Raw genomic sequence first — 288,358 nt, 5'->3', positions numbered from 1 at the left:
CGGGTATACTTACTAGTGAAAAAAAAAAAAAATAAAACAGCTTGGGGGGAAAGGATCAGTTTTAAACCCAAGGCAACTAACTGCCATTAGAAAACTGAACGTACAGCCCCTCAACATGTTTCGAGCCTGCAGTTGCAAACAAGCTAGCTCTCCAAGAATGAATGGCTGCTGTATGAAGATATAGCTTTCCGAAAACGCTGAATAAATTACTGCCGAAAAAAAGATCACATGCAGGTGCAGAAAAAAAAAAAAAAAAAAAGCTGCCGAAGAACTCGTACGCCTTAAACACATGTAAAAGGGCCCGTTGTCAGGAAAACATCCCTGGTTGTAGTGTGAGAGATAACATTGCTATGACTAGAGTGCCAAAAACACTAAATGTACAAACACGAAGAGCAAGAATCATGGTTGTCACGTAGGCTTCAGCCGCGAAGCCGGAAACAAAGCTTGTATTACCAGTTTTGTTTCTGTATTGCTTCGAAAACCGTTGTCCCTGTTTCACTTCTAATAACCTGCGATAATTTGTTTAGCAGACAGGTAACAGTAGGTTGTTGCCAAATATCTGGTCAGTTCATCGAAAACGCTGAATATTTTCTTTCCGAATAGTTAGCGTCTGTTATGCCATTCATATTCTAAACTTCAAATAATCGCCCACCTCTAATAAAAATTATGGGGAAAAAATACAAAAACTTATCCGTCGAGCCGGATTCGAACCAGCGACCTATGGATTACCGCACTTTACACCTACAGTCCACCGCTCTACCAACTGAGCTATCGACGGAACAAATTCACCAATTTTAAAGCTGCTACATAAAATATATTACAGCTGCCATACTTTAGCTTAATATTTATTTTAATTCTTTGGCATTTGCTTTTCAGATCAAAAGGTTAGCACATTAGGCAGCGCAGTCATACACTTGCATTTGCAGAACTCTGCTTATAGCGAAGAAAGCTCGCTATGACCATATACTGCTGCAGAGTGCCCTAAATATGAAGTCTCCTCCATCCAGGAGCCGCATTCCAGATCGATCACTTGCAATAATCTCAGTTTCAGTGTATGTTGATTTACCGGGCCAGTACCCGATGCCCGTCGCCCCTGTGGGTATTGGGGTGTGAGCACGTCACGCAAAAGTGAAACTATACCCGAAAGTGATCAATCTAGAATCAATGTTGTGCCGTAAAGAAAGACACGATTGACACGAGTTGAGACCACCGTCATGAGGTCGACGCGTGCAATCACGAAGGAAACTGTCGTCTAATGCAAACCACATCACGTGAGGCACTAACAAACTAATCGCTGCTGCATGATTGCACCTCACGATTCCTCACCTGTCCTTACCTCGTCACAAGCCGTTTGGGTTGGGCTTCATTTGTGCCTGACCGAATACTAAAGCTGAGCGTGCACGCACACAATACTGGTAGCACCTGCCGGTATTAACGTTGTCTCTCTATATTTGTTTATCGGTAGGTAACAGTAACAGATAAAGCCATACAAAGTTACAACGCAATGTAACGTAACAAAGATGTAATCCCGCCTGGGCCTCCGTCCTGGGATTCTCTTGTCCTGTTTTGGCCGCTCTCGCCTTTCGGCTTTCCCTACGCCTGGCGCCATCTTACGGCCGCGATTGCAGCGAAGGCACAAAGTGCTCGCTTTGCTGTCGCTCCACGGCGCTACGTATCCACGATTGGCGCGAGTTTTTGTTTGCTCACTTGGCCGCAACGCGCGTTTTCTTCTCTCTGTGGCGCAACTCCGGAACTTTCGTCAATCAGCGTACGAAAGCACGTGCGCCCGCTGCGACGAGCGCACACTTGATGACGGCAGCGTAGGCACGTAGGTGCGTTGTTGCGCTGACGACTTCGCAGCACGCGTGCTTGTTCGCCAAAGAGAGAAGTTGCTCCGTGGCGTTGGCGCTCGCGTACCCGCATGAGTGTGTGTGAGCGCTCTTCTGGTGCATTGCTCTTTTCCATGCGGATTACGTGAACCTGAAATTTTCCAAACGCCGGAGAAGCCACATCATGGGAAATAAACACGCCGGATGCCTCCGTTCTCCAGACATACGTAAGTTGCTCTTGATCATTCTGTCACGCGCTTCGACACGCATGAGGAGCATGCTTCCTAAACCTCACTGTATTCGGAAGCATGCTCTTTGGAAATCGGGTCGCGTTTAAGAACGCAGTAGCAACATACGCTTACATCTCAATGCTGGCTGACTACGCGGCATGTCGCACCGTTGATTCGGAATTCCTGCGGTTAAATTATAATTCAGGACCTCAAATGCGGGAAGCTAATTCGAAGGTAAGAAAGAGCGCGAGCTTTATTTTCGAACGGAAGAAGCTAAGGGGATTAACGCTCTGGCAACATGTTCGCTTTGAACGCGTGTAGTCACTTCACTGGTGCATTGGTTTTCACAGTAGCCGGCGCAACTTGAAACTCTTAATAGTTGAGTTTATTGTGAATGTGATGTAATTTTATTTCTCCTTTTTTATCTCTTCTTCTTTTATAGCATTAGAACTGTGCACAGTCTGTCTTAAAGCGTCTTAACAGGAGGCTTGTGGTTCGGTTTGTGTATATGTTGTTATTATTCTGCCTTCTTTGGCGTTGGGCCTTCAGCGCCACCGATCGATATATCAAGCTCGCGTTCGCACGGATGCACGCTATTGGGGCACGCTCAGAGCACCTCAGCAATCTCGTGCACAACTTGGACGATTTGCTGACACCCCAATGCAAACATTTAGACTTGTTTCTTTCCTAAGGACTTGAATGATTCAAGATCTTTGCCACTGAATCTACTCCAGTTTACGCTGATAGGAAAAAGACTGCTAAGCATACCGAGTGGCCCACGTAACTAGAGCCGAACTTTGAAAATAGGCAAATGCCACGCAGCTAGACAGAATCAAGATAATGTTGTGCACCATTGCTTGGAGATACTCAGTTTATGTTTTGCATTCCGCCTAATGACATAATTAGTCTCAATTAATGAACTTCTCAAATGAGAAGTGTCAATGAGAAAATTGTAGAGCAACATGAAAAACTCACAATACAGCTTTCTGTTTGCTCAACACGTGCTACATAAATGTTTTTCCAAGCATGAGAGAAGCCCGCGAATACACGAAAATTGCCGCGCGACTGGCCGCTCGAGGCACTTAGCGTGGATTCGTGGGCTTCTTTCATGCTTGGAAAAACGCTTTTATGTAGCACGTATTGAGCAACAGAAAGCTGTACCTGGAGTTTTCCATGTCGCTCTACAATTTTCTCATTGAGACTCCTAATCTAACTATACTATTTCAGAAGTTGATTAATTAAGACTAATTATGCAATTATGCGGTATTAATTAGGTAGTATGCATAAAAGAATCTGAGTATCTCCAAGCGACGGCAAACAACATTACCTTGGTTCTGCCCAGCTACAGGGCATTTGCATATTTTAAAGTGTGGCTCAAGTGAACGCGGGACACCGTATATATTAAAAATGTCTATCCTTTATAAGATATATATATATATATATATATATATATATATATATATATATATATAATGTAAATTGGACAAAACTAGAAACTGAGCTGATTATATTTAATCATTTCACGCATATAGATTCGGCGTTATGCCAATATTTTCTTGTAATTACCGTTATATACGTCAACCTCCTCATAGCTAAATTTGACGCATTTGTGAAAAAAACGGGGGAAAAAACGGTAATTCTGAAATTTCAGAATTAGTTTTTCAGAATTTTCGCTCTTAAATGAACATCGCCAGCTTCCTTCGGCTTACACGTTCCAAGTTAAAGCTCAAGACGCTCATTTTTCATTTGTCAATTAGCGAAATAGAGCGTACAGCTGACCCAAATTTAGTACGCTTGTTTCCTTTTACTCGCCCTGAGTAAATGCGGCTGTAGATTTTACATACCTATAGGCGTTGCACGAAGTACCGTGTGTAAACGAAAGAGCGCATTTGAGCGTGTCAAGAATTTCGAGATGTGTACATTTGCTGTTTTGAATCGAAACACTGTTAACACGTTGGACAGTGGTAGTAAGTTTTCATTTCGAGAGAAACCATCGCTGAAGTGGATCGTTCATCTTCATAAGCGTTGGAGTTGAGCAACTGAAGGATTTACTAATGCACGCGTCTAAGCTCATGCCTGACCACAACTCGATCACTGCCGTGTAACTGCTTAATATATGCCGATGCTATTAGCACCGTGCACTATAAACTTTCTGCATTACTTTTTTCTCCATCTCTTTTGTTTCTCTTCTGCTTTTCTTTTTGGAATTTGTATTCTTGTATTTCGCACACTTGTATTTTAAATCGCTGCCGGCGCCCTTGAGGCCATTTTTCTTCTACGCAGTACGTGACTCCTGTATACGCGTGATTCTCGCTGAGATTGTGAACCTGTTGTGTCAGTGATGTCTGCTCTTTCTTATTGCGCAATGTTTCTCATTGTTCTTATCATTTCGTTCTTATCGCTCCACGTGGAGTTTATATTATCGCCTGCGTGGGTAGCCAACAAACGCCTCTTGTTCTTATGTCCTTCGGTACGAAAAAGCAAAGGATAATGACCTGTATACCTATATAGAACGCTGATCATACAACTCGCGGTCTTTTTATTTTATTTTATTTATTATTATTATTATTATTATTATTATTATTATTATTATTATTATTATTATTATTATTATTATTATTATTATTATTATTATTATTATTGCTCGTAAAACGCTTAATTTTAGGAAGTGGTACAGAGCACTACGCGATATGAAGTGTTGCCAGTTTGGCTACCTTTTGTCAGATCTGGTCGCTTTTGGGCTGATACAGCTACGAAAAGTTCGATTTGCTTACGGGCAGCGAAATGAGCTCCCCTTTCAAATTCGAATTACGAATTTAGCCACAGTCCGTGTTGTGGGGCTTTTCTGACTCCTCGGCGGGAAGCTCTGTAACGTGTTGCGGAGTGAGTGTCGCGTTCGACCCCGATAGCAGCAGTAAGGGGCACGCCCTGATTATGACGAGATTTGGTAATTGGAAACGAACGTTAACGAAATGTGAAAGCGAATCCACCGGACTTTTCAGTCGGAAGGCTTCGATTCATCCTTTATTTTGCCGGCTAATGAATGAAAACGTTAATGAATGTTTGATTATCTGGCGCCCTGCTTGAAGGTTTAGCAATTTGTGCGCGCTTCTGGTCTTAAAATAGATCGTCACTGTCGTTCTTTTGCGTGATGGAGTATAAGATGTGATTAATTGTCGTGCGCTATTTATAGCTGCCGAACTCACACCTATTTGTTGATGCTTTCCCGCGTTCCTTAAATTCATCGGTTTATTTATTTATTTATTTATTTATTTATTTATTTATTTATTTATTTATTTATTTATTTATTTATTTATTTATTTATTTATTTATTTATTTATTTATTTATTTATTTCGCTGTGTTGTGATCTCACCACGTTACTGCTCAAATTTCTCCCGACATGCTCACCAATTTTGGTGTCACAACTGGTCTCAGTGCAGTCACACATTAACACATTCACACGTCTATTACAGCGGGGAAAATATTGTACACGCAGCACTCCGTACTTATTTTTTTGTTCTCAATAAAATTTCAGATTTCAGTATAGGGCACGATCCAGTGCCTTACCCATACTTGTGCTTACGTTCTCCTATTTTTCATTTCTTTGCTCTTTAATCAACATAAACCTTACCCAACTCGACCTGCTGTACACCCGGCTGCAGTGCAGGGAAAGCCTGTGTTCAGGCTCACGTAGCTGTCCGTGCGCTAGAATTGTTCGTAAGATTGGGGTCAGCCAATCGTGGTAGCGGCGAACAAGAAGGCTTCGACATACGGCAATTCTTACTACCAAGAAACATCGGATTGCATGTCTCCGACTGGAGATTCCAAAGGGCGCAGTGTCACCTTATAAAACGCTGCAGGGGTGGCGCCCCTCGTGAAGCTATAGGCTCCTCCTGTGCACGCCCTCGCCTCAGGGACTCGATGATATCATTTCTCTGTCGTGAGGGGCAGTTTTGTTCTTCGGCCGTGTATATCTCTTTACGCAAATGGACACTAAACAGGATAGGCTTGGGCCTAATTCGCAAAGATTATCGCTCGTGAGTGCTCTTTGCCACTGGTCGGTCGCTTTCGCTAATAATACGTGTACAGCGTCAGGATTGGCTGGCATTTACTCTTAGAAACTTGCAGTGTAAGAACTCTTTTTTGTAAATACTGGCCCAGGTCTGATAAATTACGAGCCCGCTTAACAAAGAAGCATCAGTTTTACTGTGAGTGGATGCTTGGTAAGCTAAAAAAAAAAAAAAAAAAAAAAAAAAAAAAAAAAAAAACGCGAAAAATTGGAAAGGTGGATGGCGACACCGTCTGCCTTGAAGTTTCTGGGCTAAACACTCTGTGACGTGATGAATATTGCAGTGTACGTGCTGGCTTGTAGTTAAATGTGTGTCTATGACAAAGGTATGCACTGCATTCCGAAGGAACGAAAGACAACCTAGCAGCCTTCGCAAACATTTCCTGCGTAAAAACGGCCTCAATACGCGAGAAACAATTTCAAAATCCGTCACGTCACACTTACGAATCGACTTTGCGTATTAGAGAGCATTCCTGTCCCGTTTCTCACTCTCACGAACATGCTTTGCTAAAGAATCCACCATTGCGTTCTCGTCGGTAACACGGGCGACGGGCGGGAATCAGTTCACGTGGCAGTATATCTGGCTTCAGCATGCCGCAGCGATTCGATAGCCGCGTTGCTGACGCCTTCTTCGATAAGTCATCTCTGATAAGAACGCCCACTTCCGGCGTGCCAAGTGTGCGTGCTAAGTGCCGAGGTGTTTTTGCCATTGATCCCGGAATTCCTATACCTCTGGACCACTGAGCCTTGTCAGTCGCAAACATGCATCAATGTGCGTTTCGAACAGGAGTTAATAAGGAGGGATACAGACGACATCATATTTGATGGTCAATGCACTGCGATTCCATACTTTCGTTCAGTTTCATAGTTTTCGGACCTTCGAATTCATACATTTAAATTAAATTCTGGCGTCTTATATGTGGGGGAAAACCACGATATGATTGAGGCAGGCCGTTTTGGGAGACTCCGGATTAATTTTGACCACCTGGGATTATTGAACACGCACCCAATGCACGGTACACGAGCGTTTTTGCATTTCGGCCCCGTCGAAGCGCAGCTGCCGTGACCCGGATTTGATTGCGCGCCCGTGGGCTTAGCAGCTTAACACCAAAGCCATTACGCCACCACGGCGGGTCAATTCATACATGAAGGGCAGCAGAGACATATCGTGTGAAAAAAAAGAAAGAAAAAAAAAAAACGACTGTTTTGTTTGGCAGGCTTTTGTCGTGGGGAGCTGTTAGTTTTTTTATCACTGGTAAGCAGAACTTGTTGGCATTTTTGTGTGCGGTTTACCGCAATGAGCCTATTTTTGAAAGAACAATGATCACCGAAAGCACCCGTTATTTTTTTTTTTTAATTCCTGAAAAACAAACACCGGAAAGATCACGAATATCGGCAGCGGTTGACACTTCCGCTGCCGCTTGCCCCCCCCCCCCCCCCCCCCCCCCCCTTTTTGTTTTCTGCCTGTCGCTTTTAGAGAGGTAGAGTGTATACGCTTCAGGAGCCTGGGAACCGACACTTCTCGTTCCTCGACATATTTCCGGACGTCGAAAACCGTTGCGAATGTGAACGAGCATTTCCTCCTCTCCTGATGCTCCTTCTTCCTCTCTATCTCTTTTCCTGCAGGTTTATCTACAAGCATCACACCCTCACACCTTCTTTCTCCTTGTTCCCACGTGTGGCTCGACGTCCGGTCACGTCGTTGTCCCTTCCCATTTTGGCAAGCAAGCTTAACTGGCACGCTGGCCAACTTTTCCGCCTTTCGATATCGTTAGCGAATAATGGGCATGTCGTGCAATGATCTTAAGAACAAATGTTTATTTATTACTTACCATATTTCCAGACTGATTACCTGGTAGTATCGGTACCGATTGGCGCGCCAGCAAACAAGGCCCTGAATAGTGGAGGCTGCGGGCGTGCTTAATTATTGAACTTCGAACTTGTGAACTTCGGCAATCTGACTTCGGTGCTCACACGAAAAAATAGAAAGAGAGATTAAGAGGAAGCTTGAACTCGGACCCAACTCCGATGTCGCCTGTTCAAATACATGTAAAACGAATAAATGCTTTTTACAGATAACCCCTGAGCCGTTTTTTTTTTTTTTTTTTTATGGCCTGAATTTTTTTACAAGAATTGGCGAAAATCGGTAAGGTTGAAAAAAAAGAAAGAAGCACGAAGTTTACAAATGAGTAACTCTGCACCAAGAATAGATATCGTAGTTATGTAAACTACATCCGTTAGAACATCCAAAACGGACAAATTTGATGTATTCATTTATATCCTACGTGAATTTGTGACAATGTCTACAAGGGTTTCGCAAAAGTCCTCCTCACATATTAGTGGTGTAGTTAAGAGGTATGTATAATAGGGGGGGGGGGGGGGGGGGGGATGAATTTTGTGCGCTTTGGCTGTGGTGTTGGGCTGCTAAGCATGAGGTCGCGGGATCAAATCCCGGCCACTGCGGCCGCATTTCGATGGGGGCGAAATGCGGAACCACCCGTGTACTTGGATTTAGGTGCACGTTAAAGAACACCAGGTGGTCCAAATTATGCCGGAGTCCCCCACTGCGGCGTGTCTCATGATCAGATCGTAATTTTGGCACGGAAAACTCCATAATTTCTTTTTATTTTGTGCGCTTTAGATGTACTATTAGATGCAATTGACAGAATCGTGATATTCGTTGCTTATATGATAGTTGGCTGTGGTGTTGGGCTGCTAAGCATGAGGTCGCGGGATCAAATCCCGGCCACTGCGGCCGCATTTCGATGGGGGCGAAATGCGGAACCACCCGTGTACTTGGATTTAGGTGCACGTTAAAGAACACCAGGTGGTCCAAATTATGCCGGAGTCCCCCACTGCGGCGTGTCTCATGATCAGATCGTAATTTTGGCACGGAAAACTCCATAATTTCTTTTTATTTTGTGCGCTTTAGATGTACTATTAGATGCAATTGACAGAATCGTGATATTCGTTGCTTATATGATAGTTTCTGTTTGTTTAATTTGCGATTTTCAACAATATTTATAAAGAAATCAGCGGTTTTAATAAAAAAAATCCGCTACCGACAGTCACTACATTTTAGCTTTTTTTCTTTTAAATGCAACAGACCTCATCAAATTTGAGGCAGTGGTTGCCGAGAAAAAGGATTTCTCCTTTCCTATGTATTGAGGTATAGGAGCACCGAGCTAAAGCTTCCTCTTAAGAAGAAGAAAGAAATGCTTTTGGCATTTTTGCTGCAATTGGAGCGCTCTCAGGTCGGTGGAAGTTACCTTCGGTCGTAAATAGTTGCTGAGGAGATTCGTTTCTGGAAGAAACAGCTGACTTTTCCTGCTTACTTTGGTAACTGCAAGATTGACAAATTGCTTTAAAACATGTATTATAGAACAGCCGATGTGGAAATGCCGCAGGGGGCGCTAAGCGGCTGGCACCTGACACACATGAACCTACACGGTGCGCTGAGCCTGAGAGGTGTATACTATATAGCGCCGATCCTTTTTTTTTTTTTTTTCACTTTGTCTTATTAGATATCTCTTATTTTTATCTGCTAGAAAACTAAGCAAAAACTGTGCACACTTTAGCGATTCATGCAGCTCTGAATTCGTTTAAAGCGACAGCACCAGCACTCCATCGACTTTCCTCAACGCCCCAAACATTGTGTAAAACTTCTGGGGCTGAATTCGCAAAGCTTTTCGTTTGCGAGTGCTCTCTGTCATTTTTGCGGGCACCTTCCATAATAATATGTACAACATCATGACTAACTGGCAGCTCCTCTCACGAACAGTTATAGCGTAAGGACGCTTCTCGTGATACGCACCACGGAGTCCTTTTTTTACTCCTCCAACTATGCAGTGACGTTAATAGGATGGCGAAGACGACGACACGATGTAAATGACACTATGACGACGACGGCACGACGACGCATACCGCGGCGTAACCGCACGGAGACTGGCGGACGGGACGGAGCTGTTCCGAGCTCTATATAGCTTCTGTCACGCCGCCGTAATAATGTTGCATATGGTAACCGTGTCCTATATTAATTAGTTAAACGACTAATGTATCATGGCACGACGACGTACGCAGCAGCCTAACAGATGGACAAACGGAGAGCGCAATCCCCGCGTTTAGTTTATATATGCGAATGTTCAGCGTGGCGCTCGTGACAGACGCTCGTAAGGATTCAGACGAGTTTAACTTTCCGTCAATAGTACCTAATTTTCAATAATGAGCCTCTTAATTTTTTAATTTATTTACGACGCTGGTCCAAAATGAACGGACAGCTGTACTTGAGAAACGCAGCTCCTGCTATTTGTGTTCGAGAGCAAAGCCGCTAGGAGAGCCCTATATAGCAACGTGTTGACTAAGCGTGACGGGGCGCGCACCTCCTGCCTTGTCTCTGAAGGGCGCTGTCGCCTTTCCTGTGGCAGTGCGTGCTGTCGCACCCATCGCGCTCACTCGCGTGTGGCCCAGTGGCTGATTAATGAGCTAGCTGGTCGACCCGTTCGCCCAGTGTGGCCCCACTCGTGCACTAACGGGCTGACAACAACGCCGGTTGAATGTTACAAGTGCAACTATACCTATTTACGGTTCTCTTTTGTGGGTTGAGCACCGCCCGTGAATCAGTATCTCTATAGAGGAATCGCCCTAACACTCTTGCTGACACAATCTTTTTTTCTTGTTTGTTGATTGCGGCAGCGAGCCGCCGCCATGGGCACTGTTTTCGATAACACCTTGGAGCTTAGGAGAGTCCTGTTAGAAGCATGGCAGGCAAGTGACTCGTACGTTCTCGGAAACGTAGAGTTGTTGCTCATTGGCTATAACGTACTCTCACTGGGGATCTCATTGGGCGATTTTGGATTTAATTATAAGTAGAAGAAAGCAACACTGAAAAATGCTAAGAAAAAAAGAAGACATGAAATACTTTTTTTTTTTTTTCGCGAACATCATTTTTAGAAAGATACTGACTCTTCGGGGTCTCTATACGGTATGACACGTGCACGTTCAGTTTAATTTATTTTATTTTTCCAAAACAATTTAGAATGGTTTACAGTGCTAAAAACTGCGGGATGCAGCTTGGCAGAGGCCCAGAAAAGACAAAAAAAGACAAAAAATGGGCTTCAGATCGGGGCACACATGGTCGATATACAAGCTAAACCTGAACAGAAACATAGCATTAGATGACATAGCAATAGATAATAGAGAATTGGATAACATATCTTCAAATAACCTGAACATAATGTGCCGTAAAAAACATGTAAATAAAAATATATTTAACTGAATTTATTTATTTATTTATTTATTATTTATTTATTTATTTATTTATTTATTTATTTATTTAATTTATTTATACTGCAATCTCCTTTCTGGGGATTTTAGCCGAGTGATTTACAAGATGCAATAGTAAAAGAAAATTTTCACAAAGAGTCAAACAATAAGAGTTTCACGTAAACCTGATAACGCTACAAAAGTATACAATGCAGTGACTCTGAACTAAATACAAATGATGTTAGCGTTGGCGACAGCACAGAATCATTAGTTAAGTCATTCCACTCGGTAACAGTTCTCGTAAAAATGAATATGTAAAACAATTACATCTAGTATCGAATGGTGTTATTGATAGGTCATGTCGTTGTCATTGTGTCAGAAACAAAACAATAAGTTGAAAATTGTGTAAAAAAAAGTATGTAACAATAATACAGATGCCGCTTAAAAGAAAGAAGAAAAAACATATATAGTCAGCAATTAAGAAACTGCACTCTCTAAAACAAAGCAACGTGAAGCAGAAATACACACTTAGATGATGAGCCTTAGTACGTGTAACAAAACAATTAAGTACTCATATTTATGATTTTAGGAAGAGCTGACGCATTGATGTCAACTGTGCTTCGATGTGTCTTTGTAGCTGACGTACCTCAACATTGTGCTGCAAAGAATGTAATTTATAGAAAGTACGAAAGCATGGCATGAGCCACAAGTCAATGCAACGCGTGCGAACATTACTATTCTGTTGAAGTAGTGCAATCGTGGTCATAAAATGTCTGAGGATGGGAGAAGTTACATAAAATGAACCCAACAAACCAAATTCATGCATACACTGTATATTCAAAATGTTATTTATAAGACAGAAAGAAATGATCTGTTGAAGATGAATATTCTATATTTGCGATGTTTCGAAGAGTCTTCTTTTGCAGTAAGTGAATCCGCGTAATGTTTATTTTTGTTGTTGTTAATGTTGTTGTTGTTGTTGCGGTAAACCCAAGGAAACTGCAATAATTTATATGTGAAGTAAATCGTTCATAATACAGTTGTAGATTTGCCTGCACTGGCGGAATTGCTTGACAATGCGACAGTGCCGCTGTGCTCACGGAAATGGTTTTTTTTATTTATTTTTTTTTACACAGAGTGTCAATGTAGGAATCCTATGTAAGATTCGTGCTAAATGTGCATGACGCCAGGAATTTTATGTTCGCTGACTATTTCTATCCTCTGACCGTCACCATATATATCCTGTTTTAAACTGTTTACTCTTTTTGAACGTAAACAAAAATTGCCTTTGTTTTAGTAAATATTAAGTAAATATATAGGAGCGCAAACTGTAACACATACAAAGAAAGAGGACGGGACGAGCGTTGTTTTAGTTGGGTTAATCTTAAGACAATTGGAATGCGACCGAAAAACCAGGGCCCGAATTCACAATGCTTCTTGTTCATAAGTGTTCTTTGCCTTTGGCCGGACGTCTTCGTTAGTAATATGTCTGACATCAAGATTCGCTCGAATTTGCTTTTACGAGCAGTTCTACCGTAAGAACGTGTTTGTTAATACAGGCCCAGGTTCTCAAGAACATGATTTCATCTTGGCACAAGGTCGTTTTCATCAGATCCGTAGAGTAGGATAGGGCTGTCATGTGTGTATATGATGAATTTTTCGCTTGGGTCTCCGCCGGCTAGTCCCTCAGGACCTCAATAAAAGTTCATTGTCTATCTGTCTGTCTGTCTGTATCAAGAGTTACACTATCGTTAATGTACACATTAAGCATAAGATAACTTAAAATGATGCCTTGGAGCACACCACATTTCATAAGAAGGCGGGAGGGGGGAGGGGGGGGGTGAATCATGGTCGTCCATACGCGCACACTAACTCCTATTAAATGTGAACGAAATAATTCCAGCCGTTTACCGCGAACTCCGTTATCTGAGAGTTTTAGTGTAAGAATGTTATGGATAAGTAAATCGAAAGCCTTACTAAAATCAATGAAAAGACCAAAAATTATATATTTATTTTCAGAGTTATGTTAAACACTATATTTCAGTTAATAAAGCTCTTTCAGTTGAACGTCCTTTCCTGAAACCAAACTGTGCCCTAGGAAATAGATACATTTCGTCAAAGAAGTTAGTTAATCGAGAAAAGAATATTTTTTCTAAGATTTTCGAAATAATAGGCACAGCCGATATTGGTGTCCAATTGTTTGCCTCATTATTATTACCACCTTTATAACTGCCGGATACCCTGTTTTTTTTTTTCTTTTTTTTTTTTTACTTGCATCAGGAAATTGACCAAATTGGGTAGCAAGTTAAACATATATATTCAAGTACAGGGGCTTTATGTCTAAGTTACCTATTGTAAAGTTTAAACTTGCTGTTGTTCAGACATATGAATGTGCTATAAATTTCAGCTTCACTTATATCATGGAGAGCAAAGCCATTAGCAGATCAATTGATTGACGGTCTGATGACCAGTAGGTTGCTACCTGGCAGAGCGTACACTTGGTTAAGATAATCAGCGAGCCTGACCGACAATTTCGGGGTTATTATATATTAGCTTTTTGGGTTTTTGAGGTTTGCTTTCGTGAACTAGAACCCTATTTAACATTTTCGACGTGACATCACGTTGTTGTGTACTGATAGCAGAAAACAGTCGTCGAGAATAGATAATGCACTCTTTGCTCACCTTATCTCCGCATTCAGTTCGTTCCTGAAAGATTTAATTTCTTCTAAATCTTACGATGTTCTTGTACGCAAAAAGTTGTTAAATGATTTTTCTTATTATCCTTGATTCCCGCGTCAGGTGATTCCCGCATCAGAGACGCCGGTTTCGCTGTTAATAATAAAAATCAAGCGTCGATGAAGTCGATACATGGGATGCGTGTCGGCGTAGGGATTATGTTCATAAATCCTGTTAAACAAATAGTGCTGTTCAAGTCGTGGACGCAATTATTATATTTATGTCTGATTATATTGAGATCTACACCGCAGACTAGTTTAAAGTAAGTAGTTAAAACAAAAAAGTAGAACCTTTTCAAAAAGTTCATAAACTGTCCATCATTCTCACTTGGAGGACGTTAAACCACAGTGATGACATCAAGGTTGCATTTTACTGCTAGGACTTCGTAATCGTTAGTAATACAAGAATATCATGAGATTAACTCATATTCCCCACAGGCTTCAACATATATAGCGCCTCCACCTCCCCGTCGGTGACTGCGATTGATGAATAAGTTCCTGTATCCATTAAGATGAAGCGTGTCACGCCCGTCGTAATACGAATTCTCAGTAATCATTACAATATACTGAACAGAAAATATGTTTAGAAGATTAACGACGTGGTAATGCTTCGAAAGAGCGGAGCGTGTGTTAATATGCAGAACCGAACTGGTGGGAATGTGACCAAGGAAAAATTACGGGAGGTAGCGTAAAGTCGTGATAATGCATTGTCAAGCTTAAATTTTACGCAACCAAGGCCGGATTACACCGATGTTATCTTATCGAGGTCGTCCTCACAAGTGATGGGTACGACGTCAGAAGTGTCTGACCGTTTTGCGAAATTTTTTCCACTCTGGGGACTCCAGACGGATTTCGATTGGCAGTATTTCTTGCTCCAGATAGCCATGGTGAGAAGCATTTTTAGTGTAGAGAAAGATGTTAATTTATATAGATCGCACTTGAGTTGTTAAGTCCTACTTTGTTGTTAGTAAGTCGCGCTGAGTCAGAGACTGCACTATAATGTTAGTTTTATCCTGATTACGCATGGGCACGTGATGACAAGTCTCGATGTCGCACACTCGCTGATAGGTTCTCTAATAACATTTCCAATCATGGACAAGACGGCGATAGTGTTTTCATTTTCTGTCTTAGCCACTCCCTGGATTTCAAGCTTAGCGTTCCTAGAATACTGTTCAAGGTGAACAATCTGCTTCTCAAGTTCTACATTCTTCTTTTCAAGGGACACGTAGTTTGCATTGATTGCCTGATTGTCTTTTGAGAATTTATTATTCCTTGCTATTTCTTTTTCAGTTCTCTTTTTCCAATCGTCTATTTCCCCAGTTCGCAAAGTTGATGCTTTGTGTCATGTTTCGCTGCCCATTCTTCAATTCATGGAGTTTATTGCGCAGGTCACTTTCGTATGCTTCGCGTGACGATTTCAATTCTACCTTGAGAGTCATCTTTCAGTTTCATAAGGATTACCTTTTTTTATTAAATGCATTTAAGGAGAGGTTAGTGCCTATATGTGGCGCCGGCTACTCCTCTTATCTTACATGATAGTTGTCGTCGGAAAGTGGTCAACAATCACAAAACTGGACTAGTAAACACATGGACGAACGTTCACGTACTAAGTCTTAACTGCAATATAAATAAATGTTCGCGCAACAGAAGAGTTCACATAGCATAAATACTCCCAAAACCGAAGTGTTCACACGCAACACATTAGTTCACATGTTCGCAAAACCAAGATGTTCACACAGAAGATGTTGGGCACTTGCGAATTAGGTCCCTCTTGAATGCCGCGCTCTAAATACCAGTCTTGTTCGTAGACACAAATGCTACATGAACACGAAGACACAATAAACATAATAACGTTACGGGAAGGAAGAAGCGTACTGGTTTTACAGATGGGTTTTAATGGCTGCGCAGAGAAGCGAAAACCCAGAATCTTCTTTGTCGTCTCCCAGGGCACCAACCATGTCCTCTTCTTTCCACCTTACGCACTGTGACATTACCCCCGTCAGAAGAAGCACCTTACTGGTGCGACTCATTGGTTCCAGAAAGGAACGGTTTGAGGCGGCTGACGTGCACGTGGACGACGTCAGATAGAGATGAAGGCACGGTAGCATCCAGTGGAGACACTTCATATGTGACAGGCGTCACCTGGCGGAGGATGCGATAAGGGCCGTAGTATCGCGAAAGGAGTTTCTCCGAAAGACCGACACGTCGAGATGGAGACCAAACTAGCACAAGATCACCTGGTTCGTATTCGACATCGCGGTGGCGCTGATCGTAACGGCACTTCTGACGTGTCTGTGATGCAGAGAGACGAAGACGGGCAATCTGGCGTGCCTGGGTCGCTGTGGTTATGACATCACGAGCGTACTCCGTCGGCGAGTCGAGTGTGGTCGAAAGAAGAGTCTCGAAAGGCAAGGTCGGTTCACGGACATATAGAAGGTAGAAGGGCGAATAACCAGCTGTGTCGTGGCGCGAGGAATTGTACGCAAACGTGACAATATCATCAAGAGTGCCTGTTAATAATAACAATGCCAGCAATAACTTATCTGACTTAGTATTTTTGTCATATTTTTGATTCCTCCAAAAATTGTGCTAAGGCGCGCGCAGCGATGTTTTGAAGTTTTTCTGTCGGCCATGGACCCAAAATTTTTCCTAAGAATAGTGGCCGTCTATCCAAGTCATGTAGTTATTCCGAAAGCTTCTCACGGGGAGCATCATGTTTTTTACAGTGTAAAAGAAGGTGTTCTTCAGCCTCTTCACATGAGCATGTAGCACTGTTAGTTTTTCTTATCCTATACAGGAAGCTTCTAGCCGAAGCCCATGAACTGTTGTTTTAACAGATCGGCTAATTTTAAACGGAATATTGAACTCTATTCCAGGGTCAATATTATAGAATTGAGAGTTCTGCGCATCATTTATGAACCAAGTGTCTTTGGACAATCTACCGCATAGTTTGTTCAATAAGCATCGCGCATCACTCGTTGCTAGAGGAACTATAGCGATAATTCATTCTCTTGATGCGCTGCGCGTGCCATGTGATCAGCTGTTACATTTCCTATGATTTCACAGTGACTTGGAATCCACTAGAAAGTTATGTCGTGTTGTAGATCTTTCGCTATGGCGTATATATTCTGTATTTCGTATGTCATTGTGCTCTTTGTTTTTCTTAAGCTGATTTCATTTAAGCTCAGCAATGAGGCTTGCGAGTCACTCAGAACTACCCAGCGAAGAGGTCCTCACTGCTACACCCAACAACACCCACCGCACTAACACTACACGCATCATAACTACGGCCGAGCAGTGGGAGACTTTGCTGCTCAGCTTGGACCCAGAAGAGCAGCTCTGGGCCGTCCGGATGGCCGAAGACGCCGCCAGAAAGCAAGGGCTGGCCGCCGTCTGAGGAAGGGGAGGCCTGGGGGTTAGTCTCCCAACCCCCGCCGCCCCCAGACCCCATCATGGACACAATAAAGTTTTATCTCTCTCTCTCTCTCACTGCTGACATATGTAACGTAAAGCAGAAAGTATTGCTTAAAGTTCTGCCGCTGTGGACGTTGTAAATTGGCAAAGCTTATAAGCTCTTTTCTATTGGTGTTACCTTTTTTTTTCAATTTGGGAAGATCCTTTTACACGATACACAGCTATTCTAGCGTAAACTTTGTTTCTGCGTGCTATCTATATGAAAGAAAAATGAAAACGATCTAAAATTCCTTGCACTCCGTGCGCGACGCGGAAGGCTGCTGTTATAGCAGTGTCGTCCTTTCGGCGCACTGTTATTCGCGCGCACAAAACTCGAACGGTCCAACGAGGTTCTTTCTCTTGGCGAGGTGAGGCAACTGTCGGGATCCTTCCTCCGGCGGTCGAAATCGGGAGCAAGGGGGCATCCGGCAGTGCAACGACCACGAGTGGTGCCATTGTGGCCCACTTGAACCTCGTTGGGGCCACGCTCGTCCTCCCGCGCAGTGCCCGACGGCTTGCGCTCAGATGCCTGCTGCATGGGCGGAACGACGAGGAAGCTGCAGACGGGCGGAGCGGTGTCCCCCGGCCGCCGACAATTGACGAGCGGGCCCCCCGTGGCGATATGGCATTCGGCGCGCGACACATATATCGCCGCCGCTTCGGCCCGTCTCGAACCAGGAAGTTGACGTTCATTCCAGTTAATTTACAGCGCTGCATCGGGAAAAGGCTGTGGGCGCGCTGGGAGGTCCTTTCAGCTGATACCCAGTGAAGCATTTCACATATCACTCTAAGAGAGAAGAAGTTATAAACAGCGCTGTTTCAGGGAATGGTGCCTCCGTGAAATTGACAGCATTGCTTCCCGCTTACGATTGTGGATGATTGAGCAACACCCCTTCATTATGTTTCCAAAATAAGTATACGTCCTTTTGTTTAAATCAGAACGTGCCGAAGGCAGAGAGTAGTAAGCGCTTAGTTTGCGAAATAGATTATTTAAATATTTCCTGTCGATATTATAGTTACCGTTGCGTTGAACTTTTTGGTTGAATACTTTGCTTTGTTGAACGCGGTTGAATACGTTGCTGGCGTCTTGCTGATTAGTACACATTAATAATTTTAAAGGGGTTGAGACACCAAATTTGGAGGCTATAAAAAGCCTGCTGTAGGCTTCCTCTGTATGCAAGGATACTCAACATGAAGTGTTGGACACATCAAACGTTTAAAATATATTTTAATTCGCTTCCAAAGAGTGTCTAAATGCCCATCGATAGCGCGATTGACAACAACGTCACTGTGTTGGTAGGATAACGAAAGTTTTAGTTACGTCATACCACATTAGTGTGACATACAATGAGCGGTGACCCACCGTACCGGGTAAGCCTAGAAGAGCCTCGAGTCTAGAGTGCAGTGAGCCGCATCGGACGCAGAGGTAGAGTCGGAATCGGACCTGTCGCAGATAGCTATGACAACTGTCGGCGTGGTTTTGTTTGCCTGCGCTGGTACAGAACGTGTGCCCGAGAGCAGACGATGCAGCAGTGCGTGCGTCACAGCTTTGTGGGCCCACATGACCAAGCTTCCTAGACAGTGACGTCACTGTCCAACTCGGCACCCAGAAACCGAAACTGAAAATCGTTCACATAAATAATGCGATATTAAATGATTTACCGAGAATATAGGAATCTTCGAGCGTGTATCATGCTTTCTGGAGCAATAAGAAAAGTTTGAAACAAAGAACGTGCAAGCCACAAATTTGATGTCTCAACCCCTTTAAGTATACGAACAACACTCGTCATTATGTGAAAATAAGGTGGTGTTATGAAAATGAACAGACTGTCAGTGCATTGTTAATCTTGTAATTCTACAGTGCGGTGCACACTGTTTGGTGCACATTGCACAGTAGCCTACACGCATTTCTTGTCAGCTGTAGTGCACTGCTCACATGATTGCTTTGATCGCAGATTGGAAAGATAATAGGCGGCGCTAGACGTTTAACTGTTGTCGCCCATATGTAAGGAGCTGAAGTCTCACTCTGGGTGCGCGTTTTGTTTACGTGAGTAAACACATCAGTGGTGCTGGTAAAGTTTCAGCCCCATGCTTTGTCATAATTACAAACTTTTACTTCCAGCTCATCAACTTGAACAAGTGTCGGCAATCTCGCTAGCTATTAGCAGTTAATGTATGAAAATATTGCAAGGGCTTCATTACCGCATCCTCCCTCCCTCCTTTCGTCCTGACACTTGTGCGCATTAGACCCTTAATAACTGCATTGGAAGGAACAGAATCAGTGGACAGTAATCCTATTTCACTAGACGAGTCAATCTGATGCTGCCGTACGTATACGTCAGCCACCATATTTATTACTTTTATTATTCAAGGTTTTATTGAATATACAGCATATGCCCGAATCGAAATTAGACATACCTGATGTGCGTATCTCGGACTTCTTGATTTTTACACATAAAAGGGTCTGTATTTAACGTAGTAGATCGTATGCTAGAGCGTTTTATAAGAATTAGCGTTGGCCAGCCGTGATAGCGAACGGTCAGTGGTAAACAGTTCTTACGAATTCTATCGCTATCCTGCAGGCGGACGTGTAAGCGCGGTCGTATACTGAGCAGTCTCAAGCAGCCTTTCAACATGACCGCAGTCAGCGGTCGTTTGAAGCGCTGTGGAAGCTGCAGGACTCCTTAGCCAATAGGAAGGCCGAATGCCTCTCGAAGTACTCGTATCTATGTTCATCCGAGACGTGTCGTCTACTCAGCGGGTCCTGAATTCGCGGTATATGACGTGCATGCGCACAGGTCCTAACATGTCACGTATCGCTGTAACCTATCGTGTGCCAAGCAGACCCAAAACTCTCTAATCTTGTCATTAATCAGACAGCTACGCCCAAAACTGTATTCCGCTGCACAAGGATGTTTCCTGTGTACGCCTCGTACCTTCGGCAGTGCTGCAAACGACTTGTAAGATGGAGTATTGATGTAGCGATCGGCAGCGAAGGCAAGAGGGCGAGTTCGAGGCCGATGGGGAACTCGGCAACGGCCTGAGCGGATGCTTGAGCACGGGCTTTTGAGCGAACGTGGTACTGGAAGGACGCTATTTAGCCGAAGGAACTTTTTTTTAATCAACATCGTTGGTGCACAAATCATGGAGAAGTGCCGTATTATCCGAAGCAGTTATAGAAAGGGCTTGTAAAGCTACTGAAGACATGAGGAAAGGGAGACGATGACACACGGCCTTGTTTACCGCCTTGCTTTTACGCGCCTCTTGTAGAATGAGTGACAGTAACGCGTGCAACAATTGGCGGTTGCTACGGAAAAAAAAAAATTAAGAGCTCGTTATGCACGAGCGCTGTTTCTTCGATGCCAAAAAAATCCGTCTTTCTGTGCTAGCGTAAGCCGATTAGACAACTGACTGTTCATAGAGAGAAACGTATTGGCCTTACCTTGGCCTTAGACGTCATCTTTGTACAAAGCTATAGATGAGTAGCACTACAATTCCAAAAAAAAAAAAAAAAAAAAACGCCTAGGCTGCGAATGCTTAGTGAACACTGACGTGTACGTGCGCGCGTTCGTATACTCTGTCCGATCTCCTTTAATTAATGCTCCTCATCATCTTTATGTGCCATCTTTCTTTTTCACCACTGTAGGGTAACAAACCGGATGCAATCCTTGTTTGCTACTGATACCCTACAACTCGCCCATTTTACCACTTTTAACGTTAGCAAGACCCATTGATACATTGCCGCCGTTATTAGTAAACGGTCATGAGGGAAGTGAGTTGAGTGCTTGTCCGGAACTTTGCTGTGTAAAGCGCATCCGGTATGACATGAAGTCGTACACGCGTTTTTTAGGATTGACGTCACGCGGGAAGGCCGAGAACCCACTGACAACCATGTTTTGCAGAAATTCTGACCGAACGAAGCATCGCCAGCTTCACCACTTGAAATATCTCGCTGCGTCATATGGGAATGGCCGAGAGCCCGATGTGCGACTTCTGTATGTGCGAGGAAACCATCGTGCACCTATTGTGTACCTGTCCTCGCTACGACGTACAACGCCTCTCTCTCAGGACAACTTTAAACCTGCTGGACTCGAGACCGTTCTCTGAGTCAAAGATACTCGGATCGTGGCTACACCCGTCACTGGCACAAAAAGCGTTGCGCGCATTAGTACTGTATTTAAAGTGCACCGGTTTAAGAGACCGCATATATAGTGTCCCTGTACATCGTCCCACGTGTACTCAGTGCTCATTCTCTCCCTATTTTTCTCTTTCTATCTCCCCTTTTCCTTACCCCTAGTGCAGGGTAGCAAACCGGATGCTCTTCTGGTTGACTTCCCTGCCTTTCCTCTCCTTGCTCTCTCTCTCTCTCGCTGCGTCATGTCGCCTGCATACTGGAAAAGTAAACAGCTCCGTTGTTGTCGGCCTAAAATTTAGATCTGTCTACTTCGCTGGGTCAATAGATCCGTGCATATATTCACGTGCTGCTATATAACGATATTCAGTATTCTAAAGAGGACGATGTATCGGTTTGAGCCTGCTATTGCCGGCGTAACCAGTCATCGACTAGTTATCATTCGCCGAATACTTCGGAGAGAAAATTCCGGGGTGGTTGGCAGACGCTTCCGAAGGCGCGGCTTGCAGAGTAACGGTATGACTGGTTAGCAAACATTTTCCTTGTAAGGAGTGAAGGCTGTTCTTGCTATAGTGTATAGTACACATGACAACTCTGCCGCGAGTGGCATCGTTTGCGCTTTTTGCGACGTAACAGCGTCGCCGTAGCGTCCGTTAGCTCACACGAGTCGGAAAGCGGAAGTGAACGGGTGCGCTGGCTTCTGGTTGATTCTTGCAGTTGATCCTCGTTGGTCGACTATCAGCGCCAGCCTCTTCAGCGGCCTGAGGCGAGTGCCTGATAGCGAAACACAGGTTGAGCGTATAGGCGTCACTAAGATACGGCACGGCCACTGCCGCCGGGAGTACTCACCGGGGTTTCTGTTCCCCGTATGCCGAATCCCATGTTGCGAGGTTGTGTTTTTCTAACCGCGGGGACTACGTGCGCTCGCCTGCTCGTAAATGTGCCGCGGCGGTCCGTACTTGAGCCTGCGGCATCGTTGACGCTATAGACGGCGCCAGTTTCGCAGAAACGCAGACATCTTATTTGCTTTGCAGAAGAGTAAGTCACAATGGTACGCAAAGCGAGTGGTTATGGTGACTGTGACAAGAACTTTAATGGTCCTGAGAAACTGTGGCCAGGGGGAGCTGAAGGCTCCCTCAGGTCAAGTCGGTGGCTCCGCCCACGATGGGGCCCATATTTTCTTATTTTGTTCAATGGCAGTTGGGAATGGAGGGTGTTTGCTGACGCGGTTTATACAAAGGGCGATCCGAATGACATGGTTTTGGAGCTCCACGAAGCACCAAAGCGCTCACGGACTGGAGAAGAAACTAAAGAATATCAGAACAGTACGAACGCTTGTTGCATATTTGTTGTCCCATTCTATTTTTTTTTTTTTGGCTCCCTATATCCGATTTTGTTATCTACAATGCTACAACATCCCAAATCAACTTTGCCAACTCGCACAGACGAAAGCATTATTTAAAACTTTACCACACAACGTTCTTGAATGTGACTCCACGTTTGCCAGAAAATTAATTTATGTCAAATTGCCTATACATTTCAGTGACAAACTCGGGCGGGCTTCTGTGGAACTTTCGTTGATTCATAGGTGTTTGAACGGTGAATGTTCTGCTTTCTCGAGTATAGTTGCGAGTTCCTGATGGATTCGTGATTGTCGGGCTTTGTTGCAGAATAGATTTCAGAGTGCAGCACCCGGGCAGCGCGAGGAGCAAAGATCACGACGCTGGCAGGTAATGGGTAACGCAGGCACGAAAACGCTGTGCTCAACCGAAATATACTGTACGGAGCAAACACCGGCCGGTTTATCACCCGCTGAGTCCGGACTGCAAGATTGCGGTTGCTGTCCCGATTGAGTCGGAAAAACAAAGCCGGAGTGCGAGGGAAATCTGAATGCACCTTACTCCTTCCACGTATGCAATGGCGGACAATTCGGAAAGCAGGCAAATATATGCGGATTTCTTGTTTCTCTGTTCCTGTTCGCAAACAGTTACGGCGACCTTTCAGTAAATCCAATATTTTCGCCGGTCTCGTCTTTCGGTATCTCCGGAGCAAGGTATCTGACTTCGGAGAAATTCTACTCGTATTACGTGCGGGGGCATCGCGCGGGAATCGGCCGCCATTAGCTGATTCACTTATGGTCGTGTGGACGCCAAGTGGGAGAAGGAGTAGGGGGGTTGCTGGACTGCACATAGAAACGAAGAATAGTCTACGAAGTGGGCTTCTTGTCGCCGGGAAGGCAACACGGGGACGTGCGCTGAAGTGGAGCGACGAGGCCACGATGCCGCGCACGGCTATATCTGCGCTTGCCGAATCCATCGTTACGCCTTGCAGTATACTAGGGCCGTATTCTGAAACGTTCGCCTAGGCGAAATTTCTTTTTTCGCTTTCAGGCGTGCGCCGATTGGCTGTTTTAGCAAAATTGGATGAGCTGATTGGGTGGTTAAGCCCGAGGTCATTCAATTTTGCTCAACCAGCCAATCAGTGCGCACGCTGATTTCGCCTAGGCGAACGTTTCAGAATAGGGCCCCTAGTTCTCGTTTGCGCCCTCTTATTTTTGGCCGAAGCAATGGTAAGAAAAATAGCGCTATCATTCATTTGATGCAGAAGCTTCAAGTTCTACGGCTCTGTGAGAAGTCAAAGAAACAACGAAGAAATACCACGAATTCGTTTCGCTCGTACGTCCGATACTTCAAGTTCGTTATTGCCAACAGGTTCTTCAACTGAAGCCTGTGAGCGAGTACGATTGAAAACTCCGCGAGCCGTTGCTTGCGTTCTTACGCGTGTCCATCCTCCTTGGGTATTGCAACGTAGCTCATGTCGAGGAGGCGACGATTTGTTTCGTTTGCGACGAAAATCAAGTTCGTTTTGGCAGTGAAAGAGTGCGTACCAAATGCGTACTAATCGCAATGTTACTGTCGTGTTTTTTCAGTCCATCGAACGAGTGCGTAGGGCACCTCGTGTCTTTGTGCCTCTCAATGGTTGCGACTTACCTCGTTGCCAACGCGAAGGCGAAAGTAACACATCACCCTCCCTTCATCCCCGTATGTGGTTTGAATGTAAGCAGAGAACACACCATGCATAATGGAGCACGCTGCTTTCATCGTGTGAAACAGCCGGGCTGTCCCACATACGGACGGGTATAGCATGTGCGGCCACGGCCTTCAAACGCGGTCGTGCGGTCGTCCGAGGAGCCGACGCTGATGGGACTCGCCTGGAATCAGACACCGCGCGAGATAGGATGCCGCCGTGACCGCGGCGCATCTGTTGGTCCCCCTCTTCGCGAGCTGCGCTGCGCGATTGTCGCTGCCCTTTTGTTGTCTCTGCTGGCATGCCGTGTGTCGTCTGCTGTCGCGCTGCGCCGACGAGTTTGCGGCGGCGATGGCGTCGCTCAGAACCTCTCGATGAGAGCAGGACAGCGGCGCTCCCATCTCGCATCCTTGACCGGTGCAGCGGTTAGAGAGAACGCCAGGGTCTCGAAGGACCGTTTACGCAAGAGACAGCAAAGCAACAGAACAAAAAAAAAAAAAAAAAAAAAAAAAAAAAAAAAGCTTGATGAAGCGCTCAGAAATGCTCTCTTTAATGGCTATATGTTCCGTCGAAAATCGTCATAAGGTATACGTTCGGCAAGCGCTATACATAGGGTTACGTGTTATTCAGTAAAAGTGATCATTTTTTTTTTTTTTTGCCGCTGTAATTCCTATAGAAATATGATGGGGCAGCGAGATGGGGAGGGAGCCACGCCTGCTTCTGAGCAGTGCAAATTACGTCTTTTTTTTTAACTTTGGAGTATGATTTTGGTCTGCCAGCGGAACGCTTTTCTTACTTCATATAAACAGGTCTTACGAACGAAAGGATTAGCAAATTTTGACTATTCCCAAAGCAGTTAATGCGCTAGAGCGGTTCGTGAAAATAGCCGATCGCCAATCGGGATCGCGAACATATTGGTAGAGAGGGTGGCCGGCCAATGACAAGCAATTTTTGCGGAAGGAAAGCGTCGTGGATTTTGCCTCCGTTCCAACGGCATTTCTACTTTTGTTGCCGCAGCACGAAATGTGTGGTCACCTGTTAGGCGGGCTGTAACAACTGGATTAAGAGATACAGGTTTTCTTTCGATAAAGCCATCGAGGAAGGAAAAAGATTAAAACGAGAGCGTCATGTGACAATTCTGAAGCCAAGTCATTATAAATAAATACAATGAAGAGGGTCATGGGAAATAGGCCTTCACCAAGTGATAGGCAAGCGGCAATTTCTAGACTCCAAGCGCGCCGAGAGTGGCATGATGTCATGCTCCCTCTTATTATATTTCCTTCTTCCATAACAAAGCATTTTCGTTGTTTCTCTTCTGTATCTATGTGCGTGCGTGCGCGCAGGTGTTTTTTTTTTTTTTTTTTATTCCCGTGCAAGTTACTTTATTCTGACATCAATGCCGCACATCAAGAAACTGGCGGAGGAATTTAGCTGAAATTGATGAACTTGAATGGCATCGACTAAAAGTATAGCGAGAGTCAGCTAGCCCTGCCTTTAGGGCATCGTAATAACTGCGCCGATTAAAGGCGATTAATTACAAACGAACACGAGTGCAGAGTAAATCTTTATTTGGGCAAGGGCCAATGAAAGATAGAGAGGGGATACAAGTAAGGTCTCAAAAACACTGAATATATGCGAAAGAGGAGAGCGGATTTGCAGATTTTGTGGGGGGATTTCTTTTGCTACAGTGGCATACGCTTTGAAATTACTCGAGGTAGTAATGTAACACGTAATTCAGTAAGCAAATTTCTGCCTTACTGTTTCAGTTTCAGTTTATTATTCTTTAAAGAAAGTGAGTGGGTTAGAGATAATATACAGACGAGGTTCCCAAAGTCAAAGACTGCAACGGGACGCTCGTTAATAATAATCTTGTAGAGACGTATGAAAGACGAGCAAGCTAGGTAAAACAAACACAATGGCATAAAATACAACTAAGAAAAATTGAACAAATGAAACAGAAATGTCAGTATACAATCCTATAGTACATAAAGATGCTGTCAATAAATACAAATGGCAAAGGTAGTATATTGAGCGATGTAAACTTAGTTATACATCAAAAGAAGATGAATATTTAATGATGCTGGGTAAACCATTCATTGGTTTAATAGCCGTGAATGATGATGCAATTTTTTCATAGTTAGAATGAACGATATGCAGTAGAAAATTGTAGTTACGTGCAAACCTGGTATCATTCTTATTAATGAGATACCTAGTAATCAATGAATTCGTGTGGAAGCTGTTTAGTAGGTGCTTTATAAAACAGAATTGTGAGATAATAGCTGAACGAGCTCGTCGCAAGAAGGATGTTGTTTTGACGAAGTAACAGAGTAGCATTCGCGAAATAACCACTTTTAGTTATAATACGTATTGCTTAATTGGTTTTGTAAGTGCTGAATAGACGAGATATGACATTTGTATGTATTTCCTCCAGGAAACAATGCCCTAATTAATGTGGCTGTGAATGAAAGCAATGTATAATGCCAATAACGCGTCTTTGGAAAACTATGCTCGTGATTTGATTAATGCTCTAATACCGAAGGTACACCTTTGTTTAATGAAGGCATTGTGTTGAGAAAACTTCAGGGTTAGAATCTAATTTGATGCCCAAAAAATGATAAAAAGTCAGAGAGAGGAATGTGATGACCATTTAGAGTTATCTCAGGCATGCCAGGTAGTATTCCTTGGCTTCGGAAAATCATGAATTTAGTTTTGGTAGGGTTGATAATTAAATGACTGGAAAAACACAATGCAACAGTCTGTTCAAGCACATTATTCAGTTTAAATATTATGATTGTTAAAGATTTGTCACATAAGGAGATGGTGTTATCGTCTGCGTATAGTACGCAATGTGCAGATTTCAGACGCGTGGGTAAATCATTAATATAAATGAAGAATAGTGAGGGACCTAGCATGGAGCCTTGTGGAGTATCACAGTAAGCACCTCCTGAAAAAAACTGTTCTCTATCATATAGGAAGGGGGGGGGGGGGGGGCAACTTTTTACGAGTTTTAGTACTGAACCGGTAATTCCCAGGGCTTCTAGCTTAGTAAAAATTATGTTATGATTAATCGTATCAAAAGCTTTAGTGAAGTCCAAAAATACCGAACCAACCAAGTTACCGATATCAATCGAGTGACGAATGGGATATTCGTCATGGAATGGAACTGGATCGGTTAGGGATATTAAAGCTATTAGTCCAACTGACAGCGCGAAAACCAAGTTCACGAGATTTCAACAAAGTAAATTCTTTTTTAAAATGAATATTTTGGCGCTCACAAAATAACTTCTAAACAACTTTAGTAATCGACGAGAGAATAGAAATAGGACGATAGTTAAACACCTCCCTTTTATCACCTTCCTTACATACCGAAACAATCTTAGCCCTTCTAAGCGAAATTGGAAAAATACCGCATTTCAAAACATGATTAGTTATATTATAAAGCGTTTCAGAAATGAGTGGTGCAGTAAGTTTTAGATGAAATACCGAAATGTTATCTAAGTCAGCGCTAGTATTCTTCAGAACTAATACCACGGAGCATACCTCACCTGCAGCTATGGGAAAGAGAAAAAAAGATTGATTGCAGCAAGCAATGGGATGAGTGGAGGTCATCGGACGACTGCTGTGTATGTTATAGAAGTAGTCATTGAAAGAATTTGCTATGCCAGAAGAATCAGTGAGAGCTTTATTGCTGTAATTAATTTTATCAGAAGTATTACCGGACTTGGGTAAATTCACGAACGCATGAAGAAGTTGCCATTGTTTTTTGGGGATTGTTCTTGCGTTTTACAAATTCATTTTCGTAATACTGTCGTTTAGACTGCTTTATCGGGTTATTAAGAATGTTAAAATAATTTTTATAACGTGCTGCTAAGCGTACCTGTAAACCTGTTGAGCGATCTTGAAGCGAGGGCGACAGCTCTTTGATAAAGAGGCTCGCTCATGCTCGCGCCACGGTGAGGCCAGAGCACTTTATCATAGGCGTCTTCTAGGAGGGTGGCAGTTACGCTCTTCGGCATCTCAGTATAAAATTTTCTGAGTGAAATTAGCGGGAATTCATGACTTCGCAGAAATTAGCAGCGTCAACTTTTTTTCACGTCTTGAAGCAGTTATGAATTCTTCGGACGACGAGCTTGAAGTCTCGCGTTGGGATTGATCGTCTGACTCTCTCAGTTAAAAGGTTATAATTAGGCTCTTTTTTATGACTGCTAGTGTAATCACTATTTCGAGTCATGTTAAAATGAATGCGCCGTGGTAAAATCAATCCCGAAAAACTGTCTGGTATTGCCCACTCTTCTCTGTATATTGAAGGAATTTCTGCAGCATTATCAGAGACACCTGGTATAGTTAGCACATGTAGGAGGTTTCATCTGGGTCCTTTCACTCACATATAATATGCAAAAGTAGGAGGGAATGAGAAAGAGAAAAAAAATACATGTTTTCGTCCGTGACTGACAGCAACTAATTAAAAACAGACGTGTTTTTTTTTAATTCATTCATTTTTTTTTCTTTTTTTCTCTGATCCTCCCGAAGTCGCTCGGTTAATTTGCAACTAAATTTCTTCTACTTTGTGTCTTTCTTTTTTTTATGTTGGCAGCAAAGCTTTATGTTGGCAGCAAAGCGTTCGCTTTTCCTCGGAGACATTTTTGCATGCATCATAGGACAACGAATCGTCGGACGTGACGACGAGGCACGCAGGAGAACTGGACTAACGCCAACACACTGGGATGCGCCAATCCCTCTATACGATTATTATCTTTCTTCTACGCTGAAGAAGAGCTCGCGGCCGCGTACGGATGTGGTGCATGATAATTCCGCAGCAGCTGGTGAAAGAAATATGACGAGTTATATTGTATTCAAATATAACATCACTAACGGCGACTGCAAGTCGTTCAGGTACGATTTACAGCGCAAGATACAGCGTAGAAAACTTGATTCGACAAACATCTCACAACCAAGGCGCTATGTGGCGAGCCTGTGCGGCCATTTCGTGCAGCAGTCCTCGCAGTGTTCTCGCTGGTATCTCTCAGCACTCGAGGATCGTAGAATGGACGCAATAAATGCTACAAAGAGAGAGAGAGAAGAAACAGCTGCGTTTCTTTCAAATAATGCTTGGCGAAAGCACACAAGCAACTGAGAAACGATTACCGTCATTCCTCTCTGTCTTCATAATAGCAGACGAAGAAGGTATCCAGCTGAGCGATTCCATCTCCCAACGAAACACCATTCGGTCTACAGACCGTTACTGCCTTCTGATCGCTCCTTCCGCCCTGCGCAATGGCTCGCATTGTTCGCTAATGTCCCGAAGTCTCTCTTGCACCCCCCGCTTCCCGCACAACTCCTTGTAGTACATATATATATATAGTGACTACGCATTTGCCTCCCCATATGTATTCGCCACGTCAGTACGCACTTCGGTGTTCTGCCTTAGCGCTCGTAATGCGCCGTCGATCGTACGGCCGTGCCGCAGGAGGAAGGCTCTTCGCAAGCTACGTGTCTCCGTCGGCACACCTTGCGCCTCTTACGTTTGCGGCATGCTGACGCGCATTGCGTCTGCGCGCGGCGTTCATGGAACGCTAGTACGACGCGGCAGCCACGCTGAGCCCCGCGTGTGTGGCGCAGTGCCAGGAAAAGGCGCGCGGGCGCGAGCGCCTTTTTGCGAAATCGAGAATGTACGGGTGCGCGCGTCCCTGACTTGTATGTTCGCTGCGCGACAGCGGCGCGCGATGTTTTTGTCCCCTTGCTCTGGGTGTGCATGCAGGTGTACGCGCATGCCTTGTGGTGCAGCAGCGCCCCCCTCCCTCCCCACCCCTAGGCGCCATTTTTCCTCGTTCTGCATCCTCCCCCTCTTTCGTATTCGCGCGATGAAGTCGATGGAAACGCAGCGTCGCGCATTTTTTATCATTAATCTTTGTTTATTTCTTGGAACTCATCGTCCGCGGAATGCCGCACGCCCAGCTGTACGCCCTGCCTTATGCATACCTTTGCGCACTGGGGCGGAACGATACACTGTACGCTGACAATTTCGCGGTGCTAAGCGCTTCCAGCTCGCCGTGGCGACTCGCCGCGCAGCGAAGTATTCCTTGGTCATCGTTGCCATATGGCGGAGGACGGAGTGTTTGCTCTTTTGCCGCAGTTATCTCTCGGAAAATTAAGGTCACACAATGGACGCTTTTAACTCAGTGAATAGGTTTTCATAACTTCATTTTTTCGTTATTCGTATTTTTTTTTCTTTGAATTCATCTTACAATCCTTCGTGTTTCCTTCTAGTTAGAGTAAAACGCCAAAATATATGTTTTAATATATTTTCTAACGCATTGCATTTTTCTGTCGAGTGTTTTGAGCGAGAAGAATGAGAGAAATCAAGGGGCTCAATTGCTAGTATACAACCATATGGAGCCAATATACAAAAAAGTCAAGTTTCTGTAAGTCTATATTTATACTATAACACGTGTGTGTGTGTGTGTGTGTGTGTGTGTGTGTGTGTGTGTGTGTGTGTGTGTGTGTGTGTGTGTGTGTGTGTGTGTGTGTGTGTGTGTGTGTGTGTGTGTGTGTGTGTGTGTGTGTGTGTGTGTTAGACTGCACAGAATTTTTAGATATCGCCTGTCGCAGATAGCGCAATTCTAGTCCTCGAGCCGGATTAATCGAACAGGCGGACCGAACTTTCACGAGCATTTTAAATCCGTAATCGATTAATTAAAAAAAATTCACTGCGTCTTTAACTAATTACTTTACGACGCATATTGCGATTTACGAAGTGTAGCCGCTGTGTTCGCAAGGCGTATTCACTCGGAACGAATTCTCAGAAAGGCACTAGTTTCGAGATGTCAGTTCTCGAAGTTTGCGACGAAATACATTGGTGATCCAGTTGCATTTGTGCTTCAATGCATAAAACAGTGTTTTATTTGAAAAGTAAGTGCAACAACGTGCATGTTTCCGCAAGTTTGACGGCGCATATATGTCGAAACCTGTGCCATTTTAGAATATTTTTCACCTGGGTATGCCTTGCCGACTCACCGGCTATAATTTGTAAATTGCATTATATGCTGTAAAGCAATTAGTTAAAACTTAATTAGTGATTTTTCACGTCAATTAATTATTCATTTCAATTTGTGTACAAGTATGTCCTCATTTTCGAGCAATCCAGTTGAAGAACTACAATTTTGCTACCTGCCACTGACAACGTTGAATAAAGAATCCTGTATAGTCAAAAAACACTCCTGAAATATACCGTCAGCCCCCCCCCCCCCCCCCCCCACGCTTCTTATTGTGTATCCTGATGGTATTAGGAAGAAATAAATACATAAATAAAAGGATGTATGTGTGCATATTTGTTTGTGAAACAGTATATTGGACACGTCTGCGTATCGTTCCTGTTCATTCGTGTGTTACGTCATCACTCCCCTGTTTCTCATTTTGTGCGGGCCACGTGTGTGTATTTTCCCCCCCTTTTTCCCGACAGATCGCCGTAGCAGCCGCAATATGTCGCAAAAAAAAAAAAAAAAAAACAGTTGCCGGGCGAGAAATACGGTGCCTATCGGATCCTGCCAGCAAGTGATTCCGACCTCGCGCAGTCGTTTGTGGGACCGAGGAAGCGGCAGACACCAACATATTATTTATTCTGATGCCGTGCCAGAGTAGGAGAAGGCTCCTCCGCCAGGTTTTCTTCCGATGCCCCAAGTTGGGCAGTTCGCGGCACAGCTCGCGTCGTCGAGCATCGTTTCCGCCGTTGTTCTCGTACACCGTTCCAGGGTCCCGGGCTCTAAGGGTCCCCTCACTGTAGCGACCTCACGCGGCGGCCAAGGGCAGCGGTATGCGTGCTCAGCTCGTTGTACGTTCAAGCGTGGCTGGATAGCTAACTGCTGGGAGGCAGCCGTGGCGACTCAAGAGGAAACGGGATTAGCGTTTAGACCTTCGCCGAAGGAATGCCCCCTCCGGTGTGAGGGCACGTCGGCCTGCACCCCTGGCATTCGCATCTGTGCCAGTCCCTCTCTGTCTCTGGCGCTCACAGTGCAGCCTCAATGTTTCGAATGTTTGCCAGCTCTTGTGAGCACTTTCCGCTTCGTGTTTGTGCCGTTGCCCGGCCGACGGGAGGCCGCAGTCGCTTTTGTTTCCTCGCGGCCGGCTGAGCGGCGGCTCGCTTTGTTCACTCGCGGACACGGTCTTCAGGTCGGTCCCAGCCTCCCCACGTCGAATCTTGCGACCTTCGCTGCTGCTGGCCAACCTAAAGAACCGTTCTCCGTGTCGACGACTGTGCATCAGTGCGCTCCTATATCGGCGTAGTCGACGGCTCATCTTTTTCCCCAGTAAAAAGAAAGAAATTCTTGTCCTCACTTTCCTCCTTGATGCCCATGAACCTGTCTGCAATTATAAAAATAACTGTTTGTCATCTTTCGTCCATTTTTTTTTTCTTTCCACGTGCCATGCTCCCCGAGTGCCCTGTGTCGGCAACGCTTTGATTTCGGTTTCTGGAAGCAACGTGTTGATCCGAATCGAAATATATGCGCGGTGGTGGAACACTAATTCGCAGACAGAGGTACGCGGGATTAGCATGAATTCAAAAAGTGGGAAAAGGAGCTTGTTTATACATTTCGCCAAAAGAGAAAAAAATTGCGAGGATGAGCGTGTGAATGCCCAGGCAACTTCTGGAAATAAGTGCTGCCCTTGAAAACAGCGATGACGCCTATAGATTATATCAGGTACGCTTCCGGCATTGAGTCCCCCCTCCTACCTCTCTCCCCTTCGACGATCGAACCAGTTCTCTTACCTTTGGTGATTCTCTTTTCAACAGGGTTGCATTTTCTTATGAGCGCAATTTGAAAAAAGAGCGGTAAGAGAGTAATGGAGGGGGGGGGGGGGGGGCGCATGCAACCACCGGTCCTTTCTTCTTTTCCTTTTCTTTCTCTCCTTTCTTGTTTCTTTGTTTGTTTGTTTGTTTGTTGAGGAAGGAATTAGCATATGCACATTCATCTACCCCTTCTCCGCTGCTCCATGCGCTGTACCTTGCCGTTCGCATGAATTCGCTAACGGCGGCTTCTGCCTTTTGCTCTGCCTGCGCCTGGCGCATTTAGGAAATTCACTTTATGGATCCGAATCTACAGCTCCGTTTTCCGTCAGGAATAGCTAGAGCTGAGGAGACACTTCTGTGCCGCTTGTGGCTTGGCGTGGCCTTCACAAATGCCTTCTCATTTCGGATCGGAATGGCCAACAGCCCTACAACTGCAGCTGCGAGGAAACAATCGCCCGCCTTCTCTGAGAGTGTCCTCGCTTCAGTACGCCCAGGAAATAACTTTCAAGAGTGTTAGACGGACTTGATGAACGCCCTTTGTTAGAGGAAAGGGTCCTGGCACACTGGCCGAGACTGTCCTCAGTACAGAAGGTTTTGAAAGCGTTGTTGCGCTTCTTGCAGAGAACTGGTCTCGGAGATAGACTGTAAGCAGTGCCGTATTCTTTTTTTCTGTGCTTTTCTACCCCCCCCCCTTTTTTTTTGTAACATCTCTTTTTTATTATCTTTTATTCCCCTTTCCCCAGCACAGGGTAGCCAGCCGGTCTGAGAACTGGCTAACCTCCCTGTCTTTCCGTCTATTCCTCCTTCCTTCCTTCACTTTATTATCACCGTGCACATGAATTTGCTGCATTAAAAGGTTACAGGATACGCAAATGTAGCTTTAATGTAAAAAACACGGCTATATTGGGAGGTGCCTTAAATTACGTACGAAAAAAATGCGCAGTATACCTGACGGTGTGAATTGGAGCAACTTAACTGATGTGACGTACTTTTTTCCTGGTCCAAAAGCGAAACGAAACGTACGATTATTCAGATTTCCGTCTGGAAAGCGGATTTTCGATCCTGCGAAAGTCATCGCAATTTTTCTGAACATCTTAGGAGTGAATTTTCCGCGCGCTTCACATTATACCGTGAAATCAACTGCGTTGGAGAAAGTCTCGTATCCCACTATACGCTGCCTTACGTGTACTCAGTATACGTATGAGCCATCCAGACACGGTGTCTACATATGAGGACACACATGGCTTTTGTTGTTTTGGGCACCGGCGGGCCTTTGATAACGGCCCTTTGTTAACGAAAGATAGTGCAATATTTCGCACAACGCTGTTTCCCATTGGCCGGCCGCATTCGCTAACAATATGTCCAACAGCATGATCGGCTGGCATCTGCTATTGATAACAGTTCTAGCGCACAAACTTTTTAGTGAATACGGGCCCTGGCGTCCTTGAAACGTCCACAGTTCCGTGCTCGTTTTCCACTTTTCTTGTTGCATTTGTTTCTTTCTATTCGCTATCGATTTGAATGACCTCGCCACTTACAACTTATGACTTTATGAGAATGCAGGCGATATTTTTTTTCGTCAGAAGATTCTTGATTGCAATGAGAGAGAGAGAAGAGAAAAAGCAAAGACAGGGAGGTCAACCAAACGCGCGTCCGGTTTGGTATCCGACGCTATATAGGGGAAGGTGGTTAAGGTATTAAAGAGAGGGAAATGAAGGAGGGCGAACATAGTTATATTATTCATGAGGCGGTGCCACTAGTTTGCGTTATACAACGTAGGATCGAAGGCCTGCTATTTACAGCCGAGTTCTCTCTGACGGCGCGTGCATGCAGATTGGTCAGGATAGTGGCTTCCGACCGGCTGCCACAGCGGGCGTCAGTTTGGATTCTGCAGACACTAGTAAATTTGCGTGCAATTCCAGATTTCCTCGTCCCTCTTCCTCGGTTAATGCTGAAGCTATAAGCCTTTATTCTGTAAAAAAGCAATTTGTCGTAGACATTATTCTTAAACTAAATGTGTGCTGCTTAAGGCGTGCGGGCATCTTCGTCGATGTCTGCTAACCGTTTTCTCCTATAATATTATGTGCACGCAGCAACGATAACAAAATGAAACTGATTGTGATTGCCAGGAAGTTCATCCCTGTCCCCAAATAACGCAGCGAACTAGCAAAACGCCAAGAAATTTATTTTTCGCATCTGTTGCATTAGTTGCGGACCACATGTGACGGGAACGGACGTCTGCCTCGTTTCATTGTTATAGGCGGGGAATGCATATCTCAATATCAAGAAATGCTGCGCTGCGAGGGTTGTTTACATTGTTTACACGTCTGCCACTTTCTGGGAACTTGCGCGGTCGAGTGTGCATGTCGCAAACTGGAGCTTGACTGGCGCTGCCACTAAGATGGGCTTCTCTCTCTCTCTTCTTTTTTTTAGTGCGCAGGATGCGTTCGATTTAAAAATAAAAAAGAAGAAAAAAAAACGTGTATATATTGAATTTATAGTAAATCCCGCCTACTTTAACAGGTTGTCATTGACTGTGTTGTTCAGGACACTAGTTAATGTCGCGTCGTTTCTGATAGGATAGGTCCACGCGTATGTATAACCGCACTCCAGTCCAAATATGCCCGATGTATAAGCAACTCTTGTTTATACTCGGCTCACTTCACGGCGGTTATCACGCCCTCTTCGTCTCCCGGGCCGCTCCGTGCAGGTATACGAGCTTTTCGCGTCTTCACGTACACTGAGGTATGTGACCAGCACAACCAAGAAAGACCTGCAGTGCAACGTTTAGCAGAGGGAACCGCTCTAGACTCTCGAGCGGGCGAGGACTGAACGCGGCCGGCGTCGAGCGGACGAAACGCTCGCTGAGGAGAAGCGCTTTCGGAGCGTGCCTGCGTGGTGGTGAATACGAATCGTCCTTTTTTGTGATTTCGTCTCTATTTAGCTGTCTGTGCGGCGCTCTCCCGTAGTGATGTCGACAGCGGCGTGTAGAAAGCTGCGGTGGCCGCTAAAGTAACCGTGCGTCAGTATTCGTGCCGCGTTGTGTCTCCCGCCGTAGATGTTAAAAGCTCCAAGACTTATAAGAGCGCTTAAGCCGTCGTTTTTCTCTTGACGGTTTTATAACACGTGTCTGGCTTTTCTTTCTTTCCCGTTCGGAGCAGCCCTCGCTTTTCAGTGCCTGTAGCTGGTACACTTGACAGCGCTCGTTTTGAAGTCTCCGCTCTTCATTCTACAAGTACACAACACGTGGTGTTTTGGTTTTGCGTATTTGCTGCATGACAAATCATCTATTTTGTGCAAAGCACGCTACGACCTTGTATACCAGCAAAGTTTACGACTGAATGATATCTACTATGGATCTCTCCCGAATAAACTAGTAGAGTAACTGCACGAAGTACCTCGGCATGGGTGCCCTCTATAAAGCGGCGTCATCGACTGCTTCCTCATCTATTATAAGCACCGAGACAACAGGCTTAGCACTGTCGTTATACTATCAGCCCTGACGATAGCGTAAGTGCTCATGCAAAGAGAAGACAAAAACAAAAATTAACCGGGTGTGTTCGAGCGCACGTGTACGTTTCCGTGCTATGTGATGTCGGTCCCCTTTTTCTTCTGGTATCGTTGTCATAAACTATGGCATTCAGCTTGTCCGGCCTGTTAAGTAGTAAAGATGTGCTTCATACTACACTGAAATGTTCGTTGGAGGCGTTGGACGATCAAGGGCGCGCAGAAGGACTTAGCGTTCCAGGTGCAACAACTTGAGCGAGTGCGTTGCTTGTATTAATTGCGAAGGTTGGATCGCAAAAAGAAGTTTCTCGGTGATATACTTGCGAGTGCCTCGCTGCAAGAGCTTGTGAAACGTTAGTGGTACCTTAATTGCTACGTATAATTAATTAAATAATAAAAATCAATATTTAACTTCTTCCCGATGAACTCTACGGCATATGTATGTGGGCATTACAAAGTAGAAGGGTGTATTTGTACGCGGCTGGTCCGTCACATGTAGAGAGAGAACGCTCTAGAAAGGCGAAATAAAAGAGAAAGGCAGAGCTCGAGGTTAACCAGAAAAGAAAATCCTTTTTGCTACCATACACTGCGGAACGGAAGACGGGGAGCCAGAAAGATGAGAAGGAAATACAGAAGGTACACAGAGCACATGGCACACGATGACAACACAAGTTCGCCATTCCCACCAATTGATGCTAAGGCCATTTGTGCAGGTTTGGTGTCTTCAAGTTTTGTAACAATGCCTTCATCTTCATCTGCGGCGATAGCCTATGAAATAGGCATTTCAAGATGGTTTTTTATGACAATGGTATGTAATCGACGCTAGCTAGCGCTGTCGCGAGCGATCGTCGCTGTACACTGTATCGAGGACTGTCACACAGGATGGGCTCAGGGGTATCCTCGCGATCACAATCACCACGCGCAGCATTGTCTGACACCTGAATTCGAATGGCAAAAACTTCGTAAAAACCTCCCAGCCCTAGCCTACAAAGCAGGGTAGCCTCCCGTCTGCAGAGTCAAGGTGGGATGCGAAGGCTGAGCGAAGAGTCCAGGTGGTGCAGTCGGTTGTTTTGAAAACTTCGCGTGTTCCACACAAAGAACGTGATGTCTCGTGCAAGCACTCGAACCTTTCCAGCGGTATCGGACCTTGACAAAGAGTTGTATTCTATTCTGCTGTCTTCAAGAGCTGACCGAGCAGCGTCATCGGCGTGCTGGTTACCTATGACGCCGCAGTGACTCGAAAGCCACTGGTATGTAACGTGGTGCCCCTACTGGGCCAAGGCATAAATGAGCTCTCTACTCTCGGACGCCATGTTTTTCGTGTGGTCGGCGTCGCAGGGCTGATAGTAATGACCGCCGCCTATGCTCTGAATTAGAGGAAGCACTTGAGTGTACAATCCGAGAAGCCACGGGCACGCTTACGTGTTCTTCTTGGTTCTAGTATTTGGAAACCGAGCTGGGGAGCGACATGAATGCTTCACCACCGTGCAAAACAAAGATACCGGCATACAAACTCAGTCCATGACATCAGAACAGCCAGGCGAATGCAAAAGAAGATCCAGCTTTGTATCGATAGATTGGTGTCTCAACGCTGGCACCGTTTTGCCAATAACTAGATCCCTGGAAGCCAGTTTCTCACATCTGGAGAGCCGTATACATGGTCTGCGTTCACTTCCTGGACAACACTCCCTTTCAAAGCCCCGACACTCTTTCAAAGACGACGAGATATTGATGCTGCAGAATACTTTTCTGCAAGGATCGATCGTAGGCCAAGGAAACCTCTGAATACTCTCCACCTCTAGTGGCATCCCCGTCCCACGCCACTACCGCATGAGTCTTCCTTTTACTATGGAGGATTTTGAGGTGGCTGTCGCTTTTTGCGAGCGTTTGCAGTGGCGTAACTGGGGGGAAAGGAGGTGGGGCACACCGGACACGTGCCTCCCCCCCCCCCTCCCCAATATGTCTGTTTTCCAGAAGGCTGCCTGCCCAGCTCACTCCCTTTTTTCACCACTCACTATCTCAACTAAAGTAGCGTGCCAAGCTTGTCGCTATGCTACGCTCTCCAGATCCCATTAACTATATATATATATATATATATATATATATATATTCTAAAGGCGTTTATTCGGCAGAGCTTGGAGCAGCGCAGCGTCAACGGTCAGCGCACTAACAGCTTCCAAGCGCGAGAGCCGTTGCTGAGCGAGAGCGCTCAACCCACTAGCGTTTAGAGCCAGTAGCGCTGTATCCACTAGCGTGTCTCTCTTCTTCACTACAATATATATATATATATATATATATATATATATATATATATATATATATACGTCAATGTTTGCGTTTGGCATACATTCGCAAAAAGGCATGTTCACGTTCCGGTGGAGGCATGATTCTCGGCGATCGCAACAGCTCCAAGCTTTCACAGTTGTTGCGTAACAGCACCCTCGCCGACCTGGGTCTGAAGAATTATTGGAATGTTAGCGTCCAGCGCCTCTCTGCCTGGTTCCCACACTGTGCGCCGTTGTTCTCGTCTGGAGGAGACGATGTTTGTGGGCCGTGAGAGGCACCACTGTTGTCATCGCGCCTGTCGCGTTCGAACTTCCCGTCGCCGGGCTTCGTCCCCCACCGCAACTTGCTTCTGGGAAGCCGTGGTTTGGTCACGTGATTGCCGAGACAGCAGCAGCAAGACGACGGAAGGAGAGTCTACCTGTGGTACTCGACGAAACGAACTGCCAGGGTGAAATCGTCTACATCTTCAAAGGGACTAGGGACCTCGTTGTTGGATCGTGCAGTAAAATGAAGACCCATTTATAACTTTCACAGAGTTCACAGCCCCTATCTTCGCAACATTGTGCGACGGGCCTCACTGAAACTACCATTCTGTCCATGGCTTAGTCAATCAACGCACGCTGAAAATGATATGGCCAAATTGGTCCATTAAGAATACAATAGGGTTAACGACGGTTTATCAATACACTTCCCGGCCGGCCTGTCGTGGGGGCCTGTCATCCAGGAGGCGCACCATGTTTCTGCACGCAACTGAGCGGAGCTAAGGCCGATAAAGGAGATCCATTCATAATGCCCCATTAACTCTGCTCAAAGTTATCTGACGTCATAAGCTTAGGTTTGTTTATACAGAAACGCCAGAATGAGCGAGACGAGTCGCCAAGGAAAGCCAGCAGTGTACGAACATGGTTATAGACTCGTCGTTTACAACGAAGCTGTTTATGGCTAGGGATCAGTGGATTTTTCGTGTGCGTAAGCAAAACCTCAGGTCCCGCGCGAACGCGCTCGTGCCACTGCTCGCGCGTTCATCGCCATCTTCCACAGCTGGCTCGTCGACGTGAACGCGCTCTTGCCACTGCTCGCGCGTTCGTCGTCTTCTTTCACGGCTGGCTCGTCGGCGTCCCTCGGATATGCATTTTGAGTAGATTACTTATCAATAGGCATCATTTTCAGGATCAGTAGACTCCCAGGTAGATAATAAAGGTTTCTCAAAAATTTGCCGCTGTGCGACCCGCGTCGGCCATGTCTACGTTCGCACCGCCCTCTCTTTGTCGACCTTCCAAGCGCTTGCGTATCTAGTTTCCTTTTCTTCCGCTCTCCCGTCGTGGCGGTATATAAAGAAACCAGAAAGACAAGTTGCCGTTCTCCATTTTGAATTTTACTTGTCTTCTGTCGTCGTAAGGGGGAGGCCGCGTATAGTCTGGACTAAAGCCCGACCCTCATAGAACGAATTTCCGGCGTCCAAGCGGCGAACTTCGTCCGACGGCGGCCGCTCTCCGGTCGGCGTCAAAAATCGCGACGCGCGCCACCGATTTGGAGGGGATAGATATTTTCGCCCGCCGCCGGAAGCGTCCAGCGCGCGGCGCAAGCCCGATCCAATCAGGAGGTAGCACTTCCGGCCGTTGCATCATGGGATTGAGCTTAATGTAAAACATGGCGGCGGTCCCGGTCGCCCGCTTCGAACTGAATTTGGCGCTGTTTTTGTAGAATTCACTTCGTTCGTAGCAACTGACTGCGCAAACGGCTTTTGCTTAGTCTCATGCCGCTTCGACGAGAGAGTGTTATGGGTAATCTTGAGGAATTTTCGAGATCGCTTCTCGTTTCGAACGCGCCTAAGCCTAACGAGAGAAATTTTCATTGAGATGCGAGCGCCACCTGTCGGTAAAGTTGGGAGATAGGCGCGACGACGGCATATGGCCTCTGAGATGGGAAGCTTTCGGGGGCTATGGTAGATAGCTTGTACTGCTTGTCTGTTTCGCTGCAGATCGGCGGACATGGGAAGTAAAAATACAACGCGCTCCTGGCTTCCATTGCGCTGCCTCTGGCACTTTCCTGAAGCACACACACATAGAATTACTTGGTTGCCCTATGTATGCGAAATTCAAAGCGTAATGGAACCGCGTATGTTGTAGAAGAAACAACTCAAGAAAAATGATAAAACACTAAGTTATGACATTATTAAGTGTCGCAACATGCTAAATCTTACTGTGGGTTACATTTAAAAAACAGTAATATCCTGCTTCACGGCTGGCCACATTGATAGCGGCTCGGCGGCGTTCGCCGCTGGATCGTCGCATGAGGGGCGGTGAGGCGAAAACACGGCGGCGCGTCTCGCTACACTTTTTGACGCGCGAGCATCGTCGGGGAAGTTCGCTCCATCAGGGTCGGGCTTAACGAGGAGCAACGCGCCTATGGAGAGCGACGGCGAGAACAGATGCGATAGTGCAATCGGCGGCCGCGGGATGCAAATTGTCCACCGATCAAGACAATAAATGTGTTCGTACCTTTGTTCAAAATTCTATGCCATATCTGTGTCGTGTGCTAAACAGCTTCGCTGGTCATCCACCTTCACAGAGTGGAATGGCTCCTGATTTTTTACAACAGCTCTGTTTACGCATATCGGAAGACCACGCCTTTCCTTCATGTGAGAAACAAGCGTCGTCATGTATTCGCGTTGCCATTCTATTAAAGCGACGCAAGTTTTTCCTTTGTTGGCTTAAGAAAAAACTCTCCCTTTGAAAGAAAGGTATATCCATTACGGGTCGACGGTGGCACATGCTTTCCAGTTGGGTTGATGGATCGACTGTTTCGTTTTGCTCGCCGGAACGAGCTTGCGGCAATGTATGAGGGACCAGGTGCTCGGTGGACTCTAGTGAGATGCTGCTATTTTGAGGGATGAGTGGGCCGAGTGTTTGGATGCTATTGATGTAAGAGGACCACCATCATCCCGGATGACGCAAGTGCCATCGGGAGCTGACTCAAGCGCTGAGAGCTGCCAGAGGACTTCGTTGCGCCGTGTCTGAGGACGTTATTCTTTTGCGCGGCTTCTCTTGTTTCCCTATTGTTCTTCGTAAGTATTCATTGTAGTCCCGGTTTAGTTCTAGAGGCTGTTTTCGATGGGCAACGCGATACTCGCATCTTTGCCCGAGAGGACGCTCCATTCCGCGTCCTGTCTGCTCGTCGACTGAGTCTCGGGTTTGATCCATTGTCATGTGCGTGCCGCGGTGGCCTCCGGTTTCTTTCCGTCGAGGAATGCGAGCTCCGTGTGACACCCGCAATGCGCGATTCTCATACTACTATGGCGCAGGACTTCCTGCCATCATACAGATAGTGTTCTTCGGAATCTCGCTCTATGACGATCACTTAGAGTAATGGTGCGCGGTGGAAAAAAAGGAAAATAGAAACGGTGGTTTTCGAGAACTGCTTTTCGGATTTCCGCTTTGTCGACTTGTCTTCCTGTTTTTTTTTTTTTTTGTTTTTTTTTTCAGCTCTCTCTCTTCTTTTTCTTTGTTTTGCCTGTTTTTGTCTGGTCACAGGCTACTTCTACATTACTGCATTGATCGCGCTTCAATCGCTTGTTTACGGTGTGTGTTGTGCCTCTTTTGTCTCCGATACCTTTCACAATGTCTTAGAGCCAGCCGAAGTTCAATGCTGGCACTGACGCAAGACTAGTGGCGTCAGACCGAGAGACAAAAATGGAGGGACTCAGTCCACGGCCCCTACAAGGGTGCTTTATTGTGAGAGTACCAAGCGGACGTGTCTGTACGTTTGATGGATGCGCCACTGTTCTTTGTCCTTCTGCGTGATCTCAGTTCTTTCTTCGGCCCTGTGGTATAAACATTCCAAGAACAACGACAACAAAGAAAAGCTCGAAAAGCTCGTATTTGCATAAAAAAAGCAAGAATAAGGAATGAAAATGTGGATGGGAGAGCCTTTCTGGTATTAGTGTTGTGCTGGTAAACTAAGCCAAACTGAAAAAAAAAAAAGAAGAAAAAGCGACTTTCGCACAAGTGTAGTGTAATATCACTATGTAGCTCTTTGCCCAGCATGCTTTAGCCCCGAAGCTCGGCGTCCGAGACTGGATCGCGGCTGTATCACACTTGGCGATACATAGTGAGCGAGCATTCGAGCGTAAATACGCGTCATACTTCGTTATTTTTTTTTCTTCTTGCATGCAATATGTGTGTTATGCTGAACTGATGATTCTGTATAGCACAAAATTCAACAATTGATGCAGCATTATCAATGAAAAACGAAAACAAAAGAAGGCGTGGCATGCTTCTCTGCGCTATATATGCACATACACGATCGATTCTCTGCTTATATATAGGCGAGTTTACTGATGTATGGAGTGCTTGGCCAGGAGGGAGTTATGCGGTAGTCGAGCCCTGTTCATTTTGCTGGCTTCTGACGACTTTGTCCAACTGTATACCACCCGCCGCGGTGGTTCAGTCAGCTAAGGCGTTGCTCTGCTGAGCAAGAGATCGCGGGATCGAATCCCGGCCGCGGCGGCCGCATTTCGATGGAGGCGAAATGCAAAAACGCCCGTGTCCTTGCGTTGTGGTGCACGTTAAAGAACCCCAGGTGGTCAGAATTAATCCGGAGCCCTCCACTACGGCGTGCCTCATATTCAGAGCTGGTTTTGGCACGTAAAACCTCAGAAAGAACAACAACAGCATGCCTTGCCAACTGGCTCTATATACACTATCTATAACTAATTTGTTTAGTTTTACTGCATGGGGGCCCTTTTATTAACGTTATTCTTGTAAGAAGATTTCTAATTTTCTCACTTCCATATTGTAGTGCCATTTTGTCCGCATCTTGTTTTGTGTGTGATTTTCATATAGTCACGACTGGAATGAAATCCGCCCTTCTTACAGCCCACTTCTGTCCCCAGCGCACTCCCACGCCAGTAAGGCCGTCAATGTAGCAGAGGCTAACACTTAAATAGCTCTTTATATATTACGCTTGGTGAACTTCCTCTGTTCATCGTGTCTGGACTGTTTGAAGCTATACCGGGTGTTTCTGCGATCGAAGACATTGACCAATTTTTAAAAATTCACCTGCGGCCAGACAGCGCTACTTTAATCCTTGAACAGGATTTCTCGAACTGGCGGACACCATTTGCACGAAAAATCGAAGTGCATAATTGACCAATTAACAAAACTTAACTAATACAGTATTTAATTAATTACCTTATGGCACATGTTGCAATTAACGAATTGTAGCCAGGAAGTTCGTTAGGCGGATACACGTGGAACAAATTCTCAGGATGACACCAGTTTCAAGATATTAATTCCCAACTTTGCGAAAAAAATACATTGGCGGTTCATTAAATTTTCGGCGTCAATGCATCAAATGGCGATTTGTTGGAAAAGTTCGTGGAACGACAGTGCGTTTTTACCGAAAGTTTGGTGGCGCACATCTCGAGAATAGTATCATCTAGATGGTTCTCTTAAAATGGATATGTCTTGCAGTCTGACCGGCTACAGTTTGTAAATTACAATGTGTGCCGTAAGGTAATTAGTTACAAACTTCATTAGTCAATTTTGTTAATTAGTCGATCACGCATTTCGATTTACCGTGCAAGTAATGTCCGCCTCTCCGAGTGCTCGTGGACTAGAATTGTGCTTTCCGCCACAGGTGATTTTTAAAGATTGCTTAAGGTAGCAGTAGAAACACCTGGTATACGTTTTGACTCTCAGACGTAATTGGATGCGAAAAGATCTGGTGTGAACGATTGCCTTGATGAGCCTTAGTGCCCTCCCCCCCCCCCCTCTCCTATTTTCTTTTACCTCAACTTCTTTTGCACCTGTAAAGCCCTCGTTGATGAAGCCATCGATATCAGATCGTGTGAAACGAGCCGAATAATATAAACGGGCTGTTGCACTTATTTCGCTTCACCAGCTTCGCAAGCCTGTCATCCGTAAGCCCGTGCGCACACCGTTGTAACCCTTCGGTATGCATTATAAAACGATTCTTTATTTAGCAAGGGTGTCGTCCGAGTCGTCCGAGGCGTCCGAGCTGAATGCAACTCCACAATCCGTGTCTGAACGCAAACAGCTGGACTTATATAGGCCGCTGCTGAAAGCGGAAATTCCTGTCTGCGTAGAACACGGAATCATTCCCCCTACAGCTGGCGCAGGACATTTCGCGTCGCATATGCCTTCGGGGGCAAAAGGACGAAGCTCGGGGAAGATTAACAAGAAACGTTCTCGGCTGATCGAATAAGCGTCGCGATCGGTGGCGCGGCCCGACGGCCGCGTGCATAGCAGCAGCAGCCGGCTCGGAGGCGGTGAGCAAGGCCTTGGATCGACTTTTCCTCAGCCCGGCCAAGGCCCCGCGTGCTCGGCTACCTATCAAGCGTGCTTACTGGGCGCGTAGGAGCGCCGGGCGTGCGTTACGGCAACGCGCGTTCCGATGGAAGCGTTTCTTCACGGCTGCAAGCGCTGGCCACGCGGGGCTTCCGTTGCCGAAGAGCGCCCGCGATGGACGCAAGGGCGCTACTCTTCCTCGCGTTGCATGCACCGCCTGCTCGTGACTTGCGAATTCCCCTCTGTTCGCCTTACTTATGTCTGCGTTTTGCTTTTTATTGCGATAGCAATTATATGGACACTTCAAGCGGATTTCTGCCGTCGGCGTCGCCGTCGCCGTCGCCGTCGCCGTCGTCGTCGCCGTCGCCGTCGCCGTGAGGTTCCGTATAGATAAAATCTTCGCCGCGCGCCGTATGCCCCAGCGGAAGCGTGCGGGGACGCGCGCTGTCACGGGAGAGCGAACGCACTCAATCTCCCACTCAATCTCCCACGCGCAAGCAAGGAAGCGGAAAGCCAGCGCCGGAGAGAGCAGGGGGGGGGGGGGGGGGCACTTCTCTGCCAACAACCGCGCTCGTCGCTCGTCCGCACAGTCTCTTATCTCTCCCACGCGCAAGCAAGGAAGCGGGAAGCCAGCGCCGGAGGGAGCGGGGGGGGGGGGGGGGCGCACTCCTACGCTGCCAACAACCGCGCTCGTCGTTCGACCGCACCGTCTCTTATCTCCACACGGCTCTGACCTTTATGCACTTTCTGTTGAAGCGATAGACCGCACGTACCTTCGCCGCCGCGGCGTATGCGCTTGCTGCCGGAGTTTTGACAGTCGTCTGCAGTCATTCAGTGTGATCTATTCATGTTTGTTTGTGCGCGCTCACACCACGCTTGTTCATTCAGTTAGTAATGGTCGGGCAACATTTTCCAACGCACGCTACACATGTAATGCTGCCCGGATCGGCAGTGCAGCGCTACAGGTGTGTCCCTTCGCACGCGCTGCCCACGGGAAGCGCTTCTCATCAACACCACCGTTTCACACGCGCCTTCTCGTGGTCGTCGAGTCTCTCTACATGTCGGTCTACTTACGCCGCAGCACACCTGCTCACTTAATCAGCTCATGTTTACTACAATTTATATTGCTACCAAAGCCGCTCACCTTACATCGTATGACATTGCTGTGTTGCTATCGCATTCATTGCTTCGCCCTTAGGGCGAAACTGTGACATTTTTTTCAGTGCAGTCTACCTTTGGCGTCGAACGTGCATACATAAACACAAACTTTGTGCGCAAGAGCCAGAGAGAAAGAAGACAGGTGAAATGTAGAGAGGTTAACCAGGTTAATTGTCCAGTTGGCTACTCTGTACAGGGGGATGGGTAAGGGCAGGAGAAATGAGGAGAAAAGAAGATAAAATAATAACGAAAATAATAAGAAGAACTCACCTGTTCGCACACTGTAGTTTTACAATCAGTGCCGTTGCTTTTAAAAAGCACACTAGCGCTTTTAAAGCAGTGTGGACCGATGTCGGCTGAGACCAGGGTACACGAATTCTGGCTTCTGTAAGGGGACAGTTGTCATTCTTTTCCAGCGTGGTGCTGAATACTTTTCTTTGTGCATTGAAATTAGATGCAAACCATAACGATACATTGTAACTATCCACAGCAACTGTGTTTTCAAAGCGTACGGGAAGAGTACATCTGGCTTCTGGGCAAGTCAAGAGAGAGAAAAAAGGTAAAGGAAAGACAAGGAGGTTAACCAGAAATTATCTCCGGTTGGCTACCCTGTACCGGGGGAGGGGTAAAGGGATGCGACAGGAGAGAGAAAGAAAAAAGTAAAAAAAAGAAAGAAAAGAAAATCACACACACACACAAAACAGAACTGTTTCTGTGGGCACTGTCACGCAGTCTGCGAAGGCGTTCTCGTGTTGCATAGTGTCAACGTTCCATCCTACGTCACACAGTGTAGAGTCACAATTTGTCACTGAGTACGGTGTCTTTTAAGCAACGCAGCAGTGCCTTCAGGGCGGCTCGCGCCGTTGTTTGTGTAGGCCAGTTTCCAAGGATGTTGTTTTCTGTTATTGGTCGTTTGTCCAGTTGATCTATCGTGGCTAAGAGAGTTGCTCTCTGCGGGTTGAAACGAGGGCACTCACAAAGAAGGTGTGCGATTGTGTCATTGCACCCGCAGGATTCACAAAGTGGGCTATTGGCCATTCCGATAAGAAAGGAGTACGCATTTGAAAATGCTACTCCAAGCCATAGACGGACTAGAAGTGTGCAGTCCCGTCGTGGAAGGTCGAACGGAATACGGAGCTGTAAATTTACGTCCAGGACATGAAGGCGTGCACTTGGGAAATCAGATGAATTCCATTGAATTAATGTTAGCTCACGCGCAAGCGCGAAAAGTTTTTTCGCTGCGTCGGCTCTGGAAAGAGAAATGGCAACGCAGTTGACACCGTCATGGGCAGATCGAGCCGCTGCGTCCGCTGGATCATTGCCATGTATGCCAGAGTGACTAGGCAACCACTGATATACAGGGTGTTTCAGCGAACACTTTCAAAATTTATTTAAGGTTGCCTGTGCTAGACAGCCCAATTCTAGTTAATGAGCTGGTCTACTCGATGAGGCGGACATTACTTGCACAAAAAATTGCAATGCATAATCGCATAATTAACAAAATTTCACTAATTAAGTTTTCAACTAATTACCTGATGGCCCATATTGCAATTTACAAAGTGTAGCCGTGGAGTTGGCAAGGCGGATTCACTTGGAAATAATTCTCAGAATGACACCAGTTTCGAGGTATTAATTCCCGAACTTTCCGGAGAAATGCATTGGCGTTCCAGTATAGTTTCTTAACAAAACGTCGCTTTATGCATTGAAGCACAAAATTAACTGGAACGCCAATGCATTTCTCCGCAAAGTTCGGGAATTAATATCTCGAAACTGGTGTCATCCTGATAATTATTTCCAAGTGGATCCGCCTTGCGAACTCTACGGCTACAATTTGTAAATTGCAATATGGGCCATCGGGTAATTAGTTAAAAACTTAATTTGTGCATTTTTGTTAATTATTCGATTATGCATTGCAATTTCTTGTGCAAGTAATGTCCGCCTCTTCGAGTAGACCAGCTCATGAACTAGAATTGGGCTATCTAGCACAGGTAACCTTTAAGAATTTTTGAAAGTGTTCGCTGAAACACGCTGTATTATATCGTGCCCTTCATCAACTATGCGATTGTGTACTTGTCTGATCTTTGCGACGAGCTGCTCATGTGATCCATGGCGCAGTACTGAGAGTAAACTGGGCAAGTCAAGGGCAGTGGTATACGTATAGGCGTCGAGGCCACCAGCGCGTCAACTGAGCAATTATAGTGAAACATTACGGACTCCTCAGCTTTGCGTGGGTGCAACAACCGCGAAGCTAAGCTCACCCGTGCATCATTTGATCGCGCCTGTGCGTTCTCATTTGCTTGGCTATACCTCCCGACCTCCCACTTGTGATATCGGGTGCTGCTCGTCTTTCCTCCTTTCGTGCCGAGAAAATGTAGTCTGTCGTTTCTGCACGCCGGCGCGCTTTTGATGTGAGAAGAACCACCTGCCAGCGCGAGCAAACATCGGAGGTCATGAATTTTGGAGACGCGTTGAAGCGAGAGGCAGCAGAAGCGTTCGCTCCCCTGAATGTGCGCTCTTCTCACGCCAGCGTTCGACAGCGAGTGTTTGCGGTCATCGAGGGAGATTTGTTCATGTTTGCCTGTGCTAGTGTGACACCATGTTTTTAATATATTAGTAAGCGAATGTTTACTGCTATATGTGCGGCCGATAAAACTACGAACCTCACTTCGTGTAGTTGTCTAATGCTTTGCCATCGCAATGAACACTTCGCCTGCGCAACTGTGACATTTAGAGCGCAGCCCGTTCTTGCGTTCAGCGTCAGCCTCGGCCTCGGCGTAACCGGTAGAATGAACGAGCGGAGCGCAACGGAGGATGAAAGACGGCGATAGCCAAGAGAGCGCGAGGAAATCGGAAGAGGAGGGTACAGCGGAAGTGGGAGGAAAGCGGCGGAGGAGAGCATGGCGAAAGGGTGAGGAGGAAAGCGAAGTGCCGTACGAGACGTGCTCCGCGGCGGCGACGCGCTACGAGATGGCGCCATAGTAGCGTGCGCTGCTATAGAATGGAAAGCATGTATAGCCTACCTGAGTAACTCAAGCAGGCTAGGTGACTCTTTGTCACCGCCCCGTTTCAGAGGGGACGCTAATAAATCATCATAATCATCACCGTCACACGGTCGCCGATGACGTCATTACTAAGGCATGCTGCGAGTGCTTCCACCGATACCATATATGGAAACAAAGCGCTGGCGTGGGCTTCGGATCCACTGAGAATGCGCTATTTCGCCTGCGCCGCCGCCGCTAGAGAATGCGCGCCGCGCGAGCCACCCGTTCCCGTGTTCACGCTTTCTTTCTGAACAATCAGCGACGCAACCAGTGGAATTCTGAACACCTAAAGAGCTGCGCTCAAATTTCGCGTTAGGGAGTATGGTAATCGTCGGGGCATTTTGTTCTTCTTTATTTAAGGTCGAACGAGCAGTGACCGCTGACAGGTGTGGACTGATCACACTGACGATGTTGATATTTTTTTCTTGCGCACTTGTGTAAGGTGGCGCAGGCGCATTTTAAAGTATACAGCTTTCTTTGCCTTTCCCCTGAGTTTGGCGTGGCTGACTGTGTTTCTCGCCGTATAGGCTCAACGGCCAGTTTAAAACAAGCTGTCGCTAAATAAAAGAAAGAAGTTACATGTCCGATGGTGGGAGATGACCCAGGGCACCTCAGCAGCCCGAGTCTTTATAGGCCTACTTGACCACAGCCGCATGCATGGCACGAGAGAGTAACCTTATACCACTCCTTCCCTCGTGCAAGATAGCGCTTTAAAACGCTTGTTGCGTGCGTCGCATCGCATAGCAACAATTTACTTATAAAAGTGAGAGCGCTGCCAGTTTTCTCCATCCTTCCGACGGCAGCTAGCGCTTTGAGACAAAATGTTACATTGCAAAGCCTTTGGGAACAAACCAGGTCGGCGGCAGAAAGGGCGCGCCTGGCCATTTCGTGTTGTAGCACCACTAATATGACAAAAGCGAGACACATTTGCAACGAAGTTCACGCACAGCCGCGCATCTCGATGTCATATATGCGCTAGACTGCACGGTGCAGCCGTGCAGCAGCTGTGCAAAACGTCGACGCTTCAACTAGGCAAGAAAACGCACAATAAAGGGACCAGCACCCGCCGTGGTGGCGGCCTTATACCGTTTCGCTGCGAAGCCCGAAGTGGCCGGATCAAATCCCGGCCGCGGCGGCCGCATTTCGATGGGGGTGAAGGGCAAAAACACCCATCCGTGCATTGGGTGCACGTTAAACAACTCCAGGTGGCCAAAGTTAATCCGGAGCCCCCCACTACAGCGTGCCTCATGAGTCATAATCATATCGTGATTTTGGCACGTTAAACCCCAGATTTTTTTTTTTTTTTGAATAAGACAAGCTCAGTATGGTACATATTAAGTGATACAATTCGCTTATACTCTGACAATCATGTTTAATAGCGTTTGCTAATTCTTTTTTTTTTCTTTTTTGAGCCACATGTCGAAGTACCCAATGAGCGATGGGTGTCTGTGCAAGCATACGTGACTTAGTACACCTGTTACCTTAATTCAAGCGCAACTCGGCATTTCGGAAATTAAATTCAACATTCACAAAATCATTACCGTGACGGGCGGGGCTAGACAACGTGACATTGTGTGTTGTGTCGTAGGCAGAGCGGCTCGATAGTTCCAGCGCAACTGGCGGCACGCGTGCATGTGTGGACAACAAGAGCGGCAGGAGATGTGGGTCCTGCAGTGCAGTGTGCACACGCAGCCGTTGGTTCCCCGCCGTGATCGCATGTGCCTGTCACCGTAGCATAATATGCGGAGACCTTCGCGGATATGCGACGCTGCTAGCGCTCGGTCGCGCAGCGAGCCCAAGGAAGCGCGCGTGCGCGGCGTGCTCTTGTTCCTCTCTACTCGGTCTTCGGTGTTTGCTCGAGCGGGTCGCGACCCCGTATATCGGAGAGCGGTGGCGTACCGGGGTTTCCGCGATAGTTCCTTCGAGTGTCATGGCCGACATCCCCCCCCCCCCCCCCCCCCCCCCGTGGGCGTGCTAGCGCGCGGGCGCTCGTGTGTGTGTTTAATTGCTCTTATAACTTGAAGAATCCAGATATCCTTCTGACAACTCAGAGTGCGTGGTTTATCTCTGTCCAATTGCATCTTAAGTATCTTAAATCTTGGTCGTGATCGGCCCCCATCTTCGGTACATACTCGTGGAGGAAAACGTGCGTCGCAAATGCGCGTTGTGTGTGCCACGCATTTGTCGTCTGACGAAAGCTGGACGGCTTACAGCGTGCACGAAGAAACTGTCTGTGCTTTATCGCCTTTCTTATCCAATACTTTGCTGTCGTTATCTCCGCGCTCCTTCCTGCGCGGAGGGCGGGGACCGTTGTGTGTGGTCTTCTAGTGGGCCATCGAAGTCTTTTCGTTTTTGACGCTTTTTCCTCGTGTGTATCTATTGCAAGCAAGAGCTGCCAGCGAGTTGGGCTGCTAGCAGGATAAGGGAGATGATGCAGTGATGGTAAAGGGGCAGCAGCCGTGGTGAATTACGGCATTATCTAGACTTAAGCTCGTCCGCAATCAAGCTTTACACACCGCTTGATTTATCCTTGCTTACGCAAACCTCGCGAGCCTAGCGGCAACCACGGCTTCTCCCTACGTTGGATTTTCGTGTTTGCAATAATTTTCTCAAGATATGTTTGCCCATTTCTGTTTTTGTCGAACTGCCATTCTTTCCGTATAGTATCTTGCACATGCTCCTCCTGGACGTCCAGTCTTGTTTTTTGTTCCTACGTCGGCAGCTCCCGGGCGACGCTTTTTCTCGTGAAGCCATATCCGGACCTTGCCTCATGAGCGTAGGTGGTGTTGCCGAAGCGCAAGGAAACGTCTCTCGAGTAGCATGGCGTGACATCACCGCAAAATCGAGCATGTGATTGGTGAAATATGCGCGCCGGCCGCTTCGCCTGTGCCTGCGCTACCTAGGCCGCGATTTTGTAGCGAGGCATTATGACTTATTCTACTCTCGTCTTATCATCCACCGCTCACGGCCGGCTGATCCCGTTGATAACGCGAGCGGACCGTCGCTCCGACCACTAACAAAGCACGGTAAGCGCGAAAAGGCATTATTACCGGAAAGGCATCGCTACAAAATACCTGCCCTAGTTGCCCAGGGCCGGTATTTTGTAGCGATGCCTTTCCGATGCTAATGCCTTTTCGTGCTTTTCGCGCTCGGTCAGTGGTCAGAGCGACGGCTCGCTCACGTTATCAACGGGATCAGCCGGCCGTGAGCGGTGGATGATAAGACTAGAGTAGAATAAAGCATAACGCATCGCTACAACATACCGGCCCAGATGCGGAGCTCGAGCGGACGGAATGAGCAATATACCTGATATTATCGCGTCGTTTCCAGGAAACGCGTCTCACTTGGTAATGAAAATAGTTTTGTCACAGCCCAGATAACGCAACGCTTGGCTATGGTTGATTCTCACTCGAAGGAACGCAGTTAGTGCGCCATCACATGAAAGCAGCCAAGCGTCAGACGTTATATCTGGGCCGTGACAATGCCATGTTTCCTCACCGTGCGCGGCGCATTTGCTGGAAAGGACGCGAAATCAGGTATATATTGCTCATCTGCAGCGTGTAACTTTTTGCTGACCTGGTAGCTTTGGACTTAAGTGTATGTACATACATCACAAACACGCGTGCGACGCAACACAACTCCGATCTTTTGATTAAAGGGGTTGCTTAGACTCTCAGAAAAGAAAAAGGCAAACAAAGCTACCCGTAACTAGAACAAATAGCAGATAAGTTATGCAACTTCACTGTCGCGTAAAGTAGCGTTAGTTACATGGCGACATATAACTGAGCGTTCATACATTTTTAAGGTCAGTATTTTATTATAGAGCTGCTCCAAATACTTGCACCTTGAATTAGAGCTTTATTCGAGCCTTGAGCTTCCGCTACAAAATTCGGTGATGTGAGTGTGTCAAGTAACAGCCAGGCGCGAGGGAAGAGGTTCTTACAACCAAATGAAGGTGAGACGAATAGTTCAAGCATATCATTAAACATATTGTTAAATTAATTCCGGGGTTTAACGTGCCGAAACTGCACAGTGGGCGGGACGCCGTAGTGGAGGCCTCCTGATTAGGCTTGTGGGGTCTCAAACGTGCTCTTGGGACAAAGAAAGGACAACACAGTAGTGCAGACAATCACAAGGGCATTTATTGTGCCTTTTATGCACCAATCTAGCCAGCCGAACTATTACCAGTAGAACATGCCAATCGACACGCGACAAATCGAGGAAGTCCGACTCACCACGACCGGATAGCGAACGAATATGTTCGCCCCCATGCTGGACACCAACACCTAATCGTTCGCATGTACGGTCACGCGAGCGGTGGAGCGTTCAAACGATCGTGTTCGTTATTCCGGTGTCCTGCTCCTAAGCCTTTCGTAGAACGGTCCCGCGGACGGCCGGCGAGCGCGCGAAACGTCCACGTAGCTAGCCGACCCCAAGCCAAATATGAACAGGCTACTACTCCCTGTGGCGCCCGAGTAACCCCGCCGTTTGGTGGCGTTAGCAGCGCAACACTGGCGGCATCTTTCGTACTGCTCTGAAACCACACCGACCGCCGCTGACGCAAAGCGACGCGGCGAAGCCGGATTACAGGAGACGCGAGCCATGCGAGGAAAACAATATCAGGGGACGAGTGAAAGTCGAGCGTCCCCACAAAGTTGACCACCTGGGTTTCTTTAATGTGCACATAAATCTAAAATCCAAGTACACGAGCATTTTTGTTTTTTTTTTGCATTTCGCGCTTATCAAAATACAGCCGGAACGGCCGGGAGTCGAACCCTCGTCCTGCTCAGCAGCACAATACCATAGCCACTGAGCGGGCCACCGTGGCGGCTTTGGCAAGCTATTAGTTGCAATTATGATCAGGGCAGCTAGGTTTCCAGAAACGGATCGAGCTTTCTATAAGCGCATGTGACGTTCCCGACGTAGTGCTTGCTCCCACAACGCTGTCCTCGTTGCACCGATACTATGCGGTTTCTCACGCATGGACCTGAGCTCTTCTTGCGCCCGTTTTCTGTCTTCCGATGCGAACGCCCTATCAACGCACATCTCTTCTGCATAGCAAGAGGGGGGAAATGCAGAATTTCGCCTCAGTACTCGCAAAAGCGCCAGAACGATAATTTGTAGGGCACTTTCGAATCAAATTGATATTTGTGTTTCTTTCCTAAAGGTTAAAAAGGTTTTGACATTTTAACATCTATAGTAGCATTTGAGCGGGAAAACACGGTGTGTTTCTATAGTCTATGGTAATAATAGCTCACACTTGATGTCTCCATGACGCGAGAGCAAATAGCATCTGCCAATCGGCACAAATCATCCGTCTTACGCGCCGCCGGCGCCGCGTGTGTTTTCTTTTATTATTTTTTTTTCTTTACTGAGCGCCAGTCACTTCAGGATACTGAATATTTATTTTAAAGTGATAGCTTTACTACTCCAGGTACAAATCCAGAAAACGCCTGGTTCCGCAAATCTGACTTTCAAGATCAGCCAAGGTTAAACTGGGACTTAGCCTGCCACTACCGGCGGCTGCTGAGTGAGCCGCGTGGGCGCCCATATCTTGAAAGTGATCTGCGATGTGGACAAAGTGCGCCGAGTACTGGTAGCTTCGTATGCGCTGGGCTTTCTCGACACTTAGTTCGCGTTGAAGCGAGATGCAGCATGAAGGTCAATTCGCTCGCTGCTGCTACCGCGCCGAGCAGCGTCTATGTGTTGTCTTGTGGTGCAATTGTAGATGCGGTACAGCTGCTGACGGCGCCGAGCAGCGTCTGTGTCCTTTCTCAAAGCAAGTGAAACCGTGCTATCGCTCGACAAACTTGGTTTAACCGCGTTCAACCACGGCAAACCTTTTTCCCCTATGTTCGCGCCGGAAACCGTGATGCCTGCACATTATTTCACACTTCACCACCGTCATTTCTTTCCGCATGTACGCTTGTGCTGCCTAAAGCCCCTCCATCCACGCCCCAATATGTATGGAGGGGCTTTAATGCTGCCCGTCCTCGAGGCCTCGACCGTGGAGCACCAGCAACCGGACACTGGTAATCCGAATAGACCTCTGGCTAGCTGAGACCCGATGCAGGTGCTCTGCTTATATATCCTCCTGAGACCCCTTGTACAATACATTGCACATTGCCTTCCACTTTTTTTTTTTTTTCGAAATTCACTCAGAAGTGATTACGCAAAATATTCACTCTGGGTGTGAAGTACGGTGCATCTGTAACTACTGTAAAGAAGTGGTTTACTCATATTCTTGTCATCCGCTTTCGAGAAATTTGACAATAAAATGGTGTAGACCTCTGTGTCGTCCCACACGGCCGAAAGACTTCGAGGCGTATGTCGAAGTCACCGAGATTTCGTGAAAATACCGGACGCGCCAGCAATATGGCAATGTACTACACGTAGTTCCATCTTCATCTCAGCGTTTAAACAATGAAATGCAGTTTTTACCGCAGCTAACATGAGGAGATGATGGAGATAGTCATTTTTTCACGTACACGGAGGCGGAGCTTTTGGCATCTTTCCGTGGTATTATAGCGCCCACCGACGCCGCAACGCGGGGCCCTTTGGTCGGCGCTCTCAGCCGGTGCCTTAGCGCCGGCTGTCATAGAAGTGAAAAAATTAAGAAGCACAGCGCGTGCTCGAGGCGCAAGCTCGGCACGCCCAGTGTCGTTCTAGAAGCTAGCCACGCTGGTCGTCGCAGCCGCCGCTCGGCTCACCACCTTCGCCATTTTGAGTAGGGACGACGGCACGGCTCGTACGGCCGCTGTCACGTCATCCTACAGTGGTGCTACACTATTGAAATTTTAAAAATGGTTTTTCAAGTTTATGACATAACAGTAGGCAATGAAAACTACCGTGAAGAGCGATTATGTCCCGTTGTTGTGTCCGGGTCTCAGGAGGATATATGCTTGCGCTGCGGACGGCCTCGGGCGGCGTGCTATCCCCGTCTCCAATTAAACGCCGCGGATTGCGGGATAAGCGTGTCCCGACAGCGCATTTATCTCAGCCGTTCTATAAATTCTTTCGGTAGATAAAAGATCGCGTACGTTACAAGTGCCCAGGGACGTAGACCAAGAAGTACCGCGTCCCTTTGCCCACGTGCGTGTACGTTTCTCGTAAGGCATTAAAACACGTACGCTATCTCCGATTTCTTTTTTCTTCTTTTTTAGCAGTGGAGCTGTTTAAGCCGACCGTTATTCCGTTAATCGTCCGACCCTGGCGGTAGTGCAGAAAGGGTCCAAGCGCAATGGCACGTACCCCTGTGAACTAGCAAAGCTGAGCCTGGGTAAGTCTAGATAAGCATGGTTGGGAATACTTAAGCCTAGTCAGTCAGCGATAGCCAATCGATAGCTAATCGATAATCGATCAATAATCAATAAATTTCGGAAAATGCTGTGGATGACTTGGTAGTGCTTAGCCTAGCCCAAATACGTGGCCAATACCTTGCGATAGCCAATCAATAGCTAATCGATAATCGATCAATAATAAATAAATTCGGGTAAAATGCTGGGGATGACTTGGTAGTGCTTAGCCTAGCCCAAAAGCCAGGACTAGCTAGGTGCCCATCAGCTCCGCTGTTTCTTTAGCATTGCGCCTCCAGTGCAAGCTACGCTATTTTTTTTTTTATGTGTAGGAAATTAAATGAGAGGTTGGCGCCCTTATTGGAGCCGGCTACTCCTATTCGCAGGGCGAGAAAGACTAAAAGTGCAAAAAGACTGAAAACCATCACTGGATCTAGTCAGTCAAATATCACGAACATTTGCGAAGTTCCCCGATCGAATAAAGGAAGACACAGCAGAGAGAATGAACGGAGGACACTCAGAGAGACACACCCGCAGTTCCGCAAGCAAGTGAAAGTGCACAAAGGTGTCTGAAAACGCGCACATAAGTTGAGAGTTTCGCAGACGCGACGGCTTACGTATCTACACATATCTACATAACAGATCCCTTAACAACATATATAGCAAAACCAGACGTGAGCTACACATATACGACTCTCTAGAACAACGAGTGCTTATCTCTGAGTGCAGAAAAACAAAGAAAAGGTTGCACCAAGAAAATGGGGAAGCGCCAATAAGGGCAAGCCATTCTGTGCTCCATGGGTGCTATACATATGTGTGTTTGTTGCTGTCTGGCGCTTCCGCGAAGTCGCGGAATTTCAGTTCATCCATTATTCCTCATAACTGCTGTTCGCAGTAATTGAGTTAAGGGAATCCGACGTTACTAAAATTATTTTTTTCTTTATTATTATTATTATTATTATTCCACGGCCAGGTGTGAGGACGCTACGCTCAATCACGACTGGCAGAAGTCACCGCTTGGCTCACTTCGCTGTTGTGCGCCATAGTTTTCGCGAGCTCCGGATGTCATGCACGCCACTATATATAGTATTACCTTGTGTGAAAGACTGCGATGTGACCAAGCAAACCTTGTCACGCCCGGTGACCTTGCGCGCACACGAGGTGGCTTCTCTTTATTGGTGGTTGTTTGTTCCTCGCGCCGCTGTCAAAGCTGTTTCAATCGACAGATCTGCGCTGCTTGCCAAGCATAATAGAAAAGAGCAAAGAAGCGCAATATTTTGGGGCGGAGTTATTTTTCCGCCGACGAGAGCGCCCGCTTCCTCATATAGCGGGCGTTGTCGGTGGTTCCAGGTTCTAGGTCCCGAAGTGGGCGAGGGCATGCATCGGTTCGGCGCCGTTCGGCGGGAGTTGTTTGCTTACACAGCTCGGACGCGATCGAGAGCTTCCCGAGTGGCACGCAGAGCTTGGACGCGGGCCTGGATTGGAGCCTCTACTTAATTGAACACAGCGATCTCATCTGGGCTGTTCGCGTGGCCCTAAAATATCCTAACCGACGAGGTCTCGGCGGCACATCTGAGCGGTGTTACAGGCCTCGCTTTATCCCGACTTGTTAAAGTGCTTTGTAGTCTCGCAGTGTGCGCTTTGCAGGACCGGTGCGCAGGAGGTTACTGTGGGTATTGTTTTGTCGTTCATCCACCGGCTGAGGAGATGCGTATGCGAACGGACGAGTCTGCAAACGTAAGCCACTGTGGTACCATCTGGACAGAGCAGTTAAGCCGTGTTCACGTTCTAGCAGGGAGAACATCAGTTACGACTAGAACTGGACATTGATTGAGATTTTTTAACCCGATTAATGGAAACAATTTAATCGATTCATTAATCGATTATTCGGATTTGTGGATTTACGAGGGAGACCCAAAGTAACGATAATTGTTTTCCCCCTTCTAATTCGTGTATTTTATCGAACACTCCCAAACGTTAAACACCTTCAGAGTACTCTCGCTGAGACGCAATGGACCTGCTCCACAGCTTTGATTCATTGTTGGAAACTTTTAAGAAACTCTTGCCCCCAAACGGATCGCCCGTCTACATAACTTCCGTCGTTTTTGTCTTTGCCTCCTCCACATCTTGAAAATGCTTTTCTTTAAGGTCCCGTTTCATTTTCTGAAAATCAAGTCGTATAAGGGGCAGGACACGAGGAGTAGGAAGTGTGGCGTAGCGGCGTCATCTCATTTTTTTTTTTTTTTTTTTTGGTCAGGAAGGGCAGCACGCTCAGTGCCGTGTGGGCGGGAGCGTTATTAATTGTGTTGCAAAAGCTACTCGCCTGAGCGCCACATGATCGGGGCGATTTGTTTAAACTGCGCCATGCAACCGCTCGATCACTTCGACGTAAACATTATGGTTGACTGTATGATCTTGCGATATAAATGTAAAAATAAACAAGCTCTTCGATATATATGCATTAATTCCCAGCAGAAAGCATATGCACACACGTTATTCTTTGACGCCCGCCATTGCAAAACAGATGAAGACGGCGACAGGGGCTCAGAAGAAATCAGTCCAGTGAGCAGGCGAGACTTTACGCAAGGACGCTGATGGAGACGCATTGCCAACTGATGGAGTCGATAATTTAGTACGCATGCCTAGGGGCCGGCACGCGCCAATTTTAACTACCCTTCCGCCTCAGTAAAAAAAAAAAAAAATCTTTATTTTTGGATCCACCCTCGTACGTACGTACGTATATGCGCGTGCTTGAGCATAATAATTCTAGAGTGATGATTTTTATGGATAAACTTCGAATAACAAACAAACCGTGCAATTTGAATCGGCATTTGTCTTTAATAGCCTGTCAGCGACATTTTGCTTGAATGGGCATATTATTATTATTTGGTTTGAAAACTTATACACATACAATGGGCAGCATATTAAGCACAATCATGTGTCCAGCAGAGCAGTGAGGATGTTTACTTGCCCACTTGTGTACCGCTGGCTTGAGGTACCGCGCTCATGGGTGGCTTCTGTCATCAAATACATGCATGCGGTGTCTTTATAGCCGGAACATAGCGCAATATGTACTTCCCAGAAGGCGACGAAGGCGCTGCTGAAGTTCCTCCGGTCAAGCGACCTGTTTGAACGACTGTGACACTGCTGAGTTCCCTTGTTGGCCCAGTGTGTGTGTGTGTGTGTGTGTGTGTGTGTGTGTGTGTGTGTGTGTGTGTGTGTGTGTGTGTGTGTGGGTGTGTGTGTGTGTGTGTGTGTGTGTGTGTGTGTGTGTGTGTGTGTGTGTGTGTGTGTGTGTGTGTGTGTGTGTGTGTGTGTGTGTGTGTGTGTGTGTGTGTGTGTGTGTGTGTGTGTGTGTGTGTGTGTGTGTGTGTGTGTGTGTGTGTGTGTGTGTGTGTGTGTGTGTGTGTGTGTGTGTGTGTGTGTGTGTGTGTGTGTGTGTGTGTGTGTGTGTGTGTGTGTGTGTGTGTGTGTGTGTGTGTGTGTGTGTGTGTGTGTGTGGGTGTGTGTGTGTGTGTGTGTGTGTGTGTGTGTGTGTGTGTGTGTGTGTGTGTGTGTGTGTGTGTGTGTGTGTGTGTGTGTGTGTGTGTGTGTGTGTGTGTGTGTGTGTGTGTGTGTGTGTGTGTGTGTGTGTGTGTGTGTGTGTGTGTGTGTGTGTGTGTGTGTGTGTGTGTGTGTGTGTGTGTGTGTGTGTGTGTGTGCTCTTTTTTAACCTCCCTCTCTTTCTATGTGTGCGCACTTTCTTTATCTTTCTGTCTCCCCCTTACCCCTTCCGATGTGCAGGTAGCAAACTGGATATCTATTCCGGTTAACCTCCCTGCCTTTCGCATCTCATTTATATTACTCTGGTGAGCAAGCGAAGCGGCTATGTCGCTGCCGACGCTTGTCTGATTTTGTTCATGTGACCTCGAACGATTCATTGCAATTGAAGCAATAATTGATTAATCAGAAGGTTAATTGATCAATTATACACCCATATTTACTGTGGCGCTATTTGGCCATCCCTGGCCTTTGCGCTTAAAACAAACAAACAAGCAAACATACAAGTGTAATCATCATCATACGCCAACAAAATACGCCACTGCTCTCCAACTTTGAATCGCCAATAATGTTCTTGCTGCAGTGATAAAAACTAACTTCTCCTTGTACCTCTGGCACATCATGGGCGCGTCTTCCGTTTACGAATAAGGAGCAGGTTTGCGTCATACCCGGCAGTGCATTCTTCCACATTCTCTAACTGTCCAAACTGCGTGAGGTGCATGCTCAAACCATCTTCCTTCGATAAACGCCAAAAAATCGAGGCAAAATGGGACGAATATGACTCGCCTCTCTCTGCCCACCGATGTCTCGAGAAAAGAGCATAGAGCTAGATGGTTTCGCATGTTCTTATAGCGAAGATGGCTTAAAAGGTCGAATTAAGACAAGCCTGGCAAAGCAAGTAAAGAAGGACAAAAGACCTGCCTTTCTTTCCCTCCAGCTTTTGCGCCGTAATCCTTAAATTTTGTAATCTGTAATAATAGTAATAAATAAATGCACACATGGTCTCGAGAGCCGTCTCCAATGTTCCGAGACTATAGGGTCGAGAAGGCGCCGCCTGCAGAAGAGGAGGAAGTTCTGAGGCATGCTCCTCCGACGTGCTCCCTAAAAGGCTACAAACAGTAGCGCCTCTTCGTATCCACAATCCCTCTATCTCTCTCTCCTGTTTCTCGGCCGTTCTATAGGCGTATGCAACAATGTGTAGGTATTACGTGAAGCGAATGCTGTCGCTATCACCGTGGCGAATGTGCAAATACGACTGTCGGTGTTCACGTTTCCTTTGAATTTGCGAGACGTCTGTCGCGTGAGTATCCAAGGCTGGGGTCAACCGCCCCTAGGAACTTTGCCCAATGGTTTGAAACATCGCAGCTACTCTCGATAATATTACGACAAGATGCAGCGCTCTTTCGGGACTATCGGGCTCTTGACCTCGACATGCACTGCTTTAGACAGTACTATACGCGACACCTTTGGTGGATAAAGTAGGCCAATGCAAATAAACTGAGGGTAACAAAAGAAGGCAGCGCTTCAAACATTGACGAAGAGAAGGATTAGTGGTGCGGTGGACTGGCCGCCTAGGATTTCTAATTAACTGGGTGAAGAAACGTTACCACCGTGGTGTCACCTCTGTGGCTAATCTCTCTCCCGGTATATTGTGCTGGCGAGAATTTTTCTTTCTTGTTTTTTTTTTTCTTTTGTATCTCGCTACACAAATCTTTCGCCTAAAACTGAAAGCTCCAGTGTTAAAAAGCCGGCAGAATCGATGTTGTGCGAAGCAGTGTGTGGGGAGCCTACCAAGTTAACGAAACGACCATGAGAGCTCCAAGACGTTGGCGGCTCTTTCATGACCTACATGACACGCATGTCATGAGCCCTCAGGAGTCCCTTTAGCTACACCTAAGAGACCTTAAGGCGAAAGCCTTAGTCGTGATCATGACTATGACTTCTACCACAATCCTTTAGTGTTTCCTTCACTTGGTGCCCACGTCAGAACCCGTTTCAGTGACTTTTGAGTGTTAATCTTTTTTCGCTGAGTCATTGACGTTTTTGCTGAGTCATGCTCATGACGAGTCATGCTCATGACGAGTCATGCTCATGACTATGACTTCTACCACAATCCTTTAGTGTTTCCTTCACTTATTGAAGGAAACACTAAACCCATCCGAACCCATTCCATTGGTTTTTGAGTGTTAATCTTTTTTCGCTGAGTCATGATAGGTCATGACATCATTTATGTCATGGCAATGGCCCAGCGAAAAAGGTGAACACTCAAATACCACTGAAATGGGTTCGGACGATGGTACTAAGTGAAGGAAGCACTAAAGGATGCTGGTGAAGGCTCCCCACACACTGCTTCGCACAACATCGATTCCCACAGGGCGTGGGATCCATTAGTGTTTCCCTTACTTAGTACCCACGTCCGAACCCATTCCAGTGGTTTTTGAGTGTTAATCTTTTTTCGCGGAGCCGTCATTTTTGCTGAGTCATGTTCATCACTATGACTTCTACCAGCATCCTTTAGTGCTTCCTTCACTTAGTACCATCGTCCGAACCCATTTCAGTGGTTTTTGAGTGTTCATCTTCTTTCGCGGAGTCGTCATTTTTGCTGAGTCATGCTCATCACTATGACTTCTACCAGCATCCTTTAGTGCTTCCTTCACTTAGTACCATCGTCCGAACCAATTTCAGTGGTTTTTGAGTGTTCATCTTTTTTCGCGGAGTCGTCATTTTTGCTGAGTCATGCTCATCACTATGACTTCTACCAGCATCCTTTAGTGCTTCCTTCACTTAGTACCATCGTCCGAACCCATTTCAGTGGTTTTTGAGTGTTCATCTTTTTTCGCGGAGTCGTCATTTTTGCTGAGTCATGCTCATCACTATGACTTCTACCAGCATCCTTTAGTGCTTCCTTCACTTAGTACCATCGTCCGAACCCATTTCAGTGGTTTTTGAGTGGTCATCTTTTTTCGCGGAGTCGTCATTTTCGCTGAGTCATGCTCATCACTATGACTTCTACCAGCATCCTTTAGTGCTTCCTTCACTTAGTACCATCGTCCGAACCCATTTCAGTGGTTTTTGAGTGTTCATCTTTTTTCGCGGAGTCGTCATTTTTGCTGAGTCATGCTCATCACTATGACTTCTACCAGCATCCTTTAGTGCTTCCTTCACTTAGTACCATCGTCCGAACCCATTTCAGTGGTTTTTGAGTGTTCATCTTTTTTCGCGGAGTCGTCATTTTTGCTGAGTCATGCTCATCACTATGACTTCTACCAGCATCCTTTAGTGCTTCCTTCACTTAGTACCATCGTCCGAACCCATTTCAGTGGTTTTTGAGTGTTCATCTTTTTTCGCGGAGTCGTCATTTTTGCTGAGTCATGCTCATCACTATGACTTCTACCAGCATCCTTTAGTGCTTCCTTCACTTAGTACCATCGTCCGAACCCATTTCAGTGGTTTTTGAGTGGTCATCTTTTTTCGCGGAGTCGTCATTTTTGCTAAGTCATGCTCATCACTATGACTTCTACCAGCATCCTTTAGTGCTTCCTTCACTTAGTACCATCGTCCGAACCCATTTCAGTGGTTTTTGAGTGTTCATCTTTTTTCGCGGAGTCGTCATTTTTGCTGAGTCATGCTCATCACTATGACTTCTACCAGCATCCTTTAGTGCTTCCTTCACTTAGTACCATCGTCCGAACCCATTTCAGTGGTTTTTGAGTGTTCATCTTTTTCGCTGGGCCATTGTCATGACATAAATGATGTCATGACCTATCACTGATGTTCGTCATACACTCCTGTCATACTATGCTAATTTTGGTACCTACCAAGTTAACGAAATGACCATGTAACACTAAGACTTAGGCGGCTGTTTGATGACCTAGATGACACGCATATCATGACATTACATGAAAGCACAAAGACCTAGTCGGCTAGATAGATAGATAGATAGATAGATAGATAGATAGATAGATAGATAGATAGATAGATAGATAGATGCTGTCAAAGTAGCAAATGTTCGCCAAGAAATGCTTCGCATTTAATAAACGTTCCTTGCCATGGCCTTCGGTAGCTGGTATTCACGTAATAAAAACGAGCGTGACCACACCAATTACCTAGTTTCGCTCGTCCTTTACTGAGATAAAGGACAAGCGAGGCTAATTGGGCATGGTTACAGATGTAATCACATGTCGCTGCTTGACGCAAGCCGCCTCTAGGTCTGAAGGACGTGCATAAGCGGCAAGACAGAAAGCGCGAAAATAAACGGCAACGCCGGTAACAACTTGGTTGCCTTGGCCGCGCCGGACGTTACGAAAGCGAAACCAACAGCGCGGAGTAGTTCTTCAGAGTGTCGTTAGGCGCGCCCGTGTGCTGCTTTCGCCGGTTGTTTGCTTTGACGTTCAACAGGTGGCGTGAGCAGCGCGCGAAGGCAGAGCGGGCCGCTTGAACAGCTTGAACGTCTGCGCTTTGGCGGCTTCGGCGAAGTCGCGCCGCCGCGCGCTCTGTACAACATTCGAGCAGCGGGCTCGTCGCGGGCAGTCGTGTCGGCGTCTTTGGTCGCGGCGGCACAGCGTTCGATCAGCTGGCCCGTCTGCGTACCGTGCCCGCCGTTTGTTTTGGTCGTGCGTTTACTTTTTTGCGCGAGACCACGTTAAAAACAAACCCCACGGCTGCGCCGGTTTCTGCGTCATCGCCTCACCGAAATTGTGGGAGTCATCGTGGTTGTTGCCGTGTCGACGCGCACTCTCGCGCGACCACCGTGAGCAACAGCTGTCTCTCACGTGCGGACTGGATTGTTGTCCGCTGCTTTCGAGCAGCGACTGCAAGGAGCAGCTGCCGCCGTCGTCTCAGCCTGCCTTGTGTGAGTACACGCTTCAAGGGGAGAGTGTCGAAGATCAACCTGTCGACGGAATTGGGGAACAATAGAACTGGTATATAACCGGTGTTATCTATTGACAGCGCTTATAAGAATATTATCGCTGTCTTTCACTTGGCGGCTGCAGGAGTCAATGTTTCTCAGTTGGCGTGTCTTATCAGCAGTGCACGTTTCAACGGAGCCTTTGCTACAATGCATTGAAGCAGATTTGCGCAACTGAGCATCCAAGGTTTTATTAAGTTAATGATTATCACGGCGAACGTTTATCATTAATCGACAGACTGCAAGGTCGAGCGTGTATCTAGTTATGACTTGCAACAATTGAAATCTTTGCTTCTCCGTGAACTGAGTACTTACTTAAAGGGTGATTGAAGCCATTAATGCAAGAGGTAACTTGCACAAGGAAGCTGTTGTTTTAAATGTGTATGGCTGGTATTTTCGATAAATTCCAAATTTCGCGTACTTAGAAGGTGCAACTGAAAGCGTACGTTTTGCGTATTCGTGCTCGCGCATATTCTTTCTCAGAAATTGTTCGTGTGTGCTGTTGCATTATTGACGTGCATTAGCGTAATATTCTTTTTTATTATTTGTTGTCGCTTAAAGTAATAGAGCTATATCCTATTTTGTCAGGTTTAGTATGGTCGGTGCATCTTCTGTATTTTTTCACCGTCACATAGACATGTATTCATCTTCTTGGTTCCCAGAAATGAGTACCACTTATCACGCTTGTAGTGCTCGCAGCGGTGTTGATTTTTCGAAGTTTACCTGAAGACGGATTGCTGGCCTCAAGTCTCTTCAGGTGACAAGAAACACCGCTGTGAGCAGAAAACCATTCAACACGAGAACGCCGAACGGTTCTTCCATTGGTTATATGTGCTGCCCATTAATAACATAGCTCGAAATGAACACTGCCTATTGGAGATTGATTGTTGTCTGAGTGCTCTCTGCGGCAATGAGTATTCATTCTGGGAATTACTGAAACTGCATTAGTCAACGAAGAAACCGAGTGCAAGAAATAGACGAAGAGAAAACAGAAAAGGGACAGTACTGCAGGCATTCACTACAACTGGTTTATTGGAAGGACGCATAACATGAACATATACGCGCCTGAAGATATATGGACATGCTCATAAGACGCCGCATTAAAAAAATAACTAAATAAAAAAAAAAAAAACACCGCACGTGGCTTATAAAGTCTGGCCATCAGTAACCAGTTAGTAGTGAGTGCCCGTACTGTCCCTTCTCTGCTTTGTCTGCGTGTATTTTGCGCTTGGTTTACTTATTTCAATTATGTAACAGCTTTCTCAAGAATGGACGCTGCTAAAAATTGTATCAGTTTTTTTTTTTTTTCCCTCTATTAGATCAACAACAGAAAAAGGCTATGAAATGCGCGGCAGCATGTGGCTTCGCATATTAAGGCCACCTGAGAAGTTCATCATACAGTGGTTTAGTCGGGAGCGTGTGGAATGGGTTTGCAGAGAAAGTCTGCACTATAAGTCACATCGGATGCTCCGCAATTAGCAGTTAAAGAAAGTTAACCCAGTTAGCAGAGTCGCCGTTGAAAAAGAAACAGCGTTGCACATGTGAGGTATATATATATATATATATATATATATATATATATATATATATGTGTGTGTGTGTGTGTGTGTGTGTGTGTGTGTGTGTGTGTGTGTGTGTGTGTGTGTGTGTGTGTGTGTGTGTGTGTGTGTGTGTGTGTGTGTGTGTAATGATGACAGGTTGTATGCTGCATTTGTATTGCTTGTTCCTCTGAGCAGCAACCTCGACATGCATCAGTTATCGTAGGACATAGGATGCGACCTATTGCGGATCAAAACGACTGGGTATAATACAATTTCACTGAGAATCAGCAAGAAGCTGGCTTTGAAAACCGAATTAGACGCCTTGTCTAGTCTCTCTATGAACGTTTGAGCTGACACGCAGAACATAATTCGCCCGTGTCTTAAGCAGGGGCATACGTGCACATGAGCTGAAAGATCGGATGATTTGTGCAATATTCTTCAATAGAGCTTTGGTGTACTTGCGCCAGGCGTCAAAGCAAGCGCACTATTCTAATCTTGGTTCTCACTGTGGTGGCACCAAAGCGTGCCATAGCCCCCCCCCCCCCCCCCCCACACACACACACACACACCCACCCACCCCCTCAAAAAAATGAAAGAAAGAAAAAACTTTGTTCCAATAGCTGTTTACTTCGAAATGAACAGCTTGGGTTGGCTTTTGGTCCCATTCGATCAAGGAAGGCTCGACAGATCCTTGACTTTCGATTTCTGTGCAAACGTTTATGGTGCAGTTTTCCACTGACAGGCTCTTTCGCTGCACAACTCGAATTGACCTTTTTCGCGGAGCAGTTTGTTTTAGAGAAACGAGATGGCGCTCACGGCGGCGCGCCATATGTCTCCTCAGCGACCGCGCACGAATACGAAACCATTACCGCTTCTACCTTGCTTCTGTGCGATCAGCTGTCGGAAATGCATCTGAGTTTTCGCTAACAAACTGTGCTCCAATCATGCTAGATTGAATCAAGTGGATTGAAGACGTGTGCATTAGTTGGCTGCAAAAATAGTGACTGGCATGTTAAGGAATGGAATGAATCTTTATGGCCAAGTTCGCGGACCGCTGCTGCAACTGTCAGAACGTGTTACTGGCACTTTGACGTGCACGGCTTTCCTCGAGGATACAGAAATTTGCTCATCCGCCAACCTTGTATCGCTAACCTTCAAAGAAAGGGCTTCATCCCCAGAACGTCGACAAGAGTACCACTCGTTAAACAATGACTAAGGGAGTAGCGCCGCTTCCTGTCACAGTAAGTTTCGCGCACGTTATCTATACACATCTGTCCCAAATGGCAGGAAAACTTACGCCCGCTCTATCGCCGACGTATCAAGAATAAGTTAGCGGGCGCACACTTTAATATATGCGCACTGTATACGCACAATAAATGACGGACTAGGGCGATGGCGCACGAATGGTCGAAGCTGAATGTTTCGTGTCGGTCCAGAAGAGTAAGCGAGTTACTAGTTATAAATATATATTTGCTACAAGGTATTACAATGTACAAAACAGCTACGTTTCAAGCTTTGTGCGCAGCAAGAACAAATCTATCGGAACTGAGCACACCCGCGAGCGATTGGGCAGAAAATAATCAGATAGTGTCCGCACCGAGGAACTTCACAGAGTCAGAAACTGACAAGCCACTGCTTCGAAATATTTGCCAAAGAAAGAACAAAGAGCAAAACACGTACTACTCCTGATTGAACTCATGAGCGGAATGTTTGGATATAGCTTGGGATACACATATAGACCCGCTTTTAAAACAAGCACCATATACGCTGCTTGCGCCGTTTGGGCACAGCTTAATCAGCTCTGAAATCGCTTTTGCATGTTCTCTGAAGCTGTGATCAAAGCTTCGTGTCGTCCACCTAGTCACCGTCTACGATATCTCCGAAAACAGAGGTTTTCTAAGCCGCGCCGGCGTCATACACTTCCATTGTAAACAAGGAGGCAGTTGAGGCAAGCAATGGACGCGTCACCATGTGATCAAACATGGCAGCGCCCACGGCTGCGCCGCGAAAAGGGTCAATTGACGAGCTCCTAGATCGAGATTTTGAATATTAGGCTTTAGACAAGTTCATTATAGTTCACTATTAGGCGGATAACCTAGACATCTTAAATTGTGCAACCGAAAGTGGATGGCAGGGCGGCATCCACTTAGTGCTGGTCCTTTGCCACCATTTAGTAAGTGTAAAGCCGGCCAGACGTTTGGACCTCACTTTCATCATGGCTAACCCGCAGCGTAGCAAACACACTGCATCCACAAAAACTGTTCCTAAAAACTAAACTGCCGCAAGGGCCGCGCAAGCTGTGTAACCGCCTCTCCTCCCCAAAAGAGCCAATGGACAGCTGAATCATGGTCGATAGACGAGAATTTCAAAAGCCACCCAAGAATTTCAAAGCGGATTAAAAACTGGGTAATTGCGCCACCGTTCCATCCTGAGTCAGAGGCCAGTATAGCCACGGGGAGTGTTTCAGTATCTGAAAACCCTCCGAAATTTTATAATCCCTGCTTAAACACCCTCCTAATAAAGAGAAACCGGTTACGGGAAGACTGAAAGCGTGCGCCGAGATTTAGTCCGAGCTGCGGCACTTCATGCGCTCTGACTGTTTATAAAAGCTAACATTGAACCTGTACTATCTCCACTAGCGAAATTGCTGTGTAGAATACAGTCAGCCTACAATTAGCCTTTGTGCAACGGTTATTGTACGGGGACTTTATTATTATTGTTTTTAATTTTACCTTCTTAATATTACGTGGCTGTCACGTTAAAAAAAAAATGTGATTTAAAGCTCACGAGGAGTATTCAGCTGAGCACACTCGGAAAAGATATTGGATCGGCCATCGAGAAAGCAAAATCAAGCGGGAACGAGTTATCGTATGACAAATTGGCAATACTATGGATGAGTTTTGTTATTTATGAAAGAATGACTCCGAAGATTATGTGCAGAAACTGCGGTCGACGGTTAAATAGTGCCTTGGACATTGGATGGCTTTGGATGGCTTTCAGCGGACAACGAGTTCGTGGCTTGTCCTTGAGTATAAGATTCGTCGCTCGTGACCAGGCTGTGTACTTCAAATGCCGTTGCACCTGCGCGAAAATAACGAAGGTACACTGTTCGCGAGTACTGGTTTCGCGAGGCTGCGTGACTCCGCGAAGTTTACTTTGTTGAACAGTTGTGAGTTCGTTCTACTTTTCGTCCACACTTGTGCTATACTGACATTTTCGTCTCTCCGCCTGCACGCATTCGGCTGGCCCAAGGGCGAAGACGAAAGAGCTTTGATTATATATCCAGCGCTCACGGCCAGCGAAGTGGGGCGATATGAACGCGTCGTCGACACGTCAGTGCATGGCGGGGTCCCGCCAACAAAGACGGGTTCTGTTCTCCCAGACAGCGCCTGAGGCTTTCTTCCTGTGTGGTTTAGTTCGAGTGGTGCGTGACATCAGCCAATGGCGCCAGAAATGTTTCCTTATCCTTCTGACATGCCTTATGCGTTAGTCACGACACACGGTATGCGCGCTTGTGCTCTTTAATGTCGCTGTTTTCGCAACGCCTCATTCATAAGGCTGCCGATGAGCAGCGTGTGACCGGAAACGGCATCCACGGTGACTTGCTGTCCACGTATATTAAGATCGTTCAGTTCTCCAACTGTTTGAATCAGTTTGTATTTCATTACGCCCACAACCAAATTTCTTCTGTGTATCTGGTCATGTTCACTTATTCTGAGACATGTCGAGGGCGGTAACATAGACGGCGGTTATATAGTCCACTACTGGCCGCCACGTGTAAAACCGACCTGTCTATATCAGGTCGTTTGCATAGACCCTTGCAGAAGGCGGGTAAATATATATTGTCAGCTTGTCAGGCAGAACTTTGCCAGCCAGGCTCACGACAGAGCCAGCGGCTCGGGCTGAGCGGGCGTCCCTTTGGGCTGAATCAACTCACCTGTATACGTCGACGCAGCTCGACCAGCGTGCAAGGTGAACTTCAACGCGGTCGCGTTAGGTCGCCGGTGCACTGGAACGGCGGGAGCTCACGCTCTCACACGCTCCGTTGTCTTACCTCGACGCAGGGTGCCGATGCGATCTCGGCCCGCCCAAAACGATTCCGTGCAAATGCGGTCACACCGGGTTCTGTCAACCTGGTTTCCGATTCGACCTGCTCGCCGTTCATGTAAACGAGTCTTTTGAAACGGCGCTCGGTGCCACCTGTGCACGCTATACGACAGTTGGCCTGTTCCACTGAGCAAATGGCAAGAAGTCATTCCTAATCTATGTCATTGCCGCAACCAGCGCGTGTCGAACACGACTTCCCAGAAAGTGTGAACCTTCGATCCGTGGCGATCGACGATGGTTCGCGCGTATGATCCGAATCCCACGAAAAATATGCCGCTTATAGGCGGAGTATAAATCGCCTCGGCTTCGCAGGCGTCAGTCAAGGCGTCAGTCAAGTGGCATTCTGCGTGAGGGCCCACGGCAACCGTATACTTGACGCGCCGGCTCCATTCAGGCGTCTGATGAGGCGGTTTATTCCTGGCGTCCGGCCATATGGCCATTGAGCATCCCGCGCTTTCGCTGCGCTCTGCTCGTGCAGCCGTGCGCGCGTGTCGGACGAAGCGCTTCCGGCTCGCGCGCGGAGCGCGTAAACTGGCGCCGCTATTTTCTCCCCCGGTAAACGGACACGGCCCGGGTGCGCGACTGTGCGAGTAATTGATTCCTCGCGGAAACGAACTAGCCCCCGCTGGTCAGTCATCGCAGCCGCCGCCGCCGTGGTTCCTTGAGGAAAACCGAGGCGACCGCTTCCGCTTGCGTAAGCATGGCGCGTATAGGGCGACGTATTTGGGTCGCACTTTTTTAGTTATTGCCTCCCTTTCTCTCTTTGAAATCGCTTTCATATACGGATGTCTTAAACGCCTCAAGCTTCCTTGGCTCCCGCTCTTGCTGCTTTGTCGAGGCATTTCTTTACCTTGTTCGCATACAGGCGAATGGCTTCCAAGCGGCCAAGGGTTAACGAGTGCTGCATAGACTTGTGGACAGTGATGAAATGGTGAATATTCTCATCTGGGAAGGTGTTGTGCAAGTACGTGAAGCGAACTTAACGTATCAACAGAACACGAGCAAGGGAATATAGTAACAAATTCGAGACGGCGTATATATAGACGGATGGTGCATGGCTTTCACTGACGTCGAAGTGGTCATTCTTAGATCACCACTCTCGTACTATAGCACTCAAGCGGTAGAAATGGATGGCTACTCTTCGATAGGCTGAAATTGTCGCTCGGTATAGGCGCTCAGCGTTTAATCGGAAAGTGCAGCATGCACGGAAAACAAGTTGAAATAGCCGTGTTTGGTGCAATTGGATAAAATTCTGGACGAGGTATACATTTGATGAATTCGCCACAGGGCTAACCAGGGGGCTTTTTATGCTTTTAACGCTGATTATTTCAATTGTTTCTTCCTCAAAATTATCTTGTAAGTGCCGTGTAGACGGTGTAACTTTTAGTAGAAATGTACAGCTGAATCTTCGACGCTTTGTAGACCGACTTGACTGCGCCGACTGCGATGAGGTGTCCACACCCAGCCTGAGTTTTTGTAGATCGGCTTCGGGCATTTTGGTATGACCGAGGCTGGGTCTGTTCCCGACTTAGGCATTAGTGCAAACGTGCTGGGGGACTAAGTCCGCGAGTATCGGTGTAATTGAGTGGTCTTAGTGGGTTGTCGACGCACTTCAAAGAAGCTCCACCGATCTTATAGTGAAACGGGCATTAATTCTATACATCCTGTGACCTCTGTAGCTGCACGTCTTAAACGTAGTGTTGGCACTATAGTCGTAAACCTTTCCGTATTATTGTTTATCCCTTTCACCGTTCCGGCTCGTCGGGTGAATGCCGAGAGCCATGCCGCCCGCGCAACTTCGTGGCGTGCGGAGCGAGTCACGTATTGCGCCACGAACGAAGGCAATTGTGAGGTCCATGTGGGTTGCCTGGGGGCCCGATGCGAAAAGCTATCAACGAGCTCGAGTGTGTTTACATAACGACCTGGGCTGCGTGAAGTGGTGAAAAGAGCGCGCCCCTCCTTCGCTGACCCTGGCATCGGCTGCGATACGCTCCTAATTACTCGGGCACGAGTGCTCGCGAGCCAGCTTGCACCGAGTCGGTACAATTCAGCGTGGCGAGGTCGTCTTGTCGAACGCCTCGTTTCCTTGCTGCATGGCCGGTCTGCGACTGTAGTTTCATTTTTCTTGCTGGGCGAGCGTCCTGTAAGCGGAACAATGAACATGCACGTGCGCTGAGGGAACTGGTTGCTGCATCCTACAACGGAGTGGATTCGAAGATTCAAAATGTTGTCTAAGTGACACGCCACAAAGGCTATGACTAAGAGTATGACAAAGAGTGTAGCATGGCAGTGGGAACCTAAAAAAAAATAAAAAGAAAGAAAAGAAAGAAAGTCGTTGTGGGGCACTAAATCAAAAATGAAATATCATAATAATAAGAAGAAACACTAAACAAAATGGCTGCTCCTTGGACGACAGGGCGCTCAGAGAAGAGAAGATATTAGCATCCTGGACGTCGGGACTCTGGACGCAACCGTCATCCCCACACACAAAAAAAGTCGCTAGAGCCCTGCTAGGCTCTGCAACCGCCTTTGAATGCACTGTGAACGCTTAGTGAGTAGGTGCGTATCACTTCTTGTCCCTTTCTTTTTCCCTTTCTTCTACCTTCTCCAGTGTAGAGTAACGAACCATGTGCAAACTGGCTAACGCGATGCCTATTTCTCCCCTATCTCTTATTTTCTTTGTCTTCAGTAATAATAATAATAATAATAATAATAATAATAATAATAATAATAATAATAATAATAATAATAATAATAATAATAATTCTATGCTTTAGCCTTTGTGGCGTGCCTGCAGCTTATCCTTTGTTGTTGTTGTTTCCTTTATCGGACATTCGATACCTCCTATGTGAAAAACAGTGAGGAATTATGCGCCTTCCGGTGGCGCTGTTGCTAGGAACCACAGCCATCGACGCCTTTTCGACCTTTTACGTGGATATGATCATTGCCTGAGATGCGTACTACACTACACGAATTTCAAGAGAGGTTTCCATCATTCAAAGAGAAAGTGATGTATTTAGGTGTTCGACAAGAGCAGTACTAAGTGGTATACTATACGTGTCTACGTGAATTTGTCGACGCTTCAGTAAGGGAAAATAGGGATCTTTTCTCCTCTGCATCGTCCCTTTTTCACTTCATTTGTGAATGATTGTAGTAGTACCATTATTTCTCGCCCCTTTATTATTATTATTTAGCGTGTGTGTGTGTGTGTGTGTGTGTGTGTGTGTGTGTGTGTGTGTGTGTGTGTGTGTGTGTGTGTGTGTGTGTGTGTGTGTGTGTGTGTGTGTGTGTGTGTGTGTGTGTGTGTGTGTGTGAGTGAGGCGCACGATGTCGCTGCTTACGAAGCCGTCATCAGAAAAATATTGCCGCCACGGCGCGGCCTCGTTGTTTTGTGAAGAAATAGCCGCGGAGTCCAACTGGAAACAATGACTTTGTCCTTGCGCACTTGACGGACGACAGACTAGGTTGAGAAAGGCGCTACGGTGTGTGCATGCTCCACGAAAGATAAAGCGGAGGAAAACGCCCCAGCGGAGAGAAATTAAAGAAAAAAAAAGGGGGGGGGTTGAGGGGGGAGGGGGGGGGGGGGGCTTGAAGAACACTACCTGAACAATTTAAAATAACAGTAGTCACCCAGCGCCGACAAACGAGCTGCGAATGGATTAATTCGCCACTCTCGAAGCTCTGGCTTCGTCCGGCGGTGTCTATAGCTGACCGTGCGACGCCGTCAATTAGAAGAGTGCTAAGTAGACATACGAAGGCGTAATGGCTATTGCTGTGGCAGTGTGGCCCCGCCAAAAAATGCCGCTTCTAACTTAAGCCACAGGCCAGCACTCTCTGATAATAAATACTTATTCAGTCATTCATTTATTTCAAGCTAGTGTCAATTTACTGCACGCTATTAACAAAACAAAACAAAAGAAGAAAACAGTGGGGCATGGTTACCGCTAAATTCGAACGCTTTCCGTAACCACGGCACTCCTACAGTACCGCGTTTACTCCACGTGTCACTCAGAGTTCTAAAGTTGCATACGTTTGCTCGTGCAAGAAATGCGGAGGGTGGAAGTGAGATATGTGTATAGACGATGAGTGATGACGGCACGCTTTCTGCGCGAGCGCGCGGGCCGTCCGCAAGAGATTCCGTCCGCGTCGTAAGCAAGCTGCCCGTGGCCGTGGCCTCGCGCCGCGTCTCGTCACGGCTGCGCGCGCTAAAGCGCACGCCGTGCGGGGGGGAAGCTGTGGCTGAGGCAGCGGTGGGCCTCGCGTCGCTTCCACGGCCGCCGCTGTATCGCGCTTGCGCATTCTGCGCAGACCTCGGAGGCTGTCAGATCTGCGGGCAATACATTACGCGGCGTGGCCTGACGTGGTACGCTCCAAGGCCAGCCTAGTAGCGCGGCTGCCGCATCCCCACGTCTGCGGCGATATAACCTTTTGTCATATACAGACATGGAGTGTGCGCTCCCGCGGCGTATACGCCTATAGCTGTGAAAACGGAGCGGATCGTTTCACTTGCGTGTTTGTTTCCCTTGTTCGTTGTTCTCTTACGCTTCAATATTCTCCGCTGTCGCGTCGTCGACGAATGAATTAAGGTTAATTGCGGAACGTTGTAACGGCCGGAGAGAAAGTTCAAGTTTTCAGCTTGTAAACAATGTGAGGTTGAAACGATGAATGCCCATTCGGGAAAATACATATAGAAATATTAAGTTCGTTAACATAAAATGTTAAGGACCTAACTGCCTACGCAAACTTCGGACGGGGCGGAACAAGAAATCGAGGGGACAATATAGAGACAACTCGTGGACCCGGGTCAAAACTTCAGTGCATCTACAAGTGGCATTTCGAGTACATGAATAATCAAGTTTTCGAAGAGCCTCTGCAGCGACAGTGCTTAATTTACTGCGCGGTTCAAAAGGAGATTCCAAAACATCTGAGAGGCCGAGAAAAACGTTCGCTTCGACTGCAAGCACTCGCGCACTTTGCTCAAAGGGCACGTCAGTCTGGATTAATTCAGTGTGATGAATCACTTTGCACCGCAGTAAAGCAGCGACGGAAGAAAAATGTTAAGAACTGTAAGCGTCGTTGGCGTCATTATGTTGCACGTTTCAGTTCTTCACACCACGGCCGGTCTGGGGGAGCGCGAACGCGCGCATCCATACCGTCCTGTGGTCACGTTTTACTATTTGAGTCGCAGCTTCATGTGTCACAGCGAGACAAGTTAGTACCTTGTAATCGTGCCAATAGTTTTACAAGTATATCATTCGGCGTTGACTCATCGTTTTCTTAATTCGCACGCATGCTTACACGCCGCGATGGCTGAGTCGCTGTATTGACCCCTTTCCCGGCGCTGCCGTGGGTGCTGCCATGTTTGATCACGTGGTGACGTGTCCATTGCTTGCCTCAGCTGCCTCCGTTGCCTCCGTGGTTACAATGCAAGCGCGTGACCCCGGTGCGGCGCAGCAAACCTCGTTTCGACGCATATTGTAGACGGTGACTGTGTGGACGACACGAAGCTTTGGCCACAGCTTTAGAGGACGTTTAAGTACTTTCAGAGTTCATCACGCCTTGTCCAAACGGCGCGAGCAGCGTATACGGTGCTTGTACTAAAAGCGGGGCTAGAAATGTATTCCAAGCTGTCCGAACTTTCCGCTTATGAATTACATCAGGATCAATGTGCTCTTCCTTATCTTTATTTGGCAAACATTTTGAACCAGCGGCTTGTCGTGTTTCTGACTCAGTAAAGTTCCTCGGTTCCTAGGTGCGCCCACTATCTGGTCATTTTCAGCCTAATCGCTCGCGGATGTGCTCTGCTGCGATAGACTTGTTCTTGATGCGCACAAAGCTTGGAATGGAAATTTATTTATTTATTTATTTATTTATTTATTTATTTATTTATTTATTTATTTATTTATTTATTTATCCACGTTGCCTCACAGGCTCCAGCATCGGAGCATTGTGTGAGGGTGGGGGGGGGGGGGTTGCATAGATAGGGGTAATGTCAGGAGCATTAGTAACATGAATATGCAAAACAATGCTTATTGACTGTCAGTACCAATCACTGAAAAGTAAAAATATTATACAATAGTTAATGACGCATTAGTAATTAGATAAAATGGCCGTTACTTCGGCCCTAAAACTAGCTGGATCACGGATCTTCACGATGTGCTCAGGAAGACTATTCCAGTGAATGATAACCTGCGGCAAAGCCGATGAATTAAATGCAACGGTTCTACCAGCTAGAAATGCGTTGGAAACTTAGAGGGTTGCTTAAACGACGTGAGGTGCGGTAAGGTTGTACAAGAGGCAGCGTTGAATGATTGACGCTATAGACTATCTTGTTTGTACTTAATGTTCTGTACTTTGTGGTATATAGCTTGTAACAAAGACGTATTATCGCTAGTTCCTCGTTTACTCTGTGGACCTTCACGAAATGTTCAGCTTCCAACATTCGTGTCTTGTCGGTGTAGTCGCGCTGTCACTCATACTTCGGCACGCTGATTCAAGTGAACGCCCATGCACTTATTATTGATACGTTGGCGATAGGGTGGGCGTAAGTTTGCGTGCGAGTAGGGGTGGATGTGTGCAGATAACGTGCGACAAACTTACTATGCGAGTAAGTGGCGCTACTTCCTTTTGTAACGAGCGGTACTCACTCTTAAGTGCCGACGTTCCGGAGTTGAAGTCCTTTCTTAGCTATACAGCGCTGGCGGATGAATTATCTTTTTTTATCCTCGAGGAAAACCGTGCATCGCGAAGGGCTGGCAACACAGACAGTCCTTATGTAGCAGCGGCGACTCAGGTTGATTCCGTTCTTTATATATTCCTTATTTTCAGCATTCTTTACATGCTAATCACTATTATTGCAGCTAACTACCGCACATGTCTTCCCTTTATTGTTACACATTTTGCAGCATGAATTGGGCACAGTGCATAAGCGAACACCCAGCTGCATTTCCGACAGCTTATCGCACAGTAGCCGGGCAGAAGCAGTAATGGTTTCTTATTCATGCGCACTCGCTGAGGCAACGTATGGCGCGCCGCCGGAAGCGCCATCTCGTTCCTATAGAGCAAATTGCTCCGCGAAAAGGGTTAATAAGCTCCGTTGCAGAACATATGGTCGCGGATTTCATTCCCGGTCATGCCGCGCCAGGTTCCGATAGAAGCGGAATGCAAAGACACCCATGCGCTGTGATTTCGGTGCACGTTAAAGAACCACAATTGGTCAAAATTAATCCTGGACAACTATAATGTAACGATTCCTTTCGTCTGGCTATATTCATTTCTTATCATCCAGCGCTCAAAACTGGCGCCTATCTTGGGCAGAGCGCCGCTTGGACTACTGAGTAACCACTGTGTCCTTGTCTATCTAGCGCTGTTATTTTCCTAAGCATGAATTCCCACCAACACGCCCAAGTTTCTCTTCTAGTACACTGAGGAACGGCGAAAAAAATTCTAAGAATTGTAAAAGAACCGGCCCTGGATCCTCGACAATGACCCCTCATAGCTTATGAGCGTAGCTTCGGGACCTAAAATGCTCTCACCTACTACTACTACTATTGTTGTTGTTGTTGTTGTTGTTGTTGTTGTTGTTGTTGTTGTTGTTGTAGTACGGTGGGCGCTTCCATTTCGTTCGCATCCAGAATTGGCTGGAGCTTCTTTTTCTTACTCCTGAGCTGCGACCTGCTCAGTGAATACTGTAGCCTCGACCTTAATTTGCACCATCGCGCGTGTAAAGGTTGAGTGCCTAATTGCGTGCGCGAAAGAAAACACACAAAGCGTGCTAATTCTTGTTCGGCGGGTATTTTGAACGCTTATTCAGTATCCGAAACTTGTGGCGGCCCACCCAAGTTTCACTTTGGCTTACTTTATAGGTTTCCGTGCTTGTTTAACGTTCCCCTGCACCATTAAGATGTCGCAGAAGCAGGCGCACGGCAAACGCTGGAGCCAAAAAGCGCCGTGTGGGATTGGAAACGGCCGTGACGTGTTTTTGTAAGAGCAATGTGCAATTGATCAGACGAGCTGTATTCCCTCTCCTCGCCAAACCAGCCCGCTTCATTACGCTTGTGCCTGCAACCTTCGGGTGCCATCCATCAGGCCAGAGCTATGTCGTTCGGCCTTCCCATTCTAGCCTTTCTCTATAAAACGCTTGCTGTTTCGCTGCCGGTCCGTTGCGATTAATGCAACGGTGTCCACGCACCCTCTGTAAGTATTGGCGCGGTGTTTTTTTTTTTTTTCGTTTTTTTTCTCTCTTTTATTTCATTCTTTATTGGGGGCCAAAGAATGACAGTATAGTTTTAATGCGCATTCTAGGCAACTTATGCTGTGTTTCAAATAAGAACAGAAGAACCTACAGCGCTTGAGAGGAAATTAATGCAGTTGTGGTGTAGACGTTAAGGGAAGTCGTCCTATTAAAACAGCATCGGTGCGATGTTGTTTTCTATATAAATTCGCCGTGTGCTTTTTGCACGTGCTGTTTGTTATGACATCGTGAAGAAGTACGTGCGCTCGAAATTGTGCAGTAGAAATTTGTTTATTATTAAATTTCACTTGATTATTAATCGGGACTTTTCTGTTTGCGCAGCCTCACTAAAGCCGCGCAGCGTTGTAGAAGCAAGAGCTGCGGGCTCCCTTTCCAGAGATTTCTCATACGTAACTGCTGTCTGAGATTGGTCATCGCCGCGGCGACCGTCTCGTTGTCACGCCGGTCGCTATTGTCACGCCGACCGCCCCGAGTGCTACCCAAACTTGAAATGGTTTTATAAAAAAAGTACCCGCATAAAAAAAAAAAGAAAAAGAAAGAAAAGCTCTTGCACTATAATGAACAATTCTAGCGTAAGAGTATTTTTTTTCTTTATGTGAAAGCCGACATGGAAGCTTTATATATATATATATATATATATATATATATATATATATATATACATATATATTTGAACCCGGAAGTTAAAGGCGCAGAAACCGAATTTATGCAGCTTTTCACGCGTGAGAATGGTCCGCGATTTGCCCCATGCTGTAGTGTCATGAGCTGTCTCGATTGGTCTGGCATACAGACGGCGGCCAATGGCGAAGCGTTCTTACCTGCGACCGATTTTGCGAAAGAATTCCCCCTGGTTATCTGACCTCAGTTCTACATGCATAGCCTGCGCCGCGCCACGCGTTTTTAGTGAGAAGTAAGAATTCGCCCTATATAGTGTGATTCGGCTGTGGATGCGGCTTTAAACAATGCCCTGAGCGTGTAGCGATGCACATGCGTTATTGCACGCAGCCGGAGTGCATTGGCTACACACCGTGACAATATATATAGCTTGTATGTATATGTGTGCGGCGTGTCGGGGCCTGCCTTTTCAGCTGCGACTACCATGTGGCACGGCCGGGAGATCAAAACGCACAGTGCGTTTTCACCGAGCGGCCATGCATATACTAGTAACTTTAGCTGAACACGTCGGTGTAGCTTTCTCTCAGCGACCTTTTATCTGACTCCACACATACCGGTAGCGTTGGCGGTCATTGTCATTGACAAAGGACGGTTGTCGCTGGCTTGCGGGGTTGCTGCCGACCGTTATGCTGTGGTATATACGGCTGGTCTTTTTGTACTTAAATTAGCCCTATGATTGGCTTGCGAGAGCTCTGGCTTTCCACAACGTATAGTTTTTAGTGAGACACGCAGTTAGCATAGGCTATGTCTCGCGCCATTTGATTCGTATGTGCTGATCGCGAAAGCTCCGCTGATTTTCTGGCCTATCTCATTTACGACAAAGCTATAACATAACGCAGTTTATTTTCGTTGGCCGCTTCTTCTGTGTGGCCTCGTGCATCTATCGCCACAGGGTAACGGTGGGCACATCATTGCTTGGCATACCTTAGCTGGTCTGAGCTCGTTTCGTTAAACCAACCGATTCGGAGACTACGCTCATTCCCGTGTTTCCTGTTCGTTGACCTTGCGGTCTTTACGAGCGTTTGAATATAAAGGGCCGCTCCTCCTCAATGACGCAGACAGCGCGCAGTGCTTTACTGCGTGGAGCCGCTCTTGCGTGCAGAGCTGGGTGGCTGCAGTCGTGTTGCCTTGCGGTCGCATCACGCGGGCATTGCCTCTCAGGCAGCGACGCGCTTGGACGGTGAACGTTATACGACTTAAAAAAAAAAAAAAAAGATTTGTCCGTGCGAATCGCGTCTATAACAGGCTAAGCGTGCTGCATCACCATTTGTACTAAGCTTATAGTGAATGATGCAGGAGACGATACCCTGCCCTGTACCCTGAGTGTATAGGTAGAGTCTTAAAAGGCCTTACCTCGGCATACTTTCTGCGTGCCTATACGCTTCTTCTTTACTGAATGTAAAGTATCGAAACTTTGGCCACAGAGAGGGTCATATATCTAAAATTCATATGTAGGAAATAAAAAAAGAAGACAATGAAGATACAAAACACTGTCAAATGTCTATAAAAATAGCAGAACACTAACAAAGTCTGGATCAGTGAAAAAAAATAAAAAGGTAGAAAATGGTTATTAGGCTACAAGAACAACACAAGCATCGACAGGTCATGGGCACCATATAGTAAAATAAAAATGCACATTAACTGCTGTTCACAAGGAATTTATCAATCCACTGTTAAGCAGAAAAACTCATAGAGCCTTGAGAGCCTAAGTCTGTTTGGGCCCGACCAGGATCCAAGCACTTTTTGTACAGAGAAATGACGCCTATCTAAAGTGTTCAGACGACTGTGAGACATCTCTCGCTACTGGTCATATTGTGGACACTCAGTGAGACAGTGCTGAACTGTATCCAGTGTAGGCGGTCGAGTAGAGAAGTGAAGAGATGTCGCTTCTTCTCTCTCTCTCTCTCTCTCTCTCTCTCTTCCTTTTTTAAGCACTGTAAAAATATTTATAGGAAATGGCTTGAAATGTTCTTGAATGACTCACGGCCGTTTTTTTTTTTCCTTTCTTCTTCTTTCTTTTATTTTTTTTCTGGTAACTGCGTGCATCGATTAGGCTATGTGGGAATAGATCTATCGTCCGAGAAGCTGAGTGAATATTCAAATGACGTAACTTAGTTTTGTACAATATGATGGGCACTTTGTCGGCTTTTACTTGTAGACTTTGTAAAAATAAGAAAATATTTGGTTTAATTATGTGTTTTTGATGTTTTGTCTGCGGCTATAGCTCATGTTTCGGTTTTGAAAGATAACTTGAAAATTCGCGCACATATTTTCTAGAAAATAACGGCGTTTCAACTTCCACATTTTTCCATATTCACGAAGCATCTCTTACGTAAGGGCTATCTGTAGTCAACCATCGCCGGTCGTCTGGCTCAGACTGGCTGTCAGGCCGATCGCTATCACGGGTAGCGAGCGCCCGAACGCTGGCCAATGAGGAGACGCTTAACGCAGGCGAAGGTTCCTGCATGAATACGGGTCCTGGGGGCGGAATTCACAAACCTCTTGTTCGTATAAGCGCTGTGTTTTTTTTTTCTCCACTCTCTCCTCCACACTCCCTCTCTTCTACCTACGCACTATCTCTCCCTCAACCCCTCCCCGTACAGCGCTGTCGAGGTGCCCTCTCGCGAGAAGCAGTTACGGCGCTGTACTTTTCTCTTCCTTTCAAAAATCACTCGCACAGGCTGGTGAGTCGTCATATTGTGTTGGCTGCTATATTTTTCTGTCTTTGCTTTTGTGTGTTTGTACGTGTTTGATTCTGTATATAACATTACTTGCAATGTTTCGTTTGGTTTCTCCCTGCTTCGGCAAATTCTTGTTAGGAAGCAATTCCGCCTCAAGTTCTCCGTATATAATGCAGCCGTATTCACGAAGCATTTCTATCGTAAGGGCTTCTTGCAAATGGCCGGCCGCCTTCGGTAATAATATGTCCAGCATCAGGATTGGCTGGAATTTGTTCTTACGAGCAATTCTAGCGTAAGAGCTTTTTCGCGAATACGGTTCCAGTTTATTGAAATACACTCAAACTTGGCTACCTCACCATGACCGCATTCGCTTAGTTTCTCACGACGCTCTGCAGCATGCAGACTCCTCTGCTTCTTCGTTTCTTCATATACTATATTTCGCAATCGCCTGTCTCAGACAAACGTCGAACGAGATGTGGAGGAACACTGTACAGTTAGCACCGCTTATCTGCCGCACTCGCTTGTGCGCTGATTGATTGTTCCTGGCATGTATGGCGTCTCCGTGTACTGCATTATAAAACTTCCCACTTTTCTGAGTTTTTTTTTTCCTCGGTCGCCGTGACACGAGCGGACAGAGACAAAAGCTGCGTATACAGCGCTCCGCTTCATGCATCCGCCGTTGGAGGCGCTTTTTTTTCCTTTCCCCTGCCTCCGGCGCGTCTTCCTCGAAATTGGCGCTCGGCAAGCCTCTGATTGATGTGATTCCGGCGGGGCCGAGCGTTCCTCTAATGCGCCGCCGCGTCGCTTGCCGCCAAGCGCTCGCCGGCTGCCCTTTTTAAAGAAGAGGGGAAGGGTCTGTAGTGGGGGGTGCGAAGCCGCCTCCCGCTGCCTCCGTGGATGGGTTCATTAGCGATGAGCCACCAGCGCAGTTCCTGCCCCGCGGCGGGAATTTGGGTCGCACGTCTTGGCTGTGTGGCTGCACATTGTTCTCAATTGACTTCGCCGCTGAGTAGTGTGGGAAAGGGGCAGGGCGGGCGAGACTGGAGGCGAGAATAATGATCGCTTTTGTTGTGCAAAAGTTTTTATTGACGATATTTTATTTGGCAGAGAGCTAAGTGTGTATATCAAGGCTGAAACATCCTTATTTCGTTTTCTCCCCAGCTCATTCGGCGCCAGTTTCAGTTTTGCGCGAATTCGGCTGCTGCATCGACTGTAGTATATGTAATAATGATAATAATTCTGTTGAGCTCAGGAGAAGAAGAGTGTGACAAAATTACGAGCTGTCAAAACATGCTGAGAAAGCATCTGCAGCTTCAGCGACGCAGTTTCAGGCTTCAGTGACGGCCGTTTGATATCGCACGAAGGTCGACGAAGAATGATGACTGAGAGTTAGCGCTTGATAGGGACGCGACGACAGCTTGACTGCTACATTATATGTAACAGCAACTACAGGACTGCAACTACTCGAAAGCGGCCTCCCAGCTCACATTTATACATAATTGAAATTCGGTTGCTTCTGCTTTAGCCTGCTGCATATATAGCGCCGCCTTGTTCCATGCCAAACGCTTCTTTATGAGGCTCCTGCGTTGCCCAGGGGGCGCTGCAAAAATGGTGCTAAAAAGCGCCCTCAATCCGAAACTGGGTAGTACCAAGCTCGGTCGTCTGCTTCGGGAAGCACGTTTACAATATGGAACCGCCACATTCGGTTGTGTTGTACCACGGCTTGCAGCGAATATCGGGCGCCGAAGATTTTTCCATGGGTGGCATGCTGCGTAAAGGCAAGAAATTATGCAACGCCGAATACGTGTACGCCGTTCAAGAAATAAGCGGTGAAGTTTTCGCGCGGTGTCAATCGCAAGTGAAGCGAGTCACGAACGTGCGAAGTTGAACTTCAGGTAAGGTTTGCACGCTGCTAGATTCAGGCATACAAACACGAGGAAATGCTTTCTATAAATGAATTCACAGCAGCGATAAGCAGACATGTGTACGGAACTGCTCCAGCGCTCGACGGTACGCGCCGCGACAGCAGCGGTCTTTCAGCATGCCGCGGTGTACGAACTGCTCGAGCACACGATCCTACGCACCGCGACGGCAGCGGTCTTTCGACATGCCGGGAAACGGCGGGTCCTCCTGCAATCTTTGTTGACTGCATGCCGCTAGACAAGTAGTTATGCCTGCGCTGTAGTACCGGCCATCTGTCTAGCAATTGATAAATAAACTCGCAGTAACGTACGTACGTGCCAATCGCGCTGCAGCGCGCGCTCGTGCACTGTTCGCTTGATGTAGCTTTTAATGACAGCGCTCGAACATCGATGTGCTGTAATCAATACTACCTTGCTGTGCTGCCTCAACGTGCTGGCTTGAGGTCAAGGATGAGCACATTCAACTCTCTAATCTGTGCTGCTCGTAGTGGGGTAGTGAATTGTCACCGAATGAGCCCGACCATTTGTGGTCATTTGCACACACCTGGTCACTTCACCACTTCGCACCGGTCGAATTGTTAATTGTCGCTGTGGCCGGGTCTCGAATCGTGAATCACCAGCCATGCCTGCTGCTATGTCGGTCTTCCATTTCGCTTACCCAGCGCGACAAACTGCAGTTATCCAGCGTGCTCGACGCTCCGCAGCGTGAGGCCTTGAAGGAAAACGGTAGAATCAGATGTTGGGATTCAGGCCTTCTTGTTCATGGCAGCCCACGATCGATGCAGCAGTAACGACGGAGACGCTTTTTCGAGGCTGAGCTAGGTCTCCGGATCGGCGTCGCCGATGTCTTCTAGCATTACATCCCACGGCACACGGAGAGTCCGTTTTCGTAAAACTACAGGCTGCGGCCAACTCGCAGCCTGGTCGCCATGGTCTGTGAGAAGTGACGAGCCTTTTCGCACTCAAAACAGGGCAGAAACAAGTGCGAAGCGACGCAAAACGCGGTATAGAAACGTGCTTCGCCACAGCCAGGGCTCAATACTATCCAAGCTGGTACTACCCAGATGACGTTTTTCGCCGCCACCAGGCGCCGCTACTGTACCTCAAACTCCAGCGCAAGATGCCCATAGTGCTTTGTAGGCGGGTAAACGTACAACTCACAATCGGCGCTCTCTGTCGACAACTGCTAGGAGAATCGCGCGCTTCTTTATTTTATTTTTATTTTTTTTCGTCCAAAGACAGCGGTTCACGTCAGGCGCGAGCGCCGTTCTTGCAGTTCGTGTCGTTGCAGTTAACGCCGGCTGCAAAGTCGACAACCTCGGCTGCACGACAGGCAGGCAAGTAAACGCGACGTCTCTCTGACCCAGTTACGGAGATCCATCAGAGAAAGGCGCACGTGAGCGACTATTTCTCGTTGCTTGGCTGACGTTGCCGTACAGCATGCAGCTCGCTCGCTACACCGTGCATGCGGCGGAAGGACGTTGTGCACTCTGGAAGTGTGTATGCGAAGAGTGGGCGCGCCTGCCGCTTTCTTCTCTGCAGGCCCGTGCGTGAAATGTGGCGGTGAGTGTTCGTGGGACTGCAATCACGCAGTGCCCTGCGGGCTGATGCTGCCGGGACGCGTCGCGCTTGGAGGTCGAAATGTAATCGACTTACCGCAATTTACTGCCGCGGTGCCTTAATTATGCGTCCCATCTAACGAGCGGTGCGACATGTAAACGCGTCCCAATTTTTTCCGACTCCGTGTTTCTTCTCAACGACGTTTCTCCACTTAAGTATTTGAGTTATTAAGAGTCAGAGCAAAGACAGGGGGAAGAGGAATATGCGGGAAGATTTGCTCTGTCACGCTGCGCTAATTATTATGCAGGAAGTGCGGGTTCGCTCTCTTGCTCCCTCGAGCCATCGCGCTCGTGGAGTGATTCCCGGAAGGGCAATTTGATTTAATGTTTCAGATTACTGCGTTAAGTGGCATGTACCTCTTAACAAATAAATTTTGGCTGCAGCGAACTTGCTGTCGCCAGAGCACGCTGCTACATCTTCAGAGATATTAAGCAGCTGTATGCAAGCCATGGGTGGAAACGATTGAAGCCATTTCAATGAAGTGTAATTTCCTTCAGTCTCAAATTTACGAGGCAGACACAGAAGACTTAAGAAGCATTAGAATTTAAAAGCAATTACGAAGAGATTATAATATATGAAACGCAGAGAAATGTATAAGAACAGGCTGGGATGATTAGGGGAGAAGGGGATAGCGTAGATTTTTCAAGTCATGAAGGAAGTTTATGCCACATAAAATTTTCTTTATGGAAAGGTGACACCCAGATAAAAACGGGGAACCTCTAAATATATGCGCTACAAAGATATGTCGAACAAGTTCTCAGGAACAAGTCGACATTCTACATGACAGCGATGGCAGGCTTCATCGCGAAACCTCAGAATGCACAAAACTCATTTTGCCGTTCGTAAACTGTGTTATGCATAACACTGCTTACTTCCTCAGTGTATGGGAGGTAAACGACGACCATCTTCACCGATAACGATTTATACGGCTGCAATTGCCACTGGCCCCCTGCCGCTATGCATACGATGCAGCATAGCGGTGTCCCGTATGTCTCTCTGGGTAGCCCATACAGAAATCATAGTCCTTTCTCGTTAAAGGTGGAATGAATGGCTCCCACATGCGCGACCATTACATATACGTATACCTGCTCTGGCGCTGCCCCCGCTTCCCCGTGCAACCTGAGTCATTCGGAGCGCGTTAAACCGACCTGATGCCGGACCTTGTAGGGGAGCGAAAATCCTGGGAGCATGGCCTCACCCATCGTCATCCCAGAAAGATGGGCGCGAATCACTCACGGGTATCTAAATTCGACGGATTTTACTGGCCGCTCCTCTGGCCATTTTTGTACTCGTGAAGTATCTGCTCTCCTACTCCTTCTCCCTATGTCTCGTCTCCACTATGCAACCTCGATCCCTCTGCCCATGCATATAAGGTATACACAGCAAGACGTTTGCCTGGCTAACCTCCCTGCCATTCCCTGTCCTCTCCTTCGATTTAAGAATTTATTCTCTGTAGAATTATTCGCTAAGTTCCAACTCTCTCACACACCGCCCACTCATCGGTCGTAGACTCAACGCGAGCCACTCCATGAGCCGCCGCCGGGATAGCCCGTCTCTTTCCCTCGAACGTACGACCGCTTCTTCCGGTATGAACCAGCCTCCCTCGCTTCCGGCGGTGGGGGGAATGCGCGATGACAGAGAGAGAGAGAGAGAGAGAGAGAGAGAGCGAGAACTTTATTGTTGAGACGAAAGAGCCTAACTTCGCGCAGGCGTGGTCATAGAGGAGCAGCGAAGAGGGATAAGGGCCAAGAGGGAGACGACCGCAAAGCTGCGCGGTGTTTGTGAACCATGCATGCATACGCGACCACGAGCGCTCGTTTGCGCTTTCGATGGGCCGGTGCGTTTGAAGAAGGAAGCTCCCAAGTGGTGCTCGTTGTGTCCGTCCTTGTCTTCCGCTATTTCTCCTGCTCGCTCATTGAGTGACCCCGTAGCCGTCGTCCTGCAGCAGTTTCTCTGGTGATAATTTGCCACTCATCTTTCTTCGGTTTCCATGCACGACTCAGTGCCAACCATGACGTTGCGTGCTAATCATAGCTGTTTCTGTAAGTTCACATCACGAAGGCTTTTGACGCTATTCTTCGATAAAATGAAAGCTTGTGGTATTATTGTGCCAGCCCTGTATCTAGAAAAAATCTGTCTACCCGAATGCAGTCTGCACTGAAAGTTCATTTTTGCCGGCTAGAAAAACAAAAAAGGAGAATATTGAGAAATACCTGCGCGTCGTACTAAGTGTTACTGTGAGCCGTCTACAAGATTTTTGTTTTTATCCTGGCTTCAATGACCTCCTCCTGTGTTGAGGCCCTTGTGATTGTATGTGCACAGACATCACAACAGCCTTTGCGTAAACCTAGATTACTTGATTAATAAACTTGATGAAATGAAGAGTTTGACGGAAACCCGTCTGGTCGGGAGGAGACATTGTAAGTAAGATTGTAAACAAGATACTTTGTAAGATTGTGAACAAGGCTCCCGTGCGGGAGCCGACACGTCTTCTTATTTCTAATGTTGTGGTCGGCGTCCAACTTTCGATTACATTAAAGTTGAATTTGGGCTTCATTGCTCCGAAGCCTGGATGATACGTTAGCTACATTTTAATTAATTATTCTCAAAATTCAATTAGCTGAGAATTATTTATTGAGTGGCACTGCACTTTAAACAGCACTCAAGTAGCGCGCTGTATTCGTAGCCGTCGCCTGACGTCCCTCTTGATCTGCACCTAAGTTCATTACGTTTTATCAAAAGTGAAAAGCCTCCACTTCGTATTAACCCTTTGCTTAGAGCAGATCGAACCACTTTTGGCATCTCTACTCGTCTGTCACATTATTATTCATTTAACATGGTCGTCTCAAGCAACTGCATTTCTTCTTGTGGGTGTTCATGTGCTTGTCGTCTTTTGTTTTTGGTTACTCTGTAGAGACAAACAACAGTCAAGCAAGCTTTCGGGCTCAATATTAATCTTACCTACCTGCTCCTCCCAACTATCATACCTATTGCTCAGGTCTCTCCTCTGCACCCGACTATCAAACCTGCTGCAGTCATGCTGTATTTTTTCGTAGATATTTGTTTTCTTAATATGCAGGATTTCGGAATGAAAGCTATACAATCATTAGGCAGTTTTCGCGCATGTATCTACGGTGTATATCTCATTTGTATAAAGAGATCTATATAGTGGCAAAAAAAGAAAAGAAAAAGGCAAAAAAATTACACCATCTTCCCGTAGGGGAACCCTGAGTAGTATGCGAAGCAGCCATGGGGTCGACTCAATGTAGCTTTATCAGCTGTATAAACTTGGACATGCAGCAGCACCAGCAACGCGCAGAACTGTTGTCGACGCCGTCGGCGTTTTGCCCGCGTTCGCACCGAACGCGCGCGGCGTTCGTGACTGTTGGCGGTGCCTCTGGGGCGCCTACCGTCGCGCCTCTAACCTAAGCTGCTTCGCATTATCGCGCGCAGAGCCGCAGGTGTTGCCATTCGTTGCGCAATCCGGAGAGGAGAGGAGCGTCGGAGAGGAGAGGAGGGGGAGGAGGGAGGAGAGGATATGAGACAAGGAGAGGAGAGGAAGGAGAGGAGGATGTGCATGCGCAGTAGGGGGTGTGGACGCCGCACGGCGGAGGGAGGGAGGGAGGGAGTGACATAGCCCCGACCATAAGCTGCTTCGCATCTAAAAGAACGAAATTCAGTATATCCACACTTTCTTCAAGTGAATGCGGCCACGTCACCCGCATGCATGTTTTTAGACGCTCCGTGCATGCCTTTGGCGCCTTTGTGGTGCTCAGAGGCCGTCTGTCAGCGAAGCCAACCGGTGATATCCGTGTGGTTCAGGTAGTGGAAGGGCGGCAGTGGCAAAGTGCTGTGATGAAAGAGTGAATAGAACGATGCGCTTTTAAGTGGACCGGTGTGAAGCCTTCCTTCATATACGCAAAAGGAGACATTAAAGGTTTAATTACACGCACATTCAACGACATCCCTTACCGTCTTTTTTTTTTTTTTCTGCGAAAACGAGAGTAATGGTCCAAGGCAATTGCAAGAAATATATTTTTCTGTAGCTTCTTGATGCTATCAGGGGGATGACAGTTTTTACATTTCCTGAATCGTCCTCCACCTTTATGATTTCCGCAGACCTGATTTGCCATAAGTAAATAAACAAGCGTACATACGAGGCGTACGTTTGGTTTATCTATAACTTTTCGCATCGAAAGGTACCTCGCGCCGAAGGAAACGGGCCAGGCGAGTCGTTCTTGCTGTATCTCTCCTCGTCCCCGTGTTCAGGGCGACACGGGGACGGGCCCCCTGCAAACCACGGCCACGTCTGCCTCGCCTCTCATACGTCTACTATACTCGGTTGCGTGCCGCCGCTGCGCGTCGACAGAGCAGAGACCGGACCGGTGTTTCTAATCCCACCCCTCTCTCTTGATGCCGATCCACTTGTTGGCTGAAAGGTCGCGTTATCAGTTCGCGGAAGCAGAACCGACATCGCTCGAGACGAAGACGTGGCGTCGCCATTAAATGCTCCCCATTAGTAAGAGGCACCCATCATTCTTTCGGCCCCCTCCCCCATTCCTATCCCTCATAGGCTCGGCGTCCTCTCCCCGCCGTTCCTTCGTTCTTTCTGCAAACACCCGTTCCTATCGAGCAGCGAACTGTCTCTATAGCGCGCATACGTGGCAGGAATACATCTGCGCACAGTAGGCCCAATGTGCACAGTGCGCAGTAGGCCTACAGCGGTTAACCGCGTTTAGCCGAAGACGTATGTATTCATGCTTTTCGCGCTCGTTCGCTTGCGTGCGTATTTATGCGTTATTTCTTGTTTCCCTCTCACCTGTTCTTTCGGTGTCTCTATCTCCTTCCCCGAGCGCCAGCGTATACGCGGAACCTGCTTTGCTTAACCTCCGGCTTTGGTTCTTTTCTATGTCGTGCCAGCGGGTTTGATTTGCAACGCGGCCGCGGTTTTTATGCAACAGGGTCTTGCAGTAACGAGACGCACCACGGTTTCGCATAGGTGAGAGACAGCTTGCGCTTACGTGCGACTCGCATGCTTGCGTCATTGCGAGCATGAGCATCGATGTTTCTAGCCAGCATCTCATTCCGCGCATGTATACCTGCGACGGCGGCATATACTTGTACTCTCTTATCACGGTGCCATTTCACAGGAATGTGAAAAACTGCACCCTATCGGGTGCAATTTTTCACATTCTTGTGTGGTAACCTCTAAGTAGAAGTTAGGGACTGGTCAGATGTTGAGGCCGCGGGCAGCTCAGCTTCGGAATTCAAGAAGGTGGACCGATGTGACCATGTCTCACGTTGAGAAAGGACGACCTGTACGTATAATTGCACCCTCTAAAAAACAAGTATATATAGAAGTCGATAGGGGTGGGGGGGAGGGGACTGTAATAGAATCAACTCATCGAAACAGTGACCACATGTATACAGTGGCTCGCACAGGTAATAATAATAAAAAAAAAGATGCGAACAAATTCGTTTGCCAATAAACATAAAAACGTTGGGTGGCTTCTGCCGCGTCTCGCCACTAGGCCTACGTTGCTGTTGTGACACGACGTCGCGGCGGCCGTATTTCGACGGAATCACAGTACTTTAGTTTCTGCAGCGTTTTCAACCGCACAGATTTAACACCTAAACAGATTTAACACCTATTTAGGCGCTTGGCGCCTAAATAACGCGACCATGAAGCTTCCCAATTTTGCTGAGATTTTTCGCTGAACTGCTCGAGCGGCCCGCCAAGTATACCCCATATATTTTTCTCTTGGTCTTTTGTCTCGACGTCAGAAACCAGTTCGAGCCGTGGAGTGTGTGTGTGTGTGTGTGTGCACATGTTCGTGCACGCCCGCAAGCCAGCTCACTTAATCAGGTATTATTGCATATCGCGAGCGCAAATTACGCGAGGACCCGCTCTACGCGGTCGCCTTTGCACCTTCAGTTAGCGTTATCGACGGAAAGGGTTACGCTTTCTCCTTTCTTGCACTTCTCGGGTCCGGAACAGCGCCACGCTCCGGCGCGCAACAACGCGACGCGGCTATTAGGCACGCCATTAGCGAGCACGACTGTTCTGTATGCCGCGTCCGGCTACTCGAGCGTCGCTTCAGACACGGTGGTGCTTGCTTTTCGCGCTCCAAGTGCTCGGCTGCGGCTGCGCGAGGAATATCACGATGCGCAATCGTACGCACGCCCACCTCTAAAGTGCTGTCCCAGCTCGGGAACAGATTGTCGCTAGGCGCCTGCTCTGCACTCGGCGGCCTACGTGGCGGACATGGCTCGTCTATGTGTGTTACTTCTATCAATATAACCTTTATTCTCGGTATACTGGAGGAGCCCGATCCGCGTACAGACACAGATAGGGCGTGCTTCAGTGGAGCTGCGTCGCCTTGTTGTGTATAGGGAGAGCTCTTGTCTAATCTGGCGTTGTGCCGGGCGACAGAAAAGAAGGAAATGGTACTCAGGTGTCCCCGTTCCCCGTCTTGTATAGGTAATAATCTGCATGCGCTGATGTGGACGTGCCAGTTTTGCGACCAGCGCATCAAGTCGCAATAGAACCTGTTGCTACGCGGAGGCGTCGGACAGCACCGTGACTGTTCCATCCCCACTCCTCCCGTGGTTTAACAATAAAACAATAAATAAATAAATAAATAAATAAATAAATAAATAAATAAATAAATAAATAAATAAATAAATAAATAATAAATAATGCTACTACTACTAATAATAATAATAGTTGCTGCTGCTCGTAATGATGATGGTGGTGGGGATTGTGATGATGATGAAGGGATTGCACACATACAAAACGTCGAAAAAAAATATATTCCATGCTGGATCCTCAGTATATGTTTCCACAGTCTTTGGATGCTTGGCTGTCTTCATAATAGTTATGTGTGTGCCTGGCGAATCAGACATGTATGGGAAGCAGTCGACTTTCCACCTCGCACCGACGGGATTCGGAGAACGCCATCATTTCCTCTCGGAAAGCCTCTCCAATAACTCCTGCTCGTCCTAGCGCTGTCAGTTCAAGGAAAGTTGACGCTCTCTATTATTGTCACGCTTCGGAAAAAAGAAAAAAAAATATATTATCGTGGAGAGCGTCGTCCCCGGCCCCCAATATCTGTAGGGCTCTCGATCTTCCCTCGTGACGTCATGGCTCCAAAAATGCGCGGGCTTTCTGTTATCTAGGATATGTTCGGTTCAACGATGCGTGCACGTGTTGTGTAGAAACCAAGCATGACAAGTTCACTGAGAAAGAGAGGAAAAGCAAAAGGAGGGGAAAAAATTATAAAAAAGAACGAGATAGTGAAAAACTCGCACGCTGCAGACGCAGGAGAGCGGTGTGTTCAGCACTGCTTTACTTAGGGCCCATTCACACTTGCGACTAGGCGAGGTCGTGCGACCGATTGCGACTGGCGACCAAAAAGCTACTCAAGACGAACGATGTTCACACTGACAAATGCGACCGACGAGTCGCTAAACCGAGATGTCTCACGATATGCCGTTCACGTCTGCTTGAAATGTCATCGCCGCGTAAAATAAGCGTCAGCGTATACGGGCGTCCTGTTCCTTCGCATCTGATTGGTTCAGCTGTTCTGCGACTGCAGTCGCGCGACTGAAAAATCTAGCAGTGAGCGACTGGCCCGAAACAGTCGCATTTCGAGAAAAGCGACCATTTGCGACTACTTGCGACTGGTCGCTTTGCGACTAAAACTTGGTCGCGCGACCTCGCCTAGTCGCAAGTGTGAATGGGCCCTTAGTCCGGTTGACTCCAGCGATCTCCAAGCGACAAGCTCCTCTTGCTTTTTGCTGCTGCGACGTGCGAGGTCCGTGTTTCCAGGGTCGTACTCTCACTCAGTCGTCTTTCATTTAGCTGGCTAAGGTTGGTGCGGAGGGGACGTTGTTGTCTTCAAAGGAACGAACTCACACAAATCACCACATTGTTCAAAGGAAAAGCAGTCACATAATAGGTGTTCTACTGTTCCCTCGCGACGTGCGCCGGCTGTTAACCTCCCTACCTTTTCTTTCTCTCCCTCTCGCCTTCGTTCTCTTAGCGACCTCAAGCGTTGCAGTCAGAGCTGTCGGCCATTTCAATCAGGGATGAATAAACGTTCGTGAACGCAACGCGCAATTAAGCAAAAGCATAAGGTTTCTTCACATCGGGGAATGCCAGGTAACAGGTGCATCGAAGGGTCAAGTGAGTACGCATATTGGTGGTGGTGGCTGAAATCAGAGGAACGCCATTGGCAGAACCTGATATTACGGGGCACGCTTGCGAAGCTGCCATGCTGCGTATGTTCGCAACATGACGCTGTCACCTTTTTCGATCGCTTGGTGGCATGTTTCGCGTATCTCTGATACATGGTGGTTTTTTATTTCGTTTTTTTTTTTCGACGAACCCGCAACGAAATGTAGTCGATGTAGCCCCGCGATTAGCCGGCTTCTAACTTAACCAACGGGCAACACGAATACCAACGAGCCTCCGAAACCGTTGACGTCGTCACGTGAGCAATGTTAAGCTTATTGCCAATTTATCTTCGTGGGATAATCACTGCACCAGTGGAGTTGACCTGACTGGAAGGGACTTCAGTGTATATGTGAATACAGTCAAAGAGCAGGAAGCATGCAAGAGGTTCAAAGCTGTTTGCTTCTGGACGAATATGAGCAGGCCAGCCTTCTTTCCCACTCTTGGAACGGAGAGGTGCGCCGAGAGAGTGTACTGCGCTCATGTGGCTGTACAAATAAGAGCCGCGCTCTTTATATATATGTATATATATTTTTTTTTTTCTACTCCATGCTTGTATACAAGACGGAAGCGGCACGAGGGCTGCTTACTGCGCCTTTCTCGCCTTCGGCTTCAGTCAGTGCGGGCAAACTTAAGGAAATCAATTACACCGCATGCAGGCATTTCGCTGCAGGGGTTACCATATCGGGCTGGGCGTCTCAGCAGGCATGCCATGTGCGCAGAGAAGGTGGTGCGCTTCGACTTCGTCGCTGGTTGAATGAAAAACACCGCGCACGTCTCGGGTTCATCTGTATTCGACGGCGTACGCAGCCGGACGTCGCGGGAATCCTCGTGCATGCGTGCCGTGCTCGGGCAACACGCTGAGGTGCATATGCGGTGGCTCCGAAGGATGAATATACTATCGCTGCTTCTTCTCGGACGCGCCGCGCTAGCGTCCATGTCAAGTTTCTGCTTTTTAACTTCCCCCATTTCTCTTCTCTCCTTCGCCGGCGGGGCGCGCGGTTCCGTTTTTTACGACGAGGTCTTGAAAGGGGAGATGCGATGCGTAGATGCACTGGCTCTGAGAGCTCGGTGCGCGCAGTAAAGTCCGTGCGCTTGCCGCATCTCTGCCAACAGCTGCAGAACCTGCTCGTTCTTGCTGTTAGCTGAGAGAAACTGGGCAGAAAAGAGAGCGAGAAAGAGAGAAAGCGCTTCGTGTTCCTTTGTACTTAAGCTGGCCTTGCTCCAGACGTTGCTCATTAAGTTGCGGTTCAAAAGAAACAAAGCGCCGAGTTCTGCATTATGCAGGTGGCATCGTGGGCTGAACCTCCGGTGTGCATAGTTGTCCTCGCGTTGTTATCGCAAGTATTGTCTAATAAATGTGGCGTTTAATTTGATATTATTCGATTTATCATTCTATATATCTATAGACAGCGAGTTTTGTGCGACAATGCGTCGAATTTTCGTGATTACGTCTGAAGTTATTGGTGTACATTGCTTCAGACAAATGTGGGCGTGGTTCCAGGCTGCTAAACAAAAGCTTTGATAAAAATGTGGAAAAAAAATAAAGTGAAGCGTAACAGTGTAGTGTCTTGTTACTGGATATTGTGTATAGTCCTACCAGGGGGCCCTCTTGTTGCTCGCGTTGACGTCAGCACTAGGTTCTTGAACGAGCCAGCGTACGTCAACAGTGCCACCAACCATAAGTGTCTTCTTACGGGAGGAATCACACCCCAAAATCAAATGATGTTTTAAACATATGTTCTAAAAGCCCGCAAAGAGACATTGCTGTGTGCAAAATAAGCAAGGCAAAAAGAGAATTATATAAAGAAGACTAGAGGGGATGCGGTTTTAGCAAGTACAAGTGGAAACTCCGGATCCAATGTACCCAGCCTATAGCCGCGCCGCTGCTAGCAGTCCCGAGCACCTATGTTTGGGCTCATTGGAATTCCGCGAAGGAACGAGAGGCGCGCATTCTGTCCTTCGTTCCACGATCGCCATGCATTGCCTTCTATGTTTTTGCCGTGGCAGAAGCGAAAAGAAGTCGTCCGCGAATTTTAAAACCCAAGACAACGCGTCAAGCCTCCTTTATACGCTTTCCGGCGGTATCCTTTGTTCGTGTTCGCCGAGGCCCGGAAAAGAGGCCGACCACACGCAAGCAAAGTTTGCGGTTAGCGCGTAGCTTAGCTCCAGGTCCAAACACGGACATGTCCACACGTGCCCGACAGCCCTTGTCTGCCCCACGCCGCCCCTCTTCACGCGGCTTTTTCGTTTGTTATTTTCTCGTTTGTTTGTTTTGCGGTTACGGGTGTGGCGGCAAGGGAGCGTGCGCTGTGCAAGTAGAGTTGCCACACAAGTTGTAGTGTCTTATCATGCTTCATCGTTTCATGCATATTACCTTCGCCGTCAAGATGCCATGGATGCACAATCTAGAAGTCTAGAAGTTTGAACTGCAGCTCGCATAGCTTTTCTGCGGCAGAAGTAAAGGCCTCTCTCTCTCTCTCTCTCTCTCTTTGTTCTATCTTGCCGGAAACACAGTCGGGTTGAACTGAATTCAAGCAGGGGTTGAATTCAAGTAATACCGGTTCACGCATATTTTCACGCACGACATCTTCAAAAGCGTACCAAGCATAACGACATCACAGGCTCCCGCTCTTCTTGTTCTGTTGAAAAAGAAAAGAAATCAGACTAGTCTGTCGCCTCGCCGTCGCCACTGCTTTGACCTATAAAATCCTTGGGAATTCGTGGAGTTGTTTTCGTTGTTGTCGTTGTTGTTGTTTAAATGATGCACGTCCTGGAAAATAACGAATAAAGTTCACGTTTGACTTCGGAATGTCAGTGACGAGTCATCATAATCGCTAGAGTTATCTTTAAGGTGGCATCGAAGCGGTTTCGGGCCGTTCTAATATCTCCCGGGCTGGCACATGAGCCGCGCTTCGTTGCCGGTGGTTCCTTTGCGTCCAGGGACCCACCGAATAGCTATGGCGCTGCCTTGTGCTTGAAGCAGTCGTGCGTTCTCACGGATGCGTCGCACTGTGTGTATACGGCTGCGCGGCGACGCCTTACGGTACTCGGCCACTGGCACTCTTGGAGTCCCCGTAGACCAGGAGGCATTTGCGTGGGGTTCGCATAGTTGCTTCAATCATTGCTGTGGTCGCCATACCTATGGCTTTTAGATCAGCTTTTTTCTTCTTTCTTGATGTGGTTGCCGGCCAGCATTCGTGCCTTGTTGTGGTTGGACTTGTCGTAGTGCCACGCGGAGGTATATTCTTGGTGCTGCAGCGTCCGTGTATGAACGGCCTGCAGTTTTATCGTTATCCGTAGCCTGGAGCTCTTTTATACGAGCTGTGGCGGCTCGTCGGCGGCGCTTTTGATGCGCTTCACTGGCGTTTCGTGGGGGCAGCTCTGAGGTCAGCTATTAGGATCCGCTGCCATAGTGGTGGTGTTGTGGTCAGGGTGGGTTTGCTTCTAAGATCATAGCCAAGGTGACGCATGATGAGCGGACCGGAAGCCGTGCTCTCAGGTCGGAGCTGCTGTGCGTCTTTTGCGGTGTGTGCACGGTCTTCTATTGTGTTGAGGCCTGCATGAAGCGGGAGGTTTACGATGGACGAAAAGCGCGATAGACACTTGACGACGCGCATGGCTTCTCGTTTGAGTTTCTCAATATCCTCCGCTTCTCTTTTGGTGAGTTTTTGGAACCAAAGAGCGATGGAACGAAAAATCCTAGGAGTAACGTTAAGAGGCAGGAAGAGAGCGGTGTGGATCAGAGAACAAACGGGGGTAGACGATATTGTAGTTGACATTAAGCGGAAGAAATGGAGCTGGGCAGGCCATGTAATGCGTAGGATGGATAACCGATGGACCATTAGGGTTACAGAATGGATACCAAGAGAAGGGAAGCGCAGTCGAGGACGGCAGAAAGTCAGGTGGGATGATGAGGTTAGGAAATTCGCAGGCGCAAGTTGGAATACGCTAGCGCAAGACAGGGGTAATTGGAGATCGCAGGGAGAGGCCTTCGTCCTGCAGTGGACATAAATATAGGCTGATGATGATGATGATGATGACCCATTAAAAAATTTTTTGGAGGCCATTGACGAGAATGCGCAGGATGATTCTCGTCCGTTCCCTATTGTTTTGAAGTTACTCAGCGAATGAGACAAACAGTCTCATGAGACATTGAGAGCTTGTAGCCCTCCGTCCGGCCCTCCGTCCGGCCCTCCGTCCGGCCCTCCGTCCTCATCACTTTGTCACAAGGTCCGTACAGACCTCGGTTGTGTGATGGGGAGAACATAAAACGTGAGTGGGATTTGGTCGACTAGTTCCTGTCATTATTTTTGGTTTCATGATATGTCGACTAAGCCGGTCATTTCGAGCGCCGCGCTATGGCCAACCTCATGGAAGTGCAGCAACAGTGTTTAGCTTTTCCTGTGTATATAGTGCGTTCTCTAATTGGTCGCTGACAAAGTCCCTTGTCCGGTCCACAACGCAGTGTCATCGGCGTGAAAAGGGAACCCTATGCCACGCATCCGCCGAAGGCTCAAAAGAAACGTCACATTCATTTCAGCATGGGCCTGTATAGGGGACGCGCGTAAAAGTGAAAACACTAAAATGGAGCAAATACTTGTGTGCCCTTGCAGCACTAGCTTTATTTCCAGAGCTTTGTCGTCGTTAACATGCCTCCACCTTTTTAGTACAGTACATATAGTAAAATAGATTTTTAAGAAAACATCTAGCGGTGAGGTAGCTTTTGCTATGCTTTGCCGCCAAAGTGCCAGTTCAGCACTGTGTAATATGTGTTACTCCAGTGACATTCTGTAGTAACAGCGTCATTTGGTGCACTGCAAATATGACCGTTCCCTGTTATTTTGTTTCATTCCTCCCAGCCTCCTTTCCCGCTCCTTGTCTTTCGCTCATTTTAATATATAGTGGGATGCGCGCTGACAGATTCCTCCCTAGCTCCTCTTCTCCTGTGTGCATTATGATGGATGCTCCCCCGGACGGAGCGGGCGTCGATTAATTCGGGCCCATAAATGTTTCCTTCTTGTGCGCGGTGTTACGTGAGCATTTCCTTCACTCGCCCGCAGCGCTCTCAAGCCAACAGCGGCCTTCGCCGTCCGAACACGCGCCCGTGCTGACCTGCCTCTCCGTTCCGTCACCGTTTGTTCGATGCAGCGCATTGTAGTATATATGCACCCGTTCAGCAGAACGAAGAAACGCGTGCAGTCACGTCCTCTTCCTTCCTGCGTTCCCGGTCGCAAACAGGAGGCGCGGCTTTCGAGTCGGCCAAAGCCATGTGCGCGTCGCCTCCAAACTGTGCTGCGCGTAAGTGGTGCAAAATATGGCGCCGTCGTGCACGATGCCGCGGTGGTGGTCGGCTGAGAACGGCGTTCTCTTTAGGTCGCCGCGCGGGCTTCCCAGCTTGCCGAGTGTCCCTGAAGGCGAGCGATGCCGCCGGCCCGTCTGCGCGCCATCCGTCTGCATCCATCACGCGTCGCACCCGCGTAGACGACAGCCGTGCAACCGGCTTCTCCTCACTGCTTGGTGGCGGAGGCTGCGCTGTCGGCCGTCGGTCGCCTCCTCGCGCACGCGGTGGCACAGTGGCAGTCGGCATTTAAATCGCTGGACAGAGCGCGAAAAAGCGGCGCTGGTTCTTCCATTTCAACTCGGTCGGGAAGAAGAAATTCGTGTATCTTTTATTTCTTTTTCTTCCGTTGCAAGTCTTGTTCTTAATGACATTCGATAAATGGAGCGCGTGGAAGTCTTACCTGGGAGTCAAAGATGACCTCGTGACTACCGCAGCTTATGTTCATGTTGTCGATGACGTGTCACCGCAGCTGTGTGGTTAAAGTAATATTTATTTATTTATTTATTTATTTATTTATTTATTTATTTATTTATTTATTTATTCATTCATTTATTTATTGCAGTTCTAAAATAAGGCTTCGGAAGTCTAAACACAAGTCAACTGTGCAATGCGCCGACCTTGCAATGGTGGAGAGAGCAATTTTTCTTCACAACGGCAGCGTTGAGATCTTGATTCAGCGTGATCGACCGCGCATAGTGTGGCAGGTCTGCATGGTATATGCTCCTCAAAGGCGTATAGATGGCACTAGATGTGAAGCAAGCAGAGTATGGTTTTGTCCACACGTCTCGCTTTGTCACTTCATTTGGAGCCGTTTAGTCGATTACTTTCACTGTGCATTTTCAACCCTTGCTTAGCCGCGTCTACCGGCTGTGAAAGATGTCCGCACGCATAAGCTGACAGTATCTTTAGCGCAAACAGATATTGTTATATATTCAACTAACTGTGATGTATACACGCACTGTTGGTTTTAAGGAGCTTGCTACAGGTGGGGTTAGCCTGGCAGTCTCGGCTGGCGGTTACTCCGCCTGTGCGTCTCTTCCAATGTTTAGAAACGTGTTACAACGCGCCTAAAATTTCGCGATTTGCGAGTAGAAGGACCTCCTTACGTACTATCATCTGTCCTTCGAGGAACATTATCTGTTACTCACACACGTGCGGAAAGCCTCGTGTTTGTAAGTCGCCAAGCAAAGCCTTCCTATCGGCATTGAAGCGCCGGCAGGACCAAATGGAATGTTTCGCATCGCCAATTTATTTGGCATTCTGTCCTTAACGGAGAGGAAGCTCGCGCAGTTTTGAACGCCCATGCTGGGTCCCATTGAACGTATGGTAAAAACGGTGCATGCTGGTTACTTAGTGGGTGAATAAGCTGTTGCCAAAACCGCAAATGTTTATATCACGAGAAAAGCAACCCATGCATACACAGTGAAAGCGCCGCATTCAGCATTCGCGGCATACCCCGCCTCCTTTATGACCTGCGATAAGCTACGCTAGTAACGCTAGCTCTTCCTTTTAGGAGAGGGGAAAAAAAGGAGAGAAAAAAAAGGACATTTAGATCGAACTGTGCGTTGCGAGTGAAAAGATTGGGTGTCATGCTTTTTGAATCTTCAGATGTAGCGCCTAATGTTCGCGATAATGGACGTGCCTGCGACAGTATATATATATATATATATATATATATATATATATATATATATACACATACATGCGAAAGACTATGCGACCGGTTTCCACGAGGAACTTCGCTCGCCTCGCAGTATTGTAGTCCAGCTGTCAAAAAAAAAAAAAAAAAAAGCAAGGAAAAAAAAAAAGAAAGTTCGGAAGATGTTCGAAACACAGGCTGCTGCGCCGCTGCGATTTACGTCTAGGGCGTTCATGCCCCGGAAAAGCAAAACGGCTTCCTCCCGCAACTTGACTGTGTCCAACCGGTGACATTTTCCTACAGTATAGCGCCAAGAACGTCGGCGTGTGGAGGGTAGGCACATTTCTTCAGCTGTACGTGATGGCGATTGCTTGCTGCCGTCCGCCGCAGATTTATCCAGAAACCACGTTCTATATATACTATGCATGTTCCGCCATGCCTCTGGCGACGGACTGCGTGAGTGTGACCAAGGCGCTTGTTTCTCAGATGGTTGTCGCTTCTAGCTGCGCCGAAAGCCCGTCGCCATCGTAATGGCGATCTCTCGTGTACAAACAGACGCAGTATACTTGTACCCACTGTTCTGTGTCTGGTTATAGTGAACGCACTCGCAGGAGTTCACGAAGGCTTCAATTTCTCGCGATGACGAACACACGCGCATTGTAGACGAAAACTTGAGTGCCGCGTTTATTGGGCCAAGAAGTGACAGAACTGAGAACGGGGCTTGGCGCTACGGAAGGCGGTTGTACGTTGCTGGACCTTTATACTGATGAGGCGCACCCTTTCCTGCTCGCGAAAGAAATTCAGGTGTCTTTACGTCAAGAAAAAAAAAAGCTAGCACCGCACAACATGTAGGTATAGTTACATGTAAGCTCACAACCTGATAGACTTGTGAGGCGCAAGGGTTCGAGGGAACGCAAATGTTCGTTTCAGAACAACCGCTCAGCTGCACTTAAAAAGAGCACGTTCGGACGCCGTTTCGAGAAAGCAGTTTTTCTATTGCTGAATCGTCTTCCCACCTGCTTCGGCACGGCACTTTGTTCTATATACTTCGTCACAATAAAAGCAGCTGCCGTGTATGTGTGCGATAGAATAAGACAACGTCGGCGAAGCAGGGTCGTCGATCTCACGTTCGAGACAGCTGCGCAGTCAGTTTCTTCGTCTCGGCTTATCGACGATGCGCAACGGCTGGCAGTGTTACGTGCTCATATCTCGCACGGGGCGGCGGACGAGGCGCACCTGCAGAATAAGGGCTGTTTACGTTCACAAAGGTTCTTGCACAACCTATAGTGCCGTGAAAGGGTGATATGCCAAGGATGTATAACCTACTTTTCTGTTGTTGCTGCCTGATTGAAATGATTCACTTTCCAGTTCGCATGAAGACATCTCTTCGTCTCTTCTTTTCTCGCGTATTGACATGAGAGTCCTCCAACACGTTACCTCGAGGGCGTTGCGTACCGTACCCTCGAATACTTATGCTACATGTATTTTCTTATGCTTACAAGGACGTCTGCTTAAAGCACTGAAGCTCCGAATTTGCGACGACGCTGATATATATATATATATATATATATATATATATATATATATATATTATGACGTCTTGGTTGGGACGACGTTTATTAGGTCCGGGAGCTCGTCAGCGAACCAGCGGAGCACATACGCGATGATGATGATAATAATATACAGACGAGGAAGATGTGCGTAATAAACGCCCACAATATATATATATATATATATATATATATATATATAGCCTTACGGTACTTATACATTGCTTTGCAAATCAATGTCTAATCAAACTTTATTTGCCTTGAATACAACGACTAGCGCGGCTTCAAAGACTGCTACCACAAGTAGCTTGACGAGGCAGGCCGCCCTTTAAATTCAAATAGTTGGTTGCCTTACTGCTGAGCCACTTTTAAAGCTTCAATGTGATGCCAAAAAAAAAAAAACGTTTGCGAACACGTTCACATTTTATAAGGAATTGGGCCTGATGAATTGCTTGAGCTGAATGGCTTAAATGCTACAGCGATTACAGGCCCGCACATCGGTGTCCATTGCTCAGGTCCCGTGTAATTGGCATCTTATAGATGCAGCCCTTACTAAACACATCATATACTATAGCATTGGTGTACTAAACCAGCAACAGCAGATTCCAAAGCGAGCACCGTGCCACTGTACCATGCAGGCTTTTGGAAACACTCGATATATCTTTGAGGTAACGAATGCGTTTACTTCCTCTCAATACGTGGTTGTAGGTGCTTGCAAAGGCAACCAATGTACCTTGGCGTCGATTTATTTTGAGGTGTATCCTCTCCACAGTCGAAACATCTTGCTCTTCTCAAGCAACAAAAAAGCAAGTGCATCCTGTAATCCCTGTTGGTCCAGAACAGTGACGATGATAAGGCGCTTTTTCTTCTGCAAAAACATACAGTCTGCAACTTTATTCTGGTATTTATTTGTTCTGCTACCTCTGTTACTTACGATAACGCTGGTGGAGAAGTTTTCATTCTCTCGGTCACCCTTGGCTGTCATTGTCGAACTTGCCGGCATTGGTACAAAATGCTTCAACGCACACGTCTCCATTTATATCCGTCCAACCGGGCAGCGTAGCGTTAAATGCGAATCTTTCCCTTCAGTACTCGTCAATTATGTCTTGTAAAGTAACCCCTGTACGATGTTTTTTGACTACACGCTTCATGTGCCGTTCGAGCAAGCCCATTCGACCGTGCTCAAGCGTTATACACTGGGGAAGGCCAATTGAATAGTATTCTTGCGGAAACTTCCCGCTCTCGCCGGCAGCTGGGATATGCGTGACGGGCTTGTTCGTTGACGCGTGAATGACTGCGTCCCCCAAAATGCTCGGCTTTCCGATATGCGCGTGTATACGCCTACTCGTCGCGGCGAGCCGCGCGATGGATGTCTTCCGCTGCGAAAGCACTTTTCCGCCTCCTCGCTGCGTTCTGGAGCACGTGCCTGGTTACCGAACTGGTTGCGCAGCTCTCACGTTTCCGGCCTTGCTGGCCCTCGGTCGCCGTTTTAAAGCGGCGGAGCAGCCGTGTGCTACCGAGTTCGGACAGTCGTTTAGACTAGGATGGCGAGGGTGCCACATCGTTCAGAGATTGGTGCCGCTCGCTGGTGGGAGATCAAGGCTGGGACGCCTTAACCGCTGGTTTAAGCAAAAGGCCATTGGAAAACACGAAGCAGCACTTCGTTCGCATGTAGTTAGGGAGACACTCCGTTTGACGCGCATATACAAGCGGCTGCCTGCTAAATTTATCGCTGCAAAAATTTACGTGGCGGGAGAGAGAAGTGAGATGGCCGCGGTGGTCAAAATAACAACAACAACGAAACAGGCAAGATTTAATCGCGAAATATTTTTTTATTAGGCAACTATATTAAGGCGATGATGCCTGTAGGGGGCGCATGCTGGCTACTCCTGGAGATCTGTCTCCCAATCTACTAACGCTTGAACCATTTCATGTGTATTTTACGGCATATGGGCCTTCAGAACCTTGGTGAAGGCACTTTTGTGCTTCTTGAGGACGACGGGCTTGTGTGAACGTCTTTGACTAATAGGGCAATACCACACGCGTCAGCAAATTCACCGCTAATTTCCTTCTTTCCTTCCTTCCTCTCTCTCCCTGTCATCCTTGTGTTCCCCTTTCCCATTCCCCCGGTGTAGGGTAGCTAACCGGACGTTATTCTGGTTAACCTCCCTGCCTTCTGCCTTTCTCTTTCCTTCCTCGTCCTTCTTCCTGAGTGAGCCTGGGCCGCCGGAGGGTATCGGGTGAGGGGTGAGGGCATACCGCGGCGCCATCTGCTTCTGGTGACGTCTTTGACTTGAGCTGCGCACAAAAGACGAGAAAAAAAAAGTGACACGACCGCTGTACTCTTAACTAATGTTTATTTGAAAATGATCATTCAGTACACCACGCAAGGAAAAACCCCACGTCACAGGCAGAGGTTCTATTTGTTATTCAAAAACCACGGCACCAGCAGCAATTGGAAGTCTGATCAAAATACACACTGATGACGCTCTTGCCTCAGCAGAAGTGACATTTCCCGATGCTATATACATCATAAGTTCATAACGGATGGTTGGCTTATACAGCACTTGTCTTCCGTTCTTATCGCTTGGAACGCTCCTATTATTTCTGAGGGAAGTTTTAACTGGTCACGATGCTGCATGAGATAAAATGGTTGTTTCCTTGAGTAACAGCTCACCTCCACAATTTATATAATTCTGCGCATAATATGTGAATAGGCATTGCATTTTGACGCTCCCTTGTACGCAAGACATCTGGGCCCAAATTCACAAAACCTTCTTACGCTAGGATTGTTCGTAAGAAAAAATTCCAGCCAATCCTGATGCTGGACGTATTATTATCGAAGGTGACCACCGAACAGTGGCAAGGAGCACTTACGAACGAAGAGCTTTGTGAATTCGGGCTCTGGTGTTCTTCTTCTTCTTTCTGGGGTTTTACGTGCCAAAACCAGTTCTGATTATGAGGCACGCCGTAGTGGAGGGCTCCGGATTAATTTTGACCACCTGGGGTTCTTTAACCTGCACTACAACGCAAGCACACGGGCGTTTTTGCATTTCGCCTCCATCGAAATGCGGCCGCCGGGGCCGGGATTCGATCCCGCGACCTCGTGCTCAGCAGCGCAACGCCTTAGCTGACTGAGCCACCCCGGCGGGTATCTCTGGTGTTAATTATGCGCCGACCACTTTGGTCAATGTAAACACGGTACATTAGGCACATGGCAACGAGAATGAATAAAACACTGCAGTGCAGTTTTTGGCGCTTAAACAATGTTCTGTAAAACGATCTGTCCTTGGGCGTCACGGTTATAATCACGTCCTATGATGGGAAGTGGGGTTGCATTTAATACTGTTTTATATTTATTTTTTTCTATGAACCCGTAGACAAAGAGAAACGTATGAGCGCATGCCCGATATTGCCTAGCGTGGTGTCCGTTAATGTAAGTGTAATAAATAGGCGGCGCGGATTGAAATAAATCACGTGTATGCATTAGAGTAACAGATGTGTTTCGCTGGCTGCGCCTCTACGTTGAACGATAACAAAATATATGTGAGACCGCAACCTATACGTATAATTTATCACGATTGCATCTGTCATGTTTAGCTGCCTTATAGGGGAGCCTAATCACGACAGATGTCCCTGCAAACAGAGACGGTGACAGTTTATCTTTTTGCATTATTTCGTCGACACTGCCGTTTTTTTATTATTGCGTGCTTGCAATCATAGCGGGACGCAAGAAGCGGTGAACTTGTCCCCGTCGATAGCCGTTCGCTCCTTGTGGAATAGGGCGAGGCTATAACACCTGTGTACTAGCTCTTTCCTTTAAAAGCCATCGTCGTCCATTGAAGTCGCATTTTTGCGTGCGAAAATAAAACTAATTATAGGTAACAACGGGTAAAAGCGCTGACCGCAGCACTATATGACACTGCGCGCGCGAACTGACTGCTGCGCAGGTACCAAAACGAAAATGTCCGCATACTTGTCTGGACTGCTAACGTAAGTGGGCTAACTTTTGCAAATGTGGTGATTACACATCGCGCTATGCACGCGCTTATTGAGCCGAAAACTTCTCTACTGTTATGTGGATCGGTATTCGGTTTGCAGTCTAAACACGGCACCAACTTTTATAATGGTGCAAGTTTGCACGTTTTGACGGTAACCGCGGCGCTCCTTGCGCATTTTTTTTTTTTTTAAGACCGCCAACCGACCAAAACGTGTCATGAGATTTTAGTGGAAATGCAAACAACATGATTGGCGGAATCGAACCGGATGTTCGCGGTTTAAATAGTAAACCGGCACAGAAGTTCGCGATAAACTGCATGCCGCAGTGCTCTATACGGTGAAACTTTGTACACGTGAAAGCAGATTGATAACGCAAGTTAGCTGTTAAATGTGGCATACTCTTTGTTTAAAAACGCATTCGTGATATTTATAGGTATTCGCGCGTTTTTCCCACGCGTGTATTACGATGTAAACAAATCTCACGTTTAGAAACGGCGCTGATGAACGGCGCAGTGGAACGAGAGAACCACTACGTTTGCCGCGTTACCGCTGCGAAATTGAGCAATCTGGGCGATATGCTTTCTGTTTCATTGAAGAAAATGGGTGCCTATAGAAATGATTGTCGGTCCCTTTAAATAATGGTAATATTCGCCTGAGTTTGGATGCTTTGAATATTTTTCGTCCCTTGTGGGGTACCTATCTCACTTTCTTAATTTTCCCTCACGTTATCTCATGTTGTATAGCGCTATCGAATCCGGTTCATGTCACTCTCATTAACTGATATGAGTGACGCTTTGTGCATCACTGGAACGCGCAGTGGTACCCGCCGTGGTGGCTTAGCGGCTATATGGTGTTGCGCTGCTTATCACAAGGTCGCGGGATCAAATTCTGGCCACGGCGGCCGCATTTCGATGGGCACGACATGCAAAAAAAAAAAAAAAAAAAAAAAAAACCGCTTGTGTATCGGATATTGTATGCACGTTAAAGAATCCCAGGGGGCCAGAATTAATCCGGAGTCCCCACCCTTACGGCGTGCCTAATAATCACATAGTGGTAAACCCCAATATTTAATTTTAATTTAACGCGCTGTGGGTTTCCACGCACTTGGATGTCTCGGCCTTCTGTCATTGTGTATTTGAGCGTAGTGCTAAAATACCAACAACTCTATGCCGCATTGGCGCCAACTTGCCCCTGTCGCACCGTCACGTTCTGGAATCTGACGCACATGAGTTCGCGCGAAGGGCGCCTTTGTACCTCAGTGGTCGCCCGATGTGGACGGCGGCCAAGGTCTCCCTCTCAGGCGAATCGAACGCTCGAAACTGGTTGTACGTACGTCCGCGAAAAAAGAAAAGGGTTCGCCACGGGCCGTCGTGCAGCCCGCTTCCTGCAGCGCGTGCAGTCTTTTCTGTCCTTCGAGACTCGAATGCCTTCTGGGCAAGCGTTGCGCCTTCGCGGAATGCGCGGCAGCGCATTTCAAAGTCCTTGAACTGGTTACGGCAATCCGCCTGTAAGCTCCTTACAAATAGCTGGCCGCGGTGGACAGCGGTTCTGCATAGACGCTGCGCCCGGATGAGTTTTCTGTTTGTGGCTTGCGGGTATACGCGGGATTCGGGAGACTGGCTCGCGGCAAGCGAAGCGCGTCGCGGGATAAGGCAAACACGTTGCAATGCATTTCGGGCCCGCATCTCTCCTTATGCGGCTTCTGGTTTTGCCGCATCAAGTGTCGCGCGCGCAATCTGCAGGCCCGGCAGGCTGTTGCGTCGATTCGCCGAGGCTGCTTGCTTCGGAGTGTGTACAGCAGCGCTTCGTTTCAATTGCGGCTTTTGTATGACATATCGTCACTTCGTGCTGTTTCGAATCTACCTCGTGCGAAGGCTTATTTGGCGCAGCTTGTTTTCATTTCTATCTTCAATATAGAAAAAATAAACGGTAACATTTTATTTTCTTGCTTTAAATAATAACTAAGGTTATATTAATTACTTGAAATTACTCTGGTCTGTACGACCGTCAACGAGCATTCCTTTGCGAGTGCGATCGCACTGTTCGCACGAGTGTGTTCGCCTCTTTATTATTATTTTTTTTTATCTTTCCTTTTTATCAACCATTTTTCCCTTCCCCAAGTGTAAGGTAGCCAACCGGGCACGCGTCCTCGGTTAACCCCCCGCCCTTCCTTCCTGTTTGTCTCTTTCTCTCTCTGCGCGTAAATAAATGATTACATTTGATTGCGCATAACTGGTTAGCGCATAACTTCCAAATTATTACCAAAAATGAAACTAGGCCGTGGTAAAGTGCTGCTGTGGATAACGTTGTGAGCGGGAGATAGGGACTGAAACCGGTTTTTACACATAAGAGTTAAATATAGAGGTTGGCTAGCATTTATATTTCGATGCTCCGTTTCCCTTCGCGAGCTTTAACTCACGAGCGCCATTCATTCACGTAACGGGTAACAGCGAGCTGACAAAAGAATTAATAGAACGATTCGACGAAGGTGCATCTCACGTCGTAAACACGGTCTATATATTACCGGATTTGAGTACCCCGCATGTGTAGAGGCGCTGCGGCTGTAACATGTACTATAAGTCACGGACTAGTCAGAATTGCCTTCATGCCGTGCTGGCGAACTCTACGAACGTTACGAGCATTCGTTCCTGTAACAAACGTTTCCGTATACGTAGCTCCTCCCCTACGTTTTTGCACCGATAGCTGTTGTGTGGCGTGTTTCTGGAACGAGCGTGTGCGGCAAAGCACTTCTGCAGGTCTTTCCTTTTTTTTTTCCTTTTTTTTACCCTGCACCTGTGACTGCAAAACAATTGTGTGCACATGAGCTGCAGATGCGGTCTCATTGATTTGCATGTCTGATATACAATATGATAGATACACCAGAAACACGTGAATATCATCCTCAGACGTGCATAGAAGCATCGAGGAAAGGCAAGAAGAAGGAAATGGACGAGAAGGCGAAGTTGAAGAAAGCACAGAAGAAAAATGAATATCAAATAAGTTTAGGCAAGTAGGTAATCTTCAGAAGGGCATAATCACAGTTAATCTTGACAGGTCGCAGGCACTGTGTCTCTATCTCTCTGTTTCCATGTACAGAAGCATCGGTGTTCAATTTTCTCTTTTTTTCATCGCAGTTATAATTTCTTTCCTTCTTTCTTTTCGGGAATTCAATGAATTTCATGTACAGCATTTCTGCCGTGATTCCGCATAAATACGTAAAATTACACCGTGATGTGTGTGTATTTTGATGTTTACACCATGATGTGCGCCAGCAAAACCATCAAAAGTGAAATATTGCGACAGTAATAATGTTATTTCGCTTTCATACACTACGTGGTACCGTGATACATCTCAAGTAGCGAGGTAACGTTGATTTACCATATTCTCTAGCTGAATAGTGAGTATCTTACAAATATTTTCTTGCACATGTTCTATGGCAGCGTCGCACTCTATATTTACTGGCGTGTTACTGCGTGTATTATAGAGGCGAATACAGTGCACTACGGAGCAAAGCGTGACCTCACACGCATGGTGCAACTTTGTATAATAGTCCCAACAATGATATCAAGAAAAACAGAAACCTCTTAAATGTTACCTCGGGTTTACCATGTCGAATGCCACCTGCATCCGAGCAATTAAAGAGATAATTATCTTTCGAGTTTTCCGGCGGTTCGGCCAGTGCCAGGCTTCAGCCACAGATTGACGCGCAATTTCCCCTCGGTGACGGCTCCCACTATTTCAAATTAAGGTGCGACTGAAGAGAACTTGCGTGCTTTGATCATTCTGTTCTCTTGTTCCGGTGGAGTGCTTAGCGCAGGGCATGTATTTTTTCTTCGTCAAAACTATAGCCCGACTTCGCATTTAAATTTGAGTGTTTTCGTTTTTTTGTCATCCTCGCCTTCTTCGCTTGTGCAGTAGACGCGAACGCAGTGGTGCATCTCGGTATGGGACTCTCTTCCGGGGTCGCACGTATCGGCAGCCATGGAAGCAATTAGCCAGACCATAGGCAAGACCCGACGGTGTATGTGTGTGTTCGGTCTATGGGACGCTTTTAGAAACCGCGCGCGCAAACATGCGGCGGCTGATGCGACCGGCGTCTTTTTGTTTGGTGGACTGCCGGACCAACCGGTACTCGCCGTCCTTTCCCGTCCCCTTCTCCCTATCTCTTTGTGTTTGCTCGTGGGAATGCCTTCTGATGGCACGTGGGCGTGCGTTGTTTGCGCTCTGTTTGCCGAACGTGTCCGTGCGGGCGTGCAAATAGGCGCCGGCCCGTTTCCCGCTCTTCGTGCTAACTGGCTGCACGCGGCGAAGTTCGGCTCGACTCTCTCGGACTCGGAGAGGCGAGCGCATCGAGCAGAGGACACCTGCTGCGCACGCGTGGACGAGCGGGTGTCAGGCATTTTTCTTTTTCTTCACGCTCGTTTGTCTTCTTCTCCTGTCCGCGCCCATCTCTCGGAGCGAAAGCAGGGGTGAAAGAGAGGATGGGATGACAGGCTAGACGATCCCGCACCGCTGACGTTAGCGTAATGGTCATTCATAAAATGCCAGGGGAGAGGTGGAACGTAAGGCGTGTAGCTTTTACCAGCACGCTGTATCACCACGTTCAGCTCTTTCGTTTGTCTTTGCACAGTTTTCGGCCACAACACGGCCACAACACGGCCACAACAGGGAGTGGCACGCTGGAGGAATTGATATTGTTCTCTTATCAAGGTGCGATCGATATCGGCGCTAACGTAATCGCACTAACCATTAGCCAACCATGCGCGCGGGCTTCGGCGACGACACGCTAAACTGCTATACAGTGCCGCGCAACATATACGTCAACGCATGCAGCAGCCATGCAGGCTGCCGGTGTGGTTTTATTATTATTATTATTATTATTATTATTATTATTATTATTATTATTATTATTATTATTATTATTATTATTATTATTATTATTATTATTATTATTATATGTGTTTTCTCCGTCTGCATGGTAAGGTTTAGTTACATTTAGTTAACGGAATTAGTCCGCATGAGAAGTACCAGTAAGAAGACGTCGTGTTTGAATTTTCATCTGTGTATTCCTAGCTTCTAGCTGCGAGGCTTAATGACAAAAAAAAAGAAAACTGGGCTTGAATTTAGCACTGCAAGCTCTCTAAGTATGCGATAGCATATACTTAGAATGTGATGATTGTAATGTATCGACATCTGCGCGCGCGTGCGTACCTGGCGACCTTGCACACGCTGATTTTTCGAAGTGACGTTTCTATACCTCGCATTTCTCACAAACGTGCGATTTCGGGCGCACTTTCCTATAACGCTATAGAATATGCGTGACCGATTATAGGATCGAACCTCTGTCTGCCAGCACAGCAGCCCATTGCTCTGACCTTTATATGCATCTCTCTTGCCAAAGTCGCCCTTTGAAACGTCTGGCGCGTGTGTCATGTGCCAGTTTCTCGCATTCCTAACTCGTGACAGCTAACGCTTTGGGACGCTGTGTCAGACTGCAGTGCGTTTCAGGTGGGCCTAATTTTTTTTCGTCGGAGGACTGTGATACCTCTAAAGTTGGTGAAGTCCGTCTATAATGCTATCGCATTAATAACCCTCGTGTGGCGCATTCTTCAGTGGCAGATACTCGCGCTATAGAAAGGACACGAGTCGCGCTCGAAATTATGCCCATTCTCATCTATCCGCGATGGAGCAGAGAGGTTCTCGTTGTAAGGAGGCTTCGATTTTATTTTTAGACTGGTTTCGTTCGTTGCAGCAGTGTCGTATAAGTGTTGAATGAAGCAACGAAACCGAAAACGCGAATATAAAAGGGGCTTCCAGAACGACAACGCATGGTCTTACGGGAACACAACTAAGCTTATACGCGTGGGCAAACGTATGTTTTGAGAAATTCACCTATATGTAGTATAGGCTGTCCGCGACCTCGTGTTTCTCTTCTGAAAAGCGTACTTATTCTCTTTGTTTCTCTTTGTAACGAGAGCGTATATATTTTGCGGCGTGGATATCAGACGCTGCAGCCTTCTGCTTCTCGATCATTATCGCCGTGTTCGCGAAACGTCCAGGAAGGCGCACGTCCTGCTGCTGAAATGTGAGGACGCGGAATGAATCCCGAACGCGCGGCGGCGACCGCGTTTCGGTGGAAGGCGCAAGGCACAAACGCCCACGTGCTGAGATTTCGGCACATGCTCGAGGACCCCCTCATCGGCGGCTGCGCGGTCAAAGTTCAATCGGACACCGTCGACCAGATGCTCATATACCCTCCTACATGTGCGTTGTCCCGGGAAATTAAATCTGGGAAATAAATATAGCGAAATGCATCGCGCGCTGCAGCCTCTGCTCGACTTGGGAAGAGCCGCTTGGTGTTCCTCGAAGTACGTTTTACGAGTGCGCCTCGCTGACTGGTACACCTGCCGCTTTCCGCGTGGAAGAATATTAGGACGCCACCAGTCCAGCCCGCGGTGCACTCGCTCGCAGAGCACGGGCGCTGAGACAACGCGGGGCAGCGTATATGCGCGCTTTGCGGGTGTCTCAGTAAACGTCTATATATATATATATATATATATATATATATATATATATATATATATATATATATATATATATATATGAGTGGTGGCGGTGGCTAACACTCCCAGGGTTAGTTTCTGGTAGTAAATCATAAATACCCCAGAAAGTGGATGGGAAAACGGCGCCGCGGTAGCTCAATTGGTAAGAGCACCGCATGCGTATATGCGAAGACGTGGGATCGTTCCCCACCCGCGGCAAGTTGTTTTTTCATCCACTTTAATTTCCGTTAATTTATGATTTCTTTAATTCAGCTAGTAAGTACAAGTAATTTCCCCTATGTTGTCTGTCCTTGGTGTCTATGTTTGTTGGCTACTTATGATTATACTAAAAATCGGGCCCCTTGGTTTTGTTCTTCTCGTTCAGTGTATATATATATATATATATATATATATATATATATATAGAGAGAGAGAGAGAGAGAGAGAGAGAGAAAATTGATGGGGAGAGGAGGGGAGACAAGTCTTTTGACGAGATATACGGCGCTTGCTGCTCCATCGTGTTGTTTCTCTCTCTCCATCTCGTTCCGCGTTCGCTATTAGTTGATGCCGTACCGAGAAAACGTGGCGGGCACCCAGCGGAAAGACGTGTGGCTCTCTCTGGTGTGGGCGGGCCTCGCGACGTTGCCACAGCTTCCTCGTGTTGCCCCGTTGGGACTAGCGAGAAATCCGAAAATCGCCGACCCCATGAAGTGTGCGAGACGACGAAGGCGCCTTCGACGACCGCCGTGTTTACGTGTTTTGCTCGAGCAGGATTCGTTGAGAGCGGCAGCACCTGGGCAATAAGACGTTCTCTTTTCACTCTGGGTTTGGGAGGGTCGGGAAAACCTACGGCATGAAACCCATAAGGATCCGTGCTCGACGTTCCGATACAGTATGTAGTGGTACATTGCTTCAGTTATGATGAACTGGTCCTGAAAAAGAAATGAGAAAAAAATGGAGAGATATGTTTGGAAGTGTTTTTAGCGCTCTAAGGTTTCTTCTTCTTCTTCTTTTTTTTTTTTTTGCCGACTATAATTTCTTTAGATAAAAATTGTTTTATGAGCGGCTCGCGAGGTGCCGTGATGAAAGAGAGAGAAAGGTCTTTGTTGAAAAGGGGAGAGTGATTATCCAGCCTATATTCGCCTACATGCTACTCTGCAGGGAATGGAACGGGTGGGAAGAAAGACCCTATAGAGGAAGATGAACAGAAAAATAGAAAGAAATGTTTTGTGATTTTTATCGGCAGCAGAGTAAGTGTCCCAGGCGATGAAGGCAGGTAATCATGTTAAGACGTAACGGTTAATGTTAAAAAAAAAGAAGAAGAAGCAGTTGAGATAAGATGATGGGGGTAGGTCACAGTTTAAGAGTGCAAACGTATTGATTAAATGTATAAAAAGTATAAGTCCAGGGCTTTGCGCTGTTTCGGTGGGCAAGGCCAGCATCATTGCATCAGGATCATTGTATCAGCATCATTGTCAAAGTCAAGGGGTCATGGTCGAACTTTTCTATGTTCATCTGATACCGTTGTCGCTCGTCTCCGTAAGCTGGGCACACAAGTAAGATGTGCTCTAGAAACTCCACGGCGCCGTAGTTGTCACAACATGGACTTGTAGCCTGGCTATTGCCAAAAACAGACTGTTCGTGTATGCAACGTCTAGTCGAAGCCGGTGATCGAGCGTCTCCAGATGCCGTGGTAGATATTGTGGTAGCCTTGATTGGAGTTCTGGGTTGATGTTGTACAAAGAATCGTTGCCTGAAGATGAAGACTTTATCTTCTATTCCGTTTCGTGAGTACATAGCGCTCTTCCAAAGCATAAGCGTCACTTTTAGTGAAAAACATTTTTTATAAATCGTATGTAATTATGGCCTTCGTGGGCTGTCTCATTCGCCTTTTCATTACCAGTTATACCGCAATGTCCTGGAAGCCACCGAAGTGCTATCACATGTCCAGCGTTAGATGCCAAGTGGTGTACGTATGCTACGTCATGGACCAAAATGTAATTGCTTGATCTAGTGCTTTTCTTGCAAAGGCTTTGCAATGCTACTTTTGAGTCTGTGAAAGTTGTCCATTGTTGTTGAAGTTGCCGTATAGTATGCATTTCATCGCCTCATCGCATATAACTCGGTCGATGTTGATGACGTTACTCACTTTAAGAGCCATGAATATGTATGGCCTGTGGAAGGAGCCGTGATAGATGTGCCTTTAAACTGGACCCTGCAACACTTATTCGCCTTTTTCTGAGTTTCTCGTCTTCGCAGTCGTCCTTGTACATCCAGACAAGATGCATGAATTCTCTTCGCTGAAGGCGATAGCCGCCTCTGGCAGTTTTTATGCAGCGGGAGAACGGGGAACTTTTTTGTCCGCATCGGTGAAACGAAAAACAAGGCGAGAGGCGCCGCACATGGCTGCGCGACTGGCGTTTCAGGTTCGGCACCTGGGCCATCCTTGTGCTTAAAAAAAGAATAATCATTACACGAGATGTGACGGGCTTATACGCGCCGAGTGCCTGGACAACTTGGCGAAATTGCGCGTTTAATGACCAGCAGCACCTCTACTACCGGTTCCGATATAATCTGGGTCGCCGCGGCCGCACCTTCCTTGCGGAGGGAGTTGAATGCAGGCTCTTCTCGATTCTTCTCGCCTTCCAGCTTCTGTCGAGATGTATATACCGCAGTCACCTTCGTGTTGTGTGCTGACAGTGGTTACTTCGTGGGTCACGACATTTTCATTCAATGTGACCTCAGCTCCTGTTGTATATGGCAAGAACAGTGGGGGCGAAAAATTAAGGTCCACGGAATGGTGCATTCAACGCGCATTTAAAGAAGAACCAAAAAAAAGGAAGTAAGGTAATCCCTTCTTGAAATTTTACTTGGGACTGGCTGTCAGCGTTATCTACTGTACCTCTTCAAAAAAAAAAAAAAAAAAAAAAGAAAAAAAAAACTTTTCTGTGCCCTAGTGAGAAACACTAGGGCACTCTTTGGAAGCTTGAACCAGTAAATGCATGCACACTTCGTTTATGCTGCGCCAACTTGACACAGGTGAACCTGCGTATCATTGACTTTCATATGATTGATTAAGCACATATTTAAAGCTCACATTGTACAGCAGTGAAAAGGCTCGAAAAGCACAAAAACCTTGAAGGCTTAACGTAATTTGTTTCTCAAGTTAACAAATGACGTGCTCACACATAACTGTCTCAAGGTGTCCAATAAATTGGCTTCACTTATCTCTCTGGTAAGTTGTATTTTTGCCCCCTTTCCTCAATGTAGTTGTCGTAGGTAGGAACACAGCCAAAACGTGTGCAATCATGTAGGACGAAATTCCATTGTATTCATGCTCGACAAATCATGTATTCAAACATCTTGCCTTGTGACCGGCGTAAATAGTTTGCCTCGGGATCAAAGCAATCAATAAACAACCTCATGGCAGGAAACGAACTGTCCTACGGCTCCAAGCAGCGCGCCTCTGACGTCACGAGCCTTGGCGCAGCGGCACATGGGCGCCTCTGAAGTCGATTATAAGCGCTCACAGGTTTAAAAAGCGCACGCCTCAGACGAAGGTGTGCGCTTAAAAGACCAGCAAATATGCACCAACAAACCCAGTAATAGGTTCTATTTCTACAAATCCGGTCCATTTTCTAGCTCATACCCGCCGTTCGCAGTCAAACACTGCGGAAGGCTATATATTAAGTGCAACAATGCGTCCTAGAGTGCTTCTCTTGGAACTGGTGAGCTCCATGGGAAGCACTCATGGAGCGAGAGGGCAAGAGCGGCGACGTTTCGACTCCTGAGCACTTTCTCACACCACTAAACCCTTCCTCCCGAGTGCGTCTGGGCATCTTGCTACATAATCGTAAATCTTGCAGCCGTGATGCGTCCCTTGATTAATGCTGCGCTTACCGGACCGGCGCTGCACTTTTAATGTGCGAGCCCCTTCTTTCTCCTTTCCTTCTTGCCGTGAGTTACTTCTTGTGCGTCACATTCTTTGTTTCTCGTGCACTGCCTCCTTTGGTCATGTCTTGAGCGTTGCCCTTGCCATCAGTCTTAGCGGAGGAGTCGCGATCACGGAGCGAGGCCTTAAAGTGAAATGGCACTTTGGAGAGCGGCGATGTGCGCCGTAGTCCCTTCTCGAAGTGTGCTCTTTCTTTCTATATACACGAAAAGTGCTGGCCCACGACCTCGAGCGTAAGCGGGAGTTCTTGTTTCCGCGCACCCGTGCAATCATAGCGTGAGCTTATCTCTCGTAGCGCAGGTGGCTGTATACCTTGTGGCCTTCATCTCACGAGTATTCTTGTTTTGTGGCTGTGGTTTTCTAGCCGTGCAAACATTCGCGAGGTTATGGAAGGAAAGAGAGACCTAAAGCCACGCATATATGTCACTCGCTGGGACTACGAGGTTGTCAAGTATATACTTCTTCGGCAGTAAATCTTTTCGCGGTCAGATGCGCCGGTACTCATTAGTAACCGTTCTCATAGAGACACTACACTGCGGCTCAGGTTTAAGACTTCTCTTAACTGTAATCAGCTGTTGGGAAGCTAGTTACAGCGGGCGGATTATGATGCACTTTCTACCTATGGTTAGTGTAACGTGTCCTAGTTCGAGTAATACGACTAATTACGACAGATTGTGTCGGGAACGCACACGGGTTTATTTGTGCTACGTCGCAGCCATCTTGGAAGCTCCCCTGCTGTCTACCAGGGTTGCCTTCCTACATTACAAAAAGTGCTACGCATGGACACTACAGTTAGCTGGGCACGTACTATCGACCAAGAAAGTTTACGGATCAATGGATCTGACAAAAAGATGAATATCTCCGCGCGCAGTCTCAAAACGCAGCCTGGTATTCCCATTTCCAGCCTCTACTGGTATATGCGAACAACATTGTGATGTACCGTTTTACTGGCTATACTTTTAAAGGCTGCTCGGGTATTTAGCGTTTCCTGAGATCCCGTGGTCCGTAAACTCTTTTGGTCGATAGTACATTTCTAAACCGTGGCATACGTTTCCGTACCACGGTCTCGTCAGGTGCGCTACGAGTCTGGCGACATCACTATTCATGTCTGATACAACTGGAGGCAGTCTATGCAGTCATCGTATGTTCGCGCTATGATATGTGGCCATGTGATGGGGTGTCCTGCCGTAGTTTTCCTGTCCTTGTTCTTACTGTCATTCACGGGGCCTATTTTCAGTGAGCTTGAGGTTATTTCAGGCATGTGTCTCATCGTATGTAGATCCACTGTAAGTTACATACGAACTTATTATGCATGCGTTTTTTTTTTTGCATTTTTCGTTGGCCCGTCACTACAACTCTTCCGCGGGAAGGTCGCTCTGCTGGTGTCTCCACGGTGAGAGCTGGCGTAGATGGAGCAATTGTGATTTTCTACATACCCATGTTCGCGCTGGCTAGGAATCGTGGTTGTGTACAGTGTAATAATTTCTGGAAGCTCCCTGCCTGCGAGAGAGTAGAATTTTGTTCATACCACGGTAACCTTTAAAAGGGTCTTATTTTAACATTTTTGTGCGGCGACTTCGAAGTAAATGTTGCAACGCAATGGTTTTTGTGTTTAAATTATTATTATTATTTATTATTTTGCTGGGCAAACAGTAATTGGTCGGACAAATGATTGTACATAATTTAGAATTTTTAGGTGCATAGGCCTGGCCTCTGTCTATGAATTCCTATGTGATAATACATTCCTGCTGCGACATTTCGTCTTAATTAAAGGCCGTGAGCTTTTGCCTCAGTGTGTCGAAATTGGCGAGTACTTGTTCGTTCCTGTCAAGCAAATGGTGAGCTTCTGTCCAGTCAACATTTGTCCGGTTACCATGCTGGCCGCATATTAATAAAGCGGAATGGTTAAGCGCTCGTGTTGATAGATTTAGTTGTAAGTTAAAGGACCCCTGCAGTGTGGTCATAATGAATTCGCAACAGCTACACTATGGCGTGCCCGTGTGCAGCCGCCCACTGTGCATTTTGGAACCCTCAGCAACACTTATGTCGGACCAACCTTGACGCCACCTCTATGTTCCTCTCTTCGTGCAGAGCGAGATTAACAGCTGCACTGTGGACGTGAGACAAATGCAAAGCAAGGGCGCTGCTGTACTGGCTGTAAATTTTGCCTTCCTTTGGGAGCTCTCGTCAATAGTTCTGCTGCCAAACTCGTTTTAGCTAGGAACTGACTAGCTCAGTTGAATACGATCCTGTATTCAGTGTCAACCCGAAATACGGCTTCAGCGTTACCCGGGGACCAGACATGGAGGATGAGGTCATTGCGCGCAGTCTTCGCGTGGTCTCACCTGAGACAGCCCAGTTCGTCTTTATAACCAGTGTATGAGTTACATTACCTTTAAGGACATTAAACTCGTGTTATGTTATTGCCATCACTGTGCGTGTGTGCTTCTGGAAGCGAAGACAAGGTTTGGTGCGCGTGGTTGCGAGCTGCTTGCGCTGAGCGACGGAGAGAAAAACGTGCGCAATTTATGGGAAATAAAGCGAGATCGCAACTCACCGCCGTTACCCGAGCGATGTTCTCACATTGCGCTTTCACAGTAAGAACAGTGTCCAAGCTCGATGAGCATAATCGAAACTCCGCGCACTTGTAAACAATTAAAACGGTATATCTCGCAGGTCTAGTCGATGGGCGGAAGCGCGCTAAACGCTACAGAAAACAAAGCGATATTCTGATGTGCTCTCCGGTTGCGCAAATTTTTGCGCGGTACACACTACAAGGAGATCGGAAGCCCCTTGTACACGTGCACGCCTGGCTGCTTTCACTGTGCGCGCTCAAGGCTGAGCAATCCGTAACCGAGAGCAACAACCAAGTGCCGGCTTTGCCGGCATTGCCTGAAGCGAAGGGCCTCCTTATCGCCCTGGTCGGCGAGGCCGGAACGCGGCAACAAGTGACAAGAACGAGAGGGGGAAGGGAGCGTGGAGATAGAGAGAGAGGGGGGGTATACGAGAGCGAGATGACAGCGGTGGGGAGACGAGTAAACAGCACGACGCACACACGTAAAACAGAAGCGGCGTCGGGGCGGAGACCGCGTTCTCTGCCGCGGCTGCAGAACGAGCAGGGCAGGGCGCTAAAGCCGCGCGGTCGCGTTTGATGGCGGAAAGCGTATACGTGGGGCCCCCGCAATGTTCCGCGCACCGACTCGGTGCGCGCGCCCCCGTCTCGCAGTGGAGGAGGGTGTCTTCAGAGAGAGTTCGAAGAAAAAAAAAATGAAGATGAAGAGAAGCAGGAAACTAAAAGAAGAAAGAGAAAGTGATAACTGTAAGAAACAGAGACATGTCCTGTGAGGAGCATGGCCGGAGCACCAAATTGATCCCAACAGGGCCCGTTTGTTAAAGGAGCACAGAAATACCCGGAGGAGTGAGCGCACGTGCTTTTTGCCGCGTACTGTGCGTGTGCGTGTGTGTGTGTGTGTGTGTGTGTGTGTGTGTGTGTGTGTGTGTGTGTGTGTGTGTGTGTGTGTGTGTGTGTGTGTGTGTGTGTGTGTGTGTGTGTGTGTGTGTGTGCGCGGGTTCTTCAAAGTCAAGGGCTCGCTGAATTCGGGCGGGGTGCTCCGCTGGCTTCCTTTACGAGGTCGTTAGAAGGCGGGGTGGCAGTAGGAAGCGCCCGGCCGAACTTGAGCGTGTGCGACCCACGGAGGTGGAAAGGGTGGTACAGCGGCGAACAAGTGGAGGAGAATGGCATTGGCGGGAAGAGAAATACAATGCGTGCGGAGCAACCTCAACAGAAAGAACGAAAGGACATCGTGAAGGCAGTAGCATGCCTAAACAAGCTATTTATGTGCAGCTGTGCAGCGCCGGACTTGTGTTGAAAATAGTCGTTAAAAATAAAGGTCGCCGAGAAAAGCGGGAGACTGATGGTGCTGTGCGAAGGGTGTTTGACGTGCGAGGTTTTCCTGGACATTGGCAGAAGAATAACGAAGTCGCGGCGGGTGCGTCACTGGCACCAAAATTATTATTATTTTTTTAATAAGAGCAATAAGGCGTTTCTTGTGAAGTGCAAAAATAGTAAAGAGGTTTAGAAATAGGGGACCCAAAGTTGGGGAACGCTATCGGCGAGGCGCTTAAAAGAACGCATAGAGAGTACGCAGAACGCATACAAAGGAGCTTTGGTGTTCGGGTGGCCAAAGTCGCTCGGACGACTATTTCTATACTCCGTTTCATACATCAGGTGCAACGCTGTGGAGGCTAGAGATACTTTTTGCAGTGACTGAGTTCGCACTTAGAAGTAGTCTGCTGTTCGTTGACCAATTTTTGTAATAATGTTCTTTATATGCGCTCAGTTCTGAACGAACAAATTAATTTACTCATAGAAACAAACAAACCATGTACTCATACGGCTACTAACACGTTGTTTTAGATCAATTTGCTTTTCGTTGATTTTTTTTTTTTTCAGCCCGTCGCGGCAGCTTCACGTGCAAGCTCACGCGAGCATACGCCGCTGGCGCGCAGCGAAGCATAGACGGAACATGCGGAGTGATACATTTTAATGAGCGTACTTCTTGCTTAGCTTCCACAGCGTTGAACCTGATGTATGAAACAGAGTATAAATCACCCTATTTTATGGTAGAAAAAAGCTGGTGGTTAAGCTGGTGCACAAGACCACACATTCGACATTTTGTGTCGACACTCTGTATCGACAGTGCGCCTGCCCTGTCGATGTGTATTCTCTTAGTCCTCTATTCTTTTTCCCCCGGCCCTAATTTTTCTACCAGTATGTCTGACCTAGCTCAAGCAAAACTTTTGCTTCAGTATGTGTGACGTGACTGATTTCACAGTATTTTCTTATATTTGAGCCGTCCATGGCTCAGGAAAAATTCTCTAAGCTTGCCATTTTGGGTCTTCTGTTCCTTTAGAATGCAATATAGTCCCTCTTTGCCGTTTAACAATTAACCATACCCGAACAGACGCTCTGAGAAAACACGACGTCGCGGTGAGCTTAAGCGGGACGTTGAGGATGATGTCACTGCGCCTTCTTCCTGAGTGAAGTGTCAGGTACTTTGCGGCTGTACAACTTTTGACGTCGGTAGTCCGAAACCGAAGTGCTTATTTGTACTGACCTATGCTGATGTATAAGTAAGACTTCGCTTTAGTTTAGAAGTGATGCAAGCAATTTGAAGGTTTTCATATTGACACGTGTACATGTTTATCTTTCACCGGTGGCCGCTTTCCACCGGCTAACAAATGTTAAGCGTTATCGCTCGGCGCAGGACGCGCCTGTATCGGAAGTTTCTAGAACGTTATCGATGCTTCTTTTCGTTGCCTGTTTTCACCGACGCTTATGTTATCTGATTGTGTGACCGACGCGAATTGTCTAGAACTTTCTGGAAGACACGCGGGCATCAGGGATTAATCTGGAACCTTCGATGACTGAGGTATAAAAGCCGACGCGTCGCGCCGCTGATCAGATTTTCGACGACCGCCGACTGTGTTCGCCGCTTTCGTTGTGCTTCGAGTGTAGCTTGCTTTTGTGGGCACAGGTTCGCCCAATAAACAACCAGTTTCTTCATACACAGTTTTACGACTGTTTACTTCAGCGTCACTACTACGTGACAATATATCGTTTTTTTAACTATACAGAATTTTAAAAATCGAAATGCATAATCAATTAATTATCAAAATTCGCACAAAATGTTTGGTTCAATTTACTTTACGGTACTATTGTCAATACTATTGTTACTATTAATTCTTTAATATTGCAATTAACATAATTGTAGCCGCTGAGCTCGCAAGACGTACACACTTAAAACGAATTCTCAGGATGACACCAGCTTCGAGATATTCATTCCCAGAGCGGGCGACGAAATGCATTGGCGTTCCAATTACTTTTGCGGCTGAATGCATAAAATGACGTTTTGTTAAAAAACAAGTTAGTGGAACAACATTGCATTTTTTTACCTTAAGTTTGACGGCGCATATATCGCAATTTGTGCCATCCTCAGGATTCGTTTCAAGCCGATATACCTTGCAAGCTGAACGGCTACATTTCGTAAATGGCAATATGTGCCGCAATACAATTAGTACAAAAAACATAATTAGTGAGATTTTGGTAATTACTCGGTTGCACATTTTGATTTTTAGAAGTAATGTGCGCCTCAACGAGTACTCTATTTCAATGGTTACAGTTGTGCTATCTGCCACAGGCGATTTTCAAAACTTCTCTGTAGCCTTAAAAAAAAAAAACAGAAAAAAAAAAACACGCCCTGTACTGTTGGCACAGTTCTTGAAAGTGAAAACTCTGGGTTTAATCTAAAAAGTATCACACAGAAAGCCCTAAAATGAAGTTCTACTAATCACATCCGGGATGAAAGAAATGAAATATATTGAAGCGGCTCACAATGCAGGTTGTGCCCATAATACGCCGCCCTTTCTTAGCCGCCGGCGAAGTCCAGTAGAAGTTTCGGTCGCCGTGCAGTTCAGCACTCGGCATATGTAAAATGCGTGCGCCAGGGGAGGCACCATGCAAATACAACGCAGCCATCCTGGAAATGTTCTGCATCTAATGGGGAAAAAACAAAACAAATGTGTTTGTTTTAGGTTTTGTTTCTTCTTCTTTTCTTTCCCTGTCTCGTTGTTCATTTTTCACGGATTGATTCCCCCCCTTTGTTTTTTTTTCTTTTTTCCCCACCAAGTCATGCGGCAGCGTGCACGTATATTCTGAGGCAATGCGTTTTATTTTTCTTGTTTTTTTTCTGTAATGGCTCGAACGGGTTGTGTACTGCCTGCGGCGTCGCGCGCGTGCACCTGCATGTACGTAAATGTAGCCCCCTGGCTTCGCCCGGCGCGTGTAAGAACAAGGTCAGAGGTCGAATACGTGCGGAGCCAATCCATCACGCTGCCGCGCTGCAGCCTCAGTCTGCTCGCTCGCAATGCATGGGCAAACGTCGCACGGAGAGGCGCCGTGCCCGTTCCTGCTGTGACGCTCCGGCAAGTCCTTCCTTCTTTCTTTATATTCCCTTTTTTCTTCTTATAAGCAGGTTAGACTTCTCAGAGCAAACAGCGGATAACTGCCTGCGGGAGAGACTCCTTTGGGAGGTCGAGTGCCTCGCCCGTTCGAAAGGTTATGTATGGCTGTGGAAGTGTACGAAAAGCGCGCTCTTTAATTTCTTAATCCAGCTAGGACAAGACGCTGGAAAAGAACGAGGCAGTCGTATATCGTGCTTAACATATTATCTCTCATTGTTTATACAGAAACCGGTCTCCGGGAGAAATCAAGCCGGGTTTTTTTTTTTTTTTTTTTTTTTTAAAGGCCGCAAGTTCCCGCCCGGACACACTTTATTTCATTCTATCGTGCCGGAACAGTAACCTTTGAGAAAGTTCCTGGCGAACACCTAAAGCCAGTCATTTGATATTGCATGCCTCTCTGTCTGCGTTACTCTTTTTTCCTTCATCCCGGCGTAGCGCCTATAAGGTCAACGCTCAGGTTGGTTGGTCCCTTCTTTCCTTCCTTTTTTTCCTTTAGCCTCGACCTTGCCCAATTTGCTCCACTGTCCTGTTGCAAGAAGGTAATGCGTTTCATTAACGCTGACCATTTGTGTTCTTCTCTGCGTCGTCAACAGAAACTATGCCATACAGACGCTTCAATTTTCCTCAAAAACACAGCTGCCACGGCCTAGAACTTGGTCATTCTAGGGCTTCCTTTAAGCTCTTAATTTGTGCATGATGTGACGTCAGGAAGGTTCGTAGCTGCGTCTACACGATGTGTGTACTTTTACACAATATGCAACTTGGAGTTGAGCAATGATGATATGTCAGCACGACAAAATATTACTTAAATGAAATGCTGTTTAACGAATTGTAAGCTATTATTTTATGAATAAAGTTTTTAAGGCGAATTGGCTAATTTCATCAACATAAGGTATCTTCAAGGAGCGTACGTACATTAAAGAAATTGCACTTAATATCGATACCACGAAAAAGGACCGTTCTGACCGAAAAAGCTGCAACGAAAACAACCAAGGCAAGAAGTTATGGCACCGTTCTGTAGGTTACTAGGCGTGCACATAATTTAATGCAAGGAGCTTCGCTGTGTGACAGTTACTCGATCAAAGACTTGCGCCCTCTTACGGAGTGGTTCGGTGATTCCAAGGCAGCGCTACAGTGTTTGTCGTCCCCCCTACGGCGTTGACCGTACAACCAACTATACCGCTTGAAACTCGAGTATACTCCATCATCTTGCGAGCTAGGGCACTACGTCACGTTTCAGTCGCTTCCATGGGCCGCTGAATGGGCAATGAACATGCCAATGAAACTGCTCGGTCGGCTCATGAAGAGGGCTTCCAAGAACCCATCACAGTGTCAAGAACAGCAACAAAACATCGTGTGCGTGCTGCCACACAATGTACGTGGAATATGCCAAGTCTACATCACACTCGTCTGCATCGCCTGGACCCATCTCGCCGACTCCGTCTCCTGTCTGGACTATGTACCGAGTCGAGACAACAGTACTGTGCTGGCTGTGGCTTGGTATAGATTTGACGAGGTCATTCGATTTCCGCATCGGAATGGCCGACAGTGCTGCTCGTGACGACTGCAGCCGCGAGTGTGCCATTTTCCTCGATATGCATCGCACACTAGATCTCAACGATCGGTCGCTTTGGGAGCAGACGAACCTGGAGTGGCGGTCTGTGCGATCGGTAAAACAGAATGCGTTCAAGCTGCTATACGTATATATAATAAAGTTCCTACGTTCGAGTAACTATATTATAAGATGACTGTAATACAATGTATCTATATTTTATATCTATGTACCTGGGTCCCTTAGTAGTCTGTGGTCGAATGGTTAGCGCATGAGGCTGCTATGTTGAGGTAACAGGGTTCGAAACCAACCATCGGACCAACTTGGGTCACTGAATATGTGGCAGTGTACATACGTGCCGTTCTTCGACGAACCTCTTTCGCGCGGACATGGGTCTCTGTAGAGGCAGGACTGGGTATACGTGCCGTTGTTCGAAGAAACATTGACGCCGACTTGGAGCACCGGGTATGTGCCAGTCTGGTCTTCAATGAACCTCTTAGATGCCAACTTGGGTCGCTGGCTATGTGCCAGCAGGTGAGTGCCGCTCTTTAATGAACGCATTTGACGCCAACTTGGGTAACTAGGTATGTGCCACTGGGAATGTGCCGCTCTACAATGACGAAAAAGATCCCTTCAATTTATCCGATGTTGAGCGGAATCGAACCTACGTCACGATGGTTCCTCAAAGACAGCAACTCGAAGCATTAGCAGGCTGCGTCACAAATGTACTGGGTAGGTGCCGCTTTTCTACAAACATCTGGCTCACTTGGGTCACTGAGTAGGTGCCACTGAGTGTGCGGAAAGCGAGGGAACAATTTTCAGAGTTCGCAAGCATGGGCGCGCCACGCTTCTCGTCTCGGAGGCCACGCGCGGACTTCTCGGAAGGGACACTAGATGGCGCAGCGCGTCCAGAAAGAAGCTCGAGGGAGAAGCCCGGTTGCCGCATGACGCGTTCCTGTCAGCGTTCGCACGCACCGGCGCGACATGCATTGCGGAGGCCACGCGCAGGCTGCGCGCGGCGGTGGCGCTATATCGATGTTCTTAGAGAGGCACGAAAGAGGAGTTCCGCTGCAGTACACACCTCATATACATAACTCTTTTAGACGGTGGCAATACGTTGTGTCGCTATATTGATTCAATGCTGACGCGTACTGTCGACAGTCTTCGTGAGAAGGGTTTTGCGGCAATTTTTTGTTTGTCTTTGGGCTGCAACGCAGGTCAGACAGAGGCGTAAAGAATACACACCGCGCATGGGTGCTGACTAACAACTCAGTCAGTTGTTGGTCAGCGCCCGCGGTGTGTATCTTTACGTTTTTGCATGTGTCCCTGTCTGTGCCTAAAGAATGCTCGACCAACTACGCGAAGGTTCTAAGCGGGGCTGCTTGGTTTACGTTCAACGTGCATGACGAATAGCGCAGGCGACGGAACAAGTGAATCATCTGTCCTTTTCATTAAATTGTCCTGTCATCGACGCTGTTCTCCATGTTCGACCAACTAGCCCAGCAAATTCAATTCGTCACAGTAGCTGTATTGGCAAAATTCTGACTGGCGTTGCAGAAGTTACGGGGCTCGCGCTCAATTTAGCGTCACAAATTGATGGCTGGTCGTGAATACATCTCTTTAATGTTTATTTACTAGTTGTAACAACGCGTCATTATTTCGTATTATTGGAGGCGCCACCAGGACACCAAAGTGACAACGGGGACACCAAAGCTAGAACCCGGACTGGTCCATAGTTTGGGGTTCGCCGAGGCCCCAACCCACGGACCGCCCTGCTTCCAGCTTTGATCCCCAGAACCTTGCCGTTGTATTTGCCCGCCATATGCGCCGCCAAAGTAGTGCTCTCCGCTCAACAGTGCCGGTTAGCTAACACATGTTCGGTGCATTTTCGCTCCAGTAAGGCTGACTGGCTGCGCGTTAGCGAAGTGGGCCTCAAGAACGCTCTGCTGGAACTAATGGGGACGACGGCGTAACGGAACGGACGGTAGGACACAGAAACCCGCCGCTTTCGAGTTCTTAAACGCTGTCGCAGCAAGGAATGCATGCACACGTGTCTTGACTGCCTCAGTCCTGCCGCGTATGTGTTTGCGCGCGTAGGGAGAGTTATCATCCAGTTTCCTACGGGTGAGCGAAGGAATGTTCTGTAGTAGCGCGCCATCTCACGATATCTTTTGTTGTATCGCATTTACGTTTAGCATGAGACATTGACGCTGTTCAAACTTTACCTGCGGATGACTTATTTGACTATAAAGCTGCCTGTTTATAGCAGCTGCATTGATCATTCCCTCTTGAGGATAAAATGTTTCACGAGGAACTTCTCCAGACCTACATTGTAAAGGTCTGCATTCAAAACGCGCCGATCGAGTGTTGCTACTGCTCTGGCTTTAAATTCACTGCTTTAGAAATACGACAAAGGTCTTTCTATGTGAATTCCACTTTGGATTCCATGCAATTATGGTGAACGAGACGTGGTGCACTGCGCTTAGTAACGTGCCCGGGTTGAATTACTGCAGTCATTGTTCATTCAACAGAACTCGGTGCCGTGGCGGAGTGGCCATGTGTGTCCATAATGCGGAGATTCGCGCGTCACCGAATTCATCCACCATACGTTTCCACATCATCATCATCATCAGCCTATATTTTATGTCCACTGCAGGACGAAGGCCTCTCCCTGCGATCTCCAATTACCCCTGTCTTGCGCTAGCGTATTCCAACTTGCGCCTGCAAATTTTCTAACTTCATCATCCCATCTGGTTTTCTGCCGACCTCGACTGCGCTTCCCTTCTCTTGGTATCCATTCTGTAACCCTAATGGTCCACCGGTTATCCAACCTACGCATTACATGGCCTGCCCATCTCCATTTCCTCCGCTTAATCTCAACTAGAATATCGGCTATCCCCGTTTGTTCTCTGATCCACACCGCTCTCTTCCTGTCTCTTAACGTTAGTCCTAAGATTTTTCGTTCCATCGCTCTTTGTGCGGTCCTTAACTTGTTCTCGAGCTTCTTTGTTAACCTCCAAGTTTCTGCCCCATATGTTAGCACCGATAGAATGCAATGATTGTACACTTTTCTTTTCAATGACAGTGGCAAGCTCCCAGTCAGGTTTTGGTAATGCCTGCCGTATGCACTCCAACCCAATTTTATTCTTCTGTAAATTTCTTTCTCGTGATCAGGGTCCCCGGTGAGTAATTGACCTAGATAAACGTACTCCTTTACAGACTGTAGAGGCTGACTGGCGATCCTGAATTCTTGTTCCCTTGCCAGGCTATTGAACATTATCTTTGTCTTCTGCATATTCATCTTCAACCCAATTCTCGTTTCCACATAGTAGTTTCCAATAGTTTGTCGTCTCCCATTGGTAAATGTTGCGAACTTACAAACAAAGAAGAAAAAAATGTTATTGATAGTTTTTTCGAATACGCTTCGTTCAAGGGCTGGCGACTAATTGACGTAGGCGAATTCAAACTATTCATTTGCCCGTAAAGCATCAGCCCTCGGAAGATTTGTTAAACAGACTAACTGCTTGTAACAAGTGTCGAGAGCTGGGCCAGCTGGTACACCATTAAATTAATGGTGAAATCCAGCAGTTAGTGAAACGTACGCAACAAGAAGTTGACGGGACGAAGCTGGAACTCCATGGGTGGGTGTTGTAATGTGATTACGACACCCGCCCGAGTATCGTCAATCATTTTAACACATATGTCACTACGACAGGCACCATTTTCTCTAATATATAAGCGATCACTGGCCGATATTAGCGGCCTACTTATCTTCCGCTAAAGTAAGGAAACCTACCGGCGTGCTGCATTACGGTACATCTATTTCGATTGAAAATTTAAGATACTGAATTCCGTTGCAGTAAAAAGACTCGAAATGTAGCCTAGTATGCGTTCATAAACCCCAGTGATGCAATAGCTGCTTTCCGATGAAGCCCTTTAAAGCAGGAAAACGAATACAGAAGCCCTGGATTATACGGAACCGTTTAAAGCTCCTTTGAGGAAAGTTAGAAAGGTGGGCCATTTTGCAGAAAAGAGTGTGATTTTGGTGCCTTGCATTTCCTGCGCGCCCAAGGTACTGCAACATCATCTGTGAGCGGTTAGCTGCTGCAGCATGCCAGATAAAATAAAAGCGTAAAAAACAAAACGCGAAAACGTCGTGCATGAAATATTCTCCATTTTCACAATCTTAACAATCTGACAAATCAGAGTCACTTTACTCAAGGAGAGTTCGAATGTCTTCGTCGCTAAGCTGCCGCGCTTAAAATCATAACGACACAACTGAGACCCAGATTAGTCCATTTGGGTATTCAAAGTTTTACCCACGTGCTCAGCCAGTTTGATGGTTCATCAATGGCCCGTTTCCTACTGATCCTGCTCACGAAAGAACGCGATCATTCGTTGCGGCGTGCAGAGTGGACAGCGAAGCCTCCCCTCCAAGCGGGCTGGGGGCCGTTCTGGTACGAGGTTGCGGGTGTGGGACCTTTGCCTTGGCGAGCAGCGGGACGCCCACTTCAAGTTCCAACGCTCGCGCCTGCGCATTCTGTGGAAATTCATTGACGGGTCCACTCCCTTTTTCCGGACACGCGCACTGAGAAGGAGAGAAAGGGCCTAAGAGAGAGAGAAGGGTTAGGCTGCAACCCGTTCGCCGGTCACAACGCGGGCTGGAAAGCGCGCAACAACGCCGCCCTGCTAAGTCAAGCGGGAGGATTTTTTGGAGGCGAACAGACATGCGGCCGGCTCGCCCGCTGCCGATAGATATCGGGGCGCCTGCGGCGAAGTCGACTGGTCACCGCCGTCGCCCCAACCGAGGACGGCATTCCGCTGCTGCTACCTTGCGCACTCGGAGCGCTGCTGCGGTGCGAGAGGCTTGCCCGCGCACCACCCGATCCGCATACCCGCCATTTCCGCCCCTTGTGCGCACATCACAAAGCTCACATATCCGAGGGAAAGAAAAGTGAGCGTCCCGGAAATCGCGCGCACCGCTCGTCGCGTGCCATCAGCCATACGTGGGGTTGGTTGGTATGTCCCCCATCCAGTGTTGGAAGCGGTGCCTGGCTTCTACTTCGTGTGTCATGATGTAGACGGACAGGTGCAGTCTTTAATTGTGCTGCCAAAATATGCCTGCCGATGGATAATCGTCACTTTGCGTTGCGTACGCCCCTTTTTTGCGCTCCTTCGTACTCTTCCGCAGATCGCTGCCGTTTTTTTTTCTCGAGAAAAAAGTGGCGTGCTCCGCGACGTCGGTCTTTTGTGCGTTGAAGTGCGGATAGCTGCCCGTGTTTGGCATGATTTCGGCGAGAGCGGCACGTCAGAGAGCAGGGAGCGAGTGCGTGACTTTGTGTGACGATGCGGCGCCGCACTCGGCTGTTGCGGAGCCATTGCGATAACCTTTGACCATGAGTCGACAGTCCTTCATTTTTCGACTAGAAAAAACTTACGTAAACCTCGGAGACTGTGACGGCCACATATAATGGCTGAAGTTGTTTGGATAGAACCAGTTTTTCTGGTTGGCACATTGAATAGACGTTGTTTCCTATACCACCCCGAGTAAAGGAAAAATAAAGTGTAACTAGAACCTTTTACTTCGGCCGGATGCTCCGGATTTATGCGTCTGTTTTCAACTACCACTTAAAGAGGTCCTTGACGTGCGCCCCGGAGCCACTTATAGTGCTAGATGTTTGTCTACTCCATTCATATCGTGTGACACACGAGCGCATCGATCGCCCTGAAAGGTTCTCAAGCCACATTTATTTATTTATTTATTTATTTATTTATTTATTTATTTATTTATTTATTATTCATTCATTTATATTGGGGAATGGAAGCGAACGATATACTTCGACATCATTATTCACTTCGGTATGTCCAGAACAATATTCAGCCGAGTCCGGATACTGGCATGACAGTTTCTATACCGAGTTTTCGTGAGAAGATTTCTGAGCAGGGCTTCTTAGAGCAGGGCATTTCATTCCTTCTCACGCTTTTTGCTTATCGCTCGCGTTATGAGCTCTGTCGAAACAGATATTTCTCGCTCACTTCTTTTTTTTTTTTTTTTTTCACCTTCGATTGCGACTTTTACTTGGAGGTGTGTAACGCGATACGAGAAAGTGCCGATCGAGCTATGTCGTCCGTATACTTAACAAACCCGCAACCATGCATGGACCACGAATACGTGACACTCGCGCAAACACACCGCAGCCTCAGAGCTGCAGGCTGTCCGACCGCGGGACTAGCTTTTCCCCACTCTCGCACTCGAGAGAGACCCCCCCCCCCCTCGCCACTTTTTAATTCTTTATTTTTCCCCCGAACGCGAGCATCCCACGCGCGAATCTTGCACGTTGCGCGTAGGCAGATGGCAAACGTGTGCGCGGCACGCACCTCTCGCTTTTTGGAAGAGGCGAAAGAGAGAGGCCGACAATAGATAACGGTGCGAAAACGCCGTGAGCCGAAGGAGTGGTCTGCCCAAACGGACCGGCTGAAAAATTGCGTTTGTAATGAAAGAATGTCGCCGCAGGCTCTGCGTCACCTTTTGCTGTTTCGTTTACTTGGCACTTTTTTCTTCTATTCGTCGGGTATTGTATGATTCCTGTACGGCTTCCTCTTAGGGTGGTCTTATTCACAATGTCGGACGGACATTGTGGACGGACAATGTCGGATTCACAATGTCGGACGGTTGCCCTTGGCAACAGGAGTGGCGCTTCTCGTCGTATATATAGTATAGTCTACTATCTTATCCGGCTTTCCAGTAGGTTTGAGGAGTAAGCTGCGCGCGAGTGGGATTCAGTGGGCACCTTTTATTTTTCTTTATAGTTCATCATCTCTAAGCTTGTGCCAGTTGTGAAACCTCTCGCAAGAGCTACTCGGCAGATACGTTGTTTCCTGTCGCTGCGTATAATACGGTGCGCTCTATACATCTAACTGCGTATTCAGCGCTCGACTCATCTCTTCTCTCTCTCTCTCTCTCTCTCTCAGTAAATATTCCGTTCGCTCTCGATGGCTGTGAGGTTTACGTTATACGGCCTGCATGCACTGACCCCCGTGACATGTGCACAGGCAGCGCCTTCTTTATAGGCTGCCGATAGTGTTGGCCGAGAGTGTATACACTGTCGCTTCCATCGTGTTCCTACAAGCGCCGCGCGGGAAACTGACTTGAGGCCGCCTTGAGTATAACTTGTACGTTTTTTGTCATTGGGTGTCACTATTCCGGTCGAGAGAAGACGGCACTCACGCACACTGGAATGCTTCCTTTCAGCGTTGACACAGGTGCATTTGGGTGCGTTCGCTTGGGATTGAGCCTGCCCGTGCTTTCAACCATATATACAGGGCGTTCATCTTTAAGCTTTACGGAATTTTTAGAAATCGCCTGTGGCAGGTAGCATAATTTTTATCGTTGAGCTGGGTTATTCGATCAGGCGAACATTAGTAGCACGAGAGATCGAAACACATATTCAACGAATTAGCAAAAGTTCACTAATTAACTTCTTAGTCAACTACTTTACGACACATATTGCAATTTACGAATTGCAGCCGGTGAGCTTGTCAGGCGTATCCACTTGGAATGAATTTCCAGAATGACACCAGTTTGGAGATATGCGCCATCAAAATCGCCTTAAAAATTCACTGTTGTTCCACTTTTTTTACAAAAATGCTGTTTTATACATTGAAGCAGAATAGTAACTGGAACGCACATTTATTTCGTCCCACTCTTTGGGAAATAATATGTCGAAACTGGTGTCATCCAGGATATTAATTTCAAGTGGATGCGTTTTGCAAACTCACCGGCTACAATTCGTAAATTGCAATATGTGTCGCAAAGTAAGTAACTAAGAAGTTCATTAGTCAATTTTTGTTAATTAGTTGAATATGTGTTTCGATTTCTCGTGCTACTAACGTACGCCTCATCGAATAACCCAGCTCAACGATAAGAATTATGCTACCTGCCACAGGTGATTGCTAAAAATTCCGTAAAACTTAAAACATGAATGCCCTCTCTCTCTCTCTCTCTATATATATATACATACACACGAAAAGAACGGGAACCGAGGGGCCCTATTTTTATTATTAATCATATCACAAGAAGCCAACACACAATGACAGACACCAAGGACAACATAGGGGAAATTACCTGTACTTACTAATTGAATTCAAGAAATGTTAAATTAATGTAAATGAAAATGGATGAAAAAACAACTGGCCGCAGGTGGGAACGATACCACGTCTTCACATTATGCGTGCGATGCTCTTACCATTGAGCTACCGCGGCGCCGTTTTCCCATCCACTTTCTCGGGTATTTATGTTTTACAACTAGAACTAACCCTGGTAGTCTTAGCCTGCGCCACCACTCACAAACCTAGGCGGCGAATGTGGAATATCCTTTCTGCCGCAGGCGTCAAGAGTACGTGATCTTCTTGGGTGAAGGCAACTGGTCAATAAACCCACATATGCTACTTGAAGGCATCAATGTTGCCGGATTCGAGCCCTCGTTATGTAATGAACGAGGAGAAAGGGAACGGAGGGGCCCGATTTGTATTATTAATCATATGACAAGAAGCGAACAAACAATGACGCCAAGGACAACATAGGGGAAAATACTTCTACTTACTAATTGAATTAAAGCAATGTTAAATTAATGTAAATGAAAATGGATGAAAAAACAACTGGCCGCAGGTGGGGAACGATACCACGTCTTCACATTATGCGTGCGATGCTCTTACCATTGAGCTACCGCGGCGCCGTTTTCCCATCCACTTTCTCGGGTATTTATGTTTTACAACTAGAACTAACCCTGGTAGTCTTAGCCTGCGCCACCACTCACAAACCTAGGCGGCGAATGTGGAATATCCTTTCTGCCGCAGGCGTCAAGAGTACGTGATCTTCTTGGGTGAAGGCAACTGGTAAATAAACCCACATATGCTACCTGAAGGCATCAATGTTGCCCGAGCCCTCGTTATGTAATGAACGAGGAGAAAGGGAACGGAGGGGCCCGATTTGTATTATTAATCATATCACAAGAAGCGAACAAACAATGACGCCAAGGGCAACATAGGGGAAAATACTTCTACTTACTAATTGAATTAAAGAAATGTTAAATATAATGTAAATGAAAATGGATGAAAAAACAAGTGGCCGCGGGTGGGGAACGATCCCACGTCTTCGCATTACGCGTGCGATGCTCTTACCATTGATCCATTTCAGCCATTTCCATTTCCATTAATTTATCATTTCTTTAATTCAATTAGTAAGTACAGGTAATTTCCCCTATGTTGTCCTTGGTGTCATTGTGTGTTGGCTTCTTATGATATATATATATATATATATATATATATATATATATATATATATATATATATATATATAATCATATAGTGGATGGGAAAACGGTTCCGCGGTAGCTCAATGGTGAGAGCATCGCACGCGTAATGGGAAGACGTGGGTTCGTTCCCCACCTGCGGACAGTTGTTTTTTCATCCATTTCATTTCATTAATTTATCATTTCTTTAATTCAATTATTATTAAGTACAAGTAATTTTCCCCTATATTGTCCCTGGTGTTATTGTTTGTTGGCTCATTATGATATGCTTATATATATATATATATATATATATATATATATATATATATATATATATCTTATGGGGAGCCAGGAAAAAATAAAAATGAAAGCAGCACAAACGAACCTCACTCACACAACTGCAACAATAACAGTTGGAGTCTCTGACATTTTCATAGTTGAAGGGTACCAATAACAGAATTCTAGTGCTAGGGATGAGAATATGTTTCGCGGACTAAGATATTGGCTCATTTTATTGCTTGATATAACATCCGCTCCAAATAGGAAGACCAAAAATCCTTAAAGATAGAGCAATGGAGATAACGTCCTGTATTAATTTAGTTTTTTTTTTTTTTTTTGCACTGATATGCTAGCGGCGGCCGCCGATGTTAGTAAATGAGTCATAATCGTGAAAAAAAATTCCTCATTGACTTTTGCATCGATTCTTCTTAGGCACACCTGCAACCGCACAGTTGAGCATCTCCACTTTGCAGGAAACCTGTCACCAATTTTGAGATATTCCTTCTCAAAGGCTTTACGTGAAAATATTCACTGGAACGCCAATGGGCATTTCTGCGCAAAATTGGGGATGGATATCCCGGAACAGGTGTTATTCTCAGAGAGAGAAACAGAAGACAGGAAAGGCGGGGAGGTTAACCAGACGCACGCCCGGTTTGTTACTTTTCGCTGGGGCGACGGGGGGGGGGGGGGGGGGATAGGGGGGGATAGGGGGGAGGAGAGAGAGAGAGTACAGTTTCGCGCACATCTGAATGTGCGCACCGAGTCTACAAACGGTCGCCAAGACCTGTCAACTTGAGTTACTGTAATGACGTTTTCGTGGCTTTCTATGCCATCGACGCGCACGGCCGTGGTCCAAGGATTTTCATTCCCGAAAATGGTCTAGAGTCTAGCCGGTTCAGTACTGTCCGGAGAGGTTCACGCTCGACGTCGTACCGGGGACACACACACATAATGTGTTCAGTCGTTTTTGTTGTTCCACAAGAGTCGCACGTGGGCGTAACCCCATTCCGATGCGGAACGCGTAGGTCTTTGTAAATGCCACCCCGAGCCAGAGAGGCCACAACAATGTCGCCTCAGAGCGGGAAACTTTTGATGCCACTTGTAGGTGTAGGGATGGATCGAGTGTATGAAGATGACATTTCCGGAGGTTAGGAAACGACCAATGTTTGTGTGTGTCATAGCTTTAGCCAGGAAATGAAGCTTTCGTGCAGTTTTTCATTATTGCAATCGATGCACATTTCTCCGTTGGTATAGTCAAGACTTGTGTTTGAAGGTTTGCTGATGTCAAGGTCGCTGCTCGCTGCAATCGCGCGCGCACCTGTAGGCGAGTAACCGCAGAAGTCCAAAGGCAAAAGTCATCTGCGTATATCGAGAGCCGGATTGTTTTAGGTAAAACTTGAGCTAGTCCAATAAGTGTCACATTGAACAACGTCTTACTCAATACTCCTCCCTGAGGCACGCCGCAGTACGTGTAATGTTCAGCGGTGGGGCCATCGTCTGTTTGCACAAAAAACGACCAGCGAGTTATGTAGTCGCATAACCAACGAAGCATGCGGCCGCCGATTTCAATAGTCTCTAGGAAGGTGATGATGGCATCAAGTGCAACGTTGTCATAGGCGCCTTTAACGTCGAGAAAGAACGCAACTGAAATGCGCTTACGCTTTTGTCATGTTGCATAAACGTTGTGATGTCAATGACGCTGTCAATCGAGGAACGACCCCGCCGAAAGCTTGCCATGGAAGCGGGGTAGATATTGTAACGCTCGAGATACCATTCTAGACCTGCAAGGACCATCCTTTCCAACACTTTTCTGATGCAGCTGGCGAGAGCTATCCTCAGGATTCCTACTAAGGGTATATGCCTTGAGCACAGTTCGGCTTTTCCACAATTACGTGTGCTTTGAAGTAATAAATTAAACACGAACTAGCAAATTTCGGTTGATTATTTAGTCTGTCCAGTTTAGTGAGACAATCACATATGCAGTGAAATTCGCCAGCGCTGTCCCTTACAAAAGTGCATACTGGAATACGATGGCCTTTCTAATGAGTGTTTATAAAAAGGCTATAAAAATACAATAGGAATTCAAAATAATGTTAGCAAGTACTTTTGTGAGGCCACAAAACTGACATCATTTTCCACAAAACTGACATCATTATTGGCACTGCACCCTCAAAGAAATGGCCCTTTCCATCTTAAAGCACGTGGCATGTCACAGTATTGAACACGTTTTCGCACAAAGTAGTGTCTACTGCAGTAGAGCGAGAAATCTACCGTGCGTCCCAGCTAACGTTAGCCAAGCGGCTCAACGATAAAGAAAAGTCAGAAAAAAACACGATGCAAGATACCATTCCGTCGTCTGATGTCTGACGACCGATCACCGTATACGTCTTAAAATCGTATTTTGCCTCATGTTTTCTTGATATTTTTTTTTTCGTTGAACAGCTTGCTAACGTTAGCTGGGACACCGTATATGTATATAAAAGAAAAACTCGCCTGGCTGTTTAGCACAGTTTAACAGACTTCTCGAGATCCGACGAATACACGGAAACCACGCTGTGGTGCGTTAGTTGAAGTTCGCAGTAAGTGAACGTTCTTTGTATATTTCGAGAAAATAACAGCGCAGTGACAAGACCATTGAAAGACAAAACAACATCTAGCCCAACTTCGCACTCTTGTACTTTTTACAAGCGGGTCAGGATATGTAGCACGTACAATATCCCGCACTCATAAACCTGCTGCGACTCGGCGCTTTTCCGTGACTCCGCTGAATAGCGAGCAACGGCGTCCCTCGACTGAAGCACTCGTTGCGCTTCAGCGACCGATTCCGATGTCTGATTTACTTGCGAAACACCTCTCGCTATACAGCGCCTTCGAGTATAGACGCTAGCAGTGCTTGACTACAGAACTGTAGATTTACTAATCGACGAGGAGCGTTATTGAAGAGTGCCGACTACTTCAGTCGAGGGACGGCACTGGCCTCCGCTCGGCGGTCGGTCGGTATACAATCAGCGGAAGATATGTATAATCCAGTGACATTACTCGGCAGAGTCGAGTTGAGGCGCGTTTGTAATTACGGCCGTATTACCCTGACACGCGTGTTCATGCACGGTATATAGTTGCGAAACGCATTGGGCAACGTACGTCTCGTGAGATTGGTGCTTATCACTATTCAATTTAGTGTCGCTCGGTTCCCCTCTGCGTCTCCATCAAAGACGGCTTGGCGACGCCCACGGAAAAGGTTTGCGGAGGCGAGCGCGCACTTGCAATTTGCACACTGCGTGCCTATCAGGGGAAACCAGCAATGGTGTTATCGCTTTAGCTACGCGCAACTGTATCGCTGCATGCCAGCGCAAATTGCATGGCACGTGACTGCAAAAGCATTCTTCGTGGGGAAACCGTGACTGACGCGGCATAAGACATGGCGAATGTATAGTGCGGTCAGCCGCCGAGATCTCGGGCTTCCGCCGCGTTTCCGGAGCCCCTGCGTAAAGTGTTACGCAGGCAATCCTCCACTGTTGGGCAAGCCCCGCTAGAACGAATTCCAGAGCGCCGCGGACTCAACCTCTCTTCGTCCCCTCCTCTCATCCACCCACTTCTCTGGGGCTGCGCTAAGCCTGACGCGCACTTCCGCATGTGCAGCTTGTATAACGTGCCGCCCAGCAGCTGTTCTCGCGCGTCGTGACACGAGCGCACCATGCAAGCGCGGCGTGCCTTCTTGCCTTTTGACTTGCATGGCGGCGGTTTTTACGCGTCCCCTATTGGTCGCTTGACCGGCGAAGAGTTTTACACGCGCCGTACCTGAGCCATATAGTCACTATATAAGCTTCTGTAGTGAAGGATGGAACTGAGTGTTCGTGACGGGACGCATTCGCCCGCAATGAAAGGAAATCCCTCGTTCGAGTGCATGGTGTTAAACGAGCGACGCTAGAAAGCTGCAGCTTTTTAAGACCGCACCTGTTTCTCTTCCTCACTCGCTGCACGGAACTGAGCACGAACCATAAACAGGACAGCGCGTGGTTGTCGTCGTCCGCCGTCTAGATTCGTGATCTCGAACGGCACATCAAAGAGCTCTTCGTGACTGCGCGCGCGTGACCCTTCGTACTTGCTGTTCTTGCAGCGCGTTGTGACGTGTCTGGCGAATAATAAGTGTGTTCTGAATGGGCTCGATGACAAGTGAGCTAAAGCTGGAAGTTGTCCTGCGTAAACTGAATGAATGAACGTGAACGAGAACGGAACTTTTTTTTTTTTTTTTTTTAGGGACAACACACACAGCGGCATGAGAGGCAGTATTACTTGCCTATAATGACACGTTCACTCGTCTTCACGAGACCGACGGTGCAATTAACTTTCGATGAAAACGGGCTTTAATTGGAGAAGCGTCCATTAATCAGTGTGAAATACCAGGTCAGTTATGACATATATCTCCATGAAACGTTCGCTTGGCACCAGTAGGTGAGTTTTCGCAAAGTGCACCCGCATCTAAGCTCGCTAGAAAGAATACTCATGTTTTTCAACGCTTGGACATCGTCACTAAGGCCTGAGGGCGAACGTCTTACACATATATAGCGAGCATGGACCTTCATTTTCACCTATTTATAGAGAGAAGTTCTCGGATCGTTTCCACGTCGAGTCCAATTTCACCTGGAAAAGCAAGCTGCTCTTACGCGGACAGGATTTGCGTCATCAACAGGCAATGTGCACTTCAGCTGTCGGCCGACGTTGTTGTTTTTGTTTGCTTGCTTTTCCTCCCCGCACTCACGCGTGTCTCGCCACAAGTGTTCTATTTTATGTTTCCTTGTAGCCGCCAATGTGAATCCACGCCAAGTGTACAGTTTGCGCAAAACTTCCCTCCACCATAGTGCATTATTTGCTTTCTCCGCGCATTTTACTAACATGTTTACTAGCGTTTTCACTAACGACTGCGCCCACACATGTGTGGCCGCAGTCGCAACTCGTCCCCAATTCTGAAGCAAGAAAAGCGGAAGCGTAAATGCCGTCGCTTGCCTTGTTTCGGTCATGTGAGCAGAACTAACTAATGGCGATAAAAAAGAATTAGCCACGATTAAAGCTTTAATCATCGGACGGTTAAGCGATCAAATAATCGCCCAGCCCCAGATGAAGGTATAGCATTTTTTATCCTGTAGATGTTCGAAATTTAAGCACTATTGCTGGAAAGTCAGGCCGGGGTGTATACAGTTGTTTCCTAGTCATTTAGTATATGGGACAAAACAGCACTTGGTTTGCTCACCACAGATATGCTCGTCCAACGACTGGCCATTCGCGTTGCCAAACTACTGTTGTGTGGGCTTTGCACGGTGACTTTATATCTGACTCACAGTGATGAGGTACGCGCTTTAAGCGATCCATGACTGATAAATCCGGAAATAATGAGTCATGTGCAACCCCCATCACCACTCGGATTTTTTCCCCTATAGCGTATACCGTACGTTCCCCTTACCTCGATATAAATGCCCTTTGTACAGCGTGGGAACAAGAAAAGACGCCCGAAAAGACGTCCGGGACCTTGCCGGCTCCTCTTGTATGTTGTGAGTGGGCGTGCGCCCCGCTGTCGCGAAACGGGTTGATGGAACACACAATATATCCAGGCGGCTCTCGAACCCATCAACTTCTGGGTCGCGGTGGCCAATATGAGCACCACGCTTTGTTGAGGCAACACCCCTCTCGTTGCAGCGCTTTGGACATATATGCGCTCCAAGTGTGTAGCATTTACAGTTATGCATGTAGCGCGTGCGCGCGCGCGCACGCACACACACACACTACATGGCTACTTGTAGTCATGGATTCACGCATGTGTTCATGGACTACATGCGGAGCTTGCCATATATATGTACAAAAATTGCTCTTTCTGAAGAAGTTACTTTTGTGGTTTTTTTCAATAGATAACTTGTCATAAAAGCATTTTCACGTGTGCTACACTAATTGCGATCAGGACTGGATACGATTGAACAAGAGAGTGTAAAACAGGAAATGAAAGGGGCAGAGCGTTAGACGGAGGCTTCACCCGTGTTCATGGGTAGAAGTATCCTGCTTGCTGCGTGAAAATGTGCGTACTACATAAAGCAAGCGAGTACAAAGCTGCATAAAAATGAACTACAGTTCTTTTTTTTTCTTCTTTTTTTATGCTAACTGAGCTCTGTATAATTGTCTCGAGTTTCATAATCCTACCTTTGTTATGAAAAAATAGATTTGTGAGCCGCATTTCTTCTTAAAGCACCGAAAATCAACCTCTTTCCCAGTGCCGCGAGCAGCGTCCATTAGCGACATTCCTCCCTTGCTTTCTCCTATATTTCGCAGCCGCAAGCCACGTCATGTTTACGTCACCAGCCCCGCCGCGTTTCTCTCTATAGCTTCGCGGAGCGTTTATCGTGGTGGTTTTGCCCGCTCTAAATTTCACAGTAATCTCCTTGTTGTTCGCGTTGCTGCCAGCTATATGTGCGCTGAAGGGGGGGGGGGGGGGGGGGGTGTTGTGTCAAGCAAGGCCTATGTCGTCGTCTCTGCTGGCGAGAAGACTGGTTTGCAATGCGCAAAGTAGGTGAAGGAGTGTATACTGACTTGCTATTTCCGACTTGTAATTTTTTTTAAGGTAAGTGAAGGTAAAAACCTTCCAACCTTAGAAAAAGCACTGGCAAATGCCAGGGCGGTGTCCCGCACTACGGCGTGCCTCATGATCATATCGTGGTTTTGGGGTGTAAAACTCTTGATCTTATTTTTTTTTAAAGCGTCATGACATCAAGATAGAATGGCTCGCTCCATTCTTATCGCTGCAGCTGCCACACGCAAGCGCAGCCTATATTAAGAAAAGCGCGCAGCTCACTCTTGTTAAATTTTTTTTTTATTTCCCTTTTTGAAGCAACACAATCATCCGTACCGTTATTGCTGCATGACGTCACCAAATTTTGATGGGGGCGAAATACAAAACACCCGTGTACTGTACATTAAGTGCACGTTAAAGAACTCCAGGCATGTGGTGCCGGAGTTTCCCGCTACGGCGTGTCTCATAATCATATCATAGTTTTGGCACGCGTAACACCCCAGAATTTAATTCTTTGTCAACCCTTTTTTCTCTCTCTCTGTCTTTTTTTCATTGCTTTTCCCGGCGCCCATACGTCTTCTTTACAATACGCGATTGTTGCGCTGTAAGTCCGGCTCGGTTGTATTTGATGGTTCACGACACGATAAAGGCGAACACCCCACAGAACACGTTACGGTCGTGATTACAGCGTGATTAAGGTGATTAAGATGCTGTGCGAAATAGACTCACCGATGACGAGCAACCAACTCCACTCAATATGCTTCGAAAATATGTGTCATGTCGTTGCGACCTTAGCCGGGATTTAAAAGTGGGTATTGTGAGCTATCCCAAATTTCACTTGCACTTCTATGTCGTGTCCTTTTCACGACCCTTTTATTTATTTATTTATTTATTTATTTATTTATTTATTTATTTATTTATTTATTTATTTATTTATTTATTTATTTATTTATTTATTTATTAAGGTGGAATACATATTAAAATCTTGCAGACACACGGGAATAGCATCCGCATCTGCAGAAATTATCTGTCTTGCTGATTGCAGATGTAACACATACCGAAGACGTCTGAAACGATTGCTGTAGGAGAACCAACAGGCTGATTGGATTGAAACTTTGAAGGAAATTAGAGTGGACACTTTGCAGAAGTTACGAGAGAACTCGGAAATATTTGGTCCTATTGGAAGAGTCACAAGAAATTGTCAATAGTCGCACTAATTGGAAGGCCGCCGCACAGATCACGAACAGACTAAACGATGGAGTCGCATGAAAACAGGAACCTGAATGAAACTTCGCTGGAATGCGGGGAGCATGCACAGCATCCATGGGGAAAATGTGTAGTGTGTGGTGCACATGAAATCAACAGTGTACCTTGGGGCGTGCTAGAACGATTTACAAGGTGAAAATAATGTGAACAGAATCGCGATAAGTAGGGAAATGAAGATTTCGAGCTGAAACTTTGTACACTTTTAGTTGCACTCCTCTACGAGCCGATGCGGGCGTTGAAAATAGCTACGCGAAATCGGAATTGTTGGATTGATCGCGGTTATCAAAGTGGGGTTCACTCTATAGTGGCCACGGCTGAGGAAAGACACGCGAGGAGCGTGCGTCGGAGGGACCAACTACTGTCCAAAAGGTGCGATTCACGTGAGGTGACTTGTTGACTTAACTGTTCAGTGGCTTTCGTAAGTCGCGTATGCTGTAATTGTCCACGCGGATAGTAAAATTTCTGCGCCTTCTGGGTATGTGGGCTGAAATTTGAGACATCGCTCACTTCGTGAGAAGCATGCTATACCAATAAATGAACCGCGGCACTTTTTCTGGAAGGATTGCACAAATACCCTCTCGGCAGCAGCTACGGGTGCAACGGACGGCGCACCTCACGGGCGCGCGTGTGTGCTCGTGCGTAGTAAAGACGTAAGAAGACCCTCACTGCGCCCACTATGCCCGCCGTGTATACGAGCGTACGTAAGCGCACAGGCGGGGGCCGAGCACGCGCGCCCGCTGCTGTCGCCCAGATGGTCGCGTTAGCGGCACGTCAAATAACTGCGGCGCACCTGCCGCTGTTGTGCATGCATTGCCACGGCGCCCAGTAACCTTGTCGAGTGCGTCGCGATAACCGCTGTGTCCGTTCGTTTCATCAGGCCAACCCCGCTTCCTCCGTCTCCTCTCTTCTCGTCTCTCATTCGTACCAGTGCCACACGGGATCTCAACGCTGAGGTAAATTCGCTAGAATGATTCTAGATACGCGATGACGCTATAGTCTACTGCTCTGTGTAAAGACGTAAGGTCATCTCCGTCGAGATTTTCATGGGAAACTCTGTGGCTGATTGTGTGGTTTTTCTCCGATTCATTTTGTAGGTTTATTCAGTGATTATCGGTTATTCGGTTTTCCTTGTATACAGACCGCATTAGTTTCTGCCGACAAGTTCCTTCATGTTGGAAAGATTAGGCTGTTGGCAGAAATATCCAATATCGTCGGTGTAGCCAACTTAACGCACAGGAGCTGCATTACTGTTTTTTTTTTTTTTTTTTTTCTGTTTTCAAACCTGTCTTCGTTCACCGTTTAAGGTGTTATCGTTTTTGTTTGTGAACAGAGCACGTGATTGTAAAATGTTTTTTTTTCTTTTTTTAATTACTATTTACAATGTTCTTTGCCTGGAAAGCTGTTTAGGAGCACATTTATTACTTGGTAACTGGTTGCAATCCTGACGCCGGTAGTTGTGCTTCATTTTTGTGTGTGCACACTGCGCGTAACTTAAAGATGTTGAGTTCTTTAAATTTACGATGGTCTTTACTTGGAAAGCTCTGTTTAGGAGCAATTGTGTAACTTCCTATCACTTTGTAACACTTTTGTATTGCCCACTTGCCATGTCCTCAACTGAGAGCGGTATTATTGGAAATAATTCAATAAAATTAAATAAAATAAAACGTCGCTTCCGCTAAAATTGCCTGCCCGACGAGACACCACATAATGCACACGGCGATCCAACCTGTGCGATCAATGGGAAAACGTGCAGGCGTTCCCTAGCGTTTGAGCAGTTTGGGTTCGAAAGACCAAACTATTTTATTTGGTAATACTATTCAATACCGCACGGCTCAATTTATTGACAACAGCTTCCCTTTTATTCAGCACGGACAAGAGTGCAGTGGTTTCCAAACGGACGTTTCAGCAGCTCGTCGATCGTCCTCCAATGTCCTTTGGGTCCTTTGACTGCTGCACCGGCCATGCTTGGTGGCGCCATCTTTCTGCTAGTGGCGGAAGTCGCATTGCGCTATCACCGCCGGTCTGGAGTACGCGCGCGCGCCGAGAAGCGCTCGGGCGCTCCAGACCAGGCCGTGGCTCTGGCGCGGCGGTGCAGGAGTTTTTCTGATTTTTCAGAGGTAACTTCCCCGTTCCTGTAAAGCCTGTAGTTTCACAATCGTGTAATGGACTCTGCACGTCAGACGTAGACCGGGATGCCAGTAAATCAGAAAATTGCAAGGAACATAAAGAGAGCTTGCGAGAACAACGCTTTCAAATGGTATTATTCCACAAAAGAGCAGTACTCGGTGCATCACCTCCATCCTCAACTGCGGTGTTAAGATGTCCCTTTGGAGTCTCGATCTCAACAGCATTGACCTTGAAGAGTCTTGGCATACGCAAGGTCATATACATATGTAGATTCGGACACCCTCTTATGTCTTGAATTTTTGCCATGAGACATGTTGCCGTCCTGTAAATATTGCTAAGCTTTAGTGTAACCATCGAAGTACGTTGTCTTAGTGTGTAATAAGAGTGTTTACTTGCTCATTTGGGAGACGGAGGAAGAGACTTAACTGCTTTGCAGTTCCAGCCTATCTCGTTTTGATGGTTCGTAGTGCCTTTCGTACATTACCCACTTATACCGTGTGCTTTTTTATTATAATCTTTATCGCTCTTATTTTAGAGCGGTAACCAGATTAACTTTTTCACTAATAAAATTGCAGTGGGTCTTCATGTACGCAACTTCATGGCACGCCAGATATTTAACGATGCTGCGCAGCTGCCATTGTGTATAAGAAACGATATAGATCTCGTTTTTAGGAAAAGTGTCATTAAAAGGTAGCCTCACTGACATGTGGCCAGTATGCAACCTAAGTATCGACGCACCCATGTTCGTGCTTTCATCATTCAGCTACTATTATATATTTTAACTACGAGAACGATATAATTAGTTTTCAGGGGTGCTTGGAAGCCCCAGAATTAGTATAGATACATGCGTAAACGTAATCATTGAAATTTTTGATAACCCTTGCATTTGGAAAAAGAGATTCAAATGCCCTTAAAGCTCCTTAAAAAATAAATGTGCTGCTTGAATTCCTTGAAAATCCTTGAGAACTGGGGTTGGGAGCCACTTTTGCACATTCAAAGTAGCAAACTCCGCATAGGGGCTATGCCATGGACCCTGCCTATCGAGAAACAATCCCACATTATTTTCTTTTGGGAGTGTTGCTAATCGATTGCTATGTGGTGTGTCTACAGCCGCCAATTACAGGCTTGTTTAAATAACCGTTGTCATCGTGGAACTATACACAGCCAGATCAAGCGACCAAGTCGTGCCAACATTTTGTTGTTTTGCTAGTCCGTTCACACAGCACCTATCACGGCTTAATTTTCGTGCCCTAGGCTCTGTAAAGGCAGCCGTTTGTCATTAACACTAGTATTTTTAGCTTAAGTCGAACACTACTAACAGCCATGCCAGAAGACAAGTGGCATCATTGCAATGAGAAAGTCAGCTTAGGAGGAGGAAACGAAGCATGTGTCTAACTCAACAGCTGCTTAGCTACAAAAAATTTCAACTAAGGAGATTTCCCTATTTTTTAGCGTATGTGTACGATTAAAGTTTGCTTCTCCCTCCTTGAATTTTGCCCTTCGGCATCCTTGAAATTCTTGAATTGTCCTTCAGTTTTTGGTCATATATTATATACGAACCCTGCATATGTTCATTGCGGGAAATGCCTGCGTACAGATGTTATGAACTCGTTACATGGCCATCCATTTATGCCTTGCTCAGTGATGATGTAATCCTGCCCACGAGGCTGCGATCAAATAAGAGTTATAAGGTGCATTTTGTATTGAAACGACATTATGCCTCCTGACGAGAACATGGCATTCGATGCTCAGGGGCGATGCTTCGACCATAGGCAAAGTTCATGTGTGTGTTGCACACGTGCGTCTCTCTCTCTCTCTCTCTCTCTCTCTCTCTATTACTTTTTTCGGACATTCTAGGGTTTGTAGCTGAGAGTGCGCGCCTTTTCTGCTTACAATTTTCCCCGGTAGAGGAGTTTTCTATACATGGTGCCGTCGTATCGTTCTTATGTATACTGTACAGTGACGCCCGGCTGTCCAGCTGCTTGGTTTAATGTACAAAGCTAAATCCGCAGTTAACGGAACTTTCGCTTCTCACAAGCCCGCTTGCACGACAGGAAGTGCATCAGAACGCGCTAACTGCCCTATTTTCATCCTATTTTTTCTGCGCTCGGTAACAAATGTGCCGTTTCCGGAAACTTGGACATGCCTAAGCGCGCAGTCCCCTCCCTGGCTGTTTTATTACCGAACGCCGCGCCGCGGTGGTATCGCCTTTCGACGTGTCGTATGGGCTTACGGCACGGGCTGTGCCCCTGGCTACTCAGGCGCCATCTGCCGCCAGTCTTTCAAGTAAACATTCATGGAAAGGCACCGTTTTACTCAAGACACAGGCAAAAAGTGCAACAGCCGTAAATTGATTCTAGTCTTCTCTCTCTCTCTCTCTCTCTCTCTTATTTTTTTTTTTTTTCGTCTAGCTTCCCAAGAGACGCTTGTCGGCTCACTGTGCTCTGTAACATCGGCCGCCGTGTCATCTCAAAGCGCCGCATTTCAAGGTCGTTCAGCCGTGCCCACGTAGCCGTGCCTAAAAGTACCGCAGGTACTAATGATAATTCATTTGCAGCCCTGATGCCGTATAGGCTTTGAGAAAAAATGCCTGTTTTTTTGGCTGAAGAAACTGGAACGCTGTGGTCTCCGAACAGCTTTTCTGAGGGTGCACGCCTTCGTTCTGTGGACGCGATGCTGTCGCCTAAAGCTTTTCGGCACACGGCTCTTGAGCACATCATTTTCGGGGAACGGCTTTCTTGTGCGGGACCTTTCGGTACACTCATTCTGCTCCATGGACATTCGGTATGCCGACATTAAGCTGCCTTAAATTCATGGTATGCCTGCTGGCAACTTCAATATGAAACTTCGGAGTGTTGTCGATTATCTACCTGGGATAAATATGTTCCAAAACATTAGTCGTTTAACGTTACTTAAGCCAAATGAACCATTTGTGTTTTAACATTCTGTATAGCACGACCTTATTTGCGACTGGTTCCCGTGTTTAAATGAGCGCTTCACGTGAAATTATTATTTCAATTCTCAGCCCCAACCTCGAAGAACAGTTAAGGGCTGTCTAACGGGCCCGCGACGCGGCGGAGAGGCTCTCTGTCCCGACATAGGAGCGTTTTTCATCCATCCATCCATCCATCCATCCATCCATCCATCCATCCATCCATCCATCCATCCATCCATCCATCCATCCATCCATCCATCCATCCGTCCGTCCATCCGTCCGTCCGTCCGTCCGTCCGTCCGTCCGTCCGTCCGTCAGCATGAACAGATAACGAGGAAAACCGTAAGCGTGAATTCGTAGCAAAACATACACATAATAAGGTAATCTTGTAGTAAATACCACGCTTTCCACGGCACTGGAGACCATTCACGATGAGCGACTTCCTTGCGGAAGACAGTGTAGTTCTGCTCCTTCTTACATATCGTGCGCGTCCATCGGCACAACCTATGGAGCTCCTGCTTTGCCCAGGGGGCGCTGCGAAAATGGTGCTAAAGAGCGCCCTCTGTCCTGAACTGGGTAGTACCAAGCTCGGTCGTCTGCTTCGGAAAGCACGTTTACAATATGGACCCGCCGCTTTCGGTTGTTTTGTACCACGGCCGGCAGCGAATATCGGGCGCCGAAGATTTTTTTCAGAGGTGGCACGCTGCGTAAAGGCAAGAAATTATGCAACGCCGAATACGTGTACGCCGTTCAAGAAATAAGCGGCGAAGCTTTAGCGCGGTTTCAATCGCAAGTGAAGAAGCGAGTCGCGTATGAAGTTGAACTTCAGGTAAGGTTTGCACGCTGCTAGATTCAGGCGCACAAACGCGAGGAAATGCTTGCTATATATGAATGCACAGCAGCGATAAGCAGACATCATGTGTACGGAACTGCGCTCGAGCGCACGACGATACGCGTCGCGACGGCAGCGGTCTTTCAGCATGCCGCGACGTACGAACTGCTCGAGCGCACGATCGTACGCGCCGCGACGGCAGCGGTCTTTCAGTATGCCGCGATGTACGAACTGCTCGAGCGCACGATCGTATGCGCCGCGACGGCAGCGGTCTTTCAGTATGCTGCGATGTACGAACTGCTCAAGCGCACGATCGTACGCGCCGCGACGGCAGCGGTCTTTCAGCATGCCGCGATGTACGAACTGCTCGAGCGCACGATCGTATGCGCCGCGATGGCAGCGGTCTTTCATACCGCGAAACGGCAGGCCTCCTGCAATCTTTGTCGACTGCATGCCGCTAGACAAGTAGTTATGCCTGCGCTGTAGTAGCGGCCATCTGTCCCTTTAGCAACTGATAAATAACTGATGCAATGCATATGAGCTTGCCGGAACGTATGTACATATACGTGTGAATCGCGCGCTGCAGCGCGAGCTCGTGCGCTGCTCGCTTGATGTAGCTCTTAGTGACAGCGCTCGAACATCGATGTGCTGTAATCAATACTGCCTTGCCGCGCTGCGTTAACTTTTGCGCATTCAAAGGTCAATGTGCTCATCCTTGAGGTCAAGGATGAGCACATTTAACCCTCGAACCTGTGCTGCTCGTAGTGGGGTAGTGAAGTTATCCAGTGCTCCCGACGCTCCGCTGCGTGAGGCCTTGAAGGAAAACGGTAGAATCTGATGTTGGGATTCAGAACTTCTTGCTCGTGGCCGCCCACGACGCAGCAGTAACGACGGTGACGCTTTTTCGAGGCTGAGCTAGGTCTCTCGGTCGGATCGGCGTCGCCAATTCCTTCTGCTTCCAGCATTACGTCCCACGGCATACGGAGCGTCCGTTTTCGTAAAACTAGGCTACGGCCAGCTTGCAGAGTGGTCTGTGACAAGCGACGAGCCTTTTCGCACTCACAACAGGGCAGAAAAAAAATGCGAATCAACGCAAAACTCGGGCAAGAAACGTGCTTCGCCACAGCCAGGGCTCAATACTTCCCAAGCTGGTACTACCCAGATAACTTTTCTCGCCGCCACCAGGCGCCGCTACTATACCTCAAGCTCCAGCGCAAGAGGCCCATTAGTCCACTGTACTACGGCGATTCATCTGGTTTAAAAAATTGATCGAGCCTTAGTGTTAAGCACAAGTGCACTTAGAAATAAGCGTCTAGCCTTGTTTTCATCTAATGCGCGTGACGTCGAGCACTTTTTCTTTTAAAGCTATTTGGACGAATGTATGAGAGGGCCTATGCATGCCTTCACATTGGTTGTTTATGTAATCGCTGTAACCACCTAATGCCGTGCAAAAACTTAGTGCAGTTAGTTGTCGGGCGCACATGGCGTCTTGAATGCGAAATGGCTCCCAGAAAGCGGATTTACCCGCGGCACTGGCTCAGTGGCTATGGCGTTCACGAAGTCGCGGGTTCGAATGCCAGCCGCGGTGGCCGCATTCCGATGGGGCCTGAATGGAAAAACGCGCGTGTACTTTTCTTCATGTGCATGTTAAAGAACGCCAGCTGGTCAATATTAATCCGGAGCCCTACGGTACGCGGCGTGCCTCATAGCCCCAGTGTTGCTTTGGGACGTTAAGCCCCATAATTTTGAGTTTATCAAGTGTGGATTGATTTCCGAGTGAGAGTTACCAGAGTTGTAATTCCACAGTACCGTCTCTTGTCTCTTGTGAAATAGGATGCTCCAACACAATTATACAACCGTTGAGACTAACGGCTGACCATAACTGAGCACTGTGGTATGCCTTCCTATGCTCTTGAGAGAGCAACAAACCGTTATAATTTTATTAATGTGACAAAAAAGAAAGAGGTAGAATGAATATATCGATGACAGTGTGTAGAAAAAAATAGCAGTTTCGCCCGAAAGGCGAAGCATCGATTGCGATAGCAAATTAGTGGACAGCTATACGAAGTAAGGATAGTAGTTTTATCGGCCGTATAAACTTGTAAACATAGGCATACTAACTCAGTGAAGAAGCATGGTGTGATGCGCGCACAAACAAACATGAACACATCTCACTCGATGACCGCGGAAACTCGCTGTTAAAACGCTGGGGTGAGGAAGCGTGGGGCGAGCGAATTCACCTTCGTGCTGCGTCTTGCATCAATGTGAACCAAGCCGCGAAAATACAGCGCCTGGCGGACTGTGTCCCCTACGCAGATGGCTATCAAGATACAGCGGCCCGCGTGGCCGCCGGGGCCGCGAGGCTCCGCAAGGCTAAAGTATTCCTAGAATTTTTAGAACACTTTTAGAGCCTTGCTAAAGTGTTTAGAACACTTTAGCACACTTTAGCAAGGCTCCGGGGGGGGGGGGGGGGGGGGGAGCCCCGTTCTACCCCGGGCGGGCACGGCGGGCGCGGGCCGCAGTATCTTGAAAGCCATCTGCGTCCCACGCGCTGTGTTATCGCGGCCGCCCGGAGTATAACGTCCCCCCCCCCCCCCCCCCCCCCCCCCCGGAATGTTGCGCGGGACGGCAGACGGCGCACTTCCTTCCCGCTTCCCTCCCTTGCGTGCGCGAGATTGAGCCGCGATCGCCGGCGCACCCTCGCACGCTTTCACTCGCACATATAGTATACGACGCGCGGCGTCGATTTTATCGCCGTTGGACTTGATACGCAACCTCACGGCGACGGCGACGGCAGAAATGCGCCTGTAGTCTCCATATAATTGCTATCGCAATAAAAGCAGGAACTGCGCAGACGCTTTAACTTCTTTGTTCCGAACTCTTTATCGGACTCGCTGAATAGCGCTTCCCGCTCGATCCTTTTTATGTTTTTTTCTTTATTGCATCCCTTGTCATTTGACAGATGAGTTGAGTTTTTCTTGTTCTGAGCTGGCTTCCTATCTCTGTGTGTGCAGGTTTCGATCCCGTTATGTCTGTGGATCCCGGGGGCAAGCCGCACCTCGATATTGACGTATGGCTCCAGAACCTGGACTTGCCGCAATACTCGCTACTATTCTGCAAGTACACCGGCGTTGAGGCAAGTCTGACCCCTTTTTTTTTTTTTTTTTTTTTTCTTCTTTTTCCATGTGACTCTCTGAAGCGCATTATTTCCCCTTCGAACGTGCATTCGTCAGCAGACGAAGAAAAGGAGGACCGCGGACAGGGTGCTTTAATTGAAATTCATCGAAGCACTAGCTCGCGCTCACTTGAAACACGTGAATGCCGGCAGTTGCTATTACCGGAGCATTTAAAGAGGACTAGTCTCGACAGATCCATGACAGTAATAAAGTTATGCTGGGAAAGGTAAACATGATGAAATACGTCGCTAGAATTAACGAGTTCTCTAGTCGTAGACTTCTTTCTTTCTTTTTTCTTTCGCAAATTTGGCGTAGGGGCAGTTTGTGTCCAGCGTACGGAAAAAGCGAAATTCTTTTTTAAATGGTACCATGCCGTCAAACGAACAACCCTTCACGTATACCACTGAGGTTTACCGGATATATTAGGTCGCTGCCCTCTTTAATTTTCTTCTTTTTTGCTGCTGCTTTATTTTTTACCTCCCCGCCCCCTCCCCCTCCCACCCTTGCTGTGGACGGGTTGCCGGTTGCAATAACATTCAGTTCGTTCAATGAAAAACCCGTTGTCCGGAGCAAATAAGCCGCGTCCTTAGCGGTGCATTGGTAGAGACGATTTCAGAAACCTAAACTTCTCGTTTTGCACTAAGAGATTAGAAATTTAAGAGACTACGTGTGGGAAGACAGTCGTGGGTGAAATAAGTGCGGTTCACAAGCTTAAGTACTTTTCCCGAGTCGTTGCTCACCCGTCGGAAATAAAATATTATTTGGATAAAGTAACCCGAGGAATCGTTCGCCTCCCAAGCCCTGCAACAACCCTAACCCTACTCCCCTTCAACTGCGTGCGTATTTTTTTTTTCTTCCTTTTTCTCGAGCGCTACTTTTTTATCATTCTCTACCTAACCCGTGTCCCTACCAGACTTGCACACGCTACAGAAAAAAAGTAACTGATTACAATTACAACTACTTCTTTCAAAAATGTAATTAATTGTGATTACTAATTACTGCCACACGAAAATAATTCACCAATTACTCAAATGTAATCGATTATCTAAACTTTACTTTCCTCCCTACATTTGTTAACATTGCACAAATACAGTAAATTTAACGAGCTGGCCTGGCTCTTTCAGTGCGTCCTCTTGAGTCTTTCACACGTTGTTTATCTTCACTAAATATTCATTTACAAAATTTTATTCGCTAATATTCCCTCGTTTTCTTGTGAACACATCTGCAGCGGCACTGAAAACTCGCTCAACGTGCGCGCTGCAGATAGAAGGTAGTAACGTACAAACACCTTTCTCAAACGATTGTGGTTACTCAGCGCCGCGTTGCTCGGGTCTGCGTCCTTCATGAAGCGCAGCGCTTCATTGTTGTTGGGGCTAGGGGAAGGCGTCCACGACAGGGCCAGTGAAAAACTGAAAAATCTTATTAGATGATTCCTGGCATTAACGACCGAAGTGGCCATCGCTATCGAGCCATTTCAATTTGTCGGCCAACATCTGGTGGACCTCCTCTAAGCGCCCTTTACTCATTAGCCATTCAGACTTAAACGAATAATTGTAACGGACGCCAGCAAATGTTCACGTTCCTTGAAAGGATGTCCGAATCTGTGATGTAATTTAATAAAATGCTGCATATTGTTCAGCCCTAGAAATACTATTCTTGTCTTACAATCACAAAAATAGGTGTATATGAGTCGCGTAATATCAGATAGAAACATATGAGTTTACTAGCAAAAATTTGTCTTTATCAGAGGAGTCATAGATTGCACAAAGCGAAGAATTCAGCAGCAGCTATTATCACCTATGAAGGCCGCCTATAAGCGCAACCAGGAGAGAGGGCCCAGAGAAAATTGTTATATGAGAAAAGCTCAGAGGTCGGACCTCCAAGAGAAGTGTGCAAAACTGCAAGCCTGCCTTGTTCGGGTGGTCCAGGCGAAGCTGCGGGACGCTGATTGTGGGAAGGAGGTAACCCACGTACATGTTTTTATCCCTTTGGACTCTGTAGCTCTCGCTAAATTTAAGTTCTCAAAGCTGCGTCGCCTGTCAGAGCTTGTTTCGTCAAAAATGTTACTGGTTACGTGTAATCGGTTATTGGAAAATGTGAGTGAATTACAGGGAGCGGTACCGAGTAAACAAAGTCATCGATAAATTACAAGATTGCCAATAAACGTAACTGATGACAAGTAATTAATTACGTGTAATTTGTTACGTACGAGTCTGCTCCCTACTACTTTCACTTTCCCTTTTCATGACATGAGCCGAGTTATTGCTTGAAAACGATGACTGTCGCCAGCGACTGAAAATAAGCACACACCCGCCGTGGTGGCATAGTGGCTTCGACGTCGCGCTGCTAAGCCCGAGGTCGCGGGATCGAATCCCGGCCGCCGCGGCCGCATTTCGATGCGGCCCAAATGCGAAAACGCCCGTGTACCGTGCATTGGGTGCACGCTAAGAAGCCCAGGTGGTCAAAATTAATCCGGAGTTCCCCACTACGGTGTGCCTCATAATCAGATCGCGGTTTGGGCACGTAAAACCCCAGATTCTTTTTTTTTAATAATAAGCACGTCTGTCAATACAGTCATATCTCGTTAATATGGACCCGGCACCTCCACCAAAATGTCACGGGTATAAAACTATTTACGAGATGTATTTACACGAGATACATAAACAGCAGCTGAGAATCCAGAGAGGCTGTTGCCACATCGTCGTCTTCTCCGTCGTCGTCATTGTCTGCTTTCCTCACCGTAACAATATGGACACCCCGCAATATGGACGAAATTTTCGGCGACCGGTCCCTCGCCATGCAATTCTGCCCCGTTGATATAGAAACCCGCAGTCCGGACTATGGGTGACTATTTTTGGGACGATACAGACATTTTTGTCTCGTTATTATGGACACGGATCCACAAAGCAAAAAATATAAAAAATGACTGGTGACCCCCAGAGGCCCAGTGCGTGCCCGGAATTCGCGCAGGTCGCGTCTGTATGCACAGGAACTTTCTGGGATGGTGTCGAACTGTCTGATCAGATTGCCTGCACGACGCGCGTGTCGAGCACATTCTGGAACTGACGCGACGACCAGTGATCAACAACGAACCACAAACTGTGACTTGAGGTGGTGCCTTCAAAAGCTGAACAGGGCAGTTGACGCAATGAGGCCTGAAACAATTGTGAACTGCTGGCGTGCGGCACGCAGGTATTCTTGTCAGCAGCTCTGCTATGGAACAGGACTGTCCGATGGATGACATTCCACTCGTGGCATTTAGTGAAGCTCTTCGACCGCTTGGTGAAAAAAAAAAACACAGATGAAGAAGTATTGGCGTTCTTGGAAAAAGAGGAAGAGACCAACGCCTGGGAGCCTTGTGAGCGACGAGTAGATTCTGGAGCTTGTCGGCGGATCCGCTCAACAGGCACATCAACTCGAAGAAATCTCTGCGCTGACAGCCGATCAGAAAAAGAGAGACCAATCGTTACTCGACGTGAAGCTCGCCGTGGCTTGGAAACGGCATACCTTAAACAGGAGGGACACGGAGCACGCGCACTTCAAGTAGCCGACGTGTTGCGCTTTCTCGATACTACGGTAGGATCGAAGGCATCAGTGCAAACCCACATCTCCTCGTTTTTTGGATGAATGAACGGTGTTCTTTTTTGGAACGATTATTCCTTAATGTTTGTGGTTTTGACCTTGATTCGTTATTATGGACGATTTTTCTGGGGAACGGAGGCGTCCATATTAACGAGACATGACTGTACCGCCCAAGTTGTTGTTGGCTTCGCCGCATTACGACTCTTTCTGCGGCGAAGCCACCTTTCGGAAACTGCTCGGACGGTGTCGCTCAACGACATCGGCCAAGATGCGCGCGCGCGCGCGCGCGCGTGTTTGTGTGGGGGTGGGGGTGCATATTTATGGGGGGAGGGGTTGCGCATATGGGCAGGCACAGATTGTCTTTACATCATACCAAACAGGACACCAGAAAATGTTTAAAGCGCAAATTGATGTATGCATTCTACTTCAAATGATATATCGGTGAACGGAGTTAAATAGGAATTGCGATGCATTCTCTCGTCTCCCTATACTTTGCTGAAACATATTGATGAATGCAAGTCGATGAAGGTTTCCCAGTGCTTTTCAACTTTGATTTTTAACATGCATGCCAAAATGTCGAACCTGAATGCCATGCAACGTAATTGGTCTCTCTTTTATGTGCACAATTCTGCATAAATTATGAAAGCTGTATGCCAACAAAAGATTAACCCCGCCGTTTTAATACTTTTTATGCTCTTGGTACGGAGCGGGTTTACTGTATATTCTAAGCGCCGAAGCTGCCGCATAGTTAAACTTAAACAGCGCCCGTCGCGGTGTCTCAGTGACTATGGCGCTCAGTTGCTTACACGAGGTTGTCGGTTTTCCTGGTGTCGGAGGTCGCATTTCGATGAAGGCAGAATGCAAAAGTTCTCGTGTACCGTTCTTCGGCTGCACGTTAAAGAACGCCAGGTGGTCAAAAACGTATCTGGAGACTCCGCTACGGCGTCTGTTATAGAGAGTTTTAGAATAGGGGCCCCAAAAGTTTGGGGCCCCAAAGAGCTTTGCGGGTGTTAGCGTTGGGGCATGCAAGAGCGATGAGTTTTAGAATAGGGCTTTGCGTTTGCGAATACCGTCTTGCGCTTGCAGCGCCACTACGGTGTCAAAGAAAAGCTATTATAAATATTAAAATAAACTATACCATTTTATGATAGGAAGAGTAATTTTGACTTTCGTGGTTTTGCGTTTAATTGCAATTAAGGTGTTATTCTATTAGCAGCAAGCGATTTGTTGCGCCTAATTTTGAGTAACCAACTTGACGTGCCTTCACCAGCCAAGCTAATCCACGTTAGGCCTACGAGCCATGAAATCGACAATCGAATTCAGAATCAGCGGCGTCTAATGAATCAATCTTCATTACACACGTTAATTGAGAGAAAGCGATAACCGCAGTCACTTCTCCTAGCTTACTAACTTCACGCGTTACCACGAATCAAGCCGAGTTTGGTACTCGGAGAGCCGCCGCTTCGATGGGTGCCGCCATGTTTGTTGACGCAAAACTTTTGGGGCTGCTTTTGGGGCTCCCGCTAAATCGGCGAAATAGCGTGCCCAACGCAAAACCCAAACGCAGTTAGCGTCTCGCGCATGCGCAGTGGTGTCGACGCTATTCCTTTGGGGCCCCAAAACGTTTGGGGCCCCTATTCTAAAACTCCCTATTATTACCGACTCTTGGGACGTTAATCCCCCATAATTTAATTTCGAACTTGCAACAGCGCGCTTGCGACATAGGACAGAAGCGAAAGGAACATGCAGCTCCCGTCACTCATGGCTGTCTAGGACGCTGGAACGGTGCGCGTCAGAGATTCTCGGCGCCGCCTATACCGGATGAAGCTTGATCGACATACATTCTTTTTTTCCAGTATTTTTTTTCTCACTTAATGCAAATCTCACTTTCTCACTTATCTGCTTTTAGTTCGGTTGCACCATCATCGCTATAATTTAATCTACCTTGAATTCGTCCTCACAAGCCGCCACAAGTGCGCCCTGTGTGGCAACGGCGTGCAGCTGCGCGTATGCAAAATAATTGCTATTTGCGTTGCTCATTGGTTTACGTTGCCTGAACAGGAGATCCTGTGGATGTCCGAGAGGGATGTCAAGGACTTGGGAGTCAAAAATGGTGCGCACCGGGCGATTCTGGTCTCCTCCCTCATCGTGCTCAAGCGCAAGTACGACAAAGGTGAGCGTATCGCCTGTCCGTGCTGCCTGCCGCTCTCAAAGCAGGTCTGCATATCCGCTTGTTTCGCTGGACAGCACGACTACTCCGCATATGCATATGCTTGCTTTTGATAACAACGATGTGCTAAGATGTTCGGCGTGAAAAGAAAAAAATTATCTGCAACTAGCCGTGCACAAGCGTATTTGGTTGGTAACCTGTGGTATAAAAGTTACATACAGGAATAAGGTGCATCAGAAAGCCTTTCTGAGACACCTTATCCCTGTTTGTAACTTTTATGCCACAGTGTGCCACTCCCATCTGTCCGCCCACTTCTTGAGGTTTGTAACCAGTCGTGCATGTTGTGTACAGTGTGTTCTGGGGCAACATGACTGCTACGTTCAGACGTACAGCTTGTCTAACGTGCGGGGGAGCCTTGAACTGCGTTTTCGCCATCTGGCGTAGACTACTCGTTCGAAAGAACTTGATCTGAGCATGCGTTACCAGATAGGATTGACACCGCAACTCGTGCTTGTCGCTCGGCATCGTCGGCTTTCGCTGATCTCCTTTGTCAATGTCTCCGTCCTATACGTCAGGCGAGCCTCGGAAGTTGTTAAACTGCAGAGCGAAGGCGTACCTTCTGCCGCGACTAATAAAGGGCTTTTTTTTTTTTACTATTCAGATTTTTAATAAAAAGGCTATATGAGTGTAGCGAACGTGACGTTTTTGCAGAAGAGTTCCTAGCTGAGGCGGACATACTTTACCTCTAATAACGCCAGTTGCAGAAACCTAATTACCAAAAATGTTGTTAATTTTTTTGTTAGAGCGTTGGGGGCAGTCGTTTTTATGACATATATGGAGACAATCACCATATTAATGCATTCCATTTTTTTTTCGAAAATTGCGCTTAATTTGAATATCTTGAATATCTCCCGAAGTTTGAAAGAGGGCATGTCGTGGCAAAATACTAATACGGCACGTTGCGGAAGATTTTTGTCAAGAAAAACGTGTCGCATCAGTATCTATAAATTCTGGGGTTTTACGTGCCAGAACCACGATCTGATTATGAGGCATGCACGCCGTAACGGGGGATTCAGGATTAAAATTTACCACCTGGGGTTCTTTAACGCGCACCCAGTGGCATGGGATTTGATCCCGCGACGTCGTGCTAAGCACAAGTGCCGCGACTGGCCGACTCCATAGTCGGCCATAGTCGCGACTCCACAGCCGCGACTGACCGCGACGTTCTGTTTTAAGCTTCGTTGCGCTTTTTCGTTACGTGGCGTTTCCATCTGATATGATGGTGGAGCGGCCTTTTCTGCGCTTCCGGCACGTTCGGCTTCGATATTGCCTGGATTGAGCGCTGAAATCTGAAGATGAATGTCTCGAATTAGGTAGGATTTTCAAAATATTTAAAAATGGGAGTGCAATAAAATGTGACTACCTTCCAATTTTCCGGATAAACTAGCTCTCAAGATTTTAATTAAAACATTTACGAATTTTTGTTAACTAGTATTCTGAAACTCACGTTATTAGCTGCGAAGTATGTCCGCCTCGCCTAGAAACTGCCTGCAAAAACGCCATGTTCGTCTACGTTCATAGCCTTATGATTAAAAAATGTGTATAGCTTAAAAAAAGAACAAAAAAAAAACCCTGTGTAGTGGTGGCCTATACCACTGAGAAAACGCTTGCTCAGTACTAGATATTACTACGATTATAGGTGTTTATGCCGCTCTTCGCGCCAAAGCTTGCCCTGTCAAATCCCGTCCGTAATCAGACGTCCGCAGCAAGAAATGGTTATCGATCATGCCGTCATCATGACGACTACAATATGAAATTTTAAAAAAAGCGAATTAAGAAGAAAAAAAATTACTACGACCACTCATTGAACTTTTAAAAACTGACGTTACAACATCCTCTTTTCTGGCATGGTATTTCTAACAATCAATAAATTACATCTACCAGGCACGTCACCAGATGCACAAAGTACAGTGGCAGTCGCAATGACACACTCAGTGAGACACCCTGTTCGCACTCCCGGGGGAAAGGCTTTTTTGAAAAGCACACCTTCCACTAAAAGGGTGGTAAGGACAAGCACCTCACCAAGATGAGCTACCAGTCCTGTAGAAAGTCACGTTTATCACATACGTCCCTTAGGTGCGCATCCATTTGAGTGAAATGCATCCTTGAAGAAACTATTGTCGAGGCGCTTATACGGTCCAGTATACGCATTTACCAGAAGCTGTGCGTTCCCGTAAGAAAAAAAAAAAAAAAAAGAACGTAACGGCATAACACCACGACAAGTGAGCAGCATGTATCGCGCAGTATGAGCCTTGATATTGAGATCCTTGTCTAGAGTGATCTAAAGGGAACACCCGTTGTAATTCGCGCCGCAGTGCACGGTACAGTCCTAAATCAGTGGCGAGGGGTGAAGCGAGGCGTGAAGTGCAGGGTAGCCGCAGCTGCCGCGGAAGAACTAGTGCAGTCGAGCGTCGGCCTGTGATACCCCGCTTGCAGTATCTCGTGATAGTATCAAGGCTTGAGAATTTTGTCTAATGTTTGAATGTCGACCAACGTGCCATCACTGCGGCCTGCGGCATGACAGCTGTGTAGGTGCTGAAAGTTGCGCAGATGTCTCCGAGTTGATTTACTTATCCCTTCCAGGCTTACAAAAGGAAGACACAAGTGACATAGCTAGCAAAGCCAATCCACTTCCATGACAAAGACCGCAGCACATCATTCAGCAAACTATATACAGTGCAGGACAACATCAAAGAGCGGAATGATAATAGCCTTGATAATAAAGTAGAGGGCCGTAACCAGAAATTATTTTCGGGAGGGCTATTGCGTGGACAGAGGTGGCCATTTTGAATATTCTCGATTTTGCGCGTGAATCAGGGAAATCGCTGACGCGTAAAAGTATAAATCTGTTATATATTTTGAGTTATACATATAATGACATATACTATGTAAGTTGGACTAAACAGTATACCGCTGCAGTGATAATTTCGGGATATATATATGAACGAGAAGAAAGGGAACCGAGGGGCCCGATTATTATTAATCATATCATAAGAAGCCAACAAACAATGACACCAAGGCCAACATAGGGGAAATTACTAGAACTTACTCATTGAATTAAAGAAATGGTAAATTAATCGAAATGAAAATGGATGAAAAAACAACTGTCCGCAGGTGGGGAACGATCCCACGTCTTCGCATTACGCGTGCCATGCTCTTACCATTGAGCTACCGCGGAGCCGTTTTCCCATTCACTTTCTGGGGTATTTATGTTTTACTATTAAAACTAACCCTGGGAGTGTTAGCCAGCGCCACCACTCATATATATATATATAGTACACAGTTACATGCAGTTACACGTAAATAGGGTATCGTACAGTTAAACGTAAACGACCGAACGTTACTCCAAAATCAAGGAAATCTGACATCGCAGAAGCTAGTGGATATTTAAAAGATAATCTTTTAAACCAATTGATATACCAAACACGGAATAATTTTTTTTTCTCAAATATTGGTGTGGGTATTTTTAGCAGGCAAGATAACCGCGAAGTTCGGCTTTGGAGACGGTAAGGCTAGTTAGCTAGTATGTTGGACGTTTGGTGACATGGCTCAGAGTCACATTGCAAGATATGCTTGGGCGGAGCAATTGCCGGCCTCGATCGCCAGGCTAAACCCGCCTGTATACGTACCACCACGACAATATAAAGTTTTTTATTGCGTGATATGGTGTCCTCAAATCATCGAAAACGTACGCGTCGCTGTCTAAAGCCTTCAAGGTACAGTCTGTGTGAAACCGTCAGACAGTGAGCTCCACCAATAGTACCGCACTCAGGCACGTTTTTGAGCCCTTTAAGCGACACAAAACGCCCTTGCTTACAGGAAACTTATTCTATACCTGCGCGCCAGCTATGCGTTCCGAAGCAATGGGAGGATAATTGTAGTTGTGTAGTTTTTATTGGCGCAAGGGCCAGATATGGCCACAGAGCGCCATGAGATGTGATGTAATGGCGGACGCTGTTGACTATAGGTTATCCCCACCGGTGACAGGAGAGAGCCATCTAGGCTTCCCAGCAGCAGTGAGCCGCGCGCACGCGCTTACTTTCGTGGTTGTCAGTTTGTGCGGGGTCTGTAGCTTGCGCGACACTGACTCGGATAGCAGTTGCACCTGCGCATGTATTTTGGAGGCAATACGCAGCATATCTTGTGCGTGATGCAGCAGTCGTTCGCAGAGTGTGCCACGCGACTTTCAGTGTCGTCATTACGCCGCTGTTATCGTCGTAGTCGTGGCGTCGCTATCATCATTTCGCCGTGGTGTTCCTGTTGTCGTCGTCGTATGTTGGTGGAGTTTCCACAGGATTGAAAGAGTTTCCCACAAAGTTTGGGTCATTGAGGGAATCGTGGGAGTAACTGCTATCGCGCTAAATAAATTCAGAGCCGGAGGGATCGCTAAAGCACAGTGATGATTTCATTTTTCTGCTGCTGTTTCCGTCTGTGTGGTTGACGTATCTTACGTCGGTAGTTCCGATTTCAGGTTTTTATGCTTATTGCCTTGTTCTCTCACGTGCTTCAACAGGAAACCGTGTCAAGTCCGGCGGCACGCTGCTCTCTTCACGGTTCCGAAGCAGCAGCTCCCTTGTCCAGACCAAGGAAAAGTGAGTAGAAGCTTTTAAATTTCTTTCGTTCTTTTTAATGCGAAAGCAATATATGCGCCATTGCGCGAAAATCCGCTGTCCGGCTGTCGTCGTTGTCGGCGGTGGCGTGACCGAGCGATGGTACCGACAATCGCCGACGGGGCAAAGAGTAAAAACACGTCAAATATGCTCGGATTGACGTCAAACTTGTCAGGGAGGTTCCTGTAAACAAGTTAAATTAATGGCTTTGAAGAGAAAATTTGATACCTTACGGTCTGGGCTAGAATTGAACCCGGGACTCCGGGGTGCGACTGACTGACTGACTGAAAAACTTTATTGGCCAAAGTATTGACAGGGAGGGTGCGAGACGAGCACGTTTCCCCGACGCCACGGTGGCTCCACGGTTCTGGCTGAATGAAAGTGTGCCTAGTGCTTGCGTCGTTGCACACCTCTAGTCGCAGCCATTTGGCGCAATGAAGGTTTCACCAAAGAAACTGTAATACATTCGCATTCCCTGTATATTTTTTTTTTTTTTTTTTTTGTCTTGCAGTCTGTTATTTCCATAAAAAATTAAAAGCAAGTTCGTGGCGCCATTTCTGTCGCCTCGCTATTCCTTATTTTTGCAAGTTCCGTCTTCTTTCTGGGGTTTTACGGGTCAAAACCTGCAAGTTCCGTTTTGTGCACAGTTTCAAATCACTTTCCACCTCCTGATGTGGCCAATGTGGAACCTAGTGCTAAAGCTCCTTAAAGTGAATAAATTCTAAGAAAATGCGAGGGTCTCTTTGCCAGCTTGCTGTCTGTGAGTGGCGTGCGGGCCCTCAACGGTCCCACTGTTGTGCGTACATGTGCTGTGTTATACTCATATGGTAGCAGACAGGCTTGAATGACTATAACGTTTTGCGAGAAGTCAATATGAATACGCACATAAAATATATTGCGCTAATATCAGTTAATATGACTGCAGTTATTGGCTATCACGCAACAGCAGCATTGGTACGAAAGTGCAAGCTACCATCATATATATGCGTGTATGTCGTACGTGGTGCTGCTTGTTGTGCAACACGTCGTGCTGGTCGTCAGTAAGTCGACGAAGCTCGGTCGATTTTCGCAAGTCGGCATCATTTCGCGGGGAGCCATATACAGTTACCGTCTATTCGCTCTATCACTGATTCTTTGTTCGAGGGTCTTTGGGATTATGATTTGGGATATGGCATTATGATTTTAAGAAATACGGAGGAGTGAACAGGACAGCGCGAATGCTGGAGTAGAAGGTGTGGTAGTTAGTGCAGAACTTCTGTATCAGAATGATCAGTTGATGCTGAAGTTTTGAAAAAAAAAAAAAATACTACCGGAACTTCGTAGGTCCAGCGTTCCTCCTGTCCTGTTCACTCCTTCTTCTTTAAAAACGCTGTAATTATATAATAAAGGCGGTATCTTTACGACCTTGCGTGTACCTTCAAATCAAGATTTCAGGATTGTTGAGCTATAATTATAATGCTTGTTTTCGGATGTATTGGACAAACTGAATTTGAACGCATTTGAACTTGGCGCCGTCGTGCGCGTTTGTGCAAATAGCCGAGAGATGGAGCCAGCATATCGCTGCGCGAATAGGGTCTGCAAACTGTGCGTGTGCGTCCCCCCGCCCCCGAGCGAACTAACAAAAAGCGAGAAACGGGCTAGCTGGCAGATGATCGAGCGGGCGAGGAGGTCTACGTGCGTTGGCGTGTGCGTTCGCGCGCGGGAGGTTGGTGCCGAGCCACGTTCGGCCGCTGTCGTACTGCTGCGCGCCAGGTTCCTGTGAAAATGCAGCGAGCAATGGCGATCAGGTAGCACATCACATTGAAGTGAAAGGAGCATCGTCCCTGACGCATCCAGGGAACCACGCATCACTCACTCGGGAAGGGACGTTGCACAGAGGTCGAACCACGCCGGTAGCGGCGGCAGCGTTTGTTGATCGACCGGACCTGCGCGCGCGCTCTCCTAGTTCACGTCCGACACAAGCGGGCTATGCGCTGTTGCGGAACAGCGGTCTCGGTAGGACCGGGCCAAGCCGCGTCGTAGCCGAGACGTGCTGCGGTGTGAGTGACCCCCGAGATGGGCGGCCTGATCTGAAGCTGAACCGGCTCGACGCGCCCAAGAGTAGCTCGGTGAGTGTGCTGCTGCATCTCTTAGTAGCCGGACTGATCCTTTCTCGGTTCCAACTGATATATTATTGCGTGGTGTGGGCATTCAGGAGCTACATCCCTTTTCCAGGTCACTGAGCTCACCTCGCACAGTCCTAATCTCGGGCTGAATTGTGCGCGTTACAAACATGCCTTGTGTTCTTGTCGGCTGTTGTACGAGTGCTATCCGTTCGCCAGCTGCATCCATAGCAGCGGCGGCATCAAGATCCAGTCTTGTGCGCGCGATATGTGCGGCGACGAAACAGTGCACGTGAGTGTCGGGCAAGAAGCGAGATCTTGTGGGGATAACTTTCAGGTTACCTAGTTGCTTAGCTAATTCATTGCTCGTACGTATTCCGTATGCGTGTGGAGGCGAGCAGGGGAAAGGGAATTCATCCGCGATCGATGCAGGCCCTCCTCAGCTGGGTTTTCGTATGTTATAACCGAAGTCGCTAGTTTCCGCCGCGCCATAAGTGCCGCTAAACATGCCGCATGTTGCATTGTTGCGGTTCCAGCACAGTATTTGTTCGTCGCAAAGTGGGCGTGCCGCGGAGCGCGTCAAGGTGCATTGCAGAAAAGCCCTCGCGACGTTCGTACTCTGCGCGCGCGTGCTCTTGCGCCTTCTGCGTTGTTGTTTGCAAGTGCATTTACGCCGGTAACTTCGTTTTAGCGTACACGTAAATGCATTCATGGCTATGCCAAACCATTTCATGTGCAACTTTTCTCAGTGTATTCGATGCTGAGCTACGTACGTACGTGCTATCAATATCGAAGTCTTGTGTAAGCAGAACCAGCAAACCGGCTTCTTGTTCTGTTTACACGTACGCTTCTATATATATATATATATATATATATATATATATATATATATATATATATATATATATATATATTGTGTGTGTGTGTGTGTGTGTGTGTGTGTGTGTGTGTGTGTGTGTGTGTGTGTGGCTTGCCAGCGACAAATCCATCGCCGACCTTAATTCTGATAACCATCCTCTTTCGCCACAAAAATATCAATTTTAGCCCACAGCAAAAACCAACGAGCGAACCTCGAGAGCAGGAGTCTGGGGAACTTCTTGAAGACATTACCGATTCCTCTTTTTGTTCGGCAGCTGTACTTGCCTATTTTACTCTTGACAGTATATGTATTATGTTTGCGGTTTTTATCTGCAGGGCACTGATATATCAATCTCTCACTCGGCAGTGGAATTTTCTCACGCAAGTTTTGTCATTTGCTATCAGCGCCGTTGCTGTTCGTAAACACGCCACTTGATCAAAAGCAATATTATTTAATGCCGCACTTCTTTTTTCTTTTTTTTCTTTCTCGTGACCCTGGAATTTGGTACTAAGCGCGTAGTTAAAACGTCTGCGAGAAGACCTACTGCACAATCTAGCAGAGCGCAAGAAAATACGCGTACAACAGAACAGCAGACACCTGAAGTGCTGCTTTGTGGTGTGTGCTCTTCATTTGACCGTGTACTTTTTTTTTTTTTTCCACCCTGTACCTTTATCACGTATACATACCAACTCGCCCAACTTTATATCTTATCTAGGAGAGATTAAGTGTCAACACTGTCAAGTTGTAGCTCTGTGCAACACGTCCCAGGTTCACGTAAGAAACTACATTTTCAAGCTGAAGTCTTACGACTGGGTCAGACGGACGTGGTTCTTTAGGGTAAAAGAGGTGAGAGTGGCTCATCGCATGCACATATTCGGCCTAAAGACGTCATCTTTCGCACATGTTTGTTATTACATCGTTAATGAGGATACGCGTTCCTTAAAAGCTTAGGATACAGATGTCCGAAGCAATGACCAAAAGAATAATACATATTTGTCGACATTTTTACCAGACTCGAATTTCATTTTCCCCGAGCACCTCGGGTACACACGAGCCTATTTGTTCGTCGCAGTGATCATCTTTTCTCTGTGGCTGAGTGGCCCCACGGCTCATCCGTGCTTTTGCGCTTGCCCGGTAGTTGGCCTCTGCGACGGTATGGCAGGAACGGGTTCCGCCGTGCGCCTTTCTCACGGAACAATCAGCCCTCCCCCGCGCCTGTCAAGGCCGGCAGGGCCCTTTAGAACCGGCGGTGGGCCTGCGGACCGAAGGGAGGCCCCCCCGTCGGCATGGAGACGACGCCGCCGGCTATGCACGCCGGGGAAATAAGTGCGCCTCAAGGACACCTATTTAACGGACGGAGAGCGCCACGCGGGCGTGGTGCTGCTCAGAAGCTGGTCGACTCTCAGCGTGGCATCGCAAACTACCGACGCCCTCCGCTATATTGAGAGACCGCGTTTCCAATTACCACGCGACGGCTATGACGGCAGTGCCGACACATTTTATGACATCAGTGAGCTAGGAACATTGTCGTTTCTCGGTACTTGTTCACATACAAGCATCGCCAGCGCATTAATTTGGGCGCTTATAGAGAGGTGGGACGAGTGTCATACTTTCAGTGCTCAGCCATTTGTTGGAAAACTACCCTTGAATGGCAGACCAGCGCGGGAAGGGACTGAGGTGAGGTGGGACGGCACTGTGCCGACTGTGTACTGCTAGCCTCTGCCGGACGAAAACCAACCGTGAACAGGAGCCCTGGGGTGTCGCTAGCAGAACAACTGGGACGGAGCTTTGACGAGGAAGCGTGGGCCTTGCGAGTACAAAATACCGCTATCTGTCCCTTGTCCGGGCCGTACTATTCCAGCGGGGGCCGCCCGCTACTGCAGTCCTCCCTCCCTCCGGCCGAAGAGCGGCTGCAGCCTGTTCACAGCATTTCTTTCTGTGAACAGCAGCCTGTTCACAGAAAAAAAAAATTTTTTTTTAATGTGTCAACGTTTCGTTCTGATACCCTGTAATGCCCAGCAATTTTACGTGCACTGCACCACACACTGAGCTTCGAAGGAGCATGGGGTTCGACGCTAAAGTCATCATTCACTGTCATTGCATCCCAGTGCAGTGATTATTATGTCGACTTTTAACCTCACAAGCACCATTCCACATGGAGGAAAATGAGAACAACATGGTCGCCTATATTTCTAGCCATGGAGAGTACATGAAATGTTTGTGAAAACTGAATTAGTAATCAGGGCCCGAATTCACAAAAACTTCTTACGCTAGAATTTTTCGTAAGAAAGAATTTTAGCCAATCCGGATGGCAGACATATCATTAGCGAAGCCGGCCAGCCAATGGCGCAAAGCGAACTTACGAAAGAAAATATTGGTTAATCTGGACCCTGTTTCGTAAACTTCCCGCAAATGAAAACTTGATCCAGCTAGTCAAAAAAATAATAATAAAAAATGATACGTTGGGATATGCGGGGTTAAGTTGAACTGTCGCATATGACAAGCCCGCGAATAACGCAATGTTGCCGCGCGACTGGCCGCTCGAGGCACTTTCCGTGTATTCGCGGGCTTCTTTCACGCTCGGAAAAACACTTTTATGTAGCGCGTATTGAGCAACAGAAAACTGTATCGGGAGTTTTTCGTGTTGCTCTACAATTTTCTCATTGACACCTTTTCATGTAACTATAATATTTGAGAAGTTAATTGATTAATTAAGACTAATTATGTCATTAGGAGGAATGCAAACAATAATCCGAGTGTCTCTAAGCGACGGCAAACAACATTACCTTGGTTCTGTCCAGCTACGTGTCATTTGCATATTTTAAATCTTGGTGCATGATACACCCTGTCTAACCATATACTATATTGGGACACCTTGTATAACCATATTAGGTCGCGTGCACGAAGTTGAGAGCCCAACCTTCGACTCTTGACTCTCCCTCTTTGGTCTCGAGGAAATGCGGCTTCATTGTGGTTTCTGTGTTCGGGAACCTCCACACCGAGCAAAGCTGCACGCGCGTACCAAGAACAGAAGTCATTATTACTAACGACGGCAGATAACGGTGCATATCTAGGTCTACTGCCCCGGTCGCGACGGCCAAGTTCCGTGAACGAACATGAACGCACTGTGCCTTTTTCTTTTTATTCCCTGGTTTCTTTCGGCCTGTCAGGGAGTAGGTGTGCCCGACGAAATCCGAGACCCACGGCTATTGTCTGCCGCGAGCAATGATCTCAGCGAAACGACGCCCTGTGCGCAGGAGGATGCTGATGCTCAGCCTGCTGCTGCGGGCCCGCTCGGTGGCTGCATGTGGTGGTTGGTGGCTCTGGGAAGAAGAGCAGGAAAATAGGCACACTCAAGTCGTCGCCCCCGCCTTGGCAGTTTTCTTTTTTTCATTTTCTAATTATTTTTTCCCTGTAGACTGACGACCGAGGATTTTGGTAATGAACAAAGGAAAGAAAAAAAAAAAAAGGGGAGAAGAAAGGACTGAGAGGGGATGGGGAAGCCAGAGAACGGCTCGCTTCCATTGTTGGCTCCTCATTCGTCTCGCTATAGTCCCCCCCCCCCCCCTCCCCCCCTGTCGTGTCTGCTGTAATGACGGGGCCGGCTTGGCTGTGTGCTGCTCGAATTTGGTCCAGTCTGTCGTCTGCGCTGCTGCGAAACGGTTTTAAAGTAGGCGTATTGTGGTGCAGTTTGACGCACTTTTGTAGCGACAGGCCGAACGTTGCGTGTCCTGTGAGTATAGAAAGTCGCAAGAGCATGTTTCCTTCTCTGTTATTATTGCTTTTTCTTCTTATTCTTTTGCGTTTCTTTTCGCGCCCATGCAAGCTGACGATTGTTCTCCAATGATTCACCTTTCTTCGAGAGACTGACGCGGTCGCTCAATGCAGTGTCTAGGAAACAAAAGAGGGGACAAATACAAAGAGGAAACTGACTCCTTAGTGCAATAGAATTTTTATGGGCTGCTTGTTACCTTGCTTATGAGACCGACGCTGATATAAGCTTCGACTTCGTTCTCGACACGGCGGCCTTTGGCTTCACTTTTGAGATCGACTGTACGTATACCGCCTGGCTTTCTTACCCGTACACTATTCTGGCGATATGATAGTTATGAACGCGAATTAGCGACTGCCATCTCGCATACCAATAATTTAGTAGATACCAAGCCGCATCTTGCGCACTCTGCTCTTGCAACTGATTCGGCATTCCGTGCGCAATAGAGGAGACTTGTTTAACTCCAGGCTTTCTGCACGCGAGTATTTGTTCATGATAATTTACAGGCCTGTTTGTATCGAGCACAGAAACGGTCCGCGTCACTTGATCGACGATTGGTCGATCCAATCCTTGCTTCGCATCCAGCATTTTGGCAGCGAGTTTCCGCGGTCATCGAGTGAAATGTGTTCATGTTTGCTTTTGGGCGCGTGACACTATGCTTGTTGCTGCTTGAAACACTGCCCTTTTAGTTAAGTATGCTTCACCTCTCTAAACGTCTCTGTCTACACAGTCGCCGTACTTTCTGTACTTCTTTTCTGTAATATTTCACACCTATTTTCCTATTCCGCAGTGCAGCGTAGCCGACCGAAGATATCCTCTGGTTAATCTCCCTATCATTCCTTTGCTTTTACACTTCTGTCTTTGTGCGTGTGTGTTTTCAGTATATATGCATCATCACTAACGTCGTTTTTCTTCAATTAATTAAAATGATTAATTATTTTGAAGTACTGGATTCAGTGCCTATGATGCAACGACGTCTTGCAGGGGGTCGCCATGGGAGGCTCAAGCAAGTTTACGTGATTTGAAAGGAACCAGCCGTTTTTGAGAGTGTGTTGTTGGGCGAGTTAGTTCATATGACACGGAATAAATTAAAAGAACGCAAAAAGAAAAAAAAAGACACGGACAAGACAGGGAACAGCGCAAACGCTCATAAAGAGGTGCTTGTCGACTGTTTTTCACATTCCGATTTCGAAACTAGGCGCAAAAGAGCGCCGAAAACGCTGTCCATGTGACGCTTCATGCCTCGTTTGGTTTCTTTAGGCCAGCGGGTTTCACCGCCCGTGCCCACGCTTTGTCTCGCAAGCGCATCTGTCGGCCACAGACCGTTGCTTGCGACACGAGCGCGCGGCGACGGATTGGACGCTTCAGCACAGTGAAAGGCCACGACCATCGCAGTGAGCATGGCAGTGCTCCACTTTGCGTCACGACAGCGTCAAGCATCACGCGGGCAGTGCGTGCGGCGCTTCTTGTGCGCCCATGTTTCGGAATCGAACCGGTAAAAGACGGGAAATTGTTGGACAGTTATCTCAACAATGGGCGGCTCTTTTGAAATTGAATAAATTGATTTAACTTCTCGTAGCGACCTCCTTCATCATAGCGCTTAAGCGACGCGGACGTAGATAGACAAGGATGATGAGCTAACTTTCGACTGACATTCCCAACTGAACTGAATCGACCGTTCAGAGTTGAACATGTGCACAGAAGGGACACAACAAAGAAGACGGACAACAGAGCGCACAACATGTTCAATTCTGAAGATCACTGCGCTCAACGTCACGTCGTTTTGAACCGGCTCTGCAGGACGGCACGTGCGGTGATTTGCCTTGTCCTGATTCTATTGGTTACTTGTTTTTAATGCGTTAGCAATTGAATTGGATTCTGGGGTTTTACGTGCGAAAACCACGATTTGATTATACAGCACGCCGTAGTGGAGGAGTGAATGAGTGAAAACTTTATTGAAAATGTCCGGCGATTTGGACGGGATGGGGCCACAAGCATCCCAGCCTAGGTGACGGCCTCGAGTCCTTGGACACAGGCGGCTTCCTCGGCGTGCCGGACGGCCCACTGTTGATCGGCGAGGTCGTGGCATGAGCAGGGCCGCCTCCAATCGTGCCCCGCGCTTCGAGACTGCCATGTCTACCTCGTTCGTCGGGGACTCGATCCTGCGGCTCGCTACCGGTGCATTCCCAAGGACTCCGGATTAATTTTGACCACCAGGGGATCTTTAACGTGCTAATGCGTTAGCATTCTTAGGGTCTTCACGCTCTTTGTATCTATCTTGTATTTATCACTTTGTATCTTCACGTATGTTTGTATCTAACTGTTTTCCCGCCCACCTGGGTCATCGGGCTGCTGTGCTGAAGAAACAGTGTTCGCAACCAACCCTCGTACCAACTTTGGTCACTGAATATGTGGCACTGTGTGCATATGTGCCGCTCTTAACGAACCTCTTTCACGCGGGCATGGGTCACTCTAGATGCGGGACAGGGTAGGTGCCGCTGTGCGAAGAAACTCTGACGCCGACTTGGGTAACTAGGGCCACAGGGAATGTGCCACTCTAAAATCACGAAAAAGATCCCTTAAATTTCTCCTATGCTGAGCGGAATCGAACCCACGTCACAAGATTCCTCAAGGACAGCAGCCGACGCATTAGCAGGCTGCGCCACAAGTGTCCTGGGTGTGTGCTGCTTTTCAATGGACGCTCTTCACGCGACGACTGAGCGAGCTGCGCCATGAGCGCTCTGGGTATTTGCTGCTCTTCAATGAACCTTACGCCATCTTGGTTCACCGAGTAGGTGCCACTGAGTGTGCGGCAAGCGAGGGAACAACTCTCAGCGCTCGCAGGCAGCGGCGCGCCACGCTTAATTCTCGTCTCGGAGGCCACGCGCGGACTTCTCGACAGTGCCACTAGATGGCGAAGCGCGTCCAGAAAGAAGCGCGAGAGAAGAGCCCCCTGTTACCTCGTGACGCGTTTCTCAACGTTCGCACGCACCGGCGCGCCATGCAGTTGGGATGCCACGTGCAGGCTTCGTGGCGGTGGTGATGGCGCAGAGAAGCGCGAAAGAGTCATCCCGCTGCAGTACACGCCTCATATAACTCGTTACGACGGTGGCAATACGTTGTGTCGATATATTGATTAAATATGCATGCTAAGCTTTACCGTAGACAGTCATCGTGAGATGGGTTTTGCCGCAAATTTTATTGCGATAGCAATTATATGGACACTTCAATCAGGATTTCTGCCGTAGCCGTCGTCGTCGCCGTCGCCGTCGGTCTCGTATAGACTCAAATCTTGTCCGCGCGCCGTGATGCCCGAGCGGAAGAGTGCGGGGACGCGCGCTATCACGGAGAGAGAACGCACTCAATCTCCCACGCGCAAAGCAAGGAGCGGGAAGCCGCGCGCGAGGGATCGGGGGGGGGGGGTGATTTACTTTGCCAACAACCGCGCTCGTCGCTCGACAGCACGTCTCTTATCTCTCCAACGCGCAAGCACGGAAGCGGGAAGCCAGCGCCGGAGGGAGCGGGGGGGGGGGGGCGCACTTCTACTCTGCCAACAACCGCGCTCGTCGCTCGCCCGCACCGTCTCTTATCTCCACACGGCTGACCTTTATTATGCACTGTGCATTCGCCGCTCAGTTTCTGTTGAAGCGATAGACCGCACGTACCTTCGCCCGCCCGCTGCAGCGTATGCGCTTGCTGCCAGCGTTTTGACAGTCGTTGTCTGCAGTCATTCAGTGTTATCTATTCATGTTCGTTTGTGCGCGCTCACACCACGCTTGTTCATTCAGTTAGTAATAGTCGGGCCACATTTTCCAACGCACGCTACACATGTAATGCTGCCCGGATCGGCAGTGCAGCGCTACAGGTGTGTCCCTTCGCACGCGCTGCCCACGGGAAGCGCTTCTCATCAACACCACCGTTTCACACGCGCCTTCTCGTGGTCATCGAGTCTCTCTTCATGTCGGTCTACTTACGCCGCAGCACACCTGCTTGCTTAATCAGCTCTAGTTTACTACACTTCATATTGCTACCAAAGCCGCTCACCTTACTTCGTATGACATTGCTGTGTTGCTATCGCATTCATTGCTTCGCCCTTAGGGCGAAACTGTGACATTTTTTATATTATTACGATAGCAATTATACGGACACTTCAGGCGCATTTCTGCCGTCGTCGTGTGGCGTTGCCGTGATGATCCGTATAATGCCCAAGGGCGATAACATCGTCGCCGCGTGCCGTATGCTGTATGTGCGAGTGAAAGCGTGCAAGGGTGAGCCGACGATGGCGGTTCAATCTCGCGCGCGCAAGGGAGGAAAGCGGGGAGGAAGCGCGCCGTCATCCGTCGCGCGCAAAGCACTGGGGGGCGTTTAACTCCGCCGGCTGCTGCGTATGGCGCGGCCGCGCGGGCCCTATCTTGAAAGTGATCCGCGATGGAGACAGATTGTGCCGGATGCTGATAGCTTCGTGTGCTCTTGTGTTTTCGCCGCTTAATTAGTTCGCGTTTGTGGGGATCGAGGTACCTTCCCGCGCCTCGTCCCCCAGCTCGCGCGTGGCGCTTAGCTCGATCCCCGGGAACCGCCGCCGTAACGGCAACATGGCGGACATGGCGAGCGCGCCGGACTTACTTTCCCGCGCAAACCGTGCTTCCCCCCCCCCCCCCCCCGGGATTGGACTTGCCCCGCGAGACACGTCACCGGGACGCGCCCTGATTGGCCTCCCGCGCGGCGGCCCCCGGGCACCCTCTCCACCCGAGCTCTCGTCCGCTGAGCGCTTCCTCGCCGCGGCAGAGGCTCACAGGCTCGCAACGAGGTGGTTACATGAGACCTTTGTTCTCGTGACTCCTCGTTATCGCGCTTGGCGGACCGCTACCCGGTTAGCCCTAGCGCAGCGGGCGCGCGTACTCGATCGGTCTTGCGGCGAGCATTGGCCCGTAAGCGCCGTGACTGTAGCACTGAGCTGTACCTTGGGTGAATAAACCCGTGTTTGTTGGCGATCTGACTCCGGAGCCTTCTCTGCGCCGTGTCGGAGAGTCGACGAACCCTGCCGTAGCGCCTTTGTGCGTTGCGGAGTGGAGGAGCGTCGTGCCCTTTCCTGACCGTCGCTCGTAGGGTAAGCCTTGTGCAAACCCATCTCCACACGTTGCAGCGAGAGGCAGCACGAATGCTAATTCGCTCGCTGCTGCTGCCGCGCTCCTTCATTCCAGCATTTTGACAGCGAGTTTCGGCGGTCATCGAGTAAGATGTGTTCGTGTTTGCTTGTGCGCGCGTGACACCATGCTTGTTCATTTAGTTAGTAAGCGAATGTTTACAAGTTTATACGGCTGATCAAACTACTTATATTCTTACTTCTTATAGCTGTCTACTAATTTGCTATCGCAATCGATGCTTCGCCTTTCGGGCGAGGCCGAGTGATCTCGAGGGATCCCTCGGCCTGGTGTTCGGCTATTTGTGGGGTTTCGTATCTCGAAAGGGGGTCCTGTAGTGATGTCTAGGCGTGGGCTCTCCCTTGTCCAACCGCAGACGGCCTGAGTATGGTGGCTTCTAGCCACCATAGCCTGAGTATCCGCCGCGTCTGTGGGAGGCAGACTAGAGCTGCCGCCGGGTACCTACCGGTAAAATAGATGCGAGCGCACTCCCGGCCTGTTGGTCGGCCATTATAGCGGGACCTCAACGCTTGGAAAGGGGTTGAGGCAGTAGCGCACCCAGGATCTCTGCCAGGGGGGGGGGGGGGGTTGCCAATACCATCTAAACAGCATTAATTTCAACTTCTTCACGGGAAATTGTAAAAAAAAATGCGCTTTTTGCGAGTGTGCAAACGATTGCATCTTAGTTGCAGTACTCAAATGCGCAAGGAAAGAAAAGGGGTTAAAAAGGGTTGGGTGGGGGGGGGTGGGGTGTAGGGGGGTGGGAAAAAGGGGGGGGGGGGTTACAACCCCCCTGATAGCCGGTGGGTAACCGGCAGCAGCGGGATTTTTGAACCCACGTCCTCCCGCAGCCAAGGCGAACACTCAACCACGATGCCACGGCTGGACTAACAATTCATTTTTGTCTGCACGCGAATGTTTTCGCTCCTGCATACACACCACGAAGCAGTAGCGGCGGAAACACTCGTGCGTTTGACGTCGGCAGGTCGATTGCCTATATACAGAACAATCTCTTACACAAATTCCTTGTTGTGCACGAGTGGACGGCTCGGGAGTGCATCCGCGTCAGTTTCTCCTCGAAGCGAGCGCGCTGCTCGCACTCCACGCTTCTATATATGGCCCAACGTCATAAACATGTAATATACAAAAGCTCTTGGCAGCTTTGCATTGTCACAAAGAACAAGTGCAGAGGATAACAGCCGTGTTCTATTGCCAGTGTTGCGCGTGTTGACCACCCAGCGAGCCTGTGCGAATTGGGATATACGCCCTTCCGGTGGAAATTGCCTTGAAAGAGAACCAGAAGGGAGGACAGTGAGAGAAACGCTCAGCATGACAAGGAAGAAAACGAGGCCAGCTGGGCATCTGGCTACCATCAGCACTGCCATAACAAAGCGCGCCGCCGCTGCCGGCGGGTCGGGGGGTGTAGTGGCTTATTGGAAAGGGGGGCAGGGGGGGGGGGGGGGGGGGCGCTCCCGTTGCTCGCGTGCTCCTTGCCGCGCTCTTTACTGGCGACGTTCTCAAAGACGCTGCTTGACATGCGCGAGCCGGCGATCCGCACAGAGGCGTGTATGCGCTAACGAAGTTGTTCATTTAGCACACCCCCATCAACGTTAAAGACGCGAGGAGGTACGACAATGTGTGAGGCTAAAAGCAGTCGGAGCACGTCTTTTGGACTCTTTTAACAGTAGCTGACGGAATGAAATTATCGTACCGAAGAAAATGTACGGCTTATATTGGGGGGAAAAAAATACCGAAGAAGATACCGCTTTTATTGGGGCGCATAGCGCGCCCAGGGATTCACTCGTGGCTCTGGGAACACGTGATCATAAACTCTGGAGCAACCGTAACGTGACTCATGGTACCAAGCCGCTTCGACCACGGCTAATTTAAAGGTTTGCTCTCCACTGCATACTTCTGGAGGTTCGTTTTTCTAACGAGTCCTGCTGTGGCTCTCGCAGAAATATTCGCGCAAGCGCTTTCTGTTCTCATTAAAAGAATGCGCCGAACGCTGCAGATATTGGTCAGACTCGTTGAGCTGTTTGATATTTGCATCCTCCGTGCCATCCTGTGACCTGTCGTCGTCCGCGAGGCGTTAATACCGCGGTATTCGTGTGTCTAGGCTGAGAGCTTATGCCACGAGCGCGGTGCGCGTGCATTCACGCTTTAAAATACTCGCTTCTCTCCCTCGCCAAAGGAGAGCGCTCAACGGGCGTCCCATGGTCGCGCGCTGATGGTGCTGAGGTTTTTATTTATCTTACTTCGCGAGTTTGCCCCAGCGGTGCCCCCTCCGCCCTCTATCATTTTCGGCCATTAATTCGGGCGTGTGTGCTGCGATCACAGCGACCGAGCAAGGCCGCCGCATCGGCGTTGCGAATCTTCTGTCCCTGTCCTCTCTGGCGGCGCATGCATGTATCGGCCGCTACTATACTTCGCGTGTTGCCTTCGCTCTCCGTTCCTGTCTGCACACCCTCTCCGCCAACGCTATATTCCATGCCTAGGGAGCGGCTGTGTAACAGCAACGGTAATTGGGTTATTGCGAAGTTGCCCGCGCGGTGCCACTGAACCCACCCGGGATGCGTCCCTTGCACGACTCGAGGGAGAGTTGCGGCGAGCCCCTTCACCGATGCGCGTCTCGGCGGAAAACCACAGGAGAACGCTGTAGAGGGACATGCTGTCGCTGCCTTCGTGCACACCGAGCGCAATGTTCGTTAGTGCGACCGTACGACGCCGACTGGTTAAGCGTTGCACACTGCGCGTACAATGTGAAGTCACACTATGTAGCCTACTTACAACTAGACGGCCGTATTTCCGCTGACAGCTGCCAAGCCCGCTTGACTGCAGAAATACCAACAAAATCGTTTCATTTGTAGTTGGGCGTTTGACTGAATGGGACAGTGTTCAGTCCAATTGATAGAAGCAGTAGGTAACTGCGCATTCATGCAAAACACGCTGATGATCAGTGGACCGATCGGCGCCTCGAAGAGCACGACTACAAATAATGGTAGGGTGATCACTAGAGTTGGGACTTCCAGGACATGTCCCGGTTTTGAAAAAAAATTCCGATGTTAGCGTCAGCAATATACGTGCATCTACCAAACTGTTTTAACCCAGTTTTCAACAGTTTTGTTGTCGCGAAAAATTATTGTCCATGTTGTCCAGGTTTTCTATATTGTTTCCAGTGGTTTAATAGGCGTGCTTGTACTCACTTTGCCATTTAAGTGCAATAAATATTTTAGCCTTTTCACACCAATGCCTCGTATATCATCAGCGACTCTCAAACGGCCGTGCGAAACTACGCCAACGGCAGAATCTCCCCTGAGGCATTGCGGATCCTTAATACAGGCAAAACTTATGAGGCAGACAAATGCGTACAAATCCTCTGGATCCCAGCCCACACACCTCTTGATCAACCGGAGTTCAGTCCAAACGAGGTGACGCACAACGTGGTTCGAGGTCTCACGTTCCGAGCCGCGTTCGAAGAAGCAGCCACCCGAACGGACACCTCCGCGGTGGTGTGGGAATGGGACGATCGGCTCACTAAATTCTGTGACATTACTCAACATTACCGAATGCAAAGGCGTGAGTATCCACCGCCTCACCCCAAGCTCAATCGGGCCCAGTCTGTTCAATGGTGGCAGCTACAAACACGAACATACACGAACCCTGTCATCATGAACCATATATACCCCGAATTATATACAACCAATCTATGCCAGTATTGTAACACCAGAGCCACACTAGATCACATCCTATGGGCATGTCCAGCATTAATCAGCAATACTGGGGTCGCGGCCTCCAATGAGGGCCTTCGGGCGCGTTGGGGGACTGCGCTGCTCAGTTCAGGCCTGGACCAGCAACTGTGGGCTATCCAGCAGGCCGAGGAAGCTGCCGGGAGACACGGTCACTCCGCTGGCTCCTAGGTGGGAACCCAGCCCAGCAATCTGCCGGAAATAAATAAAGTTCTTCTCTCTTGTCAGAGAGCACTATACTAGTGGTTTCCTTTGCCTATATGTGCCCACGGCGTCCTAATTACTTCTGTAAACTGTCTTTCATAGTTGTGAAAGTGCGACATTTATTTATTGCGTATCATGTGTCATGCGGCGCCCACCAAAGTGGTTCACGACGGGTATGCGTCCGCTTTCGGAACAGTTCTTAAAACGAAAAGTTGACCTTATCGCAAATACATATATAGTAGTGTCATTTTCATTCCAAGCACTTACTTTCGAAACGTAAGGATTTTCCCGTAAACCTATCCGACTATATTGCATATTGGCACGCAATACTTTGTGCCTTGTGTGCACTGTATTGTATACTGTACGGAGTTAAACTACACGGAGCTCTACAACACCAAGTCATTCAACTTTCAAGAGATATCTATGGGGCTATCAAGTTCCGCAATATTGAATACGCTGAGCCCATTGCAAGAAACAAAACAAAAACAGCATTTGTTTGTGTCTCTTTCGGACTTCTTAGCTCCTTCCCTCCGAGCATTATATGCACTTGATATGTTCAGATGCAGCTATGTGGCTTGGAGAACCTTTGATAAGTACAGTGTAGACCGCTTATAACGTAAGTCGCCGGAGTCGCGAATATCCGCACTATAAGCGGTACCGCACTATAACCAAAGCAACAATTTTCAAGGCCCGAACATATGCAAATTATGTGCACCGAGCCGCCACGCGTATGCGACAGTCGAGGAATGCGGCTAGAATGTTTGCATTCAATTTACAGTCGAATCTCGTTAATTCGAACCAAATCACGCGGCGGCGCCTCCGACCGGCATTGCGCCGGCACCGCCATAGAGTAAAAGCTTACAGACCCCTCAGTGTCGCGCGCGAACAAAACAAAAAAAGGAAGAAAAAAAATGCGGCGGAAATTTCACCCTCTCTCAAATGGCAAGGTCGCCGATTCTGCGTTGCGCCGGAACATGCGTCTACGTGCCGACGTCTCAGCCACGCTACCGTAGCCACGCGTAGAAAATGGCAGTGAACCCTTCTTTCTCCTTTATGCTTCCTCTACTTTCCAGTCACGTGTTGACCTTGCACGCTGTGGCTACGGCGCAGAGGGAAGCAGCGGCGCTGTCTCAGGCCGGCCAACGCCCGCTTCCCGATAATGGCAGAAAACGAAACATCGGGGAGCTGGCGCCGGGCCGGCTGTAACGGCGGCGCCTGCACGCCGGCGGGCGCACACGGTGACCGTCGAAAGTGAGGGAGGTACGAGGGAGGGCGAGGGGAGCCACCGAAGCGGCGGAGTTGCCGAGGCGAAATCCGCTTCCCTGCCGCCCTCCTCCTTCACATTCCACGGTCTCTGCGCACGCCCTTCCCCGTGCCGTGCCGGCGCCGCCCGCTCCCTGAAGTTTCGTTTACTGCCGTTATCGTGAAGCGAGCGTTGTCCGGCCTTGGCAGTTTCGTGGCCCTAGCTCGCTATGCGCGCCGTGATATTTCACGACTCGCACTCAAGATTCTGGTTTCAGCCTCACTGGCTGTTCGTTCGCACCACGTGCTCTTCTTCTCCTCCACTTCGTCTCTCTCTCTTCCTCGAGCACTCCTTGGGGCGCCAGTTTGAGGGGAGCGTTCTCCCTCTCCGCTGACTTCCGTACTCGCAGGCAGCGGCACAGTGATCGGTGTTTCGTTTCCCGCAACTGCACTATAAGCGATACGATACGTGTATACATAGAGTGCTATGGGAAAACTAACGGGAGTCTGAAAAGACCGCACTATTTCCGTTCCTGGTCCTGCACTCTAAGCGGTTACGTTATAAGTGGTCTATACTGTATATGCATTTATATACTGGAGTGGAGCTCTCGTTGTCCAGAGAAAAGACAGGGCTTGAGAAAGCAACCTCAAGATGTTCATAACTATTTCAAAGGTTATCGAATAAAGCGACAATACGAAGCTGAATGTAATTTCTTGCTCCATGCACAGTCCCACAACATGTCCCGATTTCTTGGTGTTTTATGTCCAGATATTGTCCTTATCTTGTGCAGACTTTGGTAAAATTTTGGTTCAGGTTTTCCCAATTCTAGTCATCACATCAGATGTGATCGTGAAGTCACCAGTTTCTTGATTCTTCAGTGCCTTTATTGTGCGTTCTGCTGAGTGTTTAAATATGTGTGTTTTAGTGTTTTGTTAACTTAATGCGCTTGTCCCGTCTATCTCGCCTTCATTTGGTCCCGTCTGTTGCGCTTCAGCGTAGTTAAATATGCATCACCAACGGCCCCAAAATTCTACTCTTCTAAAGTTCATGCAGTGTTTATGCAATAGTGATAATTCTCAGGTCTACGAGTCTATTGACTTGTACGCATTCTATATACATGTATATACAATAAAAGCACAGTAAGCAGTGGCGTGCCAAAAGGAGGGTGGGTACCCCCCCCACACACACACCCCGATCCAGCCCCCTAATTTCCACCACCCCCAGATAGAAATCCTGGGTGCGCTAATGCCAGTCGCAAGAAAAGAGCGCCGAAACATTCCACAGCTAAACAGCTATAGCATTTTACACCGGAAAACAAACACTTTACAGCGAAACAGCTATAATGTTATCTGGAACATGTAACGTGTCAGTTTCCTGTTCTAATTCTTTCACATTGACAAAATTTATGTTCTACACTGTCGCAAGGACATGTACAACAGCTATGAGACCTTCTTGCCATAGCTGGGGTTAGGTGGGATCTGCAAGACTTTATTGCTCTATTTTATGTGTTGTAAATATTTCTGTTATTGCATGCCTGGAGCATTCAGAAACATTACTTACAGCAGAAAAGTTATTTTGCTAGTAGCAAGGTAACGCCCTTATGAAGGGTGGGCAGCTATGTATATCCGGTAATTAAGTGGTATGTATTTCTCTTTCCAGGCCACCCAACCTTGGAGGAAAGACAGTCTCATACCCGAACGTACTGGTGCACTCCACTGTCTCGCCAGCATCGCTGGTGCGATCAGGCTCCACCTCAACCGCTGCTTCTAGTCACAGATCTAGCATGGTGCGCCGCTTATTTCTTCACTGTACTTTCATTCAGGAAACCTGACATGTCGAGATATCGTGGCTGCCCACTTGACCATGTGAAGTGAGCGTTCTACAGACCATTTTAATTTGTAACAGTCTTTGAAGCCAGGCTGTGTGATTTGAGTTTCTTTTTATTCGACTACACAGATTTTACGCGTATTAAGATGAAAAAAAAAATGCACATGTACACACACGCGCACAGAGAGAGAGAGAGAGGAAAGATAAAGCAAACTGTCATCGGCTGTCCAGCATACGGTGTTGCTCATCAAGTCTGCTACGTCATATAAATAACTAAATTTTAAATAACTAAACTAGCCATATAAGTAACTAAATATAAATGACTAAACTACGCTACTAAATATCCAAGTTTTCTTATTCATTTTAATTGCAGCCTTTATGGTATACAGCCCGACGCCTTTATAACGAAATGTTTTGGACCTCCAAAACCCGTCATTATACAGGTCACTTCGTTCATAATAGAACAGGTTAAACGCATTCAACAAGAGAACACCTTTAGTTAAGATGAATGCAAGAGACTTAGTGAAATAAGTAGCTATGTGTTGTGCACACTTAGTCTGGCGGAATGTGCAGACAGAATGTGCGACTGCACAGTGACTCTACAGCCCACCTGATTGCACCGTGTTTCACAACTTGCTCCGTGGCAAAACGCGGGAGTGATGCCTGGTAAAAGCTGCAGATTGTCGAATGCAGCTATCGCCTTCCTTGCTGTCAAAATTTTTCATTCGTTAACAGGCTCTTTATCATTTTTGCCTTCGTTGACATTCGCGTCTTTTCGGCCCTAGAAGGCTTTGAAGACTTCGTCGGTCATCAGTTACAATAGCATCATGACGTAGTCATCAACTACGACGTATTCGTCAGCCACTGCACCCACTACTATGTTACAACAAGCAGCGTACGAGTTGAGCGATTGCTGAAACAGTGCAGCAGGACTAACACTTGCTGACATCGGTGCGCCCATCAAGTGTGTTGCCAGCGCTGTCGTAAGCGCTGGCCCAGAGTGCAGCTCTGGGCCAGCGCTCCCACTTATAAACGTCATAAACGTCGCAAGAGTTTGCGCTCGATCCACCTTATTTCTCGAAAAGGTGGGCTTCACGTGGCCCAGCGGAGGTATGGCATATAGGTACCGGGTCTGCTGGGAGCGATACCATACACTTATGCTACGCAGCTTTATTTATTTATTTATTTATTTATTTATTTATTTAACATACCCTCAGGGCCAAAGGCATTAGAGAGGGGAGTGGGCCAGGATAAGTGGCGTTTGCGTAGGGCAGGGTGGCACCGCTACGTGGCGTTCGTTGTAAAGCAACAAATCAGCCGTTGGAGCGCATAATTTCCTTCATTGTACAGGCAAATTTATTGGAGTGATCTTTGTTGTTGAGGTGCTCACAGTACACATGTAAGATAGAAATTCGGCCAGGACATAATCAATCCTTCGTTATACAGGTAATTTCATTGTAGAGGCGTTTGCCACAAACCTTAAGATGATCATTGTCCGCAGCTTTCCCAATTGTGTAAGCAAAAGCAGTTGTGTAGCCTTCCTAAGAGTCATAAACGTCGCAAGAGTTTGCGCTCGATCCACCTTATTTCTCGAAAAGGTGGGCTTCACGTGGCCCAGCGGAGGTATGGCATATAGGCACCGGGTCTGCTGGGAGCGATACCATACACTTATGCTACACAGTTTTATTTATTTATTTATTTAACATACCCTCAGGGCCAAAGGCATTAGAGAGGGGAGTGGGTTACATGTGAAAGAATATACATATATACATAACAAAGAATGAGCAAACACATAAAATTCTAATTATACAATTTTAGCTAGGGCGTTCTTGAATAGGTGGTGATTTCTGATGGAGATTACATCCGAAGGAAGGTGATTCCACTCTTCGGATGTCCGTTGTAAGAATGACTGAAAAAAAGTGTCAGTTCTGCAAAAAGGAATTTGAACTTTTTGTGCGTGATCTAAGCGAGGTGAAACATACTGAGGAGGTGATATAAGCTCATGGTGGAGCTGAGGATGATGAAATATGGAGTGAAAAAGGCTCAAACGAAACAACTTACAACGGGATGCAAGGGTTGATAGGTCAAGACTTAATTTCATGGCAGATATGCTTGCTGTTCTGTTGTAGTTAGAAAGAATGAAACGCGTGGAGTTATTTTGAACCATTTCTAGTGACCGAATTGGGTTTTCATGGCTTGGGTCCCAGATGGAGGCAGCATATTCTAGTTTCGGGCGAATGAGTGCTTTGTACATGGTTAATTTTATGGATGGAGATACTTGTGAGAAGTTACGACGGAGGTACCCCAAAATTCGATTAGCATTGCTAATTACATACGAAATGTGGTCTGCCCAAGAAAGATTTGATGTAATGTGAATGCCAAGGTATTTATTTGTATGAGGACACGGTCTCCAAAGAAGTACTAGCGATGTGGTAAATGGACGAAACAGATGATGTTCGAGATATGTGCATATGCTTGCAGTTCCTTATGTTAAGTTCTATCAGCCATATGTTGCACCATTTGTTAATAGCATCAAGGTCGGACTGAAGGGCTTTAGTATCATCAATGCAGGTTATTTCGCAATAGACAACACAATCATCGTCAAAGAGGTTAATGTACAAGGAAACCCACGAAGGTAAGTCATTAATGTAAATAAGAAAGAGTAAAGGACCGTCCCTTGAGGAACCCCAGATCGAACAGCAGTGTGCTCGGAATTTATGTTATTTGTCGACATAAACTGAGAACGGTTAGTAAGAAAGATTTCTAGCCAAAAGAGCAGTTTAGTGTCTATGTTAAGCTGGCGTAGTTTGTGGAGAAGTAGTTTATGGCATACCTTGTCAAACGCTTTAGAAAAATCTAGTAAAATGCAGTCAATAAGAGAAGAACGATCAAGGATGGCATGAAGTTTGTGAATGAAAGATATTAGTTGGGTTTCACAAGAATATGATTTGCGAAAACCATGTTGTGATGGCGAAAAAAATGACATACAGTTGACAGCGACTTATCAGCGACTTATCAGCGACAGTTGACAGTGACTTATCAGCACTGTGGCTAAAAGAGAAAAGAATAATAATCGGCCCACGCACTTTTCTTGTCAGCCATGACTGCATATAATGAAGCAAAGAAAAAACTACGCATGTGTTGACACACGTGCTTGCATGCTCGCTACAATTTCATAAAATTGACTAAATTACAACAATGATTGGCTTCAACCCTGCATCAATAAGTTTCCTAGAGGGACGCTAAATAGAAACATGAACGAGAAGAATAAGGGGAACCAAAAAGCGCCATTTTTTGCTAGTTATAACCACATGAAAAAAACTAAGAAGTGAGAGAAAACGTAGGGGAAATTAGCTGTTATTTTGATTTGAGATGTAGAAAACATAGAGCAAAAGGGACAGCGGACGAAAAGAAAGCTGAGGGGAGCATGAAGTTCGTTTAATGTGGTACACTCAGCGCTTATTGCATTTATCCCTCTCGGCAGAAGAGTTAGGTAGTAAAACGGTAGCAGAGATATACCAAGACAATATTTTCGCATTTTAATTTCACGTGCAATGTGCGACGTCTATAACGCCACTATGACATCACGGATTTCACACTATTTTTGTGTATTTTGCCTTTCTTGTGCGAGAGAAGCCCAGAAGTGTTGCCAGGTCGAGTTATTGCTGTTTTTTTCTGCACCATAGTGTTTTTTTTTTCTTTCTTTTCTTTTTTTTTTTTTTTGCCGGCAACCATGTATAGAATTTAAAGCAACGGGCTATGACATGTACTGTAGTCAAGCACTGCGGAATGATTTTATCCAATTTAACTTGCATCACACCTTAAGTACGCAGGCATTTTCGCATTCCGTTCCCACCGCAATCCGGCTGCCACGGCCGGTATCCGAACCCGCAACCTGGTGCTCAGAGGCGGAACACCATAACCATACAATCCGGCATAGTCTTGAAAGGCGGCTCTCGTTTTTATTAGGAGACGCCCGTGACGAGCGAAACGCCATCAGAAGATTTGCGGAAAGCGTTGGAATGGGAGCTGGGCCTGGACAGCCGAGACTTGCGCAGCCATGCCTGGTACCATGGCACCATCCCGCGGCAGCGTGCCGAGGAACTCATGACGGTCGACGGGGGCTTCCTGGTGCGAGACTGTGTCTCGCGGCCCGGCGATTACGTGCTCACATGCTGCTGGAAGGGTGCACCGCTCCACTTCGTCATCAACAAGGTGATTGTTGCGCTGTGCTGTGACCGCCTGTTTGTGATTGCACACGTTTCACTGTTCAGCTTGAAATGAAATTTGAGCATTGTGATTTGAAAAGATGCATTCCTTCTCTATATAAATCTTAATTCGAAAGTTTTCCTTGCTGTATAAAATGGCCGGTTTATGCATATACAGTATACATATAATTCAAAAAAATATTCAGTACATTGCAGTTTTTTTTAATAATCCCGCGCGAGTGTCGACCCTCGGTGTGTCAGTGGCTTTGTAGCGTAGATCGAGGGGCACTCCTGAAGCGAGCAGCGCAGCAGAGTACATTCCAACTGGAAGTCATCCTACCGCGCATTCTGCCGTCGGTCCCGCTGCCCATTTCTACTACGGGGCCGCTGACACGCCGTGCAGACAACTGTTGCTCAATATTGTTAAAAAAATTGCAAGGGTGTACATATTTAGTATAGCTTGTCATCTCCATGCGACTTTCTTGACCACTGCTTGATTTTTGCCCAAGAAAAAGCGCGAAAATCAGAATGCAGCTATAATTTTTTTTAACGCGCTGCATACCTCACTGCTGACGAGCTTTCATCGCCTGCATAAATTGATTGATCAGTATGCATTTTGCACTGCAGTGGAATTTGTATATTGTAACCGCCTACTTTACTATGTCTGGCAACTGGTAAAAACGGACCATTTATGACTCAGGTCATCTGGGGGGCCTCATTGCGAGTGCCGACGTCATATTGAGTCACCCAGGCATCCTGCGCTAGAGTGGCTTGCACTGAATATCAGTGCAAGCCACTCAGTGCATGTCGACATAAGTGCAGCCCGCACGTTTTCGCGTTGGAAAACATCGCACAAAGTGTGCGCGTCGAAACTCGCACTCCAATCAGCAAGGGTTCATTTATCTGAGCTTTGCTTTATGCCCAGCATGGCGGTCTGCTTTCAGCTGCAGCCTAAACGATAGCTCGGTGCTATTTTTCCGCAGAAAACTACCAAAAACATAGGACAGTCTACTTTTATAAGAGGAAGCTTTAGCTCGGGCCCAACTCCGATGCCGCCTATTCAAATACATGTAAAACGCAGAAATGTCTTTTTTGTTTTTTCTGAGATAACCCCTTAGCCGATTTAAATGAAATGATTTGTATTTGAGAGAGAAATTTAAATTACAGTGACTGCAGCAAGTAGAATTTGGATTTAGGGCCCAATATTTTTTACAAGAATTACAGAAAATTAGTAAGTTCAGAAAAAATAGAAGCACAATGTTTACAAATCTTTAATTCTGCAGATAGCACAGTTCTTTAAGCTAAATCAGTTAGAGCATCTAAAGCAGACAAATTTGGTATATTAACCTACAGCTTTGGTGGATTTGTTACTATGTTTACAAGGGTTTTGCAAAAGGCCTATTCACAAATTAGTAATATAGTTAGTAATATAGGAGTGTATAACATCAATTTTGTGCACTTTAGTTGCATTATTAAATTTATTTTACTTAACTTGTATATCGTTGTTATTGCAGAGTTACTGAGTAGTAATCTTGATAGTCTCGTTTTTCTTAATTTTGCAATTTTCAACCCTTGTTATTACATCTACGGCCGAAATAAAAAATCCTCTTCCTACAGTCACTAGATTTTAACTTTTTGTTTCTTTTTCTTTTTTTTTTTTAATGTAACAAACCTCATCAATTTCGGTGCAGTGGTTGCCAAGAAACACGATTTCTCCTTTCCCATATGTTTAGATAGGTGTCCGCGAGCTAAAGCCTGAACTTTAGGAATTGTCATCTCGTCACCACCCTGAAAAGGGGGCGTGGCCGTGTGTATGAAGGTTCCTTAGGCAATCGGTTTGCGCCTCACCGACGTACGCTGCATGTGGGTTGCGCACGTGGCGGCGGCGTGATGTCAATGGTATGCGCGTACTGATTTCTGGCGAGCAGTGTCAAACCAAAACTATTTTTGTTCAGGTTCAACTCCTGAGCAAGAGAACAACTGCTCAAACTGCTTTGAACCAGTTTAATTGTGTTAGTTTGCATAACCTAAGCGTTGCACGAAAACAGCAAGAAAACTTGCTTGGTGGCCGCTTGGTGGCCGCTTGGTGGCCACCAAGGTCGCTTGGTGGCGCTTGGCGCCACCTGGTGGTGCGTTAGTGCAATGTTAGTGGCACGACTGTGTTTTAAATAAAGCGCACTACTACACCTTGGTGATGACATGCAAAATTGCTGCTTGAGGGAGAACATAGCAGAGGAAGTAGCTTTTCAACAACTCATCCCCTAATTCCTCTGCAAAGTTCATGTACGCACCTTAACCTGGATTCCTTTCACACTTCGTTGAAGTGTATAATGAAGCCAAGAAAAGCATAGGGAAAATTAGCCATTTTCTTAAATTGAAGTCTGCCACCATGGCTTTAATTAATCCACTGCCGTGGCCATGAGTTGTGTTGGCTAACGCTGTCGGGGCTAGACCTAGTACACAAATGCAAATACTCAAGAAAGTGTACAGGAAGACGGCCGTACCAGTAGTTCAATGGTAGGGCATTGCACACATCTGCATCATGCAGAAGATGTGGCAAGGTCAATTCGATGGGGGCTCAGCTTCCACTTGCAGCAAGTTGTCTTTTCATCCTCTTTTATTAATTCCCTTTTCCTTAATAATTCTACATTCAAATTAGGAAGAATAGTTCATTTCCTCTAGACTTTAATTGCCTTCGTCTGTTGGTTTCACTTGATTGTAAGTAACGAAAAATCAAGCCCCTCAGTTCCCTTCAATCCTAAAACTCATTACACACTTTGTGACATTCCAGGTGGTCCTGCAACCATTCACCGTGTATGAGCGTGTCCAGTACCAGTTTGAGGATGACTGTTTTGACACAGTGCCTGACCTGGTAACCTTCTATGTTGGAAACAAGCGGCCAATTTCAGCTGCTTCTGGTGCTGTAGTATCAAGACCAGTGAATAGGAGCATGCCACTTTCCTACTACGCCCAGCGCTATGGCATTGAGGTGTCCCAAGCTGCAGAGCCACCCCAGCACAGGGCTCTTGATGCCACTACTATGGTCCCTGCACCTTCCAATGGGGTATGAGGCTGTTTCATGCTGCATTTGATAGATAAACTGAAGTCTGCATTTGCAGCCAGAACTTTCAAGTGCTAACAAAGCAAAAAACAAGGCTAATTTGGTAATTCATACCCATTTAAATTATAAATTAGTCAGCCTTTCAAGAATTCATTCTTCTTTATTTCCAACAGACAATATACAGAGCATGCTAGGTGGAGAGAGCTTGTGCTTGGTTTGGGCAGAACAAAAGCTCTTGTGAAGTTCTCATTCAAAACTGATCATTTCCCATTGGTGTGGCTTTGACAGATGTGTCAAAAGAATGGGCACTCGACTTGCTCTGTTGGAGTCTCATTCTCCAGGAACTAAATTTTTCCATCGGGTACAGGGAAAGCAAAATACATGGGAAGGCAGATTGCACAAGCCAATTATTATAAGGGAGGTTTCAGTATTGTGAACTGGAAACTAGCTGGAACGTGTTCTGTGGGGTTTCAACTCCAATAACATTTTTTTTTTTGTGACTTAGATACTGAAATCAATTGACAGAGGCATCTGACCCTTTGCTCTTTGTAGTGCAAATAGCATACAAAATAGAGGGTGATCATTTAAGTTTTATGGAATTTTTAAAAATCGCCTGTGGCAGATAGTATAATTCTTGTCTTTGAGCTGTATTATTCAAAGAGGTATACATACTAGCATGAGAAATTGAAACTCATATTCAACTAATGAAACAAAAGATCACTAATATACTTCTTAATTAATTGCTTTACGACACATATTGCAAATTATGAATTGTAGCCGGTGAGCTTGCAAGACGTATCCACTTGAAATTAATTTCCAGGATGGCACTAGTTTTGAGATATTATTTCCCAAAGTGTGGAACAAAATACATGGGCGTTTCAGTTACTTTTGTGCTTCAATGCATCAAAGATCGTTTTGTTAAAAAAAGTAACTGGAACAACAGTGCATTTTTAGAGCAAGTTTGATGGCGCAAATCTCCGAACTGTCGTCATTCTGAAAATTCATTCCGACGCCAATGCAGAGGAATGCGAGCGAGTACAAGTGCATGCACCCTCTAGTCTCTTACCAAGACATCACACAACATTACTAGCTAACCAACAGAATATACCCTCCCCCAGACAAGTCACTACCTAGAGAGCAGGAGAGATTCCTCCGAGCTCTACAAGTCAATACATTCCTCCACCAAACCAGAAATCACCTCGCAGCCCCTACACAATTCTTCCTGCGATGCCGCTTCTGCAGAGAACCCAGGTCCCTTAGGCATATACTAGGGGGTTGCAGACAGGCACCACTAAATCCTCCAAACCCTTATCACACCAACGAGCTTTGGGAGAGAACCTTGGCCAGCTCCGCTCTCGAGGATCAGCAGCGGCTGATCGTGATGACCCAGGACGTGGCCCGAGCTCAAGGCATTATGAAATGAGGACGCCTCTCCAAAGCTACATTCACATAATAATATTTTCTCTCTCTCTCTCCAAGTGGCTAGCGCCTTGCAAACTCACCAGCTACAATTAGTAAATTGCAATATGTGCTGTAAAGTAATTAATTCAAAGATAATTAGTCCATTTTTGTTAATTAGTTGAATATGTGTTCCGATTTCTCATGGAAGTAATGTCCACCTCTTTGAATAATTCAGTAGGACTAGAATTATGTTATCTGCAACAGGCTATCTTTAAAAATTGCATAAAACTTAAAAATGATCACCCTGTGCCACAACCAATTCTTCTTGCCAACTAAAGAAGTATTAATTAATTCATGCTTATGAATGAATTGCTGACTAGCTTTAGCTTCTTGCTTTATTGCACTGGTACTGCTTGTGTTGCTTTCTATTTTTGCCCCGTGTTCCCACTAACCATATGCGAGAAGCAGGTGGTGCTGCTTGTCTTCCAGCAGCATGACGCTATACTGCGCTACTTAAGTTGCTGAATTTTTCACTCAGACTTATATTTCCCTGCATATCTTTGTGCAGCTGTCTACTGAGCCCCACCTACCACAAAAACTGCACTCTTTGGGCCATCCAAATACTGGGCAGATACCGTCGTGTGCGACGTTGCCGTGTAGGGACAACTCTGGAAGCCACAGGAGAGGCTTCATTCGTGTGGGCAGTGATCCACTACTCAGCCCAACATTGGAACGTAGGACCTTAGAACACAGGCCACTTTCCAGCACGGTCAGCTCGGAGGCTGCCCAGAGGCAAGTTTCTGTGACTACATATGTGCAGAACCTTTTTATGTATATGTACAGTGAATGATTTATGTAAACTACACAAACAAATGCACTGGAATCCTCACCAACACATCAAGTGGCCAAGTAATATCATCAGCACAGCCATTTGCAGTGTCGACCCGCACTTATGACCTTAATTATTTGGCTTGCACTATGCTCATTGTGTTCCCTTCCCAGTGTAATTGTTAAGAAAGTAATGTGTAGGGGAAGTTGCAAAATTGATATGCTTGATTTTTGATACACTGAATGGGGGTGTACTGATTGCCAGTTCATCGTTTTTTGTGAAAGAGAAATATATTGACAAAAGTAAACAAATAATTTGTGAAAATTTTATTTAATTAGTCTCAAACAGATCAATGTTGGAAAACAGTATGGTGCAGAAAAAAATTAATGCCGGCACTTATGTCTGAAGATTACCTACACAGCTATAATGGGTGACCATATTGAAAGGAAAGATATAGCATGCAAAGCTTATGCAGCTACTGCAGCTTCACTGATATTCAGATTACTCATGCAAAAACTGTGAATGGTAAAGTTGCCAAGTTCTTTGCTCAGAGAGTGCGAAACGCTGACAAATTAACTTCACTGTTTTCCAATTTAAAAAACAAAATTCAGATGGCTAACTTAAAGGCCCTGTATATGCACTGTGATGAATTCAAGTGTATAAGGTATACCATTCCTGGAGGCCTTATATGTGATACGAAAATGATAAAGTGAAGATTTTTCATTCTACTGTGCTTTTTATACAAAGAATGCATACATCATGAGGTGCCATTTGTAGTGTTGCAGCTAAATGCAACAGCAGATTTTTTAATTGTCATGTAGCAAACATGGCACTGCTGCAGTGTTCATATATAGTGTGTTAGTGTGTAATGTTTGAGCTATTTTCTATGTGCATTTTTTGTTGCTTTTATTTTTTACTCTTGTGCCATTTCTGTTCAGCCTGAAAACAATTAAGATGTGCAAAGGTTAGTGTGGCATAAATGAAAACCAATTTTCAATAATGATGCACAGTTAAGGCACATTGCAAACATGCATTTCCCCAGAAGATGGGGAAAATTTGTTACTTACTATTAGGCGCCTAACTAGTTTAATAAACAACTGAGTTCTACAAAGTCAGTGTAATTAACACTGAACTTGGGCCAAGTTTGGTAAAAATTCATTTTTTTTTTTCGCCCTTTGTAATTGTCTTGGATGTCACCACACTGTCATTATCACTAGAATCAGCCACTTGGAACAGATAAGAAAAGAATGGAAAAAATCAAATAGATTGTTGCAAAGTATGGACTCTCATTTCTTCTACGTAGACAGCACCAGTTTCCTTTAAAGCTTGGTTAACAATACATGGGACACAGCATAATGTGTTATATGATGAATTTCCAGCGCTTTGGGGGAAACAATACTGGGAGAATAGAAGTCAACAGGACAGGGAGAACGTTGACCATGATTCTAGGTATTTTGTGTGCTATCACGTGACCTATGGGAGTATCTTTCGGAAGTAAAATCAGTTGAAGACCAGTGTTCTCCCTGTCCTGCTGACCTCCCAACTGTCCTGAAGCACTGAAAATTCATCGTATATCAGAATTCCAATTAGCCCATCTCTCTATTATAAGTTCTGCATTATATGGAGCATGTAGTTGTGTGCTTTTATTTTAAACCTAGCATGTACGTAGAATGTATGAATAAATAACTGGGTGTTGATACGTGTGCAATGCTGAACATGCTGTATGAGATAATTTATGGTATCTGGCGTTTGGGGTACGGGATGTTTCAAGTTCCAGCAAGGCTTTTGAATAATTTTTGTCAGTTACCTTTGCGGTGTGACTGCTAAGTTTGCTGCAGAGCTCTTCTTAAGTTAGTTTGTGAATGGACTTATATGACTGCTTTTGGCACTATGTATGCTGCAACATTTCTCAGATATTTTACATTGAAAGCAGGCTGGTAAACTCAGCATATTGTCTTTTGAACTTGTCAATCTCTATTGGTCGCACGCAGCTAACAAATTGAGTTTCTGACCTTAGGCACCTTGAAGGAAGCTCTGAAGACCAGCCGCCACCTAAGCCTAGCCGAGTTCCTTCAAAACGACTACAACAGAAGCCAGCAGTTGCCAAGAGAGACCCTGTTCCAGTGATGCAATATGTCAACAACTGTGAAGGCGTCTACTCTGAACTTGCTGACAATGGTGGTTCATGTCACATCGCTGAAGCTGGTGACCCTGCAACACGACCAAGTGATATCAAGCGGCATGGATTGCCAGCATTGCCACACCGAACTCTCATTCGAACTGGCGCTGCTGGCCCAACACAGGTGCCAGCTGGGCAATGTTCTGACACAGTGGCTTGCAATCGTGTAGTGACTGTGCCTGAAATTGACCCGCCATCAACATTTGACTTAGTGACATTTGCTACAACGCTGCTTCCATCTGATAATAAGCCACTGGACAAGAGCATTATGGCACGTGTGCGTAATGTCCTTCTGGAGAGTGGGCCTCGTGCCTTGGCTAACCATCTGACTCGGCTTGACTTAGATATGTTGGGACTTAAAGGAGAAAGAGACCTGGGGCTTGGCGTTACAGTGGGTTTGGAACTGCTGGCTTTGCCCCAGGGATCAAGGTTCAGGAAGGACCTTTTGGAACGGTGAGATTCTTATTGCTTAAGCTTGCTGAATGCGTTAATTCGACTATCTTGCTGAGAATGTGTCATGTGATTGTTCAATACCTTTTAAAGAACCCCTCACCAGGGCCTTCCGTAAATTTGTGTTGTATACTAGAAGCTCCAGAATACTCTCGCAAAATTTTTTTGCAAGGTTTTAGTAATAGTAGAGATAGAAGCACATGAAATGCTGCAAAGTGATGTTGCGACGAAGCGAGAGGGCGTGCTCGGCTTTCGTATCGCGATAAATGGCCGAAAACTAGATTTTTTGAAATTCACATTTTCAGTTTCTATAACCCTTTTTCTATGCGATTCCAAAATATTATCACTGAAAACCACATATAAGTGCTTTAAATAATTTGTTGTATTATCCAAGGTGGCGAAACATTTCGCAGAAATCACGAAAGAAAAAATGGGGAGACGCTTAAGCTTCGCCTTTAAGAGTAGAACACGATAGCATTCAAAATTCCCTAACTGCTTCTCATGCTTCCTGGCAACTGCAGCTTATGTAGCTGTAATGTTTATTGGGAAACGCTGGCGGCAAACGCTAAGAGTGGCACATTTAGCTATGCACACAATATTCAACATACCTTCCACTGCATTCCTTAACTCTCTAGGCACTCACAAAGTTCAAAGGAGAAAGCTCGTACAATACGATGTTCTCAAAATATGGTAGCTGGTGTAAACATTAGGCCACAAAAGCACAAGGTAAACCTCCACATAAGTGCTGGCTAGCAAGGCATGCATGTTTCAGCTGCATTGCTGCCCATGTAACAGTGCCTTTCTAATGTGCAGTTCGCTCCTCAGTCGTTCTGTAGGAAAAAAAGATAAATCAAAATGCTGCTAAAAGCCTTCGCTTAGTCATCTGGTCATTGCTACAAGAAGACAAAAATGCACCATTGAATGCGAGAGACATTATGCGAGTGATACTAAGAGGTAAGCCTCTCTGCTCCACCAGATACAGCTGTCAACAAGGCAGTATGCAAATACAATTCTGGGACCCACTGTGCTTTTGTGGGATATTGTGCAACATTTGGTTTGCAACCTGGCCAACATGCTCTTCACAGAGCAGAGGAGAAGGATGTCTTGGGGGAAAAAAAGGCAAGCAAAGCACTTCAGACTAAACGAAAACACTCCAGAAGCCCCACATTTGATAGGGCGTCAATGACTACAGCCCTGGTGCCTTTTGATAACTTAACATCTATGGTACAACTGTGAAAGCCATTTTCTCGAAATTGTTTTTCTTGCCTCCTGCTCAGCTTGTTCCGCTGATTTATTCATGACTGCCAGGTCTATTTCAATTCCGTCTTTTTTACTAATATGTTCTTTGAAGTGCAGTTCAGGGCGTTACACTCTTGCTTTTGCAGTGCTACTTCTTCTGAATTAATGATTCAACTAGTTATTCACACTCAATATGCCTGTTGTACAGTCACCTCATAAAAATTGAGAACTAAAAAAATCATGTTGTAAACAAAAAAATCTAGGAATGTCACGCCCTCAGCCATTCATTTTGGAATGCACAGTGCTTCAAACGAGTCTCCTATCACATTTTGTAAATTGTTAAGGCTGGGGACAAGCCCAAAAGGAGAAAAAATTTGTAAATAAAGAAGTTGTTGAGATGTCTATGATAACATCACAGAAACATTGCCTCTAACTCCGTCAATTTTCATCAAAATCCATGAAAAAATAAGGAACTTGATTTCGACCGTCCCCCCTTAACAGAACTCAATGGTTATACTACAAAAGGAGATGCTGGATTAGTTATCCACTTGTGCATCAGTGATTCATTGACTTCCAAGTGCCCCACTTTTTCATAGTCTCTGTGTTGTCACAGTTCATCATAAATATTACTTTTGTGATTCTGTGTTTACCCATTTATTGATGTTGACCATCACATAAAACTTGGTAAAGGCTTGAGTGAAATGTATGTAACAGTTTCACATTTATTTTCTTTAGGACTGAGTGCCTAAAACTGTTTGTTGCATCAACGCTGTTGATGTGTGCTGATGATGTGGAGCGTGTGGAGCTGCTCAACAAGTGGATCCAAGTGGCAGGTGACACAAAGACAGCTTTGGGAAACCTCTATGGTTTCACAGGAATCATGCAAGGACTTGCTATGTCACAGGTAGTAGTCTTTTTTTTAACTATTAAATCAACATAAGCTTTTTTTTATTGCTTATTGACTGCAAGGGTTGTAGCTCTCTGCTTTATTTTTCTGCATCTTTGGAATGTTTTTTTACGGTTCTTTCCTTTGAATTCACATACTTATGAATGAACCTTTTCTAAAACGATGGCAGTACAGTTAGTTACTCTTCTAATTGTCATTTGTGACTGCCAACTTTAAAGCTCTTAAAAAAAATGTAGCTGCAGCATTAGACAACTTTTGTGGTGCCTCCTTAGAGCCAATTTAAGAAAAGTTGGGCCAATATCGTGACTTCCTTGTAAAGTCACATGCAACTAATAATTGTTAAAGCATTGAATCCTCGTTTCACATAGCTGCTGTTCTTTACTATTGGCCTCATATGCAACAAATGGTGGTGCTGTGTGTGGCGTTCCACTGACACCAGCAAAGGGACTCACCTTTGCCATCTGCTATGCTCCGGGTGGAATCACTTCATTCTTCTTAGCTCCCGCTCTCAATGCACAGATAAATAACATTAGTACTCTTAAATTACTGTCTGTATTTTTTTCGAGTGTAAATTTTATAAAAACGAGTATTGTTATTAGGCCAACAAGCAACATATTCTTTAATCTGTCTTCCATAAAATCATAATCATCATGGCCAAGGAGCCCAACCACATTCTCATGACTCAAGTCACTGAACACTATGCCAAATAAGTTAAACTATCGAGTCTATACAGTTTTGCAACTGAAGCGTGATCTTACGGCTGTCACAAGATGACACATTGACTAAGCCTGTAGTGTAGCTAGGCACAATTCATATATATTTTGCTCTTAATTCCACTCATTTAGTGTTACATAAATTAACCGAAAAATTTCAGTGATGAGAGGGTACTCTCAAGTAGTAATTACACCATCCTTTGTCATGTTTTGCAGTTTTCAAGCGTGCTTTAGACTTTTCCTGCAAAGGAATCTCTTAACCACTCTTCGTTCTGAATATAATCTGGGTCTTACAGTGCACCAGAACCTGAATCGAAAGCCGTATCTGAATCGAAATTTTGGCCAGAACTGAGCTGGAACCTGAACCGGTATTCTTGGAACAAATCTGAGCCTGAAGTGGAACCCAAACTGATACTTTTAGAATGTGTCTGAACGAGTGTGTTGAACCGCATCTGAACTGAAAACAGTAACCGTACGCAATTTTGGGCGGAATTGAACCCAAACCGATGTTTTTGGAACGTGCCCTGAATCCAAACAGAACCTAAACTGAAAAAAATAAATAATGGTTACCAGTTTGGCACGAAACTGTTCAAGCATATAAGGCCACAACGACTGCTCATTAGTTTGCATGATGTTACGATCGGCCAGCGAGGGCGGCGAACTTCGCGCCACATCTGATTTCCTGTGATGAATCGCTTCGTGAAGTTGAAAATCAGCCCACGGGAAAGACCAGTTGCGACACCGTGGTGAGACACATTTACACGAATACGTGGTTGCTGGACGCCACTTGGTCTCCGACCTTGACGCTGGGAGCGTGAAACTCCTGGAAAAGTGCACTCTACACCGTTCCGTTATGGCCGCTGCTAGCCACCATGGCTGTTCGACAGACGAACCAGCTATTTGCTGGGCCATCCCGGGAGCCAAAACATGCTAATTGATTCAAGCGTAACACCCCCTGTCTACGGGCATCCACACCTTACACTGGGACAGTGAGCCATGTGCGCCCGAGACTATTTTTCCAGGTGTGTTCAGGGAATAAAGGCGCCGGAGTGATTATGCGTTACCCTCGCCCTCAAGGAGGAAACTTCGGTGACTTTCAACGCTCTGGTTGGAGAAAGGTGTGCCCGCAGGTTTCCCTGGCCTAGGGAAGACAGGAGGCCTTTAAGCTGACTTTTTGGCTCATCTGGAGTGCTCTTCCATCTGCTATAACATGTAGCAGTGCTCTCTAAGAACGGTGTAGTCTGCTCAGATGTAGTAGCGCTGACATGCTACAATGTACTGCGCTCCGTACTCCGGCCTGTACGAGTATCCCCTTGTTATGTAAATAAGTTTGCCTTTCCTATGTAAAGAAACCCTTTGTTCCATTTCCCCTACCTCTCGACCTTGTAATCGTCACTAAAGAAGCAACCCTCATCAAGTCTGCTCGGACGACGGCATGAGCCCACTAAGCCTCCGTATGACATAGGCACACCTGCCAACTCTTCCGAATTTTCCGTAAAATGTACGAATTTGGACCCGTCTTACGATTTCACGAATGTCGGCGAAATTTTTACGGAAAAGTGGTTACATTCGCGAAATTATTTTTAAAAATTCCTAATAAAGTCACACCGTTGCTGGTGGGCAGGGGCGCCACTTACATAAGGGCGCATAGAGATGGGGGTGTGCACCGTAACCTTTATTGTCTGCAGAGTAAGGACATTTCTCACTCTGTGACGTTGCCTTCGTCATCAGGTCGTTGGACGACCCGATGACGGCCGGACGTCACTGGTTGTCGTTACTCTCAATATAGACACCCACCTGTACGTAAGTGGCGCCCCCAGAGACGACGGCGATTTCGGGTGGATGCGGCAGGCACAGTTTCTGTATCGGAGGCTGTGGCTTGTTGTCTCGCCTGTCACCTTCGCTAGGCTTCTTTCCCGAGTATGACCTGTTTTGTGGGCCTCACTTTTTTTTTTGTGCGTTGTGCTGCTGCATAGGGCGTAGTGCGACTCCGGTGTTTCGTAGCCGTAGCGGCTGTGAAGTGTGATGGCGTGCTCGAAGCCTCGTCAGTACTAGACTCCATCAGTACTTCCAAGTGTGCTTGTGAAGTCGTACTCCTCCTCGGCAGAATTCCCGTCCCCCCCCCCCCCCCCCTCCGGTCGCGAGTTTACGAATTTGAAAGTCTTGAGGTTGGCAGGTACGCATAGGCATAGGCCAGCTACCCATTCCGAGACGAACTGGCGGCGTATGCTAGAGAGCGACTCTCAGTTGACGCCAGACTCCGAGACCACAACTCCCGAACCCTACGACTGTTCAAATAACTACTTCTTCAATCGGCTTATCCTACTAGCAGATTGTTACTACTCACGAGTTGCATTGTGTGCAAGAATGGAGATGTACAATGAGTAGGCTTGTGCGAATATTCAATATTTTCGAATAGTTGAATGAATAATGCGCTATTCGATATTCATTTCGATTCAGATTTTGTTATTCGGAAATTTCGAAGTATTCGACTCGAACGAATAGCCACACGCGGCAGGGAGAAGGCGTTTTCGGAAGTTTCGGTTTTGGATTCAGTAATACTTTTCCCAATTCAATCCAAACCAAGCTAGGAAAACAGAGCTACAGTTAAACCTGCTTATAACGAACCTCCATATAACGAATTCCTGGATATAACGAAGTTTTTCTATTCCCTGCCGTTACTCCTTAGCAGCACATATATTTGAGACCTCTACATAACGAAGTGGCAGGGGGAGACCCCCTCGAAATAACGAATTTTTCCCGCCGACAACCTAGAGATTTCTCCCCAAATTTAGTCATTTTTGCGCAAGCAGCAACCGGAAGAACCTTCTCCGTCGCGCTTGGCGCGCTCGAATTCACGGCGACTGCGAGGCGAGAGCGAGCGCACATGTGCGAGCGTGCGCGGCGGGCCTGCGTCCCTTGACCCGGCGATCTTGCCGCCGCGGGCGTGACCTTTCCCCCTCCCTTCATTCATACCTGATCCCGCCGCTTGCTGCAGCTGGCCTAGCCCGCCAAGCCGGCACTCTCCTTTTGCAGTTGATGTTGCTGCAGGAAAAACGAAAACATTGCCATCGGCATTTCAATATGGCCGCCTCCTACGCACTTCGAGCCTAGTTCCTGTAGCTTCGACCATGTGCTGTAGTACGTGTGCTTACGCATTAGTCTACCAATTTAGTTAAAAGCGAATGTTTACAAGTTTATACGGCTGATAAAACTACTATTGTTACTTTATATAGCTGTCTGCTAATTTGCTGTCGCAATCGATGCTTCATCTTTCGGGCGAAACTGGGACTTTTTTGTTAATCGCAACTTTAGTGTATTGGGAGTAAATCTTGAGCGATAGTTGTATTTCTGTATGAAAGCATGAGGTGCGCGGTACTGTAAAGGATTTTTTTTCCTCTCTTTTGGTCACGGAAAACGGGTGTGCGTTACAATCAAGGACGCGTTAGAATCGAGTAAATACGGTAAGTGGTAATTTTCGTGCCGAACCTGCATATAACGAAATCCTCTTTATAACGAAGGTTTTCGGGAATTTGTCAGTTTCGTTATATCCAGGTTTAACTGTATACTCGGAACAAAGGTGTACAGAAACTCATCTCGTCGGCGTGGTGGTGTGGTCCATTGCATTTAGTGGGCGACTCTGTCTTTGCTGCGGCGGCATTTGATCAATCCCAGCCGCCTTGGACCACTAGAGAGAGCACCATGGGGGACTTGCATGTGGCCAGCAATCCGATTTGGAATTTTTTTGTAAAGATTCCGCCGGGAAATGAAGCTCGATATATTAAATGCAAGGCAGTCCTGAAGGCTCTGCAAGTACGACAACAACCATAGCAACGCATTTAAGGAGACACCCGGACTTGCACAAGGACTACCAAGAGAAGCGGGACGCACGCGAAAGGCCATCCAAGCTCAAGGGGGCAAGCAAGGCAAGCGGTCAACAGCCATCCATAGCTAACAGTTTCAAGCCGGAAATGAAAGTGTCGGCCCCAAAAGCCCAACAGATGACAAAAATGGTAGCTCGCTTCGTAGCTCGTGGTATGCACCCCTACAACATTGTCGAAGAACCGGGTTTCCTCGACATGATGAAGTTCGCTATGCCGGATTATGCCGTGCCGTCTCGGACAACATTCTCGAGAGCCATTATTCCAGACCTCTACGCATCAAGCAAAGAGAAGGTGAAAAAAAAGCTCGGGGACATTTTTGCAAGCGGAGTGGAGTCGCTTTCAATCACAACTGATGGTTGGACATCGCGGGCAAATGACAGCTACGTTTGTGTAACTTGTCACGTCATGGACAGTGACTTCGTGCAACACGTGCATGCATTGGCTTGCACAGATATGATAGACTCTCACACTGCAGCAAACCTGGAGCTATTTATCACAGGTGTAATCGAGGAGTGGGAACTTCCAGCTCATGATACTGTGCCGATCTTGGTTGTTACAGATAATGAAAGGAACTTAATTTCTGCAGTAGCGCGGTCGTCCTGGAATAGTGTGCAGTGTTTCGGACACACCCTTCAGTTGTGTGTCAGTGAGGCCAAAAGAGTAAGTGTCAGGGTTTCTGCAGCTCTGTGCTAAAGCCAGAGCGATTGTGGCTAGATAAAAACGGAGTGCCAAGGCCCGAGGACGGCTTCAGGAAATTCGGAGAAACATGCAGCTGGACCCTCTCGGAGGTTATACAAGACGTCCCAACGCGATGGAACAGTGAGCATGCCATGATGGCCAGGCTCGTGAAGCTCCGTACAGTCATCACTGTAGAACTTTCAGAATCTGACGCAGTTCCAAACTTGAACGCAAGTGAGTGGAAGCTTATGAAGGCAGCAATGCAAGTCTTGAAGCCACTTAACCATGCCACAACTGAACTGTCTGGGGACAGATATCCCACGCTGTCACAAGTCATTCCCCTGTTGCAGTGTAGCGAGGTGGTTCTAGCTAAACATGTTTCCGAAGGTGGTGAGGCAGCATTGCTTGCCTCAAGCCTTTTGCGTAGCATCAAGACGAGGTTCCCTGATATCAAGATGTCACGCCTTCCTGCATTGGCAATGTTGGTCAATCCTAGATACAAAGATGTCTGTTATGCTGAACGACCCGCAAAGCAATGGGCATTCACTCTACTCACAATGACAGCAGAAGAGACTGTGCCAGTTGATCAACATGGTACAGCAACAAGTGAGAACAGCACCTGCTCTGCAGACCCATCAGGGGACTCTGTGTGGAGTGCTTTTAGACACTTCAGTTCACGTGCACATCATCAGTCAAGCCGTACAATCTTGGATGAGGTTGCTGGGTACTTGAAGGCCCCCTCTTCTTTCCCGGTCTGAAGACCCCCTTGTGTGCTGGAAAAGCAAGGGCAGCCACCTTTACCCAACCCTGGTTGCAGCTGACCGTAGGTATCTTTCGATACCAGCCACACAGACTAGAAGTGAAAGGCTTTTTTCCACTGCAGGAGCCGTTGTAAGCTGCAGAAGGGAGCACCTCAAACCCCAGCATGTGGAACAGCTAGTGATTTTGCACGAAAATTTGTAGATTTTCGTAAATAATCAAAGTTGTTACTTTCCTTGAATAAATCCCAGACCTTAGCCCTCTGCCGTTTTTTTTTCTTTACTTGCTACTATTCGAAGTATTCGCTTCGAAATTATTCGAGAAGAATTACTATTCGCTTCGAATTCGCTTCGAACCAAAAAAGCACTATTCGCACAAGCCTAACAATGAGCATTATGTGCTGGTAAATACGGCCACCTCGGCATAGATGCTTGCACTTCTGAAGTCAGTTATGCCAGTCATGTTATGCAGCCAAAAAGTTTTTTTCATGGGGCTCTGCCGAATCAACATTTCTGGTGATGCTAACAATTCAGCCGTTAGGTCAACTTGTTACTAAAACTAGATAAACTAGATAAACATGCAGAGCGGAAAAGATGATGTCCTCGAGGAGAGATATCAGCGAGTTCAGCTGCATAACTTATTGCAACCATAACACTGCGGTCGCTAATGGATGCCGTCACCTTCTCCATGAGTGGTAACCACGGCTGTAAACGGCATGCGAAATTTTGCTTTAGTTTTGTGCCATGGTTCAACACACGTTTGGTGCTTAGCCAAGCAGAGTACAACGCTTGAGTTGTAAAAAGTATTCGTGGGGCGTGCTTTTGACTTTTGTCCACCCTTAGCCAGTACAAGACTACACGCCATATGCAGATGCGCAAGAAAGATCGACATATGGTTCAGCACAAGTCGTCCTTGCTCATTGTTCAGAAGCATCAATGTCTTCACCTGCTTCTAAAGAAGCAGCAAAATGAGCGAAATGTCAAATGTTGGCTTCTTGCCTTGCTAAGACTAGAAGTTTTAAGTTGCAATATATGTAATACATTGTAAATTCACTTTGTCTTCGACACCCACAGATCACATACCATAGTTTGCTCATCACCAATCTTGTAGTAAAAACCTGAAGCAATATGAAAATTAACTGACTATACTGCTGTTAAAGTAACGAGTGTGGAATCTACGCAGACCTTACGCAGACACGGATTCTCACTAATTACCTGTCTTTAATAAGTACATGAATATTTCCCCATATCTGTGTAATTAATTAGTAAATTTCTGCCTCCTTTTCATGAAACTTGTGCATGTGCCATGCAGACAAGTCGATAGTACTATGCAGCATATTGCCATGGGGCAGGATAAAATGGATTGTGCCGAACCGGTCTGCGAACCGATTCGATGTTGCAAACCGGTTTGCAAACTGTTATAAAATTTTTATTTATCTGAACCAGAACTGAACCCAAACCAAACCAGTATTTTGGGTGGTTCGACATTCTGGTGTGAACCTGAATAAAAAGTAGTCAATTTTACTGGTATGGACCAAAATGGCTCAAGCATATTTGGTGACACAGAGTCAGCAAATGCATTTGACTGAACAGAACAGGATCCCAGTTTTCTAAGGGTTATTTTCCTTCGATTCTATTCTTTCATCATCATCTGAATCCTGGCAATAACAAGAGCAGGGTGTCATGTAAGCCAATGACAAAAGGAAACAATAATAACAAATGAGAAGGATCATCATAAAATATGGGCCCAGCTTTTATTTCACAGTGGTCGTGCTCCATTAACAACCTTGGGCGCTATAACGTAAAATGATTCCAAACTGTTTTGATTCCAAACTCCTGACGTCAAATTTACGTAACCACCGACTCAAGCATCGGGCGGTGACCCGCAGCATTGTCTGAACAACCCAATCAAACACTCTCCTCGTTTATAGGAGGTCACCTTTGTTCGCTTTCAAAACCAATAACATTGCCTACACTCAGAGGTTTTTCTTATCTAATTGGCTGACAAGAGGCGAGGAGTACGCTCTAGTGGAGAGGGTTTCAATGGGGCCGAGCCAGCACAGTGATAACCGCATGAGGAGGGTGGTGCCGGCTTCTCCGATTGGTACGCTTCGCCTTACTTAGCTTGCGGTGGCTGGTCAAAAATCACGGCGGTGTGCAACGGAAGGATAAGAATGCCGCTAAAACGGATCCTCAGCAAGGAAGAGTTGGCAGAGCGATGTCATATGCATGTCGAAAGGGCTCGATAACTTTTTACTGCCACGCAAAAAGGTTTATCATGCGTAAATAAATACATGCTCAATGGCAGGTGCGAGTAGCGAGCACCTGAGCAATCGGCGGGCAGCCATCTTCTATTCCTTTCGGAACAGGGCAGTCTTTGGCTATTCAGAAAAATTTTCAGTTTTGTTCGGCATATTAATTCATTTTTTTTGCATACACATCACTTTGACGTGGTGAGTTTTCGTGGTTTTGTGAGGTCGCGTGACATAAAGGTGAAGTGGGCGTAGCTAGAAAACATTAGACCAATAGCAGAGGGCTAATGGTGAAAAGGCGTCTAATCAGGAATGATTATTTTTCTTTTGTGTGGTTTAATCATACATAATCAGTGTGTACACGTTATATCAGATGGGGAGCTATCGCGGTTTTCGTGACGTCGCGTGACAGACAGGCGAAGTTGGGAGTGGCCCGAAAATGTTTTGACCAATCGTGGAGGCTGATTGCAGAAATTGGAATCAAAACAGTTTGGAATCGTTTTACGTTATAGCGCCCCTTATGACTTGCAAGATGATTTATGTGCACGAGTCAGGACAGATGCAGCGCATATGCCAAGAATGATAGGCACCTAGGCTGAAATGATTCAAAAAAGTTGTAGTTGCAAACTTAGCCATGAAAGTTTGGCTCCTAGGTAAAAATGTCTATTGAGGGTCTCCGAGGCGTTGCTGTTTGTGTTGCAGTTCTTCGGTTTCGTCATTAACTCCTACAATTAAAATACCAGCTGTACAGTCGTAGTAATAAAACATGGCTCTAGTAACTAGCATCCTCTTCAATTGCTTGCCATGGGGTATGCAGAGCAAAATATATGCTAGTGGCAAGCCAATCAGAGGAGCACTGCATCATAATTTATGCAATCATCCCACTGCTGTTGCGAGTGAATGCCACTGTTATGAAACACTGAACACATGTAATTTGGGATATATAGCAGTTTTATTGTTAGGTCGAAGGCAGCATTATGCTTTAAAGCGAAGCTGTCTTTGCCTTTTCTCCCGACTTTCTGGGCGCTGCTGTGATGGTGTTGCCACGTGTGCTGCTGGGTTTCTTGCAACACCACCAGATGGCGCTCGCATCTGCGCATCCCGGCCGGCACTGCGGCGGGCCAGGATGCGTAGTTTGTGCATATGGCATGTGCTCTGCTTGCTTCCCTATGCGATAAAAATGCAGGTGCTGGGCTGTAGAGGTCGCATGCTGGGCTGTGATAGTGTAAACATTACAATTGTCAATGGCCTGAAGAGAGCGCTTGCAGCTGGCGTCTCAACAGCGTGCTGGCCATGTATGCAGAAAGATCACGTAAGCACGTGTCAGCAAAATGGCTCCAAAGCATGCACTCAGCTACAGTGTACTAGAATATTCTAGTACACTGTAACTCGGCGTCGAAGACATCCAGGCCAGAAAAAAGCGTTGCACAGAACAGGAGTGTCTTTGCTACGCAGCGAAACATGGTGCAGATCGCGAATGTATGTATACAATGTATACATACAATTAATTGAATTACGTACAACCCCGTAATTCAATTAAAGTTTAACACTTCTGCCACGATACGATGTGCCATGTGAGGCAATGATAATGCTCAACTGTCAGAGATTATTAACAATGACGCAGAACAACGCCTCAAGGAAACACGTTTCCCTGTGTGTTCTGTGGAGTATGCAGACAAACAGCAGTGGTGCACGCAAGGTAACGTTTAACATCAACTCACCTCTCTCTTGGACTAAACGCTTAAGAAATTACACAATTGCCGCCAACATCACCGCTAATTATCGTTAATCAAAGCAAACAGCATACAAAGCTTCGTTTACATCGATTCCCATAGTGTGTGGGATCTGCATATTTTTTTTTTTTTCAGAGCTCTTTCTGTGTAGAATGTGAGCAGTGTCCTTTCTTTATTCACACAAGGCACTATTTATGTGCACTCACATAATCTGAGTTAAGAATGAGTGTTGTTCTGTTCATGTGAAGGGTAAAATTTGCAGTTGTGTTAGTCTAGATGTTTGGGAATTTTCTTTAACAAAGTGCCTTCAGCTTTGTAATTGTGTACATGGCAAGTTTTTCTATGTCTTATGTGCATTGTGGCGTATAGAAAATGCTGAACCGGTTCGCAAACCAGCTTGATATTGTGAACTTGTTTGAACCATTATAATTTTTATGTCACAGAACCAGAACTGAATAGGAAAGATCAAGACACTTTGTAGCCAATCAAGAATTGGACCCATATATTTACGGCCTGAACCCCCTGGTAGTAATGTTAATGTTTCTTTTCCGTTAAAATTTGATTGCATTTTGGAAAACTTCAAACCAGTCACAAAACACCACATTATCAGTGGAAGAATAAAAATATTCTATTCATTGAGAAAACATACACAAAAACCTGTTTTAAAGGTGGCTTTGGTGCGTACTACCTTTTAATGCCTTATTTTTAAAATCCACATGAATTGCTTGGAGAAATGTATATTAAAGGCAGTGCATGACCTGCACTTGTATTTGGCCAAGGTCGTTGCCCGATTTCACAACTCAGTAGCATTTATTAGCATCATTAGACAAATCTTGCCCATTAACTGTGTGCATTGCTGATGGCAGGAACAAAAAATTCTACGTCGAGAGCTGGTTTAGTTATGTGTTTATGACATGGACATTCGTACAGGGACTGAGCCGAGTTATTTATGACGTGTCGCTTTTAGCCAGTAGTATGGTGGAAGTGCTCAAGTTTAATTTCCTGTGCAGGTCCGCAGTGCAGTGCATGACTATGCAACTTTGTTTTGTCCACTGTTTTTAACTGGCCTTGAATCAGAGGTTCCAGGTATAATATGGCTGTATCAGCAAAAGCTGTTGTTCTGGAGATTGAGATTTTATTGATAAAAAAATACATTCATAGTAAACATGCACAAAACAAGCTTAGCTCTTATAACTGGCGTTGTCTGATGCAGTTTAACATCCTGAGGAACGTTCATAATTTTATATAAAATGTTGAAACACAACAATGCACCATTTAAATATGTTCTTTATCACAATCATCTTTACAGCAAAGGTCAGGTTCCCTGAGCACAGTAGAAGCAGCAAGCTTCTGAAGCTTCATCCTGCTTGATGTATTGAAGGTATATAAAATAGTATAGTGTTTGAGTGGCTTCAAAAACTTAAGTAAGGTGTTGGGTAGGCTGATCAATTGCATCAACCTTCACATAGTGAGCGCACACAAGGCATGGCAACAGAGTCCATCAGCTGACATTTCACAAAAGAAGGTGCCAATCAGACTTCTCAAGGCTAATAATAATAGTTATAACCTCCTGGAGAAAAATAAGCCCTGTACATTTGAGGTCCTTGTTATGTGGTAAAGTGGGAATGGGACAAAGCAGAAGTATAACAAAAATGCATGTAAACTACCCTAAACTAATTCGTTTTAATGAACCTGTCTGAACTGCTTCATTGTATTTTTCCAAGTGCTTAACTACGAGTGTATACAAACTTGCCCAGCTGCAACCTTGGTTATTCCACATGTGTGAGCAGTAGAACAGAAAATATGTTCATTCTAAAATGTGGCCTAAAGATTTTAAGCCATTTCGCACTCTATTGTACTTCAGAATGTTCATGCCATATGTTTGATTGGTAGCTGACCTGCATTCCAGAAAGGGTAAAATAGAATACCAAGGCAGGCACTGCGGTTGTCAGCTTAGTTACTGCTTGAAAATTCTTCCTCATGTGCACCTGAACAGCACATACTCATTATTGTGCTAGTTTTTTTTTTTTTTTTGTAGATGTGCTGTCTTTATATTATGCCTTTTATACATTTGTGGCCTCTCTGAAGTACGTAGTGAATTAAGCATATCTTTTCTAAATGCAACAGGCAACTCTACCGTGCAACAGATCTTGTTTTACTTCTTCAACTGCTTTCTACCCTATACTATGCTCATTTGACTCACCCTTGGACTCCTGCACTTCTCAGATCTCTCGATTGAAGACCACATGGCTGGCATTGCGCCAACGGCATACAGACACTGCACTTGCCTATGAGACCAAGCTGCGGCCAGCCCTGAAGAACATGCAGGAATGTAGCAACCCTCAAGCACCCAACACCTGCCTGCCTTACTTACTCTCTATACTGCTCATCCTGGAGCACAGCTTTGAAGGGCTGCTTGTAAATCCATCTGCAGCATCTTCCCAACGCAAGGACACTAGCTCAGAGCTGCTCCTACTCCCTTGGGAGAATTCAACTGCTGACTATGGTCTTCAGTTGTTGCTTTCACACCTAGAACAGCAGCGGCTGGTGACTCAACAGCTTCCAACATATCGGCGCAACGGCGAGATTGTGTTCGAGAATGTCAAGTTAGATGACATTATGCTGGACCTCTTTCGGACCGAGTTTCACCTGTTGTTCCTGTGGGGTGCACGCGGTGCCACTGTGGCATCCTGTGAAAGACATGCCAAGTTGACACAAGTGTTAGCAGCTATGTCAGTTCGGTCTGAACCGATTGGCACACCTGTGTGATGATGGGGGTGGGCGATTACAAGTGCCTGAGCCTAGTGAACAGGTGGCATGAAGTTAATGAACAAGAAGGGCCAGCTGAAGTCATCTTCCTTGTGACAGCATGTGATTGTACCAAAACACTGGAGGAGTTTTCAGAGTGATGAAGACAAGACTGTGAATAGTGATGATCAGCAGTAGCTGATGCACAGCATTGAAGGCTAGTGAATTTTAGGGATGTTCATTGTAGATTTCTTGATCAGCTAGTACTCTGAATGCCTTTTTTCAGCCACTTTACTGTGGACAGGTATAACAGCATGCAACAGGTCTTGCATCATTTATTGTAGGTTTGTGACAAGAGTATGTACATGTTTCTTGCAACACATTACCAAAAGAGGTTTTGCAGTCTAAGCTGCTTCTGGAATAGATGTGATTATGCAGTCACAATATGTGAATGTGCTGCTCCTACTAAGCATCAAGTATGAAAACAATATATGTCCTTTTGCTCTTAAGATGTGCTGTAATTTTTAATGTTAAATGTAGATAGCATACAGTAGCATAGCCAGAGCGTATTTTTGAAGGGGTTTAGGAGGCAGGTGTTTTCAACGTGCTCAAAACTTTTTGTGTTTCCAGCCTGCTGATAATCTGCTCCTTTTTCTTAAGAGCGTTTCCTTATGATAAAAAAAAAAAAAAAAAAAAAAACAACAACATTGTGGGAGCTGGTTTGACACGAAGACTCCCTGTGGCCATTCTCCTGATATCATAATTTATTGTTCACGATAATGGAAGTAATTTTGCCTGTATGCAAGTGATCCCAGAGAAGGGTTGAGATCGAAGGGAGTTTGTTACAAACTTATGGTTTTACTTTGTGGAAGTGGCTTAAAGGGGTCCTGGAATGTTTTGCTAACCTATGGGACATTATGAACTTAAGGCACTGCACGGGTGACACCTAGATGAAACTTTTTGAGGTAAAAAAACGTGAGTGAAGTCGCACTGGTCTCCTTGTTTTCTAGCCCCTTCTGCTTGCATGTCTGGCAGTTCTTGGAGCACTGTGCCACCTTCCATGACCTTGTCAATGTGCCCCATATTAATACAGAAGTTTTCCATGGCTGAGCCTCTCAACAACTTCCTACCAAACATCCGTAATGGGACTTGTGTTCCCAGTGGCACAAATGTGAAATAATAATAAATTCTATCAAAAGCTGTTTCCCAGACACATGGTAATTTGTGACATTGTCACAGTACAGTTAGCCAAAAATTTTCAAGTCATTCCTTTCACCACTTGCTGCTTTTATACTGATAATGTGGTTTCATTTTTCCCTTTTGTCTTCATGTACTTGTTCTCTGCTGTTTTGTATGGTTTGTTCACTTAATGCATCATTGGGATCAGCCAAAAGAAGGTGCTTTAGTATGTGGTGGATAGTGCTGCTTGTGAGGGACAAGAGGCAGAGTAAGCATACTTGAAAAATCAATATATGAACTACAAAAGCCTATATTTAGTCAGGGACCACATAATGAGCCCTCACAGTGTGTTCCAGTTTTTTTTTTTTTAATTGCAGTGAATAGTGTGTGACCTACATACATACAAGTTAATTAAAAGTAGTGTAATATTCATTGACATCAACTAAACTGGCCAGATTCATCATGTTACAAGCTTCCCGGGGCAGCATCTGTGTGCACATGTGTGTCTCTATTGGTTGCTTTGGGCAGTGTGGTTGGCTTTTATTGTGTCCCCACAATCTTAGTAAAGGACAGGATTGTTAGGAAATGTCCTCACCTTCTGCAACTTTGGAATTCCAGGAATACAATGGGAACTTACGTACATGAGCCAGTAGCAAGTCTCGTCACAAATGTAGCAATTATATGTTTAGATGGGATCAGTGATTATTTGCTTTGAAACATCATTAGAAAAGCAACCCTTTAATCCCAGGTGCTATGCCCTTTTTCCGAAAAAAAATTACAGCTAGTGCCACATTCATCCACCTTTCGTTCCACATAACTTCTCTTTCATTTCCTTAAGCTAGGTAATGGACATGCTCTAGTTTTTTTGCGGTGTCGAACATAGTTGAATATTTTGTCACAGAGGTATAGGAGACATTGCAATTTCCTGCATGTACTTTAAGGCGTGCACGACAGTTTGTAGTACTATTGATGCTGTATGGCAAATGCTCGCAAGAAAAAAAAAAATATATATATATTTTGTTCTTTTAGTGCTGCACTTACAGATGGAATGTACAATTTTGAAATTGATGGGTGTGGAATGTTGGTTTCACTGTTTATCGTTTGTAGCTTGTTTTCAGTTGCCAAGATCACACTTTTGATCACATTTTGAGTCTCTCCCAAGAGGTAGCAATAGTAGCATCGCTAAACATTAGTCTAGACATTCCGATTCTTTCGTTTTGTGCTAGTGCTTCAAAATACTTTAGCTAAATGCATTCTTATTATATACAGAAAGACAAAATAAGTGAGTTGTCTTTCCCAAGGCACACACTAAGTCATCTGCTGACTTGAATCTACACCATTAATCTGCAAATGTGGCTACCAACAAACCATTATTGCACAAAGACAATGTCTCATGTGTACATGGTGTTATGTTGAGCCTGGTTTAGGGTTAAAGGGATACTAAAAAGCTGTGTTAGTAAATTGCCATTTTTTAGAATGCTGAAAAGATCACTGTTATGGCACGTACACACTAGCGGCAAAACGCAGCAGCGGCAGGGCGGCCACACTAACCGGCGGCGCGCCGCTGCGGCAATCACGTGACAGACTAGACTCCTCTCCAATTCTCGAACTATCCGGGAGCTCACGCGTGCAGATGATAGTGCGAAACGAGAATCAAGCGGTCGGGCGGGTCCGCATGGCACCAGTTTCCAGGCACCAGGCCGTCACGGAAGCGGGCCGCTCTCATTGGTCTCCTTCATTCGCGGCACGCGGCAAACCACAAAAAATCGGTCCAGGAGCGATCCCTGCCGCGGCAACAAAAACCCGTTTCGCGGCGCCCGTCTTACCGCCGGCGGCGCGCTGCGCGCGTTTTTCCGCTAGTGTGTACGTGGCATTACTGTGAGCAGATGCTTGGTAGGCCAGAAAAATACACAAAAACAAGAGAACTGCAGTGATACTTCATTAAAGTTCCTGCACAAACGTCCTGTGAGGACATGGAGCATCTCTTCTGTCTAGTTAATTATTTATTGATAAAGAAAGAATACATTGCATTCTAAGTAAACGAAAACTCGCCGAGAACGGTTTGAAAACTTTTTCTGGTTTTAAAACACCTCAAATATGAGAAAGTAGCATGAAGTCCGTGATGTCACATTGACATAGTGGTGCTGCAGTTTGTGTTTGAAATTCGAAAAAGGGAAGTTTTGCCTTCATTTTCTTCATTAGTAATGAACGTGTTGCAGGATTGAAAATACACGCTTTGAAAGAATACCTCATCAGTGCAAGCTGGTTTAGTGCTTTTTAGTGTTCCTTTAAAAACTGTAGAGGTCTGTTTGCAAGTGCAGGGTGCAATGTGCCCTCATGTTATTATTTTTTTTTTTTTGGGGTGTGTGTGTGTGTAAATAATTTACTGCATCCCATGTGTAAGCAACCAGTTCCTATCATGTGCCGACACATAGTTTCTGTGTATTGATGTAAGTGAAAAAGTAACAAAATATGCATTACTGGACATTTCTTAAAAAGCAAGGTTACTTTGTTAAAGTTATTGCTATACAGTAGACTTCTGTTAATTTGACTCCAGTTAATTCGATCCCAACCGAAACCCATGCATTCCTATGGGCCCAAAGTTTCATCAAAATTGGCCTTCGCTGCATAATTCGAACTTGGTAGATCAGCAAGCATGCACCCAACTTCCTATGGTGACCCAAATACATCATCATCATCAGCCTATATTTTATGTCCACTGCAGGACGAAGGCCTCTCCCTGCGATCTCCAATTTCCTCTGTCTTGCGCTAGCGTATTCCAACTTGCGCCTGCAAATTTCCTAACTTCATCATCCCATCTGGTTTTCTGCCGACCTCGACTGCGCTTCCCTTCTCTTGGTATCCATTCTGTAACCCTAATGGCCCATCGGTTATCCATCCTACGCATTACATGGCCTACCCAGCTCCATTTCTTACGCTTAATGTCAACTACAATATGTCAAATAGAATATTTAATGGCAGTGTCTATCTTGGCTGATCTTAGGGGACAGCAAACGCGTTCCGTCGAAAACGCCTCTTTTCGTTCGGCCTTAGGAAGATTTTCAAGCAATAACCGTAGCTCACTATGTCTGATCACTGTATTTACCTGATTCCAACGTGGGCTGAAAATTCCCTAAGCGGTGCAATCGGATATGAAACCAAAACTACCTTCATGGCATTGCATGCTTTACCGCATAACACTAATGTACCACGGCAAAGCTGACACTAGGAAACCGACAAGTGTGGCAAGTTGGTAAAGTTGCACAATCAACAGTGTAACGAATACAGAGACTAAGAAAAGAAACGAATGTTACAGGCGCTATCCTAGGAAACAGGCCTCCATTCTGCAAGACTTATTTTTCTTGCTAAAAAATCGGGTGCAAGTTAGATATTTTTGTTTAGAGCTTTAATGCAATTTCTACGTTAGTTTTCCACTTTGGACACACAGAAAGTGGACATGCATTTGACTCGGGGGTGTTTACGATTCTGGCAAATACTGCCAATGAATCGGCGGTGTGTTTCGTCATTTTTTATACATCTTAATTTGACCCACCAGATAATTTGATCAATTTTGCTGGTCCCATCAGGGTCGAGTCAACGGAAGATGACTGTACTTATATGTCCCCCCGTCCCCTTCTCTCAAAAAATCTGCCGTGCAATGCTATAGTGTTTACTACCAATTATAAATGTAAAATATGGGGTATCCAATCTACTGTATAAACTGAAATATAGGTTGAGACCCCCCCCTTAAAAAAAAGAGGCACCGCTCGTCTCATATAGCGGCCTTTGGCACGTTGCAAGTCGTCGTCTGGCCAAGGTCAGGGGCTGACGTGTATTACGGGCAACCTATATTCCAGTTTTTACGGTCGTGTATTTCTTTAGAATTAAGTCACGATTTCAGACTCAAATGTGTGCAGTGTGTGGCTTGAAATCTAGGCCCAAAGACAACTCTCACAATGCAGCTTTGTCTTCAGAGTTAAAAACAATGTGCAGTTCACTTAATGGGATTGCACGTAACTAAGAAAACACAATTCCAATGCATTTGTTAAGTATGTTCTATGTATCCACATCAATGCCAGAGGGTCTAAATTCTGTTAGCAGCTTCAGGGAGTGATGGTGATAATGGATGCCAATAGAACTTGCAAAGTTTCTAGAATTTGCTAGTAAGTGTTAGAAAAATACAGAAATCTGATTTTATTTAAAGATTTTTTAAAACTTGCGCACTGTTTTTGGCAGCTGAATAGCATACAAGGGTTTCACATTGTACAGCCTCTCAAGTTTTGTATAAAGGATGAAAATGGAAACATTGTGTACGATGTATATATGCTTTGACCTGTACATGCGAAGTCACACGAGAGTACGGCTACATTATGTAATGACAGTGAATTAGAACCTAGTATGTGCTGTAAAAGACACAAACCAAGTGTGATGTTATGAGAGCTTTGTGTTGTGTGATGACCGTCACCTGTTCTAGTCACAAAATTGTAATGTGTCACCTGATTAAAAGCACTATGTGTTAGACCAAATGAATCCTGTGTATAAAGATAAGAAAAATTATTCTTCACTGAAAGTGTAGTAGGCCTGCACAAAACATGCAGCACAGTCGCAGCGCTAGCTGAAGTGCCTTTCTCGGAGCTTGTAGTAAGAGCTGCGATGAGGTTGACAGGTGGGGCTGTTTTGGTGAAGCCTCTTGGCCCCGTTTTCAAGACTAAGAGCTATACTGTCTGGTTGGTGTCGACATTTAGGTGTGGCTTCTGCTGCTTTCTGCTCCGCAGCCTGCCAAACCTGATGCTCCCTGGCTGCAGTGGCGAGAGTAAATTTGTGCTCACCTTCTTCAGACACAGTCTGCACCTTATGTGGGGGAGCCACGAGGCATGAATAGGCTTTACATACTCCTTTAAACAATCAAGACTCCCTCTGCAAATAGGATGACGACTCACTAGAAGATGGAGGCACCCGTGCCAGCACCATCCAGTAGAGAAGCCAAGTGGGCATCAGTCAATATCAGCTTGTGGCGCAAGCGCATTCTCCCAGCGCAGTACTCTTTGCTGTAGTGTTGATGGAGTGTTTTAGAGGTGTCGTCTTCGACTAGCAATCTGTGGGCGCAAAGTTTGAATCATCGCGAGACACTGCAGCATTTCCTTTTGTAAACTTCTCGCAAAGGACTTGGTTTTCCTGCATTGGACAGCAATGGACACCGGCGACCCTGGTGAACATCACGATGACTTAGGGAGGGAGCACATAACAGCTATTGCTCTGAAAATATATGAGCACAAAGGCAAGCACCGGCACATTGTTATTCAAGATCCAGGCAAATTCACAAAAAAGTGTGCAATTGCACTGGGCAAGTCACACTATGGTGCATGCAACTTCAACTCAATGGATGTTGATAATAGAGGGTTTTAGCTTGTCCATTCTTTCGGGAAATACCGTGTTGCGGTAAACGTGGATGGCAGTAATAACGCTGGTAGCAACATCCTGTGAAGTGTATTTGTGTTACACGAGTGTACTCGTCGAAGCAATATAAAGCAAAAGGGACTGCATGTTGTTGACTGAATTGCTATTGACACTAATGATGAAATAGCATATGATCAGTTACTACAATAACTCTGTGCCCTCTCTGGTTCAACTCTGCACCATAAGATGACGCTATGACGCTGTCAACCTGCAATTCGAGTTTATGCCCCCGGTAACCCAGCGTTCCATGAACAGTAAATACGTGCAAAGACAAGCTGAAACTTCCTAATGTCTGGATATACTGCTCACATCAAACTGTACACAGGATACACTGAACTTGCAGCAAGTACTGTCACCCCCAGAATGCTCCTTTTCTTCCTTACAATGCCTTGCATTTTCACAAGTACCGATAGCATTTATGATTATTGCACCAGACGAGAAGGACCTTTTAAGTTATTACGAACAAAAATGGAAAAAGAGTATATAATATGTATACACGATGGAAAAGCAAGAAAAGCTTATGCACAAAAAAAAAAGGTAATCTTTCTAGCAGATGTGTTTAGACATTTGCATTTAATGAGAGAAAGTTAACCCTTTATTGACCAGAAAAAATTCATAGTAGTAACAACTTTATTTATCCTTTTTTAGAAAAAATTCATGTTCTTGCCAAGTTTTGGTATTCAGTACAAAGTTTCTGGCTAAATGTTTTCGGCCAACACTGAATGACAGGCAGCAAGCAACATTTATTGCTTTAGAGCAGGAACAAAAGACAAGGTAGAGGAAGCTCGGCATGCGACTCGCTTTCTTTTGAAAGCACTGTCAAAGGAGACAGACCAATGCAACATCTCCAGCTGCACTGGTGGAACGCACATGATGTAAAGAAAATGAAATGTACACATATGGTTCACACATGACGAGAACCGTCCGTACGAATTCCAAACGACGCCATAGGTGGCTTGAGGTAAGCCCACTTCCAGATTTCTGCTTGTTTTCCTCCTATTGCTGAAAACGTTTTTGCAAAATATTTTTTCTTTTCATTGATTATGCTTATTCTCGATGTGATTTGCACATTTAAATGGAAAAGTTTTTTTAGGTATTTATATGTAGTGTCATTCAAGCGTTAAAGGCAGTTTACCAAATAACAGAATCCAAGAAATTGTAACAAAGCAAAATTCCACATCGCATTCTTGGCTCCGAGTAGTGCAAGCATGGAAGTGATACTGGCAGTGCACGTCGCAAGTGGTGCAGATTACAAAATGACTGCAGAGACAATACAATCGGTACAATTGGTGCCTCCTATACTCAGTTTCACACTTAGCAGGTAGAGTTGCAGATGCTATGTGGTCATAGAAGTCTTGTTCTGCATGTTTCGCACTGCAGTATTTATATGATTGCAATCCCAAGAACGGATTTTAGCAGGGTGGGATAATACAATCAGGAGTAGGTCTTTCTGGATTTATTCTAATCATGTTTTTGCTTTTTTTTTTAACATGCTAACTTTTGCATTCTGCCCCCATTGGAATGCAAATGTTGTAACCTGCAATTGAATCCATGACCTCATGCTCAGCAACATAACACCACTGAAATGCTCATGCATGTACCCATGCAACATTACTCGGGGCATATAGACACCTTGGCTTCCAGCTTGTGTATGTGCATGTGTGTGTCAAAACACGCTTTTTGCTTTGACTGTTAGGAAGAAACCTGGTCACAATTTTTTCCTAACAGTCAAACTAAAATGACATTTCGAGATCCACACAGATCCCTCATACACAACTGCTTATTGGGTTTGTATTTTGTAACGATCTGTATCATTTTCCATTCCCCTTATGATCTGCTGCAGCGAGTGGCTGATCCCAGAGCAAAGGCAGTGTGGCGGGGTCAATCCAGTGATGAAGGGTGGAAAAAGTTAAAAATGAATGAAACTGAAGAAACAAGTGGGCGTTTAATGTAGAGAGAGAGAGAGAAAAAGGACACTTTATATTCACACCTAAAGCAATATCCTTTACTTCATTTTTTCACCCTGTTTTTTCTTCTCTAAGGCTTTTTCCCTTGCCTGAAAAAAGAAAAAAGGGGTGGGGAGTGGCATAAAAATCATACAGCATCAGGAAAAATATGCGTAATACTATGTCCAAGATATGAAGGAAGGAAACCAAACTTGTGTCTAAAAGGCAACTCGTTACGATGTGGCCTTGTTGGTTGATCATCATGGAATGACCATTTTAAAATTGCATCAGATTATAATTAACTGAAACTCTCTTGCAATGGTGGTCTTTATGCACACTATCTGGCACTTCACAAACAACTTTGTGAAGCCAATATATGTTGCAAAGCCTTGGTGGCACTGTTTGCATGCGTGATGAACCTGTGTGGGTCATTCCACATGAAACGTCCCAGCCCAAAAACCGACCATCGTTGATTTTCTTGAAAAAAAAAAAAAATTGGGCTAGATGGCTATTGTGTGAATAAGGTATCACTAAAGTATTTTGGTCGCAAAAAAAATTTTGATCACGTGAGCGCTATTGCAAAGAAGCAATAGTTGGTAGGAGGCAAATTTTTTTTATTGAAGTCTGAAACTAGGTGTAATACGCAAGTTTATTTTATAGCATTCTAGGGGCATCCTTCTTTCATATAATGTGATAAATGAATGCATTTTAAAATTTATCGCGTTTATTTGGCTCAGTAAAAAAGCAGAATTTTTTTCGCATAAACTTTTCAAAATTTTCAATTACAATGTTATTTCTTTCTTTTCGCATGTTGCTATGGTGTATTCTAAAAATAATTTGAAATCCTTAAGGCATATATTTTTTTTATAAAAGCACCTCCAAAGCTGGCAAAAAGTGGATTTCTTGCGAGATTCATGCTACATTTAAGCCTTAAGGCCCTCCAGATAAAAATATGTCAGATAGCTCAATATGCGCACCAGCCTCTTAGCTTGTGATTTAGAAATTTTTATTCGAGTAAATTTTGTTTGAAGCGAGAAAAAAATTTTTGAAGTCAACAACCAATATCACCAGTAGGCATTGCGCACGTGCCGCCGCTCATCTTGTCGTCTGCTCGTTGTCGGCTGCGCGTCGCCGTCTGCTGGGCGGCAGACGGCGGCAATTTTTAAAAATCGCCTGTAGAAGATATAATTATAGTCATTGAGCAGGACTGTTCAGAGGCGGACAATACTTGCACGAGAAATCGAAATGCAAATTGAACTAATTAACAAACAACTGCTAATTATCTTCCTAATTAATTACTTTACGGCGCATATTGCCATTTACGAATTGTAGCCGGCGAGTTTGAAAGACACGTCCACTTGAAATTAATTTTTAGGATGACACTAATTTTGAGATAATATTTACTAAAGTGTGGGACGAAATTGGTGGGCAGTTACTTTTGTGCTTCAATGCATAGATGAGCATTTTGTTAAATAAATCACAGTTTCGCCCGAAAGTCGAAGCATCGATTGCCATAGTAAATTAGTGGACTGCTATAGGACGTAAGGATAGTAGTTTTATCGGTCGTATAAACTTGTAAACATAGGCATACCAGGTAAATTAACAAGCATGGTGTCACGCATGCACAAGCAAACATGAACACATCTCACTCGATGACTGCTAAAAACGCGCTGTCAAAACGCTGGCGATCGATGGCGCGGCGCGTCTTTCAAACTCGCCGGCTACAATTAGTAAATTTCAATATGTGCCGTAAAGTAAATAATTAGGAAGTTAATTAGCAGTTGTTTGTTAATTAGTTCAATATGCATTTCGATTTCTCATGCAAGTATCGTCCGCCTCTGAAAAATCCAGCTCAAGGACTAGAATTATATCTGCTACAGGCGATTTTTAAAAATTCCATAAATCTTAAAAATGATCCCCCCATATACTAGCCGCCGTCTGCTGGGCGGCAGACGGCGATGCGCAGCCGACAACGAGCAGACGACGAGATGAGCGGCGGCACGTATGCAATGCCTACTGGTGATATTGGTTGTTGACTTCAAAAATTTTTTTCTTGCTTCAAACAAAATTTACTCGATTAAAATTTCTAAATCACAAGCTAAGAGGCCGGAGCGCATATTGAGCTATCTGACATATTTTTATCTGGAGGGCTTTAAGGCTTAAATGTAGCATGAATCTCGCAAAAAATCCACTTTTTGCCAACTTTGGAGGTGTTTTTCTAAAAAAATATATGCCTTAAGAATTTCAAATTATTTTTAGCGTACACTATAGCAACATGTGAAAAGGAAGAAATAATATTACACTTGAAAAATTTGAGAAGTTTATGCGAAAAAAAATTCTGAAAACGCAACATTTCTTGCTTTTTTACTGAGCCAAATAAACGCAATAAATTTTAAAATGCATTCAGTTATCACATTATATGAAAGAAGGAAGCCCCTATAATGCTCTAAAATAAACTTTGTTATTACATTTAGTTTCAGACTTGAATAAAAAAAAATTATTTCCAACCAACTACTGCTTTTTTGTGGAAACTTCAAATAGTTCTCACGCGATCAAAAAAATTTTTTCGACCAAAATACTTGGGCGAAACCTTATTCACACAATAGCCATCTAGCCCATTTTTTTTTTCAAGAAAATCAACGATGGTCGGTTTTTGGGCTGGGACGTTTCGGGTGGAGTGAGGCAAATTACACTACATTCATGGTTGTCCTCTTCACTTCACCTCTGCACTGCCACCACTGCTCTTTAGACATCCCACCTATGGAGTTCCAGTTGCAGAAGCAAAATTTGTAAGTAAGAAAAAAATGGGGTTAAACACAATGAAATTCATGGAAAAGTCAAACTGATGAACTAATGAAGGTTGGCCAAGTGCCATTTCAGTTGGGTTGGATATCAGCACTGCTGGAATTGAGGTGTTTTCTAATTTATCACGTCACGACATATTTAGCACGTCCGAAATAACACGGCCTGCCAGTACAGTTATTAGGAGTATCGTAGCTCATACTGCGATAATAGACGGCAGGTGCACGCATGTATAATTAAGGAATACATAGCTTGTCCCGTGACAATTGTCCCTTCCCACTCTTGGGAAGGGATTTATGACGCGTAACATTGCTGTATTGTGGCGAAGCTTACTTTCAGAAACCGACATTATGCAACGTGCCGTGCTTTCCTAGCTTCCAAGACATTGGCAAGGATTACAAAGGCGAAGTCGGCGCCACTGTTAACAGCGGCGAATTGTCTCAATGAAAAACACGGCACCGAATAGCAAGAAGCTTGGTAGCGAACGTCGCAGTAGCTAGGCATAGCGTTGCCGCGCTGGGGGCTACGGCTGCCAACGGATCTGCATGCGAGAGCGCCAGTTGGAGGAGGCGACATAATCAAATTGCAGTTGCAGATCTGCGGTCATGGCAAAAAGTCTGGAAAATCGGACCAGCGAAGGTGTTTTGCGCCCGAAATTTCAGAGGTTTTTATACATTGACTCTATGGGGTACGTGGCGGTGCTGCGAAGACGTCCAAATTATCAGGCATGCAGAAAATCGGTCGTTGACAGTAAATGGTTGTGTTGCTGCGTGTGGCTCACAATTTCTGCTGTTCCAAGGTGAACAGGCTGTTGATGCTCAATTATGTAATACGTAATGTATGCAAGATATGAAATGAATACAAGTACATAAATCAGTGAACAAAAGAGATATCATATTGTGTTTTTTAAATGAAAAATTCACTACCTTCATTTAAAAGGCAATCAGTTGATCGTTTTTCAATATTTTCCTACAGGATGCTTGCTTTTGCTGTCAAGGGGATAATGGATAACATTTTGTTAATTGCCACTGTCACCAGCTCTACTTTCCAATTTTTTTTTCATTTCACAGCGTCACTGTTGCCTACAATGCCAAGTTTGTGTTATAGTACATTTCGTGTGTGTATTTCCCCCCCTTTCATCTCTCATCATCAGTTAGACTTGGCATAGTATGCCAAGCCTGCTGCCAGGCTAACCTCCCCAGTCGTCTAAACTTTACCTCTTCCCTCGCACATACATTTTGCAACACACTGACTGATGTGTGCAGTCTCCTTGCAATTCATTATTGGGTAATGCAAGTTCAGTAAACAATGGGTAAGCTACATGGTGCGAATAACATGGCAGTGAGTTTTCCAAGAGGTGACTGCCCAAGGCTAGTAGTCTGGGAGGATGTAGCGTCGACTTTATGAACAGTTTAGCTCAGAAGATTGAAAATGCAAAATACAATATCTTTTTGCCCACCACTATAGCACCAGCTTACCAAGATCCATGAGCTTACCAAAACACTAAGATTACAGGCTTGAAGGCTGACTGCACAAATTTGAAAGCTAAAGAAAACTACTGCACGCTACGGTAGACACGTGAATTTAACTCCAGTTAATTTGATCCCGACCGAAATATGATGGGCCTGCACCCATGCATATACTATCTATGGGCCCAAGCTTTCATCCATCCTAAAATTGGCCTTTCACGGATAATTCGAACTGGACCAAACAGCATGCACGGACATGACTCCTATAGTGACCCCAATAGCGACCCCTTTAGTGGCAACGTCTGTCTCTGCAGAGCTTAGGGGAACAGTTAATGCGTTGAACACACGTCATCTCCTGTTCAAAACGCCTATTTCCGACCGACCCTAAAATATTTTCGAGCGATAACCGCAATGTTTTATTACGGTATTTACCCAATTCTAACACGCATTTAATAATTTTTGTTTTCAGGAAATTTTTTTTCGGCCATGCAGGCCGAAAGTTGCCTGCATGGTGTAATAGATACAGTGCAGTCGAGTTATAACGATACCACATATAACGATATATCGGTTATAATGATGAGTCGACTTTAGAGTATAAACTTATCCATTAGGGCTATGAGGAAAAAAAAAAAAAAAACATAACGATATGTTATTCACCGCATATCCGTTACAATGACCAAAATTTTGCTTCTGAGCGGCGTTTTTCATGCAGAATAATCGTGAAATTTGCGTTTTAACCGAGACAGGGCGAAACGGTTGCCTACGCGAGTTCATACCTGCCGCCATTACCTTGCAGCACATCTCGCCCGCGTGCCGATTGCGAAAACCACGGAGAGCATCGCAAGTTGACGCAGCGTGCACAAGATGGCGCCAGCTGCTTCGCGTCTGTGGAGAGGCTGCCTACGCATCTGCGATGTTGCTATATCTGCGTTGCCGGCGGTTCTGCAAGCGTCCATAGAAGAGGAGGGAAAAAAAAGGAAAAAGAAAAAAAAGAAGAGAGAGAGAGAGAAAGCGATAAGCGAGTGGCTCCTGCGCTCCCTTTCTCTCTCAGTGAGCGCGGGAATGCGTCGCGGAAGCAGCGGGAGGTGCGGGGTGCCCCAACCAAGTGCAAAGCTGTGTCGCTTGAGACGAAGCTGCAAATTTTAAATTTTGCAGACTAAGTAAGAGCTCGCGCAGTCGATGATATCGACGATTATGACAACCGGGAGCGCCACGATCATGTAGGCTAGAAGCAGTGGCCATGCCGATCAACGGAAAAGGGGTACTTTGTGCGCTAGGATGAAACCCCCATGGGTGAAACTATAACACGGTAGAAGCCAGTGACATAACCGAACTATGGGAGCACGTCGCTACGGACGGTGAAACAGGTGGTGCTTGGACGGCGGAGTTTCCGAGTGCCGATAGTGCTGCCTCACTCTGCGAAGACATCTCTGTTGTGGCGATCGTTGTCGTGCCAGACGGTGGCATTGTGCGACGGAGGCAACGACAGCAACGGCAGGGACGACGAGATTAGCAACGGCCCGCGTTTGACACCGACCACGATGTTCAAGAAGAGTGCACTGTCGTCGATCGAGTCCGCTCATTGATTTCATGCACGCTAAATTATAGCCGCGAGTGTTAGCACAGCAGCTGAATGCGATGCACACAGCGGATGTAAGCCCGAAACGTCCGCGAAAGCAAGTGCAGATTTCTATTTCAGCGCACCTAACGATTGAAATGCTATTTAGAGGTATAGATAAACGTTTTATTTTTCACAGCCTACTCTCTACCACGTTGATTTTTTATCGCAAGTGGCACATTCGGTTTTGGGACTACAAAAGTATATATATATATATATATATTTTAACGGCAGTCAAGATAGCAATGATCGGTTATAACGATTGGATTTTTCGTCCTTCTTGATATTGTTATAAGTGGACTGCACTGTACTATACAAAACCAAATCCGCCTTCGAAGTGTTTGCATGCTTTACACATATCACAAATGTACTTAGAGAATCGGCCGCTATTGTGCAACACATATTAGACTCTTACCAATTTTTCTTGCTGAAAAATTGGGCACGCCTTAGATTTCTACTTCGGACACATAGAAAGTGGATGCACATTTGATACGGGGGCATGTTGGACTCGGGCAAATACTGGAAAATGAATCGGCATTGTATGATGTTTTATCTGCTTAATCTTGTTTAATTCGACCTGCCAAATAATTTGATCAATTTCGTTGGTCATGTTAGGGCCGAATTAACGGGAGTCAACTGTATGAGCAAAGGCCCCTTTTCAGTCACGAGTTAATTTTGAACAGCATATTTTAAGCAAACAAAAACAAGCATAACAAGGAAATGAACCTGATCACAACTAGATTTTGCAGAGGCCTACCATTCACCAACCTTTTCTACTAGAGGCACAAGTTTCTTCTCTTCCGACAGGATTTTCAGAATCTCCATGATGAGCGGCAAATAGTTGTGCTTCCGTCTGATGTTCTCCACCTGGACAAGTGCATGAGACTAAGTGCTCTACGGCCAGTTGTCTTCTAATTAGCAATGAAGAAATATATAATACAACATGCACAGAACAAGGTTTCCACTCTGCAACTTAAGGAACAACTGCAGTGTGCGAATTTCCAACACTCTCGTACCTTGTACCGCTTGCACTTGTTCTCTTCTTCTTGGATAAGCATGTGGAGTTTGCTCATCTCAGACTGGACATCGTCAGTTTCCATCCCACCAGACTAGAAGAAACAAGATGCGTATTAGCAAAGAGCTGATTGTTATTCGCACATCCTACCCTGCTCAATGACCTTTTCACATTAGTTATAGGCCAGCATTGCTTAAACATTATTGCTGCCCACAGACTCCTTGACAGTTTATTTCAGTCAGCCAAGGTTACATTATAGGTGCCTTATGCATCACTTGCAGTCTACAATCACTGTGAAACAATGCTGCTACCACTTCGGAGCAAGGTAACAGGGGAGGGGAGAGAAGGTGAGATGGCTGCTTCGAATTCTCCTCCGAGAATGCTGCTTCTTACCAAAGCAGCAACACAGGACAACCAGCTTTATCCTTTGCGAAATGGAGAAAAGCACAGAGTCAAGGAAAGAACGGCTGACGTACACACAGCTTTCGATGACATGCCAATGGTGTGGTTTGCGACCACTGTACTGGGCAGACTGATGTGCCTTAGCAGTTTGTGATGCAGTAAAACATCACTATAGCTAAAAGGGGAGCCGAAATTACTTTCTTGCAACCACTGTTCACCCCCATGGCCAACAGTGGCCCCTGGAGGCAGTTACCACTGGGTAAGCCAAAACTGATGCAACAGCTATTCACATAGCACTGAAAGACCACAAAAGAAATGAAAAAAAAAAAAAAAATCATACACGCACATGCTAATTTATTCTTCCATTCATATGACTTGCATTACATGCTATGTTGCACATGTGCACTCAAGTTACTGACGGCTGCTCTGCTTACCAGCGTTTCACGAGTGTGACATCCGAATCCTGCAAGCGTCCGATTTTGTACCATGCCTGATGTTCGCTGCAGGACACCAATTTCTTATTGCAACACTACGCAACTCTTTCACCACGCTGTCTATCCTCACACACCGCATTACACAAACTCTCGTGCTGCCTGCACCCCCCCCCCCCCCCCTTGACGCCGCACTCGTGGCCTCAGAAAACCACGCCTTGACTTCGCCGTCAGTTTTGGTCTCGTCGCCTGTTTTGGGGTGTTTCTCGCAATACATGGCGTGTTGCACAGTATCGTCGCGGCATTGCCAATTGCCATCCTAGTATTATTCACGAGGCCTTTCACGCTAGCTCAATCTGATCACCACCATCTGTTTTTTTTTTTTTTTTGCCTTAGGTTTATCGTTTGCGATTTTATTATAGGAACTGCAGTCTTGATACCACGTCGCATTCCTACCCTCTCAGAAGATGACGTGCCCACAGTACTTCCGAACTTGCCGAAATACATTAACAGGACTCTGACGAAAGAAAGAAAAAGAAGAGATGTCTCACACGCTCCACGGGTCCCAGGTTCGGCATTAAACCACTCCGGTATAGGCAGTACCGCCTTCTGTGACCCTGTATGCCTGGACTACATATTCGACTCTGAGTACGAATGAAGTATTATTATTATTATCTTACAAAAGAAGCGGCAGACGTGGAGGCTGCAAATATACAGCGGGATGGAATGCCCAATCCAGTCGCAGAAGAATTGTTAATTTTCAAGCTTAAGTGACCTTTGGAACTGCGGTCACTGCAAAAGTTTAAAACAAAACATTGCTCGTTACCGGACTGCAGAGTTTGCAATGAACGAAATGCCGCGCCTGTTGTGTTAACCAAAATGGTAGTGTTCTTCAGTGGAGAAGGATAATTAATTTAATTATGGGGTTTTACGTGCCAAAACCACGATCTGATTATGAGGCACGCCGTAGTGGGGGACTCCGGAAATTTGGACCACCTGGGGTTCTTTAACGTGCACCTAAATCTAAGCACACGGGTGTTTTCGCATTTCACCCCCATCGAAATGCGGCTGCCGTGGCCGGGATTCGATCCCGCGACCTCGTGCTCAGCAGCCCAACACCATAGCCACTGAGCAACCACGGCGGGTTCATTGGAGAAGGAGTTGCCAGCTGTAGCATCTACTTGGCTGGGCAGCTTCAAACGAAACCGTTGTGGAATATAAAGAGCAAACAGAAGGGACCTTGGGGGCCTTTTATATCCATCAGAACCATTCTACAAACTGGTCAATGCCCTTGAAAACAAACTCACTCATTTGCATGCCAAAGCTGTGGCAGATTTTATGCAGTCGATCAATTGGTGATGTGCCAAAAATTGGTTGCGTAGAGCATTCTGCTGCCCTGACAGCATCAGTTGTATGTTTTTATTGTGTAACAAAGATTCATTTTTTGCTTAAAGGTGTCATTCAGCAGGGCACTGAGAATAAACTAAAAGCACTGAAATCTTGCGTGTTGTAGATCAAATTTTCCCATAGTTCTTTTTCCTCACTTAAATAAACGATTTTATGACCAGATCTGTTGCTGTCTGCAATAGGAAATTGCTTATTTAAGCGTCGAAAGTACATGCTACAGGTCTGCAAGCGCTGGCAAAAAGTGGTTTGTACGTCGAGAAGTACAGTAAAACCCCGGTGATACGATCCCGGCTGGTACGAATTTCGCTGTGATACGAATTCGTAACATTCCCCGGTCGAAATACATTGCTCACAATAAGAAAAAAAATCGGCTGTTCCGAACGTGTTGCCGCGCCGCTACGGATCATACGAACGCGTGAGCAACAGCGGCGGCGGCCGAGCTAGCGGGGCCACCGGCACAGACAAGCCGGCACAGCGAGATCTGGGCGGGATCCATAGTCGCCAAGCAACCGACTATGTCCCGCGGCTGCACAATCTCTCATTGGTCCCCACATCGAGCGGACCGGACCAGATCACAGCCTAGCCGATGCTTAGCGAGAAAGTAGACGAGGACCGCTGCTGCAACGACGACGAGGCTCAGCCCCGACGGTCAAAACGCTCCCTGCACTCGACGTGCTCAAGCGTTCAGTGGCGTACGAAAACATTCCCAAGATCACGTGCGCGCACTTATGCGCCTTTCAGAAGACGATCGTTGACTATTTGGACAAGAATAAAACGTCCCGTTCATACGTTTTTCAAGGGACCGCGAAAAAAAAAGAGAAAAAAAAAAAAAAAACAAAAGCCGCAGTTTCGCCTGAAAGGTGAAGCAACGGAAACGCAGCAGCAGCAGCGAGCGAATTGACCTTTGCGCTGTCTCTCACTTCAACGCGAACTAAACGTCGAAGGCACAGCGCATACGAAGCTACTGGCACTAGGCGCACTTTGTCAACATCGCAGATCATTTTGACGATAAGGTCCGCGCGGGTGCGTCGTATCTGCAAAGTGCCGGTCGCTTGTTGAAACGCATCGGTCGCTTGTTGCAATGTACAAGCTGGCTGCACCGCTACATTTACCTGACCGCCACATTCAAACGCAACGTAACGTGCTGGTACATTATAGATTGGCGAAGTATCACGGGGAACGCCCGGTTATTTGAACGCGAAAGCATTTGCGATGGTTAATTCGAACATACCGCGCACCGACAATGCTCTCAGCAGCGCGCCAAATCACGTGGCGGCGCCTCTGACCGGCATTGCTCCGACACCGCCATAGAGCAAAAGCTTAGGTGAGACCCCTCAACGCCGTGCGGAGAAAAAAAAAAAAACACACAACCGCGACGTCACGCCAAGGTCGCCATTTCTGCGTGGCGCTGGAACATGTGTGTACATGCCGACGTCTCAGCCAACGCTGCGCTGCGGCTGCAACGCAGAGGGAAGCAACGGCGGAGGCCCAGTCCGGCCAACGCTCGCTTCAACGGCAGAAAACGAAACTTCAGGGAGCGCGTTAAGCGGCGCCGGGCCGGCGGGCGCGGCGGACACACACGGAGATAGTTGAAGGCGAGGGGGCTACGAGGGTGTTGAGAGGAATGGCGAGGGGAGCCACCGAAGCGACAGAGTTGCCGAGGCCAAATCCGCTTCCCTGCCGCCCTCCTCCCTCACCTGCGACGATCCCCGCGCGCGCCCGTCGCCGTGTCGCTTCTTCCTCTTCACAACCACAGTCTCTCTCTCTCTCTCGCCGTGCCTGCGCCGCCCGCTCCCTGAAGTTTCGTTTTCTGCCGTTATCGTGAAGCGAACGCCGGCAGTTTCATGGCCCTCGCTCGATATGTGCTTGTGCGCCGCGATATTTCACGAATCGCACCGTTCGCACGTCGTGTTATGGTGCATGAATATTTCAAAAAGAAGTCCTTCTTTTAATTCGAACAAATTTTTGGGCGCCTTCGAGTTAGCATTATCGAGATTCGACTATACATGGAAGTCAATGGGATTTAGGTTGGTACCGCGAAAACGTGACGTAGCAGCTGGGAAAACGCCGCAGCGAGGAAGGTATCAATGGAATTCCACTATTAGAAATCTTTTCTGGTAAAAATAAAATCATTTTTCTTGATATTGTGTATGTTTCGATGATACGAATTTCGGGTGATACTAATATTTCACGCGACCCCGCGAGATTCGTATCACCGAGGTTTTACTGTAATCGGGTAATGACTGCAGTTTACAGGTCGTACGTACGGCACGCATAGGGCGATTACTGCTGAACTCGAGGACGATGGTCGCATTTTGAGGGAGTCAAAATGCAAGGCACCCGTGTGCCGTAAGGTGTCAGTGTGTGTTAAAGAACCCGAAGTGGTCGAAATTATTAAAGAGCCCCCAGCCCCTATGATCCTGATCCGGAAGAAAAAAATGCGTTTGAATCTATCGACGCAATGCGAACTGGGCCCGTAAAATCTCACAGGAGTAATGATGTGGGCTGATAAAATGTTGATTTCATGATAAAGACGTATTCCATGACGCTCGCAGCAAGCGCGCGATACCCGAGGCTGGCGATGCACTCATTTCGGCTGCTTGCCTTCCAGCGCCTCGGTCAACAGCGCCGCCCTGCGGCATCGGTGCGCTGAAGGGTCACGCTTGCACCGCCGGTATTCACACCTTCGCATTCTAGCCACCCTACCGTAGCTATGCCCAGTAGAATCAACTATGAATCGGCTACGCCCAGTAGAATCAATCTACAGCACAGCTAACATACTTACTTGAAGCCATTCAGAACCGCTCTGCACGTTTCATTGTATGCAGTTATTTGCGCAGTGCCAGTGTATCTGCCATCAAAACTAGCCTTCACCTGCTAGACCTATCATTAAGAAGGAAACTCGCCCGGTTATCACTCTTTCATAAAATGTACTATACTAACCCAGAAATAAAAAATGACCTTTTTATATCACCCCCTTATATTTCATCGCGAATCGACCACAACATCAAGATACAAGTACCAACTTGCCACACAAACCTTTTCTTCAATTCATTCCTGCCCAAGACAGCATCCGAATGGAACCTCGGTCGCCAGCAATACGGTTCATTCATCCTTTCAGACTGCTGTATCTAACATTATATAATGATTCACCACTGCTCTCTGTAACTCCATCAGGCATTGAGAGTATGTTAAATAAATAAATAAATAAATAAATAAATAAATAAATAAATAAATAAATAAATGGCGACGTTAGATGTGCCGCTTCAGACGTGGTGGTTCCGGCCGTTCGAGTAGCGCGCCTTCGTCCGCGATCTTCGGCCGTGCGTTCGATGGACGCTTTCCTTTCTTTCCGTAAGATTAACGCGTTATCTTCAGACGAGCGGAAGACGAAAAGACGGTGCGTGAGCCGCGTGAACACAAGCGTAGCAGACGACCACGAGAAACCGGGATCAACGTAGGACTGATACGGCGGTGCACGCAAAACAAAAATAAAAAGCAAAATGGCCGCCTCGGTGGCCGCGCCAGCCAATGGGAGGCGCAGACGCGCGCGCGCTCCGCCCAATTAGAGGCCCAGAACCACCCTTCAGAAAAGCGGCGAGAACGGTCGTTCAGCTTGAGCGGCGCCATTTTGAGCTGGCGCAAAATGCTCACAAAGAAAACAGCTACAAAACAAGCCCACGATGGTGGCGGTCGGCTGCGCCCGCGGTGCGCGCGGGAAGTTTGAACAAATTTTGCCTGCCGCAGGTCGTTTCGCAGCTTCCGTGGCGTTTTGAAAGCTGATTTTTTCCTATTTACCAATCGAAATCAGGGTTAATAATTTGAGGGCAGCTGCTTGAAGGCCCAAACATTCCTAAAATGCGTTTTTCCAAAAATAAATTTTTCGGCAGTTTTTTACAATTCTAGAACCCACGTCCCCCCTTAAGTCTTAATCTTACTTCTGGACCAGTGCTTCGCCACTTTGATGTTAAAGCCCCCACCATACTCCATACTTACGCAAGCGCACAAGGTGTTGGCGCAGTACTTCTGCAACGTAATACAGCCTCTAAAGAGCAAGTCATAGCATATGCCAGCCGAACACTTTCTCCAGCTGAACGGAACTACACCATTACAAAGCAGGAGTGCCTGGCTATCATTTGGTTGATTCAGAAATTTCGCCCATACTTTTACGACCGCCACTTTACCATCGTCACCGACCATCATGCTCTGTGTTGGCTGTCATCAATGAAAAACATGTCAGGACGCTTAGGACGCTGGATACTCCGCTTGCAGGAATACGACTTAACAATAGCGTACAAGTCTGGAAAAACTAATCATGATGCAGATGCATTGTCTCGCTGCGCACTCTCGCTCTCTCCCGGTAATGCGCTGTCGTCTTCCCCACTACGTCGTTCCAATGCTACGCCTGCCTCACACCAGCTCTCGATAACGCCCCTGGACCCAAGTTACGCTTTCATCACGCTCCGATTTCATCTTGCTTCAGCGGGCCAACTCCTACTGTCCAACTTTCAAGGATCGCCTTAGTGGGTTCACCGAACCACCCAACAGTCGCTTGCGACGTCAACTTCGACAATTCCGCCTTCAAGGTGGCGTGCTACACCGCTACGTTTACCACCCAACAGGTCACCAGTGGGTCCCAGTTCTACGTTGCTGCCTTCCCCTGCGAGTATTAGAGGCACTTCCCGACGATGCATCGGCTGGCCACTTAGCCTTCCACAAGACTTACGACCGCATCAAAACCTGCTGCTTCTGGCCTAGCCTATCCACAACGGTGGCCAAATAAATTGCCTCTTGTGCGTCATGTCAGCACCGAAAACGCTTGACATCCCCTCCTGCCAGTTTACTACAACCTCTCCCTTGCCTGGACGCACCTTTTGAATTTGTTGGCATTTATTTATATGGTCCCTTGCCTTTGACACCCTCCGGTCACCGTTGGATTGTCACTTCGGTTGACCATTTACCAAGATATGCTGAGACTGCCCCTCTGCGATCCGGTACCACGGCTGAGGTACCGGATCCAGGCCTCTGTGAGAAGTTCCTTCAACGCTACATTGGCCCATACACCGTTGTGCAGCAAACATCTGCAGTGAACTAGTACACGCCGTCATCTCCAGTACACGCCGTCACTGACCGGCGCCGCCGGTATGCCGAAATTGTTCACATCTCGCAGATGAAGCCCTTCACTCCCCCTTTAGATAATCTCTTATCTGTGGCCAGGCTGACCGCTTCCATGACGGGGGGAAGTTAGTGTAAGCACTATTAACGTACTTCGTCGTTTTCATTTGTACATAGCGATCACCATCTTCCCTGTTCTTCTACTTCTTCGCGCATGAGCTGGGGAGTTTCCTTTTTGGAATAAAAAGCACTTGACAGCTTCGTCGGTCTCAGTCTTATAGTATATTTGTAATTACCTGTATGTACCATATACAGGTAATTACAGCATGCAGTTACGGGTATATATTTTATGGCCCTGCCGAAAGACACGTGAATGCCAGAAAACTTGAAAAATTTCAGAACTGAAAAAATGAAGTATTGCTTAACCCTTTAACTGCCAATCATGACAAAGACGCCGAGCAGACGCTGTGGTGCAGGTGAACATTTGTAAGGGCATTCGCCCGTATGTGTTAAGCAGGCTGCAAGGTAACTTCAGGGAAATCGTACAGGTAAAGCGAAGCCCTGCTGTTAAATGCATGGAAACACAGCTTATGGTTACAGCGTCAAAACATTTTATGCGTCAATCCAACCATGGAGCATGTAACAGGATGGCAAGCAGACGCTGAGCAGACGACACAGCATAGATGAGCACATCATGAGGGGCATTTGGCCTTCCTATTGGCTAAAAATTCGCGTAGCTTCCACAGTGCTGACCACAGCTTGTGAGGATGGAGCATCCCCTGATGTTATTTTCCCTGCATGGCTCCCATCTCCTGTAATCCGGCTTTGCTGTGTGACTTTACAGTCGGGCTGCGACCGACGGGGTGACTTGGGCACAAAAGGTCGAAGGCGCTTCCTCTTCGGGTTGGGGTTCGGTGAGCGATGCGGACGTCCCGCGCGTGTGCCGATCCACGCTTCGCGAGACCGTCTTGCGTGGCTAGGAGCAGGGCACTGGTATGGACGAACACGGATCGTTCGAACGTGCCACTGTTCACGTGACCGTACACGTGAACGACTAGGCGATGGTGTCATAGCATGGGGCAAACATATTCGCTCGCTATCCAGTCGCAGTGAGACGGACTTCCTTGATTTGTCGCGCGCCCATGTGAATGTTCTACGGGTAGTACTTCAGCTAGCGTGCATTAGTGTATGAAAGGCACAATAAATGACCTTTTGTTTGCACTACTGTGTTGTCGTTCCTTTGTCCCAAGAGCCCATGTGAGACCCCACAGGAGAACTCAGCCTTTTGTGCGCATTTCAGCTTGTGCGCTGTGCCTTCCACTTGTCTGAACATGAGTGGCAACATCTCAGTATGACAAAAGAAAGGATTTTGAGCTTATGGGACACTGTACTGTTGCAACAGTGGAACATTGCAACCTCAGAGGTCACGTGAAAATTCACGCACATGCAGTTCTTTCTCACAATATTTTGAAGTTGAATACTCTGGACAATGCTTGTACATACCTAGTTTGTTGAAACAGTTTACTAACACAAACAAGCCATAGCATCAACACAGCTGTTCTTCCTATCCCTATTTCTTACACCTTTCTATGATAAGTCCTACTGATTTCTATTACTCCTAGGGGGGCTACCGTTGGGGGCAGTGAGATGGGGACATCACTTGTTCCGCCAATCAGATGATGTTCTCAAGTCACCTTTACCAGGGGAAATGCACTTAGACTTTTTTCTGTCCAACGTTTTTTTAAGTAGCTGAAGGACAAATGGGTCCCACAACAACACTAATTTGGAAGATAAAAGCTGCTCTTTGCACTGCAAAATGTCGTACAACAGCCACCTGTTAAGAAGAAAGTGCTGTTCTAACGTAAATGCTGCTCAGGTTCAGCTCACATAGTAGGCATAGTATAAATTGATGTCGTGACTAGAACACTGATTCTACAAGTTTAAGACTTCATAGATTTATGTTAATAGTTTTTAGTGCAAAGAAACGCACGACAAGAGAGAAGGCACACAGGACACAGCACTGATAGAGCAGCTGCACATTTCGAAAACCGTTTTTAAAATTATTTTTCAATTTCTGTGCAATTTCTTGGTTTTAAAGACTCTCGTCTTCTCTTAAAGAAAGGAAGAGACTCACAGACAACTGGGCATTCATGCTGTCCAACTGCTTCTGGTACAGAAGCTTCCTGTCCGTGATAAGCGCCATAAGGTTGAAGTGAATTTCACCTTCGTTATACCTAAAAGAGAGAGGAATTAGGTTTCTACTGTGCAATTTTACAATGCAGTACATCCTAAGTAACAGTGTGGGAAGATAGTCTTGTACGTACAAGTACATTTTACCATAGATGAGAAACAGTGCACTTCATGATATGTTATTAACAAAAGTCACAATGTTTCATTTTAGGTGCAACATGTCTTCAAAAACAAACGTTATAGCAATTTCTGTGCATAAAAATTTCAGACAGCCGATTAGTCGGACTACTAGAAATCCTAAGCCTAAAAGCCTATGAAGCTGATTTGCACTGCACATTACACGTTTTAGGATGTTGATAGGTCGGCCCCAGACCTGCGATTTTTGCCTAGCTAAGATAAGAATAAATGAAGGCGAGAACATGTTAGCTTGCAACAAAACTTCTTTGAACAGATATTGGCGTGCAGAAATCGTGTGTGTGTGTGGGGGGGGGGGGGGGGGGAAGGAGTCTTATGCCATGTCTTGTCTACCATACAAGTCAATCTAAAATATAAATCCCAATTACCCATCCTTACAAAAGTCAGAACAGGAACCATTAGACTTGGCTCACTATGCAGCAACACTCGCATGTATTCTAGTTAACTGTTTTGGAGCATTACCACAATCACAAATGAAGTCGCATAGGTACTGAAAAGGTGCTGATCACAAAACAGTGCAGCAAGAAATTGAGGCTGTCATGTTTGTGGGGATCCTTCCCATTAAAGGTGTTGAAGTATATATGCAATGTGTAAGGCTTTGTAATAATCAAAGTGGAAATACAAAGAAATTGCATAGATCAATCATATAAAAAAGAGGCAGAACATTTCACGGAATTGTTCCTGGGTATTTGTTCCTTTAAAAGGTACAACTGCAGAGCACAAGTCTGGAACAACTTATTTCACCAGAGACTTTTACTGCATAAAGCGACAATTACGCGTGGTTCTGCAACTTTGGCAGCGTTTCTGAGAAAGGTAGTCCTCAAGTTAGCTATGCCTGCTGGTTGGTGCTCTTTGGCCATCATTGGCCCTTGCGCCACAACTCACTATATATCAGCTATCCCTGCTGCCCTAAGTTTGCCCGCATGATTTTTCTTCTTGGCCTCAGAGAAAGGCCATCAGATGCCCTGTTTTGCCATGGAAGTGGTCCCGTTGTTAGGAACTACCTATACAAGATGTAGAGGCAATTGGAAATTAGTCTTGGGTAGAATAACTGGCGGAAGGTGTGCCAAATTTCAAGACACTCATTTTGGTGCTACATTGGCGATTTTTCTTAGGATGGCCTAGCAAATCCCATCAGGTGCACATTGCTGCAGGAGAATAACTCCATTTTCAAGAGTGATATTGTTTGCACATTATTTGCAATGGAAATTGTGGTAGTCACAAAAGCACTGCAAAAGCCCTCTACCAGACAGTTATGCTACAAAAACACCAATTAAGATTGCCACAAAAATTTACCACACTTACTGTTTTATCCTGCTTTCAATGACTGGCCTGACTGTGTCAATCCAGTCTGTGCCTTGCGGAATTGGACCTAAAGTAGAAAGCATAATTAAATGTGTCAACTGTAAACAGAAAACATTACAGGCAACTTAAGGGACCACAGCCATAATGCTCAGCTATTGCTCAAGCAAGGTTGTGACATTATCATGCAAGTGGTGGCCACAAGAGTCGGGAAGCATAGTGAACTATGCCGAGAAGCCAGAAGCAAAACTGGAATAAATTAGAAGCATTTTCCCACCCACCAAACTCAAACTTGTTGTATTCTTAGCACAGCATCATCAGTACATATGAAGTAATAATAACTGGAAGAATTGTACGTAGAGGTGTGCGAATATCAAATTTCTTTTATGCAAATCGAATAACGATATGCAGATGCATTTAATAGGAAGTTCCTTTAACATGTTGGGACATTGCAATTTGGTTGCCAACAGTATAACCCTTATAGTAAAGGTTTGTTTATTGGAACCTGTATACCATTATTATGCATCACCAATAACTCTGAGGCATCTGGCCCTTTGCTAGTTATCCCTCAGTGCATTTGTGCTCAGGAACGTGGGTTGCACTGCAAAGGTAACGACAAATGAGTGAGGCAAAAGCTGCAATAGTACCCAACCAAAAGGAAATGGTGTGCTGTTCACTATGACCATTGATAAGAAGAGAACCGCTGGAATACTATCTTTTTTTTTCCCCCATGTTTCGTACCACACGCATGCAGCCTGCAGCAGAGCACGAGCAACCTTGTGCTACTTTATCCCGAGTCATAACTGACTCACTATTGTCACAATTTTTTGCAATCACAATATATATATATATATATATATATATATAAGTAATCCATATTGCAGTATTGAATTGCCCATTCCAGTATGTTAAAGGGGCCTTGAACCACTTTTTATCAGTGGAGAAATACATTTGAAGAGAAAATAGGCTATTTCAGAATCACTTTGCCGCAAAAAGTACTTCAATGCGTTCAGCAGAAGCGGAGTTATTGGCAATCAAACACGGCCTCTGTTGTGCTCCCCTTCCTCCTTCAATGCCTTGCACTGAGAAGGCTACGGTGGAGTGGGGCGGAGCCACAACGATCCAGCTCGGAAACGTCACCGTGGCGCGCAGTTCAAATTTAATTTTGGACTTCCGATTTTGGTGCCTACAAACGCTAAACGTAAGCCAAATGCGGTTGTCCTCAGCAAGCCACAGTGCACTTGGCCACTGGACTTGTGGCAGCAGCTCATGGCGGCCGCGGTGTAGCCGACCGCAGCGACCAATAGCAGCCCTGTATTGGAGTGTGCTTTATTACGAAATAAAGCACACAGAAAAGAGCGAGGATCATGGGGTCTTTTGAAACGAGAGCGTTTGAGAGAAAGGCGTTCCGCTTGCGAGATCCACGGACTGCGTATGACAGCAGAACTTGACTGAGATGTTCACAACAGCGTATGCTACCTGCAGACTATGTTATTTCACCAAGCCCGAGGGGTGGTTCAGGGCCCCCTTAAAATATTATAAGCGGAACACAATGTGCCACACTGAAGGGCAAGATTTGCACGTGGTGGATAGCTGGTACCTTTGCATAGTGAGGCCACTTGGATCGACATCATTTTAGTGGATCAGCCCACTGAATCTATACTCCTTTAGAAGCATTCTTGTTGCATTTGGGCTCTTTTGTGCAATAGTCTCCCTCCCCTTTCAATGGGCTAAGTTGTGCTCTCGCTGTTCACAGAGCCATATGTCTTGCTACCGAGGTTGGCCTTTCCTCAAGACTAGTTGCCCAGTGGCCAAGTTTACCTTATGCGCTGAATTCCACCATGACGAGAGCGTACTAGGTGGCAAAGAATCTGGCACACATTCACAAGTTAGATAGCAACAAATGCAAAGAATCATGCCTCCTTCCGCATGGCCAGCAATATATTCTATTTGTTACAAATTGAAATAATAAAAAAAGTAATATTCAAATGGTATTTGAAAATTTGGAATATTTGCACAACTCTAGTTTTATGTCCAAAAGCAACACTGAGTTTGTGAGAGACACTAGAGCCTCATATTATTTTCACCACTTCGGGTTTCCTAATGTGTATCTGAATCCAACAGTGACTATGGGAGCTCTTTTCTGCAGTGCAAGTTTTCTGTAAGACACTATAATATGCAAATAAAATGATTCTATTTCATTGCATCCTGCTTTTATTAAAATGTAGCTGCTGCGGCCAGGAATCAAACTTATGACCTTATGGCCAGCGGGATGCAACAACTGCTGAGTCATAGTAGTGATTGCATACATATAAAGTGATTTCAGTAGCCACATATAGGAAATAGTTTTTTATTTACGTTCAGAACTAAATACCCATATTTCCCCTAACTGTTCCTTGGCAATAAGCATGGCAGTACATTTTGAAGAGATTACCAGGATGCTGCAAAGCCTTCAATATAAGCACAAAACACCCTTACACACAGTTATACAAGTGTTATATGAGCTCTGTTTGTGCTCAAAAGGGTTCGACTTCAGCTATCTAGGAAGCTAAAATCGGCAACACAGACCACTGGGGTTGCCGTGGTTGTGAATGGTACAAATATTTAGGTTTTATACATAACTTAAGAAAATAACTCAAGTTCGCTCAGGTTTGCTCAAGTTAAAGCTATGAATCTTGCTACGAAGTTAATAAGTTAAAGTAGAACGGAAAGTTGGGCAAGATCGCACACATTCATTTTCTTGAGAAATTCAGCACACACAAGTGACAAGAGCACAAAAGAAAGGAACAGGTCTGAACAGGAACAAAGGGTTTCTGCACGTGTTCCTTCCTTTTGTGCTTCTGTCACTTGTGCATGCTGAATTTCTCAAAAAGTCAATGGTAGAAATAAGAAGAAAATTTAGAAAGATCACTAACCGAGGTCAATGGGCCCTTCTTTCAGACCATCCAGTTCATAGAGGCGGCCGTCAATTGGCACATAGCCAATGAAGTGATAAACATCATCATCCTTTGAGCTTTGTTTTATATCAAACTCAAACATCTGCTGCCTGTTGCAAACAAACAAGACTGTTCATCACACAACAGCCAACAGAATTTTAAGAAGTAACCAAAAAGGAATTAAGAAAATATCGAGACATGAACTGCAGCAGTTAGAAGACACAAAGGCTAAACTTGGAGTTAAGAAAGTAAACAGAACTTAGCCATACACATCAAAGAATGCCATTGCTGTTCACAGATAAAAAAATGTTCACAGCCAATAAATTTTAAATATACTAGTAACTTGGTTATATTTTGAAGATAACTTTTAAAGGCGTAATGCCTGGTGTCTTGAGAGTTCCCTTACCACTTTATACAAATACCTAAATAGCCATGGAAATTAAGGATTCCTAATGTGGAGCTTACCTTGAAAAGCTGTTGTGAACCTCTCGTATAACATCAGAGTTGCTCAAGGTAAGACCTTTCATCTGTAAATATCGTAACCAACATATCACAAAATGGTGCCAGGTTAACACAGTGTGGGATACAGTGATTTGATGAGGGGGGAGGGGACCCCCCCCCCCCTCATTGTTAATGTTAATAACATTTAGGCTACGAAAGCAGATACAGTGGAGAGCTCTGGATTAATTTCGACTATCTGGAGTTCTCTAATGCACATTCAAAGAGCACTGCATGAACGTTTTCCCATAGTGCATCCCCCCGCAGGCAGGCATGAGGCTACAATTGCCCTGTGACCCATGACCTTTGTGTTCAGCAACAGAATGCCATTACTTAGCCATCAAACATGTTTATTTTAGCAATCAAAACTTTTCCTCTTTGCCAAGGCTTTTATTTTGTGTGAAAACCATTTTTGGTGGTACCACGGGACATTTTCTGACAGCAATGTTGCAACAGGCGTGGTTGCACTGCTGATTTATGCTAAGGCTCCTTTTGGTAAGTATGCGGGTTGCTCCGATTGTTTATATATCAATACTCTGGTGTAATAAACATAAATAGCCAAGAAATGCATGGTTCAATTTGAATAATTCAATTATTTTTCTTAAAACAGTGATAAACCCAAGAGTTCAGAAAAATATAATTTTATGTACCTATGGAAAAGCTATTATTTTAAAAGTACATGCTTTAAAATATTTGCGTTAGTGTAAAAAAAAAAAGGCACAATTATTGCTGTAACTTTCACACAAAATGCTATTTTCAAGAAAAAACATTGTATGCCAGACTAAAATCTACAACGAACATCTCTGCACACTTCAGCATGCATCCTAAAAATGATAGTTGACAGAAAAGGTAATGTTTACTAAATTAACAACACACACACACACACACACACACACACACACACACACACACACACACACACACACACACGCACACACGCACACATATATATATATATAAGCAAGTGAAAAGCTGGTACTCTGAAAAACTCTGATGACAACCTTTTAGAAGCAAACAAACAGAATGAATTTTCTTTGCTCCTTTTTCTGGCACGGCTAGTGGCTGTTGCTAACAGAACCCACATCATATTCATCTACCTAAGCATAGCCATGGGCCTCATAGCTCTCCAAGAACCTATGGCCCTCATTTATCATTAATGTAGCAGTTCATGTGACTGCTATTACTGCTCCTTCGATCAGAACAAGGGAAGAACACGCAAAGGTACTGCTTAAATTATAATGCAGTCGGTGTCGGGATAAGAAATGCATCTGAGCATTACAAGAGAAGAAAAAATAAAGGAAAATGTGCTTACTGTAGCATCGAAGCTCTGGCAGAAATCTTTGAATGAGTTCAACGTCTCACCCAAAGTGATGTCAGGATGCTTGACATTGAGGAGGACACTTAGTATTGCCTGTGTAGCACAGGCATTGTTGATGACCTATCAAGGAGTGGATAAGACATGACACACAATGTATACCGAAGTCTAGTTGCTTAAAAATGGCCATATATATATATATATTTTTTTTTTTCTGTTGAAGAATGACAACTATGAGAGCGAGAATCTGAATTCTTGTGCTCATAGCGAGCAACATTTCCTTGTTTTAGAGTACAAGGTCATCAAAACACTACAGCATTTACCACTAATAAATTAGTAATGCCAACACTACACCAATTTATGGAGAAAAAATTCTGAAAAACCATGAAGCAATAAACACAGATGCTTGAATATGCAGGGATCAAGTCGTGAAAGGAATAACTGCAAACCTTGTTTTTACATAATGTTACCATGAATTATTATTATTATTATTAGTAGTAATCAACAAAGGCACACACACAAACCAGCAAACACCTGTACGTGAAACTTCTTTTATAACCACTTACACCAAGAACTTCAGCAATGGCTTTCTGATGATTAAAAATTGCACTTCGCTTGAAAGGCGAAGCATTCATTCCAATGGCAATGTCTTTGACAACTAGACGAAGTAAGGGTAGTGGTTTTATGGGCCGCATAAATTGCAGTAAACATTTGCTTACTAATTAAATGAGCATGAGCAATCATGGGGTCATGCGTGCATGATACATGAGCAGATCTTGCTCGATGACCTTGGACACTCACTGCCATAACGCAGGTGTGATGAAGAGCAGCAGCATCGAGTGAAAACTTGTTCTGCTTCCAACTCTAACGCATCTCCGAAACTTCACATTACGTGACCGACTTCCAAAACTAGGCGCAAGTGAATACAGCACACTCAAAGCCACAAGCCATTTCGCCTTGCCCAAACTTTGCACCCACTGCAGATTACTGCCAAGATAGGGCACGCAGTGCCATGCTCGCCACACCATGCTGTAAAACAACGGTAAGGCTAGAAGAGACGTGTTTATCCCCTCCCCTTTTGTGCGCACAAAACTGGGCGAATGGGAAGACAGCACCTGTCAAGCCATCATTCTTTTGGCTCACCCTCACATGCTTTTCCTCGTACCTGCAGCACACGAAGCGCAAGGCGCGAAAGGATCTTATCGCACTTGGACTTTGTACGGAACCTCACGGCAACAGCGTAAATTCGCCTGGAGTGTCCCTAAAATTGCTATTACAGTAAAATACAAGAATGAAGACAAATTACAAGTCCTGCTAGCCAAGATTCATAGCTATGGAGGAAATCAAATACTAGGCGAAATCACAGCTGATATGACCACAAAAATCTTAGCTAATTAACCTTTTAATTAACTACTCTATGGACCATGTTGAAATTGTAGAAGTGAAGTCACCTAGTATGCAACGAATAAAAGGAAGGTGCAGACTAACCCCCCAGGTCACTCTCATCATTATCATTTGGTTGCTGAGCGTGCTACCACACTTCTGTGTTTCATCACTGTGCCAAGTCTAGACTAAATAACAATAGCTAATCAGGAGTGACCAAGAGATTAAACAGTTAGCCCACACCATACTTGTAGGGGTGCCACAAGTTTTCCTACCACATAATAAAGGGGCCTTATATTATTCTTTCACTTGCAGCAGGGAGCCTAAAGTTTCATTCAAAAGACTGCCTGTTTAGACACCAATAATAAGCAGGGCCTTTGGCACAAGCAAAAGCAGAGAAATCTCGGCACACGGAGGGTGGGTGTCACCAACGGGTGAAGAATAACAACACTGTGCTCATACTACAGCCTCTGAGATTTGCTGTTGTCCCTTGCTGTGCTCCACACAGTATGAACATGACTAAGGGTGTACAGATACATGCAGCAGTCTCAAAAGGGCGGGGGGTGGATTTAACTATGCCCGATGAAACTGCTTTATGTATCTGTACCAAGCGACTCAAAATAAATAAACGTAAATGCTGACAAGAAAAGCAGTTGCTGTCCTTTACAAAGACAATTCCTCTTGACGAAGCACTGAACACTGGCTGCAGGCTGAGGCATCCCGTATTATACAATGTCAAACCAAGGCTTCATCTTCCTGTGACATTTGTCTTTTAGATATAAGAACATTTCTTTTGAACAGTGGTACAAACATGTAAATTATGCACAGCAACATGCCCCAAACAGAAATGATATGCGAGAAGTGTGCAACAGACCTGACTCTTGGCAGATCTAACAATGAGTATCAAAACAACAGAGTATCATAACTGCAATACCAGTACATTAGTACAACATGGTAGTTTTCCAATAAGCCAGGCCCGATGTAAGCTAAAAACTATTTGAATTGTCTAGAAATATTGAATTTGACAAACTTTTTTTGATGTCTAACAGCAACAACAAGTGATCAAATAAAGTTTAAACAAGCCTAACTGAATGCTACCACTTATCAGATGCCTAACATGTTTACCTTCTTATTTCTTGTGGCTGTGGTGTCTATGCAATTGCTAGACCTCCTAAATAGTGTTCAAGAGGGAGGTCAGAGGTTGGTTTGTTTAACCATGTAATAAGAGACTAAAGTCATAGCAAAAAATAGGGCGATTATGCTTGTCACAACAGGAAATGAGGTTAGCCTAAAGGGAGGCAGCAAGACAAAGCTGACGATTTTAACACCTAGAAACTGAGGAAGGAGTAGGTGACTGATAGAGCAAAATGATGAAAATCATCAAAAAGCAGTGACACTAAACAGAATGTGGCATAGCTGACACAAAAAATGTTTGCCCCCATTGCCTTTTTAATATCATTCCATTGCTGACAAAAATTGCATTTATATTTCATTAACAGAATTTTTAAAAATCACTAGTGGCATGAGTATGATTCTACTTCTCAAGTTGGATTACTTTCAAAGGCAGACATTATATGCACGAGAATCAAAATAAATCTATCACTAATTGACAAAGCTTTACTAATTATCTTTTTAATTACTTGCTGTACAGCACAGTGCAAATTAATGTACAAATTGCAGCCGGCGACTTTGAAAGTTCTATCCACTTGGAACAAATTCTTAGTATGACACCAGTTTTGAGATGAGCATTCCGAAAGTTTACGACAAAATGCATCGGTGTTCGAGTAATTTTTGAGCTTCAATGAATAAAAAGGTGCTTTGTTAAAAAAAGTAAGTGGAACAGCAGTGTATTTTTACAAGTTTGACAGCCCTTATCTCAGAACTGGTGCTAGTTTCAAAACATGTTCGAAGTGGATGCGCGCTATGAAATCACTGTCTTCGATTCATGTATTGGAATATGTGCACTAAAGTAGTTAGTTAAAAAGTTGATTAGTGAAATTTTGATAATGAATTATGCATTTTGATTTCCACTGCAAGTAATGTCTGCCGCTTCGAGTAATCCAGCTGAATGAGTAAATTTGTGCTATATTCCACAGGTTTTATTCAATTCTGTTAACGTAAAAGAAAAAAAAAAAAAAAACTCTTTACATAACATCCCTTTCATATGCTAATTAATTTTGCCACACTTTTCATGCACCTTCAGAATCCCGAAAAGCATACAGTTGCAGAACAAAGTGAGTTTTGTCCAAGTTTACAAAATGTGAACTCCACTCAAAAACTCTCTACAGGAGCATCAGATACAACAACATGAACTATTCTGCAATGTCCTGCACACTTGGAAAGCACCTATCCGGCCACTTGAAAAATATGCCTGATGCAAGACATTGTGAAAAACAATAACTAATCATCCAGCAAAATTTAATTAGACAAACTGTTTCAACGTTCAACAACATCTCAACAGGTGATCAAATAAGCCTAGCTGAATGCTACCACATTAACAGATGCCTCCCATATTTAACTAAAGTTGTCATCTGACACTCCTGTAGAGAGTTCTTGCATGGAGTCCACATTCTGTAAACTTGACAAAACTCACTGAAGAATAGAAAATTCTTCATTGAGTTTCGTTCTCAGTCTCCAGTCATTTCAGTTCAATCACTAGCCTTTCTCTGTCTACAGTTGTTAAAATCAGCAGCTGTGTCTTGCCGCCTCCTTTCAGGCTGACACCGAGAGCAAACACACAGCCGTCTACCTTCCAACTAGTTTTATGAAAGCATTTAGCACATATTATTAAAACTTGCAGCACAGCTGCAATCAGAAGTGTTGCAGGTTGTAAGTGGCACACGTTAAATATAGATACATTCATCAATGCTTTTGCTTCTTATGCACTATTTTGACGTGCAAAATTGTGCACAATTGTGCACACAGCCCCTGAAGGGGACACATCTCAAGGACACAAAATGTATCCTTGCACAGAACCTACAGACAGGCCAGGGATAAATATTAAAAGGACCCTGCAATACATTATTTTTTTCTTTTAGCCTGGGCAACACACTGGAATGAGCGTGATGACTTTCAAGGAATATATTCTTGAAAAAATGTTTGAAAAAGATTTGATATCATTGGAGGTATAAATAGTGCTATGTTAACTTTCCTCATTCCCCTTTAACTCAGTGGTTTCTCAAAGCTGGCCCAGCGGCAGTAGCAATTCCCTGCCTATTGCTCCATCCTTTATTTTGCTTCCGTCCTGTCATGAGCCAATAAAGAAAGGGAGAAGAAAAAGCAGAAGAAGAGGACAAGAAAGCACGAGGAGTCTGTGGAAGAAATAAATAAAAAAGTGAAAAAAGAGTTATCCGAATAAAAAGAGTGCAATATATGAAAGAAGCTCAAAAGTGCATGCGCAGCTACATGGCCAAGGCGGAGAAGGGACACGTAGCAGAAGAGAGCAGCTCAGTTATGCTCTGGGACGACGGAGGGCAGGAGGAGCTGGAGGCCAGACAGGACGGGTGGATCGCGGAGGAGGCGGCAACCCAGTGGTTCTTCAGCTGCCGCGGCCACGACCCACGAGCTGAGTGGACGCCCCACCGGAAGCCACAGCTACAGGCTGACGGTGCCGTTTCCCGGATTCCCTGCGGCTACGATCTGCAGGCTAGCGGGGTCAACCGGGCGATCCAGGCGGCTTGGTCACCCCACCATCCTGGCCCCCCTGACCAGGCCAACCGTGGACCGAACGTTGGACACAGCAATGTCGAGTCTACGACGCATCGGCGTTCCCAACGACGCGTCGTCGGAAGCCGCGATGACGAGGTGACGTGGCCACGTCGGTGGACTCAGTGTAAATATTTTGGACATATGAATGCATGATATCTGAAGACATTGGGGAATGTGTAGAATTAGTTCGTGCTGTACATTGTCTGTTTTGTGTTGTTTTCTTTGCCGTTTGCAATTATAAACGTTTGTCTTAAAAGTGCGACTTGTCCCTGTCTGTCTTCAGTCTACTGAAATTCGTGACACTTCCGCAGTGCCCTTACGATCAACTTTGAGTTTGCCATCTGACAAAGGGGTACAAGAGCAACAAAGGAGCAGTGACTGGGCAGGAGAGACGTGTTAACAACCGCTGCTTTCCTGTTTCCTAGATCTGGAATAGTGTGTATGCCCTCGCAAGTTTTGCGAGTTATAAATGATCACCAATGGCTAGCTTTGCACTAGCTGTAAGGTCATCACCTGCTGTTGCATAGGGCGGAAAAAAACAACCTGCCAGCCTGGAAAGCCACAAGAGAGAGCAAGCAATCTAGTATACGACATTGTAGGTTCCCTGCTGCACAAAGGAGGGAACCTACAGGTTTGCATGTTCATGGCGGCGTTGTCTACAGATCAGGATTGTTTTCTCACAATACTCAGAGTTTCAGTGCCCCTTTAATGAAATAAGCCTCTGTGCTATAGCAACTTCAAAGATTTCTTTAATTAGTCTTCAGCACATTTTTAAAGACCATGTCTTTCTTGGCAAGTTACTCCTACTTCCCCTATCAGCAGCCATTTAATACTTTTCTACTGGTCACAAAACTTCACGTTAAGTTTGCTTAGGGACAGCAGCTGCTGCTAGGGGCATCACTGCAAATGCGGCAACTATGATCGCCGGTGTCGTCGGCTAGCTTTGGCGATTTAGAATAGTTTAAATGGGTTTAGCCCCAATTGCACTAGGCCGACACGACGCTGATTTTGGTCTGCTGACTTCCTGCAACAGCTGTGTTGTGCCGACGTCTGTGTCGGCAGGAGTGGAGTCATTGGCAGACAAGTCAGACGATACTGTTGTCCCAGTGCTGAGCCCCACTCACCGCCGTGCCAATGCAGCTGTCAAGGAGCTTTTGCTGCTGACATCTACACGTGCTGCTCACTTATTTTAAAATCATTCTCAACAAGACACTTAGCAACAAATATATGGTGTTCCTGCTAACGTAAGCCAATCTTGTTAAAAAAAAAAGTTGCCCCCGTAGGTTTTACAATCCTGTATTGCAGTGTTCTTTTCCAACAGCTTGGCTAACGTTAGCTGGGAAACTCAGTATATATGCAAGAGCAGGTGCTGCAGCAATCGCACGGTCATTGCGATGTTTTCTGCCAGCGGTTGATTTCACGAAAGTTGGCAGCTCGCTTCGTCCATTTCTCTGTAGCCAAAACGACACTGCTGCATACAATAGGTCTTCGGCATTGTTCTTTAAGCTCCTTAGGAGCATTCAAGTTTTCCTGTGCATGCTAAAATGCAGAAAAAGTGTGCAAAGCCACTACAAAGTTCACACGAACACACCGGCCAGCTGAGTGCCCTCTGAACGTGCCCCCTCCTGCTCCCCTCACGCGAGAGATGACGCGATAGAGTGCTGTGTACGGTGACTGCACCCCATTCTCGCTCGGAAAGACCCTCTTTTTGATCGACTACAGCTGAAGGTTGAATTGCCTTCCAACTTTTTTTTTAGGTAAAAAAGACATCAGGCACCTTTTCACCAAAGCAAATCAGATTCGCAGAAAAGACCTTAAAACGGATGTCAGCACAAATTTCATATAAAAGCACATGAAGATCTTGTAATGCTTTCAACATGGACATGGAACATGAAACGGGACCAAAATCTGCAAATTTCTGTGCAAAGGTTTTGCGTTGTAGAACGGGGTGAAGTAACTGTCAGAATGATTGACGGGGCTTAATCTCTCAAAGCAACACAGCGGGCCATAAGAAACGCCGTAGTTGTGGGCTCCGATCACCTAGGGTTCTTTAACGTACACCGAAAACGCATTACACGTGCGTTTTTGCATTCCCCACTCATTTGAACACGGCTGCCGCAGCGATAAGTCGAACCCGCGACATCCGTACTCAGTCGCAGAATGACACAGCCACTTGAGCCATCGCGGCAGGTGACATGACTAGCAGAATTAGTAACCCTCACAGCAACTTCATACCGTCAGCACAAGTGCGGGGATTTTTTACGCAGAAGAAACAGCGTGACCAGAGGAAGACAAATTATTAAATAGGACTCAAAATTCGGCGCACCTGCTTTGCAAAAAATATTTTCTCCAGACGGTTGTCTTGCACAATGGAGCCACTTGGTTCATCGTTTCTGTACCACTTGAAGAGAAATATGAGGCCATGAACAGGCCTGCAAATAAAAATAGAGATGTCACTGAAGCAGATAATCACAGGGAAAAAATAGTTTCTAACCAAATAAATAAAGTAAACAATGGAAATTTCGCTAATGCGTTGGGGAAAGGCACTTACTTGAGCTTATCAAAACTCTCGCGATCCAAGCTCCACAGCTCTTCAACTTGAACCCCTTTCACACCTACGCAAAAAGTAAAGTGTCGTTGCAGACATTAGCAATTTAATAAGGAATTCGTCAAAGGCGCTACGAAAACCGCTGTAAACAAATGACAACGTGAGCGCACACGATCGGTACACCAATGCCTTCCCCGTCGGCGAAGCCGTGCGTAGTCAAACTCCCATTGGTAGCCCTCACAGTCACATAGAACAACAGCACTTAAAATACGCACCAAATCCTTTGATTAATTCAGTAAAGACTCCAGGGTCGCTTTCGATTAGACACCAGTCACCAGCGCTGCCTGAGCTCGCCGCCATTCTTAAATGCACCGGCGGAAGTTACGGATGCATTAGCACAGACAGGAGTGGTCAGAGTGGTGCCGAATTACAAGAATGCGTAAGCAATGGCATTGGCGTAAGAATGTCTGTCTGTCCATAGTTAATTACCTAAACCAAGTTTTAGTACCCTTTTCACTTAATTATATCTATAAAATGTCGCTGAATATTTCAGTTGCAGTTTATTTGTTTAATGGTAGCTCGGCAACCGGGGTGTAAAATGTTTTGTTTCCGGTAGTTTCTGGTTTTCAAATTGCCCCGCTCTACGGCTCTACCCCGCTGTTATTTGACATCTGATGCGACATGCATATGCGGGGCGGGCGGTTGTCAAATGCCCAATTCTGCGCGTCCGAAGAGCGGTAGCAGCACCTGAAGTCTTCTTGACTCTTGAGGTCGCTTTCAGTGATTATGCCTTTGAATTGGCAGTAGTACTGATGCAGAAGCTTAAGTACTGATGACCTGCGAGTTGCTGATTGGGTAGGTGCTCCTGTTGGTTCCACGGTATTTAGAAATAGTTGCTAATTGTAGCTGTAGGAATTGCTCTGTTTATTTAATTTTGTTGGTCATCTGCACTACCGTTGTTTCACCTGCGCTCGTTTGTCCGAGTTGTTTTGCTCCCAACGTAGCATTTGCGAATGAAACACACATGGCTCTTGGTATGCCGGTTGTTGCTGTGCCACTGGTGGGACCAGTTTTTGAAACTCGCGCATAGGAAATGTTATTCGACGCGCGACTATCTTAAAAGGGGGCTCTTTCCGATGGTGTGTTTATGAGTGAATGTAGAAGGTTCAGTGCCAGCCTGGTATGTAGCAGACGTGATAGCGTTTATTCAGCGCCGTTTTCCAACTCCGTACTGAATAATAATAATAAAATCACAGTACAGTCGAACGCCTCTACAACGAAATGACATGTATAACGAAGGAATAATTATGTCCCGGTTCAATTGTGAGGTGGGCGGTGCGCGACTTTTACAACGAAGCGACGTGTATAACGAATGATTTCGGAGGCCCTAAGCACTTGTTATAAAGGCGTTCGACTGTAGTTAATGGTCAAGTAATAGCAACAGGCTCGGAACGTACGCTTGCTACTTTCCATCTATCTTTTGTGCAGTGTTAGCTTTTTATTCGCCACAATCAATCCACAGTTTACATGCTACTTGCCATAATACACTTAATTTGTCATTTCTAGAGACAGGACCTTCGTGCAAGAATTTTTTCAGGATGAATTTTCAACATACATTTATTGTGCCTACTTGTTTCCATTTATAATTAGCTCTGAGATCCTATAATACCTCCCTTCACTTTCTTTTTTGCATTTTGTCTCGACTTCGCCTTTTCTGTGCCTCAAGCAGACACGTAATATGGGAGCGGAACGCTCGTTTTCGTCAGACTGCACTGAATAGAAAAGGTAGCTCGTAACTCGTGGTGTAGGCCACTCTCGAGTGTCGACAAATGCAAAGTAGTGGCCCAGTCCTTGTGTCAGATGTTGAAACTTGACCCTGTGGCCGACGGCTTGCTCGCAATCCTACACCTGTATAGAAAGGAATGGGGAGCTCTGCGTGAGTGGGCATAAGTATGGATGGTATGGGTAGGCTGGCTCAGCATAAGCATGCATATGTGGCTAGAGAATGTAACAAGAGAGCCCTGCTATCCATTTGTGTTGCTGTTAATGAGACAACAAATGTGACTAGATAACTTCTTATCATTTGGTTGTCGGAAAGCTAGCAGCATGCAAGAGGACAATGCCTTTCCTGCTTTGTTCCAGCTGGCTAGAAAAAAAATATGATGGCTGTGTACTTCTCACATATGTGTACTTTATTCCTCTGAAGTGAAACTGCAGAGTACTGTGACTACACTGGTGCAATACCTCTTTGTGAACAAGGCTGCTTCACTTTTCAGAGCCTTCTGCAGTATTGCATCTTTGAGCAAAGATGAAAAAAAATCTGCAGACATTGTGCTTTCGTCAAAAAGGCGATTTTTCTGCAGCCTGTTAGTCACAGCTGCTGCCATCAGAATTTATGATACAAACTAGTTAGTTGAGTTAAAGTTAGTACCTAACTCCCTAAATAATAATGCTAGGGCACGCAAGTTGTATATGGGAAAAGGCCCTAGGAGATAGTCCAACACGAAAAAATGGTTCATCAGCGATGTCAAGGAGCTGAAGGCTGCCAGCGGACAGTAGGGCAGGTGTCTTGTACTGCTGGCAGAGGTCGCAAGCGGTAACGTACATTCGCATAGAAGCTGGTCCAAAACAACAGAGCAAAGATGCAAGGGAACGAGCAAGAGCTCAGGGCTGGCATTGCAGCAATGTAAGGTATTGCTGTGAAGCACAAACATTCGTAATTAAGGATCAGGGTGTGGAGAGTTGAGACAGTCTATAATAGGCTGCAAAGATGGATCGCAGTGCTGTTTGGCAGCCATGTGGACGAAGTCTGTAATTGAGAAAACAAAGGCTCTATGTTTTTGTCATTTATGAACACATAGCAGCTGGGTAGGCCTATATGACAAAAGTGAATTAACACAAGCAGTCAACTTCTCATGCTTGTGCTTTTCTGCAAAAGGTTTCAAATGGGTCATTTCCACAAAGGGCCACAGTAACAGAATGGAAAACATGCTTGAAAGCAGTCAAATATTGCCACACTTGTGATAATGCCACTGTAAACTACTCTGTCGAGATGTGAGTATCGCATTGAAGAAAGCTCAAACTGTCCTATGCAAATATGCCATTAAAGAACACTTAGAATGTTTTTGTGCCTACTTCACACTTCTTCCATACACCTTTGTGAAACTTGAAAGTTCAGTTGACTCTAACCAGGTACATTGGTCTTATTCAGGCTGTGCAAGAGCAGTTTGACTGCAGTGCCCCATGCCAGTTGCTGGATGGCTGCTTGAACCTTTAGCCAGCCTTGAACAGAAACACAATTTTCTGTTCTGAAAGGCACATGAAATGTTCTGGCCTGAAAGCACAGTATAATTTCCGTAGGGGGGTGTCTATTCATCAGGTGGTTGTGTACAAGTGCACTCTTATAGCAATGAGTGGACATTCTGTGCACAAGTTAATTTTCAATGAAAAGGGCAGGACTATATAACTGGAAATAGTGCTTGTTTTACTTGCATAACCTCTAAATTCTTTGTGAGAGTGCCACAGACCACCTGTGTCTTCCTCGATCTCTGTGCTCTTATAGAATATTAACAACAAACCATGTGCTTACTGCACCCATTTTTATTATCAAAGTGCAATTTGTCCTTGAGAGTGGTTCTGAGGTTATCATTGTACACATGTATGCCTAACTGGGAGTTAGTGCTGTAATAGGTGGCTAAAACATCTTTAGCACCTGCACGTTTAATCCTATATTTACTCGTGAAATACTATCTTGCTGTAATTGCTTTCTAGTAGCTGCAATTTAAAATGGCTTCACGGCTACCATTTATTATAGAAGTACTGACAAAATTTTTGTTTTGTGTTTATTATTTTATTGAATAGCTGTCGACCCAGTAATTATGCTATGAAGCCTCTCTTTCCCAAGAGTGCAACAAATAATTGTTACCTTTCAATTTGACCAGTTCAAAATGCATGGGAAAAGCAGTGCAGCTTGGGATGTGAAAAAAAATTTTGTGAGACTGCAACATTCATATGGGGACGGATTACCAGCGAAGCTGTTTAGGCTGCATACATTATGAAATCGTACATTTTTTTCATACGGCACAACACTAAACTGACACAAGCGCCGCTGCGGTCACCACACTTCCCATGCATCTGCCACAACCGCTCATGACGTTATAACGACAGAAGCGCAGGCCACGTGCATAGGCGCCGTCGCCACACTCTTTCCCCCTCTCCCCTACTCCTCTCCATTCCTGTCCATGCGTCGTGTCCCCGATACGGGCGTAAGCTGCCCAGGGTACCCCCCCTGGAAAAACATGCGGGGGATGCATAGGGAGGCTAGAGGTAAACAGCTTCCCTGTAAAAGGAGACTCGTCACATTACCGAAACCTGTTGCTGTGGTCTCGTGTTACCAGATACCACTGATGCATACACACACACTATGGCCATGCTGCGGAAATCAGAGTCCATTCAGTACTCGCTGGTGCAAGAGGGGAGGGTGTGTCCCCCCCCCCCTCGCATTTCAATGAGAAGCACACATTTAGAAGGCCAATTTGGCAGCTTTTGGCAACGCAATCATTGTATGACCTTCAACCACCACACCGGGCTTATAAGGCAAAGGCAGGCTTCTAAGTTATTTGTCATACCATGTAAATGCCACCTCTGCTTTTGGTGACGCGATGAGTCTCCTTTTTCACATCCGAAGCTGCACTAGCCTTGACACGTAATTTTAATGGGTCGTATACAAGGTGCTGTAGTTATTTGTGACACTAATTAGGAATTGAGGGTTCAGTCTGATTATGGAATCAATAGCTGTCTACCAAAAGCAGTGGAAAAAGCAGGGCACACAATTTTTGTCTTTGTACTGCTTCTAATGGAAACTTCTCAGCAGCCTTTACAAAAAGTAGCTAACTTTACATTGTTTATCCTGGCATGCTGATTGCCTCTCATGGCAGTAATTTAACTTATTGTTCACTTTGTCTTGTTTCAGGAGGTGGGGGATATTTGCTTAACTTGGTGACATGAATGCTGATCAGAAAGGAGCTTGGCTGGGTTTGTCAATTTATGCTCAATACTTGTTTTTGCTTTGAGTGTCTGTTTCCAATTAATTTCATGTGGAAATGAACACTTCTAATACTTTCCTTCAACAGAGCTGAAGGAGCTTCATTCCTCCCTGAATGACTTGAAGGACAAGGTACACTCACTTTTCTTAGGAATCCTTTTTCATGTAGAGTGCAAACCATTTGTGCATGTTTTTTTTAGTAGAGAGCACTCTTGCATTTTATTGTGAAATAGAATTCTTGTTGCAGCCTTTAAAAATGATGTTTGGAAGTTGCACTTGGTCAGATTTATGTTTAGAATTTCATATAAAGGAATCTTGCTAAAGGCTGCTTTTACACAACATGTAGCAGAAACATTAATGTGTTGGGGTGCACAACTACTTTTTTTTAATTCAAGAGAGATCTGTGGTGAAGTAGTTTGTGTGAAGTTGTGCAAGCACACTTCCCCGTGCAATATGCCTTAGGAAAAGCTTCCCAACTTCTCAAAACCACCCAAGCCAAGGTAGATTTCATTCTCAGTACTTTTAAAGCTGATGGCCCCATGTTTGCAGCTAGGAATGGAAGGTCGTAGTAACACTGGCATCAACTTGCGCACCTTTTTTAATCCTTGTAGCACGACAAACGCCACCTTGGTTAGGTGTAACATGCTGTGTGAAGAAGTGCTTTTATATAATTTTGCAGAAGGTAAGTTTGCAGAATTTTTCATTGCTGCCAGCATGGTGTCAATTCTTGTGCTCTAATTAGGTTACAAGTGGGTGTGAGGCACGGAGAATGTGTGTAGATACAAAATCCTTGTTCACTGTTAGCATGCGAATTGCAGTTGGTTTCTTTCTTTTTCTTTTGAGTGAAGAGCTCTGTTGTCTTAACTGATGACTGCCTCTCTTTGTGAAAATGCCTGCTTCAATGCACCATGCCCTTTATTACTCCTTGTACACTCTCCGCCAATATAAAAAGAACACCAGATTTGTGTTCTAAGTCGATAATTTTCCTCCTTGTGTGTGCTTGCAATGAGGAAAAGTTCCATGAAGGGGATTTTCCAACAAAAGTACAACATAACAAATAACAGTGAGGAGGGGGCTTGCACGTTTGCAAGAATCACTGTTTGAATACAGATGGTGTGCCCTTTCATATTGGTAGAGAGAATACATGCATGAGGTTATGGTGCATTTGAAAGTATTCCTAGTCTGCCATTGCATACTGATTGCATTAGCAGATGTAAAAAATACTTTACCTGATAGTGCATATGGTCATTAAAAATATTTCGTAGATCCCACAACTGTTGGTAACACTACCCTTGGTACAGGGGCGGTGTTACCAACACCACCCCTGTTTTGTGCTAGTAGCCCCTGGCACTATTCATGAGGCTATGCACCTGTGTGGTGGCTACACTCCTACTGCACAAGCTTGTAATTAAAGGACCACTCACCAGGTTGACGATTTGGAACAAGTGTGGAGCAATGATTGCGGAGTCATGATTAAGTCTACAAAATATTATGCCATTGTACACCATGCAAGCAACTGAAAGTTCAGACTAAAGCCTGCACGCCCTTATTTTTGAGGCAGGGGGTCTCCTTGCCAGCAGAAATCTCATAGGTTCCTGCCTGCTACATCATAGGTCCTGCTGCAACTGCATCACTGGTCTTGTCTACAGCACACATAGGTAGCAGCAACTTGAACATAGAAGTTTCTATTAAATGCAGAGTGTGCAAGATTGCTGCTGGAAATACACCACACAGTGAAAAAGGAAGTGAGAAAAAAGAAAATAAACAAGGCAGGACTTGTTGCACAAAATAGGCTTCAGCTTTTGGCTCAGATATTGGACACTGTGAGGGAAGAATGCAACTTGCGGGACTCTGGTCAAAGAAATGGGAGAGATCCTCTGCTGGTGAGGATACCTCACAACATCATCTTGCAACATTTCATTTGCATCATTCTCCACTATTTCAAAAAATTCTTGCAGTAGAATGCTCTCTGGACAGTACTTTACAGGTTCCAGTATATGGGGTGGTCATCTTTAAGTTTTACAGGATTTTAAAAAATTGCCTGTTACAGATAACCTAATTCTAGTCATTGAGCTGGATTATTCAGAAAGGCTGACATTTGCACAAGAAATGGAACACATATTCAACTAATTAACACAAATTCACTATTCACCTTCTGGAGAAAGAGAGAATAAACTTTTATTATCTAGGTTGAGTGGAGTTTTCTTTCCCAGCGGAGTGGGCTTCTAAATTAATTTACAGCATATGAGGCAATTTACGAATTGTAGCCTGTGAGTTTGCAAGGCATATTCACTTGGAATGAATTTCCAGAATGACGCCAGATTGGAGATATATGCCATCAAACTCGCCGTAAAAATGCACTGTTCCACTTAATTTTTAACTTTTTTATGCATTGAAGCACAAAAGTAACTGGAACACCCATGTATTTCATCCCACACTTGGGAAATATCTTGAAACTGGTGTCCTCCTGGAAATTCATTTCAAGTGGATATGTCTTGCAAGCCCCACCGGCTACAATTCCTAAATTCCAATATGTGCTGTGAAATAATTAAGTTAATTGGTGAATTTATTTTAATTAAGTATGGGTTTCGATTTCTCATGCTAGTGATGTCTGCCTCTTAAAATATTACAGCTCAAGGACAAGAAATATGTTGTCTGCTACAGTTGATTTTTAAAATTTCCGTAAAATTTTAAAATGATCATCCCGTATAACACAAATTTTCAATGGGCATATTGTCATTGTAGTCAATGGTCATCCAGGAGAGCACTGTCGTTTATTTTTCCTGTTACAGTTGCACAAACAAGAGAACTTGCTTTAAAATGTTAATATCTTATCAGAGCTGCTGTTATTCAATGCTTGCTCACAAGCTCCTCAGAATTGTTCTGTCCGCTTTCATAGTTTCCCCCAGACCATCTTGCACTGTGACATCCCCCCCCCCCCCCCTGCAAGCCCAACCCAAATCGTAAATTTGAGGAGTGTCTTGGGGCACGGAGCAACTCTCAGCTGAGGGAAGCTCATGCTGTACTTTTTTTGAAAGTGTTTGGAGTATATCAATTCACGATACAAACAAGGAAAGGACACCAGTGCGTACAGAATTTCTGAACAAGAACAGTTTTGCATTACCAGTGAATGCAATGTTTGTCATGCAGGTTCTGACACGTGCCTGTACTTAGTACTGGCCACAGAGGGGGAGGCATAGTTTATAGCTTACAGCCCTAAAATTTAAGGACTATTTTGGCACTGTTCTTGGTCAGATGTGCTGGCTGTTAATGGGTTCACGATAAGTGCTGGTGACTGAGCACGAGGTTGTGGGTTTGATTTACAGTCGTGACAGCTGTATTCCGATATGCATTCTATGAAAAAATGCATGTGTACTTACATTTAAGTACATGTGGAATAACTCCAGGCGCTCAAAATAGATTCAGAGTCCCAGGTTACGTATGCATTTTTCATAGGCAAGATGTATCTCTTGAATGTAGAACCTCGCTGGATATTACTATGCTGGTGTTTGTTACTTAAAAATCTTAATGGATTTTTGTCACATACAGTTGTGAGGTCTGCACATGTTCTGAAATGTTTGTTGTTTGGCCCAAAAATAAATGCAGGCAACAGTGCTGTGTTAGCATTTCGTAGTAGTCATTTAGTGGTTCTCTGTTCTGAAATTTTTCCGTGAGGCTGTTAATTCTAGAAGTGCACTGTAATGGATTGGCATGTCCCCTGTTTTACTGTCCGACTACCATCAGATGTTGGAAGAGGTGCATGGAGCTGTGCCTTCTTAAATGTGAAGATAACATGACTGATGTCAGGGAGTGATTACTTTCCTTTAAAGGGACACTAAAGAGAGAAAGTTGAGTTGTGTTCGTAAATTATGCCTCCACAACACACACACACAAAAGAAGCCACTCCTGCTGTGTGAGGAAGATTAATAGGCCATAAAGGATACAAGTGAAAGACAGCTAGTGATGCTACCTTTTAAGTTCCTACACCAGCTCGCTGCGACATCATGGATTTTGGCAGTGTCTGCTCAGGCCTAGTTAACTTTTCATCAGTAGAGATGGGCTACACTGTATTCTAAAGGAGCCCAAGACTAATTTAGCAAACTTCGAAAACATTTATTACACCACAACGAAAATGCATTTATTTGTATACAATGCAACGAAAATATGAGAAAATGCTTCAAAATAAATGGCCAAAATATGATAAATTTGTGATGCAACATTGATGTACCAGCGCTAGGGTTTCGGCGTGAAATAAAGTAAAAGGAAGTTTCATTTTTTCTTTTTAGAAATCGACCTATCACCACAATAAAGCAAAAGTAGCGGTCTGAAATAATATGTAGCGAGTCTAAACTGCTTAAGTGTTTCTCTTGAGTGTTCCTTTAAGTCAGGCTACTGGAGGAGACTTGTTTCATGGTTGTTACATGTGCAGAAGTAAAATCATAACTAAAGGTGCATAGAAATTTGTTGTTTCATTAGGAAGCAAACTTCCTCTTCTCTGATCTATTGTGCTGCCATGTACTCTTGCATCCACCATTTTACACTTTGGTGTCTGGCAAAAAAAAAAAAAAAAAAAAAAAAAAAAAAACATCTGTTTAACTTTGGCTGTTCCCCTTCACCATTCTGAGCTGTATTCTCGGTTGATCCAGTTTTTGCTGGCCTATCCAATGAATGTGAACTGAAAGTGATACCATGAAAAGTGATTGGCTGAGAATGCCTACCCTAGGCGGGATAGTACTACAATTCTGTTCCTGTGCTATTCCTTTCTGTGTGTGTGCCAGTGGTCCTAGCACCACTACCACCACATTATCACTGGAATCAGCTGGTCGTGAAGGGTCGATAATGAGAGTGGAATAGAATGTGCATCATGCTGACGAAGTATTTCATGGTAATTAGTTGACTATTAGAAATTAAAATGAAGCTCAAAGTGCTATTTGAATTTCATGCTGAATCCTCAGTGCTGGTACGTCAGTCTGATGTCACAGATTTCCAAGCATTTTCTCATATTTGGGCCGTTGTTTTTCAGGTAAAGTTCCCAAAACTTGCTAAATTCAGTCTTTAGGTCCTTTAGAATGCAGTGTTGTCCACTTTTTTATGAATAAAAAATTAACCAGGCCTAAGCAGATGTCTAAATTCATGACGTCATGGTAAGCTGGTGCAGGAACTTCAGGGTGGCGTCACCATGTGTCTTGTTTTCGCATCTTTTCTTGCTTAGCAAACCTTATCTAGTTTAATAGTGGCTTTTTTCTTATTTCAGGAGGATGATTTACTTAAACAGCTAAATTTTTCTCTTTAGTCCCCCTTTAAAGTCACTCTCTGCTTCAGTAGCAGGAGCTCCCATTCGTATATGGGCTGCTCACTGTATGCGTGTATGCAAGAGAAACAACAAATAAGTGAATGATTTGGAAGTCTGCCTAATTAACCTATGATAGCAGTATAGGACATCATTTTTTCATAACCCATTGTTCTTTGCATAAGTTCATGTCCTTTGCTGTAAATGAGCATTTGAGGGGGTGGCTGCCCCTTCCCTCCTTTCATGTCATATTTTTTTTTTTTTTAGAAGGGGTGATTTTAAACTTCTGTGAAATGAGCGTTTGTTTTTAGTTTGCGTTGAAAAGTTGCTTCTCTCAATTCTTGTGAACGACACTTATGCACTTGAAGAACTTTTTTTTCTCTCTCATTTTATTTTGTATTGTAACCTTGGTACTCGGACATGATGGCTTAGTGTCAGAAATGTTATGCTTAGTATCATGAAACAATCAGTGAATCAAATGAAACCATCAGTGAATCAAACCACTTGGATGAACATGGAACATATGTAGATCTACACCTTCATCATTCTTTGTTCTGGCTTTCTATGGTAGTTTTATGTGACACTTCCTAACCTCTTGCTTTACTGCTTTGTGTCATTTGAAGTCTCAGAAACATTGCTGGTAGGAATGTCCCATAATAAAGTTTAAGGCTCTACCCCTATGTAACTGTACATCTTGGCTTTTGTTGCAGTCACTTCAGGTGTTGCCAGTGTTAACAAGTAAAATGAGTGAACTCAAAATATGATCGTATGACCTGAAAAATGATCTGAATGAACTGATAATTATGAACTGAAATATGATCATATGTCTTATGCTTCCTTTTGGAATCACATTCACCCAACATAATATTGTTTGCAGTGTTCACATTGTCCTGTTGCACTTCTGTATTCTCTGATGCAGTAACCTTGTCTTCTGCTGTGAAAACAGTGTCTGAGCCTCTGCAGCTCTGTCTTCCTTTTCGTAGTATATTGAGGTATGCTAGCTTGTGCCTTGTGGTCCTTCACTTTGCAAAAGAAGCAACTTTTGGGGAAAAGCGTTGCTGAAATGTAGAGCTAGAGGCTTGAATGTTGGCCTTGTTTTGTCCCTTACACATCAGTGCCTTTAATAATCTCATATACCAAAACTTCATGTCAAGCTGTTTTTTCAGTTTTTACCTCCAAAATAAATGAATGAGTTATTGAACTTTTATGGATCTAATAGTGACTACTTGCATGTACAGGTTTTTCCTTCCAAAGTTGTATTTGCATAGCCTGAAAGAAAGCTCCACATGTTGACATTTACTCCTTGGAGGCGGCAATGTTTTGCTTACTGCAGTGATCGTAACAGAAATGCATGCATTGAGCGGTTGATATTTCATGTGCTTCGTGAATACTTTTTTTGTATTGGTTTAAAGGGGCACTGGAGAAGGATATTAAATTATGCTGTACTAGTAGATTGTGCTTCTGTAATAGCGAAATGACCATTCTTATCACGAGGGAATGCTTTTAAGCCAGAAAAGACCCAGAAAAAACAATTGATGGGTTGTGCTGCTGCCCTGAAGTACCCACGTTGGCTTGATCAAGGATTTTGACAGTGTCTGCTCAAGTCTAGTTAATTGTTTATCAGTAAACAAGCACTACATTGCATTCTCAAGGAACCATTGACTCAACCAAGCAAGTTTCAAGAACTTCTCCTGTGCCACAATGGCCCAGATCGAGAAAATACCTTCAAATCCATGATGTCACGCTGACGTATTGGTGCTGAGGTTTCGGCATTAAGGAAACGAAAGTTTGGCCTTTGTGTTCTCCAGTAATAATCAACCTTTTGAAACTGAATGAAGGGACATAGGCCAATAAAATATATTTTACCAGTCTGAACTGTTTTAGTGTCACTCCTCATTGTCCCTTTAAGAATGACTTGTTGTTTCATTTAGTTCTCAATTACTTGTTGCTGACATATGAATATATAGAAGGCCATTCTCTGTATATGTTCAGCATTTGTGGTTTGCCCATATGTTGTCTGGCAGTGGTGGCTAACTATTAACCAGTAAACTGCTGAGTAATTCCATGTATTGATGTTTTTGACCTTTTACATTATGCTGATGACTGCTTAATAAGCAGTTATCATTTTTTTGCATGCTTTAGCAAATAGTGTCTTCATTTTAATGGCACACTGGCTTCTGATGACATGCCATTTTCATGAATTTTCTACAGGAAGTTGATTGGTTGTTTAAAATGACTTTGTTTGGCTGGGCTGATCTCACCCCCGTATTCAGAATTGCACCTTAAGTTGAAGCCCATGCTTGGCTTGATCTAAGTGACGCCTGGCGTCAACGTGCCCAGGACGCTCACTGCGTTTGCACCGGCGCATTCACGACAGGTGTCATTTAAATCCAAGTCAAGCATGGGCATCAACTTAAGATGCATTTCTGAATACGGGGGTTAGAATCAGACCTTCAAGCTTTTTGTTAATTAGTGTTTGTAAATGTTCATATTTAAGATCTTTCTTTTTTTTGTCATTATGAAGTACTAGGATTCTTGACTTTTTTTTGCAGCCTTATTTTGCAATAATTCCATTGATGTTTGAAAGCTGAAATGTCTATTTGGATGTGGCAGTAAAACCTGATGGACAAAACATTTGGCTTCATTCTGCTTTTCAGCTAAACAGAACTGGCCAGAAGCTTTCAGCTGCTTCTACTTCCGGTCCGATTGAGTTCAACTTTACTGCCCAGCCAAGTTGGGCCACATCCCTTATCAATTTGGTACACTCTTCTAGGACTGCGGCTACTTCTGCTTCATCTCTGGTATGATATATTTCTGGTCTGCCTTGCTTGCCTGTATATGAAAACGTAGGTAGGGTAGGAAAGATTAAGTGTTCAGTCAAAGGACACTAAACATTAGGTTGTGCTTGGTTGGTAGACTACATTTTTGAAATAGTGGTTGTTGAAGTAACGGAAATTAATTTATGAATTTTAATAGGTCTTCAAGCCAACTGGCCTGAACAGCTGCTGCTTGTTCTGGCTTAATTGAGTTCTTTACTGCCCAGCCAAGGGAGTACTGCCCACTTTCAGCAGCAATTTTATACACTCGTTTTGGACTGCCACAACTTTTGTTTCATCTTATTGGTGTTTCTTGAGCATGCTGGCAGAGAGCTCCAAGCCTCATATCTAGAACAACGCTCGCTGCTGGACACTAGCATTACTTGATTTTGCTGTTTAGAAGTGCCAGCTTGCGTCTAATGAGGAGCATCGCAAACAGGATTGCAGTGCTCCGCCAGCATGATCATAGCATGCTGCGATCATCTTGGTGGACAAGCCAAGTCATAATCTTGTGTGTTTATTGTTTATGCTGGAAGAATAAATTGAGACAAGGTGCACTTTTTTAGTTCTTTCATGTATCTGGGTGGGCTCTGTTGCACTGTCATCAGCTTATCTGGTTGTACCTGTGTCCCTAGTTCCCCCCCCCCCCCCCCCAAAAAAAAAAAAAAAAAAAAAAAATTGACTAGAGGGAACTTGGGTGACATTGTTTAGCTACCATGGGAATGATGGGTAGTACATTGATTTGTCTAATTTTCCTGCTCATAGCTTTGGTACTCTTGTCTGTTTATTATGCTTTTTTTTTCTAAGTTTGCAAACAATTATATTTTTCTAAATCCATGAAGGCAATAAGTTTCTGTGCTCATGCATAGTCATTGTGAAATGTTGCTGTTATGATTCTTTTGTTGAAAATGATAAATTTGCTAAGGCACTAAGCCATTTGAAGCCAGATGGTCAAAGTTTAGGCAAGCCCATGTACTACTACACATCATTTTTTGCTGGCTGAACCGTTATATTTACAGCTCCTGTAGACACTAGCAGCAAAGTTCCACCTGGTAATTTTTGTAGGAAACTGTGCCTATGCCCACCGCACCCCTAGCAGGCAATGTTGACCATGATGGTAGACATTTATAATGAAGTAATGGTAGTTACAAATGAAGTAATTTTGACTCCCTCTTTCAACTTTATTATGTCAAGGTTTTACAGTATTGCAGTTTCTTTCCACTTTCTTCTGTACATCAGAAATGGATTTTGGGGCAGAAGCTGTGAAAAACCAAAGCGCCTAGTCTCCAGCTCTTTCATTGTAGTACTTGCTGCTTGAAAAGTTGTGAAACCAAAAGCTACACTTGCTGTTTAAAAGGTTACAAAACCAAAAACTGCACAGTGCAGTTTCTGCTTTCATAATGTTAATGCCATCCTTTATTCAGACAACTGTACATAGTGTTTTAATCGCTGTGGCGTTGTGCTGCTGCAGATGAGTTTATAGGTTTGATTCCTGGCTGCAATAGTCACGTTCCAGTGGGGCTTTAATGCAAGAACACTCGTCTGCCAAGCTTTGGGTGCACTTTAAAGAATCCTAGATGATAAATGTAATCAGTAACCATCCACTATGCTGTCCCTCATAGCACCTGTGTTGCTTTGGAATGCTAAACTGAACTCAGTTAATTCACGTGCATGGTAAGCAAAGGCTTGATTATTGCATACCAATAGGGCTTTTTTCTAATGTGCCTGCATGCAATGCTTTTTTATAGGTCAGCCCAAAGAAATGTAGGCCAATTGCTCAAAGCCCAGGAAGCAGTGCTATAAATGGTGAGTATTTTGCCATGGGAGCTTAAAGTCAGTGGGCACAAACATTAAGTTGGAATTTGATGAAACTGAATAAATAGATTTGATGTCGAGTCTTCAGATGAGTATGAAAAAGGTGACTATGAAAAATGCCTAAAATAATGCTTTCCACATACCTTGAGTTATCTTTAAGCACTGTCACTGCACTATACATAGTTAGTGTTAACCTAAGAATTCCGTATGAGTTCTGCCCACAATACATCTGTTTTCTGTGCCTCTGTGCATTAAAACATACTTCCCAAGAGGCGGCAATATTGAAAGAAGTTCGCCTTTGCTATGACATCGAGGAAATGAGCAAACGAAATTGGCTGTTGCATCTCTACAAGCTCTCTTTGAGTTGGACAGTGCCACTGCATTCTTATGCTGTCACTGAATAATCACCATGTTTGTAATTGCCTAATGCTCCACATTCAATTTCTGTACTGTACTGCACAGCCACTATCAGGCTTAACTTGGAACTATGAAGCAGCCGCATTCCAATGGGGGCAGAATTCGAAAATGCTCGTGAAGTATGCATTGGGTGCACGTTAAAAATAAAACCCAGGTGGGCAAAATTAATCTGGAGTTCTGCTCTTCATGGTGCCTCATAATCAGATCGTAGAGTTTTGACATGTAAAACCCCAAAATAAGTTTCCCTTCCCTTCCCTTTTTTTTAACAATGAAGACGCATCTTAGTGGCTTAACTTGGCAAACATAGGCTGTAAGGAGCAAACATCAAACGCTTTGTAAGGTAGATGCATTAAGCTAGCACATTCCAGACACTTCAACCAGACATCTCCAGCACCCTCTGCAAAAAAAGTAAAAAGGCACTTAAGGTGTGTTCAGGCATGACAGTGACTGTACTTAAGCTGCACAAACAGCATGAATACGATTGTGAAAACCTTAATATAGCTCAGTGTCTTTAGCTTCATTCATGTTGCCAAAGGTTTTCTTCAAAGTGTTTCAGCTAACATATTTGGGTCATCCTGAGAACTTCTAGGAGTGGTAGTGTCATTACGACAATACCGGCCTAATGGTTTTAATGCAGTTTGGAACAAGGGCCGATCCCAGAGGCTGTGTAATCAAATGCTTGGGTGGGCCAATCCTGATTCCAGTGCATGATATGTTTCCTTGTTTGCGAGAGTTTTAATATAACATTGATGAAAGCTGCCTTTGGTAATATCTACACAGGAGCGACATTTAGTGCGAGAGCGACAAAGGATGGAAGAAAATGCTTTGGGTACGGCATGACGTACAGGGGTACGTGACAGGATGTGCGGTGGATGTAGATTGCACAATATTTTTGCACAGATGTGCGGTGGATGTAGATTGCACAATATTTTTGCCACACTGCTCTGTATGAGGTGATTCTAACAATGGCAATGGATAATCTTTGAATGATGATGATGATCATCAGCCTATCTTTATGTCCTCTGCAGGACGAAGGCCTCTCCCTGTGATCTCCAATTACCCCTGTCCTGCGCTAGCTGATTCCGAATTCCACCTGCAAATTTCCCAATTTCATCACCCCACCTAGTTTTCCGCCGTCCTTGACTGCGCTTCCCTTCTTTTGGCACCCATTCTACAACTCTAATGGTCCACCAATTAGCCACCCTACGCACTACATGGCCTGCCTGTACGTGAACATAAAGCTGATTACGTGAACATAATGTTGCAGTGGCTGAATGGAAAAGTTGTAGACAGGAAGAGGAGTTCCATGCAGAGGCCAGCGTACAGTCATTGAAACTCAAAACTTCTGCTTGTCGAATGATTGTAAGGCACCAGTACTAACGCATTAGAGTTGCTCATGTTACATGAGGACCTGTCAATTTTTATAGAACACAACTGCACAAAATATAGCGTGCTGTGAACAAACGGATCATATGTTTTTAAACATTATGGGAAACTTTTAAAATGACACTCAGGCTGGAAAATCAATATTTTAATTGCTGCCAATCATCTAAATTATCTTAATAGGCAGAGCATGAAAAATATGAAGGATACTCTACGTGCTTGCTAACAAACAAACAAAAAATATGTGTGTATTGGCTTTTACACCCTGTGTACATAGCTGCTTCTAGTTGCTGTAATGGGATGAACTTGCCATTTCTTTAGTAGCACCAACTCTGTACTGCACCATAACAGTGCCAACAGGTGACTGACAGCCGTGTACACCTTAGTGTCCTGCTGCTGTTGCAGTCCCGTTTCCAAGTTCCAGAGTCACTTTCTTGAAGAAAGCGTGTAAAATTTTATCATGGTGTATAGTAGGGGTGTGCAAATACTCGAATACAGACGAACCACTTATAAAAATACCAGTTTAAACAATATATCGGTTATAACAATGAGAAGCTGCTGCACCATCAACTTTTGTATGTTTTCTATGATGAACTAACCCGCTTACTGCAATGCCCCCATGCCCCATTATCGGTTATAACAATGAAGTCGGGCTACAGGGTGTCCGTGCCGAAAGAGAGTGGAATGCAAACTTCTTGAAAAGAAAAAAAGAAATTTGAGTCGTTGCACGCTGCCAGGTGCTGTTTTCCATCCTTCTCGCCATCGCCAGCCTCACGCGCCTGTCCCGTTGCCCTTCCACTGCTCCGAACACGAATGGGCTGCTGTGCCCATAGCTCTACGCTGCGCCACCCTAGGAAACGCGAATGGACCGCGCCAACTGTGCTGGGCTGGCGGAGCGTCGCTGATTTCGCAATAGAGCCATAATGGGGTTAGCGTCCACCGAAACGAAGCGATGAAGTTCGCATTTCCATAGTCATCAGTGAAAATCGTACTGGAATGACAGCAATGCCGAAATGCTTCGTGCTTATTTGTGCCTTTAAAGCCTTTATTCTTGCGTTTATCGCCGCGCATAGTACAGTAGAACCTCATTCATACGTTTAAAAAAAATACGCGAAAAATAAACGTACGGTCCAGGAAAACGTACGATCCGAATCCAGTAAAAATTGAAGCTAACAAGCCCTTATTGAGGTGCAAGGGCAGAAAACATTTATTTCTTGCAAAACATAGTTACAGTCGAATCTCATTAATTTGAACTGACGCTGTGGTCCCGTCAAAGTTATGCGTATTCCAATGGGCGAGAACTCTCGGTAATTCGAACATAACTGCGCACCGAGAATGCTCTCAGCAGCACGCCAAATCACGTGGCGGCGCCTCCGACTGGCATTGCTCCGACACCACGCGGATGCCACGCGGAGAAATAAAAAAAAAAAATGCCGCTGCGAAAATTTTCTCTCTGAAATGGTAAGGTTTCTGCATCGCGCCGGAACACGCATGTACGTGCTGACGTCTTAGCCAACGCTGCGGCTGCGGCGCAGAGGGAAGCAACGCGGAGGCTCAATCTGGCCAACGAAACTGCCCATGCCGGCCAACGCTCGCTTCAACGGCAGAAAACGAAACTTCGGGTAGCGGGCTAAGCTGGCGCCGGGGCGGGCGCACACGGAGACAGTCGAAGGTGAGGAAGCTACGAGGGAGGTGAGAGGGAGGGCGAGGGGAGCCACCAAAGTGACGGGGCTGCCGAGGCCAAATGCGCTTCCCTGCCGCCCTCCTCTCTCACCTTCGATGGTCTCCGCGCACGCACGTCGCCGTGCCGGCGCCGCCCGCTCCCTGAAGTTTCGTTCACTGCCGTTATCAGGATGCGAGAGAGAGAGATTGTGGTAGTGAAGAGGAAGAGGCGCTATCGGGATGCGAGCATTGGCTGGCCGGCGTGGGCAGTTTCGTGGCCCTCGCTCGCTATGTGCTTGCGCGCCGCGATATCTCAGGACTCGCACCGTTCGTGCGTAGCGCTATGGTGCACAAATACGTCAAAAATAGGTCCTTCTTTTAATTCGAACAAATTTTCGGGCCCCTTCGAGTTCGAATTATCGAGATTCGACTGTATTTTCTGCTGGTGCATCACACCCTTGGACAGGAACTCCTTTTGCACACATTGCAGACCCTTGTCCGCATTTTCGTTGTCTTTCGTGCGAAAGAAGCTTTGTAAGGCTTCCAGGCCAGCAAGGGCTTCAGCGAAGGTAGCCAATGGGCGCAAGCCTTCGTTCTTGCCGCCGTCTTCAGGTGCCTCGTCCGCCACCACCTCCGCTACGATCTCGGCGAGTCGTAGCGCTGCGCGCCGCATGCGAAGCGTCCGCCTGTTTTCACTGCTAGTATAGTTCGCGTTTAAGCGAGGGGCTAGGTAGCGCAAAGGTCAATTCCCTCGCCGCTGCTGCCGCGCTTCGTCACTTCGGGCGAATGAGCAATGCAGAGAAGTTGCGGAGGGGGGGGGGGGGGAATCGAGCACTGCAGAGAAGTCGCGCGGCGGCCGTCTGCCACTTCGCACTTCACAAGCACACGAGAGCGGCCTTTTTGCACACCTGAATGATAATTTTTCGCTGCAGAACTTATCATACGACCGCAGTTTGCCGCAATACTGAACATTGCTGCCGAATAATCATATTTTCCGGGAACGTATTAACCGGAACGTATTAACACATTCCTCAATGGGGTTATGTTTATCTTTCGCGATTGCGAACGTAGGAGCCGGGTAATCGTATTAAGCGGGAATGTATCGGCGAGGTTCTACTGTACCGTGTTGGCTGCGTGTTTTCATGACTGCGTAGTCACCATCCATGATCACGTCGATAGAGGCCGAGATTTCATCCGCAGCGGTTGCGGCAAACAGTAGTTTCGTTTTGACTTGGTACGTGCGTCAGTCGCGTGCCTAAAAGACTGCATAGCCGCCATCCATGATCGCATCGATAGCGACCGTTGTTTCGTCTGCAGCGGTTGCGGGAAACAGTAGTTTCGTTTTGACTAAGTGCGTGTGTTGGGCACGCGCTATCAGAACCTCATGGTCCCCTTCCATGATGGCATCGACAGCAGCCGCGGCAAACAGTAGTTTTGTTTTTACTCAGTGCATAGTTGTCGAGGATAAAGAGTACCGTCTACATAGCGATGGGCAGTGACCTGGCGACACGGGCGAAAAAATAATCGGGATGTGCACGCGGTAGTGAAAAGCGTGTCTTAAAAGACACACGCCGCGGCCGCGCTGTGACAGAAGTGGCGAGGCCTTTGCTGCTGCAAGCGCTAAACAGTCACGAGATGACGAGAACTGCAGCTTCCACTCTGCCTTTGTGCAAAATAGAAACAGGATTCTGCTAATTCATTCAGTAAATGAAAGCGTGTTGATGTGGAAAGCATTTGTTTGTTTTCTTGGTCCCTCGATAATTCGACATTCGGTTAATTCGGACATTTTTTCGGTCCTGTGAAATCCTAATTAACGAGGCTTTACTATAGCAGTGCCATTCTTCAACACCGACAGCGGCGACTTGTTACACGTGATCAGAGTGCACAGGAAGCAGAGTTAAACAGTTAAACGAGTCAACACAATCAACAGCCTGATGGATGAAGGTGGTGGGGAGGGGCACTGACCTCCCCGCCATTGTGATACGATCTCGACTGGATGAGGTGGGTCGTCACTGCAAGAATCAGGAGACGGCAACGAAGGTGGGCGTCGTGATTACGAAAAATAGAAAAGACTGTATTCTCTTCATTGGTACATCGTTGCGACTATCCGAGTCTCGAGCGGTTCTGCCTAACACGGAGGCCAAGACCGCCTTAAATAACCCCTTGCGGTCTTGTAGCCAATGTCTCTCTGGGGAGCTTGTGGAAGTGTCAGTGCCTTTCTCAGGTTGTCAAGTTGACGACCTCTTCCCCTTTGTGCCTTCTTCTTTGGGTGCTCGCCTTTGCGTCTGCTCAGAGCATAGAGGGGTGACGCTTTCTCAGGAATGAAGGCGATTATCTCGACACGGGAAAGCACGCGGACCTGTTTCCCACACTTGAGAGATCCGAGTTTTGGGGAAGATAGCAGCCTCTTGTCCTGGGAAAGCGTGTGGGCAGGTTTTCCCACACTTGCGGGATCTGAGTTTCCGGGAAGATAACAGCCTCTCGTCACAGCAAAGCGCACGGGCATGTTTTCCACAGTTGAGCGGTTGAATTCCAAGCTGATCATAACAATTGTAGTTTTCTCACAAAAGCTCTGCCATTCCCTTATTTTTCTTTTGCATGCAACCCAGTTATATCATTGGAATTTTCATGGCACTTGAATATTGTTATAAGTGGGTTCGACTGTATCATCAAATAAAATAGTGAACGCTCGAATAATTTGATTTGTGAGTTGAATATCTATTATTCTATATATTCGGTGCAGAGACCTGCACGATGCCACATGTCGCTTGCGCCGCGGAGCCCCTCATGCTCGACGCCGCCCAAGTGAGCGTTTCACTTCATTTTCACTGCAAAAGGACCGCCGAATGTGCTGTGGCCCTCCAGATTTCAGAATCTTTGACAGATGGCAAATCACGCTTAACCGACAATAAAATGGCGCAGACTGCTTCTGCTCTTAACTGTCGGTGCCAGTTACACGCCATGCGGCGATCGAGTCACTTGAGGCGTGGTCGTCGGTCATGCAGATTCCGCCTGCCGTAAAATTGGCATCGCCCTACTGTATCTTGGAGAAAAACTAGAAAGCAAAACTTTATGTGCAGTAAATAAGATAGCCGCAAAACACTGGTCCGCTGTTGAACTGAGAACCTCATTGGTAATTAGTTCAACAGAATGTCACTAATAATTCATTAGTTTCAGAGGAAAAAAAGCACTAGATTCTATTCCACAGAAATTATATCGATAACAAAAAATATTTTCCAGATCTTTATATACAGTGTAGGCAGCTTATAACGTAGGTCGCCGGAGTCGTGAATATCTGCACTATAAGCGGTACCACACTATAACCAAAACAAAGATTTTCAAGCCCTGCACGCATGCAAAATATGTAGACCAAACAGCCGCGCGTATCCGAGAATCGAAGCGTGCGACTGGGATGGGAGTTTAGATCCATTTCAATTTACGAACATTGTAAGATTAATGTCCAAGTACCCACGATCTTCGCATGAAGCAGACAAAGTAATAATTAAAAAAAACAATGTCTCAGTTTCGCCCGAAAGGCGAAGCATCAGTTGCGATAGCAAATTACTAGAGAGCTATAAGGAGTAGGGATAGTAGTTTTATCGGCTGCATAAACTTGACACATTCGCTTACTAACTGAATAAAAATCGTGGTGTCAACGCGCACAAGCAAACATGAATAGACTCAATGACCGCAGACAACCAGTGTCAAAATGCGCACGTGGGGAAATGCGGCCGCTGCAGCGGCAAAGGTTCGTGCGGTGTATCGCTTCAGCGGAATCTGAGTGTCATAAGCACAGCGCATACAAAGGTCAGAGCCGTGTGGAGATCGCTTTCAAGATACGGTGCGCGCTACAGCACTGACAGCCGGCACAGCCGCGAACGCATTTGTTGGCAGAGTAGAAGCCGCCTCCCCCCCCCCCCCCCCTCCCTCCCTCCCGCGCTGCCTTCCTGCTTTGCTCCTTTCGCATGGGAGATTGCGTCGCCAGTTCCCCTTGCGCCCGGTTGCAAGATACGCATTTGGTGCTGCAGCATGGATTTTCCTTCCTCCATGTGCCGCAGCACAGCGTCGCGCCCCCCTCCCTCCCTCCCTCTCATACCCCCACGGCCTTTCGCGCGATGGAAGTCGCGTTTGCTCTCCTCTGTGCGTTCGCTCTCCGTGAAGGCGCGCGTCTCCCGCGTGCTTTCACTCGCACATACGGCGCGAGGCGACGATTTTATTTCCCTTGGACTCATGCTCCATGTCTCATGCTCCTTCTCCGCATCGCCCTCGTTGATCTCCTCTTCCATCGGTGGGCGCACCTTGTTGAGAAGCGGGCTCGCTACCACCCTTGTCGGCGAGATTTTCCTGCGGAAGCCGCATTATAACCGGTATTTCGTCTCAAGCGGCTGCGCTGTAAGCGGTGTGCGTATACATGGAGTACTATGGGAAAATTAACGGGAGTCTGAAAAGACCGTGCTATATCCAGTCCTGCACTATAAGTGATTACATTATAAGAGGTCTATACTGTATAGAATTGAGCTGTAATCAGTGATGGCATACCAAGTAGGCGTTTTCTTTGAAAAGAGTAGACCGGACTGTATAGCTTGATTTCTATATATCCAAGTTACTGATAGCTTGCTGCATTTTATGCAGTGCTAGGAGACTTCCGAGCATGTGTAGCATCATATTTTGTTGGCCAAAGCTTGTAGGCATAAAATTTTTATTGTGAAAAATTTTCTGATATTCGATAGTTGATTCAATATTCGACTTTTTTTTTCTTGATTCAAAGTAATATTTGATTCGAAAAGTACTATTCGGGATTTGCACACCCTAGTATATAGGTATATTATAGTCTTCCTAATTTCATTGAAGGTTTGACATACCTGATAGCACTCTGGAAAATGAAACCAAAGGCTAATGCAACAATTTGAGGAAAAGGTGCATACTAGTATCATAGATTAGTGATGTCTAGGATTTCTCTCAATTTGGGGAGAGAAAGAGTAAAATTGGTCAAGAAGAAGCAGGCCTATCTAGATGCAGTAAGGGTTAAAGTAGGCGAATTAAGGCTGGTGCTCGTAAACAAATACGCAGCTTTAGAACAGGAAGACAGGAAGATTAAGATAACATAGAGGTAATGAATGCCGTAACTAGGCTGATTTCGGAAGCAGCAATTGAAGTGGGAGGTAAGGTACCAAGGCAACCACTAGGTGAGCTCTCCCAAGTAACAAAGGACCTAATAAAGAAACGACAAATCATGAAAGTGTCAAACTCGAGAGGTCAGATTGAATTCACTGAACTATTAGAACTGATCAACAAGAAGAAAGTAAGGCATGTTCAAAATTATAACATGGGAAAGATTGAGGAAGCAGTATAAAATGGCCGCAGCAGGAAATCAGTGAGGAGAAAACTTGGCATAGGCCAATGTAAGATGTATGCACTGAAAGATAAGCAGGGTAATGTAATCAGCAATTTTGATGATATAGTAAAAGCAGCAGCAGAATTCTATACTGACCTGTACAGTACCCAGAGCAGCCACGCTACCTTTGTTGAAAGCAGTGATGAACAGGATACATAGGCTCCTTCTATAACTAGCGATGAAGTTAGAGTGGCCTTGCGAAACATGTCTCGGGGAAAGCGGCAGGAGAAGTTGGAATAAGAGTCGATTTAATGAAAGATGGAGGAGATATCGTGCTTCAAAAGCGTGCGGCCCTTTATATGCAGTGCCTCACTACTTGAAGTGTACCAAAGAGCTGGAAGAATGCCAACATTATACTAATCCATAAGAAGGGAGATGTTAAAGAATTGAAGAATTATAGACCCATTAGCTTGCTTTCAGTATTGTGTAAAATATTCACCAAGGTAATTTCGAATAGAATCAGGGCAACACTTGACTTCAGCCAACCAAGAGAACAGGCTGGCTTCAGGAAGGGATATTCTATGATAGATCACATCCACGTCATCAATCAGGTAATTGAGAAATCTGCAGAGTACAATCAACCTCTCTATATGGCTTTCATGGATTATGAAAAGGAATTTGATTCAGTAGCAGTCATGAAGGCATTGTGTAATCAAGGGAGTACAGGAGGCATACGGGAATATCTTGGGAAATACAGTCGAATCCGGATATATCGAATCTGCAGGGGATCACAAAAAAGTGCGATATATAGGTTATTCGATATAGAAAATAATAGGCCCTGAGGTAAACGGCGGCTTACCGATTGGCTAGTCCGAGGGCCGCTAAGCTACTGCACGCAGCTAGAGAAAACAAAAAGCAAGCACACTTTATTTACCTGCAAAAAAATTGCTGGATCACTTTCAACTTAATTGCAAAGTCCAAGTTGATTCTTTTCTTTACACTTGCAGCGGCCATCGCTTGCAGAAAATAACTCACAAAGAGGCACTCAACCCACACGACGACACCACGAAAATCGTAAAGAAGGAATGTTGACGTTCGAGGTAGCATGCGGGCTAGCCAAACAGCTTGACGTGGCTGTAAACGACCCACACGGCTCAACTGACTGCATATTCTCTTCTCCACCTCCAGGTGCCAGAAGACCCCAAAGTGCACAGAGAAGTTAACTTTGAGGTTTTTGACGTGGCGCCGCATTTGATATATCGAATTTCCTGGTGAACGGGCATTCTATATAGGAGTGTACAAGCCCTATACATTTGCATGGGATTTTCAAGGGGATTTTTTCTGCAACATCGACACGACTCAACATCGACACGACTCAACATCCCATCAAAAGGCCGTGCAAGCGCTCCTGCGCTTCCTGAAGTCCACTGGCCTGTGTGAACGTCTGTGATCAGAACGCCTCTTCTGTTACCTATGCCTGTGTTTTTTTTTTTTTTTTTCCATTCTCTCTCTCTCTCTTTGCACTCTCTCCAAGCCCTTTATCCCCCACCCCAGTGTAGAGTAGCAAACCGGAAACTCACTTCTGGTTAACCTCCCTGCCTTTCCTCTCTCGCTTGCTCTCTCTCTCTCAAGGGGATTTTACAGCTGTTCGATATGCACAATAATTTGCTATATGTGGCTTCAATATACAGTTAAACCTGCTTATAACGAACTGCCATATAAGGAATTCCTGGATATAACGAAGTTTTTCTATTCCCCGCCGTTATTCCATAGAAGCACATGTATTTGAGACCTCTACGTAATGATGTGGCAGCGGGAGACCCCCTCGAAATAACTAATTTTCCCCGCCGACAACCTAGAGATTTCGCTCCAAATTTTCTCATTTTTGCGCGAGCAGCAACCGGAAGCACCTTCTCTGCCGCGACGGAATGCAAAGCGAGCGCACGTGTGCGTGCGTACGTGCGTGTGAGCGTGTGCGAGGCGGGCCTGTATCCCTCGACCCGGCGATCTTGCCGCTGCAGGCGTGACCTTTCCCCCTTCCTTCATTCAAACCTGATCCTGCCGCTTGTTGCAGCTGGCCTAGCCCACCAAGCCGGCACTTTCCTTTTCCAGTTGATGTTGCCGACGCGCTGGCACACGCTGTCAAACGCTGGCGGCGTGTGGAAGTGCCGCTGCAGAAGCGAGCGAAGTGACCTTCGTGCTGTTGTCTATCACTTCAACACAAACTGAGCGCCGATGCACCTACATTGCCTAGACTCTGGCCTAACGCAGATCGCTTTCAAGATACGCCCCGCAGTGCGCCGCCGTGCAGTATGCAGTTTATGCGAGAGTATAGTACAACGCTGCCTGCTATCCCTCTCCCCTCGCTCCCTCACCGGTGCCTCGAGTGCAACGGAAGAAGGCGCGCTTTCTCCCTGCTTTTCTTTCTTGCGCGCGTGAGATTTAGACACGGTCGTCGGCTCCCCTCGCATGTTTTCACTCGCGCATACAGCATACGGCGCGTGGCGACTGTGTTATCGCCCTTGGACTTTATATGGAACATCTATGAGCCAAAACCAATTTTAGTGCCACAATGCATCATAGACACCATCTTTAGCTAGCAAATACGGATCTCAAGGGCCATACTTTTGCTGGCGGAAACCGAAAATACGTCATTGTTGTCGCCCCTGGCACTTTGGGCAGCCAATGCCATCGTCAAGCCACCAAGCCAAGCGACATGAAAAGTCAAAATGGCCGCTCAGGCCGGCGCGGGGTCGCAGTTCGCAACATATGATGCGGGAACGGTCCCACAGTTGCGACGCAACAGCGGGGTTACCAATGCATTGGGTTCTATGGGAGCTGTGCCGGGACTGGCAGAAAACGACGTAACAACCGGGAAAACGCAGCACCCGGGAACATAACAGCGGGGTTCTACTGTAACACTATACGACGCTACGACGTACGCCATCGTGACGCTCACTCTTCGTTTCTGATGCCTCGTGCTTGTGCGAAACGACACACGTCCACACATCCAGTACCTGGTGTGACATTCTAAGGATGAGTGCTTTGACGAAAACGGAAAACGGGTGCGTGTTACAATTGAGTGCGTTAGAATCGAGTAAATACGGTAAGCGTTTTTTTTTTTTTTCGAATTTTCGTGCCGAACCTGCACATAACGAAATCCTCTTTATAAGGAAGTTTTTCAGGAATTTGTCACTTTCGTTATATCCACGTTTAACTGTATCCGGGTTTGACTGTATCTACAAAGATTCCACAGCAACCTTGCTTCTCCACAAGAAAAGTAGAAAGTTAACTAGTATAAAGTAAGGGGTCAGGCAAGGAGACAAAATCTTTCCAATGCTATTCACTGCATGGTTAGAAGTACTCAAGCTATTAGACTGGAAAGGCTTAGGAGTGAGGATCATTGGCGAATATCTCGGCAACCTTCAGTTTGCAGGCGACATTGTCCTGTTCAGAAACATTGGCGACAAATTACAACAAATGATTGAGGACCTTAACTGAGAAAGTGTAAGAGTGGGGTTGAAGATTAATTTGCAAAAGACAAAGGCACTGTTCAATAGCCTGGCAAGGAAACAAGAATTCATGATCGCCAGTCAGCCTCTAGCGTCTGTACAGGAGTACGTTTATCTAGGTCAATTACTCACAGGGGACAGTGACCATTAGAAGGAAGTTTACAGAAGGATAAAAAAATGGGTTGCAGTGCATACGGCAGGCATTACCAAATTCTGACTGGAGCTTACCACTGTCATTGAAAGAAAAGTGTGCAATCATTGCATTCTACTGGTGCTAACATAGGGGCAGAAACTTTAAGGTTAACGAATAAGCCAGAGAACAAGTTAAGGACAGCACAAACAGCGATAAGACAACAGCGATAGGACAAAAAACGTTAGGCATAATGTTAAGAGACAGGAAGAGAGCAGTGTGAATCGGAGAGCAAACGGTGATAGCCGATATTCTAGTTGACATTAAGAGAAAAAAATTCAATATTGAGCATGAAACTCCCTAAAGGACATTTACGACATGGAGTTGCGGCTGTGCTACACGGCACAGTGTGAGCTTTCGACGGACACCGCATGGGACAGAAACGGCGCTGCTGCGCTTAATTGCGCATGCAACTGTTAACATATACAGCCGTCGTTAAAGTAATCTATAGGTAGTTATTTTTAACGCAGTATGTAATCTAGTAAAATCACAGCGAGAAAGTTTGCTGTACGTTACAGCAGGGCTTTTGTTTTCGAAGTATAGTGAAGTTTAAAGCGATGCTGGCCACACTCTTGCCATGCGGCATGGCAAAGCATTGTTGTAGAGGGTACAGGCGCTGATGTCGTTAAAAACAAATGAAAAACTCCCATTACCTGGCTTATAACCCAGGGCAAAACAATTAATAATGCTAAAATTTGTAAGTGAGCAAGTTATGGCCATTTTTTTTAGCGTGGTTTTCTTCGCGGCTGCAGCTATCTTGGAACAAGAGTACTCCATCCAGCCGTAATGGTCATTGCCGAACTGCCTTCGCCAAAATCTCCATTGAACTTCCTTGGCGCAAGCCAGATCGTGTGACACGGAGTGCAACTCCCTTGACGTAAAGACGACGGAGTTAAAAGGAGTTTGCGCGTGCCCATGTGACAGTGGTACAGTGGAATCTCGATGATACGAATCTCACGGGGTCACGGAAAAAATTCGTATTAGCCGAAATTCGTGTAGTCGACACACAATTAAAACTAGCTAAATTAAAGAGTCGAGAGGTGAACTCACTCAGGCACACGTACGTAAAAAGCATTTACAGTATAGATTACTTATAACATAACCGTTTATAGTGCAGAACTGACTACAACGCGGCCTTTTCCGACTCCCGTTTACCCTCCCATAGAACTCCATGTATACGCATACCGCTTACAGTGCAGCCGCGTGAGACGAAATTGCGGCTTCTGGAAAATCTCGCCTACAAGGGCGGTAGCGAGCACGAGGTGCGCCCACCGATAGGAGAGGAGATCAACGAGGGCGATGCGGAGGAAGAGCGTGAGATGTGGAGCACGAGTCCAAGGGCGATGAAAGTTACCGCGCGCGTGAAAGCGTGCGGGGGACGCGCGCCTTCATGGACAGCGAACGCACAGCGGAGAGCAAACGCGACTTCCGTTGCGCGAAAGGCCGTGGGGGTACGGGAGGGAGGGAGGGAGGGGCGACGCTGTGCTGCGGCGCCAAATGCGTATCTTGCAACCGAGAGCAAGGGTAACTGAAAGGAGCAAAGCGGGAAGGTAGCACGGGAGGGAGGGAGCGAGGGGGGGGGGGGGGGGGGCGGCGGCTCTTACTCTGCCAACTAATGCGTTCTTGTACTTTGCGCCTGTGCCGGCTGTCAGTGGTGTCGCGCGCACCGTATCTTAAAAGCGATCTCCACACGGCTCTGACCTTTGTATGCGCTTACGCCCCTCAGTTTCCGTTGAAGCGATAGACCGCACGAACCTTCACTTGCTGCGGTGGCCGCGCGTGGGGATGCGCAGCCGCCGCAGCGAGCGAAGAGACAAAAAGAAAAGCAACAAAAGCGCCACCGCTTCAAACTCTTCGCGCCCAGTCGCAGCTTCCGCGCTGTCTGGCGCCGCGCCCGCGCCTCTGCACCAAAAGAGAAAGGGAAAACCCGCGTGACTGCGTGCTGTTCTCTTTCGCGGCCGTCGGTGGGGCGGCGTGTATTCGTATCAACCGACGCGGGTCGAAAATCGATTCGTAACAACCGTTCTCTAGCACGTTGCAAAGTAATGGGGCTCGGCCGGGACCTCAGAAAAATTCGTATCATCCGGAAATTCGTATTAGCCGTGATCGTATCATCAAGATTCCACTGTATTAGAGTCACAGAATAGGTGCCAAGGAAAGGGAAGTGCAGTTGAGGACAGCAGAAAACTAGGTGAGGTGATGAAATAAGGAAATTTGCAGGCGCAAGTTGAAATCAGCTAGCACAAGACAGGGGTAATTGAAGATTGGAGGGAGAGGTCTTCGTCCTGCAGTGGACATAACATAGGCTGATGAGGATGATGATGATAAATACAGGCAGGGGGGTTAGCTGTAGTTGAAGCTTTTAGTGTTTAATCTTATATGTAGTTCTCACATAGATTTCAATGTGTTAAAAATCTGTGCCACAACCACTAACAACTTTCAACCCTTTACAGTTTAAATGTTCAGTCATTTGTCCTGTTTGTATTTTAAAAGTTTAGCTCTTCATTGTTTCCATGTGCACAGTTATGGAGGGAATGTTGGCCATGGTTAAGCTGCTGCTGTTGCAGACTCATTCAATGAGGTGATCCACAGCTGTGGCTTAGTGGCTATGGTATTGCGCTGCTGAGCTTGACTCTCGGGTTCGATTCGGGCCATGGTGGCGGCATAGCAATGGCTGTGAATAAAAACAACGCTTGTGTACTTGCATGTTAAAGAACCTCAGGTGGTCAAAATTAATCCAGAATCCCCCACTACGGCATGCCTCATAATCAGAGGATGGTTTTGGCAAGTAAAACCCCAGAATTTTATTTAATATTAGTGAATGAGGAGCTCAAGTCTCATATGGAAGTATATATATATATATATATATATATATATATATATATATAGAAGCCTGTGAGCTTCATGTGTGATTGACAGTAAAAATATTTAGAGCTGCATGTGCATTTTAGCATTTTTTGGCTGTCAACAATGATTGTGCCATCCCTTCCAAAAGCACAATCTTTTTGCCTCTTTTTAAAGGTCCGTCATCACCACAAGCCCAGTCAACAGAGGAAAGCCATGTTTCATTGCAGCCATCGTCGATAAAAAATGACGCATTTCTGCACCATGATGAATTGGACTTCAAGCGCTCGCTTCGACAGTCCAGCATTCGAAGCAGCTTTGTGCCCTCAGCGGCTGCCATTACGACTGCTGCCAATGTTACATTCACTGTAGGTGGCATTGTAACGAAGCACAACGCAAGCAATAGTGGGCTCCATGTAAGGAAAGCACATTATATTAATAATGAAGCTGGTAGACCGCTGAAACAGGGGCCACAGAATTCTGGCAGCAAGGCTTTATCAGGTAAGTTTTCTGGTTTCAAGTCATTGGTTTAAGATTTTATTCTGTGCATAATAAAAAAATGCCTGCTGAAGGTATTTAATTATCTTTCCAGATTAAATTAACCCTTACCGTAATGTGTATCATACATGATACACATAGAACAACTTCTTCTAGCATAATATAACTGAAAAGAAAGAAAATCCTCTATATTTACTTTGAATATGGCCTCTCTAGCAATGAAATGCATGGTGGCTGTAGCACTGGAAATAAATTTTAATTTAACTTACTTTTTCTTTAAAAATGTATGGCAGCAGCTCGTCACGCATGCAAGAAGTTTGTAAATAAGCAGGTTATTTTCACAATTTATACACTTCGGCGCACAAAAATTGCCAGGGTGCTTGTTTTAGCCTATTGTGATGTTTTGATCAAGAAAGATATTTGGGTGGATACAACAGGCAAGCAATAATTCCTGTATCATATACCGGGTGAGTGAGGTAGTTGAAGACATAAAGACGACTTCACGAATAGCAGCAATTTTTCAGCCAAAAATATATATTCGTTCCAAATTTTCTATGTTGTTTCTTTTGCTGTTTTCTAAGGCTGTTGAATAAAGCCATCTATGGCCTCAGTTGTTGACTGAATTCGGCTTCAATAACAACTGCATGCTCGGATTCGATCATTGGTGTTGATGTTGGGCAGTGCTTCCACAACAGCAGTCTTTAGCAAGTTTTAAGCATTGTTTGGCGTTTTGTTGGTCTCCCTTTCAGTGGCACCTCCTATACCTAGCAGTGTAGCAGATTTATGTTGAGAACTAGGACACCACATTGGAGAGGCCCTGTGGGAACAGGAAAATCCATTAAAAGTAATGCTTAATGACATTGTGTGCAGAAAGCTTGGCTATTGAATCTGCCACTTGAAGCTGCTCCGCAATGGTCATAATTGGCCTTTCATTGTTCTCACTTAACATGGCTTCCACCTGCTGGAGAAACTCAATTTTCTGAATTACGTCTGATGATTTGCAGTGCTTTTTTCTCATTGTCAAAGATTATTGTTGCCAATAAACTATTCTCACCGAAAAAGGAAGGGATGAGGACATTTAAAAAGGTGGCGAAAAGAAGTCCGCTGTGGACAGCGTGTGAGATGACTAGAACAGCATACAGCTTTATCTCCTGCGACAGATTGGGAGCTGATACCCAGGAATAAATGTGTTAGATAGGTGACAGCGGGGTTGGTGAAGTTAAGCTCATAGACTCATAGAATACAATATTTTTGTCTATGGCGATTCAAAGCTGGGGCCTCAAATACCTCGCGCATCCAGTAGGATACAGCATGCAGTTATGCGCTGTTTTGTGGAGGTGAGCACAGCTCTGTTTCTGTCAATCGAATCAAGTTAATGGCAAAATATTATGTTTGTGTGAGCTATACTCTTTCTTAGCACCTGTGATGAATATGTCTGAAAGTAAAAATGCCAGCAGTGTTTACTGTGCAGATAGCATGGGGCCTGATATGTTCTTAGAGCTAATAGCAACTAATAAATAACTTGTGAAGAAAGAGTAACAAGGTTTTCTTTTTTTGGCTTGCGTCAAGCTCCTAAAAAGTATGCAAAGCTAAAAATGATCTTACCAAGGTCTATAAATGATCTAGCCTAAATATTGAAGCTATCAATGAGTCATTCGTCATGAAATATTAAAGAAACTTGTACTAGGTGGAGCTGTGAGAAACAAATAATTTTTAAAAGCAATGTTTCAAGTTTTTTTAGTGGTTCTGTAATTTTTCTGCAAGTTTACAAATAACGTGGGGCAGATGGCACAATTGTAATTGTTTAGCTGTATTGCTCAAACAGGCGGACATTATTTGCACGAGAAATTGAAATGCATAATCAACTAATTAACATCATTTTAATTAATTTAACTAATTACCTTATGGCACATATTGCAATTTGCAACTTGTAGCCAGGGAGATTGCAAGGCGGATTCAATTGGAACCAATTCTCAGAATGGCACCAGTTTCGAGATATTAATTCCAGAATTTTGCAAAGAAATACATTCGCGGTCCAGTTACATTCATGCTTCAATGCATAAAACAATGGCGTTTTTTTTTTTCTAAAATAAGTGGAAAGACAGGGCTTTCTTTCTGTAAATTTGATGGCACATATCTTGAAAATGATGTCATCCACAGAATTCTTTTCAAGTGAATATTCCTTGAACGCTCACCGGCTACAATTTGTAAATTGCAATATGCTGTAAGGTAATGAATAATTAGTTTAAAACTTTATTAGTATTTTTGTTAATTAGTATATTATGCATTTCAATTTCTCATGCAGGTAATGCCTGCCTCTTCGCGTAGACCAGTTCGAATTGTGCTATCTGCCACTGGCACTTTTTAAATATTACTTAACCTTTGTAAAAAAAAGTCGCAGTGCTGCGCGGCACACGCAGCACAGTCACAGTAAGCTGGTTGAGCGGTGCAAGAGTAGCTCCAATTTCGGCACCACGCACAACAAGATCTTCGCGGCAAAGTGTCTCCGCCTTGATTTTGACGAGAACGATTTGAACTGTCCGGCGGGCGTTGACGGCAAGCTGCGGCTTGTAATGCTCTCTGCACAGTAGTCTGCTGAGCCTGATGATGCCTGGTTGTAGCCGCACACGTAGCTCTACGATTCGCTTCTTCAGCAGCGGTTCGTACCTTGTGAGGAGACGCCATAACGTGTACCGAAGAGGTACCCAGAATATGTGGCGCACATCTAACATCGGGATAGCGTTGATTGCGTGCCTCGTCTGAATTCCATCTCTTCGCACGCGGCGGTTGCAGGCACGTTAACTAGATGGCGCCACCATACTGGCAGAGGCTCGGGTCGTCCGCACCTGCGCGCCTGCCTAGGGCGCGTTTATAGGGTCTTTTTCTGACGCTGATAGCAAGCGCTTGCATGGCTCAGTGGTAAAGTATCCGACTCCCACGCAGCGGGCCTGGGTTCGATCCCCGCGGAGAGTGGGTACTTTTTTTTGCATTTCTGGCGATAGCGGTTACGGGGTGGCGGCGGTGGCATCATCGTGACCAGAAACGGCTATTGGAATGAGCCCATAACGGCTTATGCTGTAAAACAACTCGTAGATGCAGCAGTGGCACGTCGCAGGCGGTTGGGTTGCTCTCACGTGAGCTAGGTGGGCTTTGTATTGATCAAATGCTTTGCAAACCTCTCCCGCTGCAAGCAATTCGCATACTCTAGTACCGGCGCTGTGAGCGAGTGTTGCAGCATATATTTTACTGCTTCTGCATCAATCTAGTGACACCACAACAATGCATGCGAGACTTACACACCAAAAGATCCTCGGCACAATCTAGGTTGTGCGCTTCAGAAAGCCACCCACTCACCATCGCTTGCATTATATTATATGCAGTTTGAGCCGCTAATAAGTACGGCGGCATGATTGCAAGCACAGTATGCAACTTCGCATCATAGGCAGCATGATAAAAAAGACATTTGGCATGTCTAACATTACCAGCAATTGAGTACACGGTAGACACAGTTTTTCATTAAATTTATTTTCTCAAGGCGGCTACGATAGTCGTACATTGTATCGACATGTGTGTTTAAATGCGCATACACTATCGCTGTTGCAAACTTTTTTGTCATATATCTGTCAGATTTCAATGCAACATGCACCAAAGCAAATCTGAAAGAATATAGTGAAAGGCTAAACAAAGAAGACAGCACTCCCAGTAACAAAATGCTTAAGAAATGTGACTGACATGACTTTTCAAGCCTTGAAGCAGATTCATGAATACTTGCACATCTGCAAAAAAAATTCTGGAAGTTTGCACAGCACTTGCTGATCTTGAACAGCAGTAAAAGACTAGATTATTCCTGTGGTGATTGCAATGACCATGCAAACACATTGTGGTAGCAGACAGCCGAGCTGGCGTCCTTTTATTAGGTCTCCTTGGCGGGCTGCTGCAAAGAATGCGCACAACTTTCTGAAAACGTCCTTTGGAGAGGCCAATTGGGCAGCTTTTGGCAACACAGTCATTGTCTGGCCTTCAACCACTGCACCAAGCTGACCGGCGTGCTCTTGAGTTATTTGTGATACTATGTGACAGTGACCTCCATTTTCGGTGATGTGAACACAGTAAAACCTCATTGATATGATCCCGTTGCATACAATTTTTCAGTGCCAGCGTTCATGACCGAGAACACAAGAATGACGCGATACAGTTACTTCTTTTTACCCGTTAATGTTCCTGGAAAACACAATCTTATGGCACCAACGTTCAGTACATCGCCAAGCTACAATCGTATGATACATTTACTGGCCGCTAGATCCCATGGATGGATGCTAGGAGCATCCCCTTTTGAACGGGGTGGTGGGCTGTGCCACCAAGCCCTTGTTGTTGCTTTGCCCAATGCCCTCGTCTAAAAAAAAAAAAAAAAAAGCGATGAATTTTTATCACTAAACTTTCTGAATTGGGAACTTCGTTTTTGTACGCCTCCGTTGTTTGTCATTTCCCTACTTTTCTTCCACCAATCTTCCAATCGCCTCTTACTAATCTCTTTTGCGGACATGTTTACTTCCCCCTGCTCTCGCTGAACCCAAGGGCTTCAAGGAGGCCAAAGGTGCCTAAATCGCCCGCTGGGCAGATATCTTCACATTCTAATAAAACGTGCTCCATTGTTTCCCTAGCTTTACCGCAGCAAGCACATATTTCTTTTTTGTTGTATCTCGCTTTATAAGTGCGTTTTCTAAAGCATCCTGATCTCGTTTCGAAAAGTAAAAAGCTTGCCTTTTAGTTATCATAAATTGTTCCTTTCTTGATTTCGTTTTTTCCTCTTATGTACCGTATTTTCCAGTCTATAAGTCACACCTTTGTATAAGACGCACCCCCCTCAAAACGGCAGTTTAAAAAAAAAAAACGCATGTAAGTCGTACCGGTGTATAAGGCGCCTGTTCGTTCGGTAAGCGATTTAAAAAAAAATGTCGCAGTTTCGCCCCAAAGGCGAAGCATCAATTGCGATAGCAAATTAGTAGAGAGCAATTATAGTAGTTTTATCGGCTGCATAAACTTGGACACATTCACTTACTAACTGAATTAACAAGCGTGGTGTCAGCGCGCACAAGCAAACATGAATGGATCACACTCAATGACCGCAGACAACCACTGTCAAAATGTTGGCAGCAAGCGCAGCTGCCGCAGCGAGTGAAGGTTCGTGTGGTCGCTTCAATGGAAATTGAGCAGCCGAATGCACAGCGCATACAAAGGTCAGAGCCGTGTGGAGTCCAAGGGCGTCCCCGCGCGCCGTATGCAGTATGTGCGAGTGAAAGCGTGTGACGGTGAGCAGCCGCAAGGGAGGAAAACGGGAAAGCAGCGCAGGAGGGAGGCAGGCGGCTTGTACTCTGGTAGCAACTGCGCAGTTAGCGCAGCGGCGCGCGCCGTATCTTGACAGCGATCTGAAGATGCGACGACTAATGGGTCGGTCGACTCGCGGTCAGCCTGCCGCCGCTTGCATTGCTGCTCCGTCCTTCTCGCACGGCGCTCGGCAACTCGATCACGAGAGGAGGAGGAAAAACCTTTATTAAAAAAATTTCAGACAGTAGATCTGAAGGCCTTGGCCTCTAGGTGGCCTCGGTTGAGGCGACCTGCAGAGCCCAGGTCGTGAGATTTTCTTGGACGGTCTTGTCTTCTGACCTTAAGAGGGCCTCCCAGGCTTCTTCCGACGGAGCTGGCAGTAGTTTTTTCGGAGGGGGCTTGGCAGAGCATCCCCATAAGATATGATTTTGGGTGGCCAGCTGGTTCTGACCACAATTTAGGCAAATTGGGTTCACCTGTCCGCACGTAATATATGCCAATCTGTGTGGGCAGGGAAAAGAATCAGTTTGTATCTGACGTAAAATCGTGGCCTGTTCCCTGGATAGCTCTTTATTAGGAACTGGATAGATTTTCCTTACCTCTTTGAAAAATCTGGCAAGTTCATTAAATGTGGTCGCTGGCTCGCTCCAGAAGTCCACCGAGTCTGAGGAGCACCCTGCCCGGTTGGTTAAGCCTCCGGCTGTTTGGTGCGCTGCCTCGTTCCCAGCATTTCCCGAGTGAGCAGGAACCCATACTAGTTCTGTGGTGCGGTCTTTTTGGAGAGAGTTGATGATACTATTCGAAAGTTTGCCTATGTGTCCCTTAGCGTAATTTGTGACGGCACGCTTGGAATCACTTAGGATTTTTTTTTCGGTTTGAGAGTGAGTGCCAGCGCTATGGCAGCCTCCTCTGCTTCTATAGGTGGAGGGTGATTTAACGGATGCTGCAGTTCGGACGGTACCGTCTCTAGTCACGGCACAGATGATGTAATTTTGGGGGCCCTGTTTGGCCGCATCTACATAGACCACTTCTGTGTCATGTTTAAGTTTTTCGTCAAGTGCCTCGGCCCTTGCTTTGCGTCTATGATCATGTCTATCAGCCAGCATGTGTTTGGGCAAGGGGCGCACCAGTAAGTGTCGTCTTATCTTGTCTGGTAACCTTTTTCTGCCCGCTGAGGCTGCAACGGGGTCAACTCCCAGCCGTCCTAGGATGTATCGACCCGTCTCCGATCTGGACAGACGTTCCCTTTGAGATGTTCTGTGTGCTTCTATAAGCTCGTCTAGCGTGTTGTAGACTCCTAGTTTGAACATTTTGTCAGTGCTGGCATAACGTGGAAGGCCTAGGGCTGCCTTGTATGCCATGCGTATTACACTGTCAATTTTTGTCTTGTCGCAGAGGCGGAGATGGTAGTACGGGAAGGCATAGACGATGCGGTTTATCAGAAAAGCCTGAGTTAACCTGCATACGTCAGCTTCTCTCATACCTCTACGTTTTGTGGCTATCCTTTTGATGAGGCCAATGATCTGCTGGGCTGTGTTTTTAGCCGGGCAATGGCCTCCGTGTTCTGCGTGTTGTGTTGGACTTGCATGCCGAGCACACGAATTGTTAAGACCGGTTGAACTGGCATGCCGTTCATACGCACGGTTATGTGGACATCAGTCCTGTCGTCACGAGGCTTGTTAGACTTATCTCTGATAATCAGTAGCTCAGATTTCTGTGCCGAGCAAGTTAGTCCGTTATGTTGGACATAGGTTTGCACCGTGTCCACCGCTTCCTGCAATGCGGAGCATATGTCTCCATCGGAACCACTGTTGGTCCTGATGGTAACATCATCCGCATATACGGAGTGCTTAATATGGGGGATTTTGTTGAGTAGCGGTGGAAGCTTCCTCATAGTCACATTAAAGAGAAAGGGGGAGAGAACAGCGCCCTGGGGTGTGCCTCTGGTGCCTAGGCCAAAATGGGCGCTCCTAAGTCCCCCTAAATGGATCTCCGCTGTTCTGTCGCTAAGAAAACTGGCGATGTAGTTGTAGGCCCGTACACCCACATCCATTTCGGACAAACCTGTCAGTATAGAGGCGTGCGACACGTTATCAAAAGCCTTACTGACATCCAGGCCCAATTTGGTACGGGTGGCTCTTACGGGTCCGGGGTGTAAGATGTAAGATGTCGTTTTGGATCTGCCACATGATATCTTGCGTGGATAGATTCGAACGGAAGCCTATCATGGTATGCGGTAAAAGTTCACCGCGTTCCTCGAATTCGTAGAGTCTGCCTAAAATGACATGCTCCAGTACTTTGCCTAGGCAAGACGTGAGCGATATGGGACGCAGATTTTCCCAGCTCAATTTCTTGCCCGGCTTGGGAATGAAGATGACTTTTGCATGTTTCCAACTCTCTGGAATAATGCCTTTGGCCCACTAAGAGTTGAGAATTTTGGTAATTTTGGAAATGGAGTGGTCATCCAGATTTCGCAGTATCTTATTTGTTACCTTGTCTTCACCGGCTGCTGCTGTCGTTTTAATGCGGAGTAAGACTTCTCTGACTTCCGCCTCTAGAATATCTCTATCTAACGTTTCATTTGCCTTTCCTGTGTACCCGGTAGGTAGGGGGGTATCTTTTTGGCAATTGGGAAATACCGATTTTTTAGTTCTTTTATCAAGTCCTCATCATCCCCTGGGAATGAATGAGTGATGCGGTGTAAGTTTTTCTGTGAGGTCGTCTTGGTGTGTTCTGGGTCAAGCAGATGTTTTAAGAGTGTTTTTGCTTCCCAACTGCCCATCTAGTCTATCGCATAGCTGATTCCAGTGCTCCTGACGCAATTGCTGCGAGTATTTTTCTATGTCCCATTCTAATTGAGCTATTCTATTACGTAGGGTCCTGTTATGTTTCTGGTTTAGCTATTTTTTCTGAAGGCTACTCCGTGCTTCCCAGAGGTAGATGAGTCTGGAGTCCGATTTGGGGCCGTCCTCCTCTTGTACCAGTTCCGTAGTGTTACTTTCGGCATCCTTGACGAGGGTGTGTACCCACTCATCTAGGTCCTCAATGGGTGTATGCTCTCTTTTTGTTCGGACGTCCCGGAAGGCATCCCACCTGGTGTGGCGCACTTTCCATTTCCACCTCTTGCATCCCCTACATGAGACCTCCGTGGAGATGATGTAGTGGTCGCTACCTACATTCAGCTCCAGGTTTTCCCATTTCGGCTGGTCAGTGTTTTTAGCGAATGCTAGGTCCGGCGATGTATTCCAAGAGACGCTATTACCCACACGCGTGGGTCTGTCTGCATCGTTGAGAAGGGTGAAGCCTAGCTCCTGTGCGGTTTCCCAAATTTTGGTGCCCTTCTTTTCAAATTTAGGGTAGCCCCATGCCGAGTGATGGGCATTGAAGTCGCCCAGGACTAGTAACGGTGCTCTCTGGGCGACCTTTAGGGCCTTGCCAAAAAGTTTTGCCTTGGCCTGACTCTTATCTTTAGGTGGACTATAAATGTTTAGAACGTATAGTGGGTGGTCAGAAGAACCTGGTACCTCTTAAGTCAACCGGCGCGCTTCGCGTGGCCGTAACATCGAATCCGATTTTGACGGCAGTTCTCCCGAAAAAAATAAGTGTACATAAGTCGCACCGTTCTATAAGACGCACCGACGAAAAATTCAGGAAAAAAAAACCGCGTCTTATACACCGGAAAATACGGTAGTTACTCATAGCAAGTTTTTTTTCCACTGCCACCACCCATGAGATTATCTAAGCCTCTCTGACTGTCCACTTGACGTTCTTTGTTGCCCTGTTGCTTACCTTACGGGTCGCATACTTGCTTGTAAGCTTCCTAGTTCTTTTCTTCCACTGTGAATCAATTTTTTCTGTACAAATATCTGAACACTTTCCCAGTCTATTTACTACTTTCTTCCACATTTCTCAGTCGTTCTTCATAATCACTTTTACTCTGAGCTTCCCTCACTTCAAAACTTCTCCAGCCCATATCACCCTGCACAGCTTCATTTGTAGACTTCCTATGAGCTTCCTCGTCGACTTCCTCTTTCACACTTCACCGTGCCAGCACCGATAATCTCCAGTACAGCTGATATAATCTTGACCGGGTAAGGTGGGTTGTCACCGCAAGAATCAGGAGACTGCGACGAAGGCGGGCATCGTGATGATGAAAAATGCAAAAGACTGTATTCACCTCATTGGTACATGGTTGTGACTCTATCCTAGTCTCGAGCGGTTATGCCTAACACGGGGGCCAGGATGGCCTTAAACACCCCTCGCGGTCTGGTGGTAGCCAATGTC

The 288,358-nt window shown here is 46.1% G+C and overlaps 3 protein-coding genes, 1 long non-coding RNA gene and 1 other non-coding gene across 7 annotated transcripts in view; 3 read left to right on the top strand and 2 right to left on the bottom strand.

The window, feature by feature from the left end:
* Window positions 1-690: 690 nt before the first annotated feature.
* Trnay-gua (transfer RNA tyrosine (anticodon GUA)) lies at window positions 691-778 on the bottom strand. The gene is given in 2 exon segments: window positions 691-726; window positions 742-778. It is a non-coding gene; the product is annotated as a tRNA-Tyr (tRNA).
* Window positions 779-64,573: 63,795 nt separating this feature from the next.
* On the top strand, window positions 64,574-152,629 carry LOC125940832 (uncharacterized). The gene is made up of 2 exons (XR_007464037.1): window positions 64,574-65,513; window positions 152,507-152,629. It is a non-coding gene; the product is annotated as an uncharacterized LOC125940832 (long non-coding RNA).
* A 1,823-nt stretch (window positions 152,630-154,452) lies between these two features.
* On the top strand, window positions 154,453-214,736 carry LOC119436386 (breast cancer anti-estrogen resistance protein 3 homolog). 2 transcript variants are annotated; one of them, XM_049657409.1, is made up of 10 exons: window positions 154,453-154,629; window positions 158,312-158,423; window positions 162,994-163,072; window positions 181,820-181,946; window positions 185,957-186,202; window positions 188,987-189,259; window positions 191,226-191,449; window positions 193,504-194,118; window positions 196,090-196,258; window positions 208,506-214,736. In XM_049657409.1, exons 1-10 carry the CDS (start codon window positions 154,468-154,470, stop codon window positions 209,046-209,048), a joined length of 2,550 nt encoding a protein of 849 aa, XP_049513366.1. In that variant the 5' UTR covers window positions 154,453-154,467; the 3' UTR covers window positions 209,049-214,736. The 2 variants fall into 2 exon arrangements, with proteins under 2 accessions (XP_049513366.1, XP_037559152.1); XM_037703224.2 differs by lacking the exons at window positions 154,453-154,629; window positions 158,312-158,423; window positions 162,994-163,072 and adding an exon at window positions 164,780-165,198.
* A 2,853-nt stretch (window positions 214,737-217,589) lies between these two features.
* Window positions 217,590-248,354, bottom strand: LOC119436388 (ubiquitin carboxyl-terminal hydrolase isozyme L5). Of its 2 annotated transcripts, none has more exons than XM_037703226.2 (11): window positions 248,219-248,354; window positions 247,947-248,010; window positions 247,722-247,827; window positions 240,302-240,427; window positions 238,957-239,018; window positions 238,471-238,601; window positions 235,559-235,625; window positions 234,003-234,102; window positions 224,515-224,607; window positions 224,256-224,365; window positions 217,590-217,719 (listed from the first exon to the last, which is right to left on the bottom strand). In XM_037703226.2, exons 1-11 carry the CDS (start codon window positions 248,301-248,303, stop codon window positions 217,701-217,703), a joined length of 963 nt encoding a protein of 320 aa, XP_037559154.1. In that variant the 5' UTR covers window positions 248,304-248,354; the 3' UTR covers window positions 217,590-217,700. The 2 variants fall into 2 exon arrangements, with proteins under 2 accessions (XP_037559154.1, XP_037559153.1); XM_037703225.2 differs by having other exon boundaries at window positions 224,267-224,365.
* A 239-nt stretch (window positions 248,355-248,593) lies between these two features.
* Window positions 248,594-288,358, top strand: part of LOC119434944 (centrosome-associated protein 350-like) — a 194,607-nt gene continuing 154,842 nt past the window's right edge. The window contains exons 1-6 of the mRNA XM_049673160.1: window positions 248,594-248,798; window positions 252,916-252,977; window positions 253,076-253,119; window positions 260,935-261,078; window positions 262,842-262,899; window positions 278,429-278,752. Coding sequence (XP_049529117.1) covers window positions 252,947-252,977; window positions 253,076-253,119; window positions 260,935-261,078; window positions 262,842-262,899; window positions 278,429-278,752 — 601 coding nt within the window. The 5' untranslated portion in view covers window positions 248,594-248,798; window positions 252,916-252,946. The remainder of the gene's footprint in view (window positions 248,799-252,915; window positions 252,978-253,075; window positions 253,120-260,934; window positions 261,079-262,841; window positions 262,900-278,428; window positions 278,753-288,358) is intronic.

This window comes from Dermacentor silvarum, chromosome 1, assembly GCF_013339745.2.
Source record: "Dermacentor silvarum isolate Dsil-2018 chromosome 1, BIME_Dsil_1.4, whole genome shotgun sequence".
In the NCBI taxonomy this organism is placed as follows: domain Eukaryota; kingdom Metazoa; phylum Arthropoda; class Arachnida; order Ixodida; family Ixodidae; genus Dermacentor; species Dermacentor silvarum.
Note: the sequence above shows the minus strand (reverse complement) of the source record. Positions and strands in the feature narration are given on the sequence as shown.

Excerpts from the sequence above, each read along its gene's own strand:
- LOC119436386 (XM_049657409.1), top strand. The coding sequence starts at position 154,468 with ATGAAGGCCGCCTATAAGCGCAACCAGGAGAGAGGGCCCAGAGAAAAT. Across the intron at positions 181,947-185,956 it reads CTAGTCACAGATCTAGCATG|GAGACGCCCGTGACGAGCGA; the intron begins GTGCGCCGCTTA and ends CGTTTTTATTAG. Across the intron at positions 191,450-193,503 it reads AGCTCGGAGGCTGCCCAGAG|GCACCTTGAAGGAAGCTCTG; the intron begins GCAAGTTTCTGT and ends TTCTGACCTTAG.
- LOC119436388 (XM_037703225.2), bottom strand. The coding sequence starts at position 248,303 with ATGGCGGCGAGCTCAGGCAGCGCTGGTGACTGGTGTCTAATCGAAAGC. Across the intron at positions 224,608-234,002 it reads GCATGAATGCCCAGTTGTCT|TCTGGTGGGATGGAAACTGA; the intron begins GTGAGTCTCTTC and ends TGTTTCTTCTAG. Across the intron at positions 217,720-224,266 it reads TTGTGCCTCTAGTAGAAAAG|GCAAGGGAAAAAGCCTTAGA; the intron begins GTTGGTGAATGG and ends TTCTTTTTTCAG.